The sequence below is a fragment of the Corapipo altera genome, unplaced genomic scaffold, assembly GCF_003945725.1.
Source record: "Corapipo altera isolate COAL_440 unplaced genomic scaffold, ASM394572v1 47, whole genome shotgun sequence".
Classification (NCBI taxonomy): Eukaryota; Metazoa; Chordata; class Aves; order Passeriformes; family Pipridae; genus Corapipo; species Corapipo altera.
The window spans coordinates 7,464,055-7,728,876 of NW_020884897.1; the positions used below are offsets into that span (position 1 = coordinate 7,464,055).

Below are 264,822 nucleotides of genomic sequence, written 5' to 3' on the forward strand. Positions count from 1 at the left end.
GCTACACAGTGCTTATTTCCTCTCACCTAGTAGAGGTGTCCAGCGCATTGAGTTCAGTGGGAACTGCAAGCCCCAACCTGTGAACAGTGTTTGGCCCAAAGACTTGAAAGAACAGAAGATATCTGTAAAAGGTAGCTCTTGACAAGTGCTCTTCAATCCACATTAGCTCCTCAAAGATCTTCTCAGAGAATAATGTAAAGGCAGAAGCCCAATTGTGGCCTGACCCAAAGCACATGAAATTCAGCCAGAACACTTGTGTTATTTCAAAAGATTCAGACCATGAAGGAGTCACCTGCAACAATTCAGACTCCAAACAACAAGCAGTGTAGGTGGTTTTATTTATTGTTTCCTGTTGGATAACACAGAACCTGAATTTTCCAGTGTATTTCACATGATCCTTGATTTCTTAAAGTGCTTCACGGGAGCTTAGTGTTGTCCCCAAATTTAGAGCTTATGTGTAGGGAGAGGTCAGTGGATTTGCTGTGGATTTGCAACTGCACTGTGCAGTGTCACCAAAACCTCCAAGTGGCTCAAAACCTGTATTTCAACATTTCACTTTTATTTGGATTTTAAAGCTTTGCTCAGCTAATTCTACTATGCCCCAGCAGCCTGGAAAATCCTCAGGAAAAAAAACAAAACAAAACCCTAGGGACTGCCCTTTTGTTATTGACTCTTTCCAAAAGGGGCCCAGGTAGTGACTTGTGAGTTCCCTCTATACAAAGCAGAGAGAGGAAAAAAAGAACTAATCTCCCCCGCCCCCCGTGCGCGACAGAAAGCGAAGGCTCAGCAGCGTGTGTGCGTCCCAGCGAGCAGGGCTGGGGCAGGGGATGACCTCCAGCTGCCTATCCACCACAAAGGGACCATGGCATTGACACAGCCTAACTGCTCTCCTTCGGAGGGGACAGATTGAGAGGAAGTGACCCTTGGTGCCCCCCTTCTGTGGGGGACCTTGTGAAATAACTGTTGCTCTTCTCTTCCTTCCTTCCTTCAGGCAGGTCAAAGAAATTAATGGTGAGAAATCCCTCGCTTTTTACTTCGTCATTGGAAGAGCAAGAAATGAAGAGGCTTTTTCCTTGAAAGGGATGAGGAGGAAGTGTGGAGGTGCTAACCTTAACTACTTACTACTGTCTTGTGAAATGCAAAGTGGTTCCAAAACCAGTTCACAGGGTTCGTGGATGACAGGGCAGCAAGGCAACAGCAGTAGGAGCTCTGAGTGAGGCTGTACGAGTCTAGGAGGGGTTGTTTTCTAAGGGGACTCATAAATGATCCCTGAGGCTCCATTCCCAAGAATCAGGAACATTGGGAGGTTCAGAGCTGTTTAACACAACTCCCTAATGGCATCTTGTTAGTTCTTAGTCAAACTCAGATCTGGGAGGAGAAGAAGGATCCTGGGGACTGCAGGAAGGAAAAGACTTTGGGGAATAGAAGAGGACGGAGAAATGGTTAGGCCCACAGCTGTGTGAGCATCTCTGCCCATCTGTGCTGAAGTTCACAGTGCCAAACCTTGAACACAAGGCCAGGCCTGAGTAGGTTTGAGCATCAAGACCCTATGAGGAGCATCTGAGGGAGCTGAGGGTGTCTAGTCTGGAGAAAAGAATGCTCAGGGGGAAACATCACTCTCTACAACTGCCTGAAAGGAGATTGTAGCCAGGTGGGGGTTGGTCTCTTCTCCCAAGTGATAGAACAAGGGGAAATGGCCTCAAGTTGTGCGAGGGGAGGTTTAGGTTGGATATTAGGAAAGATTTCTTCAATGAAATGTTGGAACAGGCTGCCCAGGGAAGTGGTGGAGGCACCGTTCTGGAGGTAATTACGAGGCGTGTGGATGTGGCACAGAGGGATATGGTTTAGTGGTGGACTAGTGGTGGACTAGGTAGTGCTGGATAAATGGTTGGACCTGATGATGTTAAAGGTCTTTTCCAGCCTAAACCATTATGTGGTTCTGTGATAAACATTTCATACACAGTCCTAGTTCACATCTCCTGGCTGTTGAGGGGCAGTAGGTAAAGCACGTGGACTCAGTCTCTCCTCTCCCTCTTCAAAGGAGTTTTAAATGTCTCTCAGATGCACTTGGGGTGAGTTGGGGAGGGAGGGAATGACCTTTGGATTCTCCCTCCAGAGGGAACCTGAGAAAATGACCTTTTGGCCCTCAGCTCTGCAGGGGCTCGGGAGAGGTCGGGAGGAATGACTCTTGGTCCAATCTTGCTCACCACAGGGGCTAGGGAGAGGAAAAAGAGAAAGAACTCCAGGAATATGTGATCACGGGAATTTTTGTCATCTTCTGAAAAAGAGGCATGTTTACTTCATAGCCTCTGTGAGAAAAATAACCTGCCACCGAGAAACAAGCAAGTCCATTTAAAGCAAGAAAAAGCCTCAACTCAGTGACCTAGAAATCAATGCCAAAAGTAAAAGCTGATAAATAAATAAATAAGTAAATAAAATAATCAGCGATGTCGCGCAAAATCAAGGGGTGCCCTCTGAAGAGGTGTAATCAAGGCTCTGAGCCATCAGTTGTAATGGTTTTGATTAAAGAAAGCTGTGCAGAAGTAATCTATTTTATTTTTAAATGGCCTGATTTTCCCTCGCTATTCTCTTGGAGGCTGAACCTAGAACAATTTGGAGGAGGACATGAAATGTTTAGTGAAAAAAGGCAAGTGAAATGGCACACATTTAATAAAAAAGAAAACTCACATCTGTTTAAGTTACTTTTGGGTTTTGATGGCACACATTAGAATTCACTGAAAATAGCAATGCTCTAGTAAAATAAAAACATGAAAGACCCTCCAAATCCTGGCTGATCAAGCCACACAATTCTGCACTTTTTCCACAAAACCTGCAACAAGCTTAGTTGTCACCCTGAGATGGAGATGGAGGTCATCATATGCTGTGTACCTAGAAACATGTGGGTTTTATTTATTCTGTGTATTCTTCACAATATAAAAAACTTTAAAATCTTCTTCTTACAAACTTTATTCACAATTTTTAACTTCTTCACTTATTTCCAGTATGGCTGAAAACTTCTTTAAGTGTGGAAGTCTTCTCTTCTTATATAGAGTCAAATATATTGTCTTTGCTTGATAAATAAAGACAAATAGTAGAAAAGAACCTCAAAAGAATCCCAGCTGGGGTGGGAGGGGTGGGAGGTTTACATTTTCTTCCTCAAGAAGGTCAGATGTTTATTCAAGCCTATCCAAGCCTTTTGAACAGAGCATGAACTGTGCTGGAAATCTCCTGAGAACAGCGTTTCTTAGAGAATGGAAGGGATAGCTGCCTTCAGAACAGCCAGCCAGGGTGCTCTGCTGGCTTTAGAGTCTGGCAGTGCCAAAGGTGCATGAAATACAAGGTGCAGAAATGTAGTCCATTTCCAAAAGAGTTATTTGAATAAAGCCAGGGGAGCTTTTGTAATAACCTGCATTGTGGCAACAAGAATAAAGTGTGCATTATTTCCTGCTCAGCACTCCAGTTCCTCCTAGATGACTTACATGTTGGAATGAGGGGATGCTGTGCCCTTACCTAGGGTTTTGCAGGTCAACATTTTTAGTCACAGTGATTTTTAGGAGAACTTTGAAACATTATTATCAAGGCTCAGCTCTTTCCCCCTTTTTTCCCCTTATTTTAAAATTGGCTGCATAAACTATTAGAGCTTGGAAAAGCAAAGGGAATCCAAACATTTCTATTAAGTATGCAACTTTGATTAGGTAAGTTACATGTTTCTGTGGAAACCTTTGTCTAATCTTCGCTTTCCTCTGGTCAAATTTTTGGGAAGACAAAGCAACTGATTGTGGTCGATTTTCTTTTGGTATCTCTTGATGCTTCAGGCTTACAACTGTGTTATTTTCACATTTGAAGTTTGATATACAGACTGATATACACAGAAAGAGGTATGTTTTCGTGAAAAAACCCCACCATTGTGTAATCTGGCCTGTAAAGCATCAACAGCACGTTTATAACATGGCAGAGCTGTTTAAAGCTGAACATCTTAACACTGATACACCAAGGATGATGTGAACATGAGCACAGGCAAGATGCTGATGTCCTCTTCACAAAGGTAGGCAAGAGCATTAGACAGTGTCTGCAGCCACAGCTTCCTCTGCAAGGACTAGGAGCTGGAAGTACAGCTCTGCCAATAAAATACAAGAATCCAAACAGACCTGGAAAATACAATTTTTGTGGAGGCTTGGAAATTATCTTTGACCACAATGAATGGGCAAAAGCTTATTGTGCCCTCCAATCCCCACTCATAATTAACATTTGATTTCTAAAAGCGTGGCAATCTTGTATGTTCTTTTCAGTATCAGCATGTGTTCTCTATTCATAGAAAATCAAAGTTGTATGATGTTTACATTTCAGCAGCATGCTTCAGAGAATGAATTTAGCCATTCAAAGCAGAGCTGCTTTTAAATAATATTAAGATAACAAGGAAGTCATGGAACAGAGGACCAAATGAAGTTGCATTCCTCACCTGCTAAAATCACTTTCTTAAGTGCTGCCTTAGCTTCTAAGGTCTGCAGCTAAAGTAATTAATGGTCTAAAACAAAGCTGCTTAACCCATTTGTGAGGAATAATGTATATATGTGAGGAATATCTGGACCATCCTTTTTCCCAAGTGAGACTCACACTCCACAGCTATCTGGAAGCATCCTACACAGGAACCATTGAGCATTTTTTCTGATGGGAGATAATTTTATGTCCTTTAAAAAAAACTTTTTACAAGTTTATTTTTGTGCATTGATATGCTGGCCATTCTGAGTGACAGTTGTGGGAAAGAACCACAGAGGTCATTTATAAGGCCTGTGGTACCTTTAAGTGCTTTGGTTATCTCTGCATAATGGTGAGCCATGCTGTGTAGGTACATCTTTGTGTTGCTCTTCAGGAGAAAATCTACTCTTTTAATGATGAGGAGAAGCTGGACAAAATTTGATTTATCCAGAAATAATGTCTCCTTTTTCATCCTCTTCAGGTCAGCTCTAAGACACATAGTCACTTAAAATAAAGAGGAATTCACCACCTAATTTTCCACATCAATGTGGTGTACAAGTGCACTGGATAAATCCCCATGATTATTAAGGATGGTGAGGTTGCTTGGTGTGTGACCTACAAAGCCAGGACTTGGCTTCAGCAGGTGTTTTATCTCTTGGTTTGTGTCCCAGTCTTGTTTAGTTCATATGAACACTTTGCAAGTTACACAGGGATGCCCAGAGCTCACATTCCATGTAGATGAAATGCAAATCTACCAAGTTTTTTGCAATTGATGATTGAAATGTGTTTAGTACATTGTTATTAAGTGAGAAAAAGCACTGTGCAACCAAAATCCATGTCTTTGACAGCAGTCCAGTTCTTTCTCTTAATATCGGTGAGTTGTGGTTGTAAGTAGGTGAATATTTGTGTGAACAAGATGGAAAATAATCAGAAAGATGACTGGGATCACAGTAGTGTAGGGATACTAATACAACCACCACTCTTGTACAAGGATTCATTGCGAAGCCCTTGTGTTTTTTGAAAAAATACCACTGAGCAATGCGTGTTTGCTGTGTGTGTATTGTAGCACATACTAACACAAAACAGGGAGGGGGTATTCAGTGACATATTCTGATTAATTGGTTAACAGGAGCTTCCTCATACTCATTACAGCTATTCAGCCATATCACTTTCGAAATCTGAAGACACAATTTTATCTGGGAGTCCATATGGCTTATCAGGAAACTGTGCATATAGAAAACTACCACAATCCTGAACCAAGATAATATTTATCTAATAGACCATAACAGCTTGGAAAGAGTCAATATGGTCTCTCATTTGAGCATGCATTTTGATATGCATTCTACCTATCCAAACACAAGTCATTTACATTGCAAGCTATCTGCCTGATAAATCCATGTTTAGGTAATTCTCATAACAGTGGGGCTTTTTTTACAAGAGAGATTATAAAGATGACTTGAATGTATTGTAGTCTGGACTAATTTGGAAATTACTGAGTATTTACCTGATAGATTGTAATGGACTCTGATGGAGCTGTTGGCTTTTATCAGCTAAGCCCATATTTTGATATGTAAGCAAATTTGAAAAAGCAAAATATTTGCAGAATAATCATCCAGGCTGCTCTGTTTGACTTGCAGCATCCTGCCTGCTCTGAGTCACCAGGTTGATGAAAGGAGCAGACTATTTGCTACCAGGGCCCAGACCTGGCAGAAATGAGCCATTACCATAAATTCTCCCTTGTCTCTTCAACTCTGAGAAGCCTGAAAGTATGGAGAGCAGATTGCTGGGGGTTAATGGCTGAGTAAAAAGTGAAGAGGTAACCCTGCTCACCTAATCCCATAGAACTCTGCAGACAATATCCTACAGTGAAGCCATACTTGCCCTGAGAGTCCCAAGGGGATCCCTGGTTGTGTGTTTAGAGAGCCTTTAACAGGATAGTTAAATGGGCTTAATCATCCTCTCTCTCTCTCTCTGTTTTCTGTTCTGTTTTCCCTTCATTGGAAAAGCAAAGGAAAATAAAGAGAAAAATGGAAAGAAGGCAGAGAGCACTGAAGTATGGAAAAAGAAAGTTACTAGCAAGAGATTGTTTAGATTTTATTTCAATTTGGATACTGTTCAAAGTGAAGGATCAGAAAAGTTTCAAGGATCACAGGTTTTTGTGAAAAATATACTGAAAGAGATTTTTTTTAGGGAGACATATGTGGCAAACCACAGCCAAGAAAAGTGAGTCTTCCTGATGAAGGACTGTCCAAAATCACAGTGGTCCCTCAGCATAAGCTCTGAGACCACAATAAGAGGGATGAAGGTGTCTCTCCACTGAATGTAGAGGGACCCCACGTGGTTGGTGTAAATTATGTGCCTGCTTCCTAAATGACTGAAATTGTGAGAGCTGAAACCTACTCTGCTTTTTCACCAGATCATCTCATTGAAGAAAAATGGAAAACCAGTCAGGCAGCACCAGCCTTTCCAACAACTTTCCATAAGTTATCAAAGCAAATCTCCCCATATATCAATTTTAATGTTAACAATCCTTTTAAGCAAATTGATTTCATTCATATGTTTATAGCATCTCCAAGTCATTTGGTGGCATTTCCAGAAGAGGCAGGAGGTACTGACACTGGCTGGAATAGAGAGAGAGTTATTGTATGTTGGAACCACAGAGAGAGCAAGTGATGCTGCGTGCTACAGTTTTGGTAGGTCTTAATGCAAGTGTGCATAGAGTTGCACTTATTATCATTATGAGACATTTATGAAGCCTAAATTAAAATTCTGATAAATAATGTAAACCAAAATGCAAATTTTTATCAGATCTCACTTCTCTGGAGGAGTATCTGTGAAACAGCGGTTGACATAGTGACAATAAAGTAGTATAATGAAAGGTAGTATTTAATTTCCTTGAAAATGCATTTAGATTTGATTATTGAGGGTCTGTCATCAACTGTTAAGCTGCTAGAACTGGCTTCAAGACCTACTAGATTGACTACATTACCCAAACCCTTCCTATTAGCTAAATAAAAAAATGTAATTCATATTCCAGTGTAGCTATTGAAGAAACAAGTTGCTGTGTGGCAGAAATGAAGGTGGCATGAAGAAACGAAGATTCTGAGCATGGACCTTGCACTAATCACTGCAGGTTTGCCTTACTTTTTAAGAAGGGGATTAGAAAGGAATATACTGAAAAGAAATGGGTTCATTTCTGCCCTGACATGTCTTGCCCATCTTACAAAGTGAATGAGGGGAGATGAGCCTTTCCCTAGTATCTCCCATTTATGCTGCTGTAGTGTGAGGATGTCTAGGATTCTCCAAGCTTGTTCCTATGTATTCTGCATGGTAATCATTTTACATTTAGTTTCCATTGAAATAGCAACACAGTTTCAAGAGTGCATCATCCTAATGCTTCCTACATATCTTCATATCTTGTCCATCACCTCCAGTCTCTTCCTCACTTCCTACTGCCATCAAACCAGTGATAGTTGTGCCTGATGTTCTCAATAGTATTTGTCTCAAGCCCATCTCTGACCATCTCCTGCTGTGGTCTTCAGCTATATGTACAGCTTTTGTCTCAGCAAACTACACAGATGCATATTTCTAACCACAGAATCATTCTAAGAGCAAATATCACATTATCCCTGTTTTAAGGAGGAGGGATTTGAGACAAACAGTTACTAAGCCAAGAAAAGCAGTGTTTGTCACCAGTGAGGATGGCTCCTGTTTGAAGCATGTATTTAAGTGCTTTGCAGAATCAGGGTCCCAGTCACCTACATGCCTCGGTTTCCCCTCAGTTTCACTTGGGATTTGCAAGTCACAGACATTACTGGTGTGTGGTGAACTCCTGCTGACTGTGTGCTCATGATGTGCCATTAGCTTTTCCAAAAGTCTGAATTGCCTCTCTTTAATTTTAACTGCTTTTGTTCATAACCTCCAACATTCTTTCCCTGTAGATTGTGTCTGTATGTGATTTCTTTATGGGTAAAATTAAAATGCATCAGGAAAGTTCCTGAATAACAAAATGCAGCACTCCAAGCCTCCTGGAGTTTAACTCTATTTGTATGCCCACTCCTGCTTTCAGTGACTCTTTCAGAGGTTCCTGCTCACAGCTGCAGCTAAGTGGGCATGTCTGAAGGTGACAGATTGAGAATATATGTTCAAGTACACATATAAGTGTGTATATAGATTTCCATTCCTCCTTTGTTTCTTGCTCCTGTTCACTGACGCTAAAATCACACACTTGCAATTTAAAACCCAACATACATTATTATTCTGGGGAAAAAAAAAAAAGTATTGATCACCTTCATCCCTTTCATTTTACACAATTTCACAAACATTATTTCCCTTATTCCTGGTTGACAAGGGGCTCTCATAAAGCTAGTGATCCTCTTCTTTGACCAAATCCTTGTCATCCCAGCAAAAGTATTTCCTGTACCACAGGTTTCCCATGTAGGTCTAAGCTGACAGTTGACTAGGAAAGCTTCAGATCCAAATCAGACTTCTTGACACGACCGATATGTTCCTCATAAGACTCTGTGGAGTCTCATGGCTTGTATCACATTATATTTACCTGAAAAATTCAGAGTCTGGTCAATACTGTAAAGCTTTCAAAGTTGAAGGCACTTGCACTGGCAGGGCGGGGGGAAGCCATGATTCTGAGCTTACATTTTTACATCTGTTTGCTTCAACCACCCTTGTGCTGCTTTTGTGTTCACTTTCTTTGAATATTCATGTGATTGAATCCTGTGTCCATTAACATTCACAGAAAGTGAACCTCAGAGCTGCACATGTATTTGCAGAAGCAGCGGTTTACATTTGCACACTTAGGTATTCGTAGCTAAAAGCACTCACTCGAGGAACAAAATCACTACTATTTAGCCAGCCAGTCCCATGCAAAACTGTTTATTACCCACAAAGAACTGATTTTTGATCCTGCTGTAGACATTTTTTTGCTTGCTTATAGAAAAAAATTGTGTATGGAAATCACTACTTTCCATACATTTGAGCAAGTAGAAGAAAAGCTTAGACAGATTATGTATTAGAAAGTATATATTTAGGATTTGGATCCTCCTGCCACAAAAGCATGACCTCTGGTAGATGTTAGTGGTATAGAAACTATGACACACAGCTGAGCAGATACAGGCTTTTCAGCAGAGATGTTACACATCCACCTGACACAGTTAATTAAAATGTCACTTCTATAGGAGTAAAGGGAGATGAATGTGAGCCAAACAGCTGAGCAGAGAATTTTGTTTTGCCTTTGAGCAATTCACTGTAATTTTGTTTAAACACAGGGTGGGTTTTTTTCTATTGTATTGATCAATATAAAGCTGCAAAATTTACCCTAAAAAAACACTGGTATATTCAAACCATTTTCTTCACAACTTACATTTATTGGTCTTAAACTTTCCAGCCTATTCAGCAGGGTGGCCTGGCACACTATCATTCCTGCAAAGACCGCTTTTGATTTCAGTGGGAGTTATAACAATCTTGCCAGGAGGGTGTTTAGCATCAAATGCTGCACTAAGTGACAATGTGGGGTTAAGCCATCCTCTGTCAGGGTATGTGAAATAGCATGTGGTTTGTTGAAAACGTAGCCTGAATGCACATAATAAATTGGCACAAATGTCAGTAGCATGTTAATGGTGTGTGTTGATGACACAAAGCTGGGAGGTGTTCCCAGCAGAGAAGAACATGGCACTTTGGACTGAAATGATGGAAACAGGGTGAAATTCATTCAAAGTGCAAAATATTGACTGGTACATCTGGAACTAACACCCAAAATACCTCCCGTAAGATGGGAGCTCCTCATTGGAAATAACTGAAAGGTCAGGAGCTGATTGTGCAGCAGCTGTGAGCCACCAGCCTGGGGCACTTGTGAGAAGAATGTCTTCAGTCATACCAGGAGTAATATTTCTAGGAGAGCTAAGAATTTATAAGGCTAAATATTATGATCTACTGGCTGATTTAATTGCTCACTGCCTTAAAAATGGAGACAGGAGTCTTGTGCTGTTTTCCTACACTCAGACACATGCTCCCTCTATCTTCTGAGCACCATCTCTAGTTTCCTCAGACTCTTCTCATGGTCTTTTGCTGCCCTTCAATCCTGTCTCCTGCAATTTTTGGGAACCAAGTTAAAAAAATGGGTTCTTGCTGAGTTAATAAGCTGCATCCATCTGCAGAGGGATTCAGACAGAGCGAGAACTACCACATGGTAAATGACAAGAGTGCATGGCAGGGAGCAGAAGTGGGGGAAAGGGAAAGGAGTAGTTACTTCTGCTGGGAAGTGGCTGTTAGGTCAGTTCCCATTTCGGGAGAAGTGCTGCCACAGTGTCTCTGAGTAAGTCTTTGTCTAAGAGGAGCTCATCTGAAGCTTTGCATGCACATGATGGTTACACAGGAATGGGTCTTTTGGTGGTATCTTTGCAGAACAAATAGAGAAGGGATGTTCAGACTGCCTCGCTGCCCTCCAGAGATGCTCCTGGGACAGTCAGGGGTTGGGATTTACTTGCCAGTTGAAAAATGTATACTGCCAGTTGGCAGCCTCTGTGAGAAGCTTGCTCCCAGATCTCCAGTCTGTGATAGCAACTTGTTAACAAGAAGCAGACTCCACAGAGTCTGGCATGCCAGCACACAAGTACTGCAAACACCATTATATGGTCCTTTTTGTAAACCTATTAGGGTTTTTCTACCCTCTACTGAAAATATGGTCCAGAACCTGACTTCTCCACCCGGTAGAAATCTAACGATTTTCAGCTAAGTGTATTTAAGACCAATGTACGCAGCGGATCGAGTAAACTCAATGGCAAAACAAGAGAGGAGGCAATTAGCAGGATATATGGCCAGGCTCTTAATTACCACATTGAAAGCAAGTGGTCACAAGCATAAAAATACAAAAGACAAAGCTACTCAGGGATAGCATACAGCCTGCAGCACCTAGACTCCCTCAGAGACTTTTCAGCTGCCAGACCTGGGAATCGAGAGCTCCTGGAGACACTCTGCCTTCCAAATCACTCCCCTGTTTTCATAATTATTTCATAATACAAGTATGCTTTCAATACAAGTACACTTGTGTTCCTGGTGGTGTAGCAGCTTCAGGAGCTAATGACCTGTTTTTAACCAGTGATTCATTCCTGGGCATCCCTTCAGCTTAGAAACTTTTACCATACAGCAACTTACCTATCTTTGTCCCAGGGACTTTGGCACATGTTACACAAATGATGACTGTCTCAGGACCCAAATCTGGAGTAGTGAGAGGGATCCTTTAATCCTTTCCCATGTCATCACTTCAGAGCAGCCATGCCATGCAGCACTCTCTCCCCCTGCAGATGGTCCTTTACTGCTGTGCCCAAGTCTGCAGGTCTCAGCATCCCATAAGTGGTGTCTGAAGGGACACAGCACAGTGCTGAGGAGTGCCAGGGACCCCATCCAGTCAGTGCAGTTGGAGAGCAGGAGCATGAGGAGGCTGGGCAAAACATGAAAGACGAGGGGTTTTCTGCCTTTCAGAAAGAGCACAGGGAAATAGGTCTGGAAAAAAGAGCAGGAGTTGTGAGAACTGGGTGATTTATGCGTAGGTACACGTGAGAAAATGAGAAGCAAAGTTTCAAACTGGCAATTGGTTTGGGTTTTTTATTGATTAGAAATTGCATTTCCAAGCTATAATTAATAACCTGAGCCTGAATTGTACCTGCTATACAGAGTTGCTAACACATCTCTATAAAATGTCTTACAAGGCAGTAGCTAGACATAAATTCTGTGAAGCTTATGATTCCCAGCATGTTACCAACTTCCTATAAAGGCAGTCCCTTTTTATAAAACATGGCAGCAGACATGGCCATGAAATGCTGCTTGGAAACATCTTTTCTAGCAACTGTTTTCAATGTTGATACACTTTTTGCTTAACCTCTCTAAAGGGCCCGTTTTTCCCACCTTCCCCTTAGTTTTTGAGTAAAGCAAATGCAATAGTCAAATGTGAAAGTATGTTCAATGACCGTTAATGTTACTTTAATGTTTATGTTATAATTCACACTTTTTCTTTTGAAGACAGTGATTTATACTCACAGCTGAAAATTCAGGTTTGGGCTTAGGGCTGTGTGATTTGGGCTGAGGTGGCATTGTCATGTTTTGACTTTGTGGATGGGGGTTTTTCTATATACAAAATTCTTTTAACTTGACACACCTAAAAAGAGAGCAAAAGTACCCAAATGCTTTTATCTCTTCTCTTACACATGATTTCAACAATCATATAATAATTTTCATTTTAAAGTGCACTAATGTCAGTTTAATCATTTTTGAGCAACTAACATAATACAAAAGAAACTATGAAATGGAATATTTGTGGCTGTAGAGACAGATATCATTATTCAAGGGTAGAAGCATGTGAAAGGGTAAAGGGGGTTTAAAGAGATACTCTTTTGTTGTACTTAACACTGATAAATGACATACAAGTCAGGATAACGGGGCAGAGCTCCTGTCAGGGAGACAGTGATAAATGTGGAGGCTGGGACAGAAAGGTCCACTAAACAGAAATCTGTATATGACACGTTGTACATTTGATAGACTTGTCTGCATGGTCTGACTAAGCCACAAAGTGTTCCTCTTGGCTCAAAATGTGGCCCTCCAGCACATCTTATACAAACACTGAGCTCATGTTTGTTTTCCCATTTCCGTGTGGCAGCAAAGATCAATTCCCCTTAATCAGTGCAACACACAGGGCTAAAAACAGTGAGGAAAAATGTTCTTATACAAATATAATTGATATCTCTTTCAAACTAATCATTGTATAATGTGAAACAAAAAGCAGACTGGCCTTTTTATTATTACTGCTGTCTCCTTTTAAAAAAATACCCAACATCAGCCTGTTAATCAAAAGATTCATTTAAGAGAAAACAAAATCTCCAATTATTTCTTTATGAATAGAACAGAATGTCTGTGATTTGTGCATTAAGCTTCCTACATCCCATGCAACATGACCTGTACTTCTCAAATGTCCTCAGTGTCAAAGATTAAGATGGAGGAGTGGAGACAGCTAGAAAAGGCATTCATGTCCTCCAGAAGCAATTTTAGCAGTTCACAAAAAAAAATAAAAATCCAGTACTCCCATTTAATATTCACTGTACCCTCCTAACAGATGACTAAGTCTTGTGTTTGCAGTAGGAAGAACATGCATGAAGGAGAGTAAATGTGATATCAGCTGAGGACACGAAGGAAGATTGAATGAAAGCAATTCAGCAAGATTGGTGAAGGATCAGAGACTGATGGTCAGTCACTTTTGGATTCCTTTAAGCACACAGACATTTTGACCAGCACACACTGTCAGTCCTACTGAGCACTGAGAGTCTGGTGGAGTAGTAGAGAATTGCAAAGTTCTGGGTGGGGACCCTTTCTCTGTTACAGCCGACTGTGAACATAGTGAGTATCATCTCATACCTTAGGTGAAACTACCATACATAAGTCTGTGGGTACCAGTATCATAGGATCATAGCATAGTTTGGGTTGGAAGGGACTTAAAAATCATCTAGTTCCAAGTCCCCCCTGCCATGGGCAAGGACACCTTTCACTAGACCAGGTTGTTCGAAGTCTGACCCAACCTGGCCTTAAACACTTCCAGGGATGAGGCAGCCACAACTTCTCTGGGCAACCCATTCCGGTGCCTCACCGTCCTCGCAGTAAAGAATTTCTTCCCAATATCTAATCTAAACCTACCCTCTTTATGTTTGAAGTCATTTCCCCCTTGTCCCATCACTCCGTGGCCTTGTAAACAGTCCCTCTCCAGCTCTCTCTTATAGCCCTTTTAGGTACTGGAAGGCACTCTAAGGTCTACCCAGAGCCTTCTTTTCTCAAGACTGAACAACTCCAGCTCTCTCAGCCTGTCTACATGGGAGTCATGCTCCAACCCTCTGATCATCTTCATCACCCTCCTCTGGACCTGCTCCAGCAGGTCCATGTGCTGACACAGTTTAACAAAGATGAGTCATAAGAGCAGTGTTGAAACCTGAATTTCAAAGTTATCCAGCTTCATGTCTACAAGTGCCACCTGCAGTACACTGGCTGCTTTTGTCCCTTTCCCTCTCCAGCACATCTGGAAATAGAAAGGCACATCTGCACTCCAAGCCCAAATTGCCTCTCGCTTAGTGAATTTTGGGCTGGGAAAACAGATGGGACAGAGCCTAATTCCCTTTCCAGCAAAGAAGACACAGACAGCAACCCAGGTATCTGTGTTCACTTTTCTGTTGAGAACTCCCTTCTTCCAAAGTCTACTGGGACTGTAAAAGGGATCAGCAATGGTGCTGTCAAAAAGTTTTATAGGGAAAAAATATTGGAGGCCTCCCACGTAAGTGGCTTTGGTTCCCAAGCACTCAGTAAGTTCAGGAACAGGTTCTCCAGCCTATTTTGAAGAGGACCATCTCTGCAACCCTATAACTGAGAGGAAACTGCAGGGAAGAGTTCCTGAAAGGTGGTAAATCACATGACCTTCTTATCCAGTTATCAGTGTGTAAGGTGCAAAAGCCACAGATTTTAACACAGACAGAGGGGGGTCCACACAAAAGCTGCATATATGGGGGTAATCTTAAGAAGAAACAAGTCCCTTTAATAGATTTTGGTGTATTTTGGACCACTGCTTTATAGAAGTTATGTTTAACTTTATTATAATACAATCTCATCTCTGTGCTGAAATACCAACTGCTGCAATCCACTCAAGTCCTTTGCCTCTGGAGCTGATGAGTCTTCAGTATGCTGGAATTAGTGGGAGAAAAGTGTGTGCTTGTTTTTAATGCGACTTTCCTCCTCACTGCAGCTCAGTAACAAGAGCTCGTGCAGAGAAGGGCTTGTTCCCTTGCCCAAGTTTGCACATGTACACTGGCATCTTCTGCATTGGGTCAGTTCTGCAAAGTCAGTAAGGACCAGGGCTTGTATGTGCCCAAAATGGCCTACAAAATACCCTGGCAATGGATGGAAGCTCCTTCAAAGCATCCCTTTTTGAAACATGCTGCTTGGATGCTGCAGTTCACACAGTCCAAACAGATTGATTTGGGAAGGAAAGAGGGAGAGGAAAATAATATGTTACCCCCCTGAAAACATACTGTTTTCTGTCTTAATTTGTTACCTCTTGTAGTGTGGGTGAGAGTTGGCATCCTGATCCAGAAATCTCCTGTGCGTCCCTGTAATCAAGTAATGCTTTAAACAACAGACCTCACATTCATGATTTTAAAACTATATTACAAGAGTTTCTATATTTAAAATGCATTTCTGCTACCAAGTCTAAATATTGATTTCAGGCTAGAAAATGTTGCACTTTAGGAGGGAAAGAGAGAAATATGCTGCATTTTCCCTTTTTTGGCTATTACAGTACCTTTTCTGGTATTAAAATAGTAAAAAGGGATGAAATTATTAACTCTTAGCTGTTATGTATGTCTTGGGTTTTTTCATTTTAATACTGTAAGTTTTTGACAAGAACTGAAATAAACTCTAGAGGGATTTTTTGAAGAAGAAAAGTCTATTCAATAGTGATGTAAAATGCAAATTAAATATTTGTTCAGTGTTTAGTCATTCCTCAGAGACTAAAAGAAATTCTTCGTCACAACCTCTATGCTGACCTTCACATCAAATTAGAAAGTTATAGTGTTTGTGTGGAACCATATAGATTGTCTCTATAAGCAATTGTAAAGAAGAAATGAACATTTTACAGCAACTGCAATTTGTTTCAAGGATCATTTTGCGAGATCTCTGCTTGCCGAAGACTACAATTTACCTTTTTACAATTTCATTTAATGATCTGACATTTGAGACACTTCCTAATTAATTCTGTCGCTGCCTAAGCCAGCTGTGATAAATATAACCTGTGCATACAGGATTACATTGTCGTCTTTAGAAAATACATCCAATAAGAAAAGGTGGAGCTTCCATGATAGGACATTTATATCATCCATACTGGAAACGATAAAACTCTTACAGTTAATCTGGAGTAACCATTGCACTGAACAGCTGGTGTGAAAGGCTGCACAAAGTAGAGATAGGGGCAAAGACTGATTCATACTTTACAGGATATTTTTCATGGTTTGAGTTGTTTTTTAGCACACAAAACCAGTTGTTTCAGAGTTTGGAATTGGTGAGATGCTTGTTCACAAGAAGTTTGCTAACCAGAATAGTTCCGGTGTGGAGCACATTGGCACGGCAGGGCGAGGCAATCCCCCAGGAACGTGGGGTGTGTAATCCCCTCAGTAAACCAGAGGGAACGTCCCAAGCACTGCCAGAGCGTGGGCTGCAGCTTGTCACTGGGTCAGCTGGGGGATGCTGTGGTTAAAGAAGTCACGCTGCAAAAATGGTCTCCTGCAAACCAGCGATGGGGTCATTTTAAAACGGTCTTTGCAAGCAGCAGCTGTGACAACTGTAGGCACGGTTCAGAGCGACAACTGGACCACCAGGCACAGCAGACCCTTTGTTATCTGTGTACAGTCAGCCACGGGCCTTGCTTATCTATGAGCAAACAAAAAAGGGTTTTTAAATCTGACAAACCCTTCTGGATACTGACCTAAAATTGTGCACTGCAAGTGCAAACTTCTTCCTTGCATCTTTACTTCCAAGTAAATATTTCAAGTTGCTTTTCTTTTTTTTTTTTTTGTTCAGTTAGTTAAAGCAGGGAGGTGAAAGAGCAGTTTTCCTTGTCACAAAAGTTGGGGTTTTTTTCCATTAAAGAGCAAAAATCTCTAGAATATGATTATAACAGACCTTGAGCTGTTCATTATTTGCTATATAACAGATCCTGCTGTGGAGGAAATAGTAATTGCAACAACTGGAATAAGTCTCATACGTCTAAATTTCAGTTTCTATGGTGACTTTAATAAATATTCTTTTCAAGCTAAATTTAGGTACTCAGGAACATAAATGTTTCCTGCCTTCTGTTTCAGACAAAAACAGAATCACATTTGCACAGAGATACGTTTAAGGCATATTTTGCCTGTCTTCCCCAAATTGCCACTTCCTCAGTGACTTATTTTTTTCTGGAAAAGAAGTGAATAACTATAAATATTAGGGGTTTTAGCTTATATATAAGCTATATATATATATATAAATATATATAATGTAATTGCAATAACAGGAGTAGACTTGATGTGGAAAAGAGAAATTCTGCAGCTTCCAGGGACTCAGTTTTCACCCTTGCTATGGCCCTCTCCCCCCAAAACCCTCAGCTGCAAGAGGAACAGCCTGGTCATCAGAGATTATGTGGTTGCCCAAATGCATCTGGTGGCTGCAGACTTGAGCTATGGATGTTCCTGGCCTAGTCTTGGAGTCTTTCCTTGTGTCAGCACAGATGCCCTGAAAGCTGGCCTTTGCCAGAGCAGGCCTTCCAATATCCTGTTTCCCCATGGAAGTTCTGAGCTTTAACACTGGTCCAAAGTGATACGAGAGTTTTTCCTTTCTTTCTTTTCCTCCTGTGTTTGTAGAACTAATAACTTCATGTCATGTCAGTTCTTTGATTTTAAACCAGAAGTAATTTTCAACCAGAAAAATAATACCCATGTTTGGAGTCTTCCATCTGAGAGAAAGCAGGAGGAACAAGGCTGGAAGTGCTGGAGCAGGTTGCAGCTGGGTTTGGTTTTGTAGTGGAGGTTTCCCTCCAGTGGCTTCTCCAAAAAGTGCAGCCTTGAAGAAAGATCTGGGGTTTTATGCTGCTGACTGAAATGTGGTGCTCTCACGTTTTCCAAAGCTAACCTCTTGCCCTATTACCTTGGGAAAAAAAAAGCAAGGAATTAGGCAAACTGATGTCAACACACATGGCTCCTAAGGGAGTTCCCAACATCCAACTGACAAGAAATTTAGGCACGTCCTTCTCTTGAATGAAAAAGTTATTACCCTCCCTTGTTTAGCCTTATGGTGTAGATATGTTTTCTCTAATAAGAAACCTTGAATGCAATTCTTACTCCAAAGAGCTTACAATGAAAAATAAAAAATATACAGGAAATAAGGAAAATTGTGAACAAGTATATCGTATAACATATTTGTATAATGTACTATGTCAAAAGTTCTGGTTTTTTTCTTAAGCCTTTTGGCAGAGAAGAATTAAAATAAGAGCTTTGAAGGCAGGTAATGATGTAGCTTTGTGGCTGTTTCCAAGATGTCTCTCCCAAGCCCCAGGGCCTACAGAAGAATGAATAGAGGTTCTTGTTGGAAAAGTTAACAAGGAATGATGGCACCCGGGCAGGGAGTAACTGTCTTGACAGGCAATGGAAGCTGTGGCAGAAGATAAGGAGCTGGACTGGAGAGCCAAAGCAAGAAGCTGATGTTCAGTGTGTCTGAGAGAAAGGTGTCAGAGTGGGAAAAGAAAGGTGAGAGGCAATCCAGGCTGGAAAATTACCTTTTATAGCCCGTGGATAGGAACAGGGTAGGAATTGAATTTCTCAAGGATAACAGAAAGAAACGTGCAAGGATCTAGATGTGAAGCACTGGATGTCTGGAGGACAGGTTTACCTGAATGCATTGCTGGGAAAGGTTGGCTGTTAGAGAAGTCAGAAATCAAGAATCATTGAGATTTCAGTAATCACAGCTCTGCCAAATCCCAGCTAATAAAATGGCCAGGTTGGGAGCCTCAGTGACAGGCAGAACAGTGTTATCACCTGCCATGATTAGGAAAAGATATAGAAAGGAGGAAACGTTGTGAGAAAAGACTAAAAACTGAACTAAAACCAACTGATCAATCATAAAGGTGTGACAGAATTTTAGTCTGGACAACAAAGGTAGGATTCAGTTCCTCCTTAGGACACGGAATTCGAGGGGTCTGCCGGGGTGACTGTGTGTGAGGCCCTGTTACAGTCAGTGTCAGTCTGAGCCCTGGAGCCCAGAGGGCAAGTCAGCTGGCCAAAGGTAGGTCAGTACTTTAGGACAAGCTTCAATATTCCTGAGGGTCAACAAATTGCCTTGACTAGAGCTTCACTGTCTGCTGCAGGTGCTTAGACAGTAGCCCCATGGAGACAGCTCCCTATGGGTGCTTACCACCAAAGGAACCTGGTAATCCAGACATTGTCAGCACTGAGGGAATACTGGGACACAGACTACTGCTGCCCCAGAGAGAGGGAAAGAGAAAGAGAGAAGAGAAAGGAGGAAATGGACACAAAAGAGCAGAATCAATAAGGGACAATGTTTACTTTTAAAATTTTATGTAGCCTGAGTGAGAATTTTTGAAGTCCTAGATGGACTTCTTTGAAAGGTAGCTTTTGTTTGTTTGTTGTTTTGTTTTGTTTTGTTTATCTATCTATTAGATTTAAAACAGAGATACTGTTTTCTCATCACAGCATGACCCAGCACTAGCCAGGTGAGAGAAATTTTGACCACAGTTTAGCAAAACACATGGTATGCAGCTTAAAGACTGTCTCTCCTAAAGCCAGAAAATAATTCACACATCAGAATGCATCTAAAGACTTAACTTGTTTTTAACCATAATCAGAGAAAATCACTGATTTAAATACTGCCAGGGAATTGTAAGTCTCTTTCCCACACTCACTGACTTTAGAGCACTTGATTTTTTAGCATTTAACATTAAAATATAATTGTTATGATCTTTATTTTTGGATGTGCTGTAGAGCCGCTTAATTCTCTGCCATATCTGGAATGACATTTGCCATGGATGTCAGCCAATAAGTTTGCAAAAGTTTTTCTGGTTCCCTGGAAACCTCCCTTAACATCCCACCCTGCCCAAAGTTTAGACAATGACACATCTCGGTGTTACATACCTCCCATGCCTCAGTTCTGAAAGGATTTTTCCCCTTTGCATATGAAGAAGAGCTGACATAGCCTAGACTGGCTTTTGAGACATTCTTGGAATAGTCAAGATGCTTCCTGTTTAAGAGAAATATTTATTTTGCAGTTCACAGCCAAGGGCAGCTGGCCTGGCTCAGAACTGGCTCTGGCTGATGGAAGCTGCTGTCTGCCTGCCAACGGATACGTGACCGACCAAAGGTATAAACCTGAGAACTGGAAGACTTTGCTACCAGTTAATAAAAAAACACGAGCTTATATAGATAACACAAAGTGAACAGTGTTTGGCCTGCAATTTTTAGGAAGATTTACCTTTGCCCAAGCTTTAAACGATTTAGAGAGCCACCGAAATGCAGATCTGGGCCCCAGTCCAGTGCACCCTGGGAACAGAAGAAGAGACATACATATCAGTGTCATTGAGTACCAGACTCCAAACTAAGAGACCCAAGCAGCAGACAAGCAGCTCCTGTGGCAACACTTCCAAAGGGAGAACATCAAAAGAAATTAAAATCAATATGCAAGTTGGTTTACTGTAGAAAAAAAAATAATAACTGCTCCATAATAATATTCTTCAGGCTCTTTCTCCATGTAGTGAAGTCCTCCAGCGCTTCCTCCAACTGTCGGAGAGATTTTCAGTAGATTTCCCAATTTCCAGGCTTTTTGCACTGTGTCCTGTTTGTGGAGCATCTGTTTCTTCCAAAATAAGCAGGACTTGCTCCTGCTGGTGCTATCCCTCTTACACATAAAATAACACAGGTAGAACAATAACAACCAGATGTGAAATATGATATATCATAATCTATAACAGCAACATCTCTCTCCAGCCCAGGAGGGTTATTTCATTCATCAGGTTTAACGAGTGTTCAAGCAGTTTATGACACATACTGATTCACACAATCTAAATGCAGCTATGTCATTATATCAGATAAATCTTTCTAAGCAAGGATCTATGCTTTCACTCCAAAAAAAAAAAAAAATTATATCTATGCTAACACCAAGGGCTCATGTTTTGGCAAATGAATTCAGTTGGGATTTAGGCTAGTGGTTTTAAATACAATTATTCTACACTAACAGTGAGTTTAGGGCTACCTAATATTAGTTCTGTTCCTGTGCTGGGCCAGTAGGAAGATTCTGAGAACATGCAAAGAGTAACTAGCTCCCATGAGAACCCTGGCAGACGGACTGGTATTGGGAGTGTCCTGTTAACAGTGTGATTTTATTCCCAGTTTGTGAAATCTGCAAATCCTACTCAGTAATAAAGCCTACACAGATTGCAAATAAAGAGAAAAGAGAAAATGAGACCTGAATTAACAATATAGTGGTTTCCAGCCAGGGGTCAAGGTCAAAGAGCACATTGATAGTGAAATCAGCAGCCGTTATTTCCATGTGCCTGTCTCTTGTCCCCAGCCATACCTTATGCTGAAAGAGACATGTATACATCACGAGCAGACTGCTGAGAGCTTCTGGCAGGGCTCCTAAAGTAGGCTATAAGGAGCAAATGACAGTTGGGAACTGGCAAATTTCTGGGTTTCTTCTAAGTTTTTGAAATACGGATGGATTTTCCAGGGGGTGGGGGAGTTACCAGTAAAATATTTCCCTGGCGTCAGAATTAGCAATCTGAAATAATTCAAGGAGGGCAGTACTGGTCTGCAAAATCCTAGTTAGAAGAATTCTCAAAACAGGAAAACTAGGCAGAGCAGGGATTATGGTCACTTTACTAACAATACAGAACAACACACATATGTTTATTTTGAAAGGTTATCATTAGTGCCAGCCATAATAAAATGCCTGAAGCTAAATATGTAAACTCATAAAGATATGGAATCCATTGAACCCACATATTTAGCAATGAGCAATGGATTATTTGATAGAGTTTGCCTTGATACAGGTATATGCACCAATAGTATCCTTGATTTGATAACATAATATTCATATACTGGTTTTGGAAGTCTTGAGGTTAGAAAGAGGAGATGTAAATTCAAACTGGATTGATAGCTTCAGAATAAATTACCTATTTTAACTTTGATGAGTTACTTAGATTTATAAGCAGAATTTGGGCACTCTAATACCTAAAAAGAGCACTGTTGCAAGTCAGACACCTTAGAATGGCATCGATAAGGTAAAAACTGAACTCACAAAGTGTTATAAGGGTAGGGGCTAAAAAACCCCACTTTCTTATGAAGCTCTCCTATGGAAAGGACTCTATTGATGGCAGACATTAAGGTCAAGTCTACCAGATTTTACAAAATGTGACATTTCAGGGGCAGTGTTACTGCTGCAGACCCATGGGCTCATTCCATGGTGCCCACAGTGTTCATGGGCTGTATGAGTCTTCTCACCAGGTCTAGCATTGGGTACATTCTTGTGCTGAAGCTTTCCCACACTTACAAAATCCTGGGATAGCTGTTTGAAATATGCCCAGTTATCCTCCTGCCTACAAGGGAAGAGCCTTGTGTGCAGCAGGTAATGCTGTGAAGCCTTCGGACAGCTGAGGGATGTGAACTTGCAACTCCTCCATCCCAGCAGGATGTTTCATCTGTAAATCAAGACCACCTTTAGGCACGTGGCCTTTCCAGGGTAGGCTCTGAAGGTGAGAATGAGCACAGAGCACCTCGTGTGTGACCACCAGCAGGAACATAGGTGGCTGCACAGGCTTGGTGGTTGTGTGTCCCTGAATGCAGAGCATGTAGGGATGTTTAGGGAAATCTCCAAAGGAGAATCTGACTCCAGCCTTAGGGCACTGTCAGATTTAGCCAAGGAAAGTTGGTGGCTGAAGGCTGGGCATGTAGACTTTGAGCTTTGTCTTCGGAATTGCTTTTTTATCTCTTCGTGCCCTGCCCATAGGAAGGAGATAACAGTTTTCCTTCAGTTGGCGATAAAGTGGCAAGGAAAATTAAAAAAAAAAAAAAAGAGAAAGGAGACATCTATATAAAGCAAGACAGAGATGCATTACCTCGACAGCACCAGAATCTGAGGCTGAAAAAGAGAAAATTGTGTTCGTCCTGGAATTAATAACTTTTAGAAGAGTGAGTTGGAAGCCCAAAGGTAGACTCCAAATTAAAACAATATCTGTTCTCTGTTTGGGGGAAAACTGGTGAAAGACACAAAGCTGGTATGAGAAGGACTGAAGCACAGAGAGACAGTGAAGGACCAGTCACCAAAAACATAGGTCTGAAGATAAGGAGGTGAAGATGCCCAGTTATGCAGCCCTGGCATAGTTTACCATAAAATGACTGCAGAAGCCATGCAATGAGAAAGGCAAGGGATGCACCAAATGGAAGTGAGCTTCTGTGTTTCCCTAGAAGCTGCCACCAGCCCAACCTGAGAAGCTGCAGGAATGAAGAAAAGATGGAGCTGGACTGAGCCTAGAGAAGATGGTACCTGGAAGTAACATCATAAAGAAGAAGAGGACTAGAGCAATGAGGTGACTTGTACCAGAGCTGAGGACTCTACAGCAGCACTTTAATCACTGCCCTCCCCTCAACACCTGGACTCGAGTACACTCAGGAGCAAAGACAGAGTCTCAAAAGTTGAGGGCTCAGTGAAAAAAATTTGGATTTTAATAAGGAATCATTTCTTCACACTCCAGCAATAATTTGCCTAATTTCAGCTCCTTGTAAAAGCAATCACACTGTCTGTGGGGACAGGGAGGCGGCGGGTGAGTGCGGGGCTCCCAGCACGGAGCAAACAGGCTCGTACAGCGTTCTCACCACAGAGGCTGTGCTAATGTGAGTATGCTCGGGGCATGCCTGGTATTTTTGGAAGCCTGAGCAGATTCAAATAGCTGAGCGCTGATGTATCTGGGATCAGGAGCCCAGGTCAGAGAAGATTAAGAGGCAGGACTCGTGGTAGCGTCACTGCTTCCAGCTCTCCTGCAGCATCCAGGACCCTTCATCACAAACTGTGTCTGCTCCTTCTCACAGCCAGACCAGCTCACTCTCGTGTTCAGTAGGGTAGGACACGGGTCTTCACAGATTTATCCAAAGGTATGAATGTTTCACACTGCCTTTGGTCACTCTGCAAAGCAAAGCACTTTTAAAATTGTTAGAGTTGATCAACCTGGAAGGAGGATGCAGGTACTGGTCCTGCTGGAAAAACATCACCTTGGAGACAGTATTGTGTTTATTTTTTCTTGCAATCTTTGCCACAGCTGGGGAAAAAAAAAAAAAAAAAAAAACAAACCACCAAACCAAAACCCCACCACTTTCTGTTTAAGTTGCTGTAAAAATCCAGTCCCTGTGTGCTTTGATAGGAGATAGCCTAATCCTCTTCTTGCTTGAGTGGTCTCTCCAATTTCTGCTGTAGAGCTGACAAGTCCCTTTGGGTTTATGGCGAGGGATTTTTTTTTTTAGTCCTTTTTTTTTTCTTCTTTTGCTCTACTGATTTTACCTCAGGGGAAATCACTGAGAATTATTTTTTTTTTACAAGCAATAGCTTCTTATTTATTTAGCTAAGCTATGTAATTCCATTAAAGATAGCTGCTTTGAGGGTCTTTTTAAAGATTCCTCTTTTTACTCTGGATTCTTGAGATTTTACAGCATCTTTTTTACCACACTAGTGGGCTTGGATAGTTAGGTTTACGTTACGTTTGCCTAACAAGCAGGAAAATATATTTAAACCCCTCACAGAGAGCAGTTACAGGGTGTGTTCCACTCCAGTGAGATTCATGTCCAGTGTGCTGGGACAGAGTGAAGGAGAGGCAGAAGAGAACAGGTTACACTGCCTCTGCACTAACACCCATGTCTCCAGACAGTGTGTGTCTGCAAAAGAGCAGGTTACAAATGCAGAAGATAAATAACTGAAGGAGTTTAATAGCTTTTCCTGTAATGGATGTGCTGAAATTTTCACCTAAATCAAGACAGTATCTTCCTATAGCCCTTCTTGGTGTCGCATCCCAGAGTGGAGGACATCATAGCACAGGAACAGCTGGACAAGGAGTTACAGGCTGAATTATGCCAAAGGGTAGGAATGCAGTGTTCCTCCAAATACCACTTCAGCTGTTCAGTTTTGTTTTCTCTTGACAAACATGGGATAAACTAATTACATTATATTGCAGATAGCTGTGGATGGAAGTGAAATAGAACCCCTTATCTCTGGGAAAGCCCTCGGATGTGGCTGTAGTTGTACAAATACTTGCACTGCAAATACAATTACACAGAAGGAGAAGGGATGTAAGGAGAGCCACTGGCAAAGGGTGGAGCAGGGCACTCAGCAGACCTCACCCAACTCTGTCTCTGGTGTGTCTAGATTTCAGGGACAGGGAGAAATGTGTTGTGTCAGTGTTGGCAGTGAGGGGAAATACTCTGTAGGGTTGAATATCATCTTTATAAGCTACAAGGCTGTTTAATCTGTATTAGTCCGTGTTGTTTCTCTCTGTGCTTGCCTTGTGAAACACCATGATTGAATTCCTGGTCTGAAGAATTAATGAGCTAAATGCCTTGAATGAAGTGCAAGAGAAAGGAATTAAATTACCTTTTTTTTCTATAAATGGGGAACAGAGAGATAGGCTGACTGGTAACCATTTTAATATTAGCTCAAGAAGGCAGGAGCAGAGGCAAGAACTGCATGAAAATCCTCTAAGTCCCAGGCCACTCTTTTCACCATGAAACCCACCTTCTCAAGGACAGAGTTACATTTGTAATGTGGCCACACATCATGCATCAAACCATTTTCTGCCTCCAGCCCACCCTCACTCCAGCAAATTTCCAGCTTTGATTTTCATGTCTATAAGGGCAGATTCCTCCAAAAAAAAAAAAATGGCACTTAGCAACCCTACATACTCAGGAATTGCAGAAAACCAGAAAGACTCTAAAGAAACAGTAACTATTCTTTTTTTACCAAGCTGATAAATCAGGGTGACGGGCTAGGAAATTCAGCCATATCAAAAATGAGGATGAGGTTGCTTATGCAGCAGAAAGTTCTTGGCTGATGCCAAAAAGCTGTTTTAGTAACGGTTTGCATTTGACAGGAGAGTGAGGAACGCAGCAGCCTCTTCCCAGGGGGAAGGCAGGGCTCTGCTTTATTTATGAAGTCACGAACCTGACGGGAGTATGTTAAGCTTTGTAGAGCAAAGCTCCTTATAGGCTCATAAATGATGGCAGGATTTGGGGGTTACTGTGTAGGTATTGGGAGTTAACTCATCACAGTAAAGTGCTCTGTGTTTGGAGCCATACAAATCAGCTGGTGAAGGCTGCTCTGAGAGAATGTGTGTTGATGGGGTTTCTTCGCCACTGCACTTGGAAGGATGCATCAAGATTTAATTCACTGAATATCAGTATATATTAGTGCAAATAGCTCAGCAACCACTAGGACTAAATTAAGGAATGGGTTAGCTCCATTCAGAAAAGCATTGTGCACTCCACAGGGTTTAATTTAAATAGGAAGACCTTTTTGGGATCTTTTATAGAGGATAATATTGTCAGATTATGACTGGATTCTAAGGTAGCAAGGTGGTACTTCCATTGCTTGGCTACTCTGTTTCCTTATCAATATAAAATATCCTTTAAAAGTGAGATGCAGTGTAATGATGCACATAGCAACACCTAATGTTACATACATGAAGACTTAAACAATTCCGGAATCTGTGTTGCTATAATTAGTGCATAACAACTCTTCATGTGTCACTATGCCAGTAAAGATACTTATCAGTAGAAATAAGGTACTAAAACACACAGTGCTGAGTCCTGCACCAAGGGCCAGGTGAGCACACACAAATACGTCCTCTCCGAAGTGGGGCAGCAGGAAAAGCTGCACCTGCAGTAAGTGCATCCACGTGACAGAAATCCCAGGCAGAAGGCAAGAGTCTGATATAAAAAGCATGGTATTTATTTTAAATTAATCTTCAAAGTGTAAGAATACAGCTGTGTCCTGGGGCTCTAATTTCAGATAAGGAAACAAAACTGTGCACTCCCTTTGACAGCTCTCTATCTCTTATCCAGCTCTTGCAAGTGGAAGAAATAAACTGCACCAAAATCCCTTTAACAACAGTGTAATTATATTTATCAAAGGGTTTATAATTATAGCTACCCTGGCAGCTGTGTTTGTGCCATTTCACCCACTGAAACCCATTCCTTGTAGCTAACTCAGCACAAATCCTGTGTTTAGTCCTGGCCAGGGATGTCCTACCTGGGTAAAGACTCTGAAGCCAGCCAGGCAGTTGTGTGGAAGAAGCTGGTGTTTGAGGAACTAAGTAAACTAAAGTACTTTCTGTACAGGATGATGCTTGAAAGAGATAAGTATTCCAGTTGTGGATGGGTGTTTGTGAAATACACTCTGGGCTTGCCATGAGATCATAGCTTCAATGCAGGCATCATTAAGTGAAATTATATGGTCCCATGTAATGTAGCAGATCAGATTTCAATAATATTCTCCTCTTGACCACAAAACAAAGAAGTTCCACTGAAGAGACCTAAATCAGGCTTAGATCACCCCTGTGTTTGGCACTACCTGAACATAAATTCAGAGGCCTGAAAAATAAAGGTTGTGCACAAAGATATTCAGAAAACTGCTTATTCCAATGCCTTAAGAGTGATAAAGGTCATTCCAGTTTGCTTCAGTGTTATAGCTGCTAGGACAGGACCCATCCTCTTAGCCTAAGAAAAGTAAGCAAAAACATCCAGAAAGATGCTTAAGGTCCATATATATGTGGATGTGTATGCCTGAATATTTATTTCTATGGAGAAAGAAACAACTTTCAGGTGTTCACTTCTGGTTGATCAGAAATCAGCCCAAAAGCAGAACAAGAAGGCTGGCAGGAAGGAATAGTAAAACAGCTCCAAAATACAACTGTGACAGAAAATTGACTTTTTAAAATTAATGGTCAAACTCTTCTGGTCTGATGTACCTGCTTCCTAAGGAAACATTCATCTTTGCCAAAATAACTTAATGAAAATCTCTTGGTTAACTATTTTTCTGAGCAGCTCAAGTCTCTACAGGAAAATAATTTGGGCCCTGTGTCACTGGCCCTTTATGCAGCAGTAATAGGTGCATGTTCAGTGTTCATCCTTTCCTGTGCAAATATGCAGATGTACCTTTTTTGGACAAGGGGCTTTCTTACAAGTAATTTTGAAAAAAAAAGTGTGCATTGTGTTGTAGGACAGAATCATTGGCTGGTTAGTTGATTCCTAAGAGGTGAAAACTTTCACGCTGGACAGGAACCAGGCAGGTGGCCCCCAGCATCTGGGGTTTGGGGCATTGCAGCTCTCCCAGAACATCCACGCTTGGAGTTGTGGGGTCCCTGTGCCCCGCTGAGGTGACCCATCACTCTGCTGCCCTGGAGGCTGTGTCTGCTTGACCTTGGCATGGGAGACACAACTATAAGGAAGAGCTCAGGGTTTGACTTCAGCTATAACCACTTGCAGAGGTGCTGAATTATGCACTCAGCTAGACAGTAGCCTCTCTCTGTGTAAATACACCAAAAGTTTAAGTCATTGTTAAGCCTGGAATAAACCAAAGAGTTCAGGGGATTTGGAGGCCACATGCATTGTGTTTGCATGGCAGGGCTTGGTAGCAGACGGGGGGACTACAGGGGTGGCTTCTGTGAGAAGCTGCCAGAAGGTTCCCCCATGTCCAGTAGAGTCAGTGCCAGCCAGCTCCAAGATGCTCCACTGGTGGCCCAGGCCTAGCCCATCAAGAATTACAGTAACACCTCTGTGATAACACATTTAAGAAGGAAAAATAAAAAATCATTGCGCAGAGTTAACTGCGCTCAGAGAAGAAAGGAGTGAAAACACATGAGAGCAACAACTCTGCAGACACCAAGGACAGTGCAGGAGGGGCAGGAGGTTCTTCAGGGTGCCGAAGCTGAGGTTCCCCCGCAGCCCATGGTGAAGGCCATGGTGAGGCAGCTGTGTCCCTGCAGCCCAGGGGCATCCACGGGGCTGCAGAGATCCACTCACAGCCCATGGAGGAGACCCACACCGGAGCAGGGGGATTCCTGAAAAGAAAGCTGTGAACCCGTGGGAATCCCATTCTGGAGCAGGATCCTGGCAGAGACCTGTGGACTGTGGAGAGAGAAGCCCATGCAGGAGCAGGTTTTCCTGGTAGGACTTGTGACCCCATGGGGACCCAGGCTGGAGCAGGCTGTGCCTGAAGGACTTTGTTCTGTAGAAAGAGACCAATGCTGGAGCAGTTAATGAAGAACTGTAGCCCGTGGGAAGGACACTGGAGAAGTTTGTGGAGGTGTCCCATGGGAGGGACCCCACACTGGAGCAGAGAAAGGACTCCGACTCTTCTCCCTGAGTAATGGCAGAAAGAACTGACTGCAACCCCCATTCCCTGTCTCCTGCACCACTGGGAAGGAGGAGGTAGAGTCCAGGAAGGAGGGAGAGGTAGAGGGAAGGTGTTTTTAAGATTTGTTTTACTTCTCATTATCCTACTCTGATTCTGTTAGTAATAAATTCAGTTAATATCCCCAAGTCAAGTCTGTTTTGCCCATGACAGTAATCGGTGTGTGATCTCTCCCTGTCTTTATCTCCACTCATGAACCTTTCCTTATGTTTTCTCTCCCTTGTCCATTTGTGGAGGGAGTGATAGAGCAGCTTTGGTACCTGGTATCCGGACAGGGTCAACCCACCACACCATGTCTATTTTTAATTTTTTTAATTTTAAAAAAGGTAATCCAAAGGGATGGAGGAGCTCTCTTAGTTCCTTTGCCCTAAGAGAGGCACAAAAATTGTCCCCAAATAGGTAAGATCTTTATTTACTCTTTCTTTAAGAAGTGCAAGAGATTTTCTGCATGGGCATTGGAGGGAATGGGCTGGGGGCAGAGCTGGCCCATGACAGCCAAGGCCAACTAGTAGGCAGCAGAGGTTGCTGCAAAAGAGCAAGAAAGAACAGAAAAAACAGGAACAGCCTCATGGGCCTCCCCACGCATCTCTGGGCAATGTCTTGCAGAACTCTCAGGGGAAGTGGTTCTGCTTTCCTGCAGTTAAATTGGTCCCATTTTTGCTATCGGTATTGTGGGATTTTAATAATAAACCCTCAGTGCTGACCATCATCTCTACAGTGAGTGAAGGGAAGAAATAGCAGGTGCTCAGGTCAGCTTTCCCCTTTCTCTTCCTCCCTCCATCATCTCCAGCACCCACAACAAGTCTTTCCCTGCCAGTGTATTTAACTTCACACCTACACAACTGCTTTCTGTGTAGGCACCAAACCCTTAAAATGACAATAGATGTTTTCTTTATCATCATCTTTTAAAAAACCCTTAATAAAAGCTGAGATTAAAAAATATATATTATAAATTGCTCTGCAGCACTAGACAAACAGCCTTCACGCTCCAAAGGTAAAAGCCTTATTTCAAGAAGGCAAGCACGCTGATGGCAAGACACAGACCACTATCAATTGCTGGTCCCATAAATCACATTTATTTTCCAAATAATAGGAAGATTCATTGTTTTCTGCCAAGCAGTGTCACCTGGTAATAGGAGCCAGTCAAAGCAACAGTAATTTTCACACCATAAAAACAGTATCAAGCCTGTTCACTGAGTAGGATGAATGCTATTGATCAGGGAAAAAAATATAAAAACAGGAGACAAAAAGAGAGAAATTAAGTAATGATGTATCGGGTGTGTAATGAAAGGTCTGTTAACATTTCCATTATTCAGCTTCCCTCCCTGGATACCTCCTCTGAAACCTTTACAACCCGCTAGGAAACCTTCTCCTCAAACCGGGGCTGCAAGGAGTTAATGGTGCGAGACTGACACTTTGAGAAGGGCAGTTCAAACTGTTGTACAAAAATGAAGGGAAAGGTCCTGCCCTGGCCTCTGTTTATTGACAAAGTGAAAGCCCCAGAGCATTTCACTGAATTGAGTTTTTCTGCTGCAGAAAGACATGGGTCTAAAGGGACAGGGACTGCTGGAGAGCAGCGTCAGGAGTAGGCACAGGGCTGTGGGAGAGGAGACATCTATGCCTGCCCCGAATCTGTCCCCTGTGTGAGGGGCTAGAAACTACAGGCCCGCCTCACTGAGCCCACTGGTAGTCAAAATAAATAGCACAACAACAAAAGCTGAACATATAAATCCTTATCCTCAGCATTTACTCGAGCTTTTAAAAAGAAAAATGGCCTCATCCACCACCACCGTAGCAGATCATGCACACCAGGTACTTCCAGACTGCCCAGCTGCGGGGTTGTTTGCTTGTGCAGCCTTGGCAAATCCATGGGCGTTTCAGCAGGAAGCAAAGCAGCTGGCTGAAGGTCTCACCAGACCAGTGGTGCAGAGGGACCAAGACCAATTGACCTCCACTGATTCCATCAACCACATCCCATAGACATGATTTCATGCACAGGGCTGCTGCAATGTCCTGAAGGGTCCTGTGTACTTCTGAATGAGCAGCAGCAACACAGACAGCAGGGATGGGAATAAAAAGCCTACCTTGAAAACTTCCATCTTTGTCAGGGCATCTGCCACTCTCTGGATTAAACTGAGAAGAATATGGCCAGTCTTTAACCTCCTGACTTTTCAAATCATACCTTCATATTCTCAGTTCTCAGCAGCAATGGGCAATGGCATCATCACCCACTTCTAGTCAATGCCAGCAGAAGGTAGTCCTAAAATAAAGGCTATCTCACAAACTTTCCTGTCTGCCAACACAGACAGTCTCACCCTGATGACTGGAATATCTGAGCAAGCTTAACCCTTGCTAATAAAAGAGCAATGACTTTTTTGGGTGGAAAATAGATTCTGAGGCAGCTTATTGTTAGAAACTTAAAACCAAACATTGCTAAATGACAGACCTAAACCTATCTGCTAAACTAACCTAGGAAAAACTTAGTAATCTCTGCATGAACCAGAGGTTGTTTCATAATTGGGCTGGTAGAAACACCTATAGCTCTCTACCTTTCTCAGCTGACACATCACAATAAAACATGATATGAGGTGACTCATTACCATCATGTTCTCTCAAATTCATCTCATAATGCAACCTCAGACTTGCATTACACGAGTTGAATAACATTTTCCTAAGAATTCATGATAGAAAAATTATGGTTCCAAGGGAAGTAATTTTGTTGATTAAAAAAAGGCCACCACCAAACCTGGATCCTGATGAGAAAAAAGAGGCTCAGGTGCACCCAAAAAACTCCTCCCTGCACACTGCAGCAGGGCTGGAGCAGAGGCATAGTAGGCAGGGGTTACCCATCACCCGAGCCTGTGTCTGAACTGAGGGCAAAAACATATTGGGAAAAATTGTGGAGCTGGATCTGAACCAGAATGCAGAGCCAAACACACTCTGAGCTTTGACAACCTTCTAGGGGCTCAGATTGGTGGGCTAGTTTTGCCTTTGCCCTTTCAAGAATTACTGTTTGATGTCCTGCACCCTCCCATCTCTCCGGATCCTCCCATCACTGATGTTTCCTCATAATTAATTCCCCAGGCATTTAAGATTTCCCAAATGACATCAATGACCCAAAAACCCTGTAAGTGAACACTTGCATGCAGCTGTCCCTGCCCAAAAGATGCTGAAGGGAATGGGGAAAGTCACAGCCCAGATTGTTACAGATGAGAAAAATTTTCTGCATATTGGACAAGAAGGGATTGGAAGTGGAAAAGCTGTTGCACTGCCATAGGCAGTGCTGTGGAAACTGGGGAGCTTGGTGCCTTCACAAGGTTCTGGACTCGTCACCCTGGTTGGCAGGGATCCTTCAGCCACTGCAGGGTTTCCATGAGAGCAGGCAGACTGGCAGTGGCAACACACCCCACAGCTTGGGTGCTGCCAGCCCAGAGGAGGCACAGACAGCTAATCCTTGGAGGAGCAACGAGTGGTGGCAGGAGCTGTGCCTGAGTCAGGAGGTGCCCATCCCATCTGCTGCCAAGGAATGCCCTGTGACGCGATTTCGGCTGAGGGGGTGGGGAGGTGTGTGGGACCACGCTCTGGAGATGAGATATCATCACTGCCATGAGCTCATGCATTTGTATTTTGGAGCCTGTGAGAGCCTGGTGAGACTGAGGGCATCAGAGCCAGGTCCCAGGTGTTGGTTTGCTCTTCCTGCATCCCGAGGTGTGCAGGGCCTGGTTCTCTTTCTGTCGATGGGGAATAGAAGTGGGTAACATGCCAGTCAGGCTTGTCTGGATGCTCATCACAGTTTATGGAGCTGAGCCGCTGTTTAACAAGCTTTCCCAACTTGAGAGGGTGATCAAAGGTAGGAAGAGGCTTATCTGGGAGGAATGCTTCCATGTGCTGAACCTCTTGAGGCACAGAAGAGTTAACCAAAGGCTGGCATGAGTGAAAAGTGTAAAATCATGAGTGCCATGGAAAAGGTGAATGAGGATTTGGTGTGCAGTGTCTCTTCCAGTGCTGGGATGGAGGAGTGGAGGAACCCAAAGGAAGGTGTAAGAGAGGGGCTATCTCATTACCCAATGGAGTCACATGAGGAATGCCTTGTCAGAGGACAATGGGTATTGAGGAGCTTTCAATGGAAAAAAAATACTGAGCAACAGAAGGATCATTTATGGATCCAGGAGCCTCTGACCCCCAAAGTGCCACAGCTGGGAAAACATTTGGTGAGATACAACACGCTTAGCCTGTTCCTGTGCTTTCCCCTAGGCATCCACCATTAGTCACTATCAAAGACAGGACAGTGAGCCAGGCAGCTGACAAATCATTTCCATGGGCATAAAGCCTGACTCACAGCAATGGGGAGGCTCTAGTGCCAGTACCTCCTCACCTCAAATCCCAAAGCGGTAAAACCCATGTTGTCACAACACTACCAGCAGGGCAGGTTGTAGCTTGTGTCTGCTGCCAGGATCAAGGCAATCCTCTTTGGTAAATGTCCCTTCCAGGTGCTGTGGGAAGTGTTTGCGTAGTGCTCCTCAACCTCTCCTTAGAGCTCCTTCCCTTCCTCAGCTCTCAGCATGAAGTCTATTAAATAGGCTTCACACTATCTCTTGTTCTCAATGCAACCAGCACTGCTCAGCTTAACATATTAAACCATCCCAAAATGTCACACATTTGGACTCAAAAAATCAGGCAGAAACACATATTTTAAATATTTTACCTTATTACATTTTAGGGGTGTATGTGCATACTGGCTTCGTCATGATCTACCATTTTGCCATGCTGGTTTTCGTCTTAAAAACCTGAAAGTAAGTTTTGTTTATTAAGTTAAAAGAAATTTTCCCAACTGCAAATCTCTAATATTGAAATTATGTAAAAATAACACCTGCCAGATAACACTTCATTAAATTGCAACCACTGGCAGTCTGAAGAACAAGCAAACAGCTCTGCATTGACAAAAGGATGAGCATTTCCCAAACAAGGCATGGAAAAAATGACATCTGCTGTTTCAGTAAAAAGGTGCATGTGCATGCCAATGGAAACAGACTGAGGAGATGCAATTAGACATCCAGATAGTGCAGTGAGATCCCTCCTTGAAGACATCCTAGAAAATCTGTGATCACTTCCAGGCAGATATGGAGGCGTTTCCCTGAAATCAAAGCATTCAGGCTCGTGAGCGCATGTGTTTTGATCTTCCTCTCACTTCTTGTTTTTGGGCTGGTTCTGCAGTGACAAGAGACCTTCAGGAAGAGGCAGGAGTAAAGTCTGGGATACTTTACACTGCAGTTAAAGATGTGCCAAATGACGTGATCAGTCTCTGCTTGTCGTGATGAGAGCAGCAAAGTAACCCACCCCACGCTTGGAAATGTCATCTCATGTCAGCTCAGCCACTTCAGAAGTGCTTCTCCTGCTATCAGTGGTGAACAGCTGGTGGCTAAGAAGGCACCAACAAGGTACTTAATAAAACTGACACTTTCCAACACCCCACCTAATCTTTTTTGGCTAGAAAAGCTTGTGGGAAGACAAAGTGTGATGACACAGGGCAGGTGAACCGATCATAGTTCCAAACATGAGAGACTGAGATTTGTATGTGGCTGTAAGTTCCCTCTCTTATTTCTCATCAGTGGAGAGGAAAATTGCCTTGCCTAGAGTTTTCAGTGCAACAGGTAGCAACTAGGAAAGTTTTGCAAATAGTGATAAAAAGTCTCTTAAGGCCAGATTCCAACTTGCTCATTGGAAAGAGGAGAATTAAATATACCTAATCATGGGCAATTGTACCACCCTCCTCCTCCCACCAGTATGTGAGTTACAGGGCAGCAGGGTGCTCCCCAGGCAAGGTAACAGAGAGAGCACTAAAATGTGAGCTCAGTTTGGACACAAAGGAGTGGGACTGCACAAAAGGAAGATAACTGGGATCTGAAATGCAGGAGGGACTAACCTGTGCATCCCAGGAATACACATTCCTGTGCAACTAGCACACAAAACAAAGGAGGGAAAATGGAAATGAATAGATTCCTTTATGGGCAGAATAAAACAATGACATTTGATATAGTAATAAGCTAATCCCACCACTTGATAGGCACCAGTTTGATGGCACATGTCTAGGAACATTCCTGAAGAACAAGTGGGCATGAGTCACGTTTCAGATGTGGTTGGGAAAACAGGCAACTTTATGCTTCCCTAATGATCACTGCACATTTTCTGGATATCTGACTCTTCAAAAGAAGCATCTTTTCAGTGTCTTATTTCAAGAAGTATATACAAAGGCTCATGAGATGGTTTGAAATTTGGGGAAAAAGCAAGTCTCAATAAAGAAAGCCAAGATGACAGAGGAAAACAGAGTTTGTGTTACCTGCAGGAGTAGGATGTAGAGGTCTGCAGGCTGCCCACAAAGGTGGCAGCAGCACAGAGCAGAGACTGGGCAAAAATTTGAAAAATACTTTTTTAGCATTTTGACACCTACACGCTCTGATATCATTTATTTCAGGTCAAAGTCTTGCCAAAACTTAGTTCAAAGAGCAGACTGTGCACATCTCTAGAAGGTGTGGAAAAACAACTGAATTTAAACAGTTTTCACAGTGACAGCTTCCAAGTGAGGAGCAAGAACATTTATCTGTCAGCATTTTGTTTGTTTGCAATTTTGTCCCCTCTATCTTAAGATAAAATTGTTTTGTTTTCAGTGTATCCTTTTAATTATGCTGTTACTCAACTGTTCTCTACCCTAGTAAATTAATTTTATCATAGAATACATTTTGGGTCTTTGAGCCCAGGTATCTGCTCTGTGAAGAATTGTTTTGCAACACATTTTATAAATCACATCAGGTGATTTAAACTAGCTCTGTTTCTGTTCTCAGCTCTTCCACAGAAGCGTTGTGGGATGGGCAAGAATCTTTTCCCAACTTTCACAATACATTTATTCACAGCCACTCTGGGCCAGCATCATCTGTTATCAGCTGTGGTGTCTCACACCCACCTGCATTTTTTCCTGCCCCAACACATATTTAAGTAACCACCTCATCATGAAGCCTTCACCTTTGGAGATGGATGCACTGGGATACAAGACTTCACATATGTGCCTGCTCATCCAGACGTGGCACCACATCCAGGCTGTCCTGCAAGGAGCACAGCCACATGAGCACAGCACTGCAGCCACGCTTCGTGGTGTGCAGTTAACCAGTTACCCTTCGGCTAAAATCCAGAAATAATTAGGCTGAGAAGGAATTAATTAGACTTAATGGCCATGGGCCCACATCTCTTAATTTTTGGGCAAGCTGGGGCAGATTTTAGGTAGTTACAGGAAAGATAAAGCCTGTGGTTCCCTCCTCTGGGGGCTCTGTGTTTCCCAGGAGTTTCTCCCAGTGGAAGGCGCCGGGCGTAGGAGGCCACCTTGCAAACATGCCAGCACCCTTCCAGTGGGATGAGGATGCCCTTGTTGAGACAGGCTTCCTAACTAATTTAGAGCCTGCCTGCAGGTCTCCTAATTAATGCTCTATCCACCTCCATCAAGCCTAACACAGGGATTGAGTCAAGAAGATATTTATGTACCAAATCCCAACCTGCTCTAACTCTTCAAGGCACATTCCTGATCTGGAGCCACTCTGTCCTATTACGTGAGGCTGCTCACAGCACAGGGACAGCCCCAGGGAGACCAGCCCTATGCTGCTGTCACCTCTCCCTTCCTACACCTCTCCTGCTTTTTCAAAGCAGTACCATGTTCCCAATGAATAAGGAGCAGTAACAGCTTAAAACTGGAATATGTATGGGGGGCATTTCTCCCAGAGCATGGGAAGCAACCTAACCAGGATGCAGTTCACTGTTGTGCATTATTAGGGATGAATATTCCTTGCATGCCAAATGTGCAAGCTCTGATTGAAGTATATGCTCCTCATAGTGATGTTTCCAGCCAGAAAGAACCCTCATTTTCTAGTATCAGCCATTTGATGCAGAGAATGGAACGAGTTGCTCGTGGATTTAACAAAAGGAATTACCTGGAATGCTTGTGGGCATTGTGTGAATGTGGACTCTCCCCCTTGTGCTTACAGCCTAAACTTTAATGGAAATCAAACACAGACAACTGATGCCAGCTGCAGTCTACAATACAGTGCAAGAGGACAAAGTATAAAGGCAGATTTTCTTTATTTTTAAATATTAGTAACACTGCACAAAAAAAGTGGTACTTAAGTGACAGAAAACTGGTACTCAGTCGTATTTGATAGTAACCGTAATTTACATCCCCTAACAGAGTTCACAAACTCTAAGCTTGCAGAGGGTTACATGGGGTAATTGAAGCTAAACCATTCAGATACCAGAGACACCAGAATTTGTTATATCAAACCATGCTAAAATGCAGACTTGACTTTCTGTTTAGCTTCTCTCTTACACCATTATGTGCATTCCTACATCTTTCAAATGTTAGGACAAGTGAGTTTCTCCAGGAATTGTGGACTTTCAATATTGCCAGGTTTAAGGCTGTTACATCAACAACGTATTGGCAAGAGGAAGACAAAAGGAACAAAACAAAACCATAAGCTGCTAACTCCTACCTGGAGGTTAAAAAGAGGAGACAACATACTGACAAGAAACATGCAGGTAAATGCTAAAGGCAACAGAAGGGCTCTGTACACACTGAAAGGTTAAGAGAAGCAATGTGTCATGCACATGAGACAAGCACGGGAAGCAAGGAAGTCATCTTGCCAGAAAATACATATTTCTTTTAAATCTAAGACATCTTTTCAAGCTAAAAAAAATTAGTCCTGCAATAAAACTGATGTAAAACGTTTTCATACATAAAAGTATAAGTTCTTTGCAGAAACAACTGGATAAAATCTTATATGGATGCTGAAAAAATGTTTATTATCTAAAGCCTACTCAGCAGAAACAAAGAGCAGTTTTAAAGTAGCACTTGGATCATTTGCCTCTAGGTTCTGAAAATAAACTTTTAAAATAAGGAATGATTTCACTAAATTATTCATCAGGAGTCAACTAAGCTTAAAGAAACCAGTAGGAGTACTTACAGGAGGCCATCCTTACACTACGCTTCTTAAAATCAGAGGATATAACCTTAGGATACAGCCTAAAATGTAGGAAGATTTTAATATCAGGGACAAAACTGCTCAGCCTGGGGGGGGAAAAACAAAACAAAACCCCAACCATAAAAATCTCTTATTAAGCTTGCATAAATTACCCTATAAGAGCTCATGTCTCAGTCCCATTCCCAATGACATGACTGAACAGGACTCCTCTTTTAACAGGCCTGATGTTGATGCCACCGACCAAACAAACAGGCATTTGCACAACCCTTTATCTCCCACAAAACAAATAACAAACACTAGAACAGAGTCGTTTTAGTCCCAGGGAAGGAAGAGGCAAGAAATTCTGTAACGCCTTCCAATCTTCGAACATAAAACACTCCTAACCTTGACCAGCCTCGTCCGAATTCCCTAACCTGACTGGCAAGAAAGCCACTCCGTGAAACTAAAAGGAATAACATAGTGCAATTTTAGTACAGTTTTAAACATGAGTCACTTCCTTGCTAGCAGTGTGAACAATCAAAAAATATACACAAAAGAGGTGCGCTCAAAGGTAACATGAAGTTGTCATTATTATAAAGGTATTGCCATAGCAGAGAAGTCCATTTTAGTAACTCCCTTTGGTTGACTTCTTCTTCTTCTGTTCCTCTCTCTGCTTCTGCTTCCTCCTCTTGCTGACTTCTTTGTATCCTGAGGAAACATGGCTTGTAAAACACTTTTCACAGCATTCATGGACTTTTCCCTCTAGCAAAAGCACATGTTCTCTGAATGGTTTAAGGAATATTAAAGAAAATGTCTGGCTTCCTAATGTATTGTTTTGGGGTTTTTTTTAACTACCATTTCCACTATATCCCCCGTTCTACTATACCCCTCACATAGGATAGAAAGAAAACACTACCAATCTTTGAAGTTTGAAAAGATCTGGAGAACTTTCAAAATACTTCAAAGCCATTCAGGAAAAGCTTCAAAATTAGAGCACATGCAAAACTAGAATAATTTTCGAAATGGAAGCAATAAATAAGACTTATACAGCAGGAGCTATTTAAGTACTGGCATTTCCTGCTCACAGTAGTCAGAGTTACCACGACATTTGCATTTCCATTTTAAGACTAGGGAATACCAAGAATCCTGAGTAAATAAGAAGGTGCTCAGTGTTCACCAATATATATTTTCTATGCTGGTCATCAGCCTGCTCATGCTTAACTATGCACCACAGGTTATATTCTACTGCAGCTCCAATGGTGCATGAAAGCACTGAGTTCAAGCAACAATTATTTGCTACAGGTTCAGTAGGCACAAGCTTTCAGCCATGTGATCATCATTCCAATGGTTTATTCCCCCCACAATGATGTGTGAAAAACAGTTCTTGCTGTGCATCACACCTTTTCCTTCAAATTTGCAGTAAAATCCAACTTGCTGGCAGACTTGCACAGGCAGTGAACTGTGTGAACCACCACAATCTACACAGGTGCACTCATAAATCTAAACTGAAAGCCAGTAAACATTTCCCTCAGACAATCCTTCTGTGGTGCTTTCAGACAGCTGGAGGGATATTTTAGCTCAGTGGTGCTCTGCCACTGGGAATCAGCACAGTCCAGTGATTGGGGCCAGCACAGAGCAGATGAGCTGCTGCAAGCCAGCTGAGAGGCAGGGCTGGGAGTGAGAGGAATGACCCTGGAAGGGCACAGCTCTGCCAGTATGGAAATCTCTTTGTTCCCTCCATTTTGTCAGCAGGCAGGCAGAGATGGCCCTGAGGAAGCTGTGTCACCGTTGCACCTGGTTCTCCATCAATTTAGCATCAAGAGCAAAATTAAGATGGGAAAAGGAAGTGGTGGGAGGCTGGAGGAGCACAAAGCCATGCTGTGGCTGCAGTTTGCTCCTCATCAGAGCTCCTCCCAAGTGCAATTAGAGATGTGCCCACGGTAGATCTGCAGTTCTTAAGTTTAAGACTTGGGAAGAACCATGAGATAAGTTTTTTAGGCTAAAACTATTTGAGATGTTATCAAAGGCTTATGCATTAGAGGAAATACACTCCCTTGTAGCAAAGGGAAACTGTTCTAGGTTATCACTCTAGCTCCTACACTGTATCAACAGCATGACTTCACCTTTTGCAATCATCTGAGTCAAGAGGCAGGACACTTATTTAGAAATTCTGCCCTGAGTGATCAGCCTGCACAAAGTTAGAGTGGAAACCAGTTTTCTTGTTTAAGGAAGAGAAAACTGGCAGTGCTTTGCAGAATTGCAGATGACGCTGGGTTTTCCCTGCACCCTGCCACCCCCTGAGCTACAGTCCTGTCCCTGGGGACACTGTGTGAACATGCACTCACTTAGAATCCATCCAGGAAGTTTCCTTCCATGTCAGCCCCTCAGTCACCTATACATGACCCAAAAATAGGATCCCTTGGCATTCAGTTTACTGAGTAAGGCACCCATCCCAGAAGAGATCAAGCATCTCTCTGCTTTCCCACAGAGGTCAATGGAGGCAGAAGAGACATGCTGACTCCTGAGAATCAGTCATCCAGGGGGTGTTATTCAAAGGATTCTTCCCTTTACTGGAGGGAAAAACAGCGTCATATCAGCTGATCAGAACTAGTTCAAGTAATAGCTATGAAACAATAACACAGATATTTGGGAAGGGGTCATTAAACTCTAGCAGGTTATTAGCTTCATAATTTTTGCATTTTTCATTCTCAAAACACTGTTGGTATTTCTAAAAGGCTTCCACATCCAGGCATGATTGCATTTGATGCTGTTATTTTATAACATAATACTTTTTTTTTTGCAACAGTCCATTTTCTTCAAATGTTTGAGATTTTGAAAGCAGTTCCTTTGAAAGCAACCCTTCCTTAAAAATACTGTGAGTCATTGTAAATTATGACTTGAAGTGAATGTCACATAATTCATTGTCTTATAAATGAAACAACTCAAAAGTTAATGTGGTATGAAGATATTTAAGCTTTTGACAACATGGTCTCCTACCAGCCTTCAGAATGATAAGGGTGAAAAGTGGAAATCTTTCAAGCTTTCTTTTATCACTGACACACAGAAACAGATTGGCCGAAGTAGAAGATAAGAAATACAGAGTATTCCTCAAGAGAAAAGTGCCAGGTCTTTTCTGTTTTGAGCCTGCTGTGATAAATAATTTCACTCTCTACCATTTCCTTTTCTACTCCCAGCTAAGAAGAAAGGATAGGTCAAACTTTGCCAGCCTGTAAGCTCCAGTGATGCTATGCTGGCTGATAACAGCCAAAAACCTCATCCAAACAAGTAAAGCAGCTCCTAACATAAATAAGAACTGCACACTAAAGATGTAACTCTTCGGTGCATATTTCACTCAAATACTTCAACCAGCACTAATTAAAAGCATATTTAGCTGCCTTGGTTACAAGACTAGCCCCAAAGTCATGAAACAACAAAATCTGAATTAGAAAGCAGCAGCCCCACAACTATTTGATCACTTTTCAGTGAGCCTGTGTCCTGGCGAGTCGCCAGCATCACGAAGTGTCCATAGAAACTTCCCACAGTGAGTGCCAGGCTGAACTGGCTTCAGCCAAACAGTCCTGGTCTTGGAGAAGGGCTGTTCAAATTTCCACCCTTAGAAGCAATTGATTGCCATCTCAACTCTAGAAATGCATCACAGGGTGGATGGAGAACAGGTTGCTGAGAGCTTCCCCAAGCTGTGACGTTTGGAAAACAGATTCACTCAAAAGCAGATAGATATCAGCCTAACTTGGTATTTCTTGCTTTTGTCAGCTGCCAGGAGCAGAGATGGATGGAGAAAGAATCCACACCATCTGGAATTACACCTAGTTTACTACCTGCATAATTCTTGTCTAAAACAAACAGTAACAGCTAACCCACTCTTTCCATTTCATCCCCTTCTCTTCTACTTCCAGAAGAACCATAAGGAGCACAGAAGCTACTCCAGCTTTCATAAAGGTGCTGAAAGCTGAAAACAACTTCCAACAACACTTAGGTGTAACTCCCTCGACCCCCGCTCAGCAAGGACCAAAACAAATTGGGAAGCCTCTCCGCTGTGTCCTAGATTGACTTTCCTTCTGGCTTTCTACCTCCCTGCCATCTGCACCTCCCAAAGTCACGAGTTTGTTCAGTCACTGACTGTGAAACTCATCACATTCTTGGGTGGCAACTGCGAGGGAGGCGTGCACATCGGGCGGCCGATCCAAAGGCACAAGTGTCCCAGGGAAAACACTCCTACCCAACACATTTCTGGTATCCTACTTCTTCCTGCCCTGCCTGACATCTGCCTGCTCCACCAGGATGTAGAGAGCACAGTCATGGGTCTGCTCCACCCTCCTTCCTTCTGCCAGCACAGAGGAGCACAGGAATTAGCAGAGGGAAACAAGGTGTTCAGTCACAACTCACAATTAACATGCAGTGTTGCTGCTTCTTGACCCACATCAGTCAGCAACGAAGGCCACAGCCTGATTTTTACAGAAGATCTGCAAAGGTGAAGACTTTGGAGGAATCTCATTCCACTTTCAGAGTGAAACATTGAGGTTGGAGGTGGGAGGGATTCACGCTTTCTGCTCAGGTCCCAGAGAATGTTTTCCAAGATCTACTAATTTTTTGCTAAGATTGTGGCCAGTCTTTTGCCTTCCTTCAAACCATGGAAGCAGTAATGGCCCCAACACTCACACAGAGCTTTAACAAGGCAGCAAGGCACTTTCAAGGTGGGTTATGTAGTGCTCTTTCTAATTTTCTGCTTTCAGAAATGTCTCTCTATTCAAAACAATAAATTGCAATTTCAAAGGCAGCTAGCTTACTTCTGAGCTGCAGCCACCCTCTGTTATTTCAGACTGACCACACTCACATATGCCATCATAAAAATTCACCCCAGATCACAGCTTCAGTATAACTTCAGACACGTGACTCACTCTGCAATTACAGCTTGGCACCACACTTTCACATCCCCTCCTTTCAGCCTGAGCCACTGCCCAGCACACACCACGACCTGACCTACTAATTCCCTCACCACATCCACAGCTCCTGCCCGTGCCACGGAGCATTGTGGAGAGGGAGCCTGCCTTTACGTAATGACCTGAGGTGACAAAACATCCCACCCTGTCTAGGTATGCTGCTCCACTGTTTAATTATCTGCACTGTTAAATCCAAGGGGCGAGTTCTCCAGTTTCACTGGCCAACCCAGTGATGTAATCCCAACTTTGATGTTTCAGGGGACTGAAAAGCTTCAGCAACTTGCAGAGGCCTTCCTTCATGCTTGCTCACCATGCTGTTTTTCATTACCAATTCTGCCTAGAATTGCCTCAAGAACATACCAAGCCAGATACAACCTGCTTGCCTAGTAATAATAGGCAGGTAATAGTATAGGTAATGCTATTACCGAGTAGATTTCCAAGGTTTTACTCCCAAGTGGCAATCAAAAGCTTGCAGGGCTATGCAGCCATGAAAGCCCTTCCACGTGCAACCCAGCTATCCTCGATGGGAAGCAAATGGGTAACGGGATGATTTTGTACCAGCAGCCAAAACACCATGCGTGAAGGCAGCTCTGGGCTAAGCCAGGGAGCAACCAGCCAGTCTCCAAATCCACCAGCCAGCCTTCCCACCCCCCCGCTCCAGAAGAGTTCCCACTCACACACTGTTACAGCCAGGGGATGTGGAGCAAAGGGAGAGGGAACTCCATCTCTGCACCGCCAGCATTCCTCACATTTTAGATTTCCATAGAAAACAGTGGCTTTGCTTTCCTTTCTCTTTCCATTACATGCCCAAAACTAAATATGTGATGGAATCATAAAGTAATTAGTTTGGACAACCAAGCACATTGCTGTTACTAGTTAGTAAAGTGTAATTCAGGAAACCGCATGTTGGTAAAAAGAACAGAGACTGGATTAAAGATGAAATAAAGCACAAATAGCTCAACTTTCCAGAAGAGGAATCCATGCCAGGAAAGGATCAAGATTAGTTAAGCTAGCTCTGTTAGAGTGGTTTCCTCTTCACAGATGCCAGCAGATAAAAATGCAGCAAAAATGAATAATTAATGTTGTAAGTTGTAGGTTAATGCAGGCTATTTCATTCAAAAGGAAGAGCAAACCTTGCAATATTATCTTCCAAGTAATGAGATTTCGTATCATGTATTTTTCAGTATTTTAACAATTAAACTATTTCAGCCATTCTTGCTGGATAAAGGTCAAAACTCTCAAAAATCCAGGGCAGTAGTTTTTTAGGGGAAGTTACCACCACCTCCACCATTAATGGCTGCCACCCCCATGTCTCTGCTGGCATTAATGTCACTTGGACACAGCTCGGATCCCCCCCGTCAGCCACGTATCACACGATCAGGGAGCACTTCACCTGCAGTATCTGAATTATTATTGTAAAAATTCCTTGTTTGGAGCTAAAGAACTGTTTGAGATATGCAGCGACTTCAGAGCACAAGAGGTGAAGTTTTATTCTAAATGGCCATTACAAAACTAGGAACAGCTTCCAGAGCAACTTCCACTAAAACACAAAGTGTTAGATGAAGAATCAAAATAAACTCTAATTTTTCATTAAATATCCACTGTGATGACTGGAATTCTGACTAAGGAGAGGATTCATCTCACCTCTGGATATTGGATGACAGCCTAAACAAGCTGGCCAGACTTTCCTCTTGGGCACTAGAGAGATGCCACTTCCAGAGGGACTCCCACCACATTGTCAAAATTAAACCTATCCCCTTCTCCTTCATTTAAATTTCCTACAGACTTACAAATCAAAACTCAAACAGTCCCATTCCTAGGGCTGGGAAAAAAAAATAAAAAACATTTCACTGCAGGTAAATCATTAATGACTGAGGGTTTGCTTGAGATGCTCCAGCTGGGACAACATCTAAAACTGCTGCATGGTCCTGCTGCCAAGGGCCCCACACCAGCAGTGGCAAAACTATCTGATTTGAGGTGGAATAGTGCCTGGTTTGAGGCCATTGGACTTAACAATTTTCCACTGAATTGAGAGGTTTCTGAACCAAGGCAGAAAAAGATGCTGTTCTCCCCCAAAGCTGGCCCGTGTAAGCACGGCAGCTGTCGCAGTGATCGATGAGAAGCCAAGCAGGAGCGAGTCAGTGGTCTCTGTAATTACAGAGCTGTGCTGGTGAAGCCTCCTTCCTGGGCAAGGCAGTCAGCAGAGGTGAACACCCATGAAGGAGAAGGGCGTTACTGGCCAGGGCTCGTGCAAAAACTTCCCAAGGAGGGATTAAGACACTCACGTAGGTTTTTATGACTGACTCGACCAGTTCTTCAGCAGCCCTGTCCATCAGAGGAACAGCAGGCAAAATATTTAAATCAACGGTAAAATCTTAGTCTTACTTCAGTCAAGTTTTCCACCCTGAGTCTTTTATGGCAACTCACAATCTACTGGTAGAAGAGAGGATTTTGTGATTGCACTAATACTTCTGGAAATTAATTTTAATTGCAAACTTGTGCGTCTTGGAGCATAAATAAATTCACAGCAAAAAGTCCTAAGCAATCTTAAAAACTGCTCCAAAAATTGCATGGTGCATGTCAACCTCAGCTGCCCTTCAGAAATCATTGCAGAGTATTGCTATGATTGCAGAGACCCTCACGTCTCCAAAGGCACAGCCAAGGTTTTGTTTTGCCAGCTACAGACACAAGAGACCAAACCTGTAACCCTTGAGTAGGAGATTCAGGACACCAGCCCAGAGGTTACATTCAGGCCTCTGTAACTTTTTTTTTTTTAAGGAAAAGGTTCAACTCCACCATCCTTAAAGACATCCTTCCAGCAACTGATCAGGAAGACATTTATCGAAACGTTTCTCTTTTTTCCACCTGTCATCCCACATGGTATTTTTAGGTCTTCCCTACAGAAGGCAGTGTTAGATTTAAAGGCTCATAAACACAGTGGAAGTTGGTGCAGCACTAGGAGTATGTGAGCGCCTGTTTTGGGGGACAGTGCATATTCTTCATGTGCTGTGTTTACCCTGAGGAGCCTCATGTGCTAATACTTCCCAGCACTTTGCCTAATTCCAAACTACTGAGAAGGGCCCTTGGATTGGGCATCCAAGCAGAAAGGCATCTTCACGTATCACAAAAACCTGTCCTGGCAGTCCTGGATGATCTTTGACCACAGGTTCCAATTAAATCAAGTAGTTATGAGGAGTCTGTTGTCCAAGATAGCCTCTGGACTACATTGCCAAAACATTACAGACTGGAAATAAAGGACTAATTACTTCCAAAAATAACCCGGACAATTGCCACGTTGCCACATTTGCCTGAACGGTCTTGGCCTTCTCTATTAAGATTTAGGTGCCTAAAATTGCAGCTTCCAGAAATAGTATCAAGTTGCTGAACTTCTCCTTGGACAAGGAAGCCAAGCACAATTTAAGTAAATGAATGTGCAAAGTACTGTGATGAGTTAACCTCTAAAAGGCCTTCACTTTTAACAACAAAGAGCAGAGGCACTTCAGCAGCACAACAATATTTGCCCTGGATCCTTAAGTATCCCAGGGCGTTAGTGAATCTAGGCTAAATGGAAGATCAGAGCTAAAGCAGGATGAAGGCACATAAGCTGCTGTTTATGATCTATCAAGGAGCTAACATTAAGTCAGTACACAGCACCAACTTCTTGCTTGGCTTTTTGTTTTTGGCTTCTGACTAGCTGATGGATCGTCCTTTGCGTGTTCCTCCCCACCATGCTTGTGCACACCTGATAAATGAAAAGGGGCCTCGAAGCTGCTCATGACCCGGCTTCTATCCTGTTCTTCCACCTCATCACTATTAAAATGAAAGGCATATCGAGGGGAGCTGGCAGGCTTGTGAGACTTCTGCAGGCGAGCGTTGGCCGGCTGGGAAGGCAGCGCGTGTTGTCCTCTCCGTCGGCACTCCTCGGCAAAGGCTTCTTCATCTGCCTCCCCTGAAAAAAGCAAAAAGTGCAAGAGAAGTGAGCTGCACACAAAATGCCCAAGTTTAGCCTGAAAAAAAGAACCCCTCGGAAATGGGCTGGACATTAGGGGTCACAAAACTAGTGTCTTGGCTGCGGTTAGTCACAGATAGCGCCATGTATCTGCAGCTCAGGGAGGGTCTGGAGCAGAAAGCTCCATCAGTGGCCTCTCACTACACTGAAGCTACCCAAAAAATCCACTAGATATGACAACCCAGGGGCCACTGTTCCCGTTTTCCCAAAAGACAGCATGAGGGAGCTGAGCACATGGCCCTGGACAATATTTCTGTCCTGTGCAGAGCATGTCATCTCATCCCACCTCACCTGGACTGTCTGCCTAGGGATGGTTGGCCCTGCTCAAGGAAAAAAAGGGAAAGGAGGGATAAATACCCAAGCTGACTACAGGAGTGGTGGGAAACAAAGCCATTGTGGGTTCATTGTTGGACATCACAGCTGGAAGGATGGTGGAGATGTATGAAGGACCACATGAAGATGAGAAATCATGTTGAAGCTGTGAGAGGTAAACACAGTCCAGAGGCAAGGCAGGCACACACAGCACAGGCCAATGAACACAATGGAAATAAAACCCAATGTTTGCACCAACTGATATGAAAGATGAGGTAACTCCAGTCATACTCATGCTGTTTTGCAGATGACACTTTCCTTTGCTGCAGAAACCGTAACAGCACCAGTGCTGCAAAGTAGAGAAATCAGCTCCCGTAACACACATAAAACTCAGCAAAACCACACACTGAAAAGCAAACAGTAAGATACCAAAATGCCAACAAGACATTCAACTTGGAAAATAAGGGGCAAGGGAAAGGAAGGAGAAAAAAAAAGGGGGGGGGGGAAAGAGTGAGAACAAAGGTGTGTACCACATTTGTTTCTTAAAGGCTTTTTAAAATTTCATTAGTTCAATTACTTAAGTACTTTTAACAGAGCTGATGAAATATGGCATCATTTTATTTGCATCAAAAGTGGTGTGTCACATTCTGGAAGTTTTTCCTGGGATGTGCCCGGCATCAGCTGCTTAGGGAGGGGTGTGTGCTCTCAGCTAATGCGTGTGCTCTTAGTTCATGGCTGGAAAATGCTTTGAAGATGGAAAAAGCAACACGGACGCAACACGGGACAGAGCAGGAACACCCACTTTGTGTGTGCACCAAACCACCGACACTCTCAAACACAACAGGTTCCATTGTCTTTACCTTGTAATCGTACAGGGGGAGAGGCTTCCAAGCGCATGAGGAAAAGGAGGCAAGGTATGTTTAAGAAGTCATTTCACAGTGCAGCACGGGCACCCGAGGCCTTGCAGGAGAAGAGGACTCCAGGACGTGCCTCACATTACCCTACTGTGTGTCTGAGCACCTGATGTGCTTGGGTATTATGCAGAGGATGCTTCTTCCCAGGTGATTAAATGCCCATCCCCGCCTCAGGACTCATGCTTTTGCACCCTGGGGTCTCCCACACACTTCCAAAGCAAATATGACAAAATCACAAACGACAAGACAAGGAGCTCTGGATTTAGACTGCCTGCATCATGCCAGTGTAAAACTCTGGGTGTGTGGTTCTCCTTGCAGCAGGAGAGGGCTGGCAAAATGGTGATTTTCCCCTCACATGCGGCACAGCACTTCAGCTACAAGAAGCAGAGGTCAAGGCAAAGCTCAGAGAACTCCAGATGCAGAACTGCCATCATTGCCCATAAGAGGCTACAGGATTTTACACACTGTACAAACAGCACTGAAGCATGTATCAGGCTGCTGATACCAGGTCTATGAAGATAAACCAATAAAATTCCAAGAGTAAGGGAAAAAAGCATAGGAAACCCAAGTACATCAGTTGCACATACAAAAACGAGTCAAGAGTATTCACAAATTATAGGGCACCAGAAACAGGAGATCCCTCCCCTCCCACAGAAACACAAACTGCATGGCTCTCTTTTTGATGTGGAAGTCTTGATGTATGTTTAAAATTTATACTGGCAAATAGATGCAGGAATGGGAAACGTGCTGAGGCCATTCTTGAAGCTCTGTGTGTGTGCATCACAGAGACACCCCAGTCAGACACACTAACACAACTCCTCAGTACTGGACACAGGAAACCACAATGCCTTTGGAATCATAGAACATTTCAGTTGGAAGGGACCTTTAGAGCTCATCTCCCCCAGAGTCCAACCCCCCTGTAAGTGAGCAGGGACATCTTCAACTAGATCGGGTTGCTCAGAGCCGTGTACAACCTGACCTTGAATGTTTCCAGGGATGAGGCATCTACCAACTCCCTGGGCAACCTGTGCCAGTGTTCATCACCCTCTCTGTAAAACGATTCTTCTTTGTATCTAAATTGACCCTCCCTCACTTTAAATCCATTGCCCCTTGTCCTATCACCACAGGCTCTACTAAAAAGTCTGCCTTTATCTTTCTTATAGGCTCCCTTCAAGTATCAAAACTATTAAATCCATCTTGATCATCCAACAGAGTCATTCAGTTTTCCGTCTCCCAAAAGCAAAGACAAGTTTTAGTTACAAAGAGACCCCAAAAAATTGTCCAAACTTTTTCCCCTTTATGAGTTGTGGGAGAGCAGGATGGAACCACAAATTAAATGGTGCAACACCATGTCAGCTGAGGTTCAAATAATGAATTGACTCCAGTGCTGTGCATGGCATAAGCCATCAGATCTTCCTCTGATCATCTACCTTTAGCACTCCTGGCACAGCAAAACACTAAAGTGTAACTTGCATCAGGCGGTCTCCCTTGTTCTACATATTTAAACATATTTGAAACAGCTGTACCACTGGAAACAGGAAACTTGAAATTTACTCTGGGAGAGTTCAGCCCCACAGCATCACCACTAAAAAGTGTTTAAACATTGCTAGAGCTTTGTCAGTGGTGATACTTGTCCTAGAAATGGCTTTTAGGAAGACAGCTGGTATGGAGGAGGAGGGTCATACCTGAGTTCAGAGCTGGCATATCCACCCAAGAAGCACCTTTCAGGGGTGCTCAGGCTTTAAACAGCCCTCAGTTCCCCCAACACCTCCTTCTTGCTGTCTCCTGTGCCTCCAAGCCAGCACACTCACGTGAGAGCCTGGGCAGACACGCTGTGACCCCAAGCAGGGACTGACCCAGGTTAAAAATAACACTCTTTTTGCAAGCCTATGTTTAACCCAGCTCAGTGCCTGGAGCCAGCTCATCCTGCAGCCACCCCAGCTGGGGCAGGGAAGGGGGCAATTATCAGGGGCAGCTGGAATCAACATCCAGGCATTAAGCAAAAGATCTTATTCCACTAATTCAAATAATAATTAAAAACCTTGCAGCTATTTCACTTGCAAAACCAGCTGAGAGAAGTTACATTTCTAAGGGTTAATTCTGAAAATGAAGGATTCAGCATTAGTAGTAACATTTAAAACCAATAATTACAGCTTGGTTTTCTGGTGCACCAAATGAACAGCAGCTTCTGAGGAAAAAGAAATGAACCACGAGCTGTGGCATCCTACAAAGCTACATTAGGACTAAAAGCTGCCTTCTGCTACAAGCAAGAAGGGCTGGAAAATAATTTCTCATACCGAAGCTGCTGCACGGAAAGGGGAAAACAGGGATCCTTCGAGTTGTAGCTAACCAGTAGAGGGCAATATTGCCTATCGCGAGGGTATCGTTATCAGAACAGCCGCTGCCAACCTGTATTTATGTGGTAATACAGCAATTTTACACGTCTAACACAAACTGGGAGTGCAATTCTTGGACTAGGTGGGCGCTCTGGTGGAGCTGCCAGCTACACCAATACATGCTCCCGGGAAATGGAGATAACACACAGGAGCAAAACCACTAAGGCAGAGATATCCCAGGTGAGGTGGGACAGGTAAGTCATGGAGCACTACACAGAGAAGCAGCCCTGCACGGGCCAGCATTATTATTTTTGTTTTACTTTTGAGTAACATCCTTGCATGTCCTCGAATTGAACTGAAATCCTACCAGGAATCAGCAGTAATTAATGGCAAGACAGTAATGGCAGAAATATGCAAAACAAACCAGGGTAAACATCCTGAGGATACTGAAACACTGATTTGCATTTGCCAGGTCACTTCCCGCGCAGGAGGGAGTGGAGCCTTCGTGGTTCCCGCACGGCAGCCCTCCTATTCACATGCTCTGTTCTTACACACCTCACCCAAGAAATATATATATAATCAGGGTTTTCCCCTGTATTAGGAAAGAAGTAGGTGCACTAGAGTTTGCTCATCTGAAGGAAGACTTCCTAAGGCCACAAACACATCTCCTGTAACCAGCACCAGGAGATGCAACTGGTGAGGGACATTCGGGTTTGTCTAATTAATGACGGGACAGCTCCAAGCCAAGCTCCAGCCATACAGTTGTGCAAAGGCAGCTTGCAGGAAACTTACTCCATTCTAATCTTTCTTGATTGATGGCCAGCAAAGTGTCTAATACTTCAAGGCTTTAAAGTTAAGGGGCAGTGTAAGCTCTGAGCTGTTCCCGATGTGGACTGACAACATAGAGTGCAGAAGGAAAAAAAAAAAAAAAAGCTTTTCTTGACTTTTTTCCCCCCTTCTATTACAAAGGCTTGGAATTTACCCTGTGCCTATGGAGGGCACTGGAGTTTCTGATGACTCAACTACATCCGCTGCTGCCGTGGAGAGCTGAGCTGTGATGGAAGGACAAATCAAAAGTGAAAGAAAAAAAAACCCATTTAAATACATTTATCTGAAGTCGATCACACTACGAACTTTGTAACCCGTTGATAAGGTTTTTCTACTGATAAACTTTTCCACTGTTACACCAGTTCTGGTATTAATATCTACCTTAGCAGAAGATACCAGGGCTCTTCTAAGACTAAAGTCCAACATTTGCTGGGAAATCTCATGTTTTACAGGAACTCATTGGATCTGAGAACTCATTTTACAGACCTGTCTACAGGCCCGGATTATCCTGTGCTGAAAAAATCCTGGAGATGAACTGGATCTTTTATTTCTTCTCTTAAAAGCTCCATATCTAATGTATTATAGCACAGAGAAAATATCAGGAGACCAAGTAACTCTACTAAAAACACAGAAGTAATGGTCTAATTTGGGGGACCACACTCAAAAGTTGTTTTCAGAAAGCTGCCAAATCATCAGCTCTTTCAAATTTCTGTTGGAAATTAGTGATGCTCATTATAAAACACCAAGCCCAGGGTATTTTCTAAAACCACATGTGCCCACAAACCCCCCTAATCCCTCCTGAAACTGTAGGCAACATGCTCAGCCAAGAAAATACTCCCTCACCATTACTGGAGGCTATGTTGAGCAAGTTTTTCTGATTAATTGTTCTTAAACTTGTTTCTAAATGCCAGGAAACACAAATACTGGGACGCTTAACAGCAGGAGTTATAAAACCCTCTTTCAGCCTGTGCTCTCTTGGGTTTGCCAGGCTCGAGAGTAACCAAAATTTGCATCAAGTCCTCTTTGGAAAATATCTCTGAGTTTGACAGTGACAGCCTTTAAAAATCTCTCTCCTGCTATTTGATGTGATGCTTACAAGAAAAAGCAGCCATTTTAAAATCCTCTGATTAAAAAAAATGCACATAGTTTTGAAAGCTGAAAGAGCCTGAAATCACTCAGAAACTATCCAGGGAATGCCAGAGCAGCTGCCCCATCTGCACCATCACTTCTAGGGCAGAGCTTTTGTAAACTATAAAGGGAGTTTATTTCAGCAGTGATGTTTATTAGCTAAAGCACAGGACGAAGGACGAGGTTTTGAGTTGGCTCACAGAAATCAGTGGCTTTCACCAATTATTGGCAATCATTTTCCTTCCAGAGCAACTGCACATTCCTCAATGATACAGAGAGCATAAGGAGATTCAGGGTTTCTCAGTGTCTGTCTGACAGTTCCTTCCTGCAAAATTCAAGGAAATATTTAGCTGAAGTGATGCACCCAGAGTGCTCAGCTGGTTAGAAACTGAAGATGCCGGCAGCTCTCGATCTGTACCCTCTGCAGAAACCTGCTGCCATGTCCCACCTCCTCCTCTCCCCGTCTCCCATCCTGTGCTGGTTACAACAGCTCAGCTCTGCCAGCACGAACAGCACTGCAACTCAGATGTGCATTATGTCTCCCTGCTCCAACCCAAAAACTCATAATGGTTTTGGGGGGATTTGGGCTGGGCTTTCCCAGGGCAGGACCAGCACTACTATCTCCCCTGCTGTGGGAGGTGGGCATTTCCTACAAGGAGGGGGGGGGGGGGAAATCCAAAAGTGGCAGGAGACAGTAGGGGAGATGGTGGCAAAGTCCTGGGAAAAAACAAGGGTGTGGGATTTGGGAAAAAGGACAGACTAATGGGGCACCTCTTGCAGTGCTATTTCTGTCCCGGGAGGGCATGGCTGCAGCACGTCCAGTGCCCGGGAAAGGGCAGGGCTCAATGCTTTCTGCTCAACACACATAGCAAACCTCTGCCCTTCTGGCTTTAAAAACTGGCAATGGGACTTGCTCCTTTTATTTCTGCCCTCGTATTCAGCTGCTCCAGTGCCAGCTCACACTGTTCCTGCCCAGCCATACCCGTGTGGCACAGACCCAGGGCAGGGAAAGCCCCATGCCGGGTTCGCTCACCCTCCCTGCCCTGCAGCAGCTCCCTTAGAAAGCTCAACCTTTTGAGTTCTGTTTTTCTTTTTTATCCACCTGGATTTTACTTGTCACCCCCGTACACGCCCGAGAACCCCACTGTATCCCGCATTCAGCCCAGCGTGTACCAACACGAATCCTGCATTCCTGGCACATCCCAAGCTACCTCAACACAACATTTCACCACTAAGATGCCCCAATCTGCAACGAATTGGGAAAATTAAATGAGTTTTTAGCACATGCTAAATACAACAGTCCTGCAAAGGGGTACTTCGACAGGAAATGTGATCATGCTCAGTGGCTCCTGGGGATCGATGGCTACAGCCACTCCTGTCCGACCAGGTCAGGTGGCACCGATCTCTGGAGCATGGCATAGAGAGGGGAGCTGCTGGGAGAGACTGGAGTTACCTCATTGCTGCCAAAACTTACTCACCAGAAGATCTTTTAAAGCTCAGTAAATGGTCCTACATTATCTCTGAGGCCAGAGAGAAGGACAGGCTGAGCACATCCTGCCTATTGCAGCTATTTTGCTTCTGTGGAAGCACACCAGGGCATCCATACAGATTATACTAATTGCTCTCATCTTAAAGATCTGGGATGTAGGAAATGGCAGGAGGTAATATGAATCCCCATGTTTCCAGCAAGCAGAGAGATGACCCCATTTCCATGCTGACGCTCAAAGTGAATTTAATTAATTTTATAAGGCTTTATCACACAGGGGTGTTTTACTCGTTTCTGCAAGAATTTTGAAAGGAAATAAAGAACGAGGAATAAGCTTCACAGCTTGACACATATAAATACAAATTATGAAGATTTCAAGCTCAGAGTTTAAACAAATGAACCTGATTTTTAAACAGCAATTGAGATTACTTAAAAGATGATGCTTTCTGCATTTTTCAGGGTCATGTCAGAGGTCTACCCCAGTTTCCTGCAAGTCTCGTTGTACACCACTACATTGCAGACCCCCTTAAAAACCTGCACCAGGGGCTCCTACTCTCAGGGCTTCTCTCCCCAACAAATGCCTTTCACAACATGTAGCTGAGATGGAGCTCAGACCACTGTACCTGTCTCTTACATGGCCCCTCTCCCTCCAGAATTGGTACCATTGACATGAAAATTCTTGATCTGGTTTGATATTTACAAGGGCAGATAGTGATAGGAGAAGGGGGAATGACTTCAAAATGAAGGAGGGCAGGTTTAGATTAAATATTAGGAAGAAATACTTGACTGTGAGGGTGATGAGGCACTGGAACAGGTTGCCTAGAGAAGATGTGGATGTCCTCCTATCCCTGGGAGTGTTCAAGGCTGGGTGGGACTTTGAGCAACCTGCTCTAGTGGAAGGTGTCCCTGTCCATGGCAGTGAGTTGGAACTGGATGATCTTTAAGGTCCCTTCCAACTCAAACCATGCTATGATTACATGAAACAGAGGCTTTTTTTTTGCATCTCAATTATATTTCAACCTCAGACAGAAATCCCCGTGCGTTTCGTCTCTACCATGAGGAAGCCACGCAGATCAAATTTCACTTTGAAATTGTATTTGAAGTGCAAACCAAAATCCTACTGAGGGAAAAAAAGAAAAGAACTGGCCCTTATAATGAAACTTAATACTCACTACTGGAGGAAAAAATGAATAAACAAAAATTTCACAGCACAACTACATGCAGCCCTGCCAGGCCCTCCACTACGTACCCAGACACAAGGTGCCTTCCACCAGTGCTTCCTCTCTCCTTGTGCCTGAGCAGAGCCCTGGAGACCTTTGCATCTCTCACGCTCATTCTCCAGAACCTCCCAGTGCCAGACAAAACAGCTCCTTCACTGCCCTCAAAGACAAAACTTTACTGCTTGCTTTCAGCCCTCCTAGTAGTTACCACCACCAGGTCAAGCGAAATTGGCTTCTAATTAGAAAACTCTTCAGACAGCAAAAGCAGAGAAAAAGTGTTCTTGTACTTTCATAACAAACTCTTTATCTTCATAACTCTTAAAAACTAATGAGCTAAAGTATCAAGACGTCATCTTATATTCCCATTGGTGCTCACTAAAAGAGCATCTTCAAACAGTTCTGAGCAAGCCCTAATTTGTAAATTACACAGTTGTGTTACATATTTTTCCATTGATTTCGAGCTTTAAGCCAGTCTTCAAAACCTTAACGCACAGCAAACCAAGATTACCGTAAAAGAAAGATACGTAAAGAAAAAGCCAGGCAGTTAAATTTAAAACTAAAAGAATCTCATGAGTGACTTCAGAAAAATGTGATGAATGACTTCCCCAGCTGTTTTGTCAACACTTCCATAGTAATTTGGCAAAAGCACAAAATCACCAAGTTTATATTTTCATCAAATGGCCATTAGTTCCGTTGAAATCTCACAGACTCGAGACAGTAAGAGCAAGCTCCACCTTTTATATTCCACTGTCCACACTTTTCAGGTTAATCATTTGAAAACTATTCTCCCTCCTACCCTGAGCCTTAAATACAACACTAAGGTTCTGGTACTGAGGGTTTCACTTATTAATTACAAAAAAAAAAAAAAAAAGAGATACCTGCCCTCTCCAATTACACCCCCCAATGTGCAATTTATTCCTCATCCACCCTCCCGCATTACTAGGACTAAGGCAAGCAAATCCCATCTCCCAGTGCCTGCACACATCCCTGATTTAAGCTACAGAGCTCCAGAGACCATCATCTTTTAACTGACCCCTAAAACAACATATGTCCATAGAAACAGGACATCTCTTCTGACAGCTCAATAGGTTTCAAAGTATTTCATGAACCTTCACCACAAAACTCAGTCCTGTTTCTGACATCTTCCTGATGACAGGAGCACCAAGTGCTTAGTTGCTGTTCAATTTTTGATGCGCTAATGAGAACTCAATTTTTTAAAAATAGTGTTTCAAGTTGACAGTCAATACTAATTTTGACTAAATACTCTAATTATGAACTTGTATAGTGGCCTTAAAGGAGACACAACTCTCAAGCTGCACCATTTTTGTTATTTGGCATCTCCAATCCATCAGGGAACTCTCAAAGTTTCCAAACACTCTTTCCCACCCACAGTCAAGATCTTCAACCTGTGCCTTAAAACCCACCATAGACCATAGTTTAGAAATGCAACAACTAATTTTTCAATTCCTATCAATAACTGAATGTTTATAAATGCAAATGTAGGCACACACATAAACACATATTTAAATACACAAAAAGAAATTGTTCTGTGCATGCTGCTCAAACTGAAGTTCTTACCAAAATGGCCAATAATGAGAGCACAGAAATCAACATTTTCTCAATTAAAAAAAAAACCAAACACCAAACCAGGAACATGACTACCATTCCAACACTAACAATACTTACAATTCTCCTTTGTGCCTGGGAACAGTATCATCAGTCAGTTTATATGCTCCTTCTGCAGAGGAGATCCAGTGGGACCAGGGAACATTTTACCAAGAGAGCTTTGTGAGTTTTGGAAACAGAAGGAGAGTTTCAGAGGAGACATTAATACCTGCCTGGTGCACCCATTTATCCCGAGGAAGGTCACCCCAGACTTGCCCATGCCCAGAGCAATGGCTGTTCCCATCCTACGATGCTGCAATGGCACCATTCCACCTTCTCCTCTTTTAACACATCTCGAGATCCATGGGATGGAGCACCAAGGACAATAACAACCATTTCCAACCACAACCTCTGGGGCTAAAGCAAAAAAAAGGGGACCAGTATTTAAAAGCTACCACAGGGGCAGAGAAATTGGAGGGCTCTGCATTCCAGAAGGGTGCAAAGCACACCAGAACGTCCACTAGCTCTTGGTGGAGAGGTGGACGAGCCCTTGGAAGGGGTGCACCTACCAAAGCTGCACAACAGAACAACTTGACACTTGAAGTTGCCTTAACGAGCTTTTGCTTAAAATCACCCAGTGTAAGGATGTACCCACATCTCCTGCAATTCTGTAATAGCAGGGAAAGCCTTTCCAAACATTTCAGTGACTGTCAGCCGGCTCATTATACCACGGTATAAATATTTGAAAAACTTTAAAAGCAAATCATCAAACATGCAGGTTTGAGCTGTTTAAACACAGACAACTTTGTACTACTGGCAGCCCAAAGTGCAGCACCCAGCAGAGCTACTCCATCTCCTCCTCCCTGAACACCAGCAAACTCGGAACCTTCTCAGAAACACTTGCCAAGAGTTTTACTAAGTTTGAAGATGTCAAACTTCATTTACACTACAGTGTTTCTCCTTGGCCTTGTGAATAATAATTGTTCCCTTTGCAGAGTTGAAAATGTCCTGCAGTCAGCAGGACAACAAAAGGAAACCCAGAACAGACACACAACAGGTAGGGCTGACGCTCACCTACATTTTTTACCATGCAAGTCAGTGATTGACATTAACAGTCCCAGACTTTGCACATTTGAGAACACTTCATCACTTTCCAGTTAAAATTCTGACCTTGCTTGAACTGTTGGTATTGGACACAGCCTGCTATCCCTACAGAAACAATCTCCTTTTACAGTAATATTTAAAAATACTAAATAAAAGAATCATCAACTGTTTTTCTAAGAAAAAATTTGCTTAGTCAAGACTGAAGGCTGGACTGGAAACAGAATTACAGCTGGCAAGGCAGCGACATCACCTTCCAAGAGATGGAATCTGTTTGTAAAAGCCTTCAAAGCACTGAATTTCACTTGAGAAGATACATCTCTAAATAAAACCACACTGTTGTAACACAAATATATGGACATTGATGACAGTCCAGCAAGGACCTGAATGAGTCCACCTCTATCCCAATATCAACTGAAAATATGGAAGGCCTACATTTTAAGGGAAGATTAACCAGAACTGTCACAAAAATAGAAAACCCAAGAGGCTTTGACCTCTGTTAACAATTTTTCATCTAACCTACATTAAAGCTGCACTTCAAGTTGAGAGCTTGGCCCCGTGCCACTTACAGGTTTGTACTCAACACCAGAGACACCAGCAATTTGGGAAATTTTGCCACCACACCCAAGAAAACACAACAGTGAACTGAACGCAGAGCCCAGCACAAACAAAGGGTTGGCTTTTGGTCTCAAGAGAAGCTGGGAGGCGCAAGGCAAAATCCTACTCCCCCTGCAAACAGCGCTTATTAAAGAAGTTTCCACTCTCGGAAACTATTCTGTCCAGGGCAACAAGCACCTCCCCTGCAACAGAGCACCCAGCATGGGCCTGCACTTGGCTGTTGTGATTTATTCTACAAAAAGGGTTACCAGGGATGTAGTCATCATCTCCTATAAACATTTCAGGAGCAAAGCACACACGTGATCTCAGAGCAAGTGCTGGAGGAGGGGGAAGAGTGGAAACCACGTAAGAGTAATCAATTAATCTTATGATCTCGATTTTGTTCATCAAGAAGAGCAAGGAGGTTTAAACACCTGCATCTTCTCAGAAAAATGTTTTATTTCCCTGAGCTGAGCTTCTTGTTTTAAGGAGTGATTACAAGAAGCACCTTCTCGATTAGTCACTGCATTAGAAAGCACTTAAAAGTCACTTTCTGTTCTGTAACACTTTTCAAGACAGAGTTATATATAATAAATAAATTACTAATGGCTACAAAACTGCTATTGGTGGGCTTCAGGACAAATTACACTACTTTCTTTTAACCTTTTTCAACAGGGCATTCTTCCAATTCTTTTGGGCAAATACTTTCAAGAAGGAGCAAAAGTAGGGCAATAGCAATGTTTCAAAAATATTTTAGAAATTGTTTAAACACTCCCCCCCTTGCAATAGATCCTGCAATTTATATACCGTATAGTAGTAGCTGAAATTGATATAACACCTCAAAAATATGAATATGCATAATAAAATACACATCATTTTCTTCTTACTTAATAGTGGTAAAAACAATCACTTACTCATCATTTTCTATCTGCTTCTGAAAAGAAATCACTGTATCTAGCCTAGGAACACCTGGTGATGTCTGTTCCAGCGATGTAACAGGGGACTCGAGTTGTACAGCAAACAACACTCAATTTTCTAACTGAAATAAGTTCCACGCAGAATGCAACTCAAATCTTTGAAGGTTCTCAGAAAATACGGATAAAACTGATAGATTTGGTTTGCTTTGACAAGTTACAGCTCTGATACACTTAAAAAAACCCCAAGTTCTGCAGCAGCTTACTGCTAACGAGCAGCCAATACACACAAGGTGTGCACTGGCTACACACTTTGCAAACTACAGAAATATTTCTGTCTGAGCCTTCTTTTAAGCCAGAAAAGGGCAGAGCAGTACAGCACGTACACTTGTTTGCTTTTCCATTAACAAGATTCCTTGTGTCACTACAGCTGGCCATGTCCACACTGGTGACTGGCAAAAGCCTTACAGTTTTCATTACTTGCAGAGAAAGAAGACTGCTCAAAGGCTATTTTAAGATCAGAATACTTAGCTCTCAAAATATGGTGAATTTGACCATTGAAGAACTAAGACTTTGTTCCAGAGTTCCAGCACTCTCCAAGCAGGATACCTTCCCCAAAAAATTTGGAAGGTCCTTAAGAGATACCAGCACTTTACCATACAATAGCTTACATTTCGGTTTTGTTCCAAACTGTGTTTGATGGTTGTATGACCCCAGTGCTGCTGAGTTATAGTTCTAGGAATCTGCCTTTCCTCAAGTTTCTCTTTGAAATAAACTTAAAAATGCAGGCCTGGGTATATACAAACCCCAAAAAAGCATCCACAGACAGTTTTTGCACACGTATAAGCCTTGTGGGACGCTTCTCTGTCTATTCCCTGTAGAACTATTTTTCTGACACACTGCAGTCTTAGGCATTTACCACACTACCAAAAGTGATTTAATTAACAAAAATACAGCTTTTTTCATCATAGTCACTCAAAACTCAAAATGTACATATTGCTACCCACGTAAGATTTAACACACACTAAAAATAAAAACTTTACATCATTAAAATATTGCCCAGATTTAAGAAAATGAACAGTTAATTCTGTTATGTGAATCTTTGATGTGTCATTAACAAGAGACCTCCTAATCTTCATCTCAGGAGTTGACACTAGGCTGTCTCAAGCTCTGCAGCCTGTTATTGGTGAGAAGACAGGAGATTTACAAGGGCTCACAGTAATGCAAATTTCAAATCAAATTCCCTGGGACAGTCATCACAGACCTCGCCCTGGTTCCTCCTCTTCACTTAACACACGACTTGTTCACTACAGTCAAGCAACTTACCTGCACAGATCCAGAATGTCTTCTCCCACATGAAGTCCACTCTTGGCACCTACACATCCCAAACTGGATGCTTTAGGGCAACAGTCATCAAGGCTGCCCCAGGTGCACGTGGTGTTGTCTCCTCTCTTCCCAGCTCCCCTGCTTCCTCGGCACCTCCCGAGACACAAGGCAGTCCCCACATCACCAAAGTGTCCCCCAGTCTCAAAACCACAGTCAGAGAATACGACATGTGCATTAACACTGACACATCAGGAAGGAAAGGGAAGAAGCCAAGACACAGACCATGAAGGAAGGCCTGAAGGAGCACTGTGCTCTGTTGCATCTCGGTCTGTGCCTTAGGCTCCCAAGCTTCCACTACTTCTCTGTAAAGCCCAAACACTCCCTCCTCACTAAAAGATATTTTTCAAAAAGCTGGTTTTTTTAAGACACTGAAAGCCAGAGAAACTACTGCTCTTGGCAAGTTCTTCCAACAGTTAATCATCCATGTGTTAAAAATGTATGTTTATCTTCTCATTTGAATTTGTCTAGCCTGATACAAATATTTATACTCTTCTTCCAAACAAGGAGACCTTTAATATGCACAGTTTTTTCTTTCTGGTGTACACATTTTTTTAGAATCAAAGTGGAATTTGGCATACCATCCTCAGGCTGCAGAAGCACCTCCCTTGCCTGCACTGGAAGGGAAACAAGACTCCAGAGCAGCCCAGAGCCTGGACTGGCAGGGAACAGGCAGGGTGAAGAGGAGACAAGGCAAACGCCCACCCCTCCCGCATTCACTGGGACAACACGTGATCATGTTTTCCTGATGAGAAAGGAAAAGACCAAAGGAAGAAAAAAGCCCTTGAAATTTATGTCAATAGTGCAAAACAGGGTGCATTGTTTTCCTGCTTCTCCAAGCCCAGAAAAGATGGTGGTAGCACTAGAGGTGTTTAACGAAAGAAACATTTTGGTGGTTGTCCTAACTCTGAAGGTGAATCTCCCTAAGAAAAAAAACCTTCCACCTCTTTGCACTCACGCAGGAGCTCAGTCAAAAACCGAGGGCAGGAGGTCTGTGAACACTACTGGTGCTTGCACGCAACACCAGGCACACCCAAAACAGCTCTAAGTGAATTTCTAGCCCTGTGCTGCTCTCCTGGACAGCCAGCTCCCAGTTTGTGTAGCACAGATGAATAACGAATGCTCCTCAGTACATTTGGTGATAAGGACCTGCCCATATTTCCCGTAAGCCCCAGCAGTAAGAAATGTATACGCTGAGATTAGAGATTAATTCGGGGGGGAGGAGGGGTGCGAGTGACTACTTAGCAGGGCATGTCCAAATAACTCAAAGCACCGAAGTGCCTTCTGACAAGAGGCAGTGTTACTACAGAAAGCCTGGCCAGGGTCCTCTGAAGACAAAAGGCTCAGTCCTCAGACTGGCTAAGAGAGGCTGCAGGAAAGGCCGAGCCTTGGCCATGGGAGTTTTTTCCCTTTTCCTCCAGAAATACTTTCCTAGAGAAGTTCAAAGCAATTTTGGTCTAGTTCCTCCTGGAAGAATGACAGAGACTGACACTAAAGGATGTGCTCTTTCACAAAAGCAAGGCTCAGTACACACCATTGTTGAGTATGACAGATATCGCAACAGGATGAAAAATTCAGATTTAGTTTCTGTAAAGAGTAAAAGGCAGCCTCCAACTACATGTCAAGGAAAGAAGTTTGCCAGAGGTGGCTGTGGTGACAGTTATGCAAATGTGTGATAAATTAGCAAGTTAATCTTACTCCATATATCACTTACAAAGATTAACATAGACATGACATTTATTTCTGGAGGGAAACCGAAAGACTGATGGGGCTGCCCAGCTTCTCAACCAGATGTCTCAAAGCCTGTGCAGACCTATGACTGTTGATTTTTTTTCTGGGAGGTAAACTCCCCTCCTAGACCACAATTCAATCAAGTTTGTGACGGCAACCAGTACAGAAGATTCCAGAGCTACTGCTTTGCATCTTCAGGTGGCTCAGTAACACCTTCAAGTAACTCCAGTTACAGACACAGCCAAAACAATTCTCTCTTCTGGCCATCAGGAATGTGTGTTCCACAAAATGAATTTTATGACCCATCACCTAGGCTGGATTCATCTCCCATACTAGTAATTCAAATAAATTTACAAATAAGAAACAATGTAGATTATTTCACAGTTGACTTTTAACAGTCAAGAAAAGGAGGAACTGAAGTCTTCCGAAGGAACTGTCATTTGTCATATCACTTAACAGACTGGCATCCTTACTTGAGTTGTTACAAACCAGGTGTATTTAATCTCAGAATTAACATTCAGGTGTCTGAAAGGATTCAGCCCTATTTCCGCTCCTGGTAAACATGGCACCTACAGGTTTGTTTTTTTCCCCATTTTTTTATGAAATTCATTTGAAGTTGGCTGCATTGAAAAGAATAGCTGAAAGAGCTCTCATCTGTGATTCAGCAGTAAGGATAAATTATAGGGCAAAGCAAAGTTTTAAGAGTTATTAACGGAAGCCTCTAAAAATCTATTTTCTTGATTGTCAATTTTAAGTCAAGCTCAAAAATGATCTATTTTTACTGAGTTTAAAATTAACTCAAGATGCTACAAAAGCTGACATTATTGTAAAAGCCAGAAAACTAAAGACACAATTCTACTTAATAGCATCCTTCTAATAGAACGCTTTACTTCTCAATTAAATATACTTTAATCCCCACCATGACATTTCAAAGCTGGTATCTTCTCAGGCAGAAGTCTTCCGCTTCCTTTATTTAGAAGGTAATTAGCACTCAGGCCATCAGTGCAATCTATCTCACACCAGGACATCCCAGCTTTCAGAACTGGGCACTATCACATCCAAGCTGCTGCACATCTTTTGGCCACAGTAAGCATGACAGGGCACAGGGTACTCGTGTGGGGTTTTGATTAACTTTCTACCAGCTGTTGTAGGTAAGATAACACCTAACGCAGCACTGAATCTGCCAGATCAGAGTTTTCAGAGAAGTTCCAGTGAGTGTGAATCAGCAGTCAGCTTGCACAGGTTCAGGGTATGGCTCTGATCATCACGGGATCTTAATGATTTAATTATTAATTATTAATTTATTTAATTATTTGTTAATGATGACAGCATCATCTCAAATGTGAGGTTCACTGTTTTGTGAAGGTATGACCTGTGTAGCAGGTCATCCACCTTCCGCTCTAACCTTTCAGGAGTGCACTTCACTCAACAACCAACTCTAGCCATTTTTTCCAAAACCAAAGCAGACCAAACTATAAACCCACTAGAATTATAAACTCAAAAGATATAGTTTGCAATGCTCCCAAAGTAAACATGCTTCAATCCAACACTATTGCAACCAGCGGACTATTTTAGCATTTCATGAGGAAGCTAAGAAGTTCTGTACCTAAGACAACCACTTGAAGACAAGCAATAACAACAAACCGAAACTGTTTGAGTACTATGTCAAGCAAGGCTGTGGTCACAATTCAATCCCAAAGTAAACAAGACCAGAGGCAGCAGAGAGTACAAACAAGCTTTCTTATGTTACAAAAAGGCAAAGTTTCAAAGTTTGGTTACTGCTGACTGGCAGATTACAATGTCCATATTGCCACTACCCTGTGAGAACACCAAGACTTATAAATAAGCCTAAACACCAAGTCATCCAAAAATCACAACCTAAGAGGCAGGTTTTCCAAAAGACCTAAGAAATGCTTCCACAAAAAGGTTAACAAGTATTCCATTACTAAGTTAAAGCATTGCACTAACGCTGAGTATGTCTCAAAGATTCTCTGACCATGAGCATCAGACAGCTACAGCATTCACTTTGCAACACAACCACCTTTAGAAACACTATCCTGTTACCACCACACATTAAACTCAGGCAAAAACGGTAATAAGCTCACTTCTCAAGCGGAACAGAAACAGATTAATTAATAAAACTCACATTTCCAAAAATAAAAAATAAAATATAACTTTATCACTGGACCATCTCAGAGATGTTCTGAAACGCAGCACAGTTAAATACAAAAGACAAACCTTGTTACACCTGACACCAAAACACTGGAGGCAAAGAAACAAAACAGCCAAACACAAACACTGACAAGAGAAATACAAAATCCTTGGGCTTAGAGATGATGCGTTTTTAAGTCTTTTACAATCTTGTTTTCACATTCTCACTCAGTTCATCAATTAATCACAAGTTGATACAACATCCATCTTACAAATGCTATGTACACGTGCTCTGCAGAGCAGCTTTGTCCCCTATACCACAGGACAATGCCTCTGATTCTCAACAAAGAAGGTATTGTGAGAACTGAGAACACCAAGGGCTGCAGCCATTTTAAAATGTGAAGCATTCTAAGGCAAACTCCCAAACTTGTTCAGTAAAGCTGAGTGAAAGGGGTAGGTGCCATGCAATCCAAAGAGAAACTTGAGTTAGTGTAATGCACTGAAATTACTGCCATGCACAAGGGATCAAAAAGAGGTTGCACCAGGAGAAAGCATTACAAAGTTATTGTGTCCAATGAACTTTGAAGCAGAGCATGAAAGAGTAAATGACTTAGCAGGTTCAAAAACTCCATCTTAGTTTTTCCAAACAACTGGAGGAAGCTCAATTTAAATGGGATAGTGTCCCTAAATATTCAAAATTAACCCTTCATGTGTGAAGAAATGGCACTTTTAATCCAACAGCACTTGGTTTTGAAAGCTGCCTCATCCCACCATAGATTTGATGCTTAGCATTTGCTAGAATTAAGAACTTTTTCTTTTATTAAGTACTTTTTCTTTTATTTGTACTATTTTGGTCAAAACTGAAGTTTAAGGAAATTTGCTGTCCTTGATGATCCATCACTTCTAGTGAGCAGGTCTTGTATAACCATGTAAATTACATATTAGAAAGGAACAACGTAAAATTTTTTCAAAGTAACCTAGTGAGTTTTCAAGAGAAAATAATTCAGCAGAAGAAATTCTGAATATATAATACATACTAGGAAGAATTTTAAATGACTTGACAGTAAACACAGAATGCAGATTTATTTTGTGTTTTAAAAATGAAGCTGGATGCAATAAGTTGCATCAAAAAAAGGAGCTGGATGTGGTGTTATTACCAACTTATCTCCTGCGTACTGAAAGAGATGGAGACCATTTGGTTCAGGTCAAGTGTAAAGGAGTCTTTTACACCTGGAACTCGAACTGCCAGTCCAATGATATACTTGGACCAAGACCACATATCCACCCAGATCAACCCTCAGCCTATGCAAAGGCTGGTGTGTGGGTATCTCACTGCTGCAGGAATCTCTACTGCCGAATTCTGCCTTCTGCTGACTCATTGCTTGTGTTTTGACGGCTTCTCTTCCTACCAAGAAAGTGCAGCACTGCCATTTTAGTGCCGTGTTCTGTCCAGCTCTGACCACCAGTTTCAGGGGATCCAAGGGCAGAACAGATCTTTGCTGTCCAAAAGCACCAGATCTTGAGCACATTTACAGCACTCAAAGATTTCATCCTGGAACCCTGGTTTGACCTGTTCGTGTGTAACACTGTGAGAAGGACCACACTTTTCTAGGCAAGAAGATCTAAGACAAGCACGTGGATACCAATTTAAGACTAGCAGCTGTGCCACCCTAAATGTGTTCTTAACTTGAGTGAGGTAATTTAAATGTTAAAGATGATGACCTGGGATTAAACTAGAAGGTGAAGTTTGGCAGTTTAATGTAAAACCTATGGATATCCACAAGAAGGCATTCAAACTCAACTCCAGATTGTCCTAATTTTATTTGACTTGGTTAATCAATTTTGAAACACTTTTTACAGTTTACATAATTTAAAGGAGCACACTGTGTCCTATAAATATAAATTAACATTTTTAATAACTCAAGACATCACAACAAAGCCAGATTTTAAAATAAATTGCCTGTTTAGTTATCTGATCAAGAAGTAACATACATGGGGAAGGAAAAAACAGCATTAACAAGAAAACACTATTTAGTTCTAAACTGAGTTTGTGCTTCTACATCAAAAACACAACACTGAAGTAACAGAAACTCTGTGAAGAACTTGGAAAGGTACATAACTTCTTTAGTCCCAAAACCAAATCACATATTTATTTCTTCTGCTAAGTGTTATTTTGTTTGGCTCTATCAAATTAGCATTAATGGTAGAGGGACAAAAGTACAATATACTAACTTTGCTACAAATACGTATTCTGTTGTAGCAGTTTGTTAGCTTGTTGGTTTGGCTTAAGTTGAAATGGTTTTCCTTCATAAAAAACAAGAGCAAATTTTTTCAATGTATTTAATAATCAACACACATTTGTTAGTACAAAGCAGATGGTGTTCAGCATGAAGGCATTAGGTGATCATTTGAAAACACCATGCTTTTTTTTTTTTTTGTCTTTTTTAAACACTAAGCCACCCTGAAGAGTTTTGTGAAAGCCAGATGTTCAAAGCTGGTGCACAGATGAAAACTGCACATCCATGATTTATGCACAGAACTACCCAGAGCCTGGCAGCTGTTAACAAGTGCCATTAGTTACTCACATGCTTTCTCAGTGACACACCAAAACCAAGTCATCTTTCACTAAACTTTGAAAATCTGGTTTTAGCTACAAATGAACACTTTGCTTCACTCCATTAATTTAACAAAGGGCATTAATCCACCTCTTGATTTCTGGTTGAGGACTAAAAATAAGAGTGAGATACTATAATGCAAATAATTTAGTACAAATCTTCAAAGTAATTATTATTTGATCACAAAATGACAAAAAATCTTATTCAGAAAGACTCTTTTTGAGGCTTATTATTGATTTCCTGTGTATTTATGTTCAGTATGGATTATTTTTTGAAGCAATCTCAGAACGTGAAACTTTAGAAAATGTTTTTAAGCCTAGACCTACAATACTTGCATACTAGGGTAAAAGATGGAGTTAGAGAGTCAGCCCCTGAATGCTTCTAAAAAAATAAGTGCTTCAAATACAGGTTTAGAAAAGAAATTAAAAATCATGTTTTCAGTCACACTAGAGAAAACATCTGCAAAGAAAAAAGGCCCTCATCCTTAAGACTGAAGAAAAAGATGGTAAGGAAAAAAAAAAAAAGCACCGTTTTCCCAAGTTGCCCAAATCACACACAGACACAAGAAGGTTACAAATGCCATTCATGAAAGAATGCACCACAAACATCAGCATTTATTCATTTTGAATTTTTTTTTAGCAAATGACAAAAGACTCAGCTCACTGGCTTCACTTTTGTTTACCTTTTGCTTACATTACACATTTAAACATTTGTCAAAACTTACTAAGTTGTCTGCATTCATGCACAACTAGAAAACATCCTTAATTTATTTAAACCAGAAATGCATTACCAGAAATGTATTAACATTGTTCACTACTAAACATTTAAAAAAAAAAAAAAAAAAGTTGAAATTATTAAAAAGGTTATCCTGGAACTTTTAACTTCACAGCAGACTTAAAACTACTAATTGGCTCACATTTTAAATTGGAAAAAGCAAGATTCATGCTAGTGTTAGTGTACATCTCGCCCTAGCACTACTGAAGGATCATGGTTCACCTTGATCACAGATAAGAAAAGAAAAGTGCATACAGAAGTTTACAACAATTTTAAGGACAAAAAAATGGTCCAATTGATGTGGTCCCAACAATTAACTCAAAAGTCTATGACAAATACGAGCTTCCGTGAGCTACTTATACTACTTAAGATTGAGTACCGATATACAGAAAGTTGAATTCGTTTGAAATCTTCAAAAAATGTTCCTGTCAATCCTCAAATGGTGGCTGTTATAGCTTAAAATTTCTGTTAAATGCGTGCGTTGAATTACTTGTTATCCAAGCGTAGCTGCTCCTTACCATTTATTGTTAGCGACCTTAACTGGCCATCTTCTTCAACTTCTACTCTCTCTTGTCCATTCTCAATAATCCTGCAGGACAAAAACACCATCAGCCATTTTAAAGCACTGCAAGCAGTTTCAAATACACACCAGACCTTGGTTTTAGATAAGGAACTATAACAGAGTTATAACTATAACACAACTGCCGTTGTCAAGCTTTTGTATTTACCAGCGCAGGAGCTGCAAGCAGTAACCATCTGCATTTTCCCACCAACACTGCTTATTTACAGCAGGAAAACTGCTTTCTGGAAGCTGGAATCCTCCAGTTCGTAGAGTCCAGAGTTACAGCTGCCACCTCATACACTGTCACAGTTGTGCTGACACTATACTCTTATCTAGGACTAAATATTTTGACAGATCAACTGCACAATCTTGACACTGCATTTAGTCCCTACCTGTTTGTTAAATGCATAATATTCTAGATACAATCACAATTTTCCGTGATGTAAGGCACACTAGACAGTCTTTAACCCACTTTTCATTTTATCAGAGCAAGTAATTTGTAGACCTCCTATACACCAAGTTTATGACCATCATGTATGGTCCAAAATTCAAGTATCCCTGACTGCAAAAAAGGATTGTTAAAGAGTTTTGTGGGTTTGGGGTTTTTATCCTTCTTTGTTTTAGAAATGGGAAGACAAGGAATGTTTCAATTATTTTAATCATACTTAATTTATGCCTAAATTTTAGCCATTTGGGAATTCTCCCCTTGTGATTCAAATGAGGAAACCACACAGATGAATACAAAACTTTCTGGAGATCAGACTTGTTGAAGAGAATACATCCATATTAAAAACAGAGGGAACAGCTTCTTGCCTGAAGCAAAATATTACTCAGAGAAGATTTTCATTGGATATGCTGGGATATGAATCTTCTTTAGACTCAGCTGTTTTGTGGGCAGATATTCCACAAAGCAAGAGGACTTCTCAGAGATAGTAACTGTGTCTTCCTAGAGGTGGTTAACCACATGTCTTTGCTTCTCCCCTCACTTCCTAGATATGGTAACAAAGATATGACAGCAGCATACCTGATATAGTCTATTTTTTAATGTTAAAACAAACCTTTGCATAAACACTTTCTTTGGTCTCTCTCACATGGCACAACTCCCTCAAAACTTTTGAGGCAGTTTTCAGATTTTTCTGGAATACACTCACAGAAAAATATCATGACCACACCAGCATGTGATGACAGAGGCTGCTTTCAAGTGGTCAGGATGACGGGATCTCTTCAGTACAACAGGACACAGAAGAGCCTTGCACTTTAAAATATGGGACACAAGTTACCAGACAAAAAAAAATTTGTCCTTCCTTGCTTTTTCCATGACTTTTTATTAAGTACTGAAATTAATTTAACTACTTGTTCACTACTCCTATAATTTACTGATCATGATGTTCCATTTAAGTTATTCTATAGTTAAAAAGATTCAGGTTTGCCAAATGCAATGACTGCCCCATCACAAGCATGAAATAGCCAGAAGCTACACTGTGTTATTAATACTTGAAAGTTCACTTTCCAACAAACAGGAACATTTTTCTCCAAAGCAAGCTTCAGTTGCTTATTTCACTTAACAGACAGAAGAAAATTACTACAAAGACTTCACTCAAACACTACCAATGAAAGCAAACTAGAGCAGATGTCAGGAAAAGCTCTTTCATAATGTCTGCGAAATTAAAAGTCCTCCCAAACCCCAGTTAAAAGCTTCACAATCAGCAGAAACCAAGTACATGTTTCCCTTCCAGAAGTTCAAGGTGACTGGGCAGACAGTAGACAGGGACCACAATAAAAGTTGCAGCACTACACAGGATGTTCTGAAGGTCTATAAGACCTCCAGCTACAGCGTTAAGTAACTCAATAATGCCAAGAAGAGTGAGAGAATCCAATACAGCATTTCAAAATGTTTTTAGGCAAAGAAATCCAAGTAATATAATGAACAGAACAACAAAAATAAAAAAAATACATACATGTATCACTATATGTATGTGTACAAAGATATAGTATATTTATATGCATGTTATAGCTATTTAAGTCTCTGCATATAGTTTCACAGAAATATATTTATATCACTTACCTCTTTGTAGTAATTTTTCTGCCATTAACTATTTTAGTTGAGGTTGATACTGATTTGAAGTTGCCCATCCCGCCACCACCAAATGACGAAGAGGAGAACGATGAAGTAATGCCCCCATGTCCCAGAGAACCAAACGAAGTAAAACCTATTGGAAAAGAAGGCATCTGACTAAAAATGTATTTTTGCATGACTGTGGGATCCAAATTTCTCATCCCTTCAGACTACATCCTAGTATCAGGATGCCCTCGGTTGCATCAACACAGCATCACAGTGACTAGATGTTATTAAACATCAGTGTGAGAATAAAAACCTGACTCCAGCCCCATTTATTTCTCTCATATGGACCCACAGGTCAAGTTCCAAATGCACAGCACTGTCCAAAAACCATTTGTCAACTCTTCCCCTGAAAAGGCATTCAAGCTTGTCTGCTGAATTCAACCATTCCCCTTTCTCTCCACTCAGGGTAAAGGCAGCAACTCTAATGAATCTGATCATCTGCTTTAATGCAGGTGTTGGGATGCCCTGAGCTGGCAGACAGAACTAGTCTTGTGTCAGTAACACCCCAAATAATACCCAGAATCTTAACACTTAGATTCATTCTAAAGGATGCTGACTGCCAGCAGCTCTCAGCAACCTCTAGATACCCAGGTCAGCATTCAAACTGGTCACCCCAGGCTAAGCAGTACCACGGGGTTCAGGCACACATCTTTTCAGTGTATTTTCAGGATCTAAAAGCCATGACACTCCCAACACCTAAAAGCAAACAGAACAAAAGCAATTCTAAAGCTATAAAGAAACTGTGGTACCAAAATAACAAACACATAAAGTATTACTTCTTAGAGTCTGTTCACTTTCCATGAACTTTCAGGTAGCCCAAATACTGTACCTATAGTTTTATTTACATTTACACCTTACAGAGAGAGCTTAATTTAAAAAACCATGGGCCCAGAATTTCCTGAATGGAGAAGGCAACTTATTATATTGCAATCCTTTGTGAACCAAACCCACACTCCTTCTTAACTGTTGTGATATTTACCTGCGTCAAATGGAGTAAAACCACTTCCAAAAGTAGGGAATCCTCCAAAGGCAGAGAAAAATGATCCACCACCTCTGCTTCTGCTTCCCCTTGGACCCCGTCTGCCCCCAAAGAAGTCCTCAAAAGGGTCTTCTACAAAACAGAAGACAACATTTAAGAGGTTAGCATTACTGAGTGATTCTGTATTTAATCATTAGGGATTCTTTATTAAAAAAAAAAAAAAAACAAACCAACATTTCTTGTTACAGATAAAATTCTTCCTTTGGAATATTTGATGCTACTGAACTAACAGTCCCCCAAAGGTAATGCCTATGATCCTTCTGGACTAAATTCTGTTTCACTTTTGGACCTAAAAATAATTTTATATATAAAAAGTAGTTGATTTCCTTATTTTAGTTGTTTGGCATTAAAAACCAGTACACCTAATGTAAAACATAGCACAGAGCTACCTGAATTTTGCTTGCTTATTTCTATTCAAGATTGATTGTGGATCACCATGATAGGTCTCTGAAAAGTAACTTCCAGATAGGTTATATTAATTATTGAAATATAAAAACAGCAGCCAGGGATTGATGACTCATAATCCTGAAGTGTTCCAAGTGTTAATTTTAGCACTTGCCACATTAGATACTTCAAACACGTATTCTGATGCACATTTAGGCAGCAAAGTACAGAGGTTTACACAAGGTGTCCCAAAGAGGCATTCAGTCCGTACCAAGCAGGAGGAAGAGGGGAAGAACAGAGAAAGGGGATCATGGATAAAATGCTATTTCAAATTCAAGTTCCACTGTTATGTCACTCAGAACAGTTGTTGTTCCATCCCCAGCAGGAACACAATAGCCTCTTTCAAAGAAAAAAAAAAGGGGGGGGGGTGCTAGAGGACACAATATCAGACACCTATACAAGAAATCTTTATTTACTTTATCACATTTTCCTGAAAAAAGGAAAAATAATTATTACTAGAATTATCCAAAAACTGTGTTCTTCTAGTTCTCTTGAGACAAAGAACAACCTAAAAAACTACACTCATAAAACAGATACTCAATAAACATAATACTTGCATTAAAACCAGAGAAGTTTTAGTAACTACAAGTACTCTCTTCATCAATCTCAGCTCTCCTAGAATCAGTGTTGGACAGTACCCATGATTTTACCGAGTTCTGCAAGTAGGGACTCAATACTGAAAGGTAATAGTCTGAAACACTGCTCAGAATAAGCTCAGAAAATGCAGACCCTGGTGATGGCAGCAATACCAGTATGAAAACAAGGAAAGATTTGTAGCTGCGTGACTGTTCAGGACCACAGCTGACAAAGCAAAGGTCAGAAATGCAGTATTTATTCCACCTCAGGTACCTCCACAAAAATCCAAGCTTATTTATGACAAATCTCCAAGTTAATGCAATATGCATCATTAAGTAATCAGTAGATAATAAAAATATATAAGTTACCGTCTTGTTTATGTGTAATTACTTAAAGGTGAAACATCACAATGCATTTATGCTGAACGGCAGCCACTGAGGGTCAGACATACACACCCATCAGCCAAGACATAACAATGCCCAAACCAGTTAGAAAATAATCCTATCCCTCCCCTAGCTCCCACAGTTATTGAAACAACACAGGACCAAACGTTTATCTTACACACCCTAGACAAGCAAGTGTAAGATTTTTTTTTCTACCTCAGACTTTTTGGTTTGTAGTTTCTTTTTTATTTTTGTCCATGTAAAACATGGACAATATGAAGATGACCCACTAGTACTTTTCTAGAAATTAAACCAACAATTTGGCATGGAAATATAGGAATTATTATAACTTCCAAAACAAGCACTATGCCAGATTTAAAAAAAAAGGCCATTTTGTCAGCCTAGCGTATCAACTAGCAAATAAACCCACTGCAGTTAATTGTTTTGTAGTCCAATTTATTCTCACTGGAATGACTCATAAGTTCACTATGAAGGTCATTCACTCACGTGTACAAATGATCTATATTATATTACTCCCACTGTTAAGCTTTCTATTTATAATCCAAATTTTCCTGTTACCTGGAGTTTGAATAAAAACAAAACAACCTATATCATGTAGGCTTCAAGTTTTTAATCCCCCCAGATATTAGTCTATTCTGCAAGTGAACCTCTCCTCCTCAGCACAACAGCTGCAGAAACACAAAGTTATTTAAGGGAGGATCATAGAAGCTCCCAGAGATCCCTGATATCAACCCAGCTTCCTAATGGATTATTGCCACACCAAAACCTAACCCAGGCCTGGACATGCCTTATTTGCCTCTGGCAACCCTGCACTCCAAAGAGAGAGGCCAGCACTTGGCATCAGCACGTGCTGCAGCCTCAGGTGACTGCTGTCAGCAGCCCTGTAATAACCCTCCAGTGCTCTTCCAGTAATTCTCTCCAGTGAGGTACTCGAACCACTGTCCCACGGTGGACTGCAGAATGCTCAGGGAGATGGATCAGGCAGAGACAGGAAAAGGGGTAGGACTTTTCGGGGAAAATATTTATTATTTTGACAGCCAGACAGGTACAGGAGGCAGAAGAAAAAAAGTGCCAAAAACGCTGAGAAGGCAGCAGGAGGCTGCTGCACTATCATTTGTTGTATCTACCATCAAACACACATTAATAGAGCAACCTTACAGCTACTCAGACCCTGTTTATGCTTTTATTCCCTAAATCAGGATGATTAATAGCACCACTCAGTAAAATAATAACATTTCAGCCTTGTAGGTCTATTTTTGTGATTTAGCAGAACTTTTCCATCCCTGATAATCTTTTCACAAAGAAAGCTCTTTCCAAACAGTTCAAATGCAGGCTGTCGGGGTTTTTTAATGACTCATCTTATTATAGTCATTTTGGTGCTCACAATCCATTTTTTATTGAATGTTAGAAGTATATCAGATTAACAAAATTAAGCAATAAAGAAAAAAAAAACTACACACAAAAAATGTCAAGGCCTCTCTAAAAATTGAAAATACTATGTAAATACATGTTAAAAGCTTCACAAAACCAAAATGTTAAACTACTGTCACTTCAGAGTATTAGGAAATACTGTTTGGAGATAAAATCAGTTTACTCTAATCCAGGTATTATCAAAACCTTACGGGAGGACAGAGTTTTAGATTCAGTTTCAATAAAAATGTTGGAGTACATTTCTGAGCACAACTTGTGGTGCTGTCACAACAGCAAAGATCGAGAGAGAACAAAAGGTAAGAAATTTCAAAAATGTCAGTGAGGCAGACTTCTAATCCATCAACAACAGCAGATTACATGAAACTTTTGGGGAAAAAGGTAAATGCTTAAGCAAAGAACTCATGGTAGCCTGTTAACAAAAAAAAACAAAAAAAAAACCAAAAAACCAAAACAACAGACAAAAGGAAGGACTTCAGGACTCTTGCTGTTTGTTAGTAGGTAGGAAGACTGCAGTTACAGAAGTCAATAACACTGGAACACAAAACTCCCAGCAACATAAAAGACTGTATACTAACAAACCTGTCTGGAAATAACTGCATTAGTGGTAATGTTTCCAAAAGAATTTACTTTCTTTAGAAAAATCTGCGCTAATTCAAATGCAACAAACTGTGTTGTTCTCTGGGTAAAACATTAAAACCTGCTCCCTGAAAACCATGGAATCTTACCTTGCTTTTCTGTAGTCACAGAAAAAGAATTTCACCTCTAAACAGGTCAAATAACAAAAACACCACTGTAATAAATATCTCACTGCAGTTCAAAATAAGGCAGGTCATGATCCCCCCACGCTCAGGAGTCGTCAGCTCTAACACAGAGACAGGATTTTCTCCCTTACAGCTAATTGCAGAATACTACTTAACACATGTGATTGCTCTCCTTTCCTGCCTTGTGATCACTGAACCAAATAACAAGTTGCATTAATTCATTGATGCAAAAGAAAACACTGAGTTGTTACTTTCTGTTGCATCCATGAGCTAATCTGATTCAGTACTGGCAAGACTGGTGTATCTGAAATAGAACGGGCAGGAAAGCACCACACAATAGGGGAAGAGAGGGAAGGAGGCAAACCTCAAAACATCTACATTTGAAGTACTCCACAATGCAGTTAAAACTGATGAAATTCATTATAGCAATCTAAGGCATTAGTTGAAATCACAATACATGATAAACTAGAAGTGTCACATTTCCTATGGCAGTCACTCCTACCAGGACACTTGTATCCTGGCCCTGGCTTGGGGAACTAGACGCTAACATGCTGAGAAGAACATCTCCAGATGAAAGGAAGTTCAGCCACAACAATTCTTTGCTAGAGTTCACAGTGTGGCTGTAAAAGCAACTGTACTGGTTACAAGGTAGGCAGAAGCAGAAGTGCCCAAGGGTCAAAAGCAGCGAGGGAAGATGCTTTCAGTTATAGAACATCACCATCCCCGACCAAAGAATCAAGCATATTCCACTGCAATGCCATCATTCACCTCCAGAAAAGTGTTGAGATAAACTGTGTGCTGTCAGCAAATGTTCTCACAAGCACGTACTGCTGCAGGAGGAGATGCCTATAATCTTATAGGGAGAGTATGCAAAGGACCTTAGCCTGTAAAAACAGGCTGCCTGCTCAGGCACCACTCACTGGGCCACCTCCCCAGCCAGTGACTGTTCTCTCCTCTATTCTTTGCCACCAGAGCCACTGCTGCTGCCTCTGTCAGAACATGACACGTGAGTTGAGTGCCTGTACTGCAGATGCAGGAGGGTGGCACTCGCTGCAGCACAGAAGGATGTTGAAAGGCTGTTCAGCCACTGCATAAGGACACAGTCCAACTCAACTGTGCTGCACTGCTGCAGGTGTTTCAGTGAGCCAAGGCTGCCTGCCCAACATCCTTTCTTCATATGAAAAGCACACTGTAATGACTTTATAGATCCTGCCAGAAGAGAGTCTGAAATGCAGGTCTGGGCAAGGTGTTCATGCTACGATACCTACAATACAACAGAATTCTTGGAGTAGGTGTTCTCTATCTTGTCTATTTGAAAAAAGTTTCAAAGATGCAGATTTGCAGTAAATACACACAGAAACTACAGCTCTAGAGTATACCCAGGCACTAAAAAAAACATACCATCTGAACTGGATGGGCCACAGAAACCTGTAAGCATTTGTGCATGGAAATGTTTTCTTCCTTAACTTCAAAATAAGCATATTGTTGATGTCACTTACTCAGGAGACACTAAGATGCTGCTGTTGATTCACCTGCCTAACGTTTCAAGCATGGTCTTCATAATTGCTCATTTTCATAAATTAGATGTCAAACAGATGTTTACCCCACTTATTAAATAAATTACCAGCAGAGGCATTTGAAAGTCTTTCTAATGATATATAGCAGAGACCTTAAGGTTAGTTATTTTCTAAAAAAATAGGAGACTTAAAACATTACCTCTGAATGCCATCTACACAGTAATTACAAAGATGCTGGAGTTCAGTAATCAGCATTTCATATTTATCAAATGAATGCTCAAATGTTCAGGCATACCTTAAAAATGGAGGAGTCTTCCATTACCACTGTATAACCTGCTCTCCTTGTGCTATGTTCAGCATTCTTCCTGTGATCAATTTTATCAGCTAGCCATTCAAGAAAACCAAATCAAACCATTTTCTTGGGGACTAACAACCTGAACTGGCTTGGGATGCCCGAGACAACCTTTGGCCAGTGTGTTATCAGACAGCTTCTCAATCTATCTAATGGGACATTAGACAAAGATTAAAGTTTGAAGACAGACATGAAAATTTGGAGCAAGGCCTCCTCCGCTTCATCAGGAGAAACTATGTATTAGTTTGACCATGGAACCACAGTAATACCTAATCCTGTTTGATAATGCTGTCTGAGTGAGACAATGCCTGTATTTCAAAAACCCTCTGCAAACTTCCCAAGTTATTTCTGAAACATTTAGAGTGGTAAGATTTGGACCATTCAGGGGATAATTATGATCAAAGACTAGTGGTTATGAAACAAAACTGTACATTCATACCAAAGCAATGTATGCACATGCAAATCTGTAAGTACTTCATAAATTGCACCAAAAGCTGCAAATTTATGTCAACAAAAACATTAATTACCACAAGAAGACACTGCTGTGCAAGACAGCTTTAACTGAAAGCCACCTCCATTTTCAGTTTTAATAACCCCATTTTACTAACAAATACATTTTGCATTAGGACACTTAAACAATCAATTATCAGAAATGGGATTACATGTGAATTAAATCCATGATCCAATTCTTATGCAAATCTTTTGCTACAGCAAGAAAACTTTCTATCCATGAGACAAATAGGTTGATGAAGCTATCCCACTCCTGAAAAACATCCTAAAACACAGATCATGTAGAGGTTGCAATGGTTACTGCACATAGAATTTCCTCTTTCTTGTCTTGTGAAGATTCTTTAGCCTGGATACTCAAAGTAACTCACAGTACTTTTCCTGAACACTTGTGCTTCTTTTTATGCAACCAAATTACAGCACTCAATCTGCAGTAATTCTGTCCTTTGATGGAACCAAACTACATACCAGATAACAAGCTAGTTGACATTCTCTGGGACAAACATTTATATCTAGCTAGCCACATAAAGGTGTTAAGTTTAATTTTACCTTTCGTTTCCAAGACAGTAGATTTTTAAATACCACATTAACCAGGTAACCAGAATTCTCAAGGGAAAATTCCACAGAATGTATAAGGTTTATATGCATTATCTGGTATTAAATTAGTATTAAAATACATCATGAATCCTACTTTACAGTCTAAGAAAAACATTTAAGACATTTATAAATTACTATCTCCAAATGCACATTGAGAATAATAAAATGTTTAGGAACTATAGCAAAACTGTCAAGACTACAATCTGTGTTGAAGAGAGACTCCACAAACAGAATTCTCTTGGACATCAAAGTCTAGAGAGGGCATCCATTGGGACCAATTTATCACATCAGTAACACATTCTACCAGGGAGAAAAGCATGGTTCCTTGTGGGATTCATTTCAGTAGACATACGGGCACCTAAAGCAGTTTGAAACGCCCTGAAACATCCTGTCGAGCTTCTAGAAACAGCTGCTGGAGGATACTGGTCTGCTGTAGGTCCTGAGTTGTATTTTCTAGCCCATACGGAAACTACTCGGGCATCACAGACATATCTGGTGACAGCTGAGATGGTTTAGGGTGTATGTGAAGCTTAAAAGTCTAGAAGAGGTTAACTGACTCCTTATGGAGTTGTCTGAAGCACTAAATGGCCTGTTGGGGAATGTTATGATCTTGTTATACCACTTTCATCTTTCAACATAATTCCTCACTGATATCTTCCAACATAGAACCCATTCTTGAAGTAAGAACCTGAAAAGCCTCTAAACCAAAACCAAGTCAAATCTTTAACAGCCTATTAACAGTCAAGCATTTTTGCCTACACCAAATCACATCTATTTCTGCTCCTCACAATCCCTGACACAGCAGGTCTTTACTCAATACACCTCCATTACCAGTGGTGGCACTGGGATCCTCCCCTCCTATATGAACTGGTAAAGTACAGCAGAACATCCTTGAAAAGTTTACAAGTAAAATACAAACAAAATCCTAAAAAGAACATAAATAAACCAAAGCAAGGCAAGCACCAAATACAAATGAAGTAGGATATAGTTTCAGTATAAAGCAAGCTTACTGAAATGAGAAATCAATCCCTACATTAAGAGTAAACAGTCAGTTCTAATGTCAAAGGCCAGTCAGAGAACAGCAGGTGTATGGCACAGACAGCTGAATGCCAGACACTGGTACACCAAGGCAGTACTTTGCAGTACAAAAGTAGTACTGCACAGGAAGCATCAACTTCTCTTCCCATCATAAGGATTAGTATCCATCCCTATGTCAAAGAGACTTAAAAACTATCACCAGAAGAGCTCACCAGGAATACAGACTCTGCTGTAACCAGGGGTGGTCACAAAAAACGAGCCCACATGTCTCAAAGTTTAGGAGTTAACCAGTAGTCATAGTATCAGAGCAAGTTTTAAAAAGCACCCCTATTTTTACAAAGAATTTGCCTGAAAAAAAGAGTGAAGAGAAACTGTGACTGTCTCCAGTGCAACACACAGCACATAACATTAACTTTGCTCCATTTGGAAGTGTTCAGAGATGTCTTTAACAGTATTATAAATTTTCATTTGAAAAGTCTGAAGGGACTCATCAGTTAAAAATCACCACAGAAGTCTTCATACATTCTTCTCTTTTCTACAGATGAATAAAGATGCCTTTGTTTATAAAGAAAACTTACTGTAACTGCAATATCAGTGCAATACAGCTCAGTGGAGTTTAACAGACTCAATTCATAGCACAATTTTAGAAAACCTTCACATCCATAAATTTACAGGAATTATGCATATGAATGCTGATCTTTACATACTCAATGGCAATCAGGATAGAGAGTCCCACCTGCATTCTGTGGGTTTCACTATGTGCCACTTCAAACTGCATAAAAAGTACAAATGTTTCAAAGTATTTATTCAATTTCATCTTTGATTCAACCAGTGTACATTTTTAGAAAATATGACCTGAGTCCTTATCCAGTTGCTTAGAATATCAATTATAACCTGAGTAGCTCCTTAAGAAGTCACTACTTCCACAGAAAACTCATCAACAAGTTGAAAACTCCTCATTTTTAGAAGACAAATTCACTTATTCTTCAGGACAGAACTGTTCCACCAGTGTTTCAACACAGCAGAATCTACAAGGGCTCTAGTTCACCAATACAAATACTCATGCCACACACACAATTCTACTGCTTGTTTCAGGCATTATAAAAAGCACTACATCAAGCTGAAAGCACCGATATTTTCATGTAGTACTACCTTAAATATCTGTGTACGTGTAAAGACAATTGCCAACATTTTTTATAAAAATCTGTGGAAAAAATGTTTGGAGTTACAATTTCCCATGTTAGAGAATGCCTTCAGCATCTTAAAGCAAAAAAAAAAAAAAAAAAAAGGAAAAAGTACTCATTTTGAAGCCTTATGACTAGAAAAATTTCAAGAGCGTAAGCTCAAAATCCAAAGCGACTCTGGTCACTGACACTGCAACTATCCACATGAAGTAGAGAGACAGCTTAGAAACTATTAGTTTTCTTTAACTGGAGTGCACATAACACTGCTGACAGTGCCAGAACCTTACTGGGCAAGAAGCAGAGCCTGTGCCTCCCTACTCATATCTTAAAGCTGACGATGACAGTGGTCAATACATGAAGTAGATAACCAACTTGTGAATAAATAAATAAATTTGAGTATTAAGCAAGGGGGGTATGTTGTTAAGTCCACTGATGCAACAAGGTAAGATGTATCACACAGGAGAGGCTATAGCAGCTGCAACATCCCAGGAAAACTTTGTTAGCCATGGTACCTCCACTTGATAAGCGGGATAACTCTATGCACTATGCTGTACAGCCTTCCTTCCAAGGAATCCAAAAGGTAAGTCCTCAGGTTTTTTAAGCCCATCACTATTTTAAAGCAGAATTTAACTTCATGGGTTTAAGGTTTTTCAGAGATAGCAGTTAAATCTCCTGCTAGGGCTGATGAAGTAAATACAATCAAAACCAAGCAGGGTCCATGTCAGTCTCCCACTGGTAGGTAGAATATGCCTCACCTATACAATTTACTATAAAGATATTTGATTGAGAACCAACTATTTTATTTAATAGATCTTAAATGAAAAAGTAAACAAAAGTGCTAAACGCTCTCCCAGCTCTCCTCTCTAGCTTCCTACTCAACATCTTGCTCAGATTTTTCTAGGTTTTCTACCACTCAATCACAAAATGGCTGAGGTTGACAGGGACCTATGGAGTTCATCTGGTCCAATCCCCTGCTCAAACAGGGACACCTAGACTGGGTTGCCCAGGACCACATCCAGAAGCCTTCTGAGTATCCCCAATCATGGAGATTCCACCATCTCTCCAGACAACCTGCTCCAACGCTCCATCACCCTCACAGTGCAATCATGCTACCTTAAATTCAGACAGAACCTCTGTGCTTCCATTTGTGGTCATTGCCTCTTATCTTGCCACTGGACACCATGGACAACAGCCAAGCTCCACCTTCTTTACATCCTCCCTTCCCAATGCACTGATGAGACTCTCACCCTGAGCCTTCTCTATACTGAACAATTCCAGCAATTCTCTCAAAGTTTTCCTCAGGTGAGAGAAGCTCCAGTCCTATAATGATCTTACTCACCGTTCACTGGACTCTATCCAGTAACTCTGTTGCTTTTACTTGGGAGACCAGAACTGGACCCAGTACTCCAGATGTGGCCTAACCAGTGCTGAGATCACTCATCTCAACTGAAATCATGGTTTAGTACTTTTTAAGATTTTTACTGCAGACAGTGAAGAAATTGCATCTTCCCAGATCAGAGCCCATTTCACTCAGCAGTATTTTCCTAGATGCTTCCTCTGATCTGCCCTTTCCTACTTCTGCTGATTTCCCATTGGATCCAATTGCCCAAATTCTACTGCTTATCCTCTACCAGATTCTTCCTCTAGCTACTCATCTAATTCCTCAACTAGCATTCTACTGCATTCAACCCCTTTTCTAATCCTTCATTAGAGTCATCCAACAGCTGATGATCCCTAAATAGCAAACCAGAGAAAGATATATTTAAAATCTGAGCTGGACTAGACCCTTAATGCTGCCAAAGATAAAAAATTACTTTTAAAAATATTGAAACATTTACATACATTATTAAAGAAATTAATCAGTATCAGGAAGAACAGGAAGAAAGTTTTGTTTTTCAAGTACCCTTCTTGCAGTTTTCAGTATGCAACCTTCTCACAGTAAATACTGAACATAGGATCTGTTCTGCTTTATAGATCAGCACTTTGATGAGTAGAATATACACAGAGACTATGTAAGAACTCCAGCACCTCTGAAAAGACCTTCACTAAAGCAAGCAACATCACAAGTCAAAGGACCCTCAGCACCAGGGTAAAAAAATTACTTTGACAACTTTATCACATATTGCTTCCTTTAATGAGCACTTCCTAAATGAAGCATTGAGGCCTCAAGAACTATTTAATTTGACTCTTCAGGGGTTCTATACCCCAAGCAAACAAGTGACATGTATCTGGGAGAATGTCTAGATTATGTGTGTAGCTGTTCTTATTCTGACACAAGAAAATCACTCGTGCTCTGACACAAGCCCACACTGAGAGTTACGCTGTAAGTTATAGGTCACCTGCCCAGTTCAGAAGTTCTCAAAGCTTTATTTTTTTATTTATTTAGAGATCAAAAGAGATGAAATTCAACAGACTAAGTCTGCCTGCTTGAATTCTTGAGAGGAAATTCCAGTACATATTAGTTCCTTCCAATCTACAGAGACACAGTAGCCATGACTTCATGGTTTTGTAAACAAGGCTTTCCAACAAAACATGTATCAGCAAGCCATATCTGTTCTGTACTATAAAATCAACCAAGAAACATGTATGAAACAAATACTTCAAATAGCATACAAAATACCAGTTGTTTACCTCATTTGCAGAGCTATTTCTAATAAAACTGCATTAGCTGTATTTGTTTTGTAGGTGTAAAGTTTTAGCCACACTTTACATGCATGTAACTAAAACCAGGGGATTACTTACCAAAGAAGTCAAATGAAAAGGGGTCCCTTCCACCAAAAAACTCCCTGAAGACATCATCTGGGTTACGGAATGTAAATCCAAAATCAAATGCATTATCGTGATGATTTCCACCTGCAAAAAACCCATTAAGTTTCAATTACTTTCACACATTCTCACTAACAAGAAAGTTCAGTCCTATATGGTATTTGAATCATTTAAAAATATGATATATTTTTATATATAAAAATAAACAACTTCTAAAGTTTCCCTTTCAGGTATCATTCGGGTTAAGTACACACAATATTTTTTACAACTGGTTCTCTTTATCTGTTTTTAGAAGATAACAGTAATACCTTTGACAACACAACTAGAAAAAAATGTAAAACAGTTGTAATCTCAGTTTTTAAAGGATTGGAAGATTCCATCAGAATAGAGAAAGCAAAGAACTGCTGGTTGTCAACATACCTCCACCTCCATTTATTAGGCCTTCTTTTCCATATCTGTCATAGATGTCACGTTTTTTAGCTACAAGGAGAAGTTGCACATCATGTCAGTAAACAGGTACATTGATTTTTGGGGGGGAGGGGGGAAGGACTTAGCTGGTATTCTCAGTTAAAACACCTCCTCAAAGCTCATTTATTTAACAAAGTTCTGGCATATAACTGCTGAATGTTTTTAATGAGGATTGCCAAAGCAATTTAGGTTCAGAAAGAACAGGAGTTAAACTTCAGACTTACTACCACTTAGTTCTTAGAAGCTCCAGTCCTGTCGTATCAGAAGAAGTTTGGTCTAAGGACAAACTTCACAAGGAAGTCTGCCCTTTAAAGGAATACTTTAAAATTAATACTGCAGTCTTCTTCTTTACACAGGTACAAAGCTTTAAGGCTGTAAAGGACCTCTGGAATTCAACCTGCTACTCCACACAAGTCTAACCACAAAGCTGGTCAGATCTTGCCTGAATAAAGCCCTGATCTCACCAATCTGCAAGAAAAGACTCTACAGTTTCTCTGAAAAGCAGTTCCAGAGCTCAGGCATTCTCACTGTAAGCATTCTCTTCCTTCTATCCATCTCACAAACCTTGACCACTGCTTTTTTTCCTTTTATTGCACAAGAACACGCCCACAGTAAGTGAGTTATGAGAATGGAAGAATAGTGTTTATATGACTGACTGCAAAACCCCTAAAATTAACTTCTTTCAGCTTAATAATGGAGAATGAAGTGATGTTACAAAATGCCATGGAAGGATGTGATCCAAACTGCTTGCTCTCCATTATTTTAGAAGGCATAAAATGACTATAAATCTCACTCCAGACCAGCCTTACAGTATCCACAAGAAAGGGGAGAAAAATGAGCTCTACATTACTGCATAGGATCAGATGGCACTGTTGGTACTGGAAGGGAACCTGAAGAGCTTAAAGAGGCAGATAGTTGGCTTACTTTGCTTGCACTGGTGTTGCAGTATCAGCCAAAAACCAGTCTGGGCATCTGATTTTAGATTCTCAATTTTATCATGCTTTTCCCACTGGAATCTCTTCAGTGAAAGATGTTTTAAAATTTAAATAGCATCACTGAAAGAACATGCAGTTACCTCAAACAGATGCTGGAAACTAAACCACTTCTGACTAACAGGAATTAAAATTTTATATAATGGTCATCATCTCCAACTAATAGAAACTTGCAATAGGTTCACACACACACACAAATCCCCAAAGCTTGTTTAATTACCCATATTGCCTCTCTAGAAAGCAAATTTTAAAGAAAGCAGGTTAACCTACTCATCAATGTTAAAAGATGAAAGCAGTAAGATAAATAAACTGTCAGGAGCAGGAAACAGCAACCTGAGGGCTCACAAAGCCCAAAGTTCATCTCAAAATGTTACATTTCTGAAACCACAAGGGAAGTGTGTTCAATGATCACCCAATGTCAGTATTCTTTGCTTAAGTAACCTCTTACAAAACTGTTCTTCTGCCAAAAATCTCTCTTCATCCAAGCCTGTAATGATGTCAGAAAATTGCATTAGGTCTGCAGAGGAGCTGACTGCCTCTTGACCACTGGGCTCAGGATTCTGATATCCCTGTTGCACAGATGATTCTTAAGACAGCAGTAAGTTAGGATTTGGTCTCAATCCAAAAACTGGCAGCACTTTTAGATGTTCTAAAATTCTAGCAGTGTACTGTTTCCAAAGAACTTAAAGATCTGTATAACAACCAGACCAGTAACCTATTTTTATCTTGCTCAAAAATTAGTTCAAGAAGGTTAAAGTACTCTAGAAGACAATGAACTAACGATAAATTAAGTTCTGTTTCTCCCATGTCAATTAAGTATCAAAACCAAGCAAAGAAATAGTGTGTACTAGACTGCAGCTCCATAAATCAGGCTGAACCCTGAGAGGTAATCTAGATGCCACTAGTGCTTTAAATATAGCTTTCCCATGCTCACTGTCTCAGGTGAAATCAAGGACACTTCAGAAATAGCATATAGACAGCTGCAGTCAATTACAGAGGAAAATAATCAAAGTAGCTTAAATCACTTTGTTATGATTCAGACTGCTTCTGCCAGAACACTGGCAAAAGTTAATGATACTCTTCAAGCAAACACATGGGTGAACTCCAAACTGCATTCCTGCACTACATGGGTCAGGCTAAGCACCTCTTTCAGAACAATTCAAAATAAACACCATCTTTATCACTATCTGTATCACAGTTGACTGAATTTACAGAACTCACCCAAATGCAATCTGAATTTTCAGCAAGGTTTACAGTATGCTTCAGCTTTGTCAAGACTAGTTTACTGCTTACAAGAATTAGAAGCAGTGGGCCCAACAGTAGATACTTCAGGGTTGGTCTAGCCTGACTTATTGGATAAACACAATAATACCCCCAGACTGATAGTAACACTGGCTTTCCCTGCTAAGATAAAAATTAATCTTGGTATTTGCAGACTTCTCTTCAGAAATTTCTGAAGAGGGCCTGCCAGACACAGAATATCAATTTTTACAATAAAACTAATTTGGTTACTCATCTAGAGAGATCTTGATATTTTTGTTTCAAAATTTCTGCTTATTCTGTCTGATCTGCCAGCTTCCTTCTCTCTCTCTCTTGAAAAGGAAGTAGTCAAGCTGGATAATAAACCAAAGTAACAATATCCCTTCATAGCATCATACATCAACATTTTCAGTCTGATACCCAGAATAGAGAAAGGCAATTCAAGAACCCTTTTAAAATACCTACCATCTGACAAAACTTCATAGGCTTCAGCTACTTGTTTAAATTGCCGTTCTGCCTCATCTTTATTGTCTGGATTTTTATCAGGGTGCCATTTTAGTGCCAACTTACGGTACCTAAGTGGAAGGAAAACAAAGGATATTGTACTCTGAAATGATGGAATATGCTATACAGATAAACACAAAATGTTTTAAACAAGTTGTCAGGAATTAAAAGTATTTAGAAATTCCCCAGTGCTTTGTATCTTGCAACCACACTGGTATTAACAGATTCTGCAGGCACACAGAGAACCACCTTCTCAGATATGCTTTTAAGAAAAAAGTGGTCTGATGTGCTTCAGTTATTTTGAAATTATTCCCGTGCGTTTCTGATGATCAAAGCATAACATTCCAAAACACGTCTGCTGTGGGATTCTCCTTGAAGCTCTGTAATTATTCACTACTACAGGCAACCATGGGGAGCATCGAGAAGGATCTGTCTGGTACATGTGAAGCACCTGGTACAGTCAAAGTTGATAAAGCTTCGAGAACACATCAATACCAGACTGCAGCAGCATCTTATCATTAATGCCTTCTTTGACTGCTACACCTGCACACAATTCCTATCCTCAAATGAAATATTTTAGGCAAAGTGTTCATAACTACTTAGAGGGGCAAAGCTAAGCTTGCCCTTAGGTTGGTGTGGAGCGTTTCACACAGTCACACGAGATCACAGTTCAAACATCTGAGTTGACAAAGTAGCATGTGCAGGAATCAGCAAAAGGGAAGGCAACAAAGTGCAGATCCAGAAACCATGTCATTATATTTGCTCCTTAAAATACATAACACACACACCAGTGACACTTACGCTTTTTTAATATCCTCTGCTGAGGCATGCTTTTGCACTCCCAGAACTTCATAGTAATCCACCATGTTTCAGTTGGTGTCTCGTTAACAACAGCTCAGTCTTTCAAGTCCTGTAACAACAACAACTTGTAAGCGAACCTTGTCCAGTACTGTTACTTCATAAAAGTCAGGTAGGAGTCAGGTATCTTCTAGTACCAAACCTGACCTGAGAAGGACAAAATTCAAATGTTCCAAACCCCAAAAAATAAGAACGCTTTATTTTAGGTCGACAGGTCAAACAATTACTTTAATTCTGATTTTTATGTTCTTTAATCCCACTGAAGCACAGTACACAGACACATGGGTAACCAGCAGTTCCTGGAACAAAATAGACTGAAAAGCCTGATTTAATCAATATATTAAAAAGAGTATGTGGGTCACAGTTTTGATTATATATTAATAACTCTCAATGCAAAAGAAAGCATATACCATGCTCACCTAATGTCATCTATGACACCTATGTCATGTCTTAAGCATATATGAGCAGAAACAAAGGGTCCTTTCTTCCACGTCTGCTCTTCAGAACATTATTTTCACTGAGATGCTCTCTTCAGAAAAAAAATGAATGTGCAGGTCTTGGAAACCTAAAACTCCACCTACTGATTTCAGTAAGCCTTTCTTGTACTCAGACCTTGACAAAAAATTTGCACGTTGCCAAAGCTACTCAATACCCTTTACTTCCTTTATGTTTACCAACAGAAGTACATTGCCAGGCAAGGTTGTTCCAACTGCAAGGTTAACCAACCAACTCAAGCACAGAGCCACCTTCTGCTTCTTAGTATAAAAGAATAAAGTTTTCCAAAGAGTCCTAAGAAACCTACAAGTTAAAAAAAAAAAAAAATTTAAATAGTGACAGTTTCTTGTCCATATTAGAGAATAATTACAAGAAACAGTTATATTAACCATTACTCCAACTAAATGAGGACTAAGATGAAAGAATCTTTCTAAAAGTTGCAATAATGTTTTATGTCTTCCTGCAAAGGCTTCTTCTCTCCATCACTGTAACAAGTCTCCATTCTGGCAAAAATTCCAAGCACCTTTCCATCCTACCACTGCTGCTAGTTCATTCCAAGTTTTATGAACAAGGAAACACCGACATTTTCCACAAGTTATCGACTTGTTGCAGGCAAAGTCACACAAACACACTCAGAACATAACAATACAGCAATGTATTAGTCACATTTTCTTATCTCGTGCATCAAGAACAAAAATTCATTGAAATAACTTTTCCCCCCTCAAGTCATTCAGTGTTTTTCATTTTAGCCCACACAGTGTCATTTCCCTGTTCTTTCACACAAATGCTGAGAGTACCAAGCATGATGTAGCCCAGTGAAATATTCTGAAATTAATTTTTTGTACTCATTTTAAATATATCTTTCAACATCCTGAGATATAAACAGTAATGAGAGGTTTCCTTTTAAAATGAATTGGTATAGCTTCAAAATATGTTGTTGCTGTAGGTTAAAACTTAATTAACTTTAATTAGGGATGTGGTTACACACACAGTTTCCTCAAATGGCAAAACCAGTTTAAGAGATACCCTGCCATGCTGCCTCCCCACTCCAAACTACTCACAGAAGCAAATGTATTGGATGAGCTATCTGTGTTTAAAACTTGGGTGGTTTTAGCAATCTACTTAACCATACAGTCCCACAAACACAAAATTAAAGTGCAGCAGGTAAACAGACCTCTAATTGACTTTGCCCTTTGAAGAAATCTCCACACCAAAAAAATAGCAAGGGTATAGTTAATATTGTGACCAGCGTCAAAGGAAGTTGGGAGACATGAATTAAAACGAACATTAAGGACGCCAATAATAATATACTAATGGCAGGGTTCAATATGTAAACATACAGATTACCAAAAATATCCCAGAATATTTGCTATCAACTGGCCTCGCTAGTTTTGCTCTTTCCCACACAAGGACTAGAACAGCTCATGAACACAGAGGGGAAGAGCAAGGTCAGCGTGGGTTAAGTCTGTTATCAAATCCCACAGCCAACCCTTATGAGCAATAGCACATATGGAACATACAGTTACAAAAAAAAATCAGAGTATATCTAATATGAGTCAAGTTCAAGGCTACAGGTCAGAGCCCCTCCTAACAAGGATACCAGCACACAGCAGGAAGCCACAAGACAGGAGCACAGACCATACCACTACGTGTTTTTTCCATATTCTCCTCTTCTTAAATATAACACTTGCATTAGCTGTCCTCTCAATTCAGACACCTATCTTAGAGGGAAAATTTAAAACTCAAGCTTCTAGCTAGAATAAGCATGTAGGAAAAGCAACCTACATGTAAAAAAACAAATCACATCTTTTCCTAGAGAACTCTGTGCACACTGGTAGTCATACTGAATTCATCATATATTTAAATACTTTGCTGTTTGTTTAAAAACAATGCTGCAGTGTTGTTAAGTTCAGACTCAATACAGACATCAGTATATACTAAATAACAGAAGCCTGAAGTTGGAAGCAAAAACCAATGCCGAGGCAACATGACCACCTCTTAACAGATGACTCTGGCCCTAAAAAGCAAAACCCTTCAAGAATAGAGGAATTATGTGTTCCAAAGAAATGTTTGGGGCTTGCATATTCTGTCTTTAGTGAGCATGTTATTGTTCAGTTTTTACTTGCCACTAATACAGAGTCTGGAATTAAGACAAGCAGCAGCTCTCTAAAGAAAGCAAATTGTTAATATTCTCCTCCTAATGAAACAGTCCTGTGACAGTAAAGAGTTCATCTCCAATTTATTGTTATTTCTATCTGCAAGTTACCATAAACCAGAAATCGTACTGCTGAAAATTTAGTTATCATAGGAACTTTTTTCTTGTATGTAAAAAGGTTTTAGCAATATTTTCACAAAGAAAATAATCTGCAGCTTTTTTGTTCAGCTTATTTTAAAAAAAAGTGTTAGCTAATATTTAGCCCCCTGAAAAAAACTTGGATTTTTGCTCAACAGCCAACAAGACTGGGAAAAAAAAAAAAAAAAAAAACAACTGAAATCACCTACACCCAAAAATCCCCCTCTCCCCCTAAGATCTCAACAATACTTGCAAACTAGAAAAGACCTATGTCTGCAATCTTTTCAGGACAAAATTATTTAAAATATTTACTCAAGGAAACAGCCACCATGAGCCTTATAATAAAACAGAATATATGACCATCAACTTTGACAACAGAAGATGGCCAATTAAAAAAAAAAAATCAGTATTTTTAAGGCTAGCAGGAATCTGCATGGTGAAAATGCCTAGATGTTTCAAAGAGGCAAAAAAACACCCAATTATCCTAACCAAACTGACATGACAAAAATCTTCTTCCAACACCAAATCTGTCAAACAATTTGTCTCCAAATATACAAGCAAGGCTCATTAATTAGGCACTCGGGAGCTTTTTCTGAAGCCACAAGGAAGCCAGCCCACATTAGCTAATTTCCTGTCTCCATCCACACAAAATCTTCAAAGTCTCAGAAGAAAGATAAGCAAAAAATCTCCAGCTGAAAGAAGTTGTTTCATGGCCTTTGTGTTTGCAGTTTGTAGTTACTTGTGCTGGTAACTGCCCTGCGTTTGCAGTGCACTATCAGCTACTCTAACTCCTTCTCTGGAGCATGAAAATCAAACAGGCAAGTGTTTATGTGAACCAAAAGTTTCCATAGTTTATAGAGTTCTCAGTCACCACAGAAGAAGTCAGCTTTGTTCTGGCTTAGGGAGCAGTGGCCCTGAACACTCACACTGACTCAAGGCAACCGACAGGAGCACATGACCAGGCTGGACCCTCCTCGTACAGCACAGCCCAGAGCTCCACCAGTTATCCTGAAACCCAGCTCATAAACTCTCTTCACAGCACAGTCCTCAGCTACATAAAAGGCATGAGAAGCATTACAGAACACAGATATGTAGAGAGCCGTAAACTTTTATAAGATCAGATGACAAAGAAAAGCAAAGCAAGTAATCAGATGCACAACCAGAAGGGATGACAAAGCAGCACCCCTAACTAAATAGGGAAGGGAAGAAAGTATCCCAACAAATTCTTAGAGCAGCCAGGAGGGAATTCAGACAGCAAGGGGCACGCGACCTTTGCAGTCAGCTTAGTCAGAAAACGTTATCTATTTCTGGCCATGAAGCAACAGGCAGCACAGAGAGTCCTGAAAGATGCCAGAATAGCTCAAGCTTTGTGACTAGTGCAGTCACCTGGAGAGCCAGATGGAGTTCCACACTCCTGATTCATGCAGCTCACAGAAGCAGCCAGTCATCAACATCCTGTGCAAGTCCCACAGCCATCCAGTTCCTGGTACCTGCTGCTTTCCATGAACATATGTAAAGGATTGCATCCTGCTGGCAACCCAGAAGGAATAAATACCCTGTTCTGACTCCCAGTTCAGCTTGAGCTTGAATCTGACCTACTCAACAGCAACTGAACAACCTAGAGATATCTCTGGGATGTTAACAGAGGATGCTCACACTCAAAGATCTTTGGGAATTGTAATCTCTGATTAAAAAATATGATTCTTCATATTCCAAGAGTTTTATTAGAAAGCAATATGTGAGTGAGGATCTGATGAAATTTTACACTCCTTCAAGTATGCACACTACAGTCATGCTAGTGTTGTTGTGGATCCAGGGCCGGACAAAGAATTCCAACAACACAAACACTTTCAAAGTTTTCTAGTATTTCTTCATTTGACTTTTACACAGCTAAGACACTTTTGCTAATCTTTTTATTATTTATAGTCCAGTAAATTCAGACACATATACAAATACTCTGTTTAGAAGTAACAAATTTCAGATGAAGTTCAGTCACTTCATTTGCTCACAAGCTACAGATTTCAAATGCAATCTACAAATTTTATTCACTTGCCTTATCTCTCTATTTTATCCATCTAAAAGAGAGTAAACAAAGATCAACCATAACACTGTTTGCCAAGCCCTCCAGGACACATTTGTACCAGCAGCTCAAGGAGCTCTCATTGGCTTGAAGAAATCACTGTCTTTAAGAAATAGATACTGGTTACAGAACCTGACTTCTGGTGCCTCCTATGCCCTGACCAAAGCCAAATCTCACACCATGACTCCTCAGAATGAAACACCGCTCAGGCAACAATCAAACACATTTCACCTAGCACAACTCAGCAACACAGGAAGCCATACAAGTCCCAAAACCTCGGCCAAATCCCAAATAAAATCAAGATATCTATGTCAGTTCCAGCAAGAATATCTGGGATGTGCCATATGTAACTGAACTGAAACCATGAGCAGCCTCTTGACTGAACTTGCAAAGATCCACCGTGCCAGCCCTGTACAAGAGCTAAGACAAAAATGCCCACACTCTTTACCAGAAAATCTTTCTAAGAAGTTTAAGAATTCTAAGGAACAAAAAGAAAGTTACTTTAATTCTGATGAGTGCAATAACAGAGCAAGAAAACCTGTATATGTTTTGTGATTAATTAATCTGAAAATACATTTAAACAAGGCACCAACATTAAATTCTTCCCCCCACTGATACCAGCACAGTGCAGTGCAGATTAAGGCATATTAAAAACCTCAGTAGTTTTAACTTGTGCTTACCTGAGCTTAGAAAAGCTGTCAGAGTTTAACTTCACAGGTTCCTGAAATTTATTGTTTCACGGAAAAATGTAAACTTACCATACAATTAAAATTAGTAAAATGTACTTAAATAGCCATGTTTATACTCATTATTTTAATACTACCACAGCATCCCCAGGAGATGAATCTAATCAAATGAACATTCCAAAAAGCTTAGTTTAAACTCATGCTCAGAACAAACATCCTGCTTCTGTGTCAGAAAACAGAGTGGATTTGGGTACAGTTATTATTACACAAGAGCATGCAGTTCATACAGGGAAAAGGAAGCTGCTGCTTTTTTACCTTGAAGTTCATGTTCCATTTTAAAAAAGCCAACAACAAAACTCCACCGCAGCCAAAAAGGAGACACCCGTACAAGGCTCCCTCGCCCCTTAAGGCAAGAAGTTACAAAGAACTCTGTCCATTCCTCTCCTCCCCAAGGGCTGCAAGACACAGCTCTGACAAGAACTATGACTGGTCTGTTCTACTGCCTGGCACAAGGAAAGCCTGCAGAGGGCAACAGGTAAAAAAACATTCAAAACAGTGAACCATAACAATGGAAAACAGAATAAATCTAAAATCTTCATCTGTGAAAGAAATGTCTAACAAAAACAGGGAAAGGGAGCTGATCAGTGAATAGGTCACCCTCATTCCCCTGGCTGACATTCTCCTGCTTATCCATCTATCTCTGAGCAGGCCCTAAATCGAGGGAGATTTATTCACGAGCTTTCCTTAAAGCAAAGGAGCATTTTTCCAAAACACAACAATTCAGGTGTCCAAATTTGGAATTGTGTCACAAATATCTGCAACACTGGCACCCTCCTGAAACTAACCATAAAAGGCTACTTTACACAAAGTAAAAATATTCCTATCTTATTTTAAAAAAATATATGATCTGCATTTGATTAAACAATTAAAAACAGTGAAAGCCTCAACCGAAAGATCGGGCCAAGAAAGTTTCAGCCAAATAATCACATGCAATGAGATGATCCTGTAGAGAAAAGAAAACAGTTAAAAGTTTCTACACGCTTTCCCTGAAGTATTTTTGGAGTCATGATAATTTTATTTCAGACAAACAGAAAAAAAACGTTTCATTAACGCAAAGAGCAAGTTCTTTATAAGAGCACTGACAGGCTGTCATAGATTCAGATTACATTTTAAGGTAGAAAAATAATTCTAATCAAAACAAATAAAGTTTTTATTAAAACTGTCTGCAATGTAGACAGGAATGACCTCACACTTATTATATGAGCTTTAAGATCCTTGTTAGGTTCTGAGTCCTCACTAATATCAGTGGGATTTTGGTATTTTCTCAGAACAAACAGAAAGCATAAATGAAACCTACACCTAGTAACTGGAGGAGTGAAATGCATATGCATGAATTATTTCTTCCCTAGCAGTTAAATAAACAGAAGGAGAATAATGCTTTCATTAAGCCTAAATGTAAGAAAAATCTAACATCCATTCAAATGTATTTCATTCAGAAGAAAAAATATAACTTAAACCTACTAATATCCTCAGTTTTATTTTAAATCTATCTTGAAATAAACAATCATCATACACAAGATCCAACAAGTTTTGACAAAGCTAAGTAATTTCTCACTAATCCTTGAATCCTTATTCCTTGAGTAAGACAAAGGAAAAGCTGTTGACAGAAAATGCTTTCAGGACGTGAGGCTGAGGAGGTTCTTTACAAATGCTATTACAGAAATGGAGCACTTCCTACTTAAGGAGCACAATGCTAGAACATTAAACCTCACACGACTAAGTTGAAAATTAAGGCAATGCGTTCCCTTCCAAACATCCCTGTTTACAGGGTAAGAAGCAGGAGGTGCTCCAGCCTGGAAGCGCAGTGCCCTGGCAGGACAAGCTGCCCCCCCTTCACAGCCGGCGGCACAGGAGCAGCTCAGGCTCACACGGGTGGCTGCGCTCCGAGCTCAACCCGGTGTGACATTTCAGTCGATTCCAGGCCGGAATTGCGACGCCTCTGGACTTGGGTACAACACAATCACCATCCTCATCCCTCGCAGACCTCACTGCACCAGTGTGTTAAGTACAGATGCAAAACAAACCAAAAACCAGGTATTTCTTTCCCCAGGACAGTCCACGCACTGTTAAGAACTACTACATCCTTGATATCATCATCCGTGAAGATTTAATAAATTGTTCCCTCTCTCCATATACATTCCAAAACTTCTAGTGGATGAAAGAAATAATATAGTAGTAAAGAAATGTGTGTATCTATTAAATAAAAAAAAAAAACAGTAGCAAAACACATTAGCCCTTTAACTAAAACTTCAGTGTTACACAGAGGTGAAGCCTTGCATGTTTTCTCCCCATGTCCAGCCGAGATAAATTAGCAAACTGCATCAATCTAGGAAAGACAGGAAAAAATATCAGAGAGAGAGAAGCTACCTGGACAAGAATATGCTGTAGTCTGAAAGCACAAGTGCTAAAAATGCAGCTCTGATAGAGAACAAGGGGAACGCTGAAGTTTACAGATGGAGAAATTATTATTACTACTGCAATCTAAACAGTGCTGCCAGTAAAAGTAGCAATTTAAATTTCTCCTCCACTATCTGAGATTATTTAAGAAAATTTAATGGCAATTTAGCTTCCATTTCCAACACTCTCTTATTCTCCACTGAGAAGGCAGCACGGGAGCCAAAAATAGGGAAAAAAGTTCAACCAGTGTTCAGCTATAGTTAAAATTTAAAAAAAAAAAAAAGTAACCACAAAGACAAGATCTATAAATACATTTACTCACTGGTCCAAATAAATCTTCTTTGACAACATAATCCATCAAACTAAATGGTATTTTAACTACCAGGATCTTGATCATCAGCTGAACATAAAATCCCTAACTGGAATACAAGGATCTTGAAAGAGTAAACAAAAATTAAGGTCAGCAGGCAGCAGTGACTGCAACCTCTGCTGCAGGACCGGAGAGGCAGAGCCTTGCTTCATTCCAGCTGTTCCCTCTGTGTCAACACCTTGTTCTTATCACTTTTTGACACATTATACCCTGAAAATTCTGGGTTTGATCCCCGGTTGACTACGCAATGTCACAAGCCTGGCCACATGCACACTAGCACTGTTATGAACTTTTACGATGTTACTGCACCAGTTTATTACTATCAGAACTCCAAACAAATTTGTTCAGTATTTTGAACAATCTTTGTTAGCATGGCTCAACCCTACAGCACCCAAGGAGAGCTCCGACAGTAACACAGCTCCGAGTGTTGCTGCAAACATGAACGGAGGTCATAAATCACTTCCCAGCCCACTGCCCCCTCTGAAGCCCAGCAAACACTGATGGCAAACCGTATTTCTTACCTGCCAGTGTCAACTTTCAACTCGGCTCGGAGCTTGGAAACAGCGAGTTCAAAACAACCAACCCGCTGCCGACCTCACCCACAACAAACCTCGCTCCTGACCCTGCTCTGAGTAATAAACACTGAGCAGAACTTCACTGAACTGCTTCTATCAGAGAGGAAAACAGTGCGTTTAGCTCCAGAGCATCAAGGCTGGAAAAGACCATCAAGCACTGTATCCCTTAAAACCACCAAACCACATCACCACTGCCTCTTAAACACCTCCACGGACGGTGACTCCACCGCATCCCTGGGCAACCTATTCCAATGCCTGATCACCCCGAACAGTGGGAACCTGTTTCTGATACCTCACGAGCCCGTCCCAGGTCAAGGCCGTTCCCTGTGTCCCCTCACTGCAGGCAGGGCACAGACCGGCCCCCGCAGCACAACCTCCCGCGGGGAGCTGCGGAGAGAAGGAGGGCACGGCAGAGCCGCCCCGGCAGCGCCGGGCGAGGGGAGGGACTCCAAGGAGTTCTGTTTAACGCACCGAGGCTCGCCCTCACCTCCTGGCAGCCGAACCCACCGCCAATGGAAACGCGGGATGTTTCCGCCCTCGCGGCGACCTGGGAGCGACCGTCCCGGGATTCGCAGCCGGAGCTGCCCCGCCGGGCCCCGGGGGGGAGCCCCGCGCAGCCGCTCCCCGCCGCGGTCCCCGCAATCTCCCCAGGGCCGGGCGGAGACCCCGCGGCTCCCGGGGCCGCTCCGGCACCGCAGCCCCCCCGGGCCTGCGCGGGGCCGCGGCAACAGCGGCGCGGCTGCCGAGCGGCGCGGCCCGGCGGGCGCTGCCCCCGCCCCTACCCCGGGCCGTGTCCGTGGTCCGTGTTCCGTGTTCCGTATCCCGTGTCCCATTCCCGGTCCCCGCTCACCCGCGGCGCCCTCTCCGCGCGGCCCCGCTCGCGCCGCTCCCGCCGGGACCCAACGGCACCGGCCGCAGACAGGAAGCGCCGCCAGCGCGCGCCGTCACTTCCGCCCCGCCGCTTCCGGAAACTTCTGGAAGGGCCCCGCCGGGGCTTCCCCCGGTGAGCGCGCAGCGCCCCCTGCCGGCGGAGCGGGCGTGCCCGGGGACATCCGAACATCCCAAAGGGATCGCTCTGCTCCCTGCTCCAGAGAATCCTGACATCAGGAAGGGAGCCACAAGGATCATCGAGTCCAACCCTTAGCCCTGCTCAGGACAATCCCCAAGAGTCACATCATGTGCCTGAGGGCATTGTCCAAACGGTCCTTGAGCTCTCTCAGCCTTGGTGCTGTGACCACTTTCCTGAGGAGCCTATTCAGTGCCCAGCCACCCTCTGGGGGAAGAACCTTTTCCTTACATCCAACCTAAACCTCCCCTGGCACAAGTTCAGGCCATTCCCTCGGGTCCTGTCCTTGGTCCCCACAGAGCAGAGATCAGTGCCTGCCCCTCCTCTTCCCCTCCCGAGGAAGTTGTAACCGCAGTGAGGTCTCCCCTCAGTCTCCTCCAGGCAGAACAGACCAAGTGCCCTCAGCCTCTCCTCATAAAACTTCCCCTGCAGACCCTTCCCCATCCTCATGGCCCTCCTTTGGACGCTTAATGTCTTTTTTATATTGAGATTCCTTCTGACCACTGCACATACAGGTGCATCTCAGAGCAGTCGTGCTTAATACAAGGGGAGCAAGGGGCTGAACTTCTGGGTTCTGAGTATTCTCCACACGAATGCTGGAGCTTTAATAAAATTTCAGTTCTGCGTAGCAGTGATGAGAAGCTGCCCCACAAAGTGCCCACCCCAGTGCCATCTGCGGGGAGCACTGGAACCAAGCACCAAGAAACCACAAAACCTTCCCTTTTTTATCAGGTGTTTAGTTTATGGCAAACGACCTTATCACTCAAATAAACGTGATCTGCAATATTGGCTTGAGCCATCAAAATAGCACAGAAATTGAACTGGAAGAAGAATCCTTACCCCTGAACTGGCAGTGGCTCCACTGGACAAGGGAGCAGCTTCCCCCGGGCACTGCTCCCCCCTCACAGCAGCACCACTGCCCTCGCCCCCCAGGGTGAAACCCCACTGGGTTCCCCGGAGAGAAAACACAGAAAGCAGTGCCTGGGTGTGGTGCTGAGGGAAAAGGAGAAGAAATGACTAATAATTTTAAGAAACACTCTCTGAATAGGTGAGTTTGGCTGCTGGAAGTGAGAGGACAAAATTTCTTCCCCCTTTGTGTGTCTTATTTTAGCCTCAAAAATTGGGGGTGCCAAGGGGATGGATCCAGGCTCTTCTCAGTGGTGCCAACCACTAGGACAAGAGGCAACGGGCAGGAACTGATGCACAGAAGTTCCACCTGAACATGAGAAAGAACTTCTTTACTGTGCAGTGACCATGCACTGGGACAGGTTGGCCAGAGAGGGTGTGGAGTCTCCATCACTGGAGGTATTCAAGAACTTCAGGACACAATCCCTTACAATGTGCTCTGAGATGACCCTGCTTGAGCTGAGAGGTTGGAACAGATGACCCACTGTGGTCCCTTCCAACTTGACCCATCCCCCATGAGGGGAAATGCAAAACATAATGCTCGGGTATGGTGCTGAGGGAAAATTAGTAATTTTAAGAAACACCCTTTGAATAGATGAGTTTGGCTGCTAAATGTGAGATGACAAAATTTCTTCCCTCTTGTGTGTTTAATTGTAACTCTGGCACAGAACTCCTTTGAGGGCAGATTCCTCCCTCTCCACCCGGCACCTGGACAGAGTCCTGGGCTGGATCAGTGTATTGGAGCATCCTTTGGGTTATATTCAAGCATGTGGTTTTCTGACCATCATGGCTAAGAGTAAAGTATAGGCAGCCAAGTTATTATTCTATTTTTAAAACGTGGACTTTGTCCGTGCTTTAAATTGCTGTAAAATTATAATTCTTGCCCTTTATTTAAAAAGTGGAGGAGGCGTTAATTTACAGATCACCAAAGCAAAGTTGAGGGAGTTTCCACGCATAAAATATGTGCTTCCCAAATACAGTCAATTAAATGGCTACCTATTATTTAGGAGGTGTTTGTGTGGGAGTGCGGTCAGTTCAAAAACACAAAAGCCAGCTTGGAATAAGGCAGAGGGAAACCTAAAACAAATCAAAAAGGCAAGTAGTAGGACAACCCTAAGTATAGGCTTGGTGCTTTGGGGAAATACAAGCTTCAAAAAAAATACTGTTCCATGAGACTGGATGCTAAATTGTGGTCATGGAAACAAGTCTTCAAAATTAGATCAAATAGACTTGTTTCTCTTTGTTTTTTGCTCCATCATTAGTTTCTCATTAGCAAGTAGCTGTGAAGTCCAAGTTGTTGATCCATTAGGAAAGAAAAAAAACCCAGATGAGTAGTAGGTTAGATGGGCTCTTCCTAACAAGTAAGGTTCAAAGCTCAGAGGATTCCCAGCCTAGCAAGTACGAAGGCAAGCAGCAGGTCAGTACTGTGTGGTGCAGGAGGAGGTCATATTAAATTTTGATTTGATGCTTGTAGTGAGTCTCTGTGGCTGGGTTTTGGTAGTGGGGGAGGAGGGGCTACAGGGGTGGCTTCTGTCAAGCTACTGGAAGCTTCCCCTGTCCACTGGAGCCAATACCAGCCAGCTCCAGGACGGGCTTCCTGCTGCTGGCCAAGGCCAGGCCAATCAAGAGTGATAGTAATGCCTCCAAGATAACATATTTAAGAACAGAAGGTTGTTGCGCAGAGGGAATTCCAGCCAGGGAAGAGCAGAGTGAGAACATGAGAATAATAACGTAGACACCAAGGTCAGTGCAGAAGGAGGGGCAGGAGGAGCTCCAGGCACCGGAGCTGTGGCCCTGCAGCCCCTGGTACAGACCAGGGTGGGGCAGCTGTGCCCCTGCAGCCCATGGAGGAGCACCAGGTTGCAGAGACCCCCCTGAGCTCATGGAGGAACCCATGCTGGAGCAGGTGGATGCAGGAAGGAGGCTGTAATGCCATGGGAGGCCCAGGATGGAGCAGGGTCCAGCCAGAGACCTGCAGCCCATGGAGAGGGAAGCCCAAGCTGGAGCAGGTTTTTCCTGGGTGGGACTTGTGGCCCCTGTGGGGGACCCACGTCAGTACAGCTCATTCCTGAAGGACTGCACCCCTTGGAGGAGTGACCCATGAGACAGCAGTTTGGGAAGAGCTGCTGCCCCGAGGGATGGATTCACACCAGAGAGGTCCATCAAGGACTGTATCCCGTGGGAGGACTCCAACTCCTCTCTCTGAGCAGCAGCAGAAACAACAACTCACCCCATTCCCAGTCCCCCTGCACCGCTGAGGGGGAGGAGGCAGAGTTTTAGAAGGAAGGAGGGGTGGGGGGAAGATGTTTTTAAGATTATTTTATTTCTCACTCTTTTGCTTTGATCCTGTTAGTAATGAATTTAATATCCCCACTTGGAGTCTGTTTTGCCCATGAAGGTTATCAGTAAGTGACCTCTCCCAGGTCTTATCTCAACTCATGAATCCTTCTTTTTTTTTTCCCTCCTCTGTCCAGTTGCAGAGGGGAGTGAGAGAGCAGCTTTAGTGGGTACCTGGCATCTGGCCAGGGTCAACCCACTACAATGCTTTAAACATTTCTTGATGTGGAAATAAAGAGATTTTTCCTCAACCTTTTGTAACCAATGACAGGGGAGAACAAAGTATGAAGAGTCCTAAAAACATGACCTGCAGTAAACAAGACAGAAGTAGTGCATGAGGCAGTTACTTGGCTTTGTTTACAGAGCAGATTTTATATAAAAGGTATGATGGATGTCAACCATCGTACCAAATTTGCTATTTATCCACACAAGCAGAACATGTCAAAGAAGCATGATTCTACATGGAATTACGGGGTTGAAATCAAAACACTGTCTACATCAATGAAACCAGGACCATGGCTCCTTTAACACAATTGTTATCATTACATTAATTTGCCCACGGACTTTCTGACACTGTTCTGACTCTAGACAGTGTAGCTCTCCATTAGCATCCTTCAGATACAGGAATAATATCTGGGAAGGCTTAGAGATCAGTTTTGCATTTGGAGAAAGTAAGGCATGAGGAGGTGAAGTACTCACTCACAGCTGAGGGCAGGGTGAGCTGTATGAGATCCAGTTTGGCATTTTCTACAGTAAAACACGGAGAGTGTAAATAAATGTTTCCAAACAAAGTTATAGAGACAAACAAAAAACTTATGTAATAAAGAAAAAAAATCCAAACTATATTTTGATTGGTTTCTGCTTGTCTTTGAAGTGGGATATGAAGACATTTCCTGAGACTTTACAGAGCAGGTAGTTTGCAGAGCCACCAATTACAAATGTAATTTATTAGGGCACCTCTTTTCTTTAACTTATGATCTTTGAGAGCTCAGATTGTGTCTAACACCGAACAATAACAAGAAGTGTTTCATTTTTAAAAGTTTGTTTATATCGTGCCCATGATATCTAATTTTCTGCTCTCCGTGTTACAAGGAAAGGCAGTAACACACGGCAAAGCCCACCAGAAGTACTACTGCAGGGTAGACTGAAGAGATCCATGTGAGTGTGCAAAGTCACTGTCCCCAAAACTCCTGTAGTAAAACAATGTGACCCCAGCTTGTCCCCAGCTGACCTGAGCCGGATTCTGCAGAGCTGCTTACAGGAATCTCCCCAGTGCCCCAATTCCGAGAGCTTTACCACCTTACGCTTGTGACACCAGGTTTGGTGAGCTCTGGAACTGCGCCCAGGCAGAAGCCAATCCCAGTGTCTCTGCAGGAGGCAGCCTGGGCTGGCACAGAGTGCCATGGGACCCCCATCGACTTGGTGACACTTGGGAACAGTGGGACAGAGGGAACAGATAAGGGATTTCTACTACTTATACCTTGGAGTCTCAGGTGTGGGGAGAAGTCATTCCAGAGACTCCAGGCTGAGGCTCTCTAACTCAGTGTCCATCAGGCTGCTCCTACCAAAGGCAGAAGTTTCTACCTCCCACCTGTGGTTCAAGCTCCCCCTTGATGGGGGTAAATGACCTTGGTAAATGACCAAGCATTCCACCTGAAGTCATCTTGACAAGGTTTAACCCTAAGCATTTTTTTGTGCACAGAAACACTTGTAACATGGGTTACAAGTTAACAGTAGTTTGGGAGTGCAAGACTAAGAGGATGAATCTGTAAAAACATTAACAGTGACAGATTTCTTATCCCTTTGGTCACCTTCCAGTAGAATTTAACAGAGAAACATAAATTATAGAGTGATTTCAAAACATGGTCTTGTTTTCTTGGCTTCTGTTTGTTTTCTGATCAGAAGAACATTGCTTGCAGGTAAGCAGTGAAGGAAATGCTGCTGTGCCCAGTGCACTCCTTGCCTTAGCCCCGGGTGGCAGCACACACATCTCTTACCCCTCCAGATCTTCAGTGGGTCAGCTCAGCTTCTGGGATCTTTTTCAGGCTAATCCATATGTGCCCAGGCAAAGTCTCTGCTTCTCCCAGATCACCCAAAGCTCAAAATAGATACAATGGCTATGATTACTTTGCTTTTAAGAGTAGCACTCTGATAAATGATGTTTGTAACTATAGTCAGGTACTGCTGAACCAGCTTTTCCCTCCCTTTCTCTCACTCAAGTGACATAGTTCAAGTACCACAGAACAGGACTGACTAGTTCCCCAAGAATTAATTAAAATTCTTCTGACCCATAGTTCGATTTGATCTGTATATTCAGTCCCACTCAGTTAAGATTTCTCAGAACAAAACTTTAACATTAATCACACTTAGATGTCTTACAGTAGTTTGAAAGCCTTTAAACGAGAACTGCCTCTGTCAGTGTTTTCCATGCAATGGAAGGGCCTTGCAGTCTCTGTGTACAAAGTTAACACTGCATAAGGTAAAGAGCCAAAGCCACATTCCTTCTCTTCAGAGGCAATGTCACAGGGAAAGACGCAGGATTTGTAGAAAGAGGTAGCATGGCAACATTGAATGACAGAATATCCTGAGTTGGAAAGAACCCATAAGGATCATCTAAGTCATTGCACAGAACAACCCCAAGGATCCCACCATGTGCCTGAGAGAATTGTCCAAATGCTTCTTGAGCTCCGTCAGGCTCGGTGCTGTGACCACTGCTCTGAGGAGCCTGTTCAGTGCCCAGCCACCCTCTGGGGGAAAAACCTTTTCCTAATATCCAACCTAAAACCTCTCCTGACACAACTTCAGGCCATTCCCTTGGGTTCTGTCACTGGTCATCACAGTGCCTGCCCTTCCTCTTCCCCTCACAAGGAAGTTGTAACTGCAATGATGCCTCCCCTCAGTCTCTTCCAGCTGAACAGACCAAGTGCCCTCTTCTGCACCTCATATGGCTTCCACTCAAGGCCCTTCATCATCCTCATTGCCCTCCTTTGGACACTCTCCAGTGGCTTAACATCCTTATATTGTGGTGTCCAAAACTGCACACAGTATCCAAGGTGATGCCTCCTCAGTGCAGAGCAGAGAGGGACAATCCCCTCCCTCGCACTGCTGGCAATGCTTTGCCTGAGGCACCCCAGACTGGCCCTCCTGGCTGCCAGGGCACTGCTGACTCAAGCCCAACTGGCCACCGACCAGGACCCCCCCATCCCTTTTTGCAGCACTGCTTTCCAGCATCTCATTCCCCCGTGTGTATGAACAGCCAGGGTTGCCCCATTCCAGATGAAGAATCCAGCACTTTGCCTTGTTAAACTTCACGTGGTTGGTGATTGCCCAGCCCTCTCATTCATCCAGGTCTCTCTGCAGGGCCTCCCTGCCTTTGAGGGAATCAGCAGCTCCTCCCGACTTAGTATCCTCTCCAGTCCTGCATCCCAGTCATTTATGATGATGTTGAAAGCACAGAGGCTCAGATGGAGCCCTGCAGAATCCCACTAGTGACAGGTCTCCGGTCTGATGTCACTCCATTCATTATTACCCTTTGAGCTCGACCTGTGAGTTAATTGCTCACCCACCACATGATGTGTTTATCCAGCTGTGCACTGGGCATTTTGTCCAGAAAGGATACTGGGAGAGACAGTATCGAAAGCTTCACTGAAATCCAAAAGGATTACATAACTCACTTCATTAACATGCTTAATTAGATCCATTTATAGGAATAATAAAACTGAAAAGCTTTTAGATTCAGAAAACTTTCAAAGGTATTTGCAAAAGTATAAAGTCAAAGTGTTCTATGCTTTTATGTCTAGCTGCTTGCAGCAGAAGTTAAGGAGCATTAAATCTGATGTTGCTGGCAGAGCATCAACATTCCAATAACAAAAGCTGATAAGGTCTAGTGGGTCTGTCAAAGCTGGTATCAAAGATCCAGGCAGATCTGGGCTGGTATCCAAGTGCTGAGTCATGGATCAGAATAAACTCTGTTATCGAAGGATCTTCATTGTTCAAGAACTTTCAACTCTCACCTGGGAACATGAGGGAAAGGTCTGGTTCACTTCTCCCTACTTCAGCTGTCTCAGAGTCAAGAACCTGGTTTAAAGCCACTGACTATGAAGAGGGAGAGGAGGAGGGGGCACCTCCAGGGCACAGTTCATTCCACTCACTTTGGAGATGTGTTTTAGGAAAGAAAGATCTGCCCAGCCCTGTCCCTGGGCTGCCTCTCTTCATCGGAAGTGCCTCGACAGCCTCTTTACAGATGGCTGAAGTTAAATGAGATGAATTCAGGCCTAACTGGTAGCTATAACCTAATGATGGAAATAATGTGGCAGCATTCCAGGAGGTATTAGCAATTCACATAGTTCCCAGATTCTTCTTCTATTATTTATGGAGGTCAATTATGAAAAGCCCATCAGAACACAAGAAATGCTTAAAAATGCTGCATTAGAGAGACATTAATATTAGTCCTTTTGAGGTGGTAATGGCTGTAGCCTTCCCAGCCTGCTGCTCTGCCCTGCTGCTTAATGCATCCAGTTTTTCTATTTACAGATTCTATTTTTGGTTTTAACAAAGATTATGAGCAAATGTATCAAAGACTGTTCTCACGTCATTTAATTACAGTACTGCTGGCAAAGTAATTCTGGAAAGTGCCACAATTAAATATAAGCATTAACTTTTTGCTGATAGCTTATCAGAAACAATTAGACTTGAAATATGGGCAATACACCTAGTGTTTAAAACTTTCAGTAGAAGCATTAGAAGCACAAAATAACCAATTTTCATTAGCATTCTCCAGTGGTTTTTTTGCTGAGCACAACCTCAATTTTTCTCTGAACAGTGCTTCTTAGGTAATCTAGAGGCTGCAAGTTTATCTGGACTCCACTTTGTAAGCAAAAGCCTGAGCCAAGTGGATGGTTTTGAAAGTGGTTAAAATATTTCAGCATAGCTGGTGTTTTTGCCAATTCCTCCCAAAGCATCAGATGTGTTCTGCTGATTATTTGGGGTCTGCAGACAACAACCCAGGAACTGTTGTGGGCAGTAGGATCTCACAGCTTATGCCAAGTGCTTATTCCTTGCAAGGACAGCTTGATCAGCATTTATGTTCATTAACTTGATCAGGGATATGCTTTCTTATCTATACGCCAATGGCAAATATTAGTTAATTCTATGTAAGTTTCCATCAATAACCAGACAGATCTACTAGGTAATTAGACCTAAAATATCTCTGCAGAACTTTGAGCTCTGCTGCTGTTTGCCTGGAAGTGCAGAGAAACGCAGTTAAGCAGAGTAATGAAAATAATTATTCTTAATGTAACAAAAAGAATTATTCTTAATTAAAGACACAAGGTCTAGAAGGAAACAATTCCTTCAGAAGGTCTGTTTGACAACATACAGCAAAACTACATAGCAACTGAGGAGAGATGCTTTTCCCAGGTCTAACATTTGGGCAAGGAGCAGTAACAAGATGATCTGAAATAACACCATCTGGTGAATGCCTGTTTCCTTCTTCAGCAATCAAGAACTATGTGTAACTATAAACAAAGAATAAAATAGAAATAATGTAAAACTACTTTTCAGTTAAATGTTACACAGAATGAACAAACAGCTGCTCTGGGAATGCAGAAAAGACTGATGTTAAATATAGTAGGACATTTGAGCATGCTGCTTCCATAAATACATGAACAAACTTTGCAAACAGAATGTGTGTTTTCTACAGAGCTGTGGACAGGGGAACTTAGCCCCAGACTGGAGAGCAATTATTCTGGCATTAAATGTAGCAAGAGTTTAACCATCGTATAGGAAAAGTTCATCCCTTGACAGCATGAAATCAAGCTGCAGGACATCTGTGCCTGCCTTTATGTCCCATTGGTGCCAGTCAGAGTTCCTGTGTTTCTCCTGTTTGACTGTGTGATGTGCTTTGCTGGATTCTGGGCTACCCAGGCTCCAGAAAACAGCCAAATTACAGAAGTTTATCCAAGAAGTTGCTCTTCTAGATGTTTGATATTGTTGCTGGCAGAAGAAATGGATACCCATTTAGGTGATTTAGTACCAGTCCTATGTTTTTTGCATCAATGTTTAGCCTTGTATCTGTAAAAATTTGTGAAAATAATTCAGAGCTCAGTTTTTACTGAGTCTGCTATTTTGCAGTTGTAAGAGATTTGCAAAATCCTTGAAGAGTCAAAGCAGTGCTGGAAATTGAAAAAGGCCATAAAATCTTAAATTCAACCCTACCTGATAAGTGCCACTGATTAACAACTACAGGCATCTGACAAGGAAGAAGAGTTAGTGTCATCTGCTCGCTTCCCAGTCACATCAAAGTCCACAAAAGGTATTTAGATGCTGCTGTGTTCACTAACAAGCAAGTCAGAAAGATGATTAAGGCTTTGCAGCGTGTGTCATATGAGGAGAGGCTGAGAGAACTGGGGCTGTTCAGCCTGGAGAAGGCTCTGATTCCTTAGTACCACCCAGTGACAGAACAAGAGGCAATGGATACAAACTGGAATAAAAGAAATGTGTTTAAACTTGATTTAAAAATGTTTTATTGTAAAGTTAATTGAACACTGAAAACAGGTGGCCCAGAGAAATTGTGGATTCTCCATCCACGGAGACATTCCAAACTCCATGGGGCAAGGTCACACAATCACAGAACATGCTCAGTTGGAATGGGTCCACAAGGATCATCAAGTGCAACTCCTGGCCCTGCACAGGACCATCCCCAAGAGTCACACTATGTGCCTGAGGGTGTCATCCAAACGCTTCTTGAGCTCTGTCAGGCTTGGTGCTGTGACCACTGCCCTGGGGAGCCTGTTCCAGTGCCCAACCACCCTCTGGGTGAAGAACCTTTTCCTAATATCCAACCTAAACCTCCCCTGAGACAGCTCCAGACCATGCCCTTGGGTCCCACCCGTGGTCACCAGAGAGATGAGATCAGGTCTTGAGCAACCTGCTGTAGGTGACCCTGCTTTGAGCAGAGGGGTTGGACAAGGTGATCTCCAGACATTCCTGCTGACTGCAACCATTCTGTTCCTTGAAATGGATTTAACTGGTATAAACTTCATAGTCACTTTTTGCCTTGTGTTATCTCTCTACACTTGTGAGAAACTTAATAAGCTTTCCAGACTATCAGATACATACTGAAAGACAGGCAAGACACCTGGGCATTTGTTTTCTATTAATGCTACAAATTATGAGATGCCCCACACGATGAGTTTTCTGTAATTTTATGTTAACCACATTGTAGTGGCAGGTAAGCTGAAGCATTTATGCTGCTATTTCTAAGTATTAAAAAACAAACATGCACAATATTAACTTTATAAATACTACAGTGGAACTAAAAGCGTATTTAGCAATGAAAATAAGTAAGCAAAGGGAAGCAGAAAATTGTAATTATCAAAGGAGATAAAAATTAAACTGCACCTTCAGAAGAGCCCACATATGTGCTAAAATTCCAGAAGAAGCTGAAAGAGACGTTTTTGTACACGTTTGCTGACAGAGCAGCATTCTTCACTATGAATTACAGCTTCTCAGGTTTTTATCCATGGAGTTTCATTCTAAGAAGTCTCTTCAAAGCACATCAAGTGATGCTAGCTACGCTGTTTGAAAGACACACTGAAACAAAGCCAAACCTGTGAGATGCAGCTTGGCTGACAGAGTGGGAACTTCACAGCTCAAAAACTGAAGGTACAAATCATTCTGAAGCAGTAGAATCATAGGACAGTTTAGGTTGTAAAAGACCTCTGAGATCATCGAGTCCAACCACTAACCCAGCACTGCCAAGCCCACCACTAAACCATGTCCTTGAGGGCCACATCTACACATCTTTTCAATCCCTCCAGGGATGGTGACTCCACCACTGCCCTGGGCAGCCTGCTCCAGCAGTAGGAACTTTAAGATCAATGACTAGTTAATATCGGCTTCTTTTGGAACTTATTCAGTATCATCAATCTTTAAAAAGAAAATGCCCAATTTACTGCAAAAAATGAAAGAAAATAGTGTTTCTGCAGAGTTTCAAGAAAACTCAAATTATTTTATTCACAAAAGCATAAGTCCATAAAAATATAGATATCCTGATCAGTTTTACAGACCATGTTCATTTCTTCTCTCCTTCACTGACAGGCAAAGCATTATGAAAAAAAAAGTAACAAGCATTTACATCACAAACCATTATTAACACAGTCATGTATATGAGCAAATGTTGTAGAGTTTTTGCATATAATTATAAATACAAAAAAATCACAGATCCAACAAAATATTCTTCTATTGTTTTTTCCTTTTATTTTCTGTGCTGTACTATTTTTCAGTGGTGAAAAGAGTATGTGCTGTCTCACTGGCATTTAACAAACAGTTTTTGGTATAAACTGAAATTTATGACCTCACTGCACTCAAAGTGTCTTCTTTGAATTCCATACCACGTTATAGCATCAAATTAGGATGTTTGTGCTGTATTATTCAAGTGGTACCAAAAAAACTGTCCACATTGCTACTATAATAGCATCAGGAAGCTCTCCTTTTTTTTAAATTATGGAGCAGCCCACATAAAAATAACTGAAGATATCCTCACTGTTCAAATCAAACTTCTGTCAGCTCAGTGTTTACACAAGAAACTGGAGGAAAATCTTTCCTCTTTTGTAGATATATAAATGCTCCCTAGAAATCATGAAAGAGTTTTATGAAATTTATGCAAGTTTGGCTTTCAGGACAATGATGGAAGACAACTGAGATTAAGGAACAAGGCCCATCATTTCTGTTGTGGTTTGCTGTGTTTTATTTTTTTTTTAATCCAGCTAATAGGACTAAACCCCTATCTGGAAAAATTCTCATTGAGATAAACAGACCAACTGCTAATTTTATTTCTTTATTCCATTTTTAATGCCTGTTAATTCTGTAGAGATGAAAAATTTGTGACCTCTTCCATCATACAGACCTTGACAAAAATGTTTTTAGAACAGGTTACAAAATTATAAACCCAAATTTATTTGAAAACAAAAACCAATCATAAAATGCTGTCATTTTTCAAAAAACAAGTACTGAACTAGGAGGATGAAACACTGTAGTACAGAAATTTACTGTAAGGGTTATCTTGTACAGAAACCAACCCCAAACCCATAATTATTACTGCCATAATTCTGATGGTCAAATCTACAAGAATATTTCAGGTTACTTGCATGGTGTTTACTGCCTCTGCCTACCTAAACTCTGGGAGCATCACAACTGGGAGACAGTTTGCTCTTCTTCTGAAAAACAGAAAATCCAGTTCCATATAGAAACAATTCTCGCTGTGTAAGTGCTGTGAGAGATCATTTCAACCCTCCAGCTCCTCAGGACATGACTAACTACACGCCTATGTTACTTCTCATACCTTGCTCCTTAAAATATCCAGCAACAGATCATGGGAAAGCAGGAACTTGTGCTTCATCCTGACTCTCTGAAAACAGCTGGCAGAAGTGTAAGCACCGGTTGCCAAAGGAAAGCCCCTCACTCCTCTCACTGCAGTCTGAGGGAGGTGAAGCTGTTGCAGCACAGACTTCCAGCCGGGTACCTGCAGAATGAGATCTGGGCTACAACTGTTCTCAGTGACCTGCCAGTGTCAGAATTTCACACTTACTGTACAGAATATACAAACGAGGTCACCGAGTGCTACATACCAAAGAAATAAAATGTCGGAGTATTTTCAGCCAACTCAAGTTCTCTAGGGAAGTTTTCTGCAGCTCTGTGATTCCTGCAGTTACACCTCTCTGCAGCTCACACTTCCCCCCCAGCCTAAACTCCCTGTGGAACCCGCTGCTTCCCTGGTCACAGACAGGAATAGTGTGCACTGTCTCCTTTTGAAAAGCAGAAAGCAAACATTACCGGGACTTGGCATGACTCCAATACAATCTTCAAAATACAAATATTTAATAGAAAAATTTAATTTAATTTTACAAAATACAGATACAACACTACCCAATGTAGTAAAATAATGGAACTGAAAAATAATTTTAAAATATTTAAAGCATTAGGTTCTAAAATAAATAATGCTATCTAAAAGAAGTGTTCAGGTTTTGCAATTAAGAGGAGGCAGTTCCACTATTACTGATCTCTTTTTCAACCTCTTTACAAGTTCCATAATTTATGTAGAAAAATATACAAGAAAAGAATTTGGGATAAAGAATAGGTTGGGTACGTAATACTTAACATAAATAAAAAGCCTAAAGCAAAACCAAAAAGAAAACCGATTGTTTTATTTCTGTACATCAAGACTACAAATAGTATTTTAACACTTCATTTATTACCCAAATTAAGAAATTATACATTTTTATATGGTTACTAGTAAACATCTTAAAATCACTCAGTTTTCCCACATTTAAAAGGATATTGCTGGTTACTGCTTATTAAATAGGAAATCCAGCGGAGTTTCCAGTAACAGCAAAATATTTTTTTGCATAAGAGATGAATACAAATTTGATTGTAATTTTTGATGATTTAAAATATAAAACTAAAGTTCAGAGGGATGCAGTTATGAATCTTATAGTCTGAACTATAATTCCTTTTTTAAATTGACTGCAGTTTGCATATGAAACCCTACAATGTGCCTACTACTAGAGGATCAGCTCCTTCCATATGAAAGCACTTTTTCCCCCAGATATCAAATTTTATTAAGCAGCATATTCCCACTTACTTGTCACAGCAGAAATACTGCAGGGAGATGGATATAAAGGTTGTTTAATCACAAAAAAAAAATTAATTTGATTAGTTCTACGGCACAGATATGGTATCTAAGATGGAAATAAATGATAGGGAAAAGGAATGTGAACACCACAGGCTTCAAATATAAAAGATAAAGCCTGATAACTTTGGTTCAAATAATTTTAATAATTGTTACATGTGTATTTTCCCAAAGTGATGATTTTTGTTTGTACTGTGTATGCAATAGGAGTCTGATTCATTTGAAATAAACCAACCAACCAAAAAACCTGTACGGGCACAAAAGACAGAAACAGGACAGGGAAAACCTGGATACTCACATCCATTCAGAACAGTGTCCAAGTGGTAATGATGCAGCCAGGCTGCCAGGGCACTGCTGACTCATATCCAATTTTCCATGGACAAGGACCCCCGGGTCCCTTTCCACAGCTGGTCTCCAGCCCCTCATTCCCCAGTCTATACACACAACCAGTTGGTGATTGCCCATCTCTCTGTGACTTGTAAACAATTCCACAACGTAAGTAAAGATGTTAGGTTACCAGTAATTAAGCATTTTCATCCTCAGTTCTGGGATATCTGCAAACATCTGCTTCCCTTCCATCTAAAAGATTAATTGCAGGATGTTAGCCCTGTCTCATCCCAATGCACTACACGGTACGCAACTTTATTGCCAGTTTGTAATATTATTTATGTTTGAACAGCACAAAGCCAAAGCTTCATCTTTGGTTAATTTCACTGAGATGTCACTGTTCTTTAAATGTGCTCTTTCTTCACATAAACACAGAAATCAGCCACACTGCACACAGCATTCATTGTTTTGAATCATAAAGCGGTGTCAACATAATATTCAGTAATGAAAGCTAGGAAATCGTGTTTAGAAATGAAACCTATTTGAGGGCATTTGATAAGACACAAGAGCTGCAGAAATCTAGACAGAATTCCCTTAGAACTGCTTGGGTATGGGTGCTGCTTATAGAGTAGGCACTGGTTAGTTCCTCTGCAGATCATCCAAATAAGCATCAGTTCGACTCAGCTTAATTCAAATCCAGCAGCACATTCAATGGCATAAAGAAGTTTGCTTCTCATCAGATTTTCATCATAAAACTCAGGAAGCTTCAGCAAGTTCATGCAGGTACTGGCAGTAGGTAGCCTGTCTAAATCAGATCCTCCATTGTGAATGCAAAATGCAGGATATAACTCCTGGAAAATGCAACAACAACAACAAAAAAAAACATATCAAAAAAAAGATATACAAGCCAAAACCTACTCTGCAGTAGCTGGCACACATTTCTAGGAAATAAATCACTAGATTAACACCTGTCACAATTACATACTCAAATAGCATTTTCCTTCATTCCTGGTAGCACCAAAACCACTCTTCAATTGTGTAGTACCTTGCTCTACCTTGTCCCCACCCAGATCCACTGATTTGCAAAACACAAGGCAATTTAGTTGGCTCTAATATGATATATATTAGAGAATATAATGATTTGTTATTGTTCATACAGTCTATCATACACATTTACAATGCCACAAAAACATAACACAGATAGGCAGAGTGAGTCCATAACGATATAACCTTGTCAAATCCTGATTATTCTTCTGATGTGATAACGCACTTTAAAATATTCTGTATGTAATATTTCATTGTTTTAATAATATCCCTTTCTTTTCTTCTGAGAAGGAGTATAGTGAAAAAAAAAATATTTATTTTTTACCTCTAAAGCACTGCTTTTGCTGGCAAGACAGTATTCATCTTATCAAATGCCTGCCTGAGGTAAAAAAGTTCTGATTTTAGAAACTGGAGAAAAATTCCAGCTCCAAAGGCAAAAGGTCAATGAGATTCTAAGCTAAATTATTGTTCAAATGGAGGCCTTAAAAGTATTTCACAGCTAAAATGCTGCATTTTTAGTGTTCCTTTCAAAATGCTAATTGAATTCCCCTACTTTAGCTTTAAAAATGGAAAAATGGAGTTCTAAATTGAAATGTCATGCCAAGGGCACCATTTGTTGCATAATTAAATACTATACAGCAGGAAAATGCAATAGTTTGGAAGTGAAAAGTATCATCAATTTATTATGTGACCTGATTGGAACTTAACAATTTTCAACCACACTTTAATGATTTTTTTTTTGTCCGTAACAATGACATTTTTTAAACTTATTAAACTTTGATTAGCTTTAGTAAATGTTATTCTGAGCCTGACTCTGGCAGTGAAAGTTTAAAATTTTAAAATGATGCTAGACTGTGCTATCTATAAGCTGTGAATGTCAAGACATTTCCTTATTTTAAATTAACATGCACTAACTTGAAGAAAACATGCCAGTTCCACAATATAAAGCATACAGAAGATTTCAGAGTGATAACCCAGAAATTATGATTCCCTCAGAAAAACACAGGACAAATACATTACAAGAGTGTAAACAAATTTTGAAGATCATCTACCAGCAACATAAATATGGTTCAGTTATTTGGCCAGTAATACTCAGCACTCCCGTGGCTTCACACTCTTCACCTTCAAAGCATTAAATGACACACTGTCACAGGCTAACAGGACATTACTGCTGATGACAATACCAGTTACCCACTTCCTTTTCTGGCAAACATTTCCTGGCAAGCCCCTGGTTAGGTGGTAAATCCCTGTTAACAAGATACTACTGCAGTCACTTCCATTTTTTCCTAGTCAAATATGTTAAAAGTCAGTTCGTGGCCTATCTCCCAAGTGCACATACAAACTTCAGCTTTCCACATTTAGCTGTGTCACTGTCAGCCTTAATATTTTCAGACTTTTGATTCATTTCCTCCATCTCTTCAAATGTCACACTGGCTACCTCAAAGCTGGGTACCTACATCTGCATTTCCTCCTCTCCCCTTGTAATTAAACAGGATGACAACAAACGGAGACTTCTGTTTAACTGGTTTCCACACAGCTGTTTCCCAGTTCTCCCTCACACAACTGATGTGCACTGTTCTATCTTGGTCTCATCCTACAGTTTTCTAATTGTCCTTCCTGCTGTCCTGCTCATTGCTAGAGTCCTGTACAGTGATATTCACATGGTCTTGGGAAGTTTAGGAGAAATGCTTGCAGGCTTTTAAATAATCATTCACGTAAATCAGTCAACGAATACCCTAGATAGGATTCACGTGATTAAGCAGCCATCTCCATTGTCTCCATATCCAAATCCATGGATGCTCTTTATTGTTACAGGGAATCTAGTTAGTATGTTTTGTGGAGTCTAAGATGATTCATTTCATCCTGAAGTTGACATATAGAGCAAGTCAGACAAACTGCCAACTGAAAGTGCCAGTTCCTCTCCTAGGTGTGTCTATAAAAGGAGTGCAGCTGAGCTATAGATTATAGATACTGAAGATGGAGGACATGTTGCCATCCTATGGTAACACCACCACACAGCACTGAATGTTCCCACATTTCAGAGGAAATTAAGTCCACGACTGGTTTTAAACCAGAATTTTGCAGTGCAGTGAAACTCATGGGTAGAATATCCCCAGAATTTAGTTTCAAAATGTCTTCACCTTGCCTTGGCCTCTCTTTAGTTTTATCAGCAGTAGACAAAAAGTTTTCTTCGTACTTAAAACTTCCCTGTAAATAGCAATCTGGAGATAGCAATAAAATATTTATCTACAAAGGGTACTGAGCTGTGACCTAAAAGCAGGTAAATGTGAATTAGAAGGAAACATAATACATGTCCTGCTTCAAACGGTTAATTTAAGTGGTTCAAATTTAATAGCTGCTTTTATATCCTCATTTCTCTTTTGCCTGACTTAAAAACACTATTCTTAAGTCAACCTGTTCCTTGAAACTGGTAGCAATTCTGCTTCTGCACAGGAACATGAAATGGCAGCAAGGGCTTTCAATGACACACAGCAAATGCTCTGACCAATGGGTTTGTAGGTTTTGCAGTTAAAACAGAAAAAACAGAATAACACTTCATTTAGTATTTTAAAACTATACTTATTGCACATGCAAATGCAAACACTGAAGGTGTTTCAGGAGTGACAGAGGAATACTCTTCTCAAATTGTAGATTCCTACAGATGAGAAAAGCTTGGATCAACATCTGCAGCATTTACAGAAACTTGCCAGGCAGTCAGAGGACATGTACCTTAAATCCCAGAAGAGGGGGTCGAGAGCAGCTTGTTACAAATTTGAGTAGTTTGCGTTTCTCTTCATCAGTGAAGCTTTCAACAACTCTCCAGAATATTTTAATTACAGGATGGTCTGCTGTGTAGCCACCTACAATGAGAGGTAAATGATTTATAGACAGAATAGTTTTATGTAACAAATAAATTCTTCAGGAAAACCTAGCATAAATCCTGAAAAGTTTGGGGAAAATATTGTAACCAGCAGGCTGATATTGCTAATTTCCAGTATCTACAGATCTCTGAGAACTGCATTTTCAGTTTCATTTCTTATCTATGGCTACTGTATCCCTCAGCTTCTTAACAGAAGTTTTCTTCATTGAATCATATTTTGAATTAATTTTATTTAGTTTAGCATTTACCTAATAACTCCAGATTACTCCAAAAGTGTGCAAAATCTGCAAGACCCAGGACGTTACTGAATGAATCAACTTACGTTGAGGAAAGCCCAGATGTGAATCGATGATTTAGTAGCTACTTTTTGATTACATTCATGATAAATGCAGGGAAAGAATGAAGTAAGATACCTTGCATTTCTCACAAGGAAAAAATATGAGCTCTCTCTTCAGACTGTCTGAGAAATGTAAGTATCTGAATGTGGTAATAGAAACAACAATCCCAAAGTCATTTGCAGATTTATTTTCAGATCAACCAGACACAATCATTGACTACCTTTAATTTAGAAAAGGAACACACACTATCAACTATAAAATTGCATTTAAGTGCGTGAATAAAATAAACTACATATCTCTATTTCCCAGCATTTATAAAACTGGATTGTAAATGTAACCAATCTTCTGAAATTCAGGTCTGTCCACAGAGTTTGGCCACAGGTAACAAGATTGACCCTATAACTTTTTCTTGAAAGCTAGGGTAAAAAGCAAGTTTATTTATTCCCAAGTCAGTCATAATACATGTTTTTATATAAGCAAAATATGCTTACCTGAATAATTTGTGAAAGATTTAAGATCATCCAAACTAATAGGAACTTGGGCACCAGAAGTCAGAACCTAACAGAGAAGGAAATTAGACCATTACATTACAGGCGAAAAAACCTCAGGATTTATTTCTGTTTAAAGCAATTGTTTTCTGCAGTTTTAAGCAGAAGTACCTGTATTTCCTGCTGGTCAAACATTCGAAGCCACTCAAGATTCACGACATTGGCCAGTCCCTGACGGAAAGCCAGGCAATGCTGCCGGATTTGTTTGTTTAACCTGTAGTCTGCCACCAGGTGGATGTAGGCGATGCGGTTGGCGCTGGTAACGGGAATGTCTTTTCCACCTGGCTTCAGCTCCACCACCTATAAACACAGCAACTTTAATTCTGTGTGCTGGAACCATAAAACTGAACTGCAAAACACTCTAGTAAGTGATGTGTATATTTGAGGTCGACTAGAGTATACTCAAGAATATTCACCTCAAAATAGGATAAAAGATGGCGAGTTATGAAGGCAGGGCTTTGTTTCGGTTTACTCCTAAGAGCACATTCTATGGCATCTGGTTTTTAGACGTAGACCTCCAGTTGCCAGTGCAGCTGATCACATGGCCCCATGGTTTATCACCAGAAAGCAGATTTAGCACAGTCACAGCTCTATAATAGGAACAGTGTGTAATACTAAATTCACCACTGCAAGTAAGACAGAAACTGAGGTGAAAATATGCCCCTTGGCCATCTCACCCCAGCTTCACTGATGCCACCTAATGCCCTGGAAGAAAGAGCAGCCTGTATAAGCACAGAGCTCACACAGAGCATTCTCCTTCCCATTGGATTAGGGAAGGTGTGTGGCACTGGCTGGATTCTTCTCTAACTGTTTCATGCTGGTGGATTCTGCAGGGTCACATTATGGTAAAAGCAATGTCCACTGAGTCAAAATTTAGATTCTGATACAAGCCTGATTTACAGAATGCTCAGCATTCACAACTCCTACTGCTGAAAATCTAAACTACACATGCTCAGTACATTCAACAAAAGTAAAAAACAAGCAAATTTCTTTTTCTACTGAGAAGTTTAACTTTTGTCCTTCAAGTATGCCAAGGTACCTCAGAACGGAAGAGTCTTTAAAGAAAAACCCCCAAACCAAAGATACTGTAATTGCATTAAGATCAAAGGATCAAGGGTAGTTGTTATTAAAACACTACAGGCCTTTGCATATTCTAGTCTTTACTGCATGAGGTTAATTTGGTGAAGTAGCAGCCCAATTGGAAGGGATTAATAGAGTACTAACAGGAGAATTAAAAAACCTGAAAAGCTGAGATACTGTCACCTTCTGAACTCTTCCAGAAACCACTTGTTTTTCTACACTCTGGAGTAATTTTTTTAAAACTGTGCATTTCAGTCTGTGGTAATGATGACATCTTTAGAGTACAGGAATCAAACATATGAACAGCTCCTTTGGTAGCATGATACCTAGCAATGTCAGCTGTTCCAGTGCTAAGCAAAATGTGCAAAATGGTAAGATTAAAAATTCATAGTGCTTTTGAGCATTCAGATTTTTACTTGATTCATAGTTCTTTAAGGAGAAAGAGACCATTAAGACCTGTGAATTCTGACCTCCCAGGTAACACAGGCCAGAGGATTCTGTCTAGAGATTCCTGTATTTAACTCCATAAATCCACAGATGAGTTAGAGCACATTTTTTAGAGACAGGCAGTCCTGTGATGGAGTATCTACCACCTTCTTTGATAAGCTACCACAACCTGAATTACAAAAGGTGTTAAAAATATATCTTACTTCCCACTTTAATCCTTGGAGTGCAAACTTCTTGCTTTTGTTAATGCCTACAGTAAAACACCTCATCCATACTCCACCATCTCTGTGTGCAGGCTGTACTGACTATGCCTATACCCTACTCCTGGAAGAATTAAGTAAAAGGAAGGTGCCAGTTTAACTGTCACTGTTTCATACCCTGCACACATCAGCTTGGTCCCTTCTGAGCGAGTCCCCTTCAGCAAGAACCAGGGACACAGGAGGTAGGAGGGCTCTCCCTGCGAGCCAGGCAGCCACTCCAGGGGTACAGGCCAGTGTCTGGGGCCACTGACAGGCCTGAGGGTGAGGGTATTTTTGCTGGTGAAGTCCACAAGGAGTATTATTATAAGTACGGGACTTGTTCCATACCACAGTGGAAACAGCTGATGAGAAGGGGCCCTGCTTTCTCCTCTGCTACTGCAGGCAACAATGCAGTCTAGAAATGTACTGTGTTTCATCCCACTGCAGTAATTTTACTATCACTGGAATTTCAATACTGTCCTACAGCTTAACCAGCTCCTTCCTTCCTCCTCAGTTACATCCATGATGTATTACTTATGGGCAACGTCATTAATCTTCCCAGAGACTTTTTTACTGAAGTTTCTACTAAAGTAAGCTAGGTTTCTTTGATTTCCTCCCATAAAATACCCTTTTACAAAGTCTAACAAGATCAGAAAGCTTTCTCTTACTTATTCAATTCTCGTCCCCTTCACCTTTACAGTATCAGAGCTACCAATGACATTCCACATGAACAAATCAGTGTTGAGACCTCAACGCCACTAATACTTTTCTTTCTGCCCACTTACAAACCTTCTCTACTTGTTTTGCCAAACTGCAGAATTCCTTGTTCTTTTGACACTACTGCACCCAATACAATCCCTCTCTCTGAGGTATGGACACACTGAATTGGGCCATATTAAAGCACATTTGTATCACCTAACTCATCAAGCTTCTCTTGAGAATAGGGACACCAACAACAGACTGACTAATAAATATTATTACATTTGCAAATTATAATGTCTGTAAGCTCAGTATTTACAAAAAAATATGCTTGAACTAGCCTCTTTCCTAAAACAGCAAAAGGGAACTACTGGCAGGGTGATTTAGAAAACTGCTGTATTTTAAGATTCAACCCAGAACTAAGTGAAGTAAAACGTCTGACCTTCCCTGCAGGTCAGCAAACACAAATAGGACATAGATTAATTTACATTTGCATTGTAATAGCATTGGCTCCACAGTGCTCTAAGGATGTCAGGAAATTGTATTCATTCTGTAATCAAAGCTATAATGCTCTTCCTAAAATAAGAGAAAAAAAGTCTTGTACTCTTTCTTGACCACTAGTTTTAGAAAACAAGACAAAGAGTGTTCTTTTTTAACAAATCCTATTATTCCTTTTATATTTTTAATTAGCAAACCTCGATTTCTGATCCAACACTCCCCTTCCTCCCCACAGCCCTCCATTGCCACAAGCAAGAGTACAGCACTCAGTTAACTGCATTTCCTGGGGTTTTCCAGTGATCTGACTATCCTTTTCAGAGTTTGTCAATGTGAGATTAATTTTACCACTCTTTTGTCAAAGTATCATCCAAGACTGAGACAAAATGGATAATGCAGCATGAATAATAAATATAGTCTGCCATAAAGGCTAAGAGGGATGCAAAACAGAAGACAGAAAACAGTAACACTGGGTGGGAGTAAAGCTACAGTAAATGTCAATGCAGTTCACCTTTCAGTCATTCAATGTTCCATGGTGTTTTAAAGGAACTACTGCACAATTCTGCACAATTCCCACTTAATTGTAAAAGTCAGGAATGATTGTTGAAGAGTTCCTTTTCAAAAAGCCATAGCACAAGTTAATACATCTTAAAAGCTTTATCAGCTTATATCTTCACTTTTATCCATCCAATTTTCGCCACTAGATGGTGCAAGGCAATAACACAGGTTACAAGGGGCAGCCCAGACTAGAAAACTACATTGTGTCATCACTTTAGTTTCTGTTTTGTAGATCTAAGTTTAAACAAACAAACAAACAGAAGCATTTTAACTTGGTTCATTATCAAAATCTCACGTATTAAAGGCAATCAAACCATACGCAAAATTTAAGAGAAGTATTCAGACCATTCAGACAATACCCAGATAACTGAATTTGAATCCCTACTCACAAAGTATGTCTTCAAATTGAAAAGTCACGTATTTTCAAAAATCTGCATTTTTTAGTACTGTGGACAGAAGTATTGCATCAGGCCTCTGACTCTGAACAAGTTGCCTGCACTTCAGATTTTCTTGGCTATGAATTCAATTATATGATTCTGCAGGTACACACTAAAAACGTAATCAACTTATATTCATATTCTTATTTAGGAAAACCACCACAGTTTGTGTAAAAAAAAAAAAGGTAAATCTCTGGTTTAGATATGACTGCAGTTCAAACAATCATTTTGAGTTATTATATCTGCTATTTTGAACATTATCACAATAATGAATTAAATACACACCAAAAATCAGCAAAACAGTAAATAACATCTTTGTCAAGCAGAATTCAGGAGATTTGTCTTATGACAAATCTGTCACAAAAAGCAGAATTGCAATGTGACGATGGGCAGAAAAAGGCAAGTCTCTGTTGGCAGACAAACTTTAAGCTTGTGGCTTCTCACATAGATCTACCAGCTGCAGCTGCTTCCCAATCCAATAGACAAAAAGGGAATATTTAGACAATAAAGTAGGAAATACTTCAGGAAAAAATATTTTTTTCTGTCATCTAAGTATTCTTTCTTTGTGCATGAAGACACTCGACATGTATCTCTTCAGACAATCATAGAACCTCCAATTTTACAAAGCTCTCTTACACAGTCAAGAACTCCTACAAACTTGTTTTCTGGACAGATGAAAATACTGCATCTTTTTTTCCTTGGGCTCTGATCACTTTTTTTCCTATCACCCCTGAAGTTTCTTCCCCATTCTGAAAATAAGCCAATAAAGGTGTGTTTTTTTTTTCCTTTCATTCCCTGTCATCTGCTTTCCAGATGTTCAGGCAGGAGTTCAGGTAGGAGATTGCATATCAGTGTCTAAGAATGCATTTGCTGTAAGTGTTATGAATCTGCCTGAGAAGGATCAGGCTTTGCTTCTGAAAAACCTCCAAAATAATTCATCTAAGCTGCTGTATCCTGTTACAGAGGTTGCCAAGACAGAAACTTTCAGAACTATTTTTAACACTTCAAAATTTTCTCTCGAAGAAATTTAAAGGCAAAGAACTCCCCTTTACTGAGTCAGCATATTTTCAGTGACAGCAATGGCATTCACACCTGTTTAAAAAGCCCAAGAAGGTGTCCCAACACCAACTTCCATAAGATATGGATTTCATAGGAACTGCTGCCATGGATATCATAGTGCTTTCCTGTGGATTTGTGCTCAACTTCTGATCCATGTAATCTCAAGAATCAATGTTTGAGAAGAACTTGCTGGAGTACAGCATCTAACGTTTCTGAGGGAAGAGGAATGCACACTTGCAACCTCCCCTCTTCCCCTGGACAGCCACAAAACTCACCCTCCTCCTCTCACTCAGAGAAAGGGAGGGTGAGAGGTCTGAAAAGAGAAGGTGTTTTCTTGAATTTGTTAACCTTATTCTTATTGCAGATTTTTTATAACCATTTTATTACCATCTAATGTACAAGATAAAGGGAAAAATTAAATCAATATACATTGCTACTTGAAGGCACCTGACATCCTTTTGAGACTTTTTTACTGGCCACCATTTTATGCAGGAGACCCAGGCAGTTGAAATGTATGCTGCTATCACTGCATTAGATAGTTCTTTATCAAAAGCCAAAGCTATTTGGGGTTGGGAGATAAGGTTGATGGCATAGCTCCCCTAATTAGCAGGTCTAATGTGCAAATTATTAAGTACCTTTTTCAACTTCTGGTGAATGCACTTTGACAATAGTTTAATGGGATCTAAAAGCGCATTACAGGATTGGAATCAATACACTGATAATAGAATTTCTACCTTCTACTACTGACAGAGGCAATAGAGCCCCTTTTGAATGTGTCTTTCATTGCAGATAATGCTTTTGTGCCACAGCTGGTGGATGGACACTGCCATGAGGACAGCTATTTACAATGATAGATTTATGATGCATTTATTGGGCACTAATTTATTAAACACTAAAGTGGTTGTTTAGCTGAAAACTACAGATAATGTACATTCAACATAAGGACTGCAAATTAAGCTCTTTTCCTAAAGTGAATTAGCCTTACCTTGGCACAATCAATTAGTATGCAGTGGTTACAAGTCAAATAGCAAACAAAATGTATTTACCCATATGAGGTTTATTAAGGTAATGAAATGAAGTATAAGAAGTAACTTCTTGTATTGAAAGGCAGCAGACGGTGACAAGAAGCAAGGTTCTGCTGAACTACAAAAACATGCAGTCAGTGCCATAAAAAGATGGTTATACTTCATGGGTACAGTGTTCTCTCTCCAAGTATAAACACAACAAACCAGCACCAGAATATTTATATTAACTTACATTTCATTTAGTAGCTCAGTAACTTACTATTATATTTAATCTTCCTTTTAAAATTATGCCAAAAAATTACAAATCAAAAGTCTTGATAATATGCCATAGCCCTCAGAGAATTTTAACAAACAAACTGGGCTTCTTGGCAAGAATGCACATTTTACAGCTTTTTGTTGCAGTAGGTAGATCTTGCAATATCTTTTAACTTGGATCTCCCTTTATGTTATTTCTGAGCTATTTCCCCTTTCTATGTCCTTTTATTGAAGTAGGTTCTAACTTGTGTGGCTAATTTTTGAGGACATACTGAGTAGATGGATAAAGTATGGAAACCAAAACCCCTCCAGAAAATATTTGCTACTTTTCATTTTTGATTAGATACTAAACTGGACTGGTATTAGCTGTGACCAACTAAGCTATTAAGTGCAGTTTAACAAATGGCTTTAGAATTTTGACTTTCCCCTCCTCCTTGAAAATCCCAGGTTATACTGGAAACTACCACCTCGTGTGCTTTGCAATCCAGGACCCAAATTGGGTACTGCAGACCTCAGTACCAGTCACTTAGAGCACAGGGTACAGAACAACAGGTGCTTTAAGAATGTGCTTTTTAGTGCATTTGTTGCACATGTCTTTCTCTCAAGTTTTTGAGTGTTGCTCTAAAGACAGAGCAGGTCAGATGGTTTCATACAGAGAGTGTAATCCATGAGAGAAAAATACATATGGCATATGTTTAATGTTAAACATTACTTATATCAGGCAACTGTTGACTCTCCTCTGTAGTATGCTGCAGGAACCCCAAATCTGAGATACTATTGTAAAACTTAATGCAACCCAGGTATTAGGATCTTCCAAAATGACAGAAAATGGATGACAAAAGAGTAAAATGAAGTCCAAGCCTGATGCTGTTCAAGCTGAAGTCTTGGCAGTAGAGAATTCAACCTAACAACTTCCAGAACTAATTACTGCATCTCAGTGGTGCTGCTGCATCACAGAAGTTTTCAGCTTCCCTGACCAAAGGGAAACCCCAGAGAACTGCTTAACCCCTTCTAGAGTCTCTGCTTCTTCCTCAAGAGAGGAGGCTCAGTTCATCACTGCTGCACATCACAGTGTGGTCAAGTTTACTTTTTTGAGCCAATTATGTACCATAATCCAGTATAAATAGACCATAAGTAGTACACCATTTTAAATCCTCAAAAATTAAAGAGTAAGCATGACAAAATACTTTACCTAAGGAGGTTAACTGCATTAGCACATAAAGACATGCTATTAAAGCTCTAGTGACATTTATTTCCTACTAAGAGTGTAAGTGATCTTTAGCACACACAACAGAGCAAACGAGAGCCATAATCAAATTATTCAGTACAATTGCATTAAAAAAATATACTTAAGTACCTAACTAACTGCTTTTTAGAAGCACTGAACACCATTTATCCCCTCTGACTTATCAGGTGTCTCAACACTTTAAAAAAATGGAGAGGTGTAAAAAGAAAAATGAAGGTCAGTCAAACTTCAGGCTCTCTACCTTGAAAATTACAGATAAAGGAGACAATGCTTATCTCACAATAAAGGATCATTTCTATAATTAGTATTTAAAACCATTTTGACAGCTAACTCCAACTCCAAAACCAGGCAGTACTTCTATGGTTTACATATCATCTAACTTTTGCAATTATTTCAAGTGCCATTGAAGAACCAACATAAAATATTTTGTTCAAGAAATTATCTCAGGCAATAGAACTTTGTATGTATGACTGTTATAAAATAATCACTGTAGTTTACCACAAGACCTTTAAGTCATCATCAAGTTATTTTTTTCAGTACATGGTTAGTTACTGTCTACTCCAAATCTTGAGTCAGAATCACAGCACCTTTAACAGTTGTTTCCTATCACATTTAAATTAAAAAATTAATTAGCAGGGGTAGTAATGATTCATCAGTCACACATAAAAAAAAAAAAATTGAAAGCCATTCTTACCTGTGCTTCTCCAAGGTCATTATTCACCACAGTGAAGTTTAGTCCAAGTTCTTCCACATCCCCCTCGTAGCTCTTGAGAAAAAGCAAATTTTTGTACATTTCTGGATCTAATGAAGCTAAATGATGAATATCAACATCAGCACTTGTCCCAAGCAACTTTGAGAGGAAAAAACTAGCAAATGGCAGCTCCACCAGCATATTTTCATAAAGAGCCTAAAAAAGAAAGCAATTAAAAGCAGATTAGATTTTACTGTTGTACATGCAGGAATTCTGAAGGCTACTGTCTATTTCTTAACTTTTCTGTAATTCCTTCTTAATGTGGTGCCTGAGTAGGTTCTTCTGGTATGGGAATAGCCCAGATATTGCATGAATTTAAGAATATTTAGACAAAGTTTGAAATGTGTATATTCTTGTGAAACACTAAGGCCCCAAATCTCACAAATTAATTATGTGGTGATTTAAAATGTAAGGTCACTGCTTATCTGTCATTAATCTTCTTGACCAAATCACACAGATTGGCAAGAAAAGCAAAGTTTGCTAAAGGACAATGCAATTGCATCAATGTAGCTCTCAGAAAAAAAGTTAACATCTTTCCTTCCATCAGCATCATCACAAGCAATATTTTTCCATTCATATAAATTGCTACATGTGGGATAGTCATGCCCTTAAAAATAACTCTGCAAACCCAGTACATTTTAAACTAATCCAAACTGTTACACAGATTCACTGCTGCACATTTTTGGTGAATTAATGGCACAATCAAACCACCCTCATTTCCAAGCCGAGAGCTTACCAGCTATGACTGTATCATACATCTAACCCTTTCCACACCTGACCTGTCAAATGATTACTGAACTAAAAGTGCACCTGACCCAAATATGCAGCACTCATGAAAAATGTATTTTTATTGTAAACTGAATGTATCCCCAAGAATTTTCAAAAAATGCACAGAACTCCAGCAATACCACTCTCAGTTCATCTACTCTATGAGCACATTTCGATGTCATGCAAAGCAACTTTGCAGGTTTTTCATTAAGTCAGTAACAACTTCTTGACTGGAAGGAAAAAGTATTTATGGTAGCTCTCAAAAGAAGGAGAGATGGAAACTTCAGAGCTATTCTGAATGAAGAACCATTGCTTTAAAAAACCCCAAAATATTCCCAGCACATGCTCTCTGTCCATAGCCATTCCCATTGTCCGGTCTCTTTGCCACATCAGCATCTCTCCCAAGGACAACCAAATCTTTACAGATCATTGCAATCACTGACAGCCTGATCAGAAAAGGCAACCCCACCATAACATCACTGTAACATCATTGTTCTTCCCCTTTTGACTCTCCAAGAGCAGTATTTTGGCATTAATTAATTCCTCCATAATTTGTTGCAAACTTAGAAAATGAAGCACAGTGGAGGGGGAGGGGAAGGAAAAAAAGAATAAATGTAGCTCTAATCACTCAATGATATTCCAACAAAGACATTAAGAAAAATATACACAATTCCTTAAACTTTTGAAAGAACATTTCTATGAGGTGAGTTAGACCTTGCAAAAGAATTAAGAATAACGAGTTCAAAGCCAAAGGGTGCATTATATTTAGAGCCATATGATTTATTCAAGGTGTAGAAGTCGAAATCCTCATTTGTATAGTTGACTTTAAAAGCAAACTAGAGGGATAAATCATTAATTTGCAATGTATAAGGTCAGTGTTTGCTGTTCCTGCATTAGTAACAATAAAGCTATTGTAATTCCTTAAATATATCAAAGCTACCCGAATTTAAAATGGAATTCCATCTATGACTCATAAAATGTAAATGCAGAGGTGTAATTTTTTACACAAGGCAGGTTTAAGCCTTTAGAGCATTTAATATACAAGGACTAATAAATGATAGCACTAAAAACTATGATCACATCAGCTAAATGGATTATAAATTAAATTTCCATAATGTATGCAACTGAAATACAAATGTAGACATAAATCAAGGTATTTTCTAAACACAGGTTAATTACACAAATTCAAAACCTGTCTATTTTTTATGCAAAACAATCCACTTAGCATTTTTCAAACTGGTCTTAAGTCTTCACCACTTGCAACACTTGATCCTAGAAGCCTATCAATAATTCCTTGTCAGGAAAAGCAGCAATAGGTATATTGAAGAAACTTGTATGTTATTTTTCAAGTGTCTGTCTTTTATGAGTGTTTATTGCTAGAAATTGTGCCAAAATGATTTGAAATAAAAAGGATTAATTATGGTAGAAGCTTTTTAATATAAGTGAGTGCAGCTGCAATGCAATTAATGCAAATTGTGACGCTATCAGGAAAATAAATGTGAACAACATCACTGGCTATTTCTGTTTGCTGCCAAATAACTTCAGTAATTTACTACATTAAGAATCAATAAAAAAATAATGCATTTCAAATGCATCACTATTAATCTTCAGGTAGTTCCAAAGTGAACATTTATAACTTAATCTAAAAACTATATAAAGCATTTTTAAATAAACTAAATTGTACAGTTTGAGAATAACTTTAATTACTCCTCCTCTTAGTTAAGTGATTGCAATATTCAAAACAAAGTATTTTTGGAAAGAAGACAAACAGTAGTGTTTTAATTAGTTTGAAAGTCAAGCTGTTCTAACAAAATTTAATAAAAAATGCACTAAAACTCTGGTAAATAAAGTCACAATAAACTTTGGTTTTCCAATTTACCTTCAAAGAGGTAAATTCCACCATTACAGTTCCAGCAGTGTGTACAGATGCTAAGAAATGCTGGGTACAACATGACTTAATAAACTGGAACTTTGTTTTCCAGATTCCATCTAACTTTTCTGTTTCTCAGTCAGCATAAATTGATCAAACTACCTGCTGTTGCTGAAAGATGTGATTCCACCCATTCCTGCCAGAGCAATGAAAACAATCAGCTTTTGCTGGTTGGCCTGGGCTTGTTTGCAAGTAGAGGTTGTACAGTAGAGGCTACAGGATCATTATAACATGCTGAATTAGTTCAAAATTTGCAGATTATTTGTGTTGTGCTTTGTTTGGGCTGTTGGGTTTGAGGTTCACAAGGTGGGGTGGCTGTTGACGGACACACATGGGACAGTATGTGAAGCTGAGCTTGCTTTCAAATCCAAGTCAGATCCAACTCATAGCCATAGCTGAAACTGGGTAGGAACAGCAAGATCATTTGTTCACCATGAGCACAAACCTAGAGCAGCCAGCAACCTAAACTTGCTCATGGAAGTCCAACCTGATGGGTATTTTTCACTGAAGGTAATCCAACAGCCCAAAGGGAGATTTCACTCCTTCCTTCTTTTTCCTTAGTGAACTGCCTTGGGGAGCTCTAAGTTACCCTATTTTAAGCTTAGGGGTTTTTGCCTGTTGAACTCCCTGAACTGGCTTTCTGCAACATCAACATAAAGGAGGCAGGAGCCCAGCACCAGTGACAGGCAAGGGAATGGTGACCACCAGAGAGGTAACCAGCAGTCAGATTAATTAGCTGCAATATGAAACTGCATCTTCAGAATATATTTACATACATATGTAGTGAGTTGACCCTGGCCAGATACCACGTACCCACTAAAGCCACTCTCTCACTCTCCCTCTGCTCTTCCCTGGGTGAAATTTCTTCTGTGCAACAACCTTCTATTCTTAAATATGTTATCATGCAGGTGTTACTGTTATTCCCAATTGGCTCGACCTTGGCCAGCGGCAGGAATTCCATCCTGGAGCCAGCTGGCATTGGCTCCACGGGACAGGAGAAGCTTCTAGCAGATTCTAAGAGAAGCCACCCCTGTAGCCCCCCCCAGTATCAAAACCCAGCCACAGAAACCCACCAGAATGTACTTTAATACAACATAAGCTCATGCTCTTCCCACAGAATTTGTCCTCTTATTTCCTCCCACAGCCAATAACACTGGTGGAAGTAACTGGCTTGCTCTTGGAGAGAGATGTCGTCTTCTGTTTGCCTCATGAGAATTTCCTGTTCATACACTGCTCCAAGAGATCAAAGCCAGCAAACTTAACAAATTCGTACTATAGAACTAATCTCTTCTCAAACTTCAAGTACTCTCACCCTTTGGCCAGTTTCCTTTAACTCTGATGGGACTGATGCTGTTCTACGATGGATTCTGAGAGTTCATGTTCCCAACTTTCCTCTCTGATGAGTTGACTTGACTTCATTGTCTCTATCCTCAAGTCCCATAAACTGCAATTGACTCACATAAGGCAAAAAATCCAGGCAGGAAGTCATGAAAGGAGCAACTGGTGGTCAAATATGGCATTAGACTTCTAGTTTCTAACGTTTAAATGTGGGGTCAACACAAACACCTTAATAGAGCCCATACAGAATTCTGCCTCCCTGAAAGGTTGGAATATTAGCATTCCAGCTGGACAGAAGTGCCACATTCCCAGGAGCTAAAAGGTTATGCCTGATGAAAACGGCCACCTGGATTCCCCAGCACTATTTCAAAGTCATGTACAGGCTAGGGATGCTCTTTACACAAAGTTATGACATCTCTAGAAAACTAATAAAATAACTTAAAAGATTCTGAAACAACAAAACAAAAAAATCTGGTTTTAGGTAACAACCTATTTTTAGTACTCCCCACCCCTGTCTTCTCCCAGTTATGTCAATCCTTTTTAATTTTCTTATGATATGGTTAAAATAAGCTTTTTTCTGGTCAGAAGGCCAAGAGTAATTGTTTCATCATGGAAAAAGCAGTATTCAGTAAAAGGAACTTCACACACCTCGCTGCCCCTTTGTGTGCGAATGCCTGCAGAACACACCAGAATATTAAAAATAAGCAAAATAACAGAAAGCCTACTGTGGTTTTCACTTCACACACAGTCTGAAGCCTATTAATTCTCTTCTAAATAATCTTGGCTACCCAGGATTACAGTACAGTTGGACTGTAACTGATTGCAGCATGGTCTGGCTACAGAAGCCTTTACTCAGTTCAGTGACAAATCACAACGTGGGCATCTATAGTGATGAAAAATACAACATTCAGATACTTATCAATATACTGAATGCACTCATTGAACACCTGTGATGTGGAGGAACAAGGAATGGTTCTATAAGGCAAGCACCTTTCAGAACACAGGTCTGCCATCAGCTGTAATACATTGTGGAATGAGGATCTGGGCTGGAAGGACAGCTGTATCCAGGACACAGTGAGAAAGTGACAGTTCTCTGGTCAAGGAGGACTTCTTATTTCAACATAATAAGAATAATGCCTGACTGGGACTACACATGGTAACTACCATGATATCACTGAAGTACTACATAGCCACATAAGGTTCAGGTATGACCCCAAGATTTAGGAAATGGCTCTTCAGAATGAAAAGATTTCATGCCACGTTTTAAATATGGACAAAATTTAAGCTACTCCAGTCATTTCAGCCACATGAGCATTACAATATGCTGAATAAGGTTCAAATTGTGTAAACAAATTGACAGCTGAACTAGCTAAATCTCCCTCCCTGTGAGGCAGCTTTAGTGACTTTACTTACACTTTCAGGTCTCCAATTAATTCTCTTCATTTATTATTTCAACTAAAATCTTTCTTAAGAAAAATAATAAGTCATTGCTCCTACTTTCCATTAATCCTTTACAACCCAGAACTGTATTTTACAACATATACAATGCTAAAGCCATATGCCTAGAAAGATGCACGGCTTTTGGGCTGAGGCAGTAAATGACTGAGCTTAAATTCAGTTATTTCCATAATCAGCTCCCAAGACCATAACCTCTTCTATTTCAGTAATTTTAAACAGTTACTATTAAATAATACTTAGCACTTACAGAGTGCAATAGATCTTCAAAGTTGTACAGAACCGTTAATAAAAATGATCGAAAAATAGCAAAACCATTAGAACTTCCTTCTACCTTATTATTTATATCCTAGAAATATCACATTCACAAAGCCTTTGGGGACAGCAAAGCCTTTTCAACACTAATGAAAAAGATAAAACTAAAAATTTAAGTTACATTAAAATTAACATGTACTCATATTTTTGAAGCATTTTTAAAGCCAGCATTTAGAATTTTATAGATAAAATAATTTCTTAGAAATATGCTTAATAGTGTCCTTTAAAGTGAGCAAAATGAAAATTATATTGTTCCCAATGCCAATATGGTAAAACAAAACTAATTCTCTCACGTGTGTGTCACAATGCAACGTTTGGGAACTTTAAGTCACTGTTTTCAGCTCCCTGAGCTTTCCAGTAGCAGACAGTCAGATGTATTTGTATCAGCATAGTAATAGAAAATTTGGTACATTATCTTCCCTATATGACTGCAAAAATTCATAGCTCACTTTTTGTTCAAATACTGGATGCCTTTTCTGTCTTTAAAAAAGTAGGAGTCCAAAACTCTGCAGCAAGAAATCTGTAATTTGGCTTCTGAGAGCTTTATTCATAGCCCCTGCAGCAGTGCCAATATCATCAGATTTCAAAATGATTTTTAAAGAAAAGAATAAAGCCTTTTTTAAATTGCTTTTACTTCGGATTCCCCACTCACTGGGAATCTGAAGGTCAGCGAGTACAAGCTCATGGGAAGTTCCAGAGATCTGAGGGTGACAAGACTCAGGTGTGAAGGATCTGCTGTCAAACCTGCTGCAGTCGGTGCAAATCCCTGGAACTCCTGGCAGGCGTGTGACAAGCACAGAACAAACTCCTAAATGACTCTTAAACACACCTGCAGAAAAATGTAAGGATCCATTTCCAAAGGCTCCATTGGAGCGTTATTAAGTGTAATGACCTTGAGTTAATTTTTAATTTAAAAATAGAAAGTCACGCTAGTAATTTTATTCTAAGAATTTAGGACATATTTAATTACAATAATGTTTATTACCTAGAGAGTGCTTCAGACATGCCAGCGTTTGCTGAAAACCACCATTTCATCAGCTTGATACTTTCTTTCTGTTTTAATAAGAACAGTTATCTCTGTAACTTATGCCATATAAATGATATAAATTGCTGTCGATGTCGTTTGGGGGGTTTTAAGGGATGGGAAAGGGAAGGACTGTAGATACCTGGGGATGCTCTGGATAACTGATAGTTATCATTCATTACTGAAGTTCCAGTAAAGGCTTAATAGATTTTCCTTGCCTCAAATTTAAACATAATTTAGGAAGAACTGAAGATAAAAGGAAGACATCTCCTCCTTATTTAAGTTTAATCTTCTGAAATACTGAAACACTTACTACTCTATAACTAACCTCTGGATATGCTTTTAAGATAAATCTGTATTTTAACAGCAGTGAAACTAGTCATTTTTAAAGACAGTTCAAACAGAATTAAGAATTTCAGTAAATATTCCAAACTTAATTGATTGAAATGGATGTAGGTGTTCCCAAGTGTGAAAAAAGATCAGGATACCATTACCGCACACTCTAACTGTTTATTTATTCCCTGTCTAGGAACCTGATTTAGAGGCAATAAAATGCAATCAGTACACAAACCAGAAGCAGGAATCATCTGCTAATGGAACTTTTAATTGAGGAGTGACCACTGACATGAGGTAATTCTTTCCATACAGAACTCCTTGCAGAGACCTCTATGCACTTTATCACGGTAAACAATCACTAACATATGCATTAAAGAAAATTTAAATACATTATGACCCAATAAATATCACAATCCATCAATACACACTTTTCCTTCCTAAAGATTTAGAGTTAAAATACCACATTTCAGCAGTCTTTTAGCGCTAGACATATATTTACAAGGTTAGTACTAACACAGCTATTTGTAATCAAAAGATAATTGGTTATGTTAAATGCACCAGTACACAAAGGAATTGTCAAGCTGAATAACTGTGTCAGAAAACAGATTTAGATTAGTTTCCATCTGCATTTATAAATCATTAAATAACTTCCCTAAGGTATCAATTTTGCTCTCTTATGATTGTGTTTCTGCACACAGTGTATAACTAAAGGACCATGCCAGTTCACATGGCAAATTCCTGCTTTGATTCCATTTCAGATGATTCAGGATTTTCCAAGACAAATGATCATCAGCTAACTTGCTTTTAAGCAAAATGCTGAGTCTATGAAATCATGTGCAGGGTAACTGAAATTAATAAAACAAAGAGTTGTTATACCAATTACCTCCTCTCTGCATCAGAATCACCAATTTCATATCTACCTTTCTAGGTACCAGTAGTATCAATTGTGGCTGCTGCACAAATCATTTAAGTGTGTACTGATTTAAGCCAAGCCAAAGTGGATCTAATTAAGTGGACAGTAAGAAAAGGGAAAGAGACTGAAAATCATAAGGGAAAAAAACCCCTCATCCTTCAACAGTCAGAGAAGTAGCAGCAGTGAAGTGCTCAATGCACCATCCTATCAAATATTCAAGTACACAAAACCCAGTGCTCATTGTACAGTTTTCTTGCTATGAGTTTTTGGCACAGAAAGGGGACTCAAATATGTTGTCAGAAACATTTCCTTGAAAGTTTTAACTCCACAACTGCATCCTACTGATAATTTAAGAGTTTAGGATCTGATCCAGATCTCGCTGTGAAAAGACTCCCACTGACTCAGTCCATCTTAGATAAGGCCCAAGAATGATTAAGAACTACTTTTGTTTTTCAGGAAAACAGATTCTATAGACACTGCTAGTGTTAGAATTGTACCTCCCAGATAGGCATAATATCTTGCACCACAAACAAGCTATCACAGCTCTATTTAAAGTTACAAACAGGAACCATAAGGCATGCTCTCTAAGACACAGAAAAACAATCTAATCAGTAATTAGATCCCACATCTACTTCTAGGGTAATAAAATCTGTATTTGATCTACTATTACTCTTCTAAAGTTTAATTTTACCAAAGGACCTATTTTATAACTCGCTTTTTCAATTACATGTGTTTAACAACATTTAGATATGTGCACAGAACAGTCTGTTGTATCTTAAATCAGTATAGTAGCCTATAAAAAAGTCATACGAAAATCAACAACTTAGACCTTCATCAATATAATATCCACCAGGCCATGGAAATTACTGACCTCCTATATACTATTCAATACTAATGATCAAAGACTAAACTTGGACTGTCTAATCTATCCGTCATCAAAATAATGCTAAAATTCAAAATAAACACAGCACTTTTTCTCAGTCTTTACTGCTTCTTCTATGAACATTCTTTATTTGGGTCCACAAAGGAAGGACTCAGTTCAAAACAACTCAAAAGACATTTTGTTCTCCATACTGCTTTCCCAACTGTTTAAGACAAAAGCTGGGGTTTGGCAAAACAAATTTAAATCTTTCCAGAAAACCTTAGTGTACTCTCAGGACTGCATGTTCTATTGCTCAGAAAAGAGGATTTAGTACTATAGTTCAAAAAATAGATGTTCTTCAGCAACATGAATGTGTGACTCACACGTGCTGTTCAATATGCTGGAATTAAGAGTTAGAGACGGTAGAATTCTGTATAACCAAAGATGCTGAGTGCATTAAACAAAAATCTCTAGTGTCAGAAAGAGTCGCTCTGTTTAAGATGCAAAGACAGTCACTGCAAAACAAAATAAATGCAAGAACTAGCAGGTTTATGTCAAAAAGGAAGAAGAGGAAACCATAAAAATTATCATACTAATCTATGAATTTCCTGCCTTATTCTTAAACTAATGCTGATACTTCAAGAAATTGAAGCAAATTATCTTAAGAATTAGCTGCTTGATGTCAAAGAATTCCAAACACAAAGAATGTCCTTTTCCACAACATCTGTCACAGTAGCATCGTTGAATAAATGCAAATGTAACCTCAAAATGGAGAAAGATAATACAGTATATACAACATTGAGTTTAGGTCTAAATGTGGTGAAGTTCAGATGTTAATTCTCTGTCACTGGTCTACCAACCACTCTTTCCATGTTTGCAGCAGACCACTCAAGAATCAGTATGGAGAAAATCCTCATTTAATATTCCCAGGTGCTGCTTCCAAATTTCCTTCCTCTGGCTTTGTTGCTTGAAATTTTGGCAGCCTGTCAAAATAGCAACTTTTGTGTTCTCCTGAGCCAAGACCACTACGTTGCCAAACCTGCAGCAGGAAAGTCTGCACATGGAAAGAGTTTTAGTGCTGCCAGAACAACTACTGCATGTGGAAAGGAAGTTAAACCACATCAGGTGCCTCCCCACAGCCCAGAACTACCTAGTGACAGAGGAAAAGGATCAGAACATCCAGACATCCTTTCTTCCAGGAGACCACATGGGACAACAAGACGGTACTTTCCAGAGAGGACAAGAAAGAGAATTTGGGGCTAGAACTCCTCTGCCTGAGTGTTTTTGACAGGCCAAAACACCTTCGGCTCTCAAGCAAAGCCTGGACTCTGGGAGTCACTGCTGGGCTTCCAGTGGGCACCAGTGAGAGGTTCAAGTTTCCAACCCCTCCGGTGGTGGGACACTGTTACCAGGAGGGTGCTCAGTAAGCTGAGCTTTTACTTTTAAGGAAGAGAAAGGAAAATGCTTAAAAGGCACCAATGCTAAGATAATGTTGACATTTCAGAGTAAAGTCACTGAAAGTTGAGAAAGGTAAACTTTGGAAGTGTTTGAGTAGCTGTTGTTTAAGCAAACTCATTTCTGCTTCTTTTTTTTTAAGAATGATTTCAGACAACATGTGCAATTACACAGTCATGTGGTATTACTTCTAGGAGACCTCATTCAGTGACTATAAAAGTTTCATGAACAAGCCATGCAGTTTACACACAGATTTTAACTTCTTCACTAACTACAAAAATATGTCCTAAATAGTCAATAATTTATCTAGGGTTAAAATAATTAACTTTTTTTGATACACTGTCTTTAAAGGTAAGTTTTAAATTTTCAGATGTTTCTACTTCTGAACTGACTAATTAAAAGAGAAGATGCCAAGCTGTTAGAAACTTCCTGATAAGAAGAAAAACTGAATTGGATGTAACTCCATGGTACTGAAAGCTAAATGCATTTGGATATTAGGATGAAATGGTTACCAAGAGACAGATAAATTCTATAAATTATTATATTTTAATGTATTTGTTTTCTGATAATATTGAAGCTTCTTAGGTGAGAGTTTCTGGTGGCAGCACTCTTTACATACTGGTTTCCACAAATAAGAAATTGCTGTGGATGCCTGACTGCTTCCTTTGCATTATATCTATTTTGTTTACAAAGGGGCTTTTAATAATCCACTATTGCTTTCAAATAACTCTGTGCAAAGCATTAAATGGACACATTTTTGAAAACGGATGAGTGAGTATTCAATAACCTAACCAAGATCACAATACTGGCAGGTTTTGAATAGTATGGTCGTGCCTTATCTTTCTGTTTAATTCATTAAGTCTCTAAATACACTACTAAAAAGGTGTCTGTGCACCTGGATAGGAGTAATTATTAAGTAACACTGTCAGTTCTTACCTTATCTAAACATACTGCAAAATCAAAAACAATTTATGCTTTCAAACTGTTAAATAATAGATCCTTGGATTTTAAAAAGACAAAAGTAAAACTATACTTGTAGCACTTTGTGAGATAAAACACATGTTGCAACTTCTGTCTCTATAGGATTATTTGAAATTCAGTTATAGAAGGCTATGTGTTGTTTTGACAGAGGAAACTGAATATGCAAAATTACAATCTTTTTTTTAAATATTGTTTCAAGCCTCACCTATCAGTTGATCCCTGCCCCATTCACAGATATACACAAAACATTTTTGTGGTCAAGTAACTTCCTTACAATACCACAGTACTTCCTTCCCCACTCAAAAAATCTATACATTCAGAAAGAACATAAAGACTTGGATATGTAACATTGGTCATAATTACAAACTACTGTATTAGTACTGAATCCATCTGCCATTAAGAGCAGGAACATCATTCAAAGACTGTTTCATCGAAATGGCCGATTTGAAATTTCCATTCTTTAGGAAGTTTGGATATGGCAGTAGCTCGGATGCACGAGCAGAGAATTTGCTTAAAGTGGCAGTTTAATCGAAATCAGTTGATTGGCAACTCTCAAGAACAGCACTGTTTTGACAACTCAAGTTCGCCAACAACATCCTCTTAAATCACTTCCAGCTACACTGCAAGTAAGCAGGATTTTACCCTCCAAAATAATTCAGGCAGATAAATGGGACTTTTACATCTGAAATACCTTCAGTTTTAGATAGTTAAGTAACAGTCAATGTTGTTTTCTTCTTTTTCTGAAATGGAATTTGTATTCCAAGCTTTGTTTCACATTACAAAAATTATTTCAAGGGCTTAGAATGAAATAGCCTCAGTACTAAAAGAAAATTGAATGTAATTAATGTTTGTAATGGTTTCTCACTTTTTTCCTTCCCCCTTTCATTTTTCATCTAGCTCAGCAAGTATCTATTAGCCTTTGAACATTCACATCACCAAAATATCAAACATTAAAACTCAAGAAATACGCAAAATGTACCAAACCCCAAACACATTAAGTGAAAATTAATATGCATGTGGCTCTTAAGTATGGCAAATGCTGATGGCAGATTTTAAATGCTAGCAAGAATTCTACGCCTTATACAATTAGAAATTGTTTAGAATATTACTTTCATATTTTCCAAATGATGAAAATGTAATGGCAGTCATATTCCAAAAAGGTCTAGGTTAAAAATCACCACAAGCAGAGTAGATCTGCTGGCTTCAATCAACTTAACTTTAATCAACAGGATATACACAGAAGCAAACATATGCACATTTTGCTCAACTAGCAGTCAGGATATAGCAAACCCTCTGTACTTCTCAAGTATGTAACTTATTAAAATGAAATGTACATATAATGTTCAGACACAACATCTCAAAGTTATTTTTCCTCAAGACTAGGAAAACCATTATTTTCTTCCCATCTACCCAAACCCAAATAGAAAAAAACATTACTGAATAATTTCAGTACTGCTATAGCTTTATACTCTACACCACTGTTTTTACCTTTCCAAGCATTCTTCCAAGAAAGTAGTAATGTCGGGCATATGAGTCTCCAACGAGCATCTGTGCAGCAGGATTAGGGTAAAGAAGTCCCTCATTGGTGGTCTTAAAAAATCCCTGGTTAGGGTTAAATCCTGATTTGAGTAGTTCATTCAGAAATTCTCTGAAAATCCCACCACCATCAATCCCAGCTTCATCAAGACCATGAGCATTAAGTAAATGAACACGAATGCGCTTTTTTAGGTCAGGTTCTGCAGAGAAAGAGAGACAAATTCAAATGCAACCATCTGCTTCAGTTTTGTTTGGATAAAAACACATGTAGCCACACATACAAACATATCAGATGTTATATTAAAAAGTGAACTAATACATAGTAGCAAAAGTCCATTACTGGCTTGAATTTTGGAATATCCAGTTTGTGAAACTCATTTTGTAGACAGGGTCTTGCTTTAAGAGTCATTGAAAGAAAAAGTGGAAAGAGGAAGAAAAAAAATCCTACAAGATACTTAAAAAAAGGTCCAAGAATAATTTGAAAATTCTGTTGATGTAAAATATTGTTGAGTGCAAGATTCAGCTTTCTCCTGCCTGAAGGAGCCATCAATAAGCACTGCATGCCCATTGAGTCCACAGAGCCCTGGCTCGTGTGAGTACACACTGGACAGCACTGTATATATAGACTCAAGGAATCATTAAGGTTGGAAAAGACCTTGAAGTTCATGAAGTCCAACCATCACCACCACCACGACTGCCAATAAATCATGTCCTTAAGTGCCATATCCACACATTTTCTGAACACTTCCAGAGATGGTGACTCCACCACTTCTCGAGTCAGCCTGTTCCAACGCTTTACAACCCCTTCTGTGGTGATTTTTTTAATATCCAATCTAAACATCCCCTGGCATAACTTGAGGTCATTTCCTCTTGCCCTATCACTTCCCCAGGAGAAGAGACAGACCTCCACCTGGCTACAACCTCGTGTCAGGGAGTTGTAGAGAGTGATATGGTCCCCCCTGAGCCTCCTTTTCTCCAGACTAAACATTCCAGCTCCCTCAGCCACTCCTCCTCAGACCTGTGCTCCAGAGCCTTCACCAGCTCTGTTGTACCTCACAAATCCTCTTCAGTCCATAGGTATATGCTGGCAAAGATCACCAAAGCAGATAATATCTAATGAACTACACAGATAAATATACAAAGTACAGTTATTTGGACAAGTAAATGGGAAAAAAGCCCCATAAAAGTAGGTTGGAAAGAGAATGAGACTGCAATAATCAGAAATTACTTATGTAAAAATGAGGAAATTTAGCTTTTTACAAACTTTCACACCTCAGAGCAGATATACCCATAACATACTAGTCAAGTAAGCAAATATGTAACTACAAGGTAAGAACAGTTATGTGTTATAAACAAGCTGATAACTTAATTGTAAACCTACCATTCTCAGGAGAAAGTTTATCATAAGCGTCTTCGTAAATATAATTTCTTCTGATAGTGACATTAATTCCATCCAAAAATGGCCCATCTCCTTGAACTTCTTGTTTATCAGCATAGATTAGTCTTTGAAAAATCTGTCGAAATGGGTGAAAAGAGCAATCATGTCACTGTGCAGATCTAAATATTCAATGAGAGATGGTTATTCACTACTGTTACTGTCCTTTGAGCTGCCTCTGGAAGTCACTTTCAAGTGATTTGTCTTCTCTCTCACTGAGCTGCAGAAACTTAATACAGAGCAATGACTGAGGAGAGGGAAGAAGAGTGGACAGATATGCACAAAATTTCTTTGTGCTAAGATATCATCCTCAGTTCTTTTTACAAAAAGAGGCACATCTACAGACATCGTGCCAGTGATTCCACTTTTCTCTCCCTAACTTTCAGAGTTCTGAAATGCAAAGTATTCAAAAATAAAGGGAAAAAGTCATGAGTATTTTGCACACACAGAGCTTATCCTCAATACTACTAAATAATTTTTTGTTGCCATTTGCAATGCTTAGGAACATTCCCAGTAATAAGAAATTAGGTATCAATTCCCCTCTCACAGGCAGTGAACAAATAATTCAAAGCAAAATCACGGATAGCACTGCCACATTAAAAAAAGAACCAGAGCATCAGACCAACCAAAAAAAATTATGCCAAGTGAAGTACAAATTGAATTTCATGCTGTCCCTCTTCGAGTCTTCACAACAACTTGTTCACCTGAAGAGTACCTGTAGCTGACTGTGCTTCTATGCCAAGATGTAGCACAGGAGGGGGTTATCTAATGTATAATAATATTCCCTCCATTCAGGGAGTGTATGTTTACTGTATTCTCTCTTGGCACCACTACCATACTCAATAAATAGTCTAGTACATTTACCAAGGGATGTAATCTCCCAATAACATCTCAGACAGTTTTTTAACTAAGAAGATAAGGTGAGAGTCTGCAGGGATGTTTCAAACCAATAAATTTACCATGAAAGAGGAAATCTGACCACAGCAGACAAAACTAGAGTAAGGTTCCAAATCTACTGTTTCTATGGGCAATTGCTGTTGGTAGAGAAGATGCTCTCCAACCAGGAAGATTATAATACAGACAAAGCCAGATTCTTCCCTAAGGTGCACAGAAGGAAGACAAGAGAAAACAGTCCTAAGCTGCAGAAAGAGAAACAATGAATGGATGTAAAGAAAAAAGTTCATAGTAAGAGTGATTAAGTATTGGAAGAGGTTATATGAGAGTTTGTGAAATCTCCATCTTTGGAAAGAGTCAAAACTCATCTCGACAAGTCCTTGCACACCCTGATCCAACTCTGAAGTTATTCCTCTATGAGGAAGGATGTGGGCTAGAGTATCCCCAGAGGTTCCTGCTGACCTAAATTTGTCTCGTTTTACAGCATGAACACACATAGCCACGGGCACCTTCATTCTATGTACAGGACATGAGAATATGCTCACCACCACTCTCCTTCCTGAAGCATGACTAGATACAGTTTATTGTTACCCAACTCTAGATGGAAAGAATACTTGCAGGTTTCTCATAGCAAAACTCTTCTTGGTACTGAGTCTGACTCCTACATAACCCAGAGTTCATGCAGATGTTAGTTCTGAAAACAAGAACCTTAATGCATAACTGAAGCATTTACAATGATTTTTCATTTACCATGAAAAGTAAGCAATGCTGCCTGAAGCACACAACACAGGAATTAACATCACCATAGGCAAGCTGACCAAAGTATGGTTTAAGTAGGTGAGAACCAATGCACTTGATACAAATTGGATTCATTACCTCCCACAGGCAAATATCACACTGAAAGGCACAATCCCAATGTGCCTGAAGGCTAAAGAGGATAATATTCCCTGGGGTCAGAAGGCTGAAAGCCCACCATGAAACTGGACTCTGTAATTGCTTGTAGGAGTATCTGTTATCTGGTAATTCAAGGTAAAAATCTCATGAAGAAGTCAGAAAATGAAAGGACATATGGAACACTCCTCACACACAAACAGCATTGAGCTGTATTACCACAATAAATTACAGAGTAATAAATGGCAACTGATTAAAAGAAAAAACAAAACTTATTATGGTCTTGATGTGGTATTTTCTTCCCTTACTGCAAGCTGCTTTGTAGAGGCAGTGGGAGACTCCAAAGGAATGTTGACTCCTCCTATGACACAAAAAGGACCATCCATATTTGGTCCACAATGCAGTATAAAAGTTCAGTCTATACCTTTATCCCTCTCTCCAAGCTCTGATGCAATGGTTATTTCAGTTTTTGTGATAAAACCACACAAGGTTTTGTTGCACCAGAGAAAGTTTTATGCATTCCAGAAACAATATATGTGCATCTTAACACAGCTTTGAGACGTCCAGAGGCTGCAGGCAATGACTAAGTCATGGCATAGAGATTCCTGCCCGAGGTCACTTCCAATTGTTTCCCTGTAATCCTAGTGCAATACTACCAGACAGTATTAAGATGTTTGTTGGATAAACTGTTTCGTAGAAGCCTGGAAAAAAATCACTCATTTTCTACCAAAGTTGTCACTGTCTTTTTTGAAAAATACAGACTGGCTTTCCCTATGGAATTCTTCTTCATTCCCTTGATGGTGTCTTGAAACTTAATGTTTCCAAGACAATTCAGGGAGCAATTTTTAAACAATTGATACTGTTGACAACAAAACCACTTAAAATGTGCATAACAGAGTAAAAGCTTTAAAAATATTTATGAGGCAAAAAGAAATACATAGTAGAACTAACAATTACATGTATAAAATCTAAAAAACATCCAAAAGCAAATCCAATCAACCAAGTACAAGAATCTTGCAAGTTTTAAGCTACATACTCCACTGAAGTTCAGCTACTCAGCTATGAATGCAGGAACTTAATTTCTAGGCATTATTTTTCCTGAATGAACATCCATTATCTCATTCTGAGCAAACCCACCCATCGCTCAAAAGCCTCCAGTTGTGACCTTGCCATCTGTTCCTTACAGACACACAACTGGTCAGTGCTCTGCAACCACAAGAGGGTGCAATCACTTAGGTCAGTCATTGAATTGAGCATGCAAACTGCTGCTGTGTAACTTGGAATACACAGCAGCATTCTAATTCTAATGTAATCATTATAAAGGGCGATGTAACTAGTAAAATAAGAGGAAAGTTATTAAATGTTCAGTTGCTATGAGCACTGAAGAAAAACAGTACAGACTGCCATAGCCCTCTGCAGGGAATTGATCCAATTCCTACTTCACTAAGTGCTCTTTTTACACTTACTCAAAACAAAAAACTAAAAAACAAATTGCATATTAAATTAGAAATTAGGTACCTTTACTCTTTCTTCAAAAGGAACTACAAAAGGTAGCTCTGTCAGAATTGCAAGTTGTCGTTCTTCAGATACAGAAAGAGGTGCTGGTTCCAAACCCACTTAAAACAGAAATAATAATTTTAAAAATTTTGGAAAGAACATTTTTTAAACAGTTTATTTTGTATCAAGTGATTCAATCTACTTTGTATAAAAATATATACATTAAAATAGTTTATTTACTACTTAGTCATACAAAGCCTTACCTTTCTTTAAACATTAGATGCTACAGGCAAACTGAAATATAAGTAGTGAAAACACACAAAATGCATATAAAAATAAGTACTTCTGTATCTCTTTAGTTTATTCTTTAAAAAAAAATTCTTATTCCTGAATTTCAGATTTTGAATTAAGAAAAAAATATGTGATAGAAGACAATTAGGAAGCTGTAATGATTTAGAATTCTCATCACAGGAATACACAATATTCCCATCCTGATGATCAATACAGTTTAAAGTTATTGTGCTTTCAACGACATCATCTAGATTCAATCGAGTCATTTTAGGCAAAAAAACTGAGAAATAAACCAAATCTCATGAAATGAACAGAAAGCATTAATTGCAATGAGTTTTCTCTCCCAAGGTCACAGTGATCACATTAAATCCTAGTCACAGCAGAAACAGTGAAAACATCATCAAGAAACTGCATAATGTACTTAAGAAAAAAATACTAGAGAAGAATTCAAGAAGCCACAGCAGAGAGACTCACTCACATGCAGTTCCCAAGCTACTGTGCACCTCCTCTGAACCTTCTCATGCCCACAGAGGATGTTTTTAGGAAACAACTCAACTTTGGGTGATGCAGTGTAGAAGTGATAATTCTGTTTTAACTTCATGGGAGGAAACTCAGCTGCTGAGCACATATCATGCCATGAATTAATTAACTGCAAAAAGTATTGTTCTCTGACTAGACACTGTGGTTAAAGGTCCACCTAGGCTTCAGTCTACAGAGGAAACAACACTCAATGTTGTTTCATTTTCACCTTTAATAACCAACTTTCTGAAAAAAGACTCCAGAGTCTAGATTATTCATAGACCAGATTACAAAATAAGTAAATGTTCTGTGTGTCACTACCCAGTCTGCAAGTTCATGATGACAGTTTCAAGTTTTTTCCTTTGGCTCCTACCAGTGGTGACAAGCATCTTGCTGCCCTTCTGTAAGTGGACACCACTTGAATGTTCTTTTGGCTTTTTGTTTTTTAACTCCTCAAAGCACTTTAAGTAGTGATATTTTAAGCACAAATTTAATAGGACATGACTCAAAATATCACTATATTTGATGTATATTCATTTGGGTCAGATTTCAACATTGCAACCCATTGGAATTTCTGATAAAATGCTTATCTGTGATTACCCTTAGTTTACTTAGTAAACATTTTTAATTAAAGTCAATGTATGCAGCCTATTAAGCTAACAGTTAAAAGCACTTTAAATAAAAAGTGCATGTACAGCAAAGGTAAACTACTACATGACTTGGACAGTTCAATTATTTCACTCAATTAGTCAATTTTATCTGCATTTCTCCATCACAGCTTCTTTCTTTAAAGAGAAATATGGGATGGAGTCATCAATACAGAGGGCATTTAGAGCTCACGAGTCTGCCATTTAAGTAAATGAAAAAGCACAAATAAACATGACCATATGTGATTCAGCAGTACTTTCATGCTAATTGGCTTTAACCCATATGGAGTCAAGAGGAATTAAACAAGTCGTGCACACTGTTACCTGCTTGTTTTCACACATTCATGTTGATTGCACTTTTTTTTTTAGCCTGATTTCATATGAAAATGAGGTTTACATGAACACACTGTATCTGTCACCTTTCTTCACCATCTTGCCTCCAGCACATCTTTTGAGCTAATCAGTTGAACTTTAACTTTGACAGAGAACGGGATATTCAAGCATTGTGAAAATTTTCAACTGGACAGAGAAGAGAAATTCCTTTAGTGACCTGAACACAGAAACAGCAAGGAGAGTCAGCTGTCTGACAGCCAGCCAGGAAAGTGAGGGCGTGCAGCTGCTCCACTCGAACCACAGCATGTGCATTCCTTATCCACCAACTGCCCAGACCAAGGCAACTAACTAAATGGAGGGAACTGATGCTATTTTGGGAAGGAAGACAAGTGAGAGAGCTAAAGATACTGTATATATGAGGGGAAGGAGACTAGTAGCAGGAGAATGTGGAAGTATTAAGTGTGGAACAGGTCTGACAGTGGAGAACATCAAGACAGTATATGCAGCTGTCAAGAGTCACACAGGTCAGTGAAGAAACACGGATTGCTGATGTGGAGTCTGTAAGCTACACAGAACACAGGCCTGCTGAAGCCTGGCTATTTTTGCTAAAACCACCTGCTTTTAAGACTTCATATTATCAATCAATTAAAATAGGTGATTTATAAAGAAAGATAGTAAACTGAAAAAACGTACTATTCAAAATTCTGAGGAATAATTACACCAGACTAACCAGTTGTTATCTGGCAACTACACTAATAAGGTAATCAAAGGAAACTTTTACCATCATAGCTACTCAAATAAAAAGTATCATTATAAGAAGCCCTTAGGTTTCAACCTTGGACAAAGCTCTTCATTCTGTACAACTCTATAGCAGCATTCAAAGGCTGCAGTCTTCTCTACATGATCTACTGTATATGGCTAAGCTAACTCGAGCAGATTACATCATCTTGAAAGAGAGTATGGGCTCTTGCAGATAGATCATTTTGCTGCTTAAAGGCCCCATTTTTAATTCATTATCAAACCTGCACAAGCATTAGTGATTTAATGATTATTTTACCTGAGCACAGCAAGGTAAAATTCTAGAATAGTGTGCCTAAAAAGCTCAAAGAAACAGACTGGCTACATGAGAAAGCATATTGGCACAACTAAGTTAGTGTAAATTTACCCTGACTGCTAAGTTTGTCCAATTCTCTCATCTTTCTCTAGAAGTATTCCACAAAACCCAGATATTTTAAATAATTCAGGGGGTTAGGTTTCTTATCTAATTAGAGACAATAATTATAAATAGTAATTAACATTTACCATGTTAAGCTTGTTACAGTTTAACATATAATGAAGATGCTTCTTTATAGTAAACAGTAAAAGCAAAACCTCAATTCTCTACATCTTCAGCAACTGCACTAATTTTCTATCTTATGCAATTGCATTTTATACATACTAATACATACATTTTTAAAACATATTGTTTGTCCATCTCATCATTTCCCCTCATCCAGGCCAGCAGAAGCTTAGGTAAAGCTGTTATTAAATAACATTCATTATTCTAAAGACATACCCACGTGTATACAAATACACTATTTTTTAAAATATGTGAAACAAAATTATGAAAGATTGCCTTGCTTTTGGCTACCAAGACTTCAATACAAAATACTCAACAGAGCTCTAGAAGAGGTAGATTTTCTTTGCAAAAGGCAAACTGTTATTTTGACTTATCAAAGCAAAAATTGCATAGACAGTATCTTACCATCCAAAGTAGATTGCAGTGGTCCTATTCTTCCCATTCTTCTGACTCTCCAGACATGTCTGGCTGATGGTACATACAGTTGTGTGACCTAATAAATTAGCAGCATTTTACAGTTAAACATTATGTAATTACACATTATAAACTACTATTACATAGTAAATATATATAGCTGTGACATCCAAAAATGTGTCTGAATGCCTAAAGATCTTCATTTCTAATTATTCCTCCTTATACTTGTGCCTTAAAGCTGAGTTGCAAAATTAACAACAATATAATATAAAGTCCATGTATTTTTTTAAAAAAATATTAAGTTTTGGTATTTAAGATACTACAGAAGCTCAATTTGAATTTTGAGATGTCAAAAAAATTCTGTTTACTTTGTACTGAGAATCAGGTTAGCACCAGAGTTCAAGAGTACTACTACTTTCCCTAAGGTGTGTAGGCACTATTTCCTACAAATTATAAGGAATACAGAGAAATGGGGATCTTAAACACAAGGCAAGCAAATGTGCAACCATCAAAAATAAACAGAAAAGTTCACTTTTAACTATTCCATGCAAAGCTTCCAACTGTTAAGCCATCTAATGTGCAAGGCAACCTGAGGTGTAACTTGACTCCTAAACTCCAGGTTTTCGATGATTCAAAGGATGCACTTGCACTTTAGTATCAGCTTTTTCTTTTGCACTCACATACACACTTTTTAAGCCCAATGTCATTTTTTTAAAAAGCTCTTAGCAAAAAAGTCATTTCTAGGTACAGAAAATGTTAATGAATTTTCTTTTATTTTGGAAGAGAACTTTGAGGGTGTTTTCCCCACTACAGAGCAATTCTTTTATTTAGCATTCTTACTATGAGAAAAAGCAATAAAATGCCACCAGATTTTCAGTTCTTCTCTGTTACAAATGCAAATTGCTTACACCATTGCATTGTAGAGCAAGTTTTTCTTTATGGATTGGAAATGTGATTTAACGTAGAAGTTTCTTAACAGATCCAAGACTTTTATGTTAGAGAAAAGCAACATTACTCCAGGTTTTAAACCACACAATCTGTTCAACATCAACCTCAGTGATACTGTCAGGAATCAAACCCTCTACCACTGAAACTTTGGCACCTGTAAGGCTTTGTGGAAAAGGACATGGCTCTTACCTTATCTGCTTTAATGTTTTCTTGTTCTGAGAGCCAGTGATTGGGCGGGCAGAAATTTCTCCTCGTATCTCTAGATTTCAACATTTTCACTAAGTTTGTGATGACCTAGGAGTCAGAAACACATCCATTACATTTAGCAATGTGAATGAAATTATACAGTCCACAAGCAAAAACTTTTTTAAAGAAAAACAGTAACATATGAAAATGTTACTTATTTTTAACTTACAAAAAATTGCTCTTAGACTTAATACCTCAGAATGCAAGTAAGTCATCAAGGTTCACTTGTAAGTCATCAAAAAGAAAATGGCTTATTAAAGTCTCGTTCAAAAAACTAATAACCAGGACTGCATAGGACTTAGTAAGACTGCACACCTAAATGTTGCATGCCAGTTCAGGGAAGCCTAAACAAATCATTACTAACATTAAATTACTTATTTAAAACAATAACACCTAGCCAGGTAACTTATACCATTTTTTTTTTTTTTTTTTTTTTGCTGATATATGTTTTCAGTAATTAAATGTGTGAATAGATACATGTTTTGGAAGAGAGAACTATACAGCTATTCTTTCCTACCACTCACTCCAAAACAAGAGATTCTGAACAATTTGGTTGATTTTTAGGTTTTCTTTGTCCACATGGAGAGAGAGTCTTAATTTTTTTTTTAGGCAAAATGCTCCACAGAAGAAAGGAACTTCTGCTTCTGTCTCAAAGGTCACATCGATCCTTCCACATTAGGCAAATCTGAGGGATCAACTAATAAACAGTGAGTATTTCTGCCCACAGTCAATAAATTTGACTAACTAACCAGCAGAACCTGTGATGCTCTTCTCAGTGGCCAAACTGTACAAAAGCAAACATCAGCTTCAGAAAGGAGAGAAGGCAGAAACATTCAACTGCCAATAAAACATAACAGCAAAAGTTACATCTCTAAAGTAGATGAAAAATGAACTACTACTGGTTGCTGCATTAACAAAATAAAGCATTTCCAGCTAAAGGAGCCTTGAAGTAGTCTGAGGAATTTGCTGATGACATCACCTCACCACACACCGAGGTGATCAGCTGTGTGAAAAAACAAGTGCTGATATTCTTAAGGGTAAAGCTCTACATATGAAAATACACTGCAGGTTCTCTTCTTGTCAATGAATAGCTTTTTAGCATTTTCAAAGGTGGCTAAGAGAAATAAACATCATCTCACCCAGAAGCACCTAACAATTTATCAAATTAACTGTACCCTCAAAGTTCTTGTCTCTATTGAAACAGATCCCAGTGTGACTAGCTCAGTTGTTTATACTGCACAGTAAACCCTACCACAAGATTGCTAAAGGGTTCAACATAGCAGATTCTGAAAGTAAAGTCACTTCTGAAAAGGGCCCAGCCCAAATATGCCTGAAAGCAGACTGCAAGATGACCATTTCCACAAAAAAGGATGGTTACCAAATGGTCTTCTGGTGATTACCATAAGAAGTCCTAAAAATATGTGTGGGGTGGCTTGTAATTTTAATTTATTGTGCACATGTATGGTGTATTATTGTAATGTTATTTTCAAACAAAAATGTGTTAGGTAGTAGCCCCTTAGTGTGTTAGTAAGTTAGTAAGGCCTCTCCCAACAGAAGGTACAAGCATTTACCTGAGAACCACCTAGTGACAGCAGTTTAACAAATTTTGGTTATCAGCTTAACCACAGGAGGTGATGATGCACACAACTGCACTTCTCCCAACCACAAGCACATTAGCTGAAACCACTATGTTTAATTCATTTTTATTCATAAGAAATTCAAATAATACAAGGCAGTTCTGTTACTATTATAACCATACAGTCAGGAAATGAGAAAACTGAACAGATAACTGGTTTATTCATATCTTTCTAACAAAACTGGGTGGTTGAAAAAAAAAGTTATCATGGTCACTAGGGTGTCTTTGCAACTTTAGTATTTTTCTTGGCAGTTTCCTTCAATCCAGGACCAAAAATAAAAATAAGTACAGATACCAAGCTAACAACTACTCCACCTCAAGCACAACTGCCATACTTGGTTGCATATGTATGGGGTGGCATACCTGCTGTCCAAAGCTGAACCACATCAGGCCAACACTACATAAACCATAACTAAGTGGAATCAACAGAATATTAAATTACTAGCCTAAAAAGACATTATCACTGCTACAATGAACAGCCTTCTGTTTTGCAACTTGTAAGTACAGCACTTGAAAAATTAATAGAAAAAAATGTACACAAAGCTTTTCTGAAACAATCTTGCTAAAAGATAGTCTTAATGGGCAGGTGTCAGGAGTAATAGAGTTTAATAGGCCTTCCAAAGGATTCTGTGTCTAGATGCTACACAACAGACCTTTTAACATTCAGTTTTTAGAGTAACATCTTGAATGAAGACAGAACAAAGAATGCTATTAAGGGAATTGTCTGATTACACAGGAATTTTCATCACCTTGCCCTTATAAAATTCAGTGCAGGTTAGATGAGTCACTGAAACTCTGTGGTCTCATTACCACTTTAAGTAAGATAAACATCTTTAAAAAGGAAAATAAAATCAGAAAAGACTATCCATGTGAAGACTACATGAATAAAATATTTTACAAGCAGCTAAAGAAACCCTAAAGGAAGCTGAATCAAATTAAGTGAGATTGGAGCTACTCCTGCAGAACGCATGGGTACTGAGAACATTTGTTACCTCAACTCAGGACTCCTTTGTAAAAAATTTCTGAAGTATGTATTCTATTGAAAAAGAAGATGCAATGCAATAAATAATATTAAAATGAGGATTTCTTTCCAATACTGTCAAGTGCAAGTAACATGTAAACTAAAATTCAACAAAATTAGCAACTTGATTTCATAGGATTAACTCAAGATAGTGAAATAATTATTTCATTTGACAAAATTCATTTTCATGTACTAACTTAAGCCTCTCTATGGAATCTGTAACAATTGACTACACCACTCATTATTACACAAAGCCAAAAATGGGGGATTCTTCTGAATGAAGACATCTGCCCATATAAATCTTACCAATGACCTCCAGTTTGTTAGCAAATATGCAAATTATTGTCAGCAGCCTCCATGTTATCAGATTTACATTTACCTTGCAGAAGTAAAGCCTATATTTGTGTGCACACGTGTGAATATATATATAAATATATATGAATATATATATTTCATTCATTTCATATGTATACATATGTATTTCATGAGACACCAGAGGCAAAACAAGTGTGGGGAATTAAAAGAAAAAAGGAAAAAAAGAAATTAAAAGCACAGATAAGGAAGGGAAGTGCCTTTTTGTCTGCAGGCAGCTTGCAAAAGCTTTAGCAAAGATAAATTTAATATATTTTATATATATACATATTTGACATAATGTAAAAGAAAGAAAAAGTATTTTCTACTTAAATTTATAATGAAATACTTTAGCTTTGTTTTAATGATTTGGAAGAAGGCATTTCTGCCTGCTTATGGCAAGAAGCTGTTTCGAGGTTACCCTCAGGAACGACTCCATGCTATGAACAGTAGCACAAGAGATTAACTTAAGCCGTGTTCAATTTTTATCTGTAATGTTTCTGAAGAAGTAAACAAGGGAAGCTTTGATATCTGCTTCTTTTGTGGGTAGAAAAGACATATCTTTAAGATTTACATTTCTAATTCAGCTAATGGAAGGCAACCCTGGCTCCTGAAAACAGTTCCACTACAAGTTTAATTCCTGACTGCCAAAGTGGGACAGAACAACTCGGGATTTTACATCTTCCTGAATCACAGCAAAATATGTTCAAATTCACCTGAAATCTATGCAGCCTACACAAAGATTGATTAATGAACTAAAGCAAACAAATAGAAGATGGCATGATATGAACTGCATATGTGAAAATACCCCTGGCATGCCATCTTTCTTAGAAAAGTAGACACATTGAGGTTTTTCACTTGTGACCTTTAAATCGAAAGTTTATTTGCAATTTAAAGACAAGTAATTAAATTAAACTGTGCAAACATATATTAGATCAATCTGTGCAAATTACAAATTCAGTGGTGCATTAGGACTGTATTCGATGCAATCAAAACATTATCAGTTACTCTCACTGCTATTAATGCTTATGCTCATAAGTGAAATGTGTTGTAAAATCAGGCAGAATAGGTTGGATAGAGGCTATCTTAGACTTGTAGAATGAATAAGCATTCCTTAATTAGCCCATCAGGTTAAGTGCAAGCCTTAATGGGCCTTTCCTAAAGTCTAGCATGACATCTTTCTCCAAACATGGCCAAGAAGAAAGTTCCATTAGCAATATTAATACAAGCTTAGTTGATCATTTTCATTCAATTAACTTCTTTCAATTAAATAGATAGCTTGACAAAAGCAGTGATAAAAGACCTGAAGGGACAGCTGATGACTCGAACCGAACATTAGTGTGCGAGAGGTCACCAGTATTAAACAGACTGTAAATCTAGCATTCAATTTGGAAAATGCATTTCTTCTGCTCCCACTTCTTTAATGAGCAATTTTAGCTGACTGGATGTGTTTGCTGCAGAATTTTCATGACAAGTCAAGCACTCCTTTTTTTTTCAGCAACAGTTATATTAGGGTTTTTTTTTTCTGCCAACGTTTTCAGCTTCTCTTAACTCATGTATTAGGTAGGATGCCATGGATAAAACCAGCAGAAATACATTGGTAGGTATCCAGAAAAATCATACATTAAGTTCTCATCTTCTAAGCCAGATTCACCTTCCCGTTAATATTCCAGCAAATCCAAAAGGAGTAGTATCAACAGATTTTAGTGGAACACCAACCAAACCAATAAAGCATGGTAGCAATTTAGTGAAGTCTCTAATACAGAAGTTCCTGAGTAATCATAAGATTCTCTTAGAATTTCACACCTCCATAAAGTTATGATGACGTGCTTAAGTACCTCGCTGAATGGGAGCCCAAATTAAACCCCATATTTTATACAGTAACTTTTTTATAAACAATATCAGCAAGAAAATTAAGAGTTGCCAGAAGGAAAAAAATGTGTTAGTTATCACAATTAAGTTACTCAAAGTTTAGCATATATGCCAAACAGAAACCTACCCAAATCCATATTCCTTGTTACAACAGCATTAAAATTAGAGAGAAAAAAACAAGTAATCTCCTACCTTTGGCAGAAGCCTGAAAATTGTATCTAAGTACGTTCTGAAAATTGACACAATTTACCTTGAATAACTGAATCCATCTCTTCTGCTCTGTCTGGATACATTGCTGCATTTCTGTATTTTTTGTTACTCCAACACTTCTAAATGCTGCAATATATTCCTCACGGACCTCTGGCTTTGTTTCTGGGTAAGCCAACTTTATGATTCCTAGACATGCATCTCGAAGGCAGCGTGATAATATTACAAGCTCTTCTAGTGTAAAAGGCATCATTGATGATTGTCTTTGACCTACAGCTACATAAAACACAAGTTTAAGTTTCCTTAACTGACTTTCTCTTAATTATTGCATTATTTTAAACCAACACTTATTTCATTGTAACTTTAATATTCACACACAAAACCTAAAGGTAGAGAAAAGAAACATCACCCAAAAACAGAATCAGTAAACATTTATAAAGATCAAGTCTTGGAACTCTTTGCAGTCACAATTATTTTAATTACAATATCCTCTTGTTCTCTTTTGTGATTCCTGCTATGTTAAATTTACACATTAGATTACAGGTTCAGTCCAGAAGAAGTTCACTCTCTTCACTAACTCATTAAAAATTATCATGATTAATAACTTCCATAGCAGACTCTGTAAAGCTACAGTTCCCAATGTGCAGACCATCAATTTTTTTCTATTTTTTCTAAAGGCAATCACCATGAAAGCCAGTTGACAGCTGAGTGCTCAGGGGACCATCAGCAAGTCAGCCCAGGAGAGCCTTCCTCAAGATGTCAGCAAATTATTGCCCAGGGAACTCCAGCCTCACATTAAAACATTTTGCAAAGTACTGCTATTTAGTAGGCTTGAAACTCACCTTCTATTGGATCACCAAAGAATTCGTTATCATGAATAGAAATGAGTGAATGACTAAACAAAGAACTGAACAGGTAGAAGAGAGGGATAATTCGGCTGGAGTCTTCTAAAGACATTGGAGAGCCTCTTGAAATCACTTGGAGGAGTGGCACCATAGACCTTAAAATATAAAATGCAATATAAAAGAGCTGGTTAATTAAATATGCTAAAAAACATTATCTTCAGCATTCTAGTAAAACAACATGGCAGTGGCTCCTACAGCAAAATAACAACAGTGCTTCCAGATAAATAACTACTTCCAGTTCTTGCAAAATGAGGTTACTCTTTGCAAGTTCTTGTCACTGAAATCTCAGTGTCTCCATGATGGATAAACTTTGGCATTATCTGCTACAGACTGCAGACACTTTCGAGACACAAAGCAAGGAGAGTAACTGGTCTGCATGGCAGCAAACACATCTGCAGGTCCAATGCCTCAGTTCCTGGGAACACGTTTCTGCCACCACCAATTTCTGGACAAGTCAAAGTACGCAAAATAAAACTCCCACGCTTGGGATGAAGGACTTGGGGCTTTGGTGTTTGTTACACTGATGCTGGTAAGCACTTCAAAAACTACAAAATACTCAACTTATTTTAAATAAGTATTTTCTTTATTTACAACTGCCCAATTTCCAAGATTTTGCTCTGTTCTATGAAATCACAGGAGGTAAGTAATCATACCTCTAACTGGCCCATTCCCTTTTCACTAGATATGCTCTATTTTAACAAAGACTCAGTTTCAGAAATGGCACAATACATACCCTGTAATCATTCGTGTAGTCATTGAAGATATCAAATACCAAAGATGCCTCAGGAATCTGGCATTAAAGGCTAAACTATAAAGAAGCCTGCAAGAGGAAGTTCAAATAAATTGTGTCTTCCAAAATACCGTATTCACAAAACACAATGCTTCTGTAAGAACTTTTCTGTCAAGCATTTTTCAAAAAATTAACAATTTCAATTTATTTTTTCAAGATGGAAGTTCTTATTCTGATCAAATCCCCAAAAGCTGAAAACCAAGCACATAAATCCTAACACTTAAAATACACAGCTTTCATTAATTCAGCAACAAACTATGCAATATGAACCCAAGTATGCAGTTTCCTGCAGAATTCAATGCACGTTAATAAAAATAATACATACTCCTGAGCCATTTATCTGGGACTTTTTTAATTCTAATATAGAAAATCACACCAAACTAGTTAGCTGATCACTTCTGTGGTTCTTCTGCCATTAACAAACAGCAATTTTTGCAAAAGGTACATTAAAATACCTTCATTTATGTCAGAACTATTGATTTAAAATTATGTAGCAATTTTACTGATATACTCTGCTTGGCAGATAGAAATAGAACAACATAATGGAACAACATCTGCCAGGACAGCTACACCTACACTAATCCATCTGTAGACAGAAAATGGTTTATACACCTGTAAAAATAAATATGTAAGTTCACCAGTAAGTTATACACAGGACTGACTTTAACCATATTATGTCAGACATGATTACAGCATGATAAACTTTTTTTAAAAAAATGAGAAAGAAAAAGCTTCCTGGAGTGAAAAACTCTCCCCCAGCTGATTTTTTTCCCCTTGTAGGAAGCAACACGAGACAAAATCATTTGAAACAATGTCTTCTAGGAAACCAAATGGGATTTCACTGACTAAACAGTCATTTTTTGGGTACTGAAGAACAATATTCAGTCAGTTATTCTAAATTCTACTTTCCTAGGTCTCCTAATTATTATTAGAACAAATAAAGGAAAACAGATACTGAGATCCATGTCTCCTCTCAGCGGTCAGTAGTTTGTTAACATCAAAATTCTCTGTGACCAAGCACAGAAGAAGTAGGAGGCTGGAAAATGGGAGCAGAGAGGGGAGACCTACTGCCTGAAAACACAATATTTATTATGGACCAGGTGGATAAAACAAAATTTGCCAGATGGTAAAAGGAAAGGAAGCACACATTTCATTCAGGAAAAAAGTAGAATATCAATAAAGACTTAAAAATGAATGAACTTAAGAATGAACGAATTGCCACTTAAACCAAAGACATTAAATAAAATAAAAAAAAATCCACACAAGAAAACCTCCATCCCACTCACAAAGTACTGCACAGTGCCACATGGCCCTGGGTCCTCACTCTTTACACACTCACTCTCTTTACACAAGCCCAGCCTCCCTCCTGCATCCCCCCCAGCCTTCATGGTGCTCCCAATCCAGCCCCACAGAAAGGAACTGGGCGAGGATGAGGGAACAGGAGGAAGGGCAGAAGCCCTCACTAAACTGAAAGGATTATTTCACAGGTACAGGGAGTTCTGGAAATAGAATGGGGACATGCAGAAGAAGGGAAAATGAAACACAAGCAGCCTCTGCTTTGCAGGGTGTCTCTTTGAATTTTAAATGCACTGATCAGGACCTTCAAAAAGAGCTGGAGCTTCATATAATGGCAGAGGAGCTGCACGTGGGTGAGCACTACAAAGTTTGAGTCAAATGTGAAGCAACTGCAGCTAATGCCAGTTTAAGATAAGTTCTATTGTAAAATGAAGTTCTATTTTAATTATGTGGAACTGTTGAAAAAATTCAATCTGAATTTGATACATGGGAATTCTACTTCCTTCTAAAGTCAAATTATTTTGACATTTGGGTGAAAATTATGCATTTTCATGTAAGGAAGGGCTTATTACACCTAGCTAATTTAAAATAAGGATTTGTATTTTAACATTTAAATATCTGAATGATAGCTCAGATGTCTTGGTTTCCAAAATGAGAAATTTCCTCAGTGACCTTTAGTTTTCAGCCTCATATTTGAAATGAGAAGTGATTTGGCACAGTGCCATAAGGTCCCATACGGTTTCCAAGTGGAAACTTGTTAATTTGACAATCATCTCTGGAAATTATGTAATAGTTTTAGCAGAAAAGAACAAACATTATGGACACTGAACCTATCATCATGTAATTCATTTTTTCATTCTAGCAATATTCAGCAATAATGAAGGGGAAAAAAGGACAAACCTTAACACCTTATAATAATAACCTTTGCCTAAGTTTTAGCCATTTTTATTCCAAATCTGCAGGCAGCCAATTGTAGCAACTGCTCTATTTCATGGCCTGATTCCAGAAATGCTGACTGTATTCAACTTTCACATTTCCCTTTTCTGAAAATCTGATTAAATACAAAAATGCAAATTTGGTAGAGGATGGTATCATACAGCCTATTTTGTTAAGATGAAGCAGATGAATTCATCGGTTCTAAAGTTTCAATTCTGTATTTTCTATACTGTGACCAGAAAATAAACATGAAACTGCAAACTAAACACAGAACTGGTGAATTGGGCCTTGTGTTACAAAAGTTTTGCATCACTAGATTCACCTGAAATATAATCCACTGCAAAAGTAAAGATGGTAGAAAAAACCTGCTACCTTCCCACTCCAAGTACAGAAATTGGCTTTCAAAGTTGAAGATAACTACTGTAACAACAACAGCAAAAAAAAAAAGGGCAAAACAAAAAAAAAAACAAACAAAAAAGAAACCCACCACAAAATGCAAGGATGACTTTGAAAAGACACATCTCTGAAAAATCTGAAGAAATTGGTCATATTAAAGTTTTGAAATTTTTGCCTTCACACTGGGGGGGGAGGGGGAGCAAGGACAACGACGACACAAAAAACCAAACAAACAAAACCTGAATAAACCCCAAAAAATTAATTAAAAAGTAAAAAATGAACATTTGATAATTAAAATAGGTCAAAATCCACCTTACTTGGTCTTTTCCCTTGGCAGAGAAAAGACAAGCATCTGCTTAAAAACAGCCCTTCCAGGTAGAACTACGTTAACATAACAGAGTGCAACAATTCCTGATAAACTGCAGAACATTACAGGGATGGCTCATATATCCTGAAGACAAAGCCTTATCAATCCACAAAGTTTAGAGATCAGTTAATACAAAACTTGAATGTCCATAGTCTTGACCACCTTTTCTTTTGAAGAAAAAAAATAAAAATAAGAAAGATCAGACAATATTTCTTTTTATGCACATTTTTATAATCCAATTCAAGGGGTTAATTTTCAATATTTGTACTATTCTAAAAATAAACCAAGTGGCTAAAGTTTAAATCCCTCCCATTTGGGGGTTTTGTATTTTCTTGAAAATCTCACTGAATGTCACCAACTTCTTTATTATGACATGTTTTATGTAATGGATTCATTAACAGATTTTCTGTAAAGTCCAATACTAAGATTTAGCACTGTCATTTGGGAGAAGAACCATTTTTCTGCTACCAGAAAGGATAAACTCCTTCCAAGTGGAAAAATGCACACTGCCTCAGCCATGGGCTATGACAGAGTTAAATTCAATCCAGTGATTTCTGTTAAGTATCAATTTTAATCATACCAAATCAAATTATCTGCTCCCAAAAGTAAGTACATAATGATCATTTATTTAGAACCTTCTTTCTCTCTCTAGGTATCTAATTGTCCACAAAGGCCACATGATTTATGTCTACTTGCCAGAACAGTATTTTGGGCACCTTTGGTTTAAAAAAAGTGTCAAATTCCTCCTGTGCAATGGGACAGATTAAATGACCCATTAAGCTTAATTTAGCTGAGGCACCACTACGAGTTAATTAGTTAAAGGCAAGATTTTCAGTCTGGGTCATAAATTGGGCCCAGTTTCCCACTGAGACCATTTAAGTTAATGAAGAGAATACACCAGAATGAGAGGAGCTCACACAGCCTGTCAGGTCACTGCTGCCACGGCAGAGGATTTTGTCACTCCAGAACTGCGAGTAGGAGGCAGCTGCAAAGCCATCCTTAAACAAACTACCCTGCTCTTCAGGCTGCTTTATGCTTCAGCCTCTCTTTGTACTGGACCAAGGATGTAGAGCAACACTTAAAAAAATAAGTTAAAACTTCATACACAATGATTCTGGTTTTAAGAAAAACACAGCACAGTGTCAGAACATTCCCTGAAGAATTACTCCAATAGCTTCATGTAAAGCCTAAATCTCAGCACACACATGAAGACAGGCTGCTCAGATTACACCAGAATGTCATTTTCCAAACAATTTTGAACTGCAGGTTTGAGATTAGCAATGTTACATTAATTAAATAGTAGTGACACACAGCCAGTATGAAACTGCTAAACCCAGATTAGTGATCACTCAGGGGCACTGATCAGACTGACAGCGACTGATGTCCCAGTGCAAGCACAGTTTCCATCACTATTTAATATTCAGCTGTGATGACTGGAAGTCTAAAGTATTACATTACACCCCTAAATCTTTTGCAGAAATAGAATTTACTATTTATTTAAAGTATATTTTGATGAAAAAATGCCTTGCAGGTCTCTCTATAATGTATAACCACGCTCCAAGACTCAAGTTTTTTCTTTTTAGTAACTGTACTCAATAATATCTATCAACTTTACAGTGAAAAGACAAAAGCCCTGTCCCTCTGAAAACAAGGACAATTCCTAATGACTTCTCTACAATCAGGATTTTATTCTACACCTCTCATCTGTGTTACTGAACACAAGCTATAGTTTGGTTATTTCTATAATGTGACCTTTTTCTTTAACTGGGCTTGACTGTGTATTTCCAGAACCTATTCAGAATTTCTGACAACTAACCAAAAGAAATGTGTTTTTACAGTTATCCACCTCTGGATCCCACTGCCCCCCTGTAGAGAGTCACAAAAGCACTTTACAGGCTTGCTCCTTTCAAAACTACACTGTACTTTTGGGCACCTTATCCTGTTCTCTCTTGGTCTCTGTTGCAAAATCAAGGAAATACTGAGTTAATTCAACACCAGTGTTCCTAAGACTATACTGTACAATATCATCAATCACCCAAATCACAGATGTACTGAGAAGCCACAAGAAAAAAAGCATTCAGCTTTGTCAGAGTGACAAAAGTCTATATAATGAGTTTCTTTTTTTCAAGAAGGGAAAAAACCTCAGATCTATTAAAAGAATGCAGAGATATTTGTTGTTTTCTTCCTTCCAATGCCTATGTTAATCTTAGCCTGGTCTTCTTTACAGTTATTGAAAAATTATTTTCAATTATTATTACTCTTTATATAGCATGCCATTTTGCAGATTTGCAGCCTTTATGTTTTTAATTATCATTGTTTTCTATCACAGTTGTAAATGCTGCTAAATAAACAGTCTTTGTAACAACTCTATCTTTTAAACCATTTGACCCAGCCTGTTTTCAAACAGAAAGTAAAAGAGCATTATGGAGCTCTTGGATGATATTAAAAGTAATTTGAAATAAATTATTTCTACTTAACTATTTCTACATGGTTTAATTAAACAGCTATGCATTACTCTGAATATTAAGTAATTTAGAAGTTAGTTTCAAAACAAGTGCAGCATCTTTTAAAAGTCTATAAATAAATTTGATAAAATTATTGGACGATTTAAAAAATCATCAGGCAATTAAGAAAAGTGGAAATTAATGGCAAAAAGTCTTTTAATTGTCTTTTGAAACACCACAATGTTTACCACCTTTAAAACAAGCATCAGATGTCTAGAATAGCTGCTTAGTAACCTAGACTAGGTCTAATATGCACTCAGAATAGGACAAAAGATTGACACCTCCTGAAATGACAATCCCTGGCAAACCCAACACTTATGGTTGACTTGCAACTCAGAACTAGTAACTAAATGCCTACTTCAATTTATCAAATATCTGTGTGAATTAACTTCATTTTGTTCATGGAGGTAATTCCATTGGTATCACTGACACAAATCTTAGTATCTCTACCACTTATTTCTAAAATTCAGCTATTTGGGAGCTATTCAAAAGTTAAAATTTGTAAATTACTTTCCAGTAGAAGACATTGAGAAGAGCTTTCATAACTCCTGAAAGTATCCAATGTTTTAAATAGCTTTTTATGACAAATAATTGCAAAGACCCAATATGGCTTCTCAGGAAATAGATGCCATACTCATACAATTAAAGTTCTGTGACTTCTTTATTCATTAAACACCCTTTTCCACACAGTTCACCAGCAAATCTCAAGTCAAAGCAGTGATGCATTTAAGCTCAGTAATTACTATCCAGGGCAATGTACTACGTGCAACAATAAAGCAGGCACACTAATTCAAGTAGTGCTATGATCTCCAGGTCTCACATCCTGCTCTAATGCAATTAGTCTACAAAGAACTAATTACCCTAATCGAGCAATCACAGTTTCACTGACATCTTACTTCCTCTAACAGCTATAAACACCACTGGGCTAAGATAGCACCTAATTAGTTTTCTGTATCACTGTTTACAATGCAGTTTGAATTATGTTTACAACATTCCCTAAATACTTACTTTACTACCAGCAACTACATACTTACTCAAAACTACTTGCACCAGAACAGTGTTAATACTCATGAGGCTCAGGCTGATAATAAAAAGGTGAAAAATCTCCCATTGTTCTGACATTTGTGGTTGGCAATCTTTGTAAAAGAATACAAGTGAACATGTCCTTTATCTCCATCTCAGGTGCCAAAGCCCTTTCCAAACTACAATGATTTTCAATAGCTAGGAATTGTTTTAATTCGTAGCAACATATTTTGGCTATAAAGAGCTAAGAGAACAAGTTGGTTTCAGTGCTCAGCGAGATAGAGACTGTGGAATCCACAGCACTGAATGTTTTAAATACAAGCTACACCAATTTCTACTAGAATTACACTCAAAACTGTCTCTGACAAGGGAATGGATAACATCCTTCCAAGGATCTTGAGGGGGCACAATGAACAATCAGAAAAATAAGAAACAAAGAATCCACTCTTTGGTTTGTGGAGAATTCAGATTTAAATTCCAAAAATCTAATTTATTTCAGCTGGTCATAAAAGAAAACACAGAAAAAGCCCCACAAGGTATTTAAAACAAGTCTATCTAATAAAACCAATTTCAGATGCATTACAGTTCAAGATCACTATTATTTACACTTGCCTGACTTTTGGCACCATCATTCGGTGTTGTACCATTAGTGTGTGGCAGATTGATGCCATCAGGGTAAAGACCTCCTCACTTGCTGAGTCTCTCCAAACCATATTCAGTAGAGTGTTTGTCTGCTGCTTCGTATCCAATTTCTTCAGACACTCCTCAGTTATGTACTGAACTGATATTCTCCCATCACCCTACAAACACATCAAAGAAAGGTTTGCTTTTAATTTTTTTTTTTAGTGATCAAGTATCCTCTTTTTGATAAAAAAATAATACTTCTAAATTTTACTAAAACATAAAGTTTCCTTGTACAATAAATACAATGGAATCACACATGGATATCCCATTCTTAAAAGTATCAGACCCAAGAGCCATCTTAAACCCCCAGGCAGGCAACCGATGGGTTGTGGTATCCATCTTTCACTTAAGCCACTGGATATACTGCCTTTAATGTAATTATGTTCTGCAACACTTGGGTACAATAAGGAAAAAATCATTTACTGGCATAAAATATGTGAAGAATCATCTCTTCCCACTGACATCAGTTAGCATTGGACATGAAATCCAGAAATGGATGTTGACTGTAAATTCCTTTACAAACAGTATTTCACTTTCATAATCCATGGGTTAACAAACAGCAACAAACTTCAGCATGGTCAACACATGTCTGGGTAGTGCCAGAAGTGTGCCAAGAGGAATGTTTTCTGTTGGCATAGAGTTGAGTCAAGCTCAAGATTTTCTTTTCCTTATTTCCTATCTTTATGTTGCCCCCAACTGAGCAAAGCAGTCTGGTTTCTTGAAAGACACAAGTTAACTAATTATAAATTTTTAAGAAAGAGGGGTTCCCCACCCACCCATCATTTTTTTTTTCTAAGACAAGCATGCATGAAAATACAGAATACATTAAAAATTCACAGGAGAAGCATACAAAACCATATTGCAATAAATAGTATTATTTATTCAAAGTACTCCTCAGAGCATATGTTTTTCTAATTTACAAATTAGTGTAAGTTATCTGTGAAGAGAAATTTATGCTTTGTTTTTACCTTATCAGCTCTTAAACATTACAAATCTCTAAGCCACGAGCAGAATCTGCCAATATTTACATTGCATACAGTGTGTGTATCTGGCAAATTAAGTATTTTATTCACTCTCTCATGGTAAAGATTTTGGGGTATCAATAACACACGGCATCTAAAAACTCACAACTAACAGGCTGCAAGTGTTCCCCAGCAGCACAGCTCTTCCTTAGAGGTTGCTCTCCAAACCAATGTCTTAAAAATGCTGCATCTTTCAGAAATGTACATCACCTTCCATGAAAATTAAGTGGGCATTATAGGAACAGTATCTCTTAGAAGACCTGGTATGCTTCTGCTTTCAACACATAACCAAGAAGCCTTAGAATGCCTGAGACAAAAATCCAGAATTTCCAGCATGTTGTGGGGAAGCAAAATAATCTCAATTGGGTTTTTTTTAATAAATCCTAAATATTGTGAAATTTTACATATTCTACAAGGAAAGCCTGCACATTGCCAAAGTCCTTTGAATGGCAGCATCTTCTGAAAGATTGTTGAATCTACATCTAACTTTGGTTGTTCAAAGCCCTGACACAATTATTAGGTTAAAGTTAGAACAGATTTATTCTACTGCAGGAAGTTTAAACTACAGTGAAAAAGTTCTATTTATAGCACAGTCTCTATACATTATTACACAAAGCAGGTGATTCCCCTTCAAGGGCTTTTGAGTTAGTGAATACAAACAGAGCTAATTCCACAGGGTAAAGCCTATAGTTGAACTTGTATTTCCAAGAGAAAAAAAAAAAAGTAAAGGCAGAAAATACTAAGTTGGAATATCAGGTTTGTGTGTTTCCTGATAACTTAGCATCATCATGGAATTAAAGAACAGACAGAGTAAAAATTCTCTGTAAAATACAAATTTAAAGAAGGTAAGTTTAAACCCTTATTTTTTAAATAAAATTCTGTCCTTCAGCAGACACACTATCTGTAGTTTAAGACCTCTTATTAAAGGGTTTGTTTTTAATGTAAGCAACAAGTTTCATTTGCTTACAGTGAACAGTCATCTATTTTTAAGGAGAAAATATGTTCCCTTCTACACATAGCTAGAAAAATACAGGACTTAAGAGTGATCATGTTTTTCCCTATCTGTGCTACTGCCATAACACAAATTCTTTCAAAGAAATCCCGTACTGCTTACCGGCGTGGTTGTCATTTTACTGATCTCTTCATCCTCATCTTCAGAATCACTGTTTGCATCCTGACAGTTTGCACCAGCAGCAGACACAGGCAGCTGAGAGAGAAAAGTCTGGAGTACCCTCAAATACACAAGAAGTCCTTCCTCTGAAAGGGATCCTACAGCATGTACATTGAAAGAAAAGATCATCAGCCAGATCACACCAAACTATAAAACACGTCTTACCAGAAATACCTCACCAAAACAAGTTATGCCAAATCTTATCACATCAGTGCATTTTTTACTGAAAAAGGTAAGAAGAGGAAATAAAACAGATCTCTCCAACACTTTTCTCCACAAGCTGTCCTTTTTACTTGGCAATGAACCATGTCATGGAAACACATAACGTATTAACTCCCATATGAAACAAACAGTGAACTGGCCACTCAGCTTGCTCACCCAAATATGTTTCTCCAACTGTTAACACAAAGTAGAAAAGCCATGGGGCTTCATCACTTCGTCTTGAACATCCACTTTCTGTTAATAATAGTGCATTCAGAAAGAGTTCATAGGGGAAAATGGTCTGCACGTCAGCAAGCGCTGGAATGATGAAATGGAATATCTGATCTGTAAAAGGTGCTGCCAGAAACTCCTCTGTGAAGGCTGCAAAAATCTGCTGCCTGAAAAGAAGAAAAATTGTTGTTATGGAAAACATAGGCAAAATTTCCCACAATGATACACATGGAATAATATATCGCTTTGCAAGTTTGCACACATCCACCAAGAAGGTTGCAAAGGTGTGCTCCATTAATCCTGACCTAGTACACCAGATTTCTCAGATTTCTCAAAAACTAAATCCTTTTCCTGATGATCTTACATGTAATTTTAGCCCCTAAATTTTTCATGAACTCACAAAAAACTATTTTGACATCGTTTATAATATAAAAAAAAAATCTAAAAAGCACAATTAATCTTTACACAAATTTCTACTTTTACACAAAACACTGTTGTATGCGATACAACCTGAGTCTGGTTTCTGTTCCTTCTGTCTACATACCTGACTCTTTCTTCTGCTTGTAACCTTAGTTATTTCTCTCCATAAACCTCAGCTCAACTGTCACAAAGTTCCTTTCAACTCTAAAATTCTTTTCACCTGCCCTTAGCTGCATCTCTGCTCTCATCTAAGCTTTTCCACACCTGTGTTCCTACGTATCAAGATACCTGCTGTTCTCTGTGCTGTTTACTGTAGCATTCAGCATTTTACTGCCTTTTTCTTAAACACACCTGAAACTACATTGTTTCACTGATGTACAGCATTACCAAAAAATCATCACTATTGCAAATAAATCAACAAACTGCACTGAAAGAATGGCTAGACACTCAACAACAGCAAACCACGCACCTCTGACTATAGCAAATAAGTACAGAAATATCTAATGTGATCTTTATTTACCTTGCACCTTCTGGACAGGAGCTATATGTAAAGTGCAATGGCTTCAGAACATTCTCCAGAAGTATTTTTGCAATAGGGACACGAGAAACATCAGAATACTCAATACTCGAGGGAAGCTTATTGTTAATTAACAAATAAAGCGACTTGTAGTAGCCTGCAAGTAAGAAAAATCACTTTTAAAATACAGCATTAGTTTTCTACTTTTCCATATAAAACAACATTAACTTGAAAAACACTTTACAATTCATTGTATGAAGCTTGACTCAGGAAGACATTTTACAATAGTCTAAGTCATATTCACATAATTAAGAGGCTATATCAGCAACCTGTTTGGAAATATCCCATTATAAAATCATTCATAGAGATCAACATTCAGACTCACTTTGATTTTCAAAGACCAATGAACTCTTGCTGATGAAATGAATTATTTGATTTTTTTAAATAATGACCTATGAAAAAGATGTTCTCCTCTCCTTTAAGTGACTGTAGTCACATTCTACCCTTCCACACTTCCAGAAATGTCAGATTTTCCCCTCTACTCCGAAGCATGACTGCATCATACAGGTGAGAGTCCTGCTGGCAGAATGTCTCAATTCTATGGCCACCTCACCTTAGCAGACTGAAGAACACAATCACTGTTTCCAAAACAGGGCTCTCAGACAGTAATAAAATGCATTATACCACCTATGCCATAAAGACATGTGTAGAGGGTAATTTGTATTTGTCTCACTGAAGTACAAATGGAATCACATGATTTCATTCTTCTTAAAGCAACTTCCCCTTGCTCAATGAACTCCTAAACTAAGACCCAGGTCTCACAACTACAGGAACCACCTGGAAATGCAATAAATAAGTGTCACATCATTGACAGTCCAGTCTAAGACCCTTTGTTGGGGACCACCTAACTTGACATACAATGCAAAAGGCAGGAAGTCCTCATAAAGGAATAACTCAGCAATGCTGACAAGAGACATGTGGAAGACAAATTATATGCAAAAACATATACTAATAAAAGCTGATAACAGATTCTTTACAAATTAAGCATAATAAATGATTTGGAGACAGAACATTTGTAGCTGCAAAAAATGCTTCTTTTTGTTTTCATTTGAAGTCATCAGAAAGCTACATTTTAGTAAAAAATTAATGATTCTGTGATCTTAATAACTTTAATGTACCAGTTGTGAGAATTCATATACTAAAAGAACAAATATATGCATTTTGGAAGATATATTTATTATATAACAAGTTAGTGAGACAAACACAAATACTTCTATAGTTTTTGCTATGGCAGGGTGAGTAAAATAAATGTGCTACAATAAGAGTAATTATTTTTCTCATAGTGACTTGAACATATAGTAGTTAAAAGCAAATCCTTAGTAATAGGATAAGACAGTCTAGTCTACTGAATGTACTGTAAAACTTACACAGAATTATTCCAACAACTAACAAATGGAAGGTGCTCTTTCTGCATTTTACACCAACGAGGCTGGATCTGAGATATTTATTTCAAAATGTTTTTGTTTTTTCTCCCCATCCACAAGTTTCGCAAACTCTACTGCACCAAAAAGGCAAATTATTTTTTTTGGACACTCCCAGAATAATAAAGTTTCTTTGAGACAAAACATAATTTTGGTGCTAACTACACAATTCATTAACTTTCAGTATGTTTGCACAGGTGTAACTCATTGCAGTTTAGCAAACAATATAAATCAAAGGCAGGTCACCATCTCTTTGCTAAGGTGTCCCTGGTGTCGGCAGGATGAAAAGGTAATGCCAATTTAGAATAATAATGAATAGTAATATTTGTAGAGAACAGTACTGCAACACAACGACTAACTTTTACAAAACTAAGGCTCAGATCTGCCACAGTGTGTGCATGTGTCCATGGGAAACTCTGTGTGTGTGTGTCTGTAAACAGCTACTGGATTAAAGCCTTTGTTAGGCAATATCCACCTACTCTCAAAATCTGTTGTAAACGTCTGTATAAGTAACTTGATAGAATATTCAATTTATGAACAGAATTTCTAAAGAAATAAAGCAGTAATTTCTCAAGCAGTGATCTCATGACAAGCACAGTGTCCATCTAGTGTATAGGTTAGTGTACACAGCATTTCATTCATCGTGTCTGTGGTTAAAGCAAAAATGTGATTAAACAACGTGGTCTTCAGGTGTTACACATCCTGTTTAATTTCTGAGTATTTCCCAGAACTTCCAGTTCCTATCTACTCACCTTTTTGAACCATATAGTGCAAAATTTGTTCAATTAATGATGTCACATAGCCGACATCTTGTAAAACTGGCAAATATGTATTCTCAGATGAAAATACCTCAAGCATTCTCATAGGAAGTGCAACATTCAGACTGTCATCATTGCAATTCTGCAATAGCCTATAAATGAAATTAAATTAAAATTATTCAACAAGATATTTCTCTTATTTCACCACAAGCATATGTACAATGATTTAAAACTAAAACTACAAAAAAACCTTCACATTCACCTTTAATTATCTTATTTCTATGTGGTTTCCAACTGTTCGCAGTAGTTTAGCTACATCTTTTTGTTGGCATCTTTATCATAGTAACTCCTCATTTTAGGGTTTCTGTGAATATGACATTCTACCTGTAAATCCTATTAACTCCTACTAAATTCTCTCAATGATTTGGAAGTTTGGAAGGCTACTGCATGAACTAGAAGAGAAGCAAAGGATAATTCATGTTTTTCCATGAAGACATAAAAGCCCCAGAGCAATATGGGCTGGGAACAAATGCTAGGGAACATCACATGCATAACTAACACAATATGACAGCCTTGATTACAGACTGAAATACTAAAAATCCCATCCTTTTAACAACTGTTCCTTACATAACAACTATCAGTGACCACAGAAATGATGAAGATTAAGAGCCTGTTTAGAATTCAAAGGATATTTAGTGTGAGATGTGTATAGGTAGAGTCATCCTAACAATGTGTTTTCTTCCCCATCCACATTAATAGCTGCATTTACAAAAACACAATTTCAACTGTAGTGAAAAGGTACAATTCAGTGCAGTGACACCACAGCTGTGTCCCACTGCACATGGACTTTGAAGCCCACCACTCAAGTCTTCTTTAGTCTCTGATGTCACTGTTTATCACACAGCATACACACTTATAAGAACACAAGGTTCAGTGACTTAAATGAAACAATTTTCTAAAAAAAAAATTATTTTAATGCTCTGGATAATATAACTAGTTCCTATTATTGATAAGAATAAATACACTGTTTTCCAAACCTAGGGTTTAGGTGCCAAATGTTCAAGTCACCTTAACAGATTTACCTTCCTGTGATCCTCCCACTGCAAATAATAAATGCAAAGCTGAAGCCAGTAATGTAACTGATTAATATGCCTTTGTAACTTCCTAACATGCCCTAAATTCCGAGAACAGCGTGAGGAAAGGCATCCTAAATAATATTAGTATTGGAACAACGTGTATCCAAAGCATATCCTCAAAACACAAGTGTACCTCAGATACTAACTTAGAAACGCTATCAGTTCCCAAGAAAACCTGGCTTCCACAAATATTGCTAAGAAAAACAGTTAAGAGCATCCTTAAGCCTATCCTAGGAGAGCATCCCTTAAGCACGTGTTGAACTTGAAAGCCAACAGAGCTTAAGAACATTTCACTGTTCAACATAGGGACATATATCTAATGCCACGGCCCACATACATATTAAACAGTCCTCTTCATAAAATAAAGTTACATTTAATACTTCACCTGCTGCAAAAAGAAACAAAGAAGTGCCCAGCATAATTTCTGAACACTTTTTACATAGGAGAACATAGAAAAAAAAAGAATTTACCTGCAACACAGCCCCAACAGTCTTTTTATTTGGAATAAGCAAGTAAGTCTGTCTGGACCATCCAACTGCTTAACAAACTGAGAACTCTGTTTAATTAAATTCTGACACATCCATACCTGCAACAAGATATGCACAAATTTACTGTTTTGCCTACTGCAACTCAGACAGTAATATTTCAGCGCTGTTGTGGATACCTTTGGAGGGCTTACAAAACACAGACTGAATCATGTTCAGAGGAGAAAAAACCCCACTGTTACACAACATAATCTATATGACTGCTAATACTAAACTTTCAAAGTTAAGACTGAATTACACTTACAAATAACTTTACTCTTAGAATGAAGTTATCTGTTAGGGTTTTTTTATAAATAGCCATAATTCTTTAATGTCCATTATCAATAGCCACTATGAACCATACTAACTCACACACTTGGGAAGCTGGCAGTGACCTTGCAATTGATATGCCAGCATCATTCAACAGTGAGGAAAAAAAAAAAATCACCCAAACACCCTAGGAATGACTAAGGGGCTAAGTGGAAAATATGGTTTAAAAATTAAAATTTTAATATATTCTTTTTAAAAAACCAATGTGAATAATACTCACAGGATTTTTCAGGCTTCATTTCACATATTTTGTGCAGATGTATGTGCACGCACTTGTAAAATCTGATTTTAAGTTATTGTGCCTAAATGAAAAACAGCAGAGTGCAGACCAGCAAAAGCCTGAACTCTTAAAATAAGAACTCTTAAATTAATTTAAGTGGACAAAGGCTTTTTTCCATCCCTACAAAACCTTTTAAGTAAAAGACTACTTTAACAGTGCATGAAACACAAGGACTATGGATCAGGGTATGTAACAGAACTCACCAAACGCTTCGAATCCTCATTCTGTCTGTAGAAAAAGAGTAACTGCCGAACCAGAAGAGTCAAATTAGCTCCATTGGCAGTGGAAAAGGTTCCTCCAGACTGGGCCAAATTAGCACAGCGATCAAATTCACTTCTTTGGATGGAGTACTTAAAAATAAAACATGCATCAATATATCAATAAAGGTTATGATTTAAAAGAGAGATGCAAAATTTTTAAACCTTCATTTCAGTTTCCCATCCAAAGAGGTTGCAAACTAGTTAAACACAGACAACATATATTCATTATGAGATCAAAATATACACACAGTATCACAGTTCCATTCTGTAACTCAGAAGGTACACATGCAACAAATCTGTTCCTTATCAAGAGCATCACACCAAACATTTTAATCTCTTTTATTTAAATTAGAGAATTTAAACAGATAAAGCTCTTTCTCAGAAGAATCTACCCAATGGCACCTTAGAAAGAACAACTTTTTGACTCAAACTACCACCTTAGCTATACTGGGAAAAAAAATTAAAAGCTCCACTGACGTGTGAAAGCTCTTAATATCTAATAGTTTTCATCTGTTTTAATCAGCTAAAAAAACACTGCATGATCCCACTGAGGTCCAGCCACGTTCATGCTTTACAGAATATACATCTGTCTACTAAAATATTGAGTTTCAAATGAAAATGTCAAGAGGGGAATAAAGAATTTCCACTTTGTGAAATATATACTCAAAAAGATTTTTCAATTAAATTATTTACATTCAAAAAGACTTTTCAGTCAAATTATACTAGAAAGTCTCATTTTCAGCAAAACTGTTTAACATCTTTCTAAATAAATAAATAAGTACTGACTTGATGTTTTCTGTCTCTGTACCCTCTTACAAATGACTGGATTATTATTGCATTTTTCAGCCTCCGCCTTTCTTCCTGTAAAACAAAGCAAGAAAACCAAAATCAACATTGTGGGGTTGACTCTAATTTCTGCCATTTTACCAAATATATTAGTACTCAAAAGTATTTTTTTAAAATGAAAATTAAGCAGCAATCATTAGTCAAATAAAGCATTTTAATGTTTGTACCCAATACATATAGATCAGTGGGAATGTTTTTTAAGTTTTTAAGGGCAAATTTACCACTGAGATATTGCAAAAGAATTTTTAATACTCAGTATGTAATACTATAAAAATTTTTAAAAAATCATATTAGTTTGTATCACTTTATTATTAATGTATTTTATAAGACAAAGTTTTAATACTATGTTGAAGAATTCATCAAATTGTATGACAGCTTTCCTCTTTCTGCATAGATCAGCTAACACTGAAGACCCACTTATTTGTTTTCATTCCAATAATATAAAATTATCATGATGCTGGCACACTTAAGATATGGGGAAAACAAACAAAAAAAATCAGTTACTTGGAGATAGTACCTCTGTCAAAAGGAAAATGAGGCTTAAAGCTTTAAGCTCAGGAGCACAACATGGAAATTAATGAAAATTGTTACTCTCTTCTTCAAACCAGACATATCATGTGTCTTCCTCATTAGCTGGAAAGAGTAGGTAAAATCATTCCTTTACAATGTCTCACTTTCTGAGGAACTGAAAGCCAGTTTGCTTGAGGTGCTATGGGAAGAGCACTCGGAGGGTTCCCTGACAGCACCCTCAGCACATCCCATCACACTAAATATCTGTGGGAAGTGGCTTCTGTAATTATGTTTCTAACAATGCCCATATAGATTCTTAGGGGATAAGAGGGAAGTAAGTAGTTGCTCATGAACCCAAAGCTACAAAGCAGTGGTTGAGGAAGGAAAAGTACAAGGACTGAGAAGCCTCCTTTAAAATGAGAAATTTTTACCTAATCAATCCTTGAACTACAACAAGCCTTTAATTCTGAGGGCCACCAAGCAAAACAAAACACAGAAATATTTTCCTAAATTTCATTAAAATACACTTACGAAAGTTCACATAAACCTTCAACTCATAAAACCGTGATTTCTAATTTATTGTCCCATAAAGACACATCCAACTTAAAAACATAACCTGGAGCTACCGAGAAACACCAGACAAAATTGTTATTCAAGGTCTATTTCACTTTTCTTGGAAACTCTGGTTCCTAAAGCAACTTCTCTGCATAAGCATATACTCAGAGACTGTAATTAAATCTAAAGCATCGACCAAAATCAAAATTTTGACAGGCCAAAGGCTATTTTTCTCTCCAAAGTATCTACAGTAAAAGTGCAATCAGGAGAGAGTTTCAATTACAGCGAGGCAGTGTCTCTTCATAACCATAATGTAAGGTTCAACTAAAACACAGATATGTTCTCCTTTTCTCTAGGTATGGGTTTTATCTCAGAATACATAATTGTCAATTAGCGACCCGTAATTGCAAAGGTTTTAAATCTGAGGTCGCTGCTAAGATTCTGCTACAGGCAGTTTTTAAAAATCCATAACTGATTTTATTCTCAGAGGAGCCATTCATTTTGTGAGAATGTGCCACAGAAAATCGTTGTGTGCACATGTGTACAAATACAGATGTGAGTAAACTGCCTCTGCACTGGCTTTGCAGAACACAGAATTCAGCAATGGAATGGGTGGTTACTTCGATGGATGGAAAAAAGTCTGTGAACCACAAAGACTTTTCACATACGTTGGTAAGAACTCATTGATCATAAATTTGATGCACAACACAGAATTCTGAACTAGCTGGTGAAATCCTAGTAGTTTCATACTCAAACTTGGTCCATAATTATACACCCATGTTGGGAAGAAAAAAAAAGCAGTTAACTGTGCTCGGAAACTGAGGAGCCATTGCAGAACTTGTGCTTAATCTAGCAAACACACCTTTAAGGGGTTTGCCAACTGGAGCACGCTGGAAGACTACACAGAACTTGTAAACTGAAACAAAACATTCCTGACCTAAGTATGAACTGCAGCAGAAGTACTTTGCACTGCAAAAGTTACATCAAATTAAAATCCAGTGGGCATCCAAAGGCTACTTTACCTCTCGTTTTCTCCTTTCTTCCTGAGTCCGATGTAGGAGAGAAGCCTTTTCTTCCTGAAAGACACAAACAAAGACACTTTCACATTTTCATTCAAACATGATTCAGCTGCCTTTGTGACATTTAATGTAGACTTCACTTCAGGGATTATTCATAATACATAAAACAATGGAGAAAAGCAGGTGTTAATCATTTTTCTTGCTTACAAACATAAAATGCAGCCCTCTCAAAAGAACAGTGACGGAGGGAAGCTCTGCCCTTATGAAAAGGGACAGGCAAACAGCAGCAAACTGCACTGATCTCTGTCCAGGTTTGTGTTCTCAGCATCCCAAGAACCTCAGCAAACATCACCTATTTAGAGATGACAAAGTAAGGTCCCAATCCCACCAGACAGTACCAAATGTCGGAGTGTTTTCCTTGCCTGGAGCGCACCCAGGTGCCTACAGCAAGTTGTGGCACGTTCAAAGCAATCACATCCTGTCCCAAGGCCCCTTGCTTTTGTCTAACTTGCACAAAAGCACGAAGCTCTTAAATTTACTTATCCTATTCCTCGAAACTTGTCCAGGAAAGGTGTCAAGAGAGACACACAGCATTAGTGGCAGGATTTTTTTCTTTTAAAATTGTGAACTCTTCACCTAAATTAAGGAGAGAAACTGAAACTTTCAGGGCAGCGACCTCTCCAACAGTGAAAATGAAAAGAATCTTTAACTATTCATGAGGCCTCAAAGAACAACACCATTACAACAGAAAAACCCGTACATTAGCTTTTAAACCACAACCATAAATCAGTACACATGGATTACAACATATCAACAAAGCTTTATCTGCAAGAATCTCTTACTGGATGGTTTTGTGTAATTTCCAAGAAAATATAAAAAATAATTCAATTTTGATGAAAAGCATTCAGCTCCCAGTGCAGACAAGAGCTGAAAGTACTATGGCACCTTCCCAAATTCAGACTAAAATACACAATAGATTTAAGGAAACTATTTTCTTTTTTTGCCACTGTTACACATATAATGACTTCCTTTTTCTCCCTATGCCCTTATTAGCCTAGAGAAGTTGAGAAATAAAACACACTCAAGCTGAAAATGTGTTATATTTGAATACATAAAAATCAATTTGAAGTTGGCAAACAAATGTTTATGAAATACTGAACCACATCCAAAACAACTGTGCTGGAATACTTTCAATGTCTACCAGCAGTTACAAAAACTGAGGGCAAAACTCTTCTGCATTTCTTTTTAGCTGATACAGAGGAAGCAAAGTCATGATTCTCTTAGTTTCTTCAGGAAAGAAAATACTCGTAACACAGACCACTGAGAGAGTGAAAAACACATGTAAAAAAAAGGAATTTGAAGTTGGTTTTGTATCTCAGATCATTTACTGGAGCAAGCCTAAGGAAAAAATCCCACAAGAAGGTTAACCGTATTTTCCTCTAAAGATGGTATTTCTGGCCAAAGACACCACTAACTGCAGCTACTGCCCTCTAAAGACAGGGTTTTTTCCACGTGTTAAACCCAGTATAAACAAATCGTAACAAAATCCATACATGAGATGATGTTTCTCCTCTCAAGCAGTAGGAAAGGCACCAGGTCTACTTGGTTAACATGAGGCAAGAGGGTCTGACCTCACACACACAAAAAAAGACAAAATAACCGTACTAAACTAAGAAATAGCTTCAGGACTTTTTCAACAGCTAATACCCAAGGCAATAAAGTTGTTAGTAAAGTGCCCCTATTTAGAACTGATCGTTCTGCAGCAGCACCATGTAAAGAGAGAATGGAGAGAAAAGGCAGAACACCACACAGAAAAAGGAAGACAAATTTCTGCACTTAAGTGGAGAAGAGAGGTACAAAACACCCCAAACAAACCCAGTAAATGCAAGTGATTGTTAGATAAAGGAAAATAAGTGGTCAAAGGGCTTATCAGAAACAAGTAATTTTAAAGCACTTAAAGAACAAGGGAGATATAACAGGGCAGGATATCCTCACTTAGTGCATCACCAGCTTTGCATTGATCAGGAATTGGGTCTCTCTGAAGAAAGCACTCTTTAAACCAAACCACACTTAAAAAACTAACAAAATTCAAGTTCTCAGTCAGTCACATATTTGCTTTGAGTACTTGTAAAGAAAAACACCAACTTGTTAAAGTATAAATTAAATACAATAGAGGAACTGTCCTAAAACAACAAAATATTCAGGTAAGTAAATCCCACCTTTAAAGAACTATTATGGCTCAAATAATACTGTTGTTCTTGTTCACAAGACACGCACAGATCATAACTATGGCTAAATATTATATTTAAATTAAATCCAAGAGAAATATATCTCCTTTGGAGTTCTTAAACCAAACTGGAATACGGTCTCTTCAGAAATTAAAAAGCAACAGTACATGTGCAACAACAAAAAAACCTGCTGTGGGAAAGATATGAGAAGAACTGTGAAACAATCTTCTTCACCTATAAGGGCCATTCTAACAAAATTATTTCTTTTGACAGCTAGATGCACAGTCTTCTCTGAAATCCTCCCTCAATTCCTCCTCAAAAACCAGCACCGTGGAAAAGAGTCAAACTCAGCTGCTGTTGCTCTCTGCTGTTTGTGAATGACAACACCATTAAGGTGAGTGGTGCAGTTTGACAACTCCCACCCATCCAGTCACTCACTGCTCCTGGCTACAGCTGCTGCTCCAGCACCTCTTCCTGCCTGTCAACAGCCAGAGCTACTCGTGGAAGGAGACGGTCTGACATAAGTCCCAAAGATCACGCCCAGCTCACTCCTACTCCTCACCTGCCTTGCCTCACTCCTGTGGTGCTCATGCCATCTTCCCTCTTCACCTGCCAGACAGGCAGATGACAGATGTGGAGTCTAACATCAGGTATGGAGTCTAACATCAGGTATGGAGTCTAACATCAGGTATCTACCTATCAAGGCAGGCAGACAGACAATTTAGGGTGAACGAAGCAGGAGCTTGTCTTGATCTCATCACTCTCTTCAACTACCTGAAGGGAGGTTGTAGCCAGGTGGGGGTTGGTCTCTGCTCCCAGGCAACCAACAATAGGACAAGGGGACATGGGCTCAAGCTCTGCCAGGGGAGGTTTTAGGTTGGATGTTAGGAAGAAATTCTTTACAGAGAGGGTTATCAGGCATTGGAACAGCCTACCCAGAGAGGTGGTGGATTCACCATCCCTGGAGGTTTTTAAAAAGAGATTGGACGTGGCCCTTAGTGCCATGATATAGTAATTGGAGTTGGATCAGAGGTTGGACTTGATGATCTTGGAGGTCTTTTCCAACCCAATCTATTCTATGATTCTATGATTCTATGACTCCTTCAACCTTAATTCAAAAGGAGTGAAAAGCCACTTAATAAATCACAGTCCTGACACTTTTTATGATGTCTTCTTCCTTCAGGAGCTTGTCCTCCCCAGTGCAGAGCAGGGAATACACTGTTGGTGACTTTCATGCAACGTTTAGTGCCTTTCTAGGAGTCCCTTTCCCACCTGCTGCTTTCTCCAACAGAAGATATTGGTAAAGACAACCAACCTCAGGCACTCCCACACAAGGTGCAGGACCATGAAAAGCCCAATCTGAGAAGTTTTCTACACCAAATATGTGAGGCATCACACAAAGAAACAAGAAAGCAGAGAAACAGCATGGGACAGCAAAACACAATGTGGCATCTACCCAAAGGTTAAGACAGAAGGAGGAAAGAGGTGAAAAGAAGGAAGCAGATGGAGGACAGCATACAGACAGGAAAACTAGAGATGTCACCAAAGAAATGTTAAGTAACGTTGAAATGTTGCTCTGCACATCAGGACATGTATGTATGTACCCTGCTATTCATCACAGCAAAGCCTGGAGTGGCACCACTGCTGTAACAGAGCAGCTGATGAGAACAGTCACACACAACATAACAATGTCAGTGCTACAAAAACACCAATTAAATCCACAATGAAAAAAAACTGAACTGTTTTCTTGTCCTCGTTTTGCTGAAATATACTCTTTGTTTGCAAAAACATGCCTACAGAACCCCTAACTTTTACATATCCCAGACAAAGACTGAATAAGGTACACAAATATACAAATTGTTCTTTTCGTCCTGCATTTTAGCACTTTGCCTTGAGAGTGATAAACTTTCGGCCCTCTTGGCTTAAAATAAAGGTTCAGAAAAACAAAATATATACATAATTAAATCTTTTTAAACAATTCTAGCATTTGTTGACTCTTTTAAAATCTGAAATTGAACACTTCTGGAAAGCAGTGTAAATAAAGCAGATAAACAGCTCCAAGCAAATAAATTTAAAACCTAAATACACCAAATACAAAGACAAAACCAAATAATTATTTTCAGGTACTGCCTACCCACTGAGCACATTTAAAAAAATATTAACAATAACACACTGAAGCAAAAAATAAATATTACTAACAAATGGTTGATATTTATTTTTAAACAACCAGGATTTATTTCAGTTACTTAGTTGAGAACACTTTCTATTCAACACTACAACAGATCATGCAAAGTACAAGGCATGACTTTTTATGAAATTTACTTGGGAAAACAAAGAAGCAGTTGATCTTTTAATTTTTGGGAACAATTATAAAAATTTGTATAGTTTTCATCTACAAAATGAGGAACATGAATTTAGTTTGAACCACATAACAAAAAGTAACAACTCCCAAAGTAAATGAAGTGACTTAAGCAATTTATGGAATAAAATTCCTTTCAGCACAAGTATTTAGTAAGTCCAAATTTGCAGAGAACCGGTTCCCCACCTTCTCAACAACGTTTCTGTTTCCCAAAATTATTTTAGACAAGATGAACTCCAATTGGTTTTTTTCTGAATAGTTAAAAAAACTTGCACTTTAAAAGACTTACAGTGTCTTCAACTGGACCTCAATTTAAACTCCACTGAACACGTCTGACTAAAACATGCTCCGCTGCTTGAAACATTCTGCTTTGAAACAGTTTGTGACTCTCCTAAATCATGATGTAAATAACCAGATATATGTTTATACATAGAGAAGACCATCTTCCAGAAGAAGATATTTTGAACTACACCCAGCAGGAGGCATTTGGCCAGGGAAAGCCCGACCTCAAGAGAATAAACGTCACAGCACTTGCTAGAAAACATCTCAGCAATTTGGCCGAAATTTTACTGTAGGATGTCGGGAGGATGTGGAACCACTTCTATCACAGTACCTAAAAAACCACACACAGTGGAACCAGGACTTGACTGGAAACAGGAGGCTCCAGAGGCCAACTGAAATGCAAACAAGTTGTTTTTACATTTACACTCAGTCTGTCTCTATTATGGTTTTTAAAGTGTATATTGAACATGTAGTTATACTTGAGCGACTTCCAGTGGGAAGTGTCCCTGCCCATGACAAAGGGGTTGGAACTAGGTGATCTTTAAGGTTCCTCCCAACCCAAACCATTCTATGACTTTTCACTTTCTCAGCAATTAGCAGGGGAAAAAAAATGTATTTATAAAAACGGCAACTTTGGTTTTGGATATGAAAAAATAACTCATAACTGAAAATTACAGCACAATCTCTGCTGTCAGCTACCTACAACTGCATCTTTCGTAGCTTCTGTGCAAATGAGGAGAAATTTAAATGTCACAGAGAGGAAAAAAATCCCCAAGAACCTAATATCCATTAACTAGTTTCCTACTGACAGTCATTTTACATGATAGTCTCCACATACTTCCACACCACAGATCTGAAATTCAAAAGGTATTTCGAGACTTAGGCTTTCACATTTCAATGTTCTGGGCAAAACACAGTTCTGACTCAGAATGAGGTTTGTACCTGTATAAGGATCTACACCATGTGCTTTAAGGGGAAAAGGTTTTAGGGAGCAAAGCAGTGCAATTCTTTCCCACCGTTCAAAAATAATCAGTGAATTTATAATTGTAGTCTAGAATTCCTGCACTATAAATCACTGGCATCATTTCAGTTCCATTGTGACATGGTATAGGTTCAAAAAAGTTATTACAAAACACTAATTCTTCCTTCCTGAAATTATTAACAATTTTCCTCAGTCAGTAAGAGAGAAACAAAACTTGTTTTTAACTCTGCCCCATCATTGTTTATATCCTACAGACATCTACCATGATAAGCAATCCCAACCCTGGCAGATCTTACAGCCTACTGCCTTTAAAAGATTTTTATTCCACAAGAAGCTACTTCATGTGTAGAATACAGACAACAGAGCAAACAAGGTACTTCTGGAGTTCTACCTCTGCACTTCAGCTAAGAACAGGGAAAAATACACAGGAATCTAATGCTTAGTGTTATGCTACTAGTTTAAGAAAGTGCATCAGTAGCTACTAGAATAAAATATAAACAATCTTTGTAAATTGAAGATGTCTTATTATTAAAACTGTTCATATTTTAAAATACAGATGGAGTCATCACTATTTATCACTATAAATTAATTTGCTCATTAGTAAACTTCCATGTGTTTCAGAAGAAAACCCCCAAAATATAAAAAACCCCAAATTCAATGAAGTTGGTTTCACTTTCACTTTCAAGACAGTGCTAACTCATCTGTATTACAAATTCAGAAAAAGGTTTTTTTTAAATCATCTCATAATATACTATAATTTAAAAATCCTCTATTTTAAACAGTCTTGGAATTTATAAAAGCATGGTTTAGATATCTCAAGTGATACCATAAATTCGTCCTATTAATATTCTTTAAACCACTTTTTCTGTTAAAGCCTTACAAGATGTCATTAAATACATTTCACAACGTAACCGACTGATGTGGAATTATGGAGCCTCTGGAACATCCCTTGGGGGTTCCCCTGCACGGATCCACTAAAGGATTGCTACCTTAATGCTAAGAAAATTAATAAAGGAACACTAGGCCTGACTGTACCAAATCAATTGGTTAAACCAATTTTGCGCTATGACAACAAAAGTCCAAGTTCATGCTAAAACCAGTGAAATCTGCCGGCTGCCACCAGAAGGCACAGTGACACAACCCCTTGCAGAAACATGTGCTCTACACTGGACACAAAGGATGGGCTGGGAACCACCCAGGTGAAGGACCATCTGTTCCAGTCCCCTGCACAGTTGGGTTGTGTTTGTGCAATGTGAACTGCACCCCAAGCCAACTCTTGAGGCACAGCTCCCTATTTCCTGCCTCACACACCACAGACACTCAGCAGCCACAGCCTCTCAGGCAACAACTGCTGTCCTGCACAAAAGGTCCAGGAGTAACTCAAGACATTCCCATATTGAACTCCAATAATAGTATTCACTTTTGGGAACTACTTGACTTCAGAAGTAAAACAATATGTTTTGCCAGTTACAATGGACCTAAGTCTGAAATTATCTTCTGAAAAGCCTCATAAAGCAGAGAACCATGTTTTGAAGGTGACAATAAACTACCCCAAAAATGAAAGTAAATTAATAATAAAAGAACCACTAACATCAACTTATCACATCATAAATAAAACACTGTATCTACACCCTCAAATATACATACAACAGTTCAAACAGTCCAAATGAATCAGCAGATTCCTGAAAATAGGCATGGAGGGAAACATCCAAACACTGGCAATAACACCTATATTTTTATGTACAATGCAATATTATAATGCTACAATAATATTCCTAAAGAATCAGTTACAAGGACAGTCATTTTGAGAAAGTTAATTTGCAACCCAGGACAACAACAAAAATAAGTGATACTTAAAAATCACTTTTTTTGGCAAAAGATTTGGGTTGATTGATCCACAATTCAGACCATCACAACACACATGAACACAGGATGTAAACAGTGGAAAACTGACCTGAAGCTCTGGTTTTGTAATCCAAAAATGCCATAAAAGTTAGTGATGAGAAGGCACACTAGATTCAGTACCTCTCTTAACTGCCACAGTGCCACAGGAACCCAGTTATATTTTTATCCTTGAGCCTACACTGACAGAACTCACTGACATCAGCCCCATCTGAGGCCTAAGGAAACGCTACAGAGGCACTTGCGGTGTCAGGCAGACGTCAACACGTGTGAGCTGTGACCAACACAGTTACTGTTTGCAGCTGCAGTTACACCAGCAAAGCCACACTTTTAATGGTCAGTTTTGCTGATCGTTGTTTTGGTGTCGTTGTACTCACATCGTTGTATTCCCATCGCACTCCACTGGCACCTTTAGCACTGACTGGCTCCTCCGCTGCTTCGTGCTGGGATGGGTTTGCTGATGTAGCTGTACCAGTGCAACAACAATTTGGGAAACTTCCCCAAATTGGGCAGAGTTTTTCTCAGCATTAAGCAGCCTGCATACAGATGCCACCACTATTTCCAAGTTGTGCTTTATTCTTCCAAAGAAACCACAGTAGGCAGCACTAAGTATCCAGCTAACCACCAAAAGCACGGCAGAGGTGCAGCACTGGAACTATTCACTGTATCTTTCTAAAATTATACCCCATTTGGGAGGGGGCAAGTGTGCTTGTCAAAGACCTGGGGTTTTTTAGCATGTGCACAAAAAGCTGAACGGAAACATTTTACAATTCAGCCTTCTGTAAAAACGAAGCCTATAGTTATGAGAAACATGATCACAGGGAGCCTACCATGTGAAATAACGAGAAACTCATGGAACCCACATAAACACTTCCCACACCAATCTCTGCTGTAGGATGTTTTAATAAAATTGCAGGTAAACTGCATTTTAGAAGTAATTTTTAGTATTGTTTAAATACATTATTTCACTAGTACTGTACACAGTTTCTGAAAATAAGCAGCTATTTCAAGGGCACGATGTCCTTACAGCCGTGATGCCCAAAGCTGTGTGTCACTGATTTGCATCGATGCAGCACAAGCACTTCAGTGAACCAATGTAAAATCATGAAGTCTGTGGATCAGTCAGTATCAATCTGATCATGGATTACAATCTCTGTATTGCAGATAAAGGTTATGCATCAATTTCAGTTTCCAATCCTTTACCTTTTAATATTTGCCCTTGGAAATTTTTACCTCTATAACATTAATCAATTTGTCCCATACAATTAAAATAGGCTTAATTCTGATGAATTTTCATAATCAATAAATGTTATGACAGTTGTTTACTTCTGTAGAAGGAAACGCATTCAGGAAGAAACACTATGAGCAAGTCAAAAGTTGTAAAGTACCTAAAGTGTACAGCTGAGGACCAGGGTGTGTTCTGCCAATTCCTACTTCAGCTGGGGAATATTTATGGCATTTTGACTCATGTAGTGCCACTGTATGTAGCCTAATGAACAGAAATGTCATGAGATAAAGAGAAGATGAATCAGAGAAAAAGCTGCACAATTTAAATACAATTTGTTACACATTCTCTTTGTGCTAAGACAATATACCAAAACGCAAACTTCACTGTGATTTTAATATCGCATAATGTAGTATTTTAGCCCGCTTCCTAACTGTACTGCCAAAAGTTTCCAAGAACCAAACTCGCTTATAGTGCACAATAACGAAAATTTAAGACTTATTTTTACTCCATTAAAACTCAAAAATACTAACGAAAACACTCATTACCTTCCCACGCAGTCATCTCCAATGACAACATGGGGATCTTTATTTTCGCACTGAATTAAAGTGACCCCTAGATATCAGGTCACTTCTAAAAACACTTGGTCTTTTCTCCCGTTCCTCGGTCGTGTGCCCTTCAGTGCTTGACTAAACATCTGACTACCTTGTCCAATCAGCAAGATCTAAATAAACCATCCCGCTCCTTTTCCGTCAATAAATACCAGGAGATCCAATAGTCTGGTACAGCTGACAATTAACTGCTACTCACCCTGCACACGACAAACTGACTGAACGTAAACTTGACGGAGACCAACCCGGCAGCCCTGGCCCACGTGGATGAACCTCCCCCAGCAATTGCAGTGACTCTCGGGTTGTGTGAGCTCTCGGGTTGTGTGCGGCTGTGTGTGTGTGTGTGTGTGTGTGTCCCACATCGCTCCAGCCAGGCGGGTGAGCGCCAGACATTCCCTCTGGAGGGAAATGACAGGAGTCCTTGCCCCCGGAAGACCTGGAGACCGGCTGCTCGGGAGGTGCCACCGGCCACGACACCCCAGGATCGATCGCCCTGCTGGGGGGGACGAGCCAAGGAGACATTTCCTCGCTTCCCACAATTCTCACCACACTATAAGCCTGCGATGGTGTGTGCGTGTGGCCTGATTATACCAAAAAAAAAAAAATAGTAACACAGAGCCGGGGAGATCGGAGATAAACACATCATCAGAAGGGAAGGGTTTTTTTCCCCCGCTCTATTAAACCTTAGTCATCGCCGCTCCCGTTCCTGAAGGCCCGACGGTAAAAACACCGATAACACAGGGCGGGGGGCGAGGGAACCGACACAGACACAGAGACGGGCGGGCGCCTCTCCTTACCTTCCTACTCGCTCCTCCGAGGGACACCTTGGGCCTTGTTTTGAAATCCCCTTCAAAGCTGAACATGTTTACAGCTTATCCCATGGGGAGCGGGGCCCGGCCGGCCGGCAGGGCCGAGCGGAGGGGCCGCACGAACCCCCCGGGCTGGCAACCCCGCGGCCCGCCCGCCCCCGCGGGGCTGCTCCCCCGTCCCCCGCCTTCCCCCCTTCCCCGCGGCCTTCGTTATCCCGGTCGCCCCCTTCCTGACCGGCGGCGGCGGCTGAGCGTAGTGGGAGGAGGGAGCAGGAGGAGGAGGGAGCGGAGGAGGGGGCACTGGGAGCGCTCCCGCCGGCCGTGCAGAGAAGATGGCGGCCGCCCGCCGGGCGCGCTCCCGACACACGGCCGCGCCCGCCGCCCCGCCCCCGGCCCGCTCGGCCCTCGGCGGGGTCCGGGGTGTCCCGGCTGCGGGTGTTCCACGAAAACTTCCACGTTCCCGCTTTCCACAGGAGCTTTGTGCGGGCGTGCAGGGGCGGTTGGAGCCGGGCTGGGCTGCTGTGCTGCATCCTGCCTGGATGGGCCGTGCTGAGGGCGAGGACTGAGCTGAGAGTCCAGCCCGGCTTTGGCCAGGACTGCCTTCCTCAGAGTCAGTGGGCTGTGGTAACGCACTTATTACCCCCCCAAATTTATATGTATATAGATATAAATATATAATTTATACTTTTCCTAGGGTAAGCATATCACAGAATCACAGAATTAGTTTGGAAAAGACCTCTGAGACCATCGAGTCCAGCCTATGACTGAACACCACCGTATCAACTAGACCATGGCCCTGAGTACCACATCCAGTCTTTCCTTAAACACCTCCAGGGACAGTGACTCCACCACCTCCCTGGGCAGCCCATTCCTATGTCTAATCACCCCATCCACGAAGAAATTCCTCCTGACTTCCAACCTGAACCTCCCCTGGCACAGCTTGAGACTAAGTTCTCTCATCCTGTCACTGGTTGCCTGAGAGAAGAGACCGACCCTCACATGGCTACAACCTCCTTCCAGGTAGTTGTGGAGAGTGATAAGGTCACCCCTGAGCCTTCTCTTCTCCAGGAAGAGAGGGACATATGATAGACTTTGCCTCATTGCAAAGATTTCATGACCAGTGTGCAGACTGAACACTTGAACACACCAGTACAGGCTTTTGTGCTTACATCATCATTATCATTATCATGGCTGGGCTTCGCGAACGAAGATTTGGGAAGGGCTCTACCCACGTTTGTTGCAAGCGCGTTGGTGGCTAAAAAGGCCAATGCAAGATAGGCATGTCTGGTTTTGGAAAAGGCACAGCAGAAGGACTCCTTAGGTGGTGTATTCTGCAAGGCACAATTCTTTCTGCGTTGTCTTTTCTCCTCAAGGGTGATCCTGTGTGCTTTCTCAAAAGCATCCACAGCATTATAGATGGTGTGTCTCCAGGCCTTCTGATTGGAGGCCAGAGTAGACCAGTTATGTTGATCAGTATGGCCAAGGCTGAGATGTTGTTTGAGGGAGTCCTTGTATCTTCTCTTTGGAGCTCCTCTCTTGCGGCAGACAGTGGCAAGGTCACCATAAAGCAAGATCTCAGGAAGGTGGTGGTCCTTCATCCTTGAGACGTGTCCTGCCCAACGCAGCTGTGTTCTCAGCAACATGGCCTCAATACTTGTGACTGCTGCTTGTTCTAGAACAGATGTATTGGTCACATAATCTGACCAGTGGATGTTTAGGATTGTACAGAGGCAGTGTTGATGGAAGCGTTCTAGGAGTTGCAGGTGGTGGCGGTAGATGACCCATGATTCAGATCCGTATAAGAGAGTAGACAGCACTATGGCTCTGTGCTTACACAGACAGGAAAAATACACTCAAGAAAGTGCAAGTGCGCTCTGCACAGGATTGGGGCCTCAACACCTGATGAAAAGTGGAAAGAGAAAAAAGCTGTAAAGTAAAAGCAGCAGATCTGAATAGTGAAACCACACCTGAGGCTTCTTTACATTTCTTGGCATGTTCTCCATTTTTCAGTGCAGTGACTACATCCTTCCAAATCCAGAGGTGATACAGACAACAGCAATAACAACAAAAAGTAGTTATTCAGTCTGCCAAATCCAGCTTTCATTTCCCTCAGTGGAAATTCGATTGAGACCTAACTTGTGAATTCTCACATTGGCGTATCACAACAAACAAATGGCAAGGATCCATGTCAGGAGAGGATGTATGTGCTTTGCAGCTGTTCATACCGAGGCCATAATAGAGTTTAACCAGTGCCAAGATGACTGACAAATAAAATATTTCTTGAGATTTCTTTGGATTTGGATGATTCAGAAGAGTTTAAATTTTAAAATTTCAGACTTTTCATAAGGGAACAAGTGCTTAGCAAGAGTAAACATTAGCCCAGCATTTCCCCAGATAACATAGTCTCAGTATAAGCAAGCCAGGCCTCCTTAAATACTGTTTACGAATGCAGATGGAGTATAGGGTATTGTGAAATACAACATCAAATGTTTGTTCGTAGTTTCAACACACTGCATTGCTGATGAAATACCCCACCACTCTATGTGGCAGTGATAGCAAGCTTTATTCCAAACGTGACAGAATTCTTTTCAATTGGACTTAAGCCTTGATAAACTTTGTAAGTCTCATACAGAAAAGGACTAGTCGAGGTGTCCCTAGCAGTTAATTCGGTCATTTTCATTAGCACAGAAGCAACCTGTTAGGTCATGAGTTTGCCGATTTTTGTCAGTAGCAAAGCCAGTCCCTCCTCAGGTAAGAAGCCAAAGAAACATGAAACTGCAGAAAGTGGGGTTTCTATTAGATGGGTTTTGACTAATACACATTTGACATGTTTCAGCTCTAATTTCAGCAGGACACAAGACCCTCTGCTGATAAAGACCCTGGCTCTTACCCAGCTAATAAACGTCTGACAAGTCCTGGTGATTTCTGGAGTCCCCAGCACAGGAAGGACATTGGCCTGTTGGAGCGAGTTGAGAGGAGGCCACCAAGATGATCAGAGGGATGGAACACTTTTCCTACGAGGAAAGGCTGAGAGAATTGGGATTGTTCAGCCTGGAGAAGACAAGGCTTTGGAGTGACCTAATTGTGACCTTCCAGTACCTGAAGACAGCCTACACGAAAGATGGAAACAAACTTTTTGCAAGGGCATGTAGTGACAGGACAAAGGGGGATGGCTTCACACTAAAAGAGGATGGGTTTAGTTAAGATATTAGGAAGAAATTCTTTATGGTGACTGTGGTGAGGCACTGGCACAGGTTGCCCAGAGAAGTTGTGGATGCCTCATCCCTGGGAATGTTCTAGGCCAGGTTGGATGCAACTCTGAGCAACCTGATCTAGTGGAAGGTATCCCTGCCTATGGCAGGGAGTTGGAACTAGATCTTTAAGGTGCCTTTCAACCCAAGCCATTCTATGATTCTATGATTTGCATGTGCCCCTGGAGGCCACTCGAGGTGTAGTTTTATTAAATAAACACTTATATAACAGAATAAACTGAGTGTTTGTATCTTGAATACAGTGAATTTGTGGAAACACAAAAGAAATTGTAAATATGCTTTATTTTACATATACATATTTTTAGGACAAAAGTCAGAAAACTCAATGTCACTTAGTCAAAAAGTCAGAGCAGAGAATGCTTTGATATCCTCAGGGAACAGCAAGAACAGGGTTGTTCCATGAAGGAAGTTGAGTGGATGCCAAGTATGACCCCAGCACAGGCCATGCCCTCCCAGGTCAGAATGTAATTCCACCAGATCCAGAGACAGAGGGCAGAGCCTGGCAAGGGTTACACAGGGTCCACTGACAGCCCCAGGCAGGGCGAGGGGATGAGTCCAGAGAGGCCAGACAGTGCTACAATGTAGGTGTGCAGTCCATCCAGGGGGCAGGGCTGGAGACAGGTACTCCTGAGCTTAGATGGACCCGTGAGCAGTGGGCTGAGTGAGTGGGGGTCCCAGCTGAAGTTGTTCAGGGCAATTAAATCCTGTTGGTGCATCCAGGGCCCTGACAGACATATAGTCAAGGATCTAGGAATACTGCTCTTGTCTGAATGCCGTGTTAACATCCACTTGCCTCACCTGCTGCAATGAAGTTAGGTCCATGTGCAGTTTCCCACCTTTCTCATCTCCTTATTGCACATTCCACCAGGTTTTTTGCGTTGACGTAATCATGGTTCTTTGTCCTGTAATTGTACCTTTTTTTGCCTCTACAGACTGATGTACACATTGCTCCCAGGTACAGATGGTCTGCAGTAGTCCCATTGATTATCAGATGCAATCTCTTAAAAAGATGTTGTTACTCAACATTTTCTTCACTCTGTGAAATTAAGTTTTTAATTAAGTGTGTGCAAATACCATCTTTTCCTTGTAAATGCACATCACAGAAATTAAAACAGCAACACAAAGATAGTCACAGTTGTCAAAAATATGTGTAGAGTGTCATTCAATCCACATTGGAGAGAAACTTCTGTAGAGTCTCACCAGGACCTGCCTCTAGGTACCAAAAGACAGGAAAAATTTGTGCTGCCTATATGGCTGTTGTAAGATCTTTTTCCTTTTTCACTTTGAGTGACTCAGAGCAAAGCCATCTTCTAAAAGTTTCTTGTTGACACTTCTAAATGTCTCTTGTTAAGCAGAAGAAAAAGGAATGAAGATTTGGTGGGTAGCAATAATAACAAGAAAAAATAATTCTTTCTCAACATTGACGAAGGTCTTGAGTTGTGCTGGGTGCTAAGGATAACATAACTGAGATGACTTATGAAGTTTTAAAATTATGGAGCTCCTGGTACCTTAATGTAAGTAGGAGCACACTCTGCCTCTGCCAGGGAGATTTTATAGTTTTTGTGGATATACATTCTACATATTAAAACAAATCAATCACACTTAAATTTTAAAAAGAAAAGACTATTTAAAAGGAAAATAAATATTACTCAGACTATTACACATCCCCTTTGAATGAGCACTATTTTATATCGACAATCTTTTTTTATTCTCAAACTAATCCCCAAACAATTTAACTTCTGATGCATTGTCCTTCTGGCCTCATTCTGTACACACAGTCCTGATTTAGACAGGGTAAGCAATCAAGACTGTATTTGGCAATTGCTCAGTTCTCTAGGGTATGATGGCCAAATTGTCACCATCTTACCATTACTTTCCATTCCCTATGCAATTATAATAAAGTGTCCTAAACTTTTTTGCTGACTTGCTGAACTCAGATGAAAATCTAAGATGCACTGACAGCACTTCATTATGTGCTACATTATTTCCCAAGATACAGAAAGATTTTTTACAGGAGTGCATAATAAATGAACAGTAAATAAGTTAGAAATACTTTAATTTACAGGAGATGAGGCTTGAGATTAGTCCAAATCCTGTGATAGGCCAATATCTGATTTCTAGTAATGCTTTTACTAAGGTTTGCTATCATATGGACTGACAGTGGGAGGTAATTTTTTTTTTTTTTCAATTTATTTACTCTGGGTAAAACACTGAAAATTAAATCTATTCTATCAGAAAAGATACTGGCAAGACTTTAATCTAAAAAGCACTTCACTTAAGCACTTCCTTTAGTTAAATCTGAGTGCCAACAGACACTGCCAAGGAATGAAGACATTTTATTTAAAATTACACTGGCAAGAGACCATCAAATTATCCTTAACATTTTCATTAAATTGAGATACAGATATAGTTAGGATAGTAAATCTTTTCAATACAAGGAGTTTATTCCTGAGCCAAGGCCAGATTCAGCAGTAATTGTAGGAACTATTAGGACCTAAAGCCTCATCTACATTACCAAAACAACTGTTCAAGGCTTTAGCCCAGTTTTGAAAAATGGACAGGCTCCATCCTGTACTACAGAGCCAATCACATCAGCAAGCTACAGTAATACATTTGGATTCCAGTCTGGGGCGATCATTCCATGTTTTGTTGGCTTGGTTCAACGAGATTTTGGGGAGTTCCATTAGAAATCTTCAAATATCTACTGTTTGCATGCCATCCATGTTCTTAAGGCTGTAAAACAGTCAAACAAGTGGTACCTTTCTCAATATGGACACCATATCCCTCTAAAGGAATGTTGAGCTGAAGAGGCTGAGGAACCTTATATGCATAGTTTCTAAGATGAGAATGTTACTGTCCTATTGTGTCAGCTTCTCTATACTATCTACACAGCACAATTTCTCCCCTGAGATGCCTATATTTCATTCACATCTTCTGGTCAAGCAAGATATTTATTTTCAGCACCCAGTCTTCTGAGGAGTGTTGGGGCTAAGGGCTTATTATAGTTTTATAGCTATAATTGCAAGACATTATTATGTTATTTGACAAGTGTTAGTTAACCATAAATCCTATTTTGTTTTCTAGGGTTTAAAAATATAAACATACTACTGCTGCAAAGATGTTCAGCTACGTAGCAAAGAAAAGATTGGGATTCTCTTTTTCAAGGTTGCCTAAAAAAACCCTGAAGTGTCTATTTATTTTAGTAGAAATGGAGCATTCGGGATCCTTAGATGTCTTTGAAAGCCCAATTGTAAAGAATTGCCCTCAAGTGAGAACAAATATAACTTCATATTTACCTTGTTATCTTTGGCTCACCTTTAATATACCTGGAAGATTTCCCTATATATAAGCATTATAAAAATGCTATTCCAAGCAAATTCCAACACGTTGATTTTATCCTGACAGAAATGTATGTGCTATGGACCAGTACACATCCAGCTGTTGTTAAAACATGTTCCATTTCATTTCCTATTTAAATTGCTTGGAGTATTTTCACCCTCCCTTGGTGCCCACGTAAACAAGAACCTTATCAAAGTCAAATCTTTCATGTGGTTTCAGGAAAACCAGACCAGATTATTTCTTTGAATTAGGTCACTTGAAGTTCCTTGTGATCCAGAAAAACACATACACACATGCACACTTACATGGAAGTGTTTTTTTGCAAGAATTCTCAAAAGAATTTAAAGAGGTCCTTCCTGACAAACTACTCATAATTAGTCTTGCAAATGCAAATAGTCTAGAATGACTGAAGAAGATCCCAGTACACCCCAACCTTTGTTCGTTAAGTATGAACACTTGGGTTATTTGTTGTAAAAGGCTTTGGCTCTTGTAACAGTGAAAAAAATTAATGAAAACACAAGCCAATACCATGCCCACTCAGAAAATAAGTTTTCACTGACCATTTCTTTCGAGATGGAAATTAAAGGCAGCTGGTAAGCTCATATTGTGAAGACTCATTCAAAATGTATTGAAGAGGCACAACTTATGATCTCGTGGAAAATAATTAGAGAAAGCAAGAAAAAAACCACAGAAATCAATTTAGATAACTAAGAGGAAACTATAGTATTCTGATATTTAAAATTATTCTGGAGAATTTACTATTATTCTATTTAAAGTTACTCAAATTAATTTTCTGCACGGGTGTTTTAGCTTAGTTCTATATGAGCTGTATAGGTTCTTCTCTAATCTTAGAGTTTACATGGCTCAGATCCATTCATTTAGCTTTGACATTGATAAAAATGAACATGGTTACACTGAATTCAGTAGGAGTAAAGACAGTTTATGCTGCCTTAGAATAAAGTTCCTGAATTTTACTCCTACTTACTCATGTGCTTCTTTTATGACTGAGATCAGTGTAACCTAATTTTAGCTGTCTAAATATTAGGCATCTGGTCTAACCTCTTCATCTAGACCTCTCAACACAGACAGTCACTTCCTTCCTCCTCTGAACTCCTCTCTTGTAACAGGTTCAGGTCACTGGATGTGTTGATTGACTGAAAGTTCATGATGAGAGTAGGCACTTGCCATTTGTGAGGCTGAAGTTAGCTGGGGTGAGTTCACCCTCCATGTGACTTAAGACAAGCCAGACAATAAAGAAGAAATTTATCCTTCCTCCTTAAAGAAGCAGCCATGTTGCCTAGACACTTCTAAACAGACTTTAACACGTAAATGACAAATGAGCAATAAAATTATTCAAGATTACTATTAGTGTCACAGAAGGATGTTGAGAAAAGTGCCAGAGACTGTTGAATAATTCCTATTTTACTGATTCTAAAGACTGCAGTTAACATCTACTGTAAAAAAAAGACACAGAAATTACATTTGTCTTTTGATCTCTGCCAGTAAATTTGGATTTTCAAAATACCATTACAAAGAGGTGAAGGTGCCACAGGCAGGATTAAGGAGATGTAGTTTACATGCCCAACACTTCCACTAACCTTCTGTATAGTCATGATGTAGTAAGCTTGGCTGGAAAACATCTGTGCACAGAAGGACCCAGGATCCACCTAGGCCAGAATCTGAACATGAGTCACCAGTGCACCCTTGCAGCAAAGAAAACCAACTGTGTAGCAGGTTGTATTTACTGCAGTGTGGCCAGCAGCTCGATGGAAGTGACTCTTCCCTTTGACACTTACGAGACAGCATCTGGAGAGCTCCATACAATTTTGGGCTCCTCAGGGCAAAAAAGACTTTGAAGTACTGGAGCAAATCCATCAGAGGATCAACAAGGTGATGAGGGGCTGGACTGTATGATACAAAGAGAGGATGAAAGAATTGGTTTTGTTTGGCCTTGAGACCAGAAGCTGAAGGAAAGACCTTAGTGCAGTTTATAACCATCTAAGGGACATGTACAGAAAAGGTGGAACCAGACTCCTCCTGAGGCAATGGACACAAGTTGCCACAAGGGAAATTACATTATTTTCAATTAGATATTAGGAAGAAACTTTTCATGCTGATAGTGGTCAAGCTCTGGAATGGGATGCAGATAGACACCTTGTGAAACCTCCATCCTGGGGGACATTCAAACCTGCATTGCACAGTGTGCTGAGCAATCTGTTACCCTGCCTTGTGCAGAGGGTTTGAAATAAGTCCACAGGTCCCTTCCAATCTCAACTCTTCTCTGATTCTGTGTTTCAGTTTCCCTAACTAATAGTTATGGTGTGGTTGTTTACATCTGACCTGGTTGCCCTGAGTTCCCTTTGACATCACTGCTGTGACTCATCCAATGCTGACTTTACAAGGAGATGCACAGGTCCATAGTCAGTGTTATTGCTCAATTGCTGAGATATATCTGATGACAAAGGGGAGTCTCCTCTAAGCCACAATGACTTAGTCATATCAGTCACACACTCCTTAGCTCCCTTTCACGTTTGTAAAGCAGAGATACTCCTACCTAAACATTTTTTTGAGGAACACTTTTGTTAATGTTTGAGTCTCACTTGGAGACTGTGATGTTGGCTGCTATGTGTGGAAAGAGGAAAAAGAAATAAAGGCTTCCAGATGATGACAGCACCGTGGCTCCCTCCTCCCCTCAGCAATGCCAACAATAATTTTAAATCAGCCTTTTATCTTCAAATGTATTTCAGAGCCACTTCAGAGTGAGAAGAGCTTCTTAACATATGAACTTTCAGACGGCTGGGTTGAAGAAAATATGGAGCTTTCCTTTAAATGATTAGAGACCATTTTGCTAATCAATTTTTGTCAGGCGCCTAGAAACATTTTTCATTATCAGATTCCTAATTGTCTTGAACACTACGAACTAATGACCTTTTATCAGTCCAGTTTGGGGCACTCTGATACATCCCTGCTCAAATTAAATAAATCACAAACCTTAATTAACAAAAACTGGCGTGACTGCAAAAGCAATTAATTAGTTTGTACGCTATCTGAGGGATCACAAATGTATAGTAGTTACAATTAATGGATTTAATTTTAAATGCTAGGGCTCCTGCATGAAAGTGCCTGATAAGTCCATCCTGGCATTCTTATTACTCTTTAATTATAATTGATGTACCTGGGAAAGATGTCAGCAGTGTACATTTTAACACAGGTGCTTGTCTCCCTTAAGAACTCACAGTCCTTGCTTGAAATAGTCAATGATACGTGACGGGGTTTTGATGAAATCCAAATTTATTAGGGTTATTAAAAGTTATTAATTATTTGGCACTGTAGAAATGTAATCTAGTACTATTTTTTAATAGACAGCTTTATATATTTAAGTTTCAGAATTGAGGTTTATTTTTAGTTTAAAACATTTCTGTACCTCTTGGCCCCGCTCCTGCCATTCCTGTTTCTTGCAGATTTCTCTTTTTTTCCTTCCTTAGCCTGAGCTCTTATCTTCTGAACAGATATTTCCAGCTATTTTCTATGCTTTTTTTCGAGCCTCAAGAGAGGTCTTCACAGCTCCACTGTCACTGTTCCTGTATGAAGCAGCTCCCAGGAGGCTCAACCAGCAATGAACAGTTAGTCAAGTCTAAAAGATAAAGGCAGCTAACCTGAGCAGAAGATAAATCCATCTTCTGTAAAATGACATAAAGTCCACTGCCATTGTTTGAGGTGTCAAGCTTGAACTGAACAAAAGTGGCCTCATAATTAAATATTTTCCAGAGGTAGTCTTCTGCTTCCCTCCATCCCACATGCAACCCAGCAAGCAGGGGTGACACCAGGCACAGATGAAGTCAACAGCTGCCCAGGGCAGGACAGCAGCTCTGCTTTTGCTTGGAAAACAAGACCAGCAGCTCCTGCCTCTGGAGGAGGACACAGGGCATAAAAAGGAAGGAGGCAGACAGTCCCAAAAGGAGAAATCATTGCTTCAACCCATCTCTTTCCTCAGGAGCAAAGCCAAGATCTGCATCCCAGTCATCTTCCCCAGTTGGTCAGTCAACACAGTCAACACCTTCTATAGTTGACTAGACCACACTCCAGCCCTTCATTCCCAGGGCACTCCTGTCCAATTCACAAAATCTCACTGTGAGACACTACCCTTTCCCCGCAGGATGAGTTTAAAAAAATTATTTGCTCTCCAGTTGACTGGAGACAATTACAGCACAAACCTTATGATAACTCATCCTTCTCTTATTACCTCAACTTCTGGACTTGTTAGACTGTAGGAAGACTCCAGCAGTCAGTTAAAGAGGAAAATTAATTCTCTGATTATAGAGACTGAAAATGGCAAGTAAGTGTGGCTCATAAAAAACAAGAGGCAATTAAAATTAATCCCATATAGATTTCATCATTGACTTTACAAAAGGTTTGTCATTGACTTTAATGCAGTCAGAATTTTCTTGATTCCTTTAAAAAAATATTTTTAAAGATGTATCATGATTATTGGGGTCTCATTCATAATTTATGGATATTCTTACAGAATTCTGTGACACGGGTATGACCATTTGCTAAATTTTGTGTATTCTGCATCTCCGGAACACAAACCCGTAATACAAAAACTAAATTAGATGAATTGAATAATGGATATAACATCTATAAAACTGTGTTTTGTATTAATTATATACTCCCTTTCATCAGTTCCATTTTCTATGCTTACCAATTAGTCTCTACAGCAACTGGAATCAATAACAGTAATGGATGGTGGAGAATAAAAACAAAATACTTTTAACTGAGAAATGGAAACTTGCCTACAAGCTGTGCTTGCTTTGCACCATCTAGTACCCTAGTCTTAAGCAAATAAATATTTTGGCCAGATAAGAATGCGTGTTTGATCTCTTGTGGAATACAGGACATGGATTTTGGTCCATTTGCCTCTGCAGTGATCCTTTGGACCTAGGACTTGAAAAGGCATCGTACATTTTGCATTCTGGTCCCCCTGCTATCACAGGCTCCGTACATATAATCCTTTGCACAAATTTCTGGAGCTCCATCCTAGGAATGCTTTGGCTGTTTGAAGTAGAAACTGATGAGTTTCCCCTTCAGGAGTTTGGCCAATCCCCATTTGAGTCCATTTATCCTTGTGGCCTCTGTAACATCCTCCAGCAGCAGAATCCTGGTGCTACATACCTATAAATGCTCTGTGGGTGAAAACGTAACACCCTTTGTTCCAAATTTTTTACTTGAGTATTTATTAGGTGTCCCTCAGTGTTTATGTCTTTTCCATTTTCTTGACTAATCCCATTAGAAGCTGTTGCAGAATCTGGCTGATATGGAGCCTGAAACCGTTCTTCTAATTTGCAGCGCAACTCCCTTCATGGCCAGTTTATATCCATTTATTCTTGCAACAGCATTGGTCTCTGTCTTATCTGATTTGAGAGTTGATAGACAAAATCTTTTTTCTGCCCCATCGAGTTTTACTAGGTTGAGCAAGCCTTGCTCTGCTGAGTTAGGTGAGGTTGCCAGAAACAGGCTGAGTCAACTTATCAACCTCTTGGCATTTAAAGGGATGATTCTTAATTTTTTTCTTCTCCTCCTGCTCCTCCTTCTCCTCCTCCTCTCTCTCTTGTCCATGTGTATATTACCTGTGGAACTGGTTCTGGCTCATCTGACCTTTCAATTTAGCTGATTAAATCAACAGAAAAATAACGTAGAAGAAAATATAAAGAGTTTTCTGCTGGTTTTGAGGAACTTGATCAGTTCAGAGAGTGGTCAAAACTGGGCTTGTTCAAGCTTGTTCCAAGAACCACTTGTAAGATCAGCTCCCCACTCCTCTCATTGTCTTGTTAACCCTTCTCCACACTTTTTGTAGAGCTGGGTGCTGTGTTGCAGAGCAGGTCTCCCCTGTCATAATGAAACTTTCACTCTTTGAAGTACTTCTGTGAATGTGTTTCCATTTACTTTTCTCATCTCTGTATAACACTGTTGTCTCCTAATAGTCCTGGTATTCACTGGTACATCCTGATCTTCCTTTACCTCAGATGTTCTCAGTTCATGAGTTCAATTTGCAGCAGAAGTCCCTCTGATGGCTCTTCTAAGGCAGGACACTTTCCTACAATGAAATTTGGACTCAGTGTTGGATTCCAGCACTCTCAGTTATTCAGTACTTTCTTTCTCATGGATACTCAGATTCATTTCATTATCAACAGTGCTGCTCAACTTTTTATTTTTGTTGAATTCTTCACGTGTGTGTCATAGTAATTGACAGAAACATTGTACAAGGCAAACCCCAGGCTGGGCAGGCACTAGAGAAGATCCCTGGTGACCTCTCAGCTTTGACAATTTCTGATTGACTGAAGTTTTTCTTCAGTAAATGGGGTTTACAGGAATTTTAAGGAGAATATAATGTTGTAAAGCAGACAGATTATGCCAGACAACTTGACATTGATTTTTTTTTCCTCACCGTCCAAAGTAATGTAAAGGCTAAAGAAGAGGAAAAGAAAAAAAAAAGAAAGAAAAAAAAAAAGAGTAAAAAATATACAGGTTAAATACAATCAACTACTGTACTCCTCTTGTTATTTTTGTTAGTTCGTGTAAAGATTTTTTAAATTAGATTTATTTCCAGGGTAGACTATCTTTGAAAGGCTTCCTGGAAAAAGTATATTTTAAAGTTAACTTCAAGTAAATAGAAGGTCATGAATTTGTTTCAAAAGGAGACTAGCCCATATATCTGATCTCTTTATTGCTTACAAATGTCATCAGTAATTTTCAGGTGACTATGCTATTTGTTGTTATTTATTTGGCAGACAAGTAAATCCCCTGACTCTACTTCAATTATTTTTAAATTACAGTGACATAGTATGTTTAACATGGTAATATACCACAGATAACCTTCAGATATTAACTGACTGTAGAGATAGAACAACAAGATTTTGAATATTAGCTAGTTATTAGCTGTAATTAAGTTATTTTTAGAAACAGTTCCTGACTCCACCAAACTGACATAATTCCTAGGTAAAGCTCCTGTCCTCAGAAGCCACACAAGCAAATAAAACACCATGGTATGCAGAAAAATATACAGCCTTTGATACGTATTTGTTGGCCCTGCACTGTCCACTATGTATCTAGTATGTAAAACTGGAAAGGGAACCAAATTTTACAGATATGTTTAACTTTTGAACTCAAGAAAATCTGTTTGCTTAGTTTCAGACTGTTGCTGCTCGAGTGACAGTTTGGCAGAGTGGTCTCATGGTACACTTGATATGCTACAGCAATATGTCACTGCTGATTGCTACATAAAGTATCTCTGGTAACAATTTTCCAAGACAGAACATCTTTTTTAGATTTTGATTTTAAGAACATTAATCGCAAGAAGTGCAACAACAAGGCCTGATGGAAAGCAATGTTTTCCATAGCATAACTTTGGTATCTAGGAAAAAATATGAAGAAAACATAATTATATTCAAAGAACAGTTACTGTTATATTTGCATTAACCTTGCAATTCGCCTGCCTCCAATGCATATATAATGTATTTAACCCTGCATTTGATCATGAAATATGATGAACAGATCACTGTAGCAAAGTGCAAAAGATGATCAGGAAATGCTCGCTGATGGCCAGCACTGATGGAGTGTGATGCAGGATCAAATGTTGCAATATGAAAACAAGAAGTATAGCTGCAAAAATATACAACGTGACAGGCAAGGAAAAACAAGGCAGGAGGGAGAAATGTAAAAAATTCAAGTTATTTTGATCATGGTAGATCATCTAGAGACTTCCTGAAGTTGGTGTTTTTGAAAAAGTAATAAAAAGCAACCATTATTTTTGAGAGTTTGGGTCTAACAGAGAGTGAGGGAAGGCTGAAAGTATTTATTACCCTGAAGAGACAATGCAGGGCCTGCCTGGGATCCTAAGATTGGGTGGGAAAGCACTAGGAGAGAGCAGAATTTAGTGTGGATCTCCTTGTGTCCTCTTTCCTGTAAACAAGCTGGGCTGCAAAGGGTCACTTCAGCATGGAAGTTTAACCTATAGATGCTGTCAGTAGTTTTGCAGGGAGGTTGCCTGTTGTTCCTGTTCAAATATGGCAAAGTTATTCAATCCCACATTTACTCTATTTGTCAACATTTCACTCTTCATTGTTAATCCATGATGCTTCAAAAAAGCTCTGATTATTGGTGTTCAGGCAACCAAGTGAAAGATGCTTTTGGAATTAAAAGAAAATACATATGTGGCTGGTATTTACACCAAAGCTAGCTGATGTCACGATTGAAATGTTGTTTCTAGTCCTAGTCAAATCCACACACAGAAACTTTTAATCCAGTGAGGTAATGCCTTGGACTCAAGTTGACTAAGCCACTGGGGTAAAAGATGCTGAAGTAGCCTGGTCCATGCTTGGTACTTAATGAAATTACCAAGCAGGTTCACTTTTACCACTGCCATTAATTATAAAGCTTGTCTTTGTCAGACAAATGAATAAATGCAGAACAATATGGACACAATTTGAAAGTTAGCTCACAGTGTAACTCAAGTGAAGCTACCTCAAAAAAAACCTACAGGAAGATACACTCTGTTACCTCTGTAGCAATGACACTACTAAGACTAAATTAATTCATAGCATTTATGGACATTGACCCCTGCTATTATCAGACCATAGTTAGCAAATGGTGCAGTTTTCCATCATCCAGAAGAACTAAAATGGTCATCTTCCATATTCGAGCATTAAAACTGGATGAGCTTATTTATTCAAATTTTGCATCATGCCTTTACACTTGGTAGTCATCTTGTGCTGAAAAAAAATTCAAAGACTTGTCATGTTATTTGTCTTGTACAAATAATTTCCATGACAAGATGACAAATACAGTTTTGGAGACACCATTTAATGTGAAACCACCAAAATGCTTCTCCATTGAAGGTTGCACTGGGATATTTACTTCAAGCACAAATTTAGATGTTTTTGTACTACAGGAAGCTGCAGTTGACTACAGTGTGTTTTATGAAAATTTTCAAATGTATTCATCTAACAGCTTGTATAATATAAGAAAATTGACATTTGGGGGTTTCATTGTTTTTTATTTATTAGTGGATGGTTCTATCTATAAAAATGTCTATAACAATATAAAAAAAGTACAAGGCTTTGGTCATGTTTACCCTGTACTGATGCCTTCACATGAAAAGTAGTGTTAAAGGTAAAAAAATACATTTCAGAGATTTGCTGCTGTGAAATCTGGCTACTGGACTGTAGCAAAACAAAGACAGAAGGTACATTCCAGTTGTATGAATCTGCTAATGTAGCATCTCTTATGCAGTGGATTTATTGTTCCTTTTTTAATTATGTTCATGGCAAGAGTAGTATACTATTTTTAAACTTTGGCAGTTTAAAAATCATATAAATTTGGAGAAGGACTGAAAGTTGGTTTAGTAATATCTTTTTGTGCCTCGCCTCTGCAATGTGCAGGTCATCATGTGGGTGTTCTCACTTAATGTTCCACTGATTATTGTTGTAGAAGAAACACTGTCTAATGTGACAAATTAATCTAATCACAAATGGACTTAAAGTTTGGAGGATTCATGGATTAGATGACAAATACTTAAAAGGCAGCCCATCACTTGGGTTTGTGTGGACATTTATTTTTAAAATAGGAATGAAATTGTTTTCTAATATATGAATAATAAGATGTCTCTGTCCCAAAGTCTTAGTCATAGGAAACCAAAGCCATTAGTTGAAAATGTTAGATAAAGCCATTACATTATGTTCTAACAATTTTTAAAGCAGTTCCTTTGGAAAATTTTATTGGCAAATAAAATTCTTTTTTGGACCTGTCTAACAGTAGTTTTTGAAGTCTACAGGTTGAAAAATGACCCATTTGTAGATTATTCTAAAATCTAGGACATGGACTATTTTAAGGTTTACTAATGTGTAATTGTTGGCTTTTATAGAGTCACCACAGTTTTATATTCCAGAGCTTGCCATATAACACTCTTCCCAAAACGAATCTGCTGTAAATTACTTTCCAAATTATTTTGTCATAAAGTTTGAGGGGTTTTTTGTGGCAAATACTGCATTATGCAATTGATTTTGTATTCATTACTTGTGAAGAATAAACTATACACTGTATTCCTCCAGGACAAGTCACACAGAGAACAGCAGAGATAACAGATTTTATCGGAGGAGTAACTTCATCTTTGCTAGTTGAGCAGTTCAGCACTTCACTGTGTTATAAACTCATCTCCTACAGGGTGAGAGCTTCTTGGCCAAGAAGCCCCTCTCTACAGCCCCATAGCCACAGTCTGAGCCCCAAACTTGCCCTTTTTCTGTCTCCCTGCCATCCTGCCAGCTCCCAGAGCAAGGGGCTCTGTGGGTTTCCCAAGTTTCAAAGTTACAGCTTCCACAGCTGTAAAAAAAAAGCTTGAAATGCAAATCAACCAAGGATGATCATAAACCAGCAATCAAAAGCACTCAAATATTAATGGATTTTGTTGTAATTTTTAAGACATGCAAGGTCTTTCAAGAGAGCTTTCAGAGTGACCCAGAGTTACTCTTCCTTCATTCCCATGGAGGGGGAAGTGGGAAGGGATTCTCCCACAGTGATTTAAACCCATCATTGCTGCTTCAATGCACCAACCTCATACAGCAGCTCCAGGGCCATGGTGAAGATGTTCAGCCACAGATTTAATACCAGAGTACCACGAGAAATGGATCTGACAGCATGTGAATAAACCTAAGGAAATCCACCAGCAATCCCACACCTTCCCATGAATGATTGCATACTCCCCAGTGCAGGGAGGTGGTGCCAAAAGTTCACGTAGTCCCATAGTGGCTTCTGCCAGTTAAGCTATTTTAGATGTGTATGATTTCTAAGTATTGTACAAATCATTCTGTGGATGTGAGTGAGCATCATGTCACATATTACCACATATAACATGTATTACCATCCACTCATAGGGGAAAAAAAGGAGGAAATGGAATGAAACACTCTCAGTAAGAGCCAGGAATTACCCCTTTACAGGACAAAGATTTCCTGAAATTTTCTTCTTTAAACTGGGCCTATATTATTTTTTTATTTTCTTCATGACATTCAGGGAAGGAAATCTGTTACATTTATGAAGTCTGGGCTTCATGTGAAATTTTTTTAGGGTATGCTATTATTTCTTTTTTTAAGATTACTTCATCCAGCTGCTGGCTGGACCAGCAATCCTTGCAGGTGATGAGTCAGGACATCACAAGAGACAAAGGCTGGCAGCTGTGGAGATGATGTGTCAAGTGGCTTCCCAGGACTGGTGGTTTTGCATTTAACAGTTGTTTCATTTCAGTTGCTGACGTTTTGTAGGTAAGACATCAGCTTTTACTCCCACCCTTGCACCTGTCATCATAGAAATCACAGCATGCACCTTCCAAATTACTCAGCCCACCTTGGAAAGAAGAAATGAGAAAGATACAAAATCTCTGCTAATTTTAAGGCAATAATGAAGTAGAAGAAACCTTTTATTTAAAAAACAAGACAAATTCTTTCAATGTTCTCTAGCTATTCTTAAGAGTAATTTTAATGTTGCTTTTAAAGCACAAGATGGAGTAATTGGGTGTTCTGAAAGCAGAGAAAACCCTAAAGAAATTATAGAGGTCATTTTAACAATCAAATCAGTTGTGATTGATACTCCACACTTTTATACTTTCTAATCCTCGTAGAGGAAACTTCAAATGATAGAAATGTCTGATGAAAGATGGCCATCAGCTGGGGTTTCCTTCTCATCTGCAAGATTTTACATGGAGGAGATTAAATTGGCTGGCTTCACAGCCCTATTTCCTCTTAGGTTCAATGCTCCATTCACTTGGTCACTGCCCACCATTTGCTAACGTTATAGTTGGGAAATTCTTCACAAATTCAAGCACAGATGACATGTGAGAAATCCCCCCAAAACCCTTTCCTAAAAAAAAATAAAATTATTAAATACTTTCTAAAAGTGTTAAGTGTATTCTTTATGGATTTAAAAACATTGAAAAATGACAGGAGGTACCAGTGCTCACCCACAGCCCTCTGCCACTCTGGTGCTGACCTGCAGGAGCACATTTACGCTGCAACAATGCCCTTGTGTTCCAGACAGTACTCACACCACATGGACACTGTGAAGCAGCAAAATGTGGGGCTTTTCCCAGCGTGGGGAGGAGCTGTTCTGACCTTCCAGCCCCTCAGGTGTTCCCAGGATGAAAAATGCTCTGTCCTTCAAGGCATGTGTCTGTCCCCATCCCCTGTATTCTCACTCCCATGTATTTAGAAACATGTACAGCTAATCTGCACCCACAGGTATTTGCCCTGTGTTTTCTGAGAGAAACCTGTGCTAAAAGCTGTGGCCTTCCACTCCTTATTTCCTTCTGCAAAATCCTGCAAAACTGAGCTGCTCCCAGTGTTATGCTTGGGATCACGGGAACATAAAAGGAGCCAAAAGGTATGATGTTGGCTCATGCCAGTTTTTGATCCTTCTGATGGTTTTCTAGTTGTTTTGCATTCCTTTAAGTTTGTGCTAAAAACAGGTTTTCAGCTTTGGAGATTCTCTATTTAAGGCAATAGAGCCACTTACTGTGTAATACTGTCAAATGCAATAAGCAGAGTAAGGTTTACAATGTCTAAAATCAGGGTTACAGTGTTTTGGTGGTCTGGATTTCTTTTCTTCTGTTTCTTTCAGATCACATCTGGTTCAGTTTCAAAATTTTTTCATCTGCAAACTATATGTGGAATGAGAATGATAATAAAGCTACATCTACAGAACTTGGGCTGATAATGAATAAACCAGAACAGAATCCAAGGATCTGGGATGGAAAGCATTGTGACTTTGTTAGATAGGTTTTATGCTGACTTAGTTCCCAAAAGTTTAGAAGTTGGGCCTCAGCTTAATCCAGCAGGATTTGAGTCTTTTATTATTTTTACTTCATTTTTTTTCTTGGTTTTTACAACTTGAAGCTGCCACTCAAGTTTCTCCGCAGTTTGGATAACTCACACAGGAAGGGTGAGGTATTTTGTCTGCCAGAAAACATCCCCAATTCCCCCGACTTCAAAGAAGGCCTGCCTGGATCCTGATGGTCTGCTTTGCTTCTTTGTCAGAAAACTCGGTTTTTCACAAGGTTAAAGTACTACTTTACAAATCCTGTTTGTACATGATGATAGTACAAGAGGGCTGGATTAGCCAGTCAGGCTGAGCTGTGATCAGCCTAGAGAAGACATAAGGACAAAGGAAACCTGGACACGGTCATCCTAATCCTTGGACCATGAGGCTGTTCCTCATTAATCCCAGCTGCCTGTGGCCTCCAGGATTTATGGTTTGCCATAATGGTGGGATTTTGGCTATATCCCTTCTCCTAGGAATGCATACAAAGGCCAGGCTAAAGCTGACTTCCAGGGTCTTTACAATGTTGAATTGCTAAAAATAATTATACAAATTATAAAATAAAATTAAATGTCTCCTCTCCTCACGAATCCCATTTGCTTTGATGCCTGATGAAAACTTATCAAAAGTTCTGATAATCTGGAACTGGTATCTGTTGTGGTGCTTCGTCATCATTTTGTGCTTTTCTATTTCTCTCTTTTCTTCAGCTCTCAGGGTTAGAACTTTCTGTCTCAGTTTGGTAAAACATCCAGCACATTGGGACTCAATGTAGACAATAAATATCATTGCAGCAATAATTAAAATTAGAGGCCAGTGTCCCATACTGACAGGCAGAAATGTCAGGTTTTCCTATTCAGGTAATTCCTGAGAGAAAGCAAAAGCAAGGTCCCTTTCCTTTCTTGGCACTGAGTCACTGATGTGACTTCAATTAGACATTTCAGGAGCAACAAAGATTATGATATGAATGCAGTTTAATCAGTCATTTTACAGCAGCAACAGTGGCAATTAGAAGTGGTTTAGTACTTTTAGGTCAAGATTAAAAATGATAGAATTTATTACTGCTGATTTAGAGATTAATGTGCCAATTAATCAATTGCTCAGCATAAAAAATTGACAATTCATTGACATTCTTCTTCCAGGCTGGCAAACTACTGTTTAATGGTAGAGGATTTAAAAATATTTATATGGAGCTAAAACAACAACTCCTTCAGAAGAAATGCATATGGGAAACAACAGGCAAAATAAAAGTACAGTTGAGAACCCTGGCAGTTTTCATCAACCCCTGTAGCCATGGGGTTATTGCAAACTGAAAACTCAGACACAGCATTTGATTTTTGTGTAATATATAAACCTACCCTGCAGCAAGCATCCCAGGCTTATTCATAGGCAGTCTTGGAATCACCTTCTCCCAGACCTAGTTTGGTTGTTTCCTATCTTAAGGAGTTGTCAGCAGGCATCTGGGGAGAGTGGAATGAATGAATGAATGACAGAACAGGCAATTTCTCCTTAGTTTTCTCATTGGGCTTGACCATTCCTACACTTCTTGTCTCAAAATAATCCAGCCTGCATATTAAACCTGGGCTCCAAAAGCAGCCATTCCCACCTGCTGCCCTGTTTTGATGCCAGCAGTCAGGATAGTCTGGAGAGCTATTTCTGATCTATACAAAATCAGAGTCAAGCTTTGAATGGTGCCTCCAGAGCAGTGTTTGGGCTGGTTCTGGAAGTAGCACTGAAGGATTTATACAGCCATGAAATTTTTGTGAGAGGGATCTGCCCTGAACTGCCGGCATGATTCCCACCTAGCCCTGGCTGGATAGAGATTATTGTTTCCAAGGTGCTGAGAAATCATTGTGCTGTGGGCTGGTGGACTCACTCTGGTTTCTCTACTCAGAAAATACTGTCTCAGTACATCCAAACAATGTAGCTACTGTGGCTTCCTAGTGCTGTGCTACTCAGCCAGGAACACTTGCATCTGTGCATACCTGAAGAAAGGAGAAAGAAAAAAAAAGAAAGTTGAAGATCCAAATTCCTTTTGGTATGAGTATTTATACACACAGAGAAATTTTATAAATGCAACATGCTACAGGTTTTTTTGTTATTTGAATTAAATCTACCAGTAGGATATGGAAGAGCAAAAGAGAACTTTTGTATTTAAATATCTTGGTAATGTCTAGAAACCAAGTCACAGAACAGCAATAAAGAAGCTCTTCAACTCTTGCTGGAGGATGTCCATAAAGAGGATATAATGAAAAGGACTGCCCAAATGTGCAAGGATAATATAGTTAATGTATTACTTCTTTTATTATTTTATCATCTTTCATTAATTGCTGGCATCTTTCCTGCAGGAACTGGTTCCATGAAAAGGGCTTTTAGTCAAATGTCCTAAATGAAACAACCACTTAGAACCCAAGAACAAGGTTGAAACAAGGTTCACCTGACTTCTCTAAATCACACTGGAAGGGCGAAGGTTTTGGTTTTTGGTATCCTTATGTCAGGATTGAACCAGACCCCACAGAACAATGTCCCCAGGAGTTCATCTATGTCTGTATTCTGGAGTAAAGACCAGGTCTGAAGGCACTAAAAGGCAGTTCCATCCACCTTGCTGGCTGTCAGCTCACCTGGGCTTGGGCTTTAACTGCCCTTACTGAATTCAGATAGAACCAAACCTGGGGTATATGCTGGCCAGGTAGGTTGCAACATTTTTTACCCTTTCTAGCCAAATGGCCAGCCCGACGCTCAGGCACTGAGCAGACTCCCTCCAGGGAATCCTGGGCTCAGCTTTGAAAAACAAGAATGAGGCTTGGCCGGTGCAAACATTTCCCCTCGGAATTGGCTACTGAAGGTCAAACAGCTTCTCCTATGAGCACGTTACCAGGTCAGGAGAAGCAGCATGGAGGCAATGTCCCTGTGCACAGACAGCTGTAACAGCAGGGAAATGGATCTCCATGTGAAACAACAGGGAGAAAAGACTGGTGCCCACAATAGGATGAGAGGTCACTCCTCTGGCTCTACTGCTCGCCCATATAAGTAAGAAGGCTGCTGTGTAGGAATGCCCGTAATGAGTACAGAGGATCAGGTAACATTTGAGAAGACCTATTTCAGTTCTGTACCATGAAGTTTCCATATGTGGGCACTTCAGAAGTGAAGTCCAAGGCCTGCTCTGAACTCTGGGCTAAGTCCAGTGAAGTCCACAGAAACATTCCTGGTCTACCTCAGTGGGCTTTGAATCAAGTGCTTCATGCGGGAGGGTTTGGATAACTCCAGAAGCAGCAGTGACCACAATGACCCACCATCCTACCACCCACTTAAGAATACTCCTGTCTTCTCTTCCTGACTTACAGGATCCACAAATACACTCCCAAGTCCAATGGTTACCCCCATCTTCCTCACTAAAGAAAGATAATGAACTCAACTATGTCAGGAATATGGAAATCACTGATCACATGCAGATGTCACCATTTTTAACTGACTGATTTTTATTAAAACTCAGGGAGAGTCAGATATTTCCCAGAGTTGAACACAAGTCCTTCCTTAATCACGAGGTGGCCATTTTATGCTCCCATTGCAATTTTTCACTATTCTTCTGTAGCAGAGACCTTTTTTCCAGCTACCAAACATTCAGCTCACATTAAAAACATAAAACAGCAAGGATATTCTGAAATTTATGGAGAAAATGTCTGGAGAGAAACCCATTTGCTGATACTGGAGTAGGCACCGTAGAGACAACCCAGCAAATCAGAAGCAGCCAGGAACAAAGAAATATTTTCTTTGTCAGACCAAGTTTTATAAAAATCCTGAGCTTTTGACCTTTAGACCATAACAACTGATTTTAGTGAAATTGCTCCCAGGTTGCTTGACAATAGTTGAGAGGAGAATGAATCCATATGTCTTCACTTTATATTAATTTCTAACACTGTCAGGAAGCCTAAGGGGCTGCTTTACCCCAGGCAGTTTGCACAGAATAAAAGAACAATCCCTGCCTCTTGCACAAGTTGTGTTGCAGCTTTCGCTTGACAATTCTAGTTAAAGTATACTTAGTTACCTGGATTTGACTATTTCTAGTTAAACTGATATAATATACAAGGGAAACATAGGGAAGTGTTGATTATGTTCATTAAGACTGTGCCAGTTTGTAACCTTCAGGTTACCTACAGGTCTCTGAATCCTCCCATGACTGCTGAGATTTTGGTGTCAGGATGCACCAGAACTGAAGAGAAACTTTTCAATTAAATCCTTTCCAGTTAACAAAATGTTTGGCAGAAACACGTCAGTTTAGGAGAAAATGTTTCCTCGCTCTTGGTTGGAGTTTCTGGCCAGAAAAAAGGAACAAAAAAACTGATTTCAGGACTCACCTGCCACAAAGTGAAAGGGAACAGGTCTCATGCACAAGCAAGTGCTGGCAGCTGCCAGGTTTGGTTAACAAGGTCCATGGAGAAGACTTGGTGCTTATATCAGAGGCAACTGCTGCTCATAAATAACTGCTAAGGCGATTGCAGTGTCACCTGAGGCAACATTAAGACCATCAGGCCTGTCAAGTCCTTGGGATCCCATCCAAAGCCTTTGAAACATAAGAAAGTCTCATTAATCAAAGTAACTTCAAATCATGAAGTTAACTGTTGATCTGCAGGTAGAGAAAGTGAGACACAGAGCAGCCATGTCCTGTCACAGTCCCAGTCCCAGGTAACATCCACCTGCTTACAGAGGGTTATTACTGCACGAGAAAAATAAGAACGTGAAGACAGTTTCTCGCTGGACAAATTTAACTCTTATGTTTTGTTCTTTTGCAAGTTATTCAGAAATTACCTGGGAGCTGTCGCTGCATAGTTGGGTCAGCAGTTCCAGCACATGTTTACAGATTAAAAAATTATCTTTCATGGAGTATTTGCTGTCTCTGACATGTGCCACATGTATGATAGATTGGCAGGGTGAAAACTCTGAGCATGAGAAATGTGATGATTCACAAGAAGGGCTGTTCTTGGCAAAGAAAATGAGGTTTCCCACTGGCAAAAGTTGACCATCGTGTGGTAACTCAGAACAAGGGCAGAAAACTCACTTCCTCCACAGGCACCATACACCATTCTGTCCCTGAAGAGCAAATTAAAAGTTTCCTTAGGTTGTTGAGATCAGGGATCCAGAGATATGTACTGTGGTTCCTCTTCCTCATTGACAGCAGCAACTTCCACTGCTAATCACACTAAACTGAGCTTTTTCACTTCATTCTTTAGACTTGGTAAATAGTGTTGAGCAACCATCCTTTTTCCAGGGATTTGAATTCAAAGCTCTTGCAGTTTTTTCTTCCATGCACACTTTCAGTCATTGCCAACTTTTCCTTCTTTTCTTTCCTTTCTTCCTATTTCCAGGTCTGGTGGGACATCAGACTTTCTTAAGCTTCTACTTTTTTAAGGGCTTGGCACAGAGATATCATCTTGATCCCTGTGGCCTCTGAGTAAATTCAGTGATTCTTTCCTGCTATGGTTTCCCCTCTTGAGAAGAGGCTCCTTTTCACTGCAACTTTTTGCTGACAGTGTTGCTTGCTTTCTCAAGAGTTTAATAGTTGTAGGCTTTGATAATTTTTTTTCCCTCCTTGCCAAAACCCAAAATATTTAAATGCTTACCTTGCCTTGCACAATGAAAAGAACCTACTGTGTTTAAACATGGGTTTGAGAGTTCAACATCTAGGCAAGAGGAGATTGCCAATGTTTTGAAGTCATTCATTTCCAAAACAGAGGGGAAAGCAGTTCTGCCATGATCTGTATTTTATCACCTAGCATGTTATTTGTAAGCCAGGAGGACAGAAGGGACATTTTCCCTCTCTTGTATTGGCCAGAATAACTCACAGTACTTTTTAAAATCAATTATATCACGTAGCGGGTTTTCAGTGGTTCAGCCTGGAGCTGCTGTCAGATCTTAGAAAACAGCATTGCCAAAGACCTTGGGGAGCCCTTGATCCAGCCCCAGGGTGTGATCAAAAATATCTATGTAAACTCTGACTGATCTTTTGCTACCCTAATTTACTAAAAATTATTTTTCTGCATCAGACTTCAAGCCCTTCCTTCTGAATATATCCCTTCATGCTTTACAGGCTGCTCATGCAGGAGAACTGGCCTCCCTGATACAACCTCATCCATGGTCAGAGTTTGAATCTGTCCATCACCTTCAGTTCCAACCTTGCTGCTTAGCTGTAGAAGAAGGTTTATTCTTAAGACTTTGGTTTCTTTTAATAAAAGTGAAAATCTCCAAAATACATATATTTGAGGCTATGTAGTTGTGTTTTCCCTATGGATGTGGTATTGGAGGGTTCTGGAGGTATAAAAACTACAGCTACTCTTAAATATTTTTAAAACTTTTGGTAAACTTTTTTTTTTAAGTGAGAACAGGTGGTTTTGTAGAATCTGAACGACTGTACAGGCAACAAATCAATAACCCTTTCAAAGACAAGATTTCTGGACTCCTGGGTAAGTCTCCAGGTCACAGCAAAACTGCAGATGGAAAGTGGTGCTTGTTTTGCTCCTGTTCTGTGGATGCCTGAGAGCAGATCCACTTCCTAGGGGCCATCTACAAAGGTTATCACTAGAGGTCTAAGAAAAGTGCTGGCCTTGGCAATTCCTACCTTTATTGGCCCTTTTTTCATAAAGGTGGGATACAAAAAGATGACATACAAGAAACTGGAGAGGCATTGGCTGTCAGTCCCAAGTGAGGAAATTTATTCCAAGAGAACCATGAAGTCCTAGGAATTGAGCACCAAACCAGATTTTTGGAAGGGAGGTAGTATTTCTGTTGGAGTGGGACAAATGATCTATAACATCTATTAACTAACACCTCCCCTAAATAAAACTTCACCAGAAGCTTTGATGGGCCATGCTTTTTTTCTCCTCCTGTGTTTATTTAAATAGGTTGATTCAATTCCAGTGGTGAATGGCAGCAAAGGTGAAAACCTCAGCAGTGCCACTAAGTGAAAAACTGTCCTGCTCTAGCAAAGTTGTTCCCTTCAGCAACCCCATCTCTCACTGTCCTACAGAGGCAGCTGCTGACAATGTGATAGGGAATTTTGCAGTAGGTGACTCTTCGGCCATATAGACCTATACAACAGAGAATTTGCTCAAGAATAGACTTGGTTACCAAGCCCAAAATACCTGCAGATAGTCACCTGTGTCTATTTGTATATAAAATTGTCATTGCATTACAGCCAGCAATGTTGATAAAGGTTAATTACTTAGATAAATTGAAAAATCTATGTTCATTTACAAATGGACATAAAATGAAGTCTCAATTATTATAATTTATTTACACTGTCAACTTAGATGAAAGCATGTTTAAAAATATTGCTGAAGGCTGGGGCTCTGGGGCCTGATTCTTCAAACCCTCACCCTTTGAGTGGCACCACTTGAGTCAAGAGCATTAAGAGAGAATAAGGTTTGTGTTTTGCCGAGAAATAAAATGGATCTCATTTAAGAATAGAGCACGTCAAGAATTCCTTCCTTGCCCAGAAGTCATGCATATTTAATTTGGATAGTCTAGAGCATTTTTGTGCTACAGTAAATTCATAGCAAATATAAAGAGACACTTCCATATATTTATTATTCCAGAGAGACTTGTAGATGGATTTCACCTCACTTACCATACCACAAGCAAATTATGTTGAAATCCTTCCAAGATCTGAAATGATATGTTTATAAATTCTCCTTATTGAACTCTTGGCCTCAAGTAACTTTATTATAATAAAACATTTACGTGTTCTATTTATTTATTTATTTATTGAAATGCTTTCTGTTTACTGTGAGAGAGGTGGCAGCAGTTTGTAATTTCACATCCATCAGCTGAATTTTATGCTGCAAAACAATCATGAAGCATAAATGCACCAAACAAAAAAACAACACCCCAGTGTATCAGATATGTAATGAATTTCTGCATGTACTGTTGTTTTCATTATGCTGATTTACAGCCACTTTAATGTACCCAGTCTTCTTAAACAACTTAGAGTTGATTGTTCTGGAACTAGACTGCAATTCAAGATTACACAGTGGCTCTTTGCCATCTTTTAGGAAAATTCTAAACCCCTCTGGGGGCAAACAGCCTTGGATTAAAGAGTCTGGGTTACTCAACTTACAAATGATGTTCCAGCCACTAAAACTAATTGCTCAAACGTGGTGGAAGCAAAAGCAACACAACTGGAGCCGGAGACACAGTGAGGGATCACAGTGTCCACAGGCATATTGGTCCTGAAGTCTTAAGAATTCCTGATGCGCTCAAAGTAACTTTGCTTGAGGATTTGCCTTTAATGAGCTGATGCAGTTCTGGCATTCCTGTGTGTTATTTGTATTCACATGCAATAGCCTGGCACAGTCCTTCTTGACAGTGGCACACTGGCTGGTACGTGCAGGCAGGAAAACACACAGCGTAAAAGCCTTGCTGCAGGAGGACAGAGCTTTCCAGCAAGGTCAGTATTTCAACCAGTGCCCCAGGTCTCCAGAGGCTGGAGGAAGGAGAACCGCTTTGAAATAGAGTCAATATCTATGTACCTGCTATGCTTCCAGGAAATGTTTGCATCCTTCAAATAGCAGAGGAAAAAAAGGCAAGTTTATACATCTCAGAGACAAATCAATGTCACTACAACCCTGCAGCCCTGTTACAGAAAAGCGTCCCCCAAGCTTTCATTTTCTGTTCACTGCCATAGGTTTAGTCCAAGGATAGCTTTTAATATTGGTTTTCTAGAGTTTCCAATTCACCACACTGCAATGCCCTGTGATGCTGGTAGGTCCACAGCATCCCTGCTATGGATGGGGTGCCCCAGTCCCAGCTCCATAGCCCGGGAGCTGCCCGGAGACCAGAGCCTGGGTTCACACAGCTGGGCCCCTCCTGTCCAACCAAGATGCCCCTGCGCAGCCCCCAATCATGGTAGGGAGTGATACATTTACAAGTTACAGAAATGCTTCTTCAGATGTTACTCAGTGGTTCCTTGGCTCGATGAGCATGAGGCTAAGCCAATAACTGTTTGTCATAACTGTGATTAAACCAAATTTGCTGGTTAATAGCAAGGCCTGGGAAGCCAGTTATTAAACTTAACTAGAAAACACTCCACAAAACCTTGTGAACCTCACCCTGGCCACGGACTATGCTGGGAAGGGGCTTTGCCTTTTCTTCCTTAAGCATCTCCAAGTATCACTGCTGTTGCAGTCGCTATCACTGAGTTCCTCTCCATCTCCCTCTGCTTTGTCAAGACAGCTCTGAGCAGCACCTGGGACTGAGCAGCACCTGGGACTAAGCAGCAGCCACTAATGTTGCAGGTGACAAAATCTCCCTGATTCATTCCCAAATCTGACTTTTCTGCACTGATGTGGCCTCACCTTGAATACTGTGTGCAGTTTTGGTCACTGCACTATAAGGAAGATATTAAGCTCTTAGAGAGCATCCAGAGGAGAGCAATGAAGATGGTGAAGGGCCTTGAGGGGAAGCTGTGTGAGGAGCAGCTGAGGGCATTTGGTTTGTTCAGCCTGGAGGAGACTGAGGGGAGACCTTGTTGCAGTTACATCTTCCTCAGGAGGGGAAGAGGAAGGGCAGGCACTGATCACTCTGTGGTGACCAGTGACAGGACCTGAGGGAATGGTCTGAAGTTGTGTCAGGAGAGGTTTAGGTTGGATATTAGAAAAGGTTTCTTCCCCCAGAGGGTGGCTGGGCACTGGAACAGGCTCCCCAGGCAAGTGGTCATAGCACCAAGGCTGACAGAGCTCAAAAAGTGTTTGGATGATACTCTTGGGCACATGGTGTGACTCTTGGGGATGGTCCTGTGCAAGGCTAGGGGTTGGCCTTGATGTTCCTTGGGGGTCCCTTCCAACTCAGCATTTTCTGTGATTCTGTGATTTTCTTGCTCAGCACCCTCTGCTTCTCTTTACTGCCCAGCACCAGCATCCTTGCAGGAGCAGCCCCTGAAGCTACAAAGCCATAAATGCCAGCAGTGACTGTAGCAGGAGTTAAAAGCAAGTGCTGCACTAGAACTTGCTGCCAGAAATGTGGCTGAAATTACTACTACTGATCTCTCTTTTAATCTTATCTCTTTTACAGGCTCTCTCATCAGCTTCTCAGTGAGCTGTAAGTATTGTAATAACATTAATTAGGTGTCCATTAGTATCACAGATATCACTTTTCATGCAGCATTACGGAGATACGGATTTATAAAATGTCAATATTTTCTTTCCCTGCAATATGTTAATCGTGCTGCAAGTTGCCACATGAACAGGCTTCATGGAGGCTGGGATATTTATGCTGATTTAACATTTACAAGCCGCCAGTCTGCCTGGGCACTGCGCTCTGCACAAACACATGTGAAAGGCTAATGGGCTGGACTGAAAAATGTGTCTGACTTAAGTAATTTTATAAACACTTTAAACACATTAGGACACTTACACTGCTCTGCAGACACAGGGCCTGGTCCTATTTGCTGTCAAACTGGTGGCAAAATTCCCACTGCCTTCCCCGAGACCCAGCTCACTGTGCCTTAACTAAACAAATGTGCTATAAATGTGCAATAAATGTATAGTAAATGTGCAATAAATGTAGAAAATGCAGAACCACTTCCACCCATAGTGGAGAATACCTCAAGTACAAGATACATGGGACCATGCCTGGGCTGGACTGAGAGCCTGTGATGTCGAGGAGCGTTTGAAAAAGGGTTTATTGCTCCCCTGTTCTCAGGGTAGGTGCCTGCAGGACCTGTGCCATGTTCAAGCTGCCTCATAGATACTTGTATGTCCTGTGATTCAGTTACACATATTGTGATGCCCTTTTGGGCTTAAGGCTGGACTAAATGGACATGTGACAGAGCTCCTCAGTTGGGCTGCAGTGTTGGACAGACAAGTGGATCAGGGCACAGACAAGAATGTTCCCCAAACTTCACACTGCAAGGGGCTAAGATGATGGGACGTATCAACTAATGCCTCTCAAACATATTGATTATCTTCTTAAACACAGGTCAAGTTAGAAAAGATGTTATGTGGCTTCACCATAAGCTTTTCCTTCCCATCAGCATCACCTTGCCAACTGCCACTCCAGTTCTCCAGCCACCCTACCCTTCTTCTCCATGACCCCCTGAGTCCCCAGAGCATCACCCTCCTCATTCTTCACCTCCCTCCTTTGCATACAGAAAATTCAGCAAGGCAGAGGCTGCTGCCCCCACGCTGCTCAAGTTGTCCTCTGGACTCCTCATACTCTGCCACATCCCTTTACAGACATCTGTTCTTCCCCATCTGTGGCAGATTTCTGGGCCAGGAGACATTGTGTAGATCTGTGTTTGCTCAGAACCAAATGCTGTTGGGATTGATCCACCACAGAAGCTCTCAGACTTCGTGGAGCTCAGCAGTTGCTCCTGCTGCTGATGGAGTTTGTACTGGAGGAGCCTGTTGGTTTCTTTCCATGAGAGCAATTTCTGTAGATATTGGTTGGTCCTAATGTTTGTATCACAGTATCATCCTCATTTTGTAGCACTTATTTCATGTAGTCCTGACATGATAACAATGTCTAGTTAATCTTGCATGGAAATTTCCTTTCAGGGTCCATTGGTCTGCACTGATTTATGCAGACACTGCTTTCTTGTGTCACTGTGAACTGCTCTCCATAGATTTTCTGTGTCATTGATTTGCCATCATCTCCACAATCCAATACAATTTTCCTCCACTTGCATTTGATATTCTTATGTTGACACCAAAGACCTGCATCACTAATATTGTATTAACATCATTTTGACATGAGAACAAATCCTCATGCTAATAACATTTACTGATAATAACTCACCATAATGCAGTTACACCAGTAATTTGCTTTCAGAGGATTAAGTCTTTGGACTTGACGTTCACACATCCTCTTCAAAGTGTTCCTGATGATTGTAACCTGCAATGCACCTTCCTCTCTAAATTGCTACTAATAACTGCAATACCAATAGTTTGATAAATTGGATTTTCAAAGACATTTTCAAGTAAATATTTAATCCTCACAACAACCTAGGCAAGAATTACAGTTCCCATTCCATATAACAATAAGCTGGAGAGGTTTTTAAGTTTGCTTTATGAAAAAACAGTAGATAATCCTTGGAGTAAGCAATAGCCCAAGGGCCATGTCAGTTATGTGGGAGACTCACAGCCTGTCCGCTCCTCCACCTGACCCAGACAGGCTCCAGATGGCTGCCCTGACCTGCTGGCCATTCCCCATTCAAGGATCTCATTTTTTGTTATAGTCAGAGATTCTGGCTCAAGCCCTAGCAATTTCTCTCAACAAAATTTAATCAGTACTGATATGTTCCCATGAAAAGTTTCAGTTCTAATAAATCAGCATTTTCCAAGAAAAAAAAACATCTGGTTGGAAAACTCCCAGCCCACTCACATCTCTGCTATTAGCTACAGAAGGTCAATATTATTCTCCATCATCAGGACTACCTCTACAGTCCAATTTTTTAAGAAAGTTAAACTAAGGTCCCGATAAAGGATCTATTTTTTTTTTTCAAAAGTGCCCAAATGATGGAAGACTGCAGCAATTTCATAGGACGCCTGTTCCAAAGTCACTTGTAAGCTTTTGAAAATCCCACCCCAAATCCATCATTTTGAAGTCTACTTGATTTTTAAAGTCTGCAGTTCAAAGATGCAGCAAAAGCTAAACAAAAGTTTATTTGAGACCACACAGCGAGATCATACTGTCCACACTGGGGTGAGAAGAGAAAGTTTTGAGCACTGCTCTCCATCTGTGGGTAGGGCAGCAAATCCCAGCTCTTTGCAAGCCTTGCTGGTGAAGGCAGCTCCTTTTTCCCCTTCACAGCCATGTATGTCACCAGCCACAGTTCCACTCAGTTACCAAAATAATTGGAACTGTGCAAAGCCAGAGCAGGGCTCCTGCCAAAAGGAGATGTCAGGGCCATTACCCAGAGATGCATTTCAGCAAACTTCACTGAGCTCAGCCAGCAGAAGCTGTGGATGAAACCATTCCTTTGTGCTTCGTCCATTGGTAGAATCATGAAATCACAGAACCATAGAATTATTTGGGTTGGAAGGGACCTTAAAGATCATCTGTTTCCAGCCCGTCTGCCATGGGCAGGGATTCTACACACTGATCGAGTTGCCCAGGGCCTCATCCAACCTGGACTTGAGAACACAAAGTAGCCCAGTAATAACTTCCAGTAGCAAACCTGTCGTGCTCATAGCCAGCTGAGAAATTCTGAGGAAAACAAAAGGATTTCCTGAGTTGTCCACAACCCCTCTTCTACTTGCTGAACCAACCTACTCAGCCGAGAGCTTTAGGAGAGCTCAGTATTAAATTGTCATTTTGTCAATAAAATGTCATTTCATCAATAGCTCATCCAGGTGAACAAATGTTTCAGCATAATTAATTCAACTGATGCATTAAGGAATGTTGTACACAATATTAATCAAAAAGTACTGTCAATATAAGGGCCATATATAAACCCAACTAAGAATACTATAAACCTGTTTGAAAGATAAGCTCTTTTTTCTCAAAATGATCCTTCAGTCTAGGGAGATGTGGATTCTGCTATTGAAAACACCACTGAGAAAATAGCATGATAGACCATGGAAATATATTTCATTCCCCAAACTGCTTCCTTATCAGCAGGGTATTACTGGAATAGGCATTTAGATTGTACCATCTGATATGCAAGGATCTCTGAGACCAGATCCTTAAAGGAAACAGGATTTGTATTTCTTGGGAAATCCTACAATTTTGACATTTGTGTTTGTTCTAAGTAAAAATAAACCGCAAAATATTGTAAAACTTCCTGAGAAAACATGGCTTTGAAAACATGCCGTCAAGTCCAGTAAAAGCATTTTTTTGCAGCACGAATTGAAATGCTTCTCCATGTTAAATTTTTACAACGTCAGGTCTGCAATGAAAATCAGGTTATTTAATCCTAGGACTGTCAGGAATTCTTCTGTGAGCGACTGTCGAATCGCAGGGCAGTGACCACCGCTGACCTCTCCCTCCCGACGCTACCGCACTCTTCGCATGGTGCTCTGCAGGTGCTGCTGCCTCGCCCTGCCCCACTAGCCCTCCCCATCCCCACATCGCACACCTTGACTCTTTGTTCGTCCCTCCTCACCTCCCACCACCCTCTCTCCTCTCCCATCTGTGTCTCCGGGGTCTCCCCACCCGCCTCCATCACATCCAGCTCTGAATTTCCCCACCAGCCCTCGCTGCAGGTGCGGTACCCACGGTGCTCAGTGAGCATCACGCACCCGGCTCTGTGCTGTCACCGGCTCCTTCTTCGGCCCGTTCCCCTCGCTGCGGATATGTCTGACACCTCACTCCTCCGGTACCGGCTGCTGCAGCCCAGGGGAGGCAAAAAAAAAGCAGTGACAGGGAGGGAAATCCTGCTCAGATCTCGACCAGGGTTATCTCCTAAGCAAAGGCAGCTCCCGGGAAATGCAGCACAGGAGGTTCCGTAGCTCACGGAGGAGCCACTCTGGAAAGTTTTATGATTTGCCCAAAGGCTGGGTTTGTGGGATCAATGGCAGGAGGTGTGCCCTGCGCCAGGGGGGCCTGATCCCTGCCAGCTGCGGCTGTAAATCGTGGCTCGGTGGGTGTGCAAACACCCTCACTGGAAAGACTTCCAGCAGGGTGAAACAATAACATTATTGCTTAACCTGGGTCTTGGAAATGTCTGAGCCATTTTTACTGACCTAAAGAAAAAAATAAAAAGCAGGCAGATATTTCAGATATTCAAGAATTTTAGCCCACATTGATCAAATGTGTGAAATCAGAAGCAATTAAACCCAAGTCTCAGAAGGGGTGTTTCAGGCATATTTATTTACTGACAAAGTCAGCAGCTCTGCCAATGGTAACAATAATTCAGAAAGGAAAAATACACTATTGCTCTCACTCCTTAGAGAGATACCAGTATGAAGCTCAAGGGGACAATGCAGCAGCATCTACAGGAACTGTACTGGATTTTACATAGACAACATATACGAATATATTCAGAAAGTTTTCAATTCTTTTATTTGCATGATTCATTCTATCACAGAAATAGCTCCACTGTAATCAGCAGAGCTGCATGAACAAAGCAATTTAGTTCTGCTCTTAAAATTAAGCATTTTATTATGAAGTGAATAATATGAATTTTAAATTATTTTCTCCCCTTCTATAAACAGCATCCTGTTCTAGAAATTTGCATCAGGTATGTTATTAATTCCATTACCTTCTTATAATTATTTCCCATCCTTAACATGGGATATAATTTGTAGCATCATGCAATTGATAATACAAAGTGTTATCTGTCCCCAGAAAATTATAGGTGCCAAAACAAGTTGTCATATGCCACACAAATAAGCCAGTAAAGCAAAAAAACAACTTAGATTTATCTACTTTATTTGTGTTTGATATTTTCAATGTGTCTGCATTTTAAATGTATTTTAATGTAAAGGTTAATGGAGTTTTAATAAAGGGCAGATGGCTACTTTAATTGCAGAACACCCAGCATACTCTTTTAAAAACCTCTTTAGCTGGCTAGACAGATATTAATAATTCTGAATGCCATTAGAAAAAGCAGAGGTTTGAATCAAATGATTCCTCAAACTTAAATTTATTATTAAACCAAAACTGCAATCATTGCACACATTTTGCAAAGAAAAATTGTATTATCAATATATTTCCCATCAAATGATCCTGTGAACTCTCTATTATCTATTATCTATAGCTAAATTATATATACTAAAGCACTAAATGTTCAAATTCCTATTATATATTGTTTTTCAGCCAGGTGTCAGCTTTCAGCCTTTTTTTTTTTTTAATCTGTAAACATTTTGCCAGTCACTCAGTCTCCTCCCCACTTCACTAATTTGATTTTTTTTTGCAAGAGTATGATTCCTGGATCACATACCATTATGCATGCACATCTCAATCCCTGGTATGTGTCTTAAAAACAGAAGAAAAAAAAAAAAGGAAATAAAAAACATGAGCTATTTTGTGCTAGGCCCTGTGCCAGGCAGAGCCTCCAGAAAATACAGTGAAAGCAAACTGTATCTATTAATATCTTCAGAGCAGCCAGTTCACTGGGAGTGGAAGGTGGCCAAATGCTGTGCAGGAATGAAGAAGCCACAGGTATAAATGCTGTGGGCCTTATCACCAAAATAATTTGATTCTTTGAGTATTTAGAGTCAGGCACTTCAAAGTGCTAATTAAATCCTCAGGAGCTCTGATGTGAATCTGAAGGCACAGCAGAATGACCATGTAACATCTGAAATAATTTAAACTGGACAGCAATTTTCTACCTTGGAAATAATTTCTCTAACCTCTTCCTGCCCCCACTGCAGACCCCTCTGCACAAGCCCATGTACACCATAACCATCCCCATCACCCTCTGAAATTAGCAGTTACATTAACAAGGTTTTGAAATATTGTCTGGAATGTGGTTTGGGGCTCTACAATGGAAGAGAAGTAAGTTTTATATCATTTTATGAATGGACATTAATCAATGCTAAATCACAATGAGAGTCTTATGGAACCACATATTACAGTCTCCTAAATCGCAGGAGGAACTTGCCATGATTAATGTCACTACAAAGACAATTGATACAATCAATAGTGAGAGCAGTTCACGTTTAGGTTTTACCATCTTAGGTGCATTTTCGAGCCCACCGTGGATGGGAGAGACCTTTGGAGCCCAGGCCAGGAAACAATAGTATTTGCCACATTATTAATCTGCCCTTATGATTCGTCTTTTATCCTTCCAGGCATTTATGTTGTTCCTCTGACATGCACACTGGAAGCCCAAACAGTCACAGAGCTGAACAGCATGAAGGTGAAGAGTCTCCATGTGTACCCTGGAGAGGTGGCAGGTATCCCACTCTCCATCCATCTGTTGTTTCCCCAAATAATTCCTCTAAAATCAATTGCAAGAAGCTCTGGCTGGCTGGAGAGGGGATCCTATGGAGGCAGGGCTGGAGATGGAGGCTGGAATCACTGGAATATGAAATCAAGGCAGCCTCCAATATCTGTGGACCCAAGATCCTCCTGGCACACTCCCATTTGGAGGGACCAGTGACACAAGGTGAGTTGGGGACAGCCAAGTGCAACTCTGCCTCCTACAGGGATGACCCTGTGCCCAGCTTTCCTTTGCCCAGGCCCACAGCTATCAGGGAGAGGCTCAGCATCACCCCAGCCGTGGGTGGGAGGCAACTGCTCTGTCCCAGGTGTTTAAGCACAAGTCAGTGAAGGACCACCCAGAAAGCTCCAGGATGTCCCAGGGACCTGTGTACAGACATGGGGTCACACATGCAGCCCCCACAGTGGCCCCCAAGCCCTCATGTCTTGAAGGGTAGGATGGGTGGGCTGGACCAGGGAGGAGGCATCAGCAGGGATAAAGAACCTGGAGACTGGGGGTGTTCATGTCCATCTGCACTAGCGGGGAGCCCCAGGGGGACAGGGGAGCAGGAACCAGAGCATGTCCCCCCAAACTGTCACAGCCCAGCCATGCTCACCTGCCCCCCTCCCATGGCTTCTGGCAGCCCCCTCCCTGGAGCCAGCCTGCTCCCGGGGTGCTGCTCCCTCAGCCTTGTGCATATTCAGGTACCCCCCATGGGCTTGTGGGAGTACCTGAGCCAGCCCAGCTCCTGGAGAAGGTGGGATTGTGTAGAGTCTGTGACTGCTCAGGAAGGGCGGGGCTGCACCGAGGATGATCCCGGAGAGGAATTAAGCAAGATGATCCACTATACCTAACCTGTCTTTTAGGGAAATTCTCAGGGGTCTTTCCTGCGTGGAAGAGGGAAGTAGAGAAGGTGAAAGAGCACTGCCCCCCACCTCTGCTTCTGATACAGGAGGGACACACACTTCCCCCTCCATCCCCAGCACATTCCTTGGGCAGTGTTTTGGGAGGCCCTGCAGACCGCCCCCGCCAGAAGAGGTCTCGTTATTTAACGCCCCATTACATACACTTAGCGCATATTTAACACCCCGTTATTCCCTCTCTAGTGCCCAGCGCAGGCTCCTACCCAGGACAGCAGCGGGGGTGAGGGCGGGTGTGTGTAAGGGATGTGTCCCTGCACAGCCTCTAGCCCCCTTCTCCTGGGGGGTGTGCGGGGGGGGGGGGAAGCCCCAAAGGCTTTTCGCAGCTCCGGGAACTATACTGGGAAAAGCCAAAGCAAAACAAACCCTCAGCATTTCCCCTAAACGCCCAGGTTTGTCCTTAGCCGCCCGGTTCCCGGCAGCGGTGGCAGAAGGAGCAGCGCAAAGCGATTTTCAGAGACTTGCCCCGCGCAGCCACCGCGGCCGCGTTGGGAGCGCGGAGGGGCCGCGGGGCGGCCGGTCCCGAGCGCGTAAAATACGCGCGGTGTTTCCCCGTGATGCATTTAGCCAGATGTTTAAGACGTATGAGAGAAGAGTAGTTAAAACCCACATTATATAGTTCTGCCTAATCTAAAATTGCACGTGCTGACCCATATATTTTAAACTGTAAACGGACTCCAGTCACTTAAAATATTGCAACGTCGATAGGACTAATTAATTGGAAATAAGAAACGAAAGAATACAATTAAACGAGGAGAGAATCATTTTCTAATTTAATAGCGGGACATTTATAAAGATCACAAGCTAAAAGGCATCGAATGATCCTATCGACGGAGTGTTAAATCAGCGCAGCGGGAGGCGGGGCACGGCCCCGGCCCCTCTCCCTCTCCTCCGGGCCGCCGTTCCCACCTCCGCCCCCGCGGAAAGCAGCGCCCCAGCCCGCGCCCGCGGAAGCCCCGCGCGGTGCCCTCAAATACGGTGATATTTTATTAGCCTCCATTTCCTAACAGTAATTTATTGCGATAAAACAGACACCCGAGGTCCTCTTAAATTGTCTTTTCATAATGAATAAATTTAAACTGGCTAATTAATATATAAACTAACCCAATTTGTCAGGTTGATTTGTATTTTAGTTAATTGTGAAAGTAATTACCACATGGGCAAATTAACAGCTTTCTGGAAATGACCAAGGCAGGGTTTTTATTTCCTTCCTGGGTGAAGAAAATTCATTTTTCCCAGCTCTTGATGTGATGAATAAAAGTCATAAATCTGGGTGATTGGTGCAGGCAGAGTCTAAATGGCTTCATATTTCATTTTAGGTTTAATAGAAATATTCATGCTCTGTTTTAATGAAATTAAATTGAAGGGGGGTGGACTGAGAGGCTGTCGGTCGGGGCTTAAAGGGGCAGTGCACATCTGGTGGTGGGCTTTTTGTTGTTTTCTTGTGGATGAGCAAAAACTGTCCAGCCTCCGTTATTCCAGACAAGCCACCCCCGATGCGGGGATTGCAGCAGTAACAGGAAAAAAAAAATTTTTGTTTAACATTATTTGAAGAGAAAGTCCTAAACAAGCCAGGCAAAAGTTTGGAAATGGCTTGTAGGTAAGGAAAACAAAAAACAAACCAAAAGCATCTTGAAGTATCCTGATCTCCTAATGCAGGCGCGGCTTTTTGCCCAGATAGGGAGGTCTGAGGTGAAGGAAGGCTTTGGGCAGACGACAAATCTCTCCAGGATGGAAGTCTTAGAATGCATGAAATGCCCTTTTCCCGGGAGGGACGTTGCGTAGGTCGTCCCTGAGCCTCCAGCATGGACAAGGTGCTGGTGGAGACCCAGTTGCCTCTGGGACGTGCCCGGAGCCCTCTCGGTATCCCCAATTCCTTTCCCGGGAGAAAGAAAAAAGTTTGATAACACACAGGCATTTTACAACTGCCTGAGGGTGTTTATCGCAGCCGGAGTACCCGGGGGAGCTCGTTTTCCCCCCAGGATAGCCGGTCACACCCGATGTCTGGGGCAGCCCCCCAGCCCAGGAGCGGCCCCGGCGCGGGAGCCGCCGGCAGCGGGGGCTGCTCCGTAATGGACCTGATCTGTGACTTGTTGATTTCCCCTGAGCAAATAAGGCTTTGATGCAGTCCCGGCGAGAGTGGTTAGCTGATGAATTGACAAAAACTAATCAGCTTTATTGGGAAACAGGTTAAGGGCAGCAGAGTGTCAATAATTCTCCGCCTGACCCCCTCATCCATTAGGAGAGGCAGCTGATTAGACCGAGAAGACCCTGTGCTTTTTGCACTGAAATTGCTTTCATAAACTCACCATTATTAGCAGTCAATGCAAGCGGCTAATTTAGAGGAGACATCCCGAGGATGTCACATTTATCAGGGAGGTTTATGTATCATTATCTCATTTACAGAATGTCGCAGTGTAATATGTGTTTTTGGCAATAACGCTGGCCCCGCGCCTGCGGTTTGTAACGGCTTTGGGGACACCGGCCGGCGTGGGGGGGGTTAATTCGGAGAAGTGAGAGACACCCCCCCAACGCAGGGCTCCGGGCGCTCCGCTGTTCCCACCGGGGTTTACCCCAGTGCCCCGCGCCGCCCCCTGCGTGCACCGCCCCGGCTTTTCAAAAGGCGAGATAGGCATCTGTTTGCCCACGGCCGGGGGAGCGGGGGCTCTGCTAAAAAGGACCACCCGGGGGTGTCGGGGGAGCGCGCTCCTTGCGCTATCTCCGCCGAGATAACCGCGCATTGTTGGCTCCCGGGCAATATACTGGATCAACACAGGTGCGGGAGCCGCGGGGAGTTCAGCAGTCCCGGATGCCCCGCGGCACCTGTGGGGACAAACACACGGAAGGGAAAGGTGAGGGGAAAGGAAAAAAAAGCCCTAAAAATAAATAAAAAAAAAAAAGGAAAAAATAATAATTAAAAGAAAAGGAAAACAAGTAAAAAAATTATACTCATTAAAAACCAAAAAAAGTTCTGAAAATCGAAATCCTTCTCTAAGCACTAAATAACTAAATAACCATCAGCTGAACGATGCCTGCGTGCGGCACCGGGCCGGAGGCGCGGGGTGCCCGGACGGGGTGTCCAGCCTGAGCCCGCCCCGGGGGCGGTGATGAACCGGGGCGGGGGTCATGCGGCCCCGGTCCTTCTCCCCCACCAGACGGCCGCGCATTCCGCCCCGTCGCCGCTTGGGAATCGTTCACGGCACCGGCCACCCTCGATGGCCGGACCGCGGGCCGCGGAACCCTCCGGCGGTACACGCGCGTCCACCAGTGTCCTGAGCGCAGCCCTGCGCTCACGGCTCTCCGCTGTCACGGGATGGTTTTCCCTGCAGCTCCGTCCCTCCTCCCCAAAACTGCACCGAGAAGGGGCCTCACCGCAAACCAGTTTCCCTAAGTGCGGGACCACCCGCACCCGGGACGCGCCCGCGCAGCCCCCGCGCCGGAGCTGGCACCGGCTCCCCCCGTGACACCGCGGGCAGTGACAGCCGCGTCCCCGTGTCCAGCGGGATGGACATCCCCCCTGCCCACCATGCACTTAACGGGGTGACCCTCAGCCCTGCCGGGGCCGGGACGCGGGGAAGGAGGACGCGGATGTGAGTCCACTACCCACTCCCCTTCCTCTGTGGAGTCGGCCACGGGGACGAGCCCCTGTTCCGGACACTCTGTCACAGCCGTGGGACTGCCCCGCGCGTGGGGCACAAAGTGACGGTCCAGGGGAAGCGTGGGGCCGGCTGCGGAGCCCCGGCGGAAGGCGGCGATGGCCAAGGGACTGCCGAGCTCCCGGGCCCTTTCCCTTAGGCCTCCCCTGGCCCTTCAGAGCGCGCCGGAGGCCCGGCATAACCGGAGAGGCTAATGAAAATTATCCGGCTACTCGGTATCCCCCTCTTCTTCCCGGGGACCGGGGTGTACGGGGACTTCGTGCGGCTGCGGGGCTCGGCCCCGGCCCCCGCGGCGTGTGCGGGCTATGGCCGGTGCGTGTTGGGGTTCTCCGGGCGGGAGTAGCTGTTGTTTGGGTCCGGGTGTATCTGCTCTCCCGTTCCTGTGTGCAGGAGTTGCCTGTGTGCATGTGACTCCACTGTGCCACGCGTGTGCATCTGCTGTGCGTGGTCCTGCCAGGCCTACGTACAGGTGTGTCTGTGTGCCTGCTGGAATTGTGTCCACACGTCTGTCCTGCTTGTGTGTCTGTGTTGTGTCTGCTGTGCGAGTGTGTCCAGAGGCTCCAGTGAGGTCAAGGGGGAAAAAAAGTGCAGGAGAAAAGGGGAATGCCAGGGCACAGAGCAAAGGGTGTGTGTCTGTATGTGTGGATGCGTGTGCACACCCCGCAGAGGTGCTCAGTGCCTCCTGCCCACGGAGCAGTGGCGAGAAGGAGACCGAGGCAAAGTAGTCGGATATTTTGTTGGTTGTGTTGTACTCCTCAATTTTTGCCCCTTCTCCATTTCTTTTCGCCTATTTATCTCCTCATAGCTTTTACTTTTCCCAGCCCAGCATGGGCCTGGGCGGGCAGCGCACCCTTGTTGAGTGGCCCCGGCAGCCCCTGGGACACAGTCCCACCGTCCCCCGAGTGCGGAGCGGCCCCTCCCGGGGGGGGCTCACGGCGGCGGAGCCGCGACACGGGCATTTCCCGCTGCCGAGCGCCTTCTCCGCGGGACTGGCAATGGCTTTTTGAAGGGAGAGCGTGTTTACCTTGGCAGCCCTTCATGCTGCAGCCTGACCTTTCGCTCACACCGCCGGTGCGAGGGTCCCGCTGCCCCCCTGAGGAAAACGGGACCCTGGGTAAGGGAGCGACCCGTCGCCCCGCTCTTTCCCTTTTCTGTCCGGGGCTGTTTGCTCGAGATAAGCAGGTGTAATAACGCTGTTGACAGACCCGGGATTTGGTGGCGGGGTGACTCCCTGACCCGCAGGTGTTTATTCTTTCCGACTCGTTAAAAAAGCAGCCGGCGGCGCGTTTACGGCAAATATTTGCCGTGCGTGCGGGAACGGTGGAAAACTGTCACCGGACACACAGTCCCGCTGCGGGGAGAGCTCTCTCCGCGGAGAGCAGCCGGTTTGCCGGGACCATCCCCTCTCCCAGTCTCCCCATCCCGGAGTCCCCCGGGGGTGTGTGCGGGAGGGGGCGGGCGCTCCGCCGTGACGGGTGGGCGGCGGGGCCAGTGAGGGGCGAGGCCGCGGCGGTGCGGGGCCAATGGGAGCCGCCTGCGGGCCTTGAAGGGGCGCGCCCCGCGGAGCGCGGCCGCAGTGCCGCCCCCGCCGCCGGGAGACGCGGCCGGCCCGGGGCAGCCCAGCGGTCCCGCCCGCCCACGGCCGCCTCCCTCCTTCCCTCCCGCCGGCGCTCCTCATGGAAAAATCCAAAAATTTCCGCATCGACGCGCTGCTGGCTGTCGACCCCCCCAAGGCGGCGGCGGCGGGGCAGAGCGCGCCGCTGGCCCTGGTCACCTCGCTGGGAGGCAGCGGGAGCAGCAGCAGCGGGAGCGGCAGCCCGCCGTCCTCGTCCTCCTCCTCTTCCTCGTCGTCCTCTTCGTCCTCCTCCGAGCATCCCGCCGGCGGCCCCGCCGACTGCCTGCGCACCGACAGCCCGTCCCCGCCGCGGCTCCTGGCCGCGCACTGCGCGCTGGTCCCCAAGCCCGGGTTCCTGCCCGGGGCGGGCGCGGGAGCCCACCCGCACCACCACGCCTCGGCGGCCGGCATGGCCCTGGGACTGCACCCCGCGGCACCCGGCGGGCCGGGAATGCCGGCACAGGCGGCCCTGTACGGGCACCCCGTGTACGGGTACTCGGCGCTGGGCGGGCAGCACCCGGCGCTCTCCTACCCCTACTCGCAGGTGCAGGGAGCGCACCCCTCGCACCCCGCCGCCGACCCCATCAAGCTCAGCGCCGGCACCTTCCAGCTGGACCAGTGGCTCCGGGCCTCCACAGCCGGCATGATCCTGCCCAAGATGCCCGACTTTAACTGTGAGTATTCGCCTCCCTCCGCAGGGCAGCCGCGTCCCTTCCCTCCCCTGTCCCGCTGCGGGGGCCTACCGGCAGCTGCCTCCGTCCGAGAGGGGAGAAACCTCCTTCTGCCTCCGCCTAAATAAACTGCAGAGTTAAACCTGAGGCGATATTCTTATTTTTTGAAAATTTTTTTATTAAAAAAAATAAGAAAGAAATAGCGTTCTACAATGGGAAACGGGGACGTGCGGTCACCTCGCCATTCCTGGCCCTTGAGGAGCCCCGGGCAGCCCGGCCTCTCACGGCAGGTTAAACGGGAAGGTGGCAAATCTCTCCCTGCCTTTGCAAAACGCCCGTTCCGGAGGGTAAAAGCCGCTGGGGAGGGGAGCTGGGGGTGTGGTGTTCAGGGCAGGGGCAGGAATCCCCATGGTGTCCCCCAAAATCCCAATTTCAATGTAGTCCCCCCCCCAACAAAGCGGGGTGGCAGGTCACATCACTCACCCACCGTTCTTAATTTTATTTATCCTTTATAGGAAATGGGCTTTTAATAATGATGTTGGGTCCTCTGGGTAGAGGGGTGTAGGGAGGATCTGGGGTCGGCCAAAAATGTGGGGTTCTGCGTTCCCTGGGGATAACGAATGGACACATATAATCGGAAGGGTGTAGGTTTGGGCCCAAGGAAGGCTGGGAGTGCTGAATGGAGCCAGGCAATCCCGGAGTCCCAGCAAAGCGCGGAGCTGAGCTCTAGGCCTCGCGGCGATGGGGACCTTGCATGCATCTGGTTTAAGCAAAGATCATTTTCAGAGGTGTGAGCTCTCGGTGGGAATGGCCGGTTTAACAATACCGGAGGTGTAGTTTTACGAAAATCATGCCAGGAAAAGAATTGCGATTTTTTTTTTTTTTTCCTCCCCCTTCTCCTACTCTGCACACACGTTCTCAGACAAAAAAGTCCTTTGTTTTCACTCGAATTGGGGTTGTTTAGACTGGAACATTCAGGAAGAAAAAATAATTAGGAGAGCTGTCAGAACCCTGCCTCTCAAACAAGGGGCAGAGGGGAATAAATAACCGAGCGAAACGGGAATGGAGCCTCGGAAAATCGCACCGCGGTGAGAAAATCTCCCGGGCGCTGCGGCCGGGAGCGGACACTGTCCTTTTCTTTCTGCCGCTTTAGCGAGCTGCCACCAAACGCGGCCGGGGAGTGGGAGCCACCCCTTCCCAGATTTCTGATTTTTCTAAACCAAATAAACCAAAGTAACAAAAATACTTCCAGATATGGGTCGTAGCGCTGCCCCGGGGGTGTCCGAACCCCACGAAGGGGCTCAGTCCCCGTTCGCTCGCCGCTGGATTTTTTTTTTTTTTCTCATCTTTTATAAATCCTTAATTTTGGTTATTATTTTTGAACGTGGAAACTACGCCTTTTTTTTTTTTTTTTCCCTTTCAAAGATAGTTTTCCACCCCTCGCTGCTGATTTACGCCCCGAGGGGCGGGCGATGACCGACACTCCCAGGGCAGTGCTGAGTAGGCCCCTGGCTCGGTCCGGGTCCCGGCCCGGCGGAGGGACCGCCCGCCTGCAATCCCGCTAATTAAACGGATATGGGCGGGCTGGGATTGCGGCAGGTTTAACTAAAACATTAAATGGAGCAAATTGCCGCTCCCGGGAGAGCCCAGTGCCCCTTCGCCGCGATTCCTGGCTTCAGTTTATTGTCTCATGTTTGTTAGGCTCTTGGGAAATCAAGAGACATATTTTGCTTTATTTAAAAGATTTATTTTAATTTTTTTTTGGTCCCTCTGGGAAATCCTCTGACACTATGAAAGCCGGAAAACCTCGGAGCTGGGGGACTTGGAGGCTGGAGGAAATCCCTGCTTCGGTCCATGCTCCGGTGGATAGCTGTCCATCCTTGCTTCAGTCACACACACACAGAGTCTTTCGTGCCTCCCCCACTTCTCACGGCCCTCCCGGGGGATGCGCGGGCACGGCAGGGCGGCTCCGCGCTCACCTCCGCGCTCCCCCCTGTCCTTTCCCAGCCCAGGCGCAGTCCAACCTGCTGGGGAAGTGCCGCCGGCCTCGCACGGCTTTCACCAGCCAGCAGCTGCTGGAGCTGGAGCATCAGTTCAAGCTCAACAAGTATCTCTCGCGGCCCAAGCGCTTCGAGGTGGCCACGTCGCTCATGCTGACCGAGACACAGGTGAGTTCCCGCGGCGAGGGGCGGGTGGGGGACGCTGCCCTCGGGGGGTGGCGGATGAGGTGATGTGTGTGTGTGTGTCCCGTCTCCCGCAGGTGAAGATCTGGTTCCAGAACCGGCGCATGAAGTGGAAACGCAGCAAGAAGGCGAAGGAGCAGGCGGCGCAGGAGGCCGAGAAGCAGAAGGGGGGCGGAGGGGAGGACAAGGGGGATGAGGACCTGCTGCTGCCCGCCCCCGAGAAGAGCGGCGGGAGGAGGATGCGGGAACTGCCCGACAGCGAACCTGAGGACGAGGAAGAGGAGGAAGAGGAAGAGGAGGTGGCGGCGGCGGCCGGGAGGTGCTGCCCGTACCACTCCTCCGACTGCTCCGAGGCGGACGAGGAGGACACGCAGCCCCGGGGCCGGCACGGGGCCCCGTCGCAGTCCCAGTGAGCCCCCCCGCACGCCCCGCTCCCTCCAGCCGTCCTTCCGTAGAGGAGCCCTGCCGCTCGTGGTTGGCACCGGCCCCGCTCCCTCCCTTGTTCCGATTTCTCCCTGCTTGGAGAGGGATGGAGAAGAGGATCCTCCGCATGCCGGGCGGGGAAGAGGATTTACGGTGAATACAGTGTTATTATTGACTGAAAAACAGACAAAACTTGAGCTCCCCACCCCCCCATCCCTGCCCCCCGGAAGCTCGTTCCTTTCGCTAAGTATTGGAAGTGTTTTGTTCTTACTATATATCGGGAAAACTGTTTATGTCATGAACGTTAAAACTGCTGGAAATCTCAATACTGTCTTTATTTTTGTATATGGTATTTATAAAAAAAAATTACCTCTACTTATGCATGCTAAATTATTCCCTAGGCCCTCCCACCCTTGCAATGGGGTGGAAAATAAATGGCGTTTTGTACTAGCGGTGTATGAGCGCTGTGTGAGGGGGGAGATGTTCGGCGCTCTCGAGCCAGGGAATCCCGGTGTTCTGGGAGGTGCCGAAGCGGTCTGGAAGGAGCAGGGAACCCCTTTCTAACACGAATTTAATCCAGTGTCTCTGCTGTCGTGTGATGTCTGACAGCGGCATGGGGTTTTCCTGAGAGCAGCGCACGGGAGATGCGTATTCCAGGCGGGTACCGTCGCGCGATGCTTTCGGGAATCCGGAGGAGCGGCGGGACCAATCTCCCCCCTCGCGGAAGCAGCGCTGTCTTCCAGGGGCTGCTCGACTTCCAAAACAACGCGGGCCTCCGGCGGGTGGGAGGGAGCTCGGGGCCCCCGTGCCCTCCTCGGTACCGAGGACGGGACCCCCCACCGTCCTCGGCGGCGGAGTGCGGGGTTTTCGATAACTGCGGGGATTTATCTCGCCAATAAATTTGCGGATCAATTAATCCCTGTCACCGCAGCTCTTCCCCAAATCAATTATAGCGAATTTAAATATAATCACTGGCTCATCCCCGCCAGGTCGGGGCCACGTCTGGCAATTCATCCCCGCGAATGAATTACGGGGCGGCTCCGCTCTGCTCCCGCCTAGGGCCGCGCAGGGGAGCGGAGGGACCCGGCCCCCTCGTCCCGGGTGTCACCGCCTCGTGGGTCACCGCAGAGCCTCAGAGGCTGAGAACGAGGAGCTCTGAAACATGGAGCGTTCCCACTCTCATGCGTTTTTACAATTAATAATAATAATAATAAAAGGTATTTTCTACAAATGCGCGTTAACCTTTCAAATGGGAACAGCGTGCCCCCTCTAAACAGCTTCTATAAAAATCTGACCCGTGAAACACAGGCTAGTGGATGCATGAGATTATGGGATGAGATTCAGGAAGGAAAAGCTTCAGGTGGGGCGGCTGGAGGTGCATTCAGGTATTAACGCGGTTAGTTACCAGCTCCCCGGCCCCGCACACACAGCGCCCCGGGGCGACACGCCAAAAATCACGATAAATCATAAAACCGGATGGATCCCATATGTCAAAATACTTGGTCGGGATAAATTTGATTTGGGCTTGATCTATACGTACGCCCTTGGACGGAAACAATCACATAGGAGTCTCTGATTTAAATTTGTAAACGATTTTCTTTCGGCCACAGGCTGTAGAGACTTTAAGGCGATAGAATTATAAAGGCATCAGTATCTCTGTAGTTTTCACGCCGCTTGCTGCGGCTGCATCTTCGCGGGTGAACAGCCTTGCAGGAGCACGCAATACCCGCGCAGGGCCGCGGTGGCTCCTCCACCCTAATCCTGGCGACACGTCCGAGTTATTGTCGTCAGGATTTACCTCTTGCTCACACCTTGAAATGTCTAAACCGTATCAGCCTGGAGGACACATCGTTATCCTAAAAAATTATCAGTAAATGAAATATAATGCATAGCGCGCATAATAATAACAATAACAATAACAACAATAATTATTTTAATTATAGTTAATAATTTTCCAGAGCTACCTGGGATCACCTCCCCGAAAAAAGATCCTCCCTCAGTCATTAATTTCCAGTTAAATACCCACTAATTAAACTGGCAGATGTGCCCCACCGCACCAGAAATTTTCTGTATGCCCGAGAGGTGTGTGTCCAAACGTGTCCCAGCCCCATGAAAACCAGCCTTGCGGGTACAGGCAGCTATTCACGGACTCGGTATCAAAGTCCTACCGGTGTATTGTGTCTGTCTCAATAAAATTAATCTCTTTAAAGCCCAGCGTCTCACAAGAATACCTTCAGTGTTCCAGACTACAAGGGCAAATATGTTTTTCAGATTCTGTTTTTATGGATGGATTAAAGTTTATTTTCCATAATAGGGCACCTAATAAAACTCATAAAGCTCTGTCAGTCTTACAGCTGGTGGCCTCATTTAACACTTTCACTTCGTAAATCATTTTACAACTTACCAGGTGTTTCCAAAACTGAAAGGAAAGGAGGGGGGAAGAGAGCAAGAGGGGGGAAGAGAAATTAAAGTCACTTAAAATATAGATACAGTCCTTTGGCGGTGGCTGCGTTTGCATTGTCGCTTGGAAGGGCTTCAAAGAAGGTGTCGATCCCAACGGGGGAGAAAAGCCTTTTAATCAGGATTTCCCACGCTCTTTTGAAGTGCGGAGGCTCGTCCCCACGTGCAGGGCAATCAAAGGCTCAGGGGTGATTAGCGGAGCCGGTAACGTGCGCGACACGCTCCGCGCTCAGCGCCGCTCCCCGCCCGGCCCGGGGAAGCTCCGCGCCCGCCCCTCGAGCGCCCTGGGCCGGAGGGATCTCTGCCGGAGGTGCCCCGGGGTTTGCCCAGCCTGTCAGCAGCAAAAGGGCCCGTTGTCACTCGAGCCCCAGGTCAGCCAGAGGCTGGAGACGGAAGGGATGCTCTCGCTGGCTGAGCATTGCTTGGAGTCCCCCTCTCACCCAGCTCCGGGGTGCCCTCCCATCCAGCCTCATCCCTCTGCTCCCGACCCAGGTATCCCTCACCCCAGGGGCCTCGTAATTCCAGCTTACCTCCCCCCAGCCCAAGTTCCCTGAAAAAAATATGGGGCCTCCCTGCACCCATGCCCAGGGTCTCCCCACACCCAGGCCTGGGGTGCCCCGTTGGTGCTGGTGGGGTTGCAGTGCCTCGAGCCCCAGAGCAGGCAGGGCCAGCAAGGCTTTAATCTAAACCCCTGTTTGTAATTTCATTATTCTGCCGGTTCCCTCCCCCAGACACAGTAGGTAACAAGCCTCTTAAAACTTTCATTGCTGTACTTGAGAAGTGGTAAGTATGAACATGGACCTTTGGTAGGCATTTTGCTTTAAAAAGCAACATGCTTTGGGCATGGATGTCATTAACTGGCAATTTCATAAGCATTAAGTGCTGAAACAAAAGAACCAAAATAGGATCCATATGTTCCAGGTAAACCTGCTAAAAGTCTTTCAAATGGGAAACCATAAATATATAATCTCCCTCAAACTCTCCGTGAAACTGCTGGGAATGAAATACTCCACTAGCAGAAAGACTATTGATTATTTCTGAAGTCTAAACTGTTATGCTCATCCAAAACTAAGGGATTAATGTTCTATTTCTCAGCTATTTCTCTAGTTCTCAGTAAGACCCCATCCCACACTTCTTCATCCTCCTCTTACACCCCTTCCCTTTATGCTTGAGGGGCTGGACACAGCAGGGCCGTGGTGGGAGGGCTGCATTCTGCATCCCTGCTGCTCCCTGAGTGTGCTGGCGGCTGCATCACTCTCATGGATCCTTCCTGGCTCTGATTTCTGTTACAGCTCTGATTCCTCTGCTGGGGAGCTATGCTAAGGCTTGCTTTCACCAGAGATGCCCCAGGATGGTGAATCTTGGTGTAGATTCCCTTTCTTTTCCAGCTTTCCCCTTGTGTGCTGTGGATGCCGGGATAACCAAGCCATGCTTCATTCTTTTTAATTCCTGAGCCAGGCATCACTCCTGTGATGTGCAGGGTGCTTCTTGGTCAGCTGTTTGAATTCCATGAACAGCAACACAGAACAAATAGTGGAAGGGATTAAGCTCCCAGGGGACCTTACTCTGCCTCAAGTGTTGTGTAGTGCCCAAATCACAGTCTTTCTGTCCCCAAAATGGTGGTTCAGGTCTGGCCAGAGTTAAATACCACCTGCACATTACTCTGGGAATTAACAACTCTGATACAGATCTTTCATTTTTCACTAATACTCACGCAACCAGAATAACATCAATGGTGGATTAGGGTTGCCCTACATTAGAAGAGGTGGTTTTGTGATTTCTGGGACTTTTTGCATCATTTTTCTTGCCTTGAGAGTTGTGTAATATCTCCTCCAAACAGTCTTCTTCAAGGGTAGTGGACCCAGAAGATATTTACTGTGTTCTTCTCCCTACTCTGAGGACTGAAATATTTTAATTTAACTGAAGTCCTGGGTCAAAACGGAAGCACCTGCATGGAAATGTGATCACCTACAACATGTAGGTCAGAGTGGTCTTTCTCTGATCACAGGATACTATAAAAATTTGGTTTTCATGTTTCTCTAGGAAAAGAAACAGGTTTTGCTAAGTTAGTCTAACTGGGACTGGTTTCTAAAATGAGTAGATGAGAATAAAAATACCCTTTTCCTCTAGTAAAACCCAGCAGAGCGAATGGCTTGCAATGAATTGTGTGGCTGCAAGGATTAGCTCCATTTTAATGCTTGCAGAAAGGACATTTGCAGGCAGATCACAACTTCCTCTAATTAATCCATTATTTTAAATTATTATTCACAGGACTTCTGTTAATGTTCTTGGCCAATGGTATCTTTGGGCAGGTGGTACCCATGTCTGAGGAAGGAGCACAGATAGGCAATGCAGAAGCCTCTAATTCAGCTCCTCTTCCCGCTCAGAGGAGATGGGGACAAAGAATTCCTTTTCCCATCCAGCTCTGCTTGGCTGTGGGTACCGTTTCCATAAATAATGATTAAAAAAAAAAAGGCAACCAGCATGGATTTTAACGTGAGGCTGGGGCAGGGGAGCGATCTGAATTTAGAACAACATCTCAAGGCATGGGGCAGAGTGTCCATCGCTTGCTATCCCTGGATGCCCTTTCTGGAAAGTACGTGGAAGCCAAGCACAAGCCGCCTCCAGCGCTAATTTCTGCAGTGTAATAGCGGCTGGCAAAGCACAGGGGTCTGTGTAGACGATCTAATGATTCTTTCTGGACTTCAACATGATGAATCTATAAAGCATGTATTGCTGTAGCAGCTAGGTGCAATTTTAGAAATGTTAATGAGTAATTACACAAAGGTTGTCCACAGTCATCGATGTTAATCACTGTTCTTTTGCCAGGGATAATTAAGATGACACTTCAGCAGCATCAGCCAGTGGTTCCCTCTGTCTGTGCTGTCTCCTTCTCCTCTCCCAGCTCCTGCTGTGGCTCTCGCCCTCCTTCAGGGATCTCGACTCCCTTTATTCCTCCCACACTCTTAGCCCCCATCTTTTCCGAAGGGCCTGATTGACCATAGATTTTTAAGCTGTTTATGAGCATTTCACGTGGTCTTGTGAGGGTGAGCTGAGGGTGCTGGGAGAAGCAGATTTGGGTGATATGAGGCTGCCTCTACACTCCTGCTCAGAGCATCACAGCACTCAGCTCTGTTCTGCAGGTCACTCGCTTAGACAATGTGCAAAAGTTATTTCACCTTTCTTCAGCCTCTACCTCATGAAACAGGTAGTCTTCTCACCTTTTTTGCCATGTTGTGTCTCTTGGAGACCTGAAGAATGGATCATGGCCAGTATAAATGACCATGGAGGAGATGGAATAACAGCTGTGTGATTTGTTGTAATAAAACTTTTATCCATATTTTCACTCTTCAGCCCGTGATCAGATGCTGTTCAGCATAACACAGGTTTCAGGTCACAGAAAGTCCGTGATGGAGGTTTTAGTAGAGGAGAGATACCCCACCTGTGCCACTGTGGGCAGGTGAGGGATGAGTTCACTCAGGCCTCTCCTGCAGATTTCCCAGGTAAATGAGTGGAACTGCCTGTGTGTTGGCTCCCTGGCTGTAGGACAGTGAGGACATGAGCGTATGACCTGTTCACCCGGAGGGACCACAGACAGAGTCACATTGAGAATGGGAACGCCAACCCAAAGAGTCTAAAGTTGGATCACTCTCAGGGAGCAGGAGCTCCTGGCAGCTTGCACTATGAAGAAGATCTGTTGTGTTGTCTTTGAAGCTGCCCTGAGGGGACACCACTCCTGTAGTAACTCAGAACCTCATGGGTGCCCTTTGCTTTGGGGATGGGAGGAAGAAATCCCTTTCGTCAGCTAAGGATGGCAAGATACCTGAAGCCCCCACTCCTTTATTCCTCCAAATCTTCATCTTCAGGAATGATAAATACATATATAGGTTAGATTTAAGGGTCAATTTTAATAACAGAGGAAAATGGGCTAATGTTGAAAAAGCTTAAATGTGCTCTTCTGCAAAACCTGTTGATCCTGTGCCTCTGACAACTCCACGTCAGCCCTGTGTAGCCCTGGCTCCTCCCTGGCGGAGCCCATTTCAGGGAAAGTGTTACTCAGCTTCTGTGAGAGTGTCAAAAACTTGGCCAGGAATAAAGATCTGCTTCCCCAGTCCTTAGCAGTATGAAGGCTCTCTAAACTCACAAACCTGGTGCGAGGTTTCACAGGAACAGGGCAGCCCAGAAGCATGGATGGGTCCAGTGTCTCTCCAGATCTGATTTTCACATTGATTTCAGACCAAAGGTAGGAAACCTGAACTGATTCAAAACCCACAGCAGCTTTTGAGATGACTTAGTGCCTGCTGCTCAAGCTCTGAAGCACTGGTGAAGAGTTCCCTGGAGCCTCCCTCAACAGCTTTTATCATCACAGGAACCATTCAAGAGTCTCAAATGCCATCCCTATCTTTCTGCAGTGCTTCCTCATCCCTGCCACACGGTACCTGCATAATCCCTGGTGTAATAAAAGTCTTCAAGAGACCCACAGACTTAGTTTTAAACCATTTAGGTAGGGAAATTCGGAAAGTAAACACCATCTAGCCGACATTTTAAGGGTGAATTGAACTACAGAATAAGGAAAAAGAAATTCCATTTAGAGTCTAAGGCTTTGGCTGAGGAGGAAAGATGCTTTTGTGAATAAGGTGCAGGCCAAGGAGATGCAATCAAGGTGACTTATTTTTCCCCAACGTGACACCAAACATAACTTATTGTCTTTATACTAGAAAAACATATTGTTCCATCCCCTGGCTGTAACCAACAGCTGCTCCCCAGTGGCTGCACTGCCTCCAACAATATTCCCTGCTATTTCACACCAGAGCCATGTTGGCCTGTGCACCCAAGAGGGATTTGAGGGTACTCTTACTGTCTGAATGGTAAAAGGTCCATAATGGAGTTTCTAATGGAAAATGTGTCACAGTTGGAAATCTCTCATTTATGAAAATGAAACAACCATCTCACTGTAACTGACAAAAGACTTTGAAGGAACTATTAAAAAAAGGTCTCTATTTAATTTTACTCAGTACCTCTCATTCTAATAACATTAGTTAGGCATTTCCAAATCACTTTGAAGTGAATCCCATTCCATTCACATGAGGTGGGCTGGTTTTGGTGTGTGAATTGCTTTGTCCTAGGACACAAGTTTTAAGGAATTTTTGATGCCAGCTGGCTCTCCCCAAGCTTATCCTTGATAAATGCTCATTCATTTCCTTAAGGTGTTATTAGGGAAACCACGTGGTATCCGATTTGGAATTGTGCATGAATCTAAATTAGCCAAAGGCTTACTGTAATTAGTTTTAAAGCAAGGCTGCAGGTCATACCAGAATTTGGGGATAGCACAGCTGTTTTATATGGGCAGCTGTGATGTCCATCCCTGCAGGCCTCCTGGTAAACTAAGCTTTACTGGAGGGTGAAGGAAAGTTCCTTCAGGAGATGAAATCACAAAAAGTGGCATATGGTAAAAGAGTCATATCTCTACCTACAATTCCTGAAATCAGTCCAACCCAAAAACTCTTCGTTAAAACGTGCACTCAGCCTTTTAAAATCGACCCTATGGATCAAATTGTCTCCTGAAAACAAAATTGCTTCACCTACTGCAGGAAAAAAAAAATCACATACTGACTCTCACACACACATAACCAGGCACTAAGCTGCAATTACACTCAGTGCAACAAAAATTTGAGTATTGGAGTTACCACTTGCATATTTATTAAGCTGAAATCACTGTCGCGCACAATTGGCACCGCGCTGCTCGCGGGCTGTAACTTCTCACGTCCAGAGTTCACCCGCAGAACAATGGGAATCAAACGATCCCAGATGTGCTCTGAGCACAGTATTGGGTTGCACACCTTCCCCAGCGCCAGGCAGGGCAGACCCGCCGCGTCTGCGCCTCCCTCCCGAGCACGACTGACAGAGCACGACTGACATCAACCCGTCATCCCCGGGACGCAGGACAATGGAAAAACGTCAAGTTGGAAAAGCCCTGCAAATACTTGGCCCATTCAGGTGCAGTGTTAAAACCCTGCCAGAAGGACTTGCCTATGATTTATCAGCGTAACACTCCGGCCAAAGCTAAAAACCAGACTTCGCTGCCCCGTTAGTTTTGATATAGAAAACAGAGAAAGTTTAAAACTTCGCTGTCCAGCTTTAAAGAAAACAAAAATCCAAACTGCTGTAATGAGTGGATCGTGCTGTTTAAAGGGGGAATTCAAATGTGCTGCTACATAGCTCAAAAATCAAACATCCAGCTTTTAGTTAAATGCATCTAAAGAAAATGACGCCGTGTTTTCCACTGGCTTGTCAGGAGTAAGGATTACTGCTGCAACAGTAGCTTTGGTTTTCCAGCACAGTGTATTTTTACCAACCCAAAGCCCTTTTCCTCTTGTTAAATAGCAACTCCCCTAAACCTCCTGTATGGAAGAATTTTGGACATTTTAAACGGCATCTCTGTCCCTGGAACCATCAGGGAACGTTTCTCACAGAGGTTGGTGTTGGCTGACACACCAACACTCAATAGGAAGAAATCTCAGTTTTGCGTATGTGTGTTATTGAGCACTTATTCCGTGGCAGACAAAGCAAAATGTGTCCCAGCTGGGTGTAACTTCCCCAGCAGCCTCTGCTGGCAGGCAGTGCTGAGTGTGCAGTCCTGCAGGAAGCTGCCTGCCAGCATTTTCAGTCTTGCTGCTGTTCCAGAGAGACATTATAGCACTGACAGCCCTGCTGTAAGGAGGAGACACTCCAGCCGGGCCAGCTCCGCTGGGACAAGCTTTTTCTTGTTAAAAGTATATGTAAAAAAAAATCTATATATTTTATATATATAAAAAATACATTTAGGCACACAAGTATACATGTACAATACCCATAAAATATATGTGAATATAAAATAATCTCAGCTTTCCTTTTCACACGTGCTTTATATCCTTTATGTCCTTAGGATGCATCCATGACAGAAGCAACAGCTTGCAGACGCATAGGTACATCAACAGCAGACTCTGCCAGGCCTTCCACCTTTGGAAAGCTGTGGCAGTCTGGCCAGTAGGACCATGGAAAAAATTGTTAAATATGACAAGATCCAGGACTCAGGAATTCACATTTATCTTGGAATTGTCAAATTTTTGTTGGACAGTTATTCTCTCACCAAAGCACAGCGGGTAGGCAGGACTTATGGAGAATCACCCACAAAAACTGTTCCTGCACCATGACTATGGCTGGCAGCGTATTTAATCTGCTTTCCTTGAAAAGTCATTTTTTAAAAAGAAATTATGTTTTTACATAAATATGGCAAATATAAAAGCTGCAGGCAGGTAAAAACTGTTTTCCTCAAAAGAATGGTTCTGATAACATTAAGTTTGAACAAAACATACCAGTCTTTGGGATAAATAATAACTAATTCAAGTGTCACTGTAAAAAAAAAAAAGGCAATTGCAATGTTCGACTGTAAGGTTAAAGCCATCCCCTCTAATTGCACAGCAACACCTGCATCCACTGCCTCAGGCAGCTGCAGCAAGTGAATAGACTCAGACCCATAAAACTCCTGGCAATCCTGCCACTGCAGCAAAACGTGGTCAGTTCTGATCACTGAGCACAGCACTCACACCAGGGACAGGCAGCCTGTCTTGATCTAAGGAAGATGGTTTGAGATTTATCTCGAGGAGCAAAGTTGCCTCAACCTCCCTGCTAGAGAAATGTGTTTCCATTTAGGTGTTATTAAACCACAAACATGTTCACACGCTGGGTCTACCTAAACTCCTACAGAAAAGGTAATTAATTAGGTGGCTACTGCAGTCTAGGGGGAGCATTTTTTACTTACTGACTCCCATGCATTCCACAGCAGCCAGTTTCTAGGGGCTGGCACAGATTTTCTCCTGAGTCCATGCTCCAAAACTTAAATACAAGGTTTGGTGTGGTTGGTTTTAAGGCAGCTCACACTGCCTGAAGTTGTGACTTTTGTAGCCATCAAAATAGTGTCGATTCTGCTGCTGCCCATGTTTCTGTTAATTGGCATGAATTCCAGAAATATTGTAACTTAATTTTTTTTTCTTTTGTCTTGTTGCATCTATGATGCAACTGAGGGGAAATGGGACAGTTTTGTACTCTTAAAAGCTGCCAATGATATGAAAGATGAGGAAAAAAGCATCTTGCTTTGTTCTTTTGATAGTAATTCTCTTCTGTGTTAGTTGTTACCTGGCTAGTGTAACCTGGGGTTTTGAAAGTGGGTCTTTCTGCTCCCAGAACACCTTGCTCCCCACAGAGGAAAGGTGAGGAAAAACAGCTCCCTGGCTCCTGGGGGAAGCACTACTCCCCCTGAAAACATTACTCACACACCTGAGCAAGCAAAGGATTCTACATTCAACAACTGGATTAAAAAATAATTTTTCCCAACAGGGACAGATCAATTGGTATCAAATGCAATTAGGAGGCACCATAGGTGGCCTACTGAACACCAGAGGCCAGCCTGCCTACAGAAATAGGGCCAACAGCTCCAACATAAGTAGATCATGTACATAGACACTGCAGACAATAAAGTACTTTCCCCTCCCCACCCAATTTAAGGTCATTCCTTTCCTGCCAGGCCAGCTCGAGTAAAACTAATACAAAAAGCACAGCATTTAGAAAAATGGCAGTTTAACGTGTAGTGGTAAGGTGACAAAAGAAACAAACCATTAACAGCGTGTTATACAGAAATGTACACCATTTATTTTAAACATCTGATTGGAAGATGTAAGCAATTTCTTAAAGAAGATGTTCTCTTATTAAATATTCATATTGATGATACTCTTTATCTTTTTTACACAAGTGATTAGGCAACTCCAATTCTAAAGGTGTGGAAAACAGGCTAAAAAAATGCAATAAAACTACACTGTGATGTCTGAACCCAATATAATTGGGCAAAGTCAGATCTTCAAGTCGCTTTACACCTTTGAATCCAACTGAAGATCTTTTTCCTGACCAAGAGTCAGGGAAACAATTCACAGAATTAGCAAATAACTTCCAACACTTTAAGAAAAAAGTTGATTTCTTCCCAAACCGACTCACCAGTACTTGTGCCATCTAGTGGCCCCTTTCTTTAGGCAAGTGCCTTTAGTTAAGGCTGCTTCTTTATTATTTATGGTGCCATTATTTTACAATTTCAAAAGGTTAGAATGTGCAGTGCAGAACACTGCTGTTGACTGAGAGTATCATGGAAGAGAAATTCATCCTCTTCTCCAGATACCAACTATCAACACAAAGCACTTGTACCAAAAAGGGACATGACAAAAATACATTTTCCCTTTCTTCAAAAAGGCCTTGTATCCCCTTCAATTAAACCTCTCACTAGTGTGTAGAGCAAAGTAATTATTTACATAAAAAAATGAATCCTTTAGAGTAAAATGGCCCTCCTCATTCTCAATTATTTGGATCTGAAATATTTTTCTGCATGTTTTATCAGAAAAACAGAACTATAGCTTCAATTTGGGTTCTTTTGCCTCCAAAGCCTTGGTTGCTAGTTCAACTCTTTCTTTTATCAAGCTAGCTTCTTCAGCACTCTTTTGGGCCTGTGCATGTTTCAGTAAGAAGTGGGTAAGGAAGAGTTTCAAGCCTTCCCGTAGCATTCCCAGTTTGGGGTTGTCTGATACCCTGTAAAGATACAGATAAAAAATATTATTTACTCTACTGCCATTTCAGAAGTTTCTTAATTTTCTTCATCTTCTTCAAATAGAGACATAGAAAAAACCCGACCTATAAAAGGAGCTTTATTGAAGAGGCTTTCAAATTACCAAGTCTGGTTTGGCAAACAGCCCAAACACTCAACATACAACTGGCCCTCAACAATAAAATAGAATACTGCAGCCTCAGACTTGCTTTATGTAAACAATTACATTACAGCAAAAAATGAGGCAAACACTGTGTTCAAACTTCCTTGTGTTAAAAGATCACCACCTAATTTCTTCTCGCTTCATGTGACATTGCAAGTCTTATCCACTCAAGTCCTAAGCATCTTCAAGGATGGAGATTTCCCAGCCTCTCCAGGCCACCCAGTCCCATATCAAAAATAAGATTTTTCAGACAGTGTTGATAAAAACCCCCAAAAGAAATCCCCCAAACCTTTCCCTCACTAGTACTACTTTATTTTTCCTTCTTAAGATACCTCCTAGCAATGACTGCTGGCAGAGTGAATCCCACTGCACACAGATGGTACAGCAACAGGGGAAGCAGGTAATTACAGAGCTCATGAAAATCCTTTCACCAACATGATACACTGAATATTTGAAAGCTTTAGTTTGTGTAACACTCGTTATGCTGCATCTCTGTCAGAGCCTGTGCCAACACACAAGTGATACACTTCCTGCACTCACCCAGGAGAGCTGACTTTTAAGGGATGGTTGATGTGTGGAAAAGGCACCGTGTAATTCCAAACAAAATAAGCAAACTTCTTATCTTCCTAATGACTCCCCAGCAAGGGTTCCCTGGAGATCTCTCTGATCACTTACCTCATAAAAATGTCAGTAAGTTCTTCAGCATCTGCTTTGATTAACAGTGTGCTTAATACTTGTCGCAAGAAACGGACTTTGGGTTTGTCTAGCTCACTGAATTCAATTACCTGGTAGGCAGAGGGAGAGAATTAGATTAATTCAAGTATTTCAAACAGCTGTCTTCTCTTCTAAATGAACAGCAAATGAGCAGCTCTTAGCACACCAACTGGCCTCTGCATATACTGAGTCTTGACTTTGGCACAGAAGAATTAGCTGAGAATGCTGCCTCCAAAAGCCAATCAATAAGGAAAGCAGAGAATCTTCTAAGGAATAGAAGTCTACTAGTACCAGAACACCACATGTAATCTATCAACTAGGTAAATACTTCATAAGTACCTAGGACAATCCATTTAATTGCCTGTTTAATTTCAACTATTCTTATAATAAGATTCTATGGACTTCCCATTCTGAAATCCAGATGCTCTGCAGATTTCCTTTCTTGTCTAATAAAAATCAACATCAGCTAAAAATCATAGCACAAAATCCACTGCTAAAGCCTGTTAATGAAGGAGCCTCAGTTCCAACTCTGGATACTCTAAAGAAAACAATCTTAAAACTGTAGATTTGCCTTGTATGCCTGGGTCACCACAGGTTCTCCTTTCCCCAAATGACAGCATTATTGTAATCAAATGGAATCATTTGCTAAGCTTAAAACAAATTTTGTCTTAGCATAAGCAGCTAAAGTACCATCTAGGTAAGAGAGAAAACACACCTTCCACAGAACTAGAAAAAGGAAGGAAAACAAAGAAAGATTTGGAAAGAGACACACCAACCTTGAGAACTGAAAGTGGCAGTGACTTTGTCCTTATTAAGTGAGCCAACAGTGAAACCAAGTTGGAGATGGCAGCAGCTGACAGGTTTTCTAAGTCTCTGATTTTGTCCCAAATACTGAACTGAAATGTCACCTAGGGGTCAAAGGTAAAAAAAAAAAATCCTACAAATCAAGCAGCTGTTTAAATGAGTAACAACATAACAAACCTTTTGACCTTCTATTCTTTACGAGCCCTCTGTTAATTAACAGAAATGCTTGATCAGACTGTTCCAATTCTTTTAAAATGCATGAAACAGAAGAAAGCAAACCTTCTGCAGTAGTCATTTTATTTCCTACTCATATCTGACCACAAGTATGCCTTCCTGACTGCACAGCTATACCAGCAGAATTTTTCCCTGGGATCAAGATCCTAACAGGCACACATCCATCCTCAGGTATTTAATAACTGTCTTCCTAACCACAGTCATGACACTAAACCAAAGAAGGAATAGATTTTTCTTTACCTGAAATCGTCTTTCATATCCACAAAACTTGTTAGCCAAAAATGCATAGAAGGGGTTAAATGTCTTCTCCTGTAAGCAGCAGTACAGGACGACATGAACTATTTCTCTCTCCTGCTGATCTTTCAGTCCAAGCCTAAAATTTAGCAAGAGAATGAGAATCATTTAGTAAGGAAAAAATTACTGATGCAAAGTAAGACCTACAGTCGACATCTGAGAGTAATACTTTAAAAAAACCCTCCAAACATCACATTAAATTTTACTTGTTATAAAGTTCTTATGAAGCTTTTAAAATACTGAATGGACTCAAAAATTTAGGACTGTGAGCTAAACCAATATCCTGGTATGGCAATGTGGAAATGCTACAGTATTATGGGTGTTAAAGGAATGGCTGCAAGAGCAAGACCTTAACAGACAGAAGTGGAATGATGCAAGTGTAAGCACTCCCTGGGGGAAGGAAAGGTAGCCCATTCCATGTTTGTAGCTCTCCATGAACTAAAATAGAGGAGAGGGCACAGTTACTATGGTTGTGCCTTTGAGCAGAGCAGTAGGACTGCAGCAAATGCTGCTGCACAGATACCACTACAAAGGTTAAACAGTGGAACAAGAACTGTAGGGCCCCATTGCTGTTATCTCACACTTGTACCTATGGCCATGGGAGGAAAAACAGCCTTTGGATTCACTGTAAGCCTGTCTGGAGAAACACATCCAGGGTGCTTCACTTCCGTGGTACTTAGCAGGGATAAGAAAATATTCTAAGATGTTTTTCCTACTTAGTTGGTGATATGAATTTTTTTAATCTGTAGGTCAACTCCATCATACTTGAAATCCATTTTTGTTTGATAGCAGCCTAAGAGGATGCAGTCAGTGATTTCAAAGCACCTTAGAAAAAAGCCTGAAGAAAACGGTATCTATGAGTACTTATGTTGGCTGCCTCTGTATGAAGGCCAAGCACTGAACAGCCTTCCAGTCTAAAGGAGGGCTGAGACACTTTGGCAGGGAATTGTAACTAACTGGCAATGCACCTGGTCTGTGAATTATATGATTTAACTTCCAGGGCTGCCAAATGCTTGGCAGCATTAAAACCAATTAAAATGAAAAATGCTTCGTATTATAATCTGAAAAATATCAAACAAAATTCTTCTCATTGCTTCAAGCTCAAGTTTCACATGGCATTAGTACAACTCAAGTATACTTTCTAACCAGGTTTGACTCCACTGGAACTTGCCTGCAGAGTAGTTTGTCATTGCTTGATTCTACTACCCCTCGTTTGTATACACCTCCAGACATCTGCATTGCATTTGATCACAGACACACCAGATTAACAGAGAAAAATACTGTTTTGGCTCAGCCAAAACTCCACAGAATTTAAGGTTTTACAATAGGAAAATCTGTGATGATTTCTAGGCTGATTGCTAATGAGCAGTGAAAACTCAGAAGTCTGCTTCTCCAAAAGAGACCATCACTGTGAGTGCTGTGTCTGTGATATAACTCACCTGCTCCCTCATCTGCCAAGTTCCGTCTGATTTTAGTACAGAGCAACTAAAAGGGCTTTTTACCAATATACAGGTTTTCACTGGACATGCTTTTAATAGATGACTCGTGAAGTTACACTGTAATTACTAACTTGGTACACTCTCTTTTTCCTTCTTTATCATCACTTCTATCATAACTTGCTTATTTAGGAAATACTCATGTTGCCAGACAGTTGTAACCAAGTAACAACACTTGGATATTCAGTTTTGTTCTTACCTTCACTTTTTCATAGAACTATGAGTATTGTATCTTTTCAGACCTAGCATTCCTAAGTATTTAAATTTGAAGAGTCTGGACTGTCTTTCACTGCTGAGCTTCACCATAAACCTGTACAGATTTCATAAACCCAATAATATCTGATAAAGAATCTGCAACCAACCTCACCAATTAAATCATTCATGAGTTACAGTATTCCCACAGACTTGTATGTGTTGATTGCTTTAAGAATTTCCCACCATTAAATGGGATAACTGCCTCTGAAGTAGGTTATTTACTGCCAGCAGAAACCTGCCTCTAAGTGGGTTAGTTGTCACCAGCTGAAGTCCAAGACTATCACTGCCTTCAGATCAAAATTAGCAATTCTCAAACCCACCTTTTAAAAGTCAGCTCAAATTATTTCAGTAGATACAATCACTTCCATAGATACTCGCTATCCTGAATTACACAGCCCACTACAACAGGATAAGTGAGTCTCTTAAAAAGTGTTAATATCTTCTGCGATTCAAAGTCTCTCACATTTCTTATCTCTATCAAATAACTTTTAAAACTGCCTCTCCATCGAACTGAAGCAGCATTCACTTCCTCTCCTGAGTGAAACTGTGGGTGTGAAGGAGGCGTGGCCTTTCAAGCTCATGAAGAAGATCAAGTCTCTCTCTCTCTCCTCTTTGTCTCCAGTGATTTCCCAACCCTCCCTTTACATTGATTCCTCTGCAATCACAAGCTGAGCCACTTCAGGGAACTGTTCTGTCTTCAAACTAATTACTTTCATTTGCAGTAAGGAGGAGAAGGACTAGCAAAACTATAGCAGCCTGGATTTTAAATAGTTTAAATCATCCTTTAGCCACACCTCAACTCTGCCAGCAGACCTAGCAGAAGGTCAATCAACAAGAACAGTTAAAATACTTCTTTATATGCTCTTCCTCATGAGACTGACATCAAACATATGAATATAAATTCCCATACACTCTGAAACACATGTTCACATTGAAATTAATTCCTTCACTGACAGTTCTGTGTACTTTCCACTATACTCTGCCAGATGTGGGCAGATTAGGGAATTCCCCTCTCAGAGTTTGCTGTACAAAATCCTTACCAACACACACCAGGCAATTTGCAGAGGGTTTTTCTGCCAAGCCTGTATGTATTCAGAGTTGTGTACTAGTTTAAATAGTACAGATGAGAGTCAAACCCAATTTGCAAATTGAGCTACCGGGTCTTGGCAAGAACTGCAGCAGCAGCAGCTAATTTCTTTTAATTGAACAGGCCATATTAAGATATTGGAATGACTCCATCACAGTCTTAAATCCAAGCTGTGTTTTGCAGAAGTGGCATTTAATCAAATATTAGTTGACTTTATTACAAAGTCTGTTTTGGTTTGGTAAGCAAATTAAATAATTGCATGCCACCCTGGCAAAACAATTCCTTTGAATTACAAGGCTGTGACAGAAAAGTTCAGACCTGATCTCTCCCTTTGCACTTACTTAATATTCTTACAATTAATATTCTGAAAAAAACACAAAGAATAAGTTAGTTTGAGCTTTTCCCTGATCACATCTTGTTCTAAAGAGCTGTTTGCCAACTGGTAAGGAAACTGGTCTTAATGTGAAATGTGACCCTGGAGCAAAGCCAAAGCTAATAAATTCTGCAAGAGGGAAGTGGAGGTACTAGAACACTATCAGGTCATGCAAGTATGGGCAGAGCCCTACAAGATGGCTTAACAAGGTGGCAAGAAGTCAAGGAAGTGGCAGAAGTACAGAAACCACGGAAATCCCGCTACAAAACCAAGAGATGTTCTGCAGGATCTTTTGGTCCGTCTCTGTAAGGGAATAAACCTGCAACAGCCTTCCATCCACTGGACTGGGACACAGCTCCAATGCAAAAAGACACAGGCTCCTTATGCCAAAAGATGCTGTAAATCACAGTTATAGCAGTGAGTGACAAGAACAGGGGCTACACCTCTCCTCTGACTGCCAGTCAGTTCTGCCTGCCCCCATTAGCCCTTATAACAGGGTTTTGGTCCCTTCTCCTACCCTTTCACCCTACATGGATCCCTAGCTATTCACTTCTTTTAATTGTATTATCAATTAAATGCTCTTAAGCCCATTTAATGCTATTTTTCCAACCCATTCAGTTCTATTTTTAGTTCTGGGTTGTCTTCTGTTCTAGTCTGTACTTACTTGAGCAGCTTTTCAAAGGCATCCATGAAGTCTTCGCTTGTCATCAAGACACAAAAAATACTTCTCCTGATATCAGTGTTCATTCTCTGCTTCCGAGCAAGCTCCATTATCTTTGAACTCACCTGAAAATAAGGTTATATGCTATTATAGTTATGAATTATGCTTGATTTAAGAAAGCTACTTCTGTGCAGCCTTGAATAATACCACTAATGAAGCTCTCCAGTAAACTATGAATCAGCAATCCAAAGGTCCTGAGCTTTTGTCCAGAGGCACGGGCATCATCAGGAGCTTTTTCAAATATGGAAATACATTTTAATCCATTTTAATTGTGCCAATCATTTTTTAAGATGTGCTTCTCTGATGTAAGTCACCATGACCATCTCACCACATTACTTTTAGAATCAGCTTGGATATATGCCACAGACAGACAACACTACTAGCAAATTCACTTCTAAATCAAGTCTCTTCTTTCACTTTTGCAATTCCACAGGATAAGAAACAGCAAGCTATACCAAAATATTTGTAGTAACAGCTTTTGTGAAGTGTACCAGTACATTTTAAAAAACATAACAGCAGAATTTACAGCCTTACAAGTGCCCGTGAAAGTTTTTTTGGTGGGCTCTGAAATGAACTTATTCACCTGTATGAAGAACCTTCAAAAGATCACAAACACTTGAGACTTGTAACTAGCACTGCCTGGATTTACCTTTCCTAAATGCAGTTTTTGCTGAGTCCTGCTGTTTGTATCACTGATCATTGGTGCTCCACTCCAGGATGACCCCACGATCCACCACCGACCAACCTGATCGGCACTGAGCAGAGATTCCAGGGAGACGCGGAGCTGAGTGTCTCTTCCCGGACCACTGCTGCGAACCTGGAGTAACAAAACACAAACAAAAACCAACACAAAAGCTTTCATTTCATAGAATCATAGAATTGACTGGGTTGGAAAAGACCTCCGAGATCATCGAGTCCAACCCTTGGTCCAAATCCAGTCCATTTACTAGATCATGGCACTCAGTGCCACGTCCAATCTGCGTTTAAAAACCTCCAGGGATGGTGAATCCACCACCTCTCTGGGCAGCCCATTCCAATGCCTGATTACTCTCTCTGTAAAGAATTTTCTCCTGATATCCAACTTAAATTTCCCCTGGTGGAGCTTAAGCCCGTGCCCCCTTGTCCTATTGCTGAGTGCCTGAGAGAAGAGACCAACCCCCACCTGGCTAGAACTTCCCTTCAGGTAGTTATAGACAGTGACAAGGTCACCTCTGAGCCTCCTCTTCTCCAGGCTAAACAACCCCAGCTCCCTCAGCCTCTCCCCATAGGACTTATGCTCCAGTCCCTTCACCAGCCTTGTTGCTGTTGAAACATTTTTTTTTTAAAAGAAAACAGCAAATATTTTAATTACTTAAAATTACTTTTAAACAAATACTTTAAACAGGTAAGTTCATCTCCATAAAGGTCTTCCCATGTTTCCTGCCCAATCTTTGTTTCAGTCAGCAGCCTGAAGAGGATTTACAAGCTTCCCACATGCTGTAATTTTTGAAATTCAGAAAGTTGGCTAAATCTACATGTAGAAGCTCTTGATATTTTTTTCATTTTAAAAAGGAGATAATAAATTAAAAAGTAGCCATCTTCCAATCACAAAATTTGACTGGAATTCCGACAATGCTGATACCGATGATTTACAGCACCTTACAATCTGGTCACGGTTTTCCTTTTGAACACTTGGGATTAAATAAAATGACACAAGAAACTGCCTTAAGTTCTGTACAGTTCAAATAACAAAAATGTTAAAATCTTTGAACAAAATAAGAATTTTCAACAAAAGAGTCTAGAAGTGTATCAGGAGGATCATGAAAATTTAAGAGAGGAAATTCTACAAACTAGGTTACCTAGCTTGTTTTTGTCTGGCCTATTATCCTAATATGCACATCCAGCACTTATAAATTACTTTCATCCCTTTTATACTGGGTTGTTCTAGACAAACTGCCCTCTGTCACAAAAAAAACCAAAACCCAAAACCAAGAAGAAAGAACATCCAGCTTTTCTGAAGTGTTAGACTTCCAAAATAATTCTGGTGAAGCAAGGAGCAGGTGTGTGCATCCAAAACCAGAATCTGTCATATTGACTTGTTTCTTTTACACAGTCATTAAACATCTAACAATCTTTTTCATATACCTTTTATAGGACTTTGTGGCAAAGTCTTTGGCTAAGTATTTATGTCCTTTCTCAAACTGTCCTGCCAAAGGCTGGACAAGGAGATAACAGTTAATGATATAAGAAGTGATTTCTATCCACCAGTTTCAGACTGTTAAATGAATTAAAATACTACAGTCCATCAAGCCAACATACAATACAGATAATTTCTCCTGGTTTAAGGATAACTGGGCTACACATGCCAAGAAAGTTCTCACCAGTGTTCTTTGCAACTTGCGGAGTCTTTCGACTGGCTCAGGATCATAACCAGGGATCTTCCGCATGTCATTATTCCTTAGTGCCAACATAGTCTCCAGCATAAAACGAACCTATCGGGAAAAGAAATGTTCCTGTGGGTTATGTGCTGTGGGTTTATTAAATACAGTAGAGAGTGTACTTTGAAATTACAACTCTGTGAGAATAAGCAGCTCAGCTGGAAACAAAGGTTTTAGATTGCGTGAATACAAATGGATGTTTAATTCAACCCCTATTATATTAATTTGTGTACAAGCTTCAACTCAAAGCTTAATCTGTCAAACACCACGTCTCAGTGACCATTTTTTGAAGTGTACGAAGTATCATCAAACAGAAGCCCTGTCCACTGCATAAGACATAAAACAGTGCTGTGTCACCATCACAAGCATTTTGGTGTCTGTGTCCTAACAGAGCAAGACAGAAAAGAAGAATGCAAATAAATGAATGCAACAACCAAACGCTAATGGTAATTTAGAACATAAGTAGAACATAGCAGAAAATATTTTTCTAATTTAAGTAACGTATCCAGGTACTTATTAAAGTCTATTGAGATGATAAAATCCTTAAAAACACACACATACCCTAGTCTGATCCTGGAATTTCTTCTCTGCTGTGCTTGCTTTCCTCTGGGCTTCGGTAATCAGTTCCTTTAAAGCCAGTGCATCATCTTTTCTTAAGGAAAAGCCCACGTTTTTCAGAAGAAACAAAATCAGCTCAATCTCTTTTTCAGTGAAAGTGCTAACAAGCTTTTTCAGAATATCAAAGATCAGCAGGCAATGAACCACATGGAAGTTATAGAGATGAGCAATCAAGGCAAGCAGATTTTCACATTCTTTCCCTTCAGCATCACTTTTACAGAGTTCATCAAATTTCTTCACCACAGCTTCCAAAAAGTGAGCACCGACCTGGCAATAATTCCATTAAAGGGAGAAAAAAAAAGTCCAGCAGTTAACTGTAAGTAGATTTTACAGACATCTGTAAAACATTTATTTTTGGGTCACTGCCACTGTTAATTTTAAAGAAATATTGTTGCTCCTTTCAACCATTATGGATGTTCTAAATTTGCATGCACAAACATCTAAGTGGTGTGATGTTTTCAAAGAAGTTTATGTTATTTACACTTCATATATAACATCCAGTTGTCTTTTAAAGCCTGTGCAAGAAAAACATGTTATAAATTTACAGTACACATACATCAGCATTTGTTTACATAATTTTCATGGACAGATATAAGCAACTTTCCAGCTGTCAGGCTAGCATGCTGCTACTGCTAGTCATTCATCCAGTAAAAGCTGTATATCAAAACCCAAACACATCACTGAGTTCAGCATTCCAGAACAAAATCCTTAACAGAAGGATAGAAAATAATATTGTGAAACAACCCCCAAAATACCAAATTTTCACAGCTTAGGCTGATTTTGAAATGGGGATAATTCTTAGCCATTTGTCAATGATACAGTTTAGAAAAGAAATTTTGGAATCTCTGTATTTCTGAAGAGAGGGCTCATGCTCAAGACTGGAATTAGAAAGCATACCAAAACATTGCTGCTAAACAAGACTCTACCCATTATTATGGTGCTAAAATCTGCTGACTGTTCTTATGAAAACCAGGAGTCTCAGCAGCAGCACTGACTTGCATTACAAGCCTTGACTAGCTCAGGTTTTAACTATCCAATGACTGCACAAATGTATAAAGACAGCTACTGGAATCTCAACTTCTGCATTGCTCAACCTAATCTTCAATCCAGCCGTACCATCACACTTTCATGTAATGCATATTCTACATTTATTTTACAGAAAAAATAATGGTGTTTTATAGTAAACTTAAATACTTCAGTCTTGGATTCAAAGGTGCTGTGTAACCAAGCCAGTGGTACAGAACACAGTTTGGATATCATCTACCTATTTCTGACACCTATTAGTATATCTGTATCTAAACCTCACCACCAGGTATTTTGTAAAGTTTCAACTTTGAGAAGATTTTGATTCTGTTCTTAATACAGCTTTGTAGTATTATATTATATTTCCAGTCAGAACTGCCATTCAAGCAGAAGAGTGACAAAATAAAAGTTTAGCTTCAAGGCTGCACGGAGAGAGCTCCTGTTAATTGCATCCATCTGATATTTAATAGGGTTTCAGAGCCAGCATTCAGGCCACTATATGACAAACCCAAGAACTTGCATCCATACACCTTTTGCATTGAGATGTAGAAAAAAAAAGTGTAATTTGATGGGAACATGGTGCTGAAGCATCTCAGTTCCCTGACAGACATTTAATTGAAATTAGCTAAAATCTTTGACATCAGTAGCTTCAGCATTTCCCTAACAGTAAGCAAGAGAGATTTTATCTCAATTATTCATCAGGCTTAAAAACACAAAAGAAAACTCCCCCCAAAACTACCATGCTTTTTGAATTTTTTTATATTCCGGAGCATTATTATACCTACTTAATTCCACTGATGATTTGGGTTAGAAAAGAACTTTTTTCCACCAATGTAAAAGGGCTTCTGTAACTGTAACACTTTTCTTATCTGGATACACATAATTCAAAATCAATACCCTCACATACCCAAGAGAATAGAAATGGATTAGTGCAATTGAAGGGGGGAGAATTTGAAGTTTAAAAATTTTTGGTTCCTGGATGCAGAAAGATTTTGATGATAAAATGGTGGTTTTAAAGCTGACCAGTGGTAAATCATGGAGGAAATAAAATCAGACAAAGCAACAGACTTGGACCCTTTCACTTGTGGACACCTTGCAAATAAGCTACAATTATTGATGAAACTCAACTAAAGATGCTTTTTAGTGACACGCATTTAAAAATGACACGGAAATCAAAACAAAACATCAAGGAAAACACTCTACATTGTGTATTATTAAACAAAATTAGTGCCAGACACAAGAATTACCTCAATTCCTACATTGTGATGAAGAATGCTAACCAAAAGGACATGCTCCATCACCAATCTCGTAGGCATGGCAACCGCAGTGACACAGGCGTTCATGAGAATATCTGTCAGAGTGTCATTCATGTCCTTTCTGCTGTTGGCCATGTAGAGCTCCTCCATCTGTCCACTAATGGAGGACAAGTTTGGTTCACTCAACCTATGCAGAAACAAAATCCGCTGTTCACTTTCTCTTCTCTTTACACAGTTCCACAATTTTGAGTTTACCCAGCAAACAACAATTCTTTTTAGAGAAATTAGAGTGGCTTAAGAAAAGATTGAAGATTGAAAAGATGACTGGAAGGAGTCTTTTGTATTTTTCTGTGTTCATTAAACTAAAAAAGTAATATATTTAATTCTGGTGTAGCTTTTTAAAAAATATTTACATGTAAAAACACATTAGCAGCACTTATAAAGCACTGTCAGTGTGCTTACTGTCACACTGAACAGATTTATTAAGAAAACACACTGTGCTTAGCAGTTGTAACTATAGCACATCACAGAAGAAATTAACTACGTAAATAATTCCTACTGTAACATATAAGGTGTATCAAATTTTGAATGACTGAACAAACTCTAGTCTGCATTTTACAGATAAGAGATAAAATGCCATTAGATTTCTTATTTAAAAAATACTCTAAAATTAAAATGAATGTTAATTATTTTTTCTGTTCTGAAGGACTTGAATTTAGAAAGTGTTGCTCCTTCTCAGTCAAAGTGCTGGAGAAATGTAATAATTTAAAAAAAGAAAACAGAGGTTTTTTTGGGAGGGAGTTAAAGCTCACACTGAGGGTTTTTTGTAAGCATATTCCAACTGACAGTGAATTATACCTACCACTTGCAGGCAACTGCTGTGTGGAATTCTGCCCAATCTTAAATTTATTTTCTAGATTTTTCAATGTCTATAATGACTAATTTTGAAGAATTTATATCAACACAGATAATTATTCTTAACAATAGCAGACATGATTGCCAACTTAAAATCAGCTTGTGGAGAGAAAAGTCACATCCTTGTCACTTGGCTTTGACTGATGAGCACTGTCACACTGAACCAGAAAGATTAACAACTTTCCTTATTACATTACCTATTAATGAGGCCATTCACCATTTTCTTCAGTCTTCCCAATTCTTCTCTTTTCTTGTCATCTAGTGTCTCCTGAGCTCTCCTTACTTGAGGGGGAACATACTTTGTAGCACTGTGATTATGACTCTTACCAGGAAAAGAAGAAAATAAGATACCAGATGAAACCAGGATCTTAAATACTTGAACACCAACATACATTTCTATCTAAGATTAATATACCGAAATTAAAGATAAATCTTACTATCTAATAACCAACGCCAAAGGAACAAAATATAGAAAAGAAGCAGGCAAGAAGTTACCCTTTATGACCAACTTGACAGCAGGAAAGCCCCTCTTCCCTATACATGAAATCTTCTTTAAGTTATGGTTACTAAAACCTGACATCCTATGTTTTCCCCAGGTTTTATCAGTGACAGTTTAGGTTAGTGCCATGAGGGCTGTGTGACCTCCTCTCCTCCACTCATGCTACAAGAACTAACACAGGCAGGACCTCTGGGATCATTTAGAAGTAACACTTCGGTGTGTGACAGATGCTAATTTTAACACAAGCTGTCTTTGCCCACAGCAGAAGCGCTTAAGGATATTCTCATACTCTAAAGCCAGAGTAGTTCCAGATCCCATGTGTCCTAGGTATTACCTGCCACCATCCTGACTTGGGGTGGTGTCTATCAGCTCTCCATGTCTATCAGCTGTCCCTAGGTCTTGGCAGACCTCTCAAGTCAACACTGCTGCTGGGCCAGGTGCGGTTTTGAACCAGGACAACACTTCACGTGGCCCGACTGGACAGCAAACACCTGTGCTTTACAGAGGCGATGTAACTCTGCTCTGTGTTCTGGTCGCCGCATGTCCTTTGAGCAGCAGGTTTGTATTATCAGAGGCGAACATCCCACCTCTCCTACCTCATCCTCCTCTTCTTCCTCCTCCTGCTCCAGGGGCTCGCTGGCCTCTGGCTCCTCGCCGTCCTCGGGGGATGAGGACGAGCTCTCGCTCTCCCACTGTCCTTCCTCGTCATCCCCCTCGGAGGGGGCTGAGGCGTCTTCCTCATCCTCCTCATCATCCTTCACTTCCTCCTCCTCCTCCTCATCTTCCTCGTCCCCCTCCGGCTTCGGCGGGCGCTCTCGCGGCCTTGGCTTGGTTTCCTTCTCCTTTCCCTCCTCCTCCTCCTCGTCGCTGCTCTCGCACAGCCTGCTGAGCCCGGCCCGGGTGCCCAGGGCTCCCAGCACGTATCCCAGCCCGTCCCGCAGGAAACTCTGCGGTACCCGCTCTGCCGCGGGCCCCTCCTGCTTCCTGCGCCGCTTCCCGAGCCCCAGCTGCCGCTCCAGCCGACGGATCTCCTTCTCCTCCTCCTCGTTGGCCTCCAGCAGGGCCCGTTTCCGCGCCGAGGCGGCGGCGGCGGCCGAGGGGGCCGAAAGGGCTGTCGATGTCGGTGCCGACACCGGACCCGGCCGCTGCTTCCCGGCGGCGGGCGAGGTCGGGGCTGCGGGGCGGGCGGCAGGAACCGGCTTGGCTGGAGCATGTTTAGCCGGAGCGGGCTTGACCGGAGCGGGCTTGGCCGGAGCGGGTTTAGCAGAATACGGCTTGGCAGGAGCAGGCTTGTCCGGGTCGGCGGAAGCCTCCACCAACTCCCCGCGTTGGAGTCGTCGCCGTCGGCTCCGCTTGAGCCTGCGCTTCTCCTTCCTGGCGTCCCGACGGCTCCTGCGGCTCTGCCTCTCCGAGTCCCTCAGCAGGGCCAGCGGGGGCTGGTCGCCGGCCGCCTGCACGAAGTCGTGCACCGCCTGCCGCAGCCGGTCCAGCTTGCCGCCGCGGCGGGCGCGGGCAGCCCCCGGCCGCCTCATCCCCTTCGTGCCGCCCGCCGCCACGCCGCGCCTGGGCGCCGCCATCTTGGGGCAGGGCCGCACCGCCTCTTCCGCCGCGCGGCCGCCATGGCGGGCACAGCGCCCCCTGTTGGGCGGTGCCTCAGGCGGCCCCAGCTCTGAAGGGAAGGGACCGTTGTGACCTCACACCAGTAGAGATCCTCCCTTTTGTGCATATATGTATTTAAGAATTCCAGAGTCAATTAAGTTGGAAAAGACTTTCGAGATCGTCGAGTCCAACCTATGACCGAACACGACCATGTCAACTAGACCGTGACACTGAGTGCCCTGTCCAGTCTTTCCTTAAACGCCTCCAGGGACAGTGTCTCCACCACCTCCCTGGGCAGCCCGTTCCAATGTCTAATCACCCTTTCTGTGAAGAAATTCTTCCTAATGTCCAACCTAAACCTCCCCTGGCACAGCTTGAGACTCTCATCCTGTCAGTGGTTGCCTGAGAGAAGAGACCGACCCCCACCTGGCTACAACCTGTCAGGCAGTTGTTGGATAAGGTCACCCCGAGCCTCCTTTTCTCCAGGCTAAACACCCCCAGCTCCCTCAGCTGCTCCTCACAGGACATGTGCTCCAGACCCTTCCCCAGTTCCATTGCCCTTCTCTGGACACGCTCCAGAAAGAAAACATAAGGCTTGTCTATCTATCTTCTTACGCCAGGGACTGGAACAATTTGTCTCTCACAGCCCTGGCTGTGGTCACAAGGCCCCCACTGGGCACGAGGCTCTTGCTGACGCTGCTGGAGGTGCTGAGACGCACCAGAATCCCGGCCTCTCCTCCACCTGCCCAGACCCACATTTTAAGCCCCTTCCAACCCTGCCAGGTGTCTCTTCCTGAGCGTGCCAGAGACAACGTCCACGCTCTCTGTGGAAGTGCTGGCTGCTCTTGGGACATTTCCATCTGCAGCAGGGTGCAGGATAAGTGTCCCTGCCACAGGGATGTATCCTCCCCACTCTGCACAGCCAGTGACAACTTGTCTGTCGTCTATGTGATCAGCAGGAATTAAATGTCCCACAGAGGTTTGCTGTTGTCAGCAGGAAAACCAATTGGTTGGTCTTATTTTTAGTCTCTTTGCTGTGCTCCGGGGTTATGCAGCCTGCTGGGTGTGTGTCGGTTCCAGTCATGTCTGGCAGATGCCTGGAGTTTCTTAAAACACTGAATTTCCCCCAGTTTCATCAAAAACTGGGCAGAGGAAAGAATTTCTCGGCTGAAAAAAGTGCCACCACATGAGCTTAGACCTCAGCAGACACCAGAAAAACATAACTGAAAGCCAGCACATATGACCCAGTTTCAGAAAAAGGTTTGGTCTTGAATCTCCTGTAGGGACCAAATCCATAGGAAGTCAGGCTTCATTTTGTTTGTCGTTGTTGCAATTCATTTTGTTCGTCCTCTCTTGGACAATGAAGTACTGCACAGGACTTATATTTTACCTGAAAATTTAATATGGCTTTATTACTCTGAAGATTAGTTGTGTCTTTCTATGCATTTTTCCATATTCTCTGATTACATCATATGTCCTAGATGACCCATGCCTCAGAAATCTAGCCTTCTCAAGGGTGATGCATAATGAATCTTTCACCCTCAGTGACAAGATTCGTTGCATTGATTTGTCAAGGCATTCCCTTTGCTACATTTTAAACTATATATTATACTGTAATTTATTGCCGGGCCACTCTTTATTCATGCACAGATGGCTCCATGCATTTTGCATCTTATTTATAGATTTATTGATAACAGTAATCCAGCAGCATGCCAGAATGCAAGATAAATACAGCTGAATATAATTTGAGAAAATATTAGGTGCTTTTAAAACTTTGAGATTTGCATCTTCCTTCTGTCTCATCATGTAATTTGTCATTTGGGGCAACAGAGCTTTCCAATAATGCAAAATTTCATGTATCTTCAAAGAGAGAAAATGCCAATATTTGCCTTCTTCAGTGCTTCATGTCACAAAGCAAAATATGAAAAACATGTATTTTGCTGAGCTCCATAATCCCCAATTTGAGTGAAAATGGGCATGCTACTTTTGCAAAAAAATACACAAATAGAATTATTATTATCTCCTAATAAACTAATCCTGCATTCAAATCTAATGATGCCATATCAAAACAAATACAACAAATATTTCAGAGACTATCCCAGAATATTGTGGTTTATTATTTTATATTTACCAATTTGGCTTCGAGTACCTGGTAAATACAATCTTCTTAGGATCTAAAATGTGAATAAATTAGAAACTCCTGCCAATGACTCTTCCAAATTTCCTATGTCGTCTAAATATCAGAAAAGGGAGGAAACACAGTTTCCATTTTACACATTTCACATTTAGGTCTCCGCATCATATGGGCATCACTTACCAAATAGGAATTCAGAATCGAGGGAACATTTTGTAATTGTTCCTTGTTTTGACAGTGATCCCACAGCAAAGAACAAGCCACAAGGGCAGGTTTCACATTTACAATGAATTTGAGCATAATGGCACAATTCACTGGAAATGAGAGTTCGTACAGAATTGTTGCTTCCTGCTGAGATAATCTTTGCTAACAGATTTCCTTTCCTATTAAATTATATTCAGGGATTATTATTTCTCACCCCTCAGCAGAATGAGTGGAATACAATTGCTGTCTGCTATTGTCTCCTGGTCACCTCCCACATGCCATGAAAATGTGATTTAGTGACTACATAATGCACATAGGTAGATTCTGGCTCTTTTGTAATTTGCAGCTATTGAGAATGTTCATCGCCACAGGAAGTATCAAAGCAGCACCAGAAAGACTGAGCTCATAAAGGTTGTTCTTTGTTCTTATCAATTGAGAAAATAGCCTGATTCATGTAAGAATATGGCTTTAAATCCAAAGCCTTTTTTGGCTCTGCAGACTAAAAATTTCATGCCAGAATGAATTTATTCCAGCCAGTGAGAGCCTCAGAACTGTGCAAGTTGCTTGAAGAGTCTACTGTGAGTCTCTAGCACAGCACATACTTGAGGTACTGCTTCCCTCCATGTCATACTGTCACCACTGGGATCAGCAGAACTGAAATTTGGTCTGCTGGGAAAGATTGTCTGTGAAAGGATACTTTTCCTCTGGAAAACATTTTCCAGAGTCTCAAGGCAGTGTAAAGTTGTTGGCTCTCAGATGTGCTTCAGTCCTATTTCAGGAGATATTTGTAGATGATGAAAGCGATTTCCTTAGTGTTTTGAAGATACATCCCTGTTGCTTAGAATCTTGGTGGGTTTTTTTGTTTTGAGGTGGTTTCCCCCCGCCCCAGGGTCTATGTGCTAAGCAATTTCTGAAATCTTGGTCTTTAAACAGCTTAAGTGAGTCATGATGAAAACCAACTACACCAAGAGTCTAGAAAAATGTCTGGGACTTTCTCCCACAATTTTCACTGTCTTTGTACCTGATCTTGGGCTGCTCATTTATCTTCTCTATGCTGCTTTTGTAACAACAAAATGAGTTATCTTCCATAATTCTGAGACACAAATATATCCTCCTGTATCTCCAGGTTTGTCTGCTGAAAAGTTGCCACCCACAGCACCTACCCTTGAGGGGCTTATTACCTCCTTTGTGGGGCTGCCCCAACAGATTTGCTGACCAAAAGCTGTTTTTTGAGTTTTTCATGTAATTGTTCTCTTTTAATCCCCTAAATCAATGTCCCTTCAGTCCATGCTCACTGGTGACACTCATTAAGAGAGATCTACGTTAGTCTAAAATAATTTAGGCTGTTTGATTGAGAAAAAATAGGAAGTAACCATATGAATATCTCAAAAGGGGATGTCTGTAGCTCCCCCCTCCCCTCCAAAAAAAGAAGCAGCTGGAAGTGGAAACCTCAGATGGCAAAACTCGAGCAGGGAGAAGATGTGTTCACCGATTTTAATCATTAATATCTTTTAGTTCATTGGAAGGAAGGAGTGGGTACTGAAGGTTATTTAGATAAATGATCCAAAAGACAAGCATAAAAAAGACAGATATGCTGAGTGAAAGCAGAAACCCATTTCCCCAATCCATTAGCATTTTTAGTTTTAAACTATAAGGAGATTATCTAATACGTGACACAAGGATGACTGAAAAAATGCAATCTCATTACTTTATTGTTATTAAAAGGAAAAGGTAGGTTGCAACTAAAATGAGCTTTTAAATTAGTGTTTTGTGCACATCACAGTTTAAAAAAACACAATTGTAAATCAAAATAGTACCATTGATCAGAGTCTCACATTACAGCACTTTGCATTTCCTGCATGAAATTTATATAATCAAAGCTTCTGTGCCAAGAAATGTCTCTGGGAGACTTAACTATGTGCTAAGCACTGACCTTATCTAAAGAACACTTTTATTTCCATTTAAAAGGCAGTTTTCATCAAAAAAGCTGTAAACACATACCAAGGGACATTTCCTTTTCTCTCTGTTCCTTCTCCTTTGTTCTTAATTGCTTTGCTTTAATATACCAATTGTAGTTCTGTTCCCTGAAGGTTATTTGTTATTAGCTATTTCTTCGATTCTGACAAGGCAACTTTAGAAAAAGAATACTTGGAGATAGCAGTGACACTCTGGAGTAAATACTTGTGAATGGCTGAACTCAACAAATTTCCTAAAATAAACAGTTACTGTTACTTTGTTAAAATCACCTTTTACCTGCCCATTTATCTGCAAAAGTGGAAACACTGGCAAGAGTAAGTGCTGTGCCACTGACACAGGAGCAGTTGCACCAGTAGTGCAGTGCAGTGTTACTGTTCATCCCACTGCTAACACTGTCTGTTTTATACAGAATGTAAGGTGATTGCTCTCAGGGACAACTTCCAGCAGGTTTTTCAGTTCAGTGAGGTGCTCCTAGCTGTTAACAAGAGCCTTACTGCTTAAAAAAAGAACTTGAAAGTTTTTCCTGAAGGCTTTTTTAAACGGGCAAAAATATGATACGTGTGTGAGTCAAATAGAATGCAGTCTTTGTAGGTCTTTCCAGGATGACAGCAAGCTTTGGATCTGGTAACTTGTGCTGAAACTATGGTATCAATTTATACATATTGGTTGCCATTCTACATCTTAATCTCACTTCCTGTAATGCATTATGTTATTATGTATAATATAGTACTAATTTCATATACAGTTCCTGTTAGGAGCTCTACTTACCTGACCACAAGCAGAGTGCAGCAGTGGAGTGTGCCTGCTCCATTCTAGCTACAGACCATTCTCTCAGAGTACTTTGAAATAGCCACATGGATTTAAGCCTGACAGACAAGATAGAGATCTTCCTTAGTTTGGGTACGTCTACAGCAGAGCCAGTCACCTTGCTCTCTGTTTACAGTCAAATGGAGAGAAATAATGATTTATAGAGGAAAAAAACTCATCTGGGGCTTCTCAATCAGGATGGTCAGTGCCTTATACTCCATAACTCAATGGTTAAAAGGCAGCCTTGCATGACTGGCTTAGCTGCAGGCAATTGCCTTGCAGATATCTGGTTAGGTGACTCCTGTGCAAAGGACAAGGCAGCAAAACAAAACCATGCACACATGACCTTAAGTAACCCCATGTTTACACAACTTTTGCCCAGCACGTATCTGACACCAGATCCCACCCTAATCTACTCCTACGCCTGCTGACATCCCTTTTGAGTAATTGTCATCTTTCCAAACTGCAGTTTTGCAGCTACTTTAGGTCAACCTCAACCTGCCATGCATTTGTCCAAGTAATGCATTTCCTCATCCTTCTTCATGTTGACAGCAGGACTCTTGTCACAGTCCACTAAATCCAAGATTTTATCCGAATGAAGCTGAGAAGCTTTTTAATTGGACTGGGTTAATTTTTGATTCAGCTACAGAAAGAGGTAGCTAGTTGTGGGAAAGGGAAGAGAACTGCTCCTTCCAGCAGCAGTACAGGCTAAGATCACCCTAAATCAGTTATGAAACCACACCATTAGCAGATTACAGAAATTACTGTGTCAAGATAGCCTGCTGGAAGGACAGTTATTTTCCATGCTGCTTTAAAGGAGAATTCATTATTCAACAACTACTGCTGGTCCTTCTGTTGCCCAATGTGTAAGCACTTGCACCTGTGCCCAGTATGAAATAGATTTTGAAACACAGGTGAAAACAGGAACAATTACTAAAACCCTTTTAGTGTAATTACATTGTTTTTAATGAAACAGTTTGTCTCATGCTAACAAGTAAGTTGACATTAAGAACAAAGCTCTACACAACTCTATGTGCGTGCCTAGGGAGTTGACTGGTTCTGTACAGCTTGAATTTTCTTTTTCTCTGAAAATTTCTTCCTTGCTTGCTGGTGGCAAAGGTAAAGTGTCTATTTTTAGGACAACCCACATCTGTCTGGGTGCTTTTCCCGAGTGGCAGTGTTAAGCTTACTGCATCCCATTCCTGTACATAACCATAGGAAAACACACACTTAAAATGAGGTACATGTTAGTATCATTTAGAATTTTATGATTACAGAAATCAATTGAAGAGACAGTTTTATTCTTCATCCTTTAATTGTGGTTGTAAATTCTTAACTGCAGGTGCCATATTTTCATTAAATGTTTAAATAAATCCTCACAATGTGAGGCCCTGATCCCTAATGGGGGACTCCTGCAGCACCAAAATGAAAAAGAAACGACAACAAGAATAAACAACTGTGCCCTTTGCTTCTAACCCATGTCAAGATGTTTGTTTAAATTCCAAGCTCTTTAGTTAGTCCTGAGTCCTGCATGTGAGTGGTTCCACTTCTAAGACCTGTTACCTATGTGCAGATGTTACTGCCCTGGTGAGCTCTGCAGAAGAAAGAGGAAGCTTGAATGGAAGAGAAGCATACTGGTAATTTGACCATATATATATACATACATACATATTTCTTTTCCTAGTAAAGAAGGTAATTAATGTATATTAATACATGACAGTAGTGATGATGATACCAGTTTACAGATGAGCTGCCTATTTGCAGGACTCATTTCCTTCTCTGGCATTCACAGAAGTAAAACAACACAGGCTATGTGATCCTAATGCTCCTTTTTTGGTAAATTGATCGTGGATTCTTTCCGTTTCAGGTTCAGTATTGAAAGAAACTTGATCTACACAGGACCAAAGACCACATGTAACTGAGTTTCAGCTCTGCTGTAGTAACAGTCACCCATTATTTGAACTTTAAAGCTCCATAAAGCAAAATAATTATAAACATGTTGTGGCATTAACCTGAGCCACATTAGTGGTGGGAGAACTGTTAAGATGTTCTTGATAAAGGATGGTGAAGAGGAAGTTGTGCCAGGCAAGAAGTGTTACTAGAGATATATCTGAGCAGCAAAATTCAGATACTGAACCTAACTTGGGTGTCCCTAAAGATGAAAGAACACCAGGATTTGGGGTTCAATACAACACTGACTATTTTTTAATTCACAGGAGCAAGCAGTTGGCCTGTTTTGTTAGAGATTTGGAACTTCACATTCTTCCATAAGTTTCACATGCCCAATTTCAATTGTTTTTTCCCATCAGCAGAAAGGTCATTCTCATTAGGAGACAGATAATGCAAATTGGATGCATTCAATTTGCATATTTGAATATGCAAATGCAAACATGTCTCATTTTTCTTCCCAAAGACTGACCTTTGAGTCAAACAAAATTTATTCTACTCTAAGCTGAAAATGAACTTCTATACAATAAAGATGGCTGAGTGTCACAGGGCATCTGACATATTTTATCTAATTGTGATTCCAGATATTTGATGGCAGACAGAAAACCTGTGGCTGGATTTCATAAGAGTGAAAAATTAGAAGTCAGCCTAGATTCCAGTTTTTGTGTGAAAACAGAGGTGATTAAGTGAAATTATTAGACTTGTTCAAGGCCAACGTCAAAAATAGTTTTAAAGACTCGTGTTTAAGATTGATGTTACCAGCAACCCCTTGATGAAGACTGGGAATGTAGCCATGGAACAATCCCAACCTTCAGCAATAAGGAAGCAGATTCAAGGTCACTTGCAAGCTGAGATGCTTTATATAGCACATTTCAATTCTTGCTTACATTCTGGACTGACCAGAGGTTCTCATAGTACCAAGGATTGTCCTTTTATTAGGTAATCACTATGAGTGATTATCAGATGAGGAAAACCTTGCCATCATTATCAGTGATGGACAATACACCATTATTCTGCAATAGAATTTAAAAATATCACCACACTTTATTCTTTAGTAACTAGGTGGAATAAGGGTGGGATCCAGTATTACTCTCCAGTTCCTTCAAAAATAATTACGTGCTAAAAATTGCAATACATCAAAAATTTAATTACACTAAAAGTGCTTACTAATGTTTTGTTATTACTCTGTTTAATCTTGGCATCTGCATACCATCCATTAATTTACTTCAGTAAAAACTATAGGTCACATTGTGAAGTTCTTATTATATTTCTATGTAGTCAAAACTCCCATTTTTTTTCCAGAGTGTAGCATAAGTGAACACATTGATTTGGAGTACATGACTTTGTGTAAGCAATGGCGCATCTAACAGGGGAAGATAACTAAGATAATGCTTTAGTTTATGTATATTTCAGATTTGTCTGTAATATTTTTTTCAGTTTATAACACTTTAATTTATTTGTTCTTGTATTTAATTCAAGCAGCCATTTAAATATTTCCTCCATTTTAAAATAAAGAGTTCGTTTGGGGCACAAACTGTAATGTTCCTTTTAAGGAAATAAAATATAAACTGCATAATAAAATGATAAGCTGAAGAGGCACTCCAACTGTAATTAAACTATATTTTTCTTTTGTTCATATACATACACACACAAACTCATATGAAAGAATAACATAAGCTGCTGCTTCTTTGTAGAGGCAAAAATACTATTTTCAGAAAACTCAATGAACACTGATTTTGTAAAAAAAAAAAGAGAGAGAAAAGGTAATACCTATACCTTGGTTAAAATTAATTCAGGATACAAATTAGTATATATTCTGTCTCTTGCAAAGAAATTCTATAGAGGACACTATCCAATGCTGTCTTCTGTACAAGCTTATTTTAGTACTATGTCAGGGTAACTATATTTTGGAAAACTTTAAATATAGATAAAAATAAGCACGCACACATATAAATAGATATATAAATACATAAATACACAAACATACATTATGGATAAGTATTCATATGATATACAAATTCATTTAATGATTTGAAAATACACACTTTAAAATCTATTGTATGA

General features: G+C 40.9%; 4 protein-coding genes across 8 annotated transcripts; 1 reads left to right on the plus strand and 3 right to left on the minus strand.

Annotated features, from left to right (window-relative positions):
• Positions 1 to 37,609: 37,609 nt before the first annotated feature.
• DNAJB6 (DnaJ heat shock protein family (Hsp40) member B6) lies at positions 37,610 to 97,847 on the minus strand. Of its 5 annotated transcripts, XM_027648564.1 has the most exons (10): positions 97,752 to 97,847; positions 87,889 to 87,997; positions 87,049 to 87,158; positions 84,284 to 84,343; positions 83,840 to 83,950; positions 72,227 to 72,358; positions 71,191 to 71,335; positions 69,082 to 69,152; positions 47,202 to 47,408; positions 37,610 to 39,209 (listed from the first exon to the last, which is right to left on the minus strand). In XM_027648564.1, the coding sequence occupies exons 2-10, from the start codon at positions 87,951 to 87,953 to the stop codon at positions 39,127 to 39,129; spliced, it is 984 nt and encodes a 327-aa protein (XP_027504365.1). In that variant the 5' UTR covers positions 87,954 to 87,997; positions 97,752 to 97,847; the 3' UTR covers positions 37,610 to 39,126. The 5 variants fall into 5 exon arrangements, with proteins under 5 accessions (XP_027504365.1, XP_027504361.1, XP_027504362.1 ...); XM_027648560.1 differs by lacking the exon at positions 37,610 to 39,209 and having other exon boundaries at positions 44,925 to 47,408; XM_027648561.1 differs by lacking the exon at positions 37,610 to 39,209 and having other exon boundaries at positions 44,925 to 47,408; positions 97,684 to 97,808.
• An 11,342-nt stretch (positions 97,848 to 109,189) lies between these two features.
• Positions 109,190 to 183,471, minus strand: UBE3C (ubiquitin protein ligase E3C). The gene is made up of 23 exons (XM_027648433.1): positions 183,332 to 183,471; positions 172,949 to 173,002; positions 170,802 to 170,876; positions 169,959 to 170,105; positions 169,092 to 169,207; positions 167,480 to 167,637; positions 165,250 to 165,403; positions 164,256 to 164,476; positions 163,821 to 163,975; positions 161,613 to 161,800; positions 154,422 to 154,508; positions 153,626 to 153,783; positions 152,827 to 153,059; positions 147,640 to 147,744; positions 146,494 to 146,581; positions 142,981 to 143,078; positions 139,624 to 139,756; positions 138,195 to 138,442; positions 125,273 to 125,485; positions 117,150 to 117,338; positions 116,982 to 117,048; positions 116,002 to 116,132; positions 109,190 to 113,078 (listed from the first exon to the last, which is right to left on the minus strand). Exons 1-23 carry the CDS (start codon positions 183,395 to 183,397, stop codon positions 112,908 to 112,910), a joined length of 3,255 nt encoding a protein of 1,084 aa, XP_027504234.1. The 5' UTR covers positions 183,398 to 183,471; the 3' UTR covers positions 109,190 to 112,907.
• A 42,449-nt stretch (positions 183,472 to 225,920) lies between these two features.
• MNX1 (motor neuron and pancreas homeobox 1) lies at positions 225,921 to 229,205 on the plus strand. Its single transcript, XM_027648548.1, has 3 exons — positions 225,921 to 226,533; positions 228,538 to 228,698; positions 228,791 to 229,205. The coding sequence occupies exons 1-3, from the start codon at positions 225,921 to 225,923 to the stop codon at positions 229,124 to 229,126; spliced, it is 1,110 nt and encodes a 369-aa protein (XP_027504349.1). The 3' UTR covers positions 229,127 to 229,205.
• Positions 229,206 to 240,272: 11,067 nt separating this feature from the next.
• NOM1 (nucleolar protein with MIF4G domain 1) lies at positions 240,273 to 260,815 on the minus strand. The gene is made up of 12 exons (XM_027648423.1): positions 260,773 to 260,815; positions 254,687 to 255,759; positions 253,789 to 253,913; positions 252,668 to 252,863; positions 250,341 to 250,664; positions 249,723 to 249,833; positions 248,012 to 248,179; positions 247,306 to 247,427; positions 243,377 to 243,509; positions 242,875 to 243,006; positions 242,060 to 242,169; positions 240,273 to 241,205 (listed from the first exon to the last, which is right to left on the minus strand). Exons 1-12 carry the CDS (start codon positions 260,813 to 260,815, stop codon positions 241,028 to 241,030), a joined length of 2,715 nt encoding a protein of 904 aa, XP_027504224.1. The 3' UTR covers positions 240,273 to 241,027.
• Positions 260,816 to 264,822: the final 4,007 nt, after the last annotated feature.

Coding starts and splice junctions, on each gene's coding strand:
- NOM1 (XM_027648423.1), bottom strand. CDS start 260,815: ATGGAGCAGGCACACTCCACTGCTGCACTCTGCTTGTGGTCAG. Junction 255,760..260,772: donor TGCACTCTGCTTGTGGTCAG/GTAAGTAGAGCT, acceptor CCTTCCCTTCAG/AGCTGGGGCCGCCTGAGGCA. Junction 243,510..247,305: donor GCCTTTGAAAAGCTGCTCAA/GTAAGTACAGAC, acceptor GCTAAATTTTAG/GCTTGGACTGAAAGATCAGC.
- MNX1 (XM_027648548.1), top strand. CDS start 225,921: ATGGAAAAATCCAAAAATTTCCGCATCGACGCGCTGCTGGCTGTCGAC. Junction 226,534..228,537: donor CAAGATGCCCGACTTTAACT/GTGAGTATTCGC, acceptor GTCCTTTCCCAG/CCCAGGCGCAGTCCAACCTG. Junction 228,699..228,790: donor TCATGCTGACCGAGACACAG/GTGAGTTCCCGC, acceptor CGTCTCCCGCAG/GTGAAGATCTGGTTCCAGAA.
- UBE3C (XM_027648433.1), bottom strand. CDS start 183,397: ATGTTCAGCTTTGAAGGGGATTTCAAAACAAGGCCCAAGGTGTCCCTC. Junction 154,509..161,612: donor ATGATGGTGCCAAAAGTCAG/GCAAGTGTAAAT, acceptor TTCCTCTTGCAG/GCTTCTTTATAGTTTAGCCT. Junction 146,582..147,639: donor AAAACATTAAAGCAGATAAG/GTAAGAGCCATG, acceptor CTAATTTATTAG/GTCACACAACTGTATGTACC.
- DNAJB6 (XM_027648560.1), bottom strand. CDS start 87,953: ATGGTGGATTACTATGAAGTTCTGGGAGTGCAAAAGCATGCCTCAGCA. Junction 83,951..84,283: donor CCTAATAAATGGAGGTGGAG/GTATGTTGACAA, acceptor GGTTTTTTGCAG/GTGGAAATCATCACGATAAT. Junction 71,336..72,226: donor TTTTACTCCATTTGACGCAG/GTAAATATCACA, acceptor CTTTTCCAATAG/GTTTTACTTCGTTTGGTTCT.